At 40.8% G+C, this 288,358-nt stretch overlaps 5 protein-coding genes, 1 non-coding gene and 3 pseudogenes across 9 annotated transcripts; 3 read left to right on the forward strand and 6 right to left on the reverse strand.

Moving 5' to 3' along the window:
- Positions 1-5,729: 5,729 nt before the first annotated feature.
- On the reverse strand, positions 5,730-10,910 carry ADCYAP1 (adenylate cyclase activating polypeptide 1). The gene is given in 6 exon segments (XM_068563574.1): positions 5,730-5,919; positions 7,034-7,132; positions 7,578-7,709; positions 9,880-9,990; positions 10,303-10,600; positions 10,787-10,910. Coding segments are annotated over 6 exon segments (954 nt in total).
- Positions 10,911-58,577: 47,667 nt separating this feature from the next.
- TRNAE-UUC (transfer RNA glutamic acid (anticodon UUC)) lies at positions 58,578-58,649 on the forward strand. Its single transcript has one exon. It is a non-coding gene; the product is annotated as a tRNA-Glu (tRNA).
- Positions 58,650-75,697: 17,048 nt separating this feature from the next.
- YES1 (YES proto-oncogene 1, Src family tyrosine kinase) lies at positions 75,698-177,519 on the forward strand. 3 transcript variants are annotated; one of them, XM_068562253.1, is made up of 12 exons: positions 75,698-75,714; positions 150,345-150,617; positions 154,635-154,734; positions 158,163-158,261; positions 160,297-160,400; positions 160,488-160,637; positions 162,499-162,654; positions 162,823-163,002; positions 169,200-169,276; positions 170,463-170,616; positions 173,936-174,067; positions 174,930-177,519. In XM_068562253.1, exons 2-12 carry the CDS (start codon positions 150,353-150,355, stop codon positions 175,136-175,138), a joined length of 1,626 nt encoding a protein of 541 aa, XP_068418354.1. In that variant the 5' UTR covers positions 75,698-75,714; positions 150,345-150,352; the 3' UTR covers positions 175,139-177,519. The 3 variants fall into 3 exon arrangements, with proteins under 3 accessions (XP_068418354.1, XP_068418353.1, XP_068418352.1); XM_068562252.1 differs by lacking the exon at positions 75,698-75,714 and adding an exon at positions 98,980-99,890; XM_068562251.1 differs by lacking the exon at positions 75,698-75,714 and adding an exon at positions 99,988-100,198.
- Positions 113,935-114,034, reverse strand: LOC137777105 (U6 spliceosomal RNA; annotated as a pseudogene).
- On the reverse strand, positions 164,280-164,628 carry LOC137776115 (small ribosomal subunit protein eS26 pseudogene; annotated as a pseudogene).
- A 10,899-nt stretch (positions 177,520-188,418) lies between the features above and the next one.
- Positions 188,419-210,354, forward strand: ENOSF1 (enolase superfamily member 1). 2 transcript variants are annotated; one of them, XM_068562502.1, is made up of 16 exons: positions 188,419-188,539; positions 192,029-192,137; positions 196,035-196,150; positions 197,827-197,913; positions 198,253-198,279; positions 200,308-200,380; positions 200,490-200,528; positions 200,953-201,035; positions 201,812-201,846; positions 203,757-203,844; positions 205,341-205,475; positions 206,308-206,349; positions 207,158-207,287; positions 207,528-207,627; positions 209,215-209,296; positions 209,907-210,354. In XM_068562502.1, exons 1-16 carry the CDS (start codon positions 188,456-188,458, stop codon positions 210,006-210,008), a joined length of 1,332 nt encoding a protein of 443 aa, XP_068418603.1. In that variant the 5' UTR covers positions 188,419-188,455; the 3' UTR covers positions 210,009-210,354. The 2 variants fall into 2 exon arrangements, with proteins under 2 accessions (XP_068418603.1, XP_068418604.1); XM_068562503.1 differs by lacking the exons at positions 188,419-188,539; positions 192,029-192,137; positions 196,035-196,150; positions 197,827-197,913 and adding an exon at positions 198,019-198,040.
- A 202-nt stretch (positions 210,355-210,556) lies between these two features.
- TYMS (thymidylate synthetase) lies at positions 210,557-222,726 on the reverse strand. Its single transcript, XM_068562504.1, has 7 exons — positions 222,427-222,726; positions 220,536-220,609; positions 217,971-218,145; positions 215,618-215,719; positions 214,708-214,883; positions 213,867-213,938; positions 210,557-211,546 (listed from the first exon to the last, which is right to left on the reverse strand). Exons 1-7 carry the CDS (start codon positions 222,635-222,637, stop codon positions 211,409-211,411), a joined length of 948 nt encoding a protein of 315 aa, XP_068418605.1. The 5' UTR covers positions 222,638-222,726; the 3' UTR covers positions 210,557-211,408.
- Positions 222,727-232,793: 10,067 nt separating this feature from the next.
- CLUL1 (clusterin like 1) lies at positions 232,794-258,421 on the reverse strand. Its single transcript, XM_068563612.1, has 7 exons — positions 258,310-258,421; positions 256,669-256,817; positions 251,871-252,038; positions 249,518-249,950; positions 245,526-245,663; positions 237,156-237,370; positions 232,794-232,982 (listed from the first exon to the last, which is right to left on the reverse strand). Exons 1-7 carry the CDS (start codon positions 258,413-258,415, stop codon positions 232,794-232,796), a joined length of 1,398 nt encoding a protein of 465 aa, XP_068419713.1. The 5' UTR covers positions 258,416-258,421.
- A 1,124-nt stretch (positions 258,422-259,545) lies between these two features.
- LOC137777094 (U6 spliceosomal RNA) lies at positions 259,546-259,658 on the reverse strand (annotated as a pseudogene).
- Positions 259,659-288,358: the final 28,700 nt, after the last annotated feature.

A 288,358-nucleotide genomic window follows, 5' to 3' on the forward strand; every position in this document is an offset into this window, starting at 1 on the left:
GATGGGAGAAGTTTGACAGCTGCAGATAACTACCCCGTTAATTATCACTTTGAGAGCAGTCCAGTTCCCAGTTTTTCTCAAGAAATCCCTTTTCCTTTATTCTAGGAAAAAGTATGACTTTCCTGAGGCGTAAGGTGAATTCCCTCTAATTTGGAAATACAATTCTTCTTTATCAGGATGAAAAACTTAAGGCCTGGTGGCTTGAGTCTGTCGCAGCCTTTTGCCTACATATGAATTTAAATTTCATTTTATCTTATCGCGGAAACACACCTAATTAATTTGGCATTCTTTTCTATGTAGCTTTTCCTGGAGTAAGATCTAGTTTGATTTACAATGAACACCTAATTAATAAGTTAATTTCACTTCCTACATACACTTTGTAGCTGTCCTATTAGACTAAGGGGAAATGTCAAGGTGAATTCTGCAAGTCCTCTGGTTATTTCCATCACTCAAAAGAGGTATTTATTATGTGCCCAGAAGTGTGTTGGGCATTAACGTGCATTTTGTCATCCACGACTTCCAGGAGGTCATGGAGCTGGGGAGACAAGCCAGGCACTTACAAAACACTTCAGGAACAGGGCAGAGCAGCGTGGAATTAAAGATCAGAAGTACTGCTGCAGAGAGTAAGGGTCACCGGAAACAAGTGCAAGGATGGTGGTGGAGGTATCAATATGTTACTCAGAGAGGCTGAGGAAGATCCCTAAAAAAGGAGGGTGTGAGTCAGCCCTTACAGAATATTTAGGTTGGGTTAGTTTGAGAAAGGACATTCCGGCCACGGAGGAATTGTGGGAGATGAAAAGGAGCATTCAAGTCTCCAAGACCGATAAGAACTTGTCCTTCTAAAGAAGAAGGATCGTGTTGGGTCCAGAGTATGAGGAACTTTGGACCCTGTGACAGTGGAGGCTACCCCAGAACATCAGAGGGATAAAAAGAAGGAGCTAAAGCTACCTGGTTGAAGGGGAAATGACCAAGGGCAGGCTGACCTGTTACGAACCAGCACAGGAAGCCAGTGGTGAGGCTGAAAGAGAAGCAGGCATCTTCCCTCTTCAAAGAAGGGTTCCAAAGAAAGAGAAGAGCTCAGACTTGATGTTGGTTCCCAGTCTTGTAACAGTGTGAACAGTAGGGTTGAGTGTGAGGTCAGCGGAGCCTCCAAGTAAAATCATCTTGTAAACAGTTGGGGGGACACATTCAAGCCAAATTTGGACATAATGCAATTGCAAGTTGACTTCTGGATCCGCAGTTACTGCCAGCTAGCTGCGCGGGTTCTATTATTTCATTAATCTCTCAGTCATGTGATTGAACTACTTAGACTCTATTTACAGGATCACTTCTTCCAGAAGCTCCTCTAACAGAGAGGTCCAACCAGAATGTATAAGTAAAATAATGCTAACTATGGACTTAGTGACCTAAAGAAAATATTACAACTTCCCAAGAACCTAATGTCCATCCTGGGAGAATACAGCTTATTGATATATTTATTACTGTGTACAGATAGCATAACCTGTTGCTTATTAATATGAAAAAAAATAGTCCCAGCACACACATGTGCCTACATATGTTGCCAAATTCTAGATCTAGACAGTCTCAAACTTTATTGCCCATTAATCTACGGTTTTTATTTAAAATGCAGATTCACGGATTCTGGTGAAGCCCTGAAATCTGCATTACTAACAAGTTCCCCCATGTGATCCTGTTGCAGAAAAATATTCTTTCAAAACATACTAGCTTAACTCCCACGTGTTAGTTAGGCTCTCTCAACCAGTGTGCCTGGTCCATTTTAGGTGTTCAGTAAATACATACTGTATTGAATCAATGTGTCCCCAGCCCTATCACCAATAGGGCACATCTGATGACTTCTTGGGTACCTAAATATATCAATCCCTCCAAGGAAAAACCATCATTTGAGTTAACCCACGTAAGAGAATATAGAAAGTTGCTAAATACAATTAACTTCACTTGAAGTCAGCCAGTCTGGGGCTTATTTCTATTTTCTCAACAAGTCATTAGCCCTCAACCAAATAAATTAGCTTCATTTTTCTTCATTCTTCCACTTAGCACACTAGCATACTATATATATACATATATATATACACACATATATATGTGTGTGTATATATATATATGTGTATATATATATATATGTATATATATATGTGTATATATATACTCAGCAACTCCATGGGGGAGCGCGGCAGAGGGGGCAGTTTAAAGATGGAGAAGAAAAACTCCTTATCCAATAAAATCCAATGTAAATATGAATTTTACTGTTCATTTTTTTAGATACACTACAAATGAGACCTCTAGATCATAAGCTCCTCCTTATATGATTCTGGGCCTTGAATACTGAGCTAAGTTCTAAAGATCGTTTTTGAATCCTTGCAGATCTTTTACTGGTCCTTTAATATTATTGTGATGTATTTATTGATTTATTAATTGTATGCATTAATATTTAGGATGAAAATTTGGCAATTTAAATTAAATTGTATGTGACTTATTATAAGTGACTTTTATTACATTTTTTTAACCCAGAAATAGCAAGGGCTCCAAAATAAACACCACTGAGAAATCTATGGGAATTTCATATGAAGGCTTTGCTTTAAAGTTTGTTAATATGACTAAAAAGAAATCCACAAATGACTTTTCACGTTTTGTCCTGGACTTCAAAGTACATTTTCTTTTAAAGATATTTAATTAACTCTTTGCTTACTCATATCCTTTTTCCTTCTGCCCAAAGCATTTTAATCAGAGACAGTTGTTTATAGATCTCTAAACATATTTTTAAACCTCCAAAGTTAAGTCATTTTTATACAGAATTTTATGGAGACCAATTTAGTGTGCAGAGTTACTTACAAAATAACAATGTTAGATTTCTATTTCAAAGGTGTAATTAATACCCAGTTACTATCTCCCACCACTGGATAGCAACTTTCTGAATACTGAGCAATGTATTTACACACTAGGGGATGGAAATTAATCTAAATTGGGCATCCTATAAAGGTTCCAATATCTTCACCTATTTATGAGCTTAGTATCTTCTTAGGCGTCTCCATCTGAGAAGCTACTTTAAATTTTTAGTCGAATTCAGTAACCCATCAAGCAGATATTATAGTACAATTTATGAAAATACATGGATGATTAGATAGATATTCCAGACATGAAAAATCTTATGGTTGCTAAAGAAAATACTTTAAGAGATTTTAAAGTAGTTATTTCCTGAATGTCTTTTTTCCCCACACATTAGACGAAGTTGCATTGTTTATAAAAATTTATTCATACAAATTTTATACACTTTATATAACAGTTATCAAAGTCCTAATTATAGATATCATGTGTGTAATGATACTCGGGTAAGATGTTTTTATAATCAGTTGCACATAAAATAAGAGCTTCAAGACTAACATCTATCTAAATTATCACTATATCATAAATCTGCTCCAGGTTAGTAAGGCTCTTGGCATTTCTAAAAAGTATACAAAAGATTAAACTGGGTGATCACTGTAAATGCTTGCAACTAGCCACGGGAACACTAAATTAGACTTCGTAAAGAAAAGGTTAACTAGAGACCTATTTCACCACTAACAGCTGACACAAATACAGAAAACTCTGCCCATTATCCAAGAAACAAATAATTAAGACTAAAATGCAAGCCGATGTGTTGCAGCATTGTAGGGCCACTAAATAGCCATCTGTGATTCGTGGCGATTTAAAAGGCGAAGAAAGGCACTAAAGCTGCAAACTGCATCCCGTGTCACATTGCCTGAGGAGACTGCAGAATTAAAGAAAGATTGATTCTGTACACAGGACTCAGGCATAGATCGAATGCCTCTGTGCTTTCACTGTTTGCAATGTGATCTCCTGGCAGCATCCATCCCGCCTGGGAATGCAAATCCAAGTCAGTTTTCTTTGATTTATGACTTCATACTGATCAAATCCGTAAAGGAAAAGGAAAGGTCCTTTAAACTTTACAAGCTAATGTTTAATCTCTTCTTGTTTTGTTTTGTTTTTTTTTTTCAAAAGAACTTGGGCCTGAAATTTGGGAGTTTGGCTGGCTGGTTTGCCTGTTGTTGCTTGATCTGGTTGCTGGGTGAAGGTTCTTTTGTTTATTGAGATTACTTGACAGGTTCAAGGAATTGATAGGAAACAGACAGACATGCTTTCTGTAGCCAAGAAAGAATACAAGGGGACATTCTCAGGGCCTGTTGGAGCTTGCTTACCTCACTCTTGACCACAAATATAAGATAGTACTCATACATATGAAGATGAGGTTTAAATGATTTATCAGTTAGTACAACTGACCAACATGTGAACACTACACATTCTAATATGACAAAGGTTGGTTTTATGAAATAAATTTTACTAAGCAATAAGCCATAATGTAGAAAAATACATTTTACCTACAAACTCAATCAACAAGAAACAAAAGATTCATATTTAGTGCATAATTACTTAGTGGTAACTACACAAGGTTTCCTACACTTTACAATAAGTGCTAGCATCAAACAACAAAAAAATTAAGAAGCATTACAAGTTTAAGAGAAGTGAATGAAAAATGGTAAACAGTACTTTAAAAACTGGTGTGAGAGGGTGGGAAAGAAGAGTCTTCAGAAAACCACAAAAGAAAAGGGTGGCTCCTACAGAGCAGGGTTCAAAGGGGAGGATCCTGGCCATTTCACAAGATGAGAAGCATGGACAGCACTGGAGAAAAACACATTGTACTTTGCATCCATTTCCAATACCCAGCGCCCAAAGTCAGGCAGGCAGGGGACTACGGTGGGACTCGGCTTATGCCCAGCTCCCAGGCCTGGGGCAGCCCCCAGCCAGTCCCTCTCCAGGAGGGTCCTCCTCCTACTGCTTTACGTTCTGCCTTTTCCAATATTCCTACATTTCCTTCACTTTGTTCCAATTGCCCTAACCTTGGAATATTGGGGTCCCTGAAAGTACAGAAAAGGGAGCTTCCTATTCAAGTCTCCCTTCTCTGTACAGTCCAATTCCTCCCCCAGGGAGTGGTATGAATCCTGGGGAGAAGCGCAATTTGGATCCGGAGAATTTCCTTCTGGGATGAGAGTCTGAAGAGAAACAAATACACATAAAAATAGAATCCAAGAAAGCAGAAGTATTGGAATTGCCACCCAGCGAGGGGGACAGTGGCTAGTTGAGTCCAGCTGGGATTGAAGCAGCCTGCCCCAAAGACTCACTGGGAAAGAGTGCCCTTCAGCAATTCTCCCAAATCATTACTCAAAATCTCCCTGGAGCAGGGCATCACTGTTTATGTACAGTAGCAAATGGTCGGTATTAATATCTTCAGGCCTGTAGTGGATAAAAATACTATCCTTTTAATTCCAGTTTACAAAAATAGGAGTAATATTCAAAACAATGATTGTCTATTTTTCTATTTATTTTATATAAAAACAAACAGCTCAGGCGAACTTTCAATCCTTGTGCACACTTTGAACTGCTTTCGATTATACTTTTATATATATATTCTTAATATATATTTGTAATATATATATATCAATATCAATCATTGGTCCACAAAGTATATCTGTGCATTCTCTAGTGCTTTGTAAAACGAAAAACAATATTATTATCAAAATATTCATTTAATGGCTTTACTTCATACATAAATACATGTTTGGACAGAACACAAGAGCGATGACTGTTCAGTCAGTTGGGAAAATGACTTTTCAGTGTGTCAGGGTTGTATACACAGGGTAGCTGGTAACTCATCGCTACAAATATGCTATTCGCCGTCCTTTGTTTTTAACCCTTTGTTTGTACCTTTTCCCTAGGACGGCCGCCAAATATTTCTTAACAGCCATTTGTTTCCGGTAGCGGCTGTAGCTGTCAGTGAAGATTCCGTCCGAGTGGCGCTTGGAGAGCGGCTCCGAGTCGTCGTCCGCGCCGCCGCCCAGGTTCCCACTGCAAGGAAAGGGGTCGGGAAGAGGGTGGCGGGGCGGGAGACACAGGTTGAATAGTTGCGGGAGGCAGACGGGCCCCACCCCAAGCGGGAGTCTTCAGGGAGGGCGCCGGCTCTCAGCGCCCACCGCGCCGCCTTGCTCGGCCAGAGAGCAGCCTGAGGGAGGGCTGCGATGGGAACCCTCACTCCTTCCTCCCCATCGACGATCTTGGGGCACTAAGTCCTTACAGAATGGGCCCCAGATGAGGTCCGGGCCAAAGGGAAGCGACTTAAGGCCAACCTCTCTCCAAACGCTGCCCTCTGAGATTTGACCATCCGTGCTTTTGCGCTCAATCGTCCTGACCGTTCCTGGCACACCCCCACCCGCCCCCACGTACAGAGAAAATAACCGAAGAGCCCTAAATTTCACGTTGGCTGCTGCCATGGAGTTTACATCGATCCCGCAATTCCTAGTGAGACATGAACACTCCTCTCCTGCGCGCTAAATTGAAAAACGTGATAATAATATAAGTCGACAGGCTGTAGGCAATATTTTTCATCGCATGAATTATTAATTGCGGAAAATGTAATCTTTTGTCCCATGGGCTTTATTAAAATGTTGCCTTCTGCGAGAGATGCTCCACGCAAGCCCTGTGCTCTGGGTTTGTCTGGCACGAGCAAAAACTGTTTCCCTAAGTGTCCAAATCTGAGGATTTGTTTGTTTCGAATTGAATTTACAGTGAAAGAAAAATGAGGAAAGAAAAAGTCATGCTTAGAGGATATCCTAGCCAATCGTCCCACGAAGCTTGAAGGTTCTGAAGGCCTTGGGGGGGAGGGGGGCTTTTTCTTTTTTTCAATTATTCAAAACGGATCAGATTCCCCGGGTTTCCTGCCTTCTCCCTTCCTCGCCCAGTTCCCGAGCTCTCTGGCCAAACTTAAGGCGCGGTCTCCGAACCTTAGTCTGCGTCCGGGAGCTGGCCCGGCAGACCCTGCGGCGCAGACGCACCCTCGGCCCCACGTGCACGCACGGACGTAGAAGCTGCGCCGCCCGCCCAGCGCGCGTTGTCACAGATACCCACCCTGGCGCGCGCGGGGGCGCGTCATTACGCGCGGGTTAACTCTTTCGCAAACTCTTACCCCACGCCCTTGGCCGTGAGCGTCTGCAGGTACTTCCTGGCGGACAGCTGGTCCAGCACTTTGCGGTACGCCTTGTTAAGGATCCCGTGGGCGAAATCTCTAACAAGGAGGCAAAGTGCGCACCTGGGGTCACTGACTGTCCCCAAGTGGCAGCCCCGGGTCCCCAGCTGGGCACGCACGCCCCCCGCTGCTCCGGGAGGCTGCCGGGGAAAACCCCAGAGGCAAGGCACTCGGGAATGACTCTTGGGATGTTCCCGTGAGTGTCAGGAACCGGAGTTCGTCCTGCCCTCCGGGGACCGCAGGTGTGGAGCGCGGCCGGGGCGCGCAGTCACTGCCACTCCTTGGGCCACGGACCTTTCGGTCCCCACGCGGCCCTCATGTCCACACAAACCGGCCCGCTACTAACTTTCTCTCGCTCTCGTGGGAACCATCCCGGGAGAGGAGAGGCTTGAGGGCTTTTATGAAAAAGAACCTATTCGATGGGCCAACCCCTGCCCCTTTCTCCCTCCCAGTCCTGGGCCGGCGCGGGGCCGCGCGGTGGTACCTTTCCTCCGCCGGGTAGTAGAGCGCGTAGGCGTCGCGCAGCGCGGAGGCGGGGCTCCCCACGCCGGGTGGATCCGAGTCATAGAAGTCCTGCAGCGGGTTTCCGTCCTCGTCGTACGCCTCGTCCTCCGGCCTGCAGGGGTAGCCGGAGGCACAAGGAGTGGTCAGTACAGGTCCCTCCCTGTCTCTGCGAGGACCCAAAGATCCCTAGGGGCTCTCACGATTTTCCTTCTTCCTAAAGACGCCCCTCGGAGAACTGCCTCTTCTTCTAGGACAGGGGTGCGGGTAGAAGTAGGAGGAGAAAACTACACCCAACAGAAATTCCCACCCCTCCTCTCGCGGGTGCAGGGTCGCCCTGCCCGGGCCATGGCCTCAACGGGCACTGGGAAGCCGAGGCGTCTGCGCCGACCTCGCACACCTGGCCACGGAGGAGGACCGCTCGGCCTGGCGCTTGAGCCTCCGTCCACAAGCAGCAGTGGGCGGAGATGAAAAGGGCTCTAGGAGAGAGACGCTGGCCACGCGAAGACCGGATGGGGGAGGCCGGGAGCCAGAGAGGGTGGATGGCTGGGGAGTCCGGCGGCCAACGCCAGCAGCCACCCCCACCCAGCCTCCGAGCCCAGGGGAGTCCTTCCCCGCGCAGATTTAGGTCACGGAGAACCTCCGGCTTCTATTTTGGGCGGGAGAGGATCTGGCAGGAACATGAGTAATAGATGCCCCTAAACTTAACCTGTTTGGCTGCGGCTCATTCTGTGGCATGTCCGCGCCCTCCGGTACCTCTTGCCCGGAGAAAGTGCCAGGAACACGGGACTTTGAAAATAGCTGGGGGTGAAATTGGGCTTTTAAGTCCAGTAAGTAGATAGTTCGCGCTAATATGTTAGCGGTGGCGGGGCGGCGGGACAGCATCTCAACCCAGAGGCAAAGGGAAAGGGTCAAAGGGTCAACAGGGGACCGAGAGACAACGATCTCGCTGTCGCCCTTACCTACCGCGTGAATCCTTGATATAGGACGGGAGAGGTAGGTTAGTATACACAATTCACTCGCTTTCGGCCGCTGGAGAGACTGGGAAATCGGCCAAGGCAAGTAGCGCGCTTTAGGAGGGGTTAGCCATACTTCATTACTCCGCTCGCCTTTCCTCCATCCGTGGAGAGGTAGGGGCAAGGCATCGCTGCGCTCGCCCCACACCCAGCCTTTCCTCGGCGACGCGCCTCTCTGCCCTGGCCCGGCTGCTCGGAGTCTCCGGGTCTTTCTGAGCACTTCCACCCCGTACCCCGTACCCAGATGCTGGAATCCTAATACCGAAGCCAGAACCCATCTCTCCGGCCAAATCAATGGTCAGCGACCCCTAAGGAGATCATTCTTGGGCGCGGCTCGGAGGAGCAGCTTTGCAGGCAGGACGCGCGCTCCTCGCCGCCGGGAGCCCGGTGCACAGCGGAGTGCCGATGCTGCGCTGCGCGGCGAGCTTCCACCCTCCCGCTGACAGGCCCGGGACTCTGGGGCTGCGGCGGGGAACCCGGGCAGCGCCGACCGATTAGAAACCAGGAATTAAGGGGCGGGGGAAGCCAGGGTTACTCCTGCCTGGGGTGGGTAGGGCTGCCCTCCCAGTACTGCCTGCCAGCTTGCTTTCTGTTCCTCCTTTGCATCCATTTCATCTATTTCCCCCTCCCTCATCTTTGTTTTCCTTCTCTCAAATCGCTTCTTCTTAACTCTACCCGGCCAACACTCCCTCTCCCCAAGACTCAAAATGCAGTTGGAAAACCTATCACTTGAGAGGAAGCTCTTCCAGTAGAAAGAATTCGAATTGAGGTGAGAAGGAGAGTAGAGGAGAGAGAGGGAGACCCCGCCCCGATAGTCCCGAACAAGCTGTAACAAAGCAAAGACCACGGGAGCTTCACTCTCACCCCACCCCCACCCCCAAACTGGCTCCGGGAGCCAAAGTTCTCCTAACTCAAGCTAAGAATAGGGAAAAGAAGTCAACTCAGGGCCCGGCCCTGCCCCCCTCCCGTGGGAGGGGTTGGGGGAGGGGAGGTTTCTCCAGCCCGCCGAAGTGCGCTCTGTCCACCCGGGCCCCGCGGCTGCGGCGGGCCGGGGGAGGGGGGCCGAGGCCCAGTGGAGTCTGCCGGGATCCTCCCGCTGAGCCACGGCCAGTGACCCGCGGCCGGACCCAGGCTGGCGGCGGTGCAGTGGGGGCGCATGGGGAAGTGGTGGTCGTAGCCTGACCGAGGAACTGCAGGAGGGCGACCACGAGGAGGTGTCGGGGGAAGGGAAGCCCCAGCCTCAGCTCAGCTCGGGCGGCCAGCACCTACCTGATCCCAGGAAACCGGAGTCCGGCGGCGGCCGGTGAGCAATAGACGCTGCTGTGCATTATTATCCCGTAGACCAGCAGGGCCAGCCTCACTCCGCTACACATGGTCATTCTGCGCAGGACGCGAAAGAGAGCACACAGCAGTCAGAACGCCCCTGGCCTTCCACCCTCCGACCCCTAGAAACTCCCTGAACTGAGGGAGGGACGGCGCTCACCTCCGACTCCCAGTATTGAATACGGCTTAATGACAACCGGCGCGCCCCGCCACTTCCTTCTCGCTATAGTTAGAAAATATATGTATATACCCAATGCCCAATAACTCGCCAGATCTGGTACGAAGGAAAGCTAACTCGTACCCTGATGCTGGCGAAAGAATTAGCAGTCAGGTGAGTTGTTTGGTTTGGTAAGATTTTTTTCCCCTTACCATTCAACTCTTACCGCTGCCGGGAGAGGGTTTGCTGCCAAGTAGGACGGCGGGCAAAGGGCTTCTCCAAGTTTCTGCGCTGGAGTCACAACCCAAGAGGCATCACCGTCTGGCGTTAGTGTCTGAGCAGAAGCCGCAGCAACGAGCAGGAGGAGCTGAGGGACTTGTTTGCTGAGACCAGTATTCTGTTAAAAAGTTTGTAGACGCTCAGAACTAGGAGGGAGCGTGACACCGAGAGAAGGGGGTGAGGAGAGAGATGCAGAAGGAAGAAAGAGGAGGCGACGAGTTAAGAGGGGTGGGGGACAAAGTGGCCTTAAGTCCACGGAGAGAAAGAAGTGATAAGGAAAGAGGGAAAGTCTTAGAAGGAGACGAAGGAAAGAGAGAGGGCCGCGGCGCAGCCGGCGTCTGTGGGAGCCGCTCGGTCAGGCAGCTGCGCGAGTCGGCAGCGCCTTCTCTGCTCAGAAGTCCCTCTGGCTGCGTCTGAAGCTGCGGCTTCTTCTGCTGCTGCCGGTGGTTACAGAGGTGACCGGCCCTCTGCTCCTATTTATATGTGCAGTTAGCAGAAATCTATCCGAACATGGTTTTGGAAGAGCCTTCTTTGTCAACATCTGTCTCCCTATGGCCTTTAAGAACAGAATATTTTGTTGCACTGTTGCGCTCCGATTTTTATTCATGGAATGACTTCCTTTTTTTTTTTTTTTTCAGTCACGTAATGATCGGGTATCAGAAAAAGACGTCAGCATCCTAGTCCCTCAAGGAACATATTAACTATTCTTTGCCGTCCTCTTGGATAAGATCCGGAGTCATCGACTTCTCATAAACACCTTTCACTCATACAGTACAATTTTAAAGAAGTTTAATTATTTTGATTGTTTTCAATTTTACCCACTTCTCAAGGATGGGTAAAGAATTCACAGAATTTTGAGCATGGTGAAAATCATGTTTTTAACTATGTCCCTCTTATTTCTTTTTGCTTCTTCATCAAGCCCCAGCAATCAGAGCTCTGAGCTCTGGAATTAAGCACCATCAAGCCCTCCTATTAATAAATTTAATTTAGATCTCCTAATTTCTTGCGTATGTTCTTTTAGATAGACAATTAAATGTGGAAGTCGTTTTGTTTTTAAAGGGAAGTCTTGGAGGATTTTCAGTAAATCGCTAATGAGTCTGGCTGTCGTTGACAGTCTGGCTCTGAGTAGAATTGATTAGAGTTAAAGCCGCCTCCGGAGCGCGGCCTGTGGAGCTGTCCAGGCTTGGAGTGCTGAACTATTTGGTCGCAGATGCTGCAAACATTGAGAATTGCCACTAGTTTAATTTTCCCCAGAGCCTCTGAAGATTTGGTAGTGGTGCCCTTAATGTGGCGATTCATCGTCCAAGTCCCCCCGTTGTTCAGATATGTTCCTCCCTTGCAGTGTCCACGAATGCCCTTAATGGTGAGAACTGTCCAACCCCTGCCTTTATTCTGAGTAAAGAGCATTCTATGTCTCCCCTTAGTCCTGGTTTTTGGATCTCTAGATGACCTTTTTGGACGCCTTCACACTTTCTGTGGCTCTTACTAATTTTAACATTGAAATTGTGAAATTGTATTTTCCACAAAAACTGAAATTTTAAGAATTTGGGAGTGAGAAATATGTTTTTCCCCTTTATTTACAGCTTGAGTTCTGTTTGGGGAAATACAGACAGATGGGGAAAGCACGAGGATACCCAGTACAAGTTCACTTACTGAGGGTTTCTAACAGGAATCCCTTCGTTGGGGATGGCTAAAATTTTTTAACTGAAAATGACGTGGGGAGAGGAAGGCAATAAGGGAAGACCATATCCACCCGGAAGCTTCCAAGTCCCAGGGTTATTTAAGATCTGTAAATTTCTACTCCAGTAAGAGAACTCGGGTCTATTTCTTTTAAAAAGGAAACAGAGCCATCGATAACCATTAGTGTGCATTTTAATTATTTGGATCTTAAACAAAAATTAGAGGAAATGGCAATTTAGTGGGAGTATTTCCTGTTACTATGATTTAGATCTAACATTTAGAGAAGCTATATTCTGCATGCTTTTTCTAAGACAAAATTATAATGCTGCTCATTTTCAATGCCTTTCCCGCTCTCTTATTTGAGATTTAATACTTCCTCCAAGGTGACAAAGTTTTGCTTCGTTCTGACCATTCATGGCCGGAAACTGCCACTTCCTCTTAGTTTATTCCTGGGGATGCTCCAGATTGCCTATCTGCAATAAAGATTCAAACCACATCTACATGGGGATGAATCTCTTTGTCTCCACTGCATATGTTCGCTGATTTATGTTGGAGTGTTTACATGCGTGTGTTCCGTGTTCAGCTCTGCCTCTGGAGTAAGCTCGCACACAGAGAGCCGGCGGTGAACACGACAGGATAATCAAGCAGAGACGGCTTTCTTACTAAAGCGCCCGGAGCTATTACCGACTGTGGCTTTCCTGTCTTCCGCCTTGCTTCACGTCAAAGGTGAACCCGATTAAAATCCTACTCTTTCCTCCCACGCGAATTCTGAAATGAGTTAAATCTTTAGAAATATTTGAAAATTTCCAAGACTCCTTGTACCAATTCACTACTCAACTTTAGTAAAGGGAGCCACCATGTGGGGAGTTTGTTGACTTCATGGCCTATTAAAGAGGGAAATCCACAAACACCAATAACTTTATGCGGAGGAGGACGGAACTGCCGGCTCCACCCACCCCAAGAATCCGACCTGCGCCTCTGGTTTACAAAAGCTGTGCCACTGGACTGTTCTCAGCGTGGGCCCTGTGAGCTCGGACCTCAGGGCCCAGCACGCCAGAATTACCGGCCTCGAGGCCCGAACCCATTCACTGAAGTGAAAAACTAAGCAGAGAATTTAATTTGAGATTCTTGGCCACTGAACTCCAAAAACAATCAAGCTTCGGAGATCCATGCATTGCTCAGCACAATCCAAAGACCCGCCCAGCCCCGACCCAGAGCTACCTGGGGGAATCGAACCCGGAAAAGGGTCGTCCCGCAGAACTTTCGTCCCATTGCAGCGTCTCCGATTAGGCGAGTTTTTTGTCCCGTGGGCAAAGATGCTATCCTATTGTTGAAAGTTCTGGTCTGGTCCTGAGCCGCTGGGCCGGGAAATGCTGGGAAGGCTGAGGAGGGGGAGGAGCTAGAAGCTGAGGACCCGGCTCGAGAACTTGGAGGGTCTGGGGCTGCACCCCTGCCTCGACAGACCCTCGGCGCGAGCGCAAACCCTTTCTGCTTTCTATTCGATGGAGAGGAATATGGGCGACCGATGTCTCAAAGACCCAAACTACCCCCAGATGCCCTGAGAGTGGTAATTTGCTTCTAACCTCGGGAGAGTTCTAACTCGAGTGTTGACGCTGCTTTCAGGGGGCCTTTGTGTCTGGGGGTTTGGGGGAGCAGCGAGGAGGCGCGCATCACACCAGGCTGGAGAGGCCCGGAGCCACCCCGTGCGAGCTGCAAGGGGTCCCAGCCAAGGCCGCGCAGGAAACTGCGGCGGCAGACATGGACTTGTTCACTCACTACAAATGCAGACGAGAGAGAAACCTCCCGATCGCCCAAGTGTAATTGACAGTGACACAGGGAGAAGAGGGAGGGGACGAAGAAGGGGCCCAAGAGTTAGAACTTCCTGTTTATAGGTAACGCAGAGGAATTTCAAGTCTGCTTTCCAACAGCCCCGACCCTTACCCTCAACGTTCACCAGACGAAGTAGAAGAATTCCCGCCCCCCCACCCCCGCAGCAGTTTCTTTCCCGACCATGGAAGCAAAGAATGGCAGGTAACTGGAATCGTGTTCAGTCAGAGAAGCTGGTGGTACCACGGAAATCTTCAGAGTGCAAAGCCTCACCTAGGTCCTCTGTGAGGGAGAGGGACAGAAGGCAGGCAGTTTCCCGCTAAGCCGTGACCTACCCAGAAGAGGCTGTTTGGAAATATTTGTTGGAAATGATAAAAGATCCTGAATTTCAAACCTATAATGTTATCAACTCCTTTTTATCCCGTTGGTCCTTAAGATATGGAAACAAAACTTTTGGTCTGAAATGGTGGATGCTAGCTACGAGTCAAACTAACACTTCCCTGAATTGTTTTTCCTGGTCACGAACACATCTGTCTCCTTGAAGTTTCAAGCCTTGAACCCTCAAACAACACTCGATTTTAAAGAACTCATTAGCCCTTGAAAAAGTGGGGGTTTGTATTCAAACAGGAGGAATATGTCTAGTATATTACTGAGAGTTTGAATTTGCACATGGCTTCACAACATTAGCAAACACCTGGCATAAACAAGACTCAGTTCCCTAGGGTAAGGAGATTTCCACTACTTTCCTTCTGGCCTAGCTACCCATCCTACACAGTTTCCATGTGTTCATTTTTCCTTTCTTTGACTGTGTAGCTCTCCCCATTGCCCTGTACCACCACCATCCCCATCCCCTACCCCATGGATTTTTTTTTTTTTTTTTACCATACGAAAGGACATATTTGCACACAGCATCTTCATACATTCCTAGTATAAATAACATTAAACCAGATTGAGAAAGTCTTATATTTTCATTCTATTCATTTCTAAGTCAGTACTTAGCTAGGAACCAGGCTACAGTAAGCTTTTTCAGTGAGTAAGTTCATTGCAAAACACCATCCTCTCATATGAGTGACAAGAGTAAATTGCAACACTGTATTCAATTTCACTCTAAACTTCTTCTCTTCTGACTCTTCCAGAAAATGTGATGACTAATGACTCACTTCATACCGATTATACCTGTAGGGAAACCCAAATGTTCTGCAGTGGAACATCATGACCATCATTTACTGGACTGCCTGCATCATGCCCCTCTGAACTCACGAAGTGGTGAGGAGGTGCTGAGCTTACCCAGAATGTGTCATGGTTTCTCTGACCTTCAGAATCTAGTGCTTCACACACTCTGAAAACAATCAGCAAAGGAAGCCTTTCCAAACCACATGAGCAAAAGCATCCCTTTCTAATTCAAGAACAGAACTGCCTGTTCACAGGGCCAAGAAATTCTGCCAGTTTTAAGACAAAGCAGACACTCAAGAAGCAAAAACTAGGATTGAACCTTTGCTGAAGGTTTGGGTGATTTCAACTGTCTCGTATATGTGGCTCTTCTAAGGCCTGGTTCTGAGCATTAGCTTACTGGTGATGGGGTTCAGGGTAGGCTGCCCCAAATATACCACTTTGGCATATTGATTATTTTGAAACAGCTGGTTCAAGAAAAACACTAACCCTCCTTTGTCCCCCTAAAAGCAGGAAATAAATCTCCCACGTGAAAGTACCTTCCCTGTCCCAGGAGGTAGAAGGGGCGTCCTTATCACCAGAGATAGAAATTTTAGGGCCAAGAAGGGTATATAAACAAACCTTGTTACTTCTACACTAATTTACTACCCCAAGTCCAAACCTCTTTGTCTTGTCAATTCCTCACAAGTTTATTTCTTTCTTTGTCCAGAAGGTATAAAAGCTGCCTGCTTTGGTCTCTTCTTGTAGTCTCATATTTCTATGGGCTTCCATACACACGAATTAAATTTGGTTTTTTTGTTGCTGTTGTTGTTAATCTGTCTTATGTCAATTTAATTAGTAGGCCAACCAAAGAACCTAGAAGGGAAGAGAAGAAGGATTTTTCTCCCCTACCCTATGTTCCAAAACTATATACCCCATACTTCACTGTGCAGCATCTGCCAGATTCTCCAGAGATTTCCAGAACATGTCCTCTTAAAAGCCAAGGAGAAGGAAGTCTTCTCTCTACTTCAGTCTAAATCTTCTGCTCATGTAAGTCTTAAATGCAGGAAGAAAAGCTTGAAGAGGATACAGGAGACCCAATATCTTAAATGAGTTTTTGTGACAGCCTCTAAAAAAGTTGGAAAGGAGATCTGTGTGTGCAAAATAAAACAAGGCTTTTATGCATAAATCAAAACAGGATGTTGCTCTATGAGTTCATAGCATCCCAAACCTCTGTCCTTTGGGTTCAAACTCAGCCTTATCTATCTGTGAATATAGGTCTGTTTGTAATAATTTTGGAGCATTTGTTTTTCATTATCCTTATTACTAACACTTTGTGTTAATAATAATATCTCTGCAAATATTTTTTAATTAATTCTTCTCTCCACCCAAATATACAGAGGCATGATTTAATTTTTTAAGAAACTATCATCTGCTTGAAATACAATTATATTAGCCATGAGTTTAGTATTTGAAAGCTTCAATTATTATTTCTTTAAATTCTTTCAAGTCCTTCCTTCCAATGGGGCTGCATAATTTTGCTACTCGCCAGTCAATAATAGCAATAACAACAGCAAAAATAATTATCGAACACTTACTATGATAAATGCTTGATTAGAGTTATTTCCTTTACCCTCAAACAATCTTCTTTCTAGATACTACTATTATTCCATTTTACAGATGAGAAACTAAAACTCAAAGTGCTTAGGTAACTTACCCAAAGTCACACAGATGCTACATTGTAAACCAGAGACTCAAATTCAAGTCTCAGTGACTTCAGACAGTCTTAATGACAGTAGTATATTATACTAGTTTACATATTTATTTGTTCCAGAGTTGTTATAAATACAAATTACTAATTTAATATGAGATTTAATCCATGATTTGACTTAACTGAGAAGAAAATGTTTCTTTTATTATTAATTTTTAAATTAAAAATTATGTTTAATGTAATTGGAATCCAATGCTATTAACACAACAGAAACTGGTTTAGTTAGACTACAAACATATCACATACTTATGGGCTTTGCTTTATAAAATAGATATGTGTCTAAAAATATGTGCATTAATGGTGCACATATTCTTACTTATGTTATCAAATTGTTGAAAAGGTTAAAAATATTGCCATCCTGAGTCATTATTTAAAGTGATTTCATACCTAAGAGTGTAGCAGAAGTTTCAGTGATGTGTTTAAGTAAAAAAAACATTATCTTGTAAGATGACCATTTAATACCCATTATATCTTATTAAATCATCGTGTAATTTAATACCACGGAAATCATATGATTGCCAATGAGTCAAGACTTTTGTGAGTCAAATGAGATGATGTATACAAAAATGTTTTACAAACAATAAATCCTAGACCAGTATAAGGGAAGGGAAATTACGTTTACTGGGGTCCTTCTTTGACAGCAGTGACTTGCTCTGTGTTAGCAATGTCCCATTTAATCCTCTTATTGCCCTGGGAAGTAGATTTGGTAGTTTTATTCCTTTTTTTACTAATGGATAAACTGAGACTCTTAAAGGTGAACTAACTTGACCAAAGCACACAGCTAACAAATGACAAACTGAGGTTTCCAACCCAGGACTGCCTGTTTCCAAAGTTACTCTACTTTCTCCTACCTACCATTTGGTCTCCTTGTTATTACTGTATAATTACCATTATTATTCTTAAAGGGGAAAGAAGCATCAACTTTCATAAAAGCACACGATTATTTAACAAAACATGAGTTTTAAAGCAGTAGTTAGAACAATTCTTGCTTTTTCTTGACATTTTAAAATAAATGAAGTTATGTGTAAGTATCATTTTAAAGACATTTTAAAGATATAAGTAATGAATAAGGTTGCACTCACAGGTATTTAAAAATGTGATAAAGTTGCAGTAATTAAAACAGTGTGGTGCTGATGAAATAATATATCAGAGGAATAAATATCAAGTATATAAATATGAAGAAATAAATACTACTATGTAATTTCCAAGGGAAAGAATAGAATACTGGGACAACTAATTATCCATTTGGAAAAAAAAAATTAGATCGCTACTCATGTCCTACAAAAACATCAAACATGTTCAAGTGGATTAAAATTTTAAATGTAAGAAATCTCAAAAATACTAGAAAAAAATATAGAAATATTTTTAGAATTGGAAAGAAAATTGTATGGCTGGCAATTTAAAAGAAACCAAAAAGTAAGAGATTGATAAATTGATTAAAATTTTTTAAGAGCGGGGGAGAAGATGGCGGAAGAGTAAGACGCGGAGATCACCTTCCTTCCCACAGATACAGTAGAAATACATCTACACGTGGAACTGCTCCTACAGAACACCCACTGAACGCTGGCAGAAAACGTCAGACCTCCCAAAAGGCAAGAAACTCCCCCCGTACTTGGGTAGGGCAAAAGAAAAAAGAAATAACAGAGACAAAAGAATAGGGACGGCACCTGCACCAGTGGGAGGGAGCTGTGAAGGAGGAAAGATTTCCACGCACTAGGAAGGACCTTCGCGGGCAGAGACTGCGGGTGGCAGAGGGGGGAAGCTTCGGAGCCACGGAGGAGAGCGCAGCAACAGGGGTGCGGAGGGCAAAGCGGAGAGATTCCCGCACGGAGGCTCGGCGCCGACCAGCACTCACCAGCCCGAGAGGCTTGTCTGCTCACCCGCCGGGGCGGGCGGGGCTGGGAGCTGAGGCTCGGGCTTCGGTTGGATCCCAGGGAGAGGGCTGGGGTTGGCGGTGTGAACACAGCCTGAAGGGGTTAGTGCACCACAGCTAGCCGGGAGGGAGTCCGGGAAAAAGTCTGCAGCTGCCGAAGAGGCAAGAGACTTTTTCTTCCCTCTTTGTTTCCTGGTGCACGAGGAGAGGGGATTCAGAGCGCTGCCTAAACGAACTCCAGAGACGGGCGCGAGCCGCGGCTATCAGCGCGGATCCCACAGCAACAGGGGCACAGAGGAAAAAGCGGAGAGATTCCCGCACAGAGGCTCGGCGCCGAGCAGCGCTCACCAGCCCGAGAGGCTTGTCTGCTCCCCCGCCGGGGCGGGCGGGGCTGGGAGCTGAGGCTCGGGCTTCGGTCGGATCGCAGGGAGAGGACTGGGGTTGGCGGCGTGAACACACCCTGAAGGGGTTAGCGCACCACAGCTGGCTGGGAGGGAGACCGGGAAAAAGTCTGCAGCTGCCGAAGAGGCAAGAGACTTTTTCTTGCTTCTTTGTTTCGCGGCGCGCAAGGAGAGGGGATTCAGAGTGCCGCCTAAACGAACTCCAGAGACTGGCGCGAGCCGCGGCTATCAGCGCGGACCCCAGAGGCGGGCACGAGCCGCGGCTAACAGCGCAGAATCCAGAGACAGGCGCGAGCCGCGGTTATCAGCGCGGACCCCAGAGACGGGCGTGAGACGCTGGGGCTGCTGCTGCCGCCTCCAAAAATCCTGTGTGCGAGCACAGGTCACTCTCCACACCGCCCCTCCCAGGAGCCTGTGCAGCCCGCCACTGCCAGGGTCCCGTGATCCAGGGACAACTTCCCCGGGAGAACGCACTGTGCGCCTCAGGCTGGTGCAACGTCACGCCGGCCTCCGCTGCCGCAGGCTCGCCCCACCTCCTCTGTACCCCTCCTTCCCCGCGGCCTGGGTGAGCCAGAGCCCCCGAAGCAGCTGCTCCTTTAACCCCGTCCTGTCTGGGAGGGGAACAGACACCCTCAGGCGACCTACATGCAGAGGCGGGTCCAAATCCAAAGCTGAACCCCGGGAGCTGTGCGAACAGAGAAGAGAAGGGGAAATCTCTCCCAGTAGCCTCAGAAGCAGTGGATTAAAACTCCACAAACAACTTGATGTGCCTGCATCTGTTGAATACCTGAATAGACAACGAATCATCCCAAATTCAGGAGGTGGACTTTGGGAGCAGGATATATTAATTTTTCCCCTTTTCCTTTTTTTGTGAGTGTATATGTATATGCTTCTGGGTGAGATTTTGTCTGTATAGCTTTGCTTTATAATAGCTTTATTTTACTTCACTATATTATAGCCTCTTTCTTTCTTTCTTTCTTTCTATTTTTTCTCCCTTTTACTCTGAGCCGTGTGGACGAAAGGCTCTTGGTGCTCCAGCCAGGCAACAGGGCCGTACCTCTGAGGTGGGAGAGCCAACTTCAGGACACTGGTCCACAAGAGACCTCCCAGCTCCACGTAATACCAAACGGCAAAAATCTCTCAGAGATCTCCATCTCAACATCAAGACCCAGCTTCACTCAATGACCAGCAAGCTACAGTGCTGAACACTCTATGCCAAACAACTAGCAGGACAGGAACACAGCCCCATCCATTAGCAGAGAGGCTGCCTAAAATCATAATAAGGCCACAGACACCCCAAAATACACCACCAGACGTGGACGTGCCCACCAGAAAGACAAGATCCAGACTCATCCACCAGAACTCAGGCACTAGTTCCCTCCACCAGGAAGCCTTCACAACCCACTGAACCAACCTTAGCCACTGGGGACAGATACCAAAAACAACGGGAACTACGAACCTGCAGCCTGTGAAAAGGAGACCCCAAACACAGTAAGATAAGCAAAATGAGACGACAGAAAAACACACAGCAGATGAAGGAACAGGGTCAAAACACACCAGACTTAACAAATGAAGAGGAAATAGGTAGTCTACCTGAAAAAGAATTCAGAATAATGATAGTAAGGATGATCCAAAATCTGGGAAATAGAATAGACAAAATGCAAGAAACCTTTAACAAGGACGTAGAAGAACTAAAGAGGAACCAAGCAACGATGAAAAACACAATAAATGAAATTAAAAATACTCTAGATGGGATCAATAGCAGAATAACTGAGGCAGAAGAAAGGATAAGTGACCTGGAAGATAAAATGGTGGAAATAACTACTGCAGAGCAGAATAAAGAAAAAAGAATGAAAAGAACTGAGGACAGTCTCAGAGACCTCTGGGACAACATTTAACGCACCAACATTCGAATTATAGGGGTCCCAGAAGAAGAAGAGAAAAAGAAAGGGACTGAGAAAATATTTGAAGAGATTATAGTTGAAAACTTCCCTAATATGGGAAAGGAAATAGTTAACCAAGTCCTGGAAGCACAGAGAGTCCCATACAGGATAAACCCAAGGAGAAACACGCCAAGACACATATTAATCAAACTGTCAAAAATTAAATATAAGGAAAACATATTAAAGGCAGCAAGGGAAAAACAACAAATAACACACAAGGGAATCCCCATAAGGTTAACATCTGATCTTTCAGCAGAAACTCTGCAAGCCAGAAGGGAGTGGCAGGATATACTTAAAGTGATGAAGGAGAAAAACCTACAACCAAGATTACTCTACCCAGCAAGGATCTCATTCAGATGGGATGGAGAAACTAAAACCTTTACAGACAAGCAAAAGCTGAGAGAGTTCAGCACCACCAAACCAGCTTTACAACAAATGCTAAAGGAACTTCTCTAGGCAAGAAACACAAGAGAAGGAAAACACCTACAATAACAAACCCAAAACATTTAAGAAAATGGGAATAGGAACATACATATCGATAATTACCTTGAATGTAAATGGATTAAATGCTCCCACCAAAAGACACAGGCTGGCTGAATGGATACAAAAACAAGACCCATATATATGCTGTCTACAAGAGACCCACTTCAGACCTAGAGAAACATACAGACTGAAAGTGAGGGGATGGAAAAAGATATTCCATGCAAATGGAAATCAAAAGAAAGCTGGAGTAGCAATTCTCATATCAGACAAAATAGACTTTAAAATAAAGACTATTACAAGAGACAAAGAAGGACACTATATAATGATCAAGGGATCGATCCAAGAGGAAGGTATAACAATTGTAAATATTTATGCACCCAACATAGGAGCACCTCAATACATAAGGCAAATACTAACAGCCATAAAAGGGGAAATCGACAGCAACACAATCATAGTAGGGGACTTTAACACCCCACTTTCACCAATGGACAGATCATCCAAAATGAAAATAAATAAGGAAACACAAGCTTTAAATGATACATTAAACAAGATGGACTTAATTGATATTTATAGGACATTCCACCCAAAAACAACAGAATACACATTTTTCTCAAGTGCTCATGGAACATTCTCCAGGATAGATCATATCTTGGGTCACAAATCAAGCCTTGGTAAATTTAAGAAAATTGAAATCGTATCAAGTATCTTTTCCGACCACAACGCTATGAGACTAGATATCAATTACAGGAAAAGATCTGTAAAAAATACAAACACATGGAGGCTACACAATACACTACTTAATAACGAAGTGATCACTGAAGAAATCAAAGGGGAAATCAAAAAATACCTAGAAACAAATGACAATGGAGATACGACGACCCAAAACCTATGGGACGCAGCAAAAGCAGTGCTAAGAGGGAAGTTTATAGCAATACAAGCCTACCTCAAGAAACAGGAAACATCTCGAATAAACAACCTAACCTTGCACCTAAAGCAATTAGAGAAAGAAGAACAAAAAACCCCCAAAGCCAGCAGAAGGCAAGAAATCATAAAGATTAGGTCAGAAATAAATGAAAAAGAAATGAAAGAAACAATAGCAAAAATCAATGAAACTAAAAGCTGGTTCTTTGAGAAGATAAACAAAATTGATAAACCATTAGCCAGACTCATCAAGAGAAAAAGGGAGAAGACTCAAATCAATAGAATTAGAAATGAAAAAGGAGAAGTAACCACTGACACTGCAGAAACACAAACGATCATGAGAGATTACTACAAGCAACTCTATGCCAATAAAATGGACAACCTGGAAGAAATGGACAGATTCTTAGAAATGCACAAACTGCCGAGACTGAACCAGGAAGAAATAGAAAATATGAACAGACCAATCACAAGCACTGAAATTGAAACTGTGATTAAAAACCTTCCAACAAACAAAAGCCCAGGACCAGATGGCTTCACAGGCGAATTCTATCAAACATTTAGAGAAGAGCTAACACCTATCCTTCTCAAACTCTTCCAAAATATTGCAGAGGGAGGAACACTCCCAAACTCATTCTACGAGGCCACCATCACCCTGATACCAAAACCAGACAAAGATGTCACAAAGAAAGAAAACTACAGGCCAGTATCACTGATGAACATAGATGCAAAAATCCTCAACAAAATACTCGCAAACAGAATCCAACAGCACATTTAAAGGATCATACACCATGATCAAGTGGGGTTTATCCCAGGAATGCAAGGATTCTTCAACATACGCAAATCAATCAATGTGATACACCATATTAACAAATTGAAGGAGAAAAACCATATGATCATCTCAATAGATGCAGAGAAAGCTTTTGACAAAATTCAACACCCATTTATGATAAAAGCCCTGCAGAAAGTAGGCATAGAGGGAACTTTCCTCAACATAATAAAGGCCATATATGAAAAACCCACAGCCAACATTGTCCTCAATGGTGAAAAACTGAAACCATTTCCACTAAGATCAGGAACAAGACAAGGTTGCCCACTCTCACCACTATTATTCAACATAGTTTTGGAAGTGTTAGCCACAGCAATCAGAGAAGACAAAGAAATAAAAGGAATCCAAATCAGAAAAGAAGAAGTAAAGCTGTCACTATTTGCAGATGACATGATACTATACATAGAGAATCCTAAAGATGCTACCAGAAAACTCCTAGAGCTAATCAATGAATTTGGTAAAGTAGCAGGATACAAAATTAATGCACAGAAATCTCTTGCATTTCTATACACTAATGACGAAAAATCTGAAAGTGAAATTAAGAAAACACTCCCGTTTACCATTGCAACAAAAAGAATAAAATATCTCGGAATAAACCTACCTAAGGAGACAAAAGACCTGTATACAGAAAATTATAAGACACTGATGAAAGAAATTAAAGATGATACAAATAGATGGAGAGATATACCATGTTCCTGGATTGGAAGAATCAACATTGTGAAAATGACTCTACTACCCAAAGCAATCTACAGATTCAATGCAATCCCTATCAAACTACCACTGGCATTTTTCACAGAACTAGAACAAAAAATTTCACAATTTGTATGGAAACACAAAAGACCCCGAATAGCCAAAGCAATCTTGAGAACGAAAAATGGAGCTGGGGGAATCAGGCTCCCTGACTTCAGACTATATTACAAAGCTTCAGTAATCAAGACAGTTTGGTACTGGCACAAAAACAGAAATATAGATCAATGGAACAGGATAGAAAGCCCAGAGATAAACCCACACACATATGGTCACCTTATCTTTGATAAAGGAGGCAAGCATATACAGTGGAGAAAAGACAGCCTCTTCAATAAGTGGTGCTGGGAAAATTGGACAGCTACATGTAAAAGTATGAAATTAGAACACTCCCTGACACCATGCACAAAAATAAACTCAAAATGGATTAAAGACCTAAGTGTAAGGGCAGACACTATCAAACTCTTAGAGGAAAACATAGGAAGAACACTCTATGACATACATCACAGCAAGATTCTTTTTGACCCAGCTCCCAGAGAAATGGAAATAAGAACACAAATAAACAAATGGGACCTAATGAAACTTAAAAGCTTTTGCACAGCAAAGGAAACCATAAATAAGACCAAAAGACAACCATCAGAATGGGAGAAAATATTTGCAAATGAAGCAACTGACAAAGGATTAATCTCCAAGATTTACAAGCAGCTCATGCAGCTCAATAACAAAAAAATGAACAACCCAATCCAAAAATGGGCAGAAGACCTAAATAGACATTTATCCAAAGAAGATATATAGATGGCCTACAGACACATGAAAGAATGCTCAACATCATTAATCATTAGAGAAATGCAAATCAAAACTACAATGAGATATCATCTCACACCAGTCAGAATGGCCATCATCAAAAAATCTAGAAACAATAAATGCTGGAGAGGGTGTGGAGGAAAGGGAACACTCTTGCACTGTTGGTGGGAATGTAAATTGATACAGCCACTATGGAGAACAGTATGGAGGTTCCTTAAAAAACTACAAATAGAACTACCATACGACCCAGCAATCCCACTACTGGGCATATACCCTGAGAAAACCATAGGTCAAAAAGAGTCATGTACCAAAATGTTCATTGCTGCTCTGTTTACAATAGCCAGGACATGGAAGCAACCTAAATGTCCATCGACAGATGAATGGATAAAGAAGATGTGGCACATATATACAATGGAATATTACTCAGCCATAAAAAGAAATGAAATGGAGGTATTTGTAATGAGGTGGATGGAGTTAGAGTCTGTCATACAGAGTGAAGTAAGTCAGAAAGAGAAAAACAAATACAGTACGCTAACACATATATACGGAATCTAAGGGGAAAAAAAAAAAAAAAAAGGCCATGAAGAACCTAGTGGCAAGACGGGAATAAAGACACAGACCTACCAGAGAATGGACTTGAGGATATGGGGAGGGGGTGGGGTGAGATGTGACAGGGTAAGAGAGTGTCATGGACATATATACACTACCAAATGTAAAATACATAGCTAGCGGGAAGCAGCCGCATAGCACAGGGAGATCAGCTTGGTGCTTTGTGACCACCTAGAGGGGTGGGATGGGGAGGGTGGGAGGGAGGGAGATGCAAGAGGGAAGAGAAATGGGAACATATTGTATATGTATAACTGATTCACTTTGTTATAAAGCAGAAGCTAACACACCATTGTAAGGCAATTATACTTCAATAAAGATGTTAAAAAAAATTTTTTTTTAAAATTTCTCTGTATTAAAATAAAGTTCACAAATAAAGTTAAATAGTTAAACAGGAAAACTTGGGAAAATGTTGCCATTGCTTATGAAAAATAAACATGAAAATTTGAATTCAGATTTTCAAAGTACAAAGAACACTAATAGATCCATAAAGAAAAGACAATCACACCTAAATGCAAAGTTGGTGAAGGACATAAAGAGGCAATTCACAAAATCAGAAATATGAGTGGTCAATAAATTTGCACAAAATCTTTATTTTTCCAATTGGATAGTCAGTTGTCCTAGTATCCTACTCTTTGCATTGGAAATTACATAATAGTGTTCATTTCCTTATATTTACATCTTTTATATTTATTCCTTTGATCTATTCTATGTAGCATAAATGGTCATACAAATGCAAATTAAAGTGTTGGTTTTTTAATTTACCAAATTGGAATGATATTTTTATATTCTACCATGTTGTATTATCAAATATGCCAGGAAATATGTGTTCTCAAGCACTGTTGGCAGGAGTGTGAATTGATCCATCTTTTCCAGAGAGCAGTTTGCCAATTATGCATAAATTTGACCCACTGATTTTACTTCTATGAATTGATGCTGAGAAAATAAGCATAGGTCTATCAAAAGATTAATACAATGCTAATCACAGCACCATTGATTATAATAAGAAACATTTGAAAGCAACCATAAAATGTCCCATAGTAGGGCACTGATTAAATTTTTTTAGTATATTCCTACAATGGAACTTTATTTCTACTGCAGAATGATGAAAGGAAATGACACTGTAGAAGAATCTTTAATGACATGAGGAGATGCTTATAACATGTTGTTAAAAAGAGACAGAGAACAGATTATAAACCCACATGTACAATACCAGCTTTGTAAAAGCAAAATGTTTATACATGTGCCTCCGGAAGGAATATACCAAAACATTAACAAAGTTCATTGACAGTGTTGGAATTATGAAGGGGATCATGGATTCTTTTTATTTTCTTTTAATGCTTATGTGTTTTTTCCTAAAGTTTTTTTTTAATGAACATGAATTTTATAATAAGAAAAATAAGTATGAGGTTTATTTTTAAATATAATTCATGGCTTTTCTTTATTACTTTTCCAATAAATGTGTACTTCCTCTGTTGAAATTTTTTTGTCTTATAATGAGCTAAGCATCTATTTGACCCTTCTCATCATGTAGGTCTGATCTGTGACCTCCACTTGGAAGGAAAGCTGACGGCAAATCCGAAAGGAAGAAAGAACAGAACCAAGTCAACACAGTAAGGAAGATAGCGTAGCAAAGGCAGGTACGGGAAGAAACACAGCACAGGGGAGAGCCAAGCAATACGGTCATCAACAGTAGCTGTGTCTAGTGTATGTATCAAATCCTCTCATTATTGATAAGATTAATTGAATGCGTTAAATTTGTACTGAATGAGGTTGACTGTATCTTGGAAGAATAGTTTATCGTACATTATTCAGAGGTGGATCATCTAACTTGTGTTTTGTTCAGAATTTGGCTCCTTTATGATTCAAGTTTATTGTCATGGTTTGTGGGACCAAGTAGGTCTAGACATCTGATTAGTGTCTCCTGACCTCTCCTTCATAAAATACATCCTTTCCATGCCAGGCTTCAGGGATAGATGTTATCAGGGCTGAACAATACCTAGCAAGCAGGCTTGGTGAAGTGCTATGTTTGAGGCATTATTTAGAAGTTTTCAAAAGGCAGTGTTATGAACTGAACTGTGTCCTCCAAAAATGTATGTTGAAGTCCTAATCTCCCAGCACCTCAGAATGTAATCTTATTTGAATATAGGGTCTTTGCAGATGTCGTCAAGTTAAAATGAGGTCATTAGGGTGTACCCTAATCCAATATAACCGGGTTCCCTTATAATATGGAGAAATTTGGACAGAGACACACATATGTGCAAAGGGAAGATTAGGTGAAGAGACATGGGGATAATGCCAAGTGAAGGTGAGCATGATACTGTCACAAGCCAAGGAATGTCTGGGGCTTCCAGAAGCTGGAAGAGGCAAGGAAGGTTCCTTCCCCAATAGGTTTCAGCGGGAAGATGGCCCTGCCAACACCTTGACTTGGACGTCTAACCCCTGGAACTGTGAGACAATAAATTTCTGTGGTTCTGAGCCACCCAGTTTGTGATACTTTGTTACAGCAGCCCTAGGAAACTAATACAGGTGGTATAATGCCCCACTCCAAAACAAGGTGCAAGTAATTCCCAGGGGATGCTGGGAAATACTGAGAAGGACTCTGATGCACGACTGTAAAACTAATCATAGAGACTTGGGGATCTGCTCCTGCCTGCAAGTGCAGGCAACACCTCTATCTGTTTTATACATATACCCTCACCTTCAACGTCCATTTTGCTATCATTTTTCATCTTTAAATTGGGATAAAAGTCTGCTCCCCCTCACAGGACTTCTGCACAGAACTAATATCTTGTTGGGAAGCACTTTGAAAAGAAAGGGAGTACATAAATACAACAGAACCAGGTAAAGTGACAACCCTAATAAACATGCTGAACAGAAGTGGCTACGAGGCCTTATAGTTTAAGGCAGTTGTTAACTGGGCCTAATGCTTTTTAAATGGCTTGCAATCTCACGATGCTTCACTAGGGTGCTAAAACAAGGAGCTACATGGGATTCCTTGGCGGTCCAGTGGTTAGGACTCCACACTTTCACTGCTGAGGGGGTGGGTTCTTTTCTTTTTTTTAGTTTTTTTGAAATATAGTTGATTTGCAATGTTGTATTAATTTCTGCTGTACAGCAAAGTGACTCAGTTGTACATATATATACATTCTTTTTCATATTCTTTTCCATTATTGTTTATCACAGGATACTGAATATAGTTTCCTGTGCTATACAGTAGGACCTTGATGTTTATCCATCCTATATATAATAGTTTGCATCTACTAATCCCAAACTCTCAATCCTTCCCTCTCCCACCCCCTTCCCCTTGGCAACCACAAGTCTGTCTCTATGTCTGTGAGTCTATTTCTGTTTCATAGGTACGTTCATTTGTGTTGTGAGGGCACGGGTTCAATCCCTGGTGGGGGAACTAAGATCCCACAAGCTGTGGTCAGAAAAAACAAAACAAAACAAGGAGCTACTGGGCCAGCTCAGTGCGTGGTGTGCAGACAGACTGGTCTGAGTAAAGCTGTCTGTGTGGTTTACGTGCGCTAGGGCAACAGTGTGTGATGGCCATTCCCTGAAGTTTCACACAACAGACACCTCGTAAATAAGGCTGTCCCAGGAAGGCAAATGTTTTGCTAAATTAATAAAATCTCTTTACGAAAACTGCACGACTCAGAGTAACAGCCAGAGAACAAAAGAAGGAGGCCACAGGACCTTTCAGATGGAGCACCTAAGTACCTTGAGACACATGGGTCCTGGATTCAGTGAAAGACACCCTACAAAGTCAGGTCCTCTCTTCAGAGGCAGGACCACTCATACTTCCTCTCCGAATGCTTCTGCTATAGGGATACAGACGTATTTTAGAGCCAGAAAGATTTTACCTGTTCTCTTTCACTGTAGCCTAATACTGTGCAAACTTTTATATTTAGCAGCAAGCCGCACCAAAACGAGAAGCAAACATCCCAACTCTTGAGCTAAAGGAACCCAAAATTATATAAAAAGTTAAATATAGTAATACTATGTATAGCTGTACATAAGGCGACAGAGCCCTGAGGTCCACAGTGTAGCAAGCAGCCACAGTCAGCAGACATCTACCACGTCTACTGAAGCCAAATCAAGATTAAAATATCAGCAAGTTTTTGTCAGTTAACAGCAACATGTGTTGGAGAGGCTAAAAAAGCTTCGCATAAGGCATGTAAACTCTCTGCCGTCATGAGGTTTACAATCAAAATAACTGGAATCAAAATGCACTTTTGTTAAGTTGTCTATTGAGTTTCCGCTATGAGCTGAATGTTTGTGTCCCCTCAAAGCTCATATATTGAAACCCTAATCCCCAGTGTGATGGTATTTGAAGGTGAGGCCTTTGGGAAGTAATTAGGTCATGAGCATAGAGCCCTCATGAATGGGATTAGCGCCCTTATAAGGAGAAACACAGAAGAGATCATCTCTTGCTCTGCGTGAGGACACAGCGAGCAGGAATCCATCTGCAAACCAGGAAGAGAGCCCTCGCCAGACACTGAATCAGCCAGCACCTTCATCTTGGACTCCCCAGCCTTCAGAATTCTAAGAAATAAATGTCTGATGTTTAAGTCACACAGCTTACAGTATTCCCTTACAGCAGCCTGAGCTAAGACAGTTCCTTAAGTCAGATCCCCTCTACTCCTCCACTGCTGCGTTCATTCAGAAAATATTGGCAGGTGCATACAACTGCCAAAAATGTTTTTTTTTTGAAACCTCCAACAAATATCTCAGTTAAAGAAGATGAGTGCAGCAGGTAAGTCATTACCACTCACAAGGATAACTGCTGTGCTGTTACCTAAGACAGCAGGCATGAATGCGAGCTATGGCAGCTTTGCAAACTGCTTTTTTTTAAATTGGAGTATAGTTGATTTACAATGTTGTGTTAGTTTCAGGTGTACAGCAAAGTAATTCAGTTATACATATACATATGAAACTGCTTTTAAAAATCACTATGCTGGACTTCCCTGGTGGCACAGTGGTTAAGAATCTGCCTGCCAATGCAGCAGACACGGGTTCAATCCCTGGTCCAGGAAGGTCCCACATGCCGTGGAGCAACTAAACCCATGCGCCACAACTACTGAGCCTGCGCTCTAGAGCCTGCAAGCTACAACTACTGAAGCCGGTGCAGCTAGAGCCCGTGCTCTGCAACTAGAGAAGCCACTGCAATGAGAAGCCCGCAGGCAGCAACGAAGACCCAACACAGCCAAAAATAAATAAAATTTTAATAAAAATAAAAATAAAAATCACTGTGCTTACCTTAAAAATAAAAAAGTAGGAGGATAACGTTGAGAACCATTGGTCTAATGCATTGGTTTCATATCAATTAGTCCTGACAAAGTGCAGAGAAGTCTGTAGGGAGAGTTTAAACTCCGTTTTGTTTTAAGTCATGGTATGTGTAGCCTCGATCCCAAAGTCATTTGAATAAAGAGTTGTTTTTAGCTGATGGTTTTGAAGTTCCAGAAATGGGTGTATCTGAATGGATGTGAAGTGTTTACAGTAGTTTAGTTCACCCTGTGCTTGAGAATCTTAGCCCAAGAGATTCTAATTTGTATCATATTCACCACAGCTAATCAATGGCAGTGTCCCCATGTGATCTAAACCAAAATGGTTTTAAAGAGTGTTAGAATGTTCTTTTAAAATGGGAAAGTTATCTATTACTGTTGGAGAGATCTTTGCATTTTCAAGTTTCTGCTATTCTAATTAAATGGCATTGTGTGAAAGAAAAAATCACTATGCTTACAAAGACTGTACTTGGCCTACAGAATTTACATTCTCTTAACACATATTTTATCTAGGCTATTCTGTCTTCCTATCCCACAATAAAGTTAACAGAAAAGATAACATCTTTCTGTTACAAGTATCATACAACACACACACACACACACACACACACACACACACACACACATACTCCTCATTTACATTGCTCTCATATCACACAGCAGATTCTGCCCAGATGAACAATTAAATTAGAATACATAGAAGAGGCAGCAATTAAAATTCACTATACTTGCAACTTGATTTCTTTTAGATTTGCCCCAAGATTCTGTGCGGCATGAACACATATCCTAAAGAAAACTTTTCTGCCTGCTATTTCCTTGCTTTCATTAGCTTTCTTCGTTTGTTTGTTTTTTGTTTTGTTTTGACCTTTTTTTAAAATTTTTTCTTTTTTATCGTGGTATAGTTGATGTACTCAATGACTTTTTTAAAAAAAATATTTATCTATTTATTTTGTTGCGCCGTGTCTTAGTTGCAGCTTGCTGGCTCCTTAGTTGTGGCTCGCCAGCTCCTCAGTTGCAGTACGTGGGCTCCTTAGTTGTGGCATGCAAACTCTTAGTTGCGGCATGCATGTGGGATCTAGTTCCCTGACCAGGGATCGAACCTGGCCCCCCGCATTGGGAGCGTGGAGTCTTATCCACTGTGCCACCAGGGAAGTCCCTCAATGGCTTTTATGAAAGCCACGTCACTTTGACATAAAAACATGCAAGAGACCAGATACAGAGAAATCTATAATGCTTAAAATAAGTCACTAAAATTGTGCCTGATACTGACCTATGATGACAGAGGTATAGTGGTTACCTTTAGAGGAAGGTATTGACCAGGTAGTTGCAGGAGAGAGCCTTCTGGAAATGTACTACCCCTTACCCTGGGTGATGGCTACATGCATCTATACATAGGTAAAAATTATAGAGCTGTAAACTTAAGATTTTGTGTACTTTACTACAAGTTATACCTCAATAAAATCTTTTATTTCTACCTCTGAAGCATATTCATATCCTGCTCAAAATCAGGTAAAGCAGTATCACATTATGGGACTTCCCTGGCGGTCCAGTGGTTAGGACACTGAGCTTCCACTGCAGGGGGCACAGGTTCATCCCTGGATGGGGAACTAAGATCCCACATGCCACATGGGGTGGCCAAAATAAATAAATAAATAACACTTTACAGTAGAAAGTGATAACTTATAAATTAATAAGAACTAATAAAATTATTCTATTTTTAAGTCATGAGATCCCTTGAGGCATGCATATAACTGTTAAATATACACCACATGGCCGTGAATATGAATTATCCATAAACCAAGGCTATTTGTTGGCAGTAGTTGAATCTGAAAGACCAACGGTAAAAAAAATAATTATTTCCTGAAGCCTACCTCCTTTCAGTTGTATAAACGCAATGAGCACAAGTGGACCGTGGACACCCTGTTGAACCCCCAGACTTCCCTCACCTGTAAAATCACCTATAACTGGCTCAGGAACCTAAGACCCATGGACAGTGATGCTGCAGCCACTGAAAACTACTGCAGTTTCTCAGTCCCATTCAGGGCCTGAATACTGAATTCAGCAGAAGAACACACCATGAGAAACATCCATCACAGCGACCAAAAAGAGAGGTTAGCATGGAAGAGACTATTCTGACTTCTCACCATCCCCTTGTTCACAGACCAGAAGAAAATATAGATAACTTGACCCAGCTTCCCAGCGCCCAGTTCTCTCCATTCCTACCACTATAAACCTGGAAAGAAGAATTTCTTTAAAGTTGGTCCACTACTGTGAAAAAATCATGGCCCTTTGACAGCAGAACTCACCCCCATAGGCTAACCTAGGCAATATTAATTCAATCTAAATAAAATCTGAATTTTTTTTTTTGGCCACGCCATGCAGCTTGCAGGATCTTAACCCAGGCCCAGCAGTGAAAGCACCGAATCCTAATCCCTGGACCACCAGGGAATTCCCTAAAATCTGAAATTTTAAGAGACACTGTATTAGGTTTCTAGAGCTCCGGAAACAAAATACCACAAACTAGGGGACTTAAACAACAGAAAGTTATTGTCTCACACTTATAGGGGCCAGAAGTCCAAATCAAGTTTTCGACAGGGCTCATTCCTTCTTTGAAGGCAGAGGGAGAATCTTTTCCAGGCCTCTCCCTGAGCTTCTGGTGATTTGCCAGCAATTTTGGGCGTTCCTTGGCTTGTAGACATGTCACCCGGATCTTTGTCTTCATATCCACATTATGCTCCCCCTGTGTGTGTGTCTGTGTCCAAATTTCCCCTTTTTATAAGGAAACTGGTCATACTGGATTAGGGGCCACCCTACACCTGTATAACCTCATCTTAACTAATTACACCTGCAATGACCCTATTTCCAAATAAGGTTACATTCTGGGGTTTAGGACTTCAACGTACACATTTTTAAGGGCTACAATTCAGCCCATAGCAGACTCAGACCCTGTTAGATCTTCTTTTCATCCTCCGCTCCACCTGAGGCTCAGCTCAGGCCCTCTTCATCCTTCACCTGGGCTCCTGCAGTGCACGCTTAAGTACCTGCAGTCCCAGTTCCCTCCATGACATCCTCCACACAACCCCCTGAATTCAAATCTAGTCACAGCGCCACTCTGGTTAAGGCTCCCATTGCTCATAGGACAAAGAATGTACCGATCCATTTATCCATCCATCTCTAGCCCAGCAGAGTCAAATAGGAATATAATGCAGCCCACACATGGGAGCCACTTATGTAACTTTAAATGCTCCAGTAGTGACATTTAGAAAAGATGAAACAAGTGAAATTAATTTTAAGTATATATTTAACCCAATTGTCCAAAACATCATCATTTCAACATGTAATTGATGTGAAAAAATTATTAATGAGATTTACATTTTTTTCTATTAACTCTTCAAACTCCAAAATGTACTTTACACTTATAGCACATCTCAATTCAGACTAGCCACATTTCAAGGACTCAACAGCCACATGAGGCTAGGGGGCTACCATATTGGACAGTGTAGATCTAGCTCTTACTCATCTCAACCATGGGACTCCTTCCATCCTACCCACTAAGTAGGCATCACCAATTTATTAGAGTTTCAGAAGCCCAGCAGTTAGTTTTCTAGCTCTTTGCTTTTTTAAGTGCTGTTTCCACTGACAGAATGCTCTCCTTGTCCCTCAAGTATCTCCTCTTCTTTGAAAACTTCCCTGAGAACACTTTCTTCCTAACTTTAGCAAATTTGATTATTCCCTCTTTTGTACCAACTCTGGGATCACCATAAACTTAAGCCCTATTAAAGCACTTTCAATATTTGGATTTCAATATTTTTTTTCCTTTCTGTTCTCCGTAAATAAAAACTTGAGCTTCCTGGAGCCAATGTTCATGTTTTATTCATATATGTATCCCCAGCACTGGCCAAGGGCCTGGAAAATAATAGGTGCTTAACGAATGATTCTACTTGAATGAAGAGAAAGCCAGCGGCATGCAGATTGCAGATTCAAGTGTCATTTATTGATTACCTTACAATGTGTTTGACACTGCATGTATTTTCTCTCGTTTAATCAATATTTATTAAGATTCATATAGCTAATTCTGGGAACAGTAGATTCCCAAGTATTGGCTCTTATTTAATGCCTTATTAAAATCAGCATAGGGACTTCCCTATGGTGGCGCAGTGGTTAAGAATCCGCCTGCCAATGCAGGGGACACAGTTTCGATCCCTGGTCCGGGAAGATCCCACATGGCGCAGAGCAACTAAGCCCGTGCACCACAACTACTGAGCCTGCGCTCTAGAGCCCGTGAGCCACAACTACTGAGCCCACATGCCACAACTACTGAAGCCCACGTGCCTAGAGTCCAAGCTCTGCAACAAGAGAAGCCACCACAATGAGAAGCCTGTGCACCGCAACAAAAGGGTAGCCCCAGCTCACTGCAACTAGAGAAAGCCCACGCAGCAACGAAGACCCAACACCGCCAAAAATAAATAAATAAATTTATTAAAAAAATAAAATAAAATCAGCATAAGCCAGATCAAGAATAGAAAATACAGGGACTTCCCTAGTGGTCCAATGGTTAAGACTCTGAGTTCCCAGTGCAAGGGACACAGGTTCGAGCTAAGATCCCGCATGCCACACAGTGTGGCCAAAAAAAAAAAAAGAATAGAAAATACATTCAACAAATATTTTATTAATATCCACTATGTGCCAGACACTGTTAAAAGTTCTGAAGATGGATGCATTAAAAAAAAAAAAACAGACAGGGCCCGTGTGTTTGTGGAGCTTATATCCTAGAGATCCACTACAATAACCATGCCCCCTGTGTCTTTGGTGATTAAGTGCTACCACTTGGCCTCTGATGCCCCAGGATCCAATTATCCCCAATGCGTTTAAGGATTCCAGTTCAGTAGCAGCAGTTTCCACTGCAACTTCTGACCTAAAGAGAAGAATGACCACAAGAGTACTTTAAGTATGCTGGGACTCCGCTCACAAATTTGTTTCTCATAACCATGGTGAAAGAGTGTCGTCTGGAACCCTCACTTGGGGAAAATAAACATGATAAATCCACTCTAATATTTCAGTCTCCTTCAGTCTTTGGATATCCTCTTCTACAGCATGCCAAGGCAGTCCTGGCATTCCAACTTTATTTTGTGGAGGCTACCTTTTGGTCCATGTTTTAGCCAACCAACCAGACAAACTGTTAGAGCCCATTCTAACCCCTTGGGCTTCAACATTGACTCCAGAATCTATACTTAGTGGACCTATAACAATAAATTCAGCCTGATCAAACTTTATGTTCCTTCCACCATTATCCTACAACTTTAATATCCATTCCTAACACATATTCTCCAGATTTCTGTCAGTATAAATTAGAACCATCATTCAGGAGAATCAGCAGTTTCTTTCCAGGCTACTACCTCAGGGGAGGTCATTACAGGTTCTTGGAGCAAAGCAAAGTTAACCTCCTCAGACAGGGGTGGAAGGGCTACTTCTATTGTCAAAGGAAATTCAGCAGAATTTAGTCATTCAAGAACCTCAGCTTCGGGACTTCCCTGGTAGCGCAGTAGTTAAGAATCCGCCTGACAATGCAGGGGATATGGGTTCGAGCCCTGGTCTGGGAAGAACCCGCATGCCGTGGAGCAACTAAGCCCGTGCGCCACAACTACTGAGCCCATGCACTGCAACTACTGAAGCCCGCACGCCTAAAGCCCGTGCTCTGCAACAAGAGAAGCCACCGCAATGAGAAGTCTGTGCGCCACAACGAAGAGTATCCCCTGCTTGCCGCAACTAGAGAAAGCCCGTGTGCAGCAACGAAGACCCAACGCAGCCATAAATAAATGAATAGATTTATTAAAAAAAAAAAAACACCTCAGCTTCATCAGGCTCTCCCCATATGTCCCATTCCTTCCCAATCAATGTCTTCACTTTAACAGGAGACACCCTGCAAGGTTGAGAATTCAACTAGAATTATAATTCAGCCACTTCCAGGATGATACTCTCAGCTTGACTTTTAGAAATCTCAGCTCTGAAGCTACGGGAGATAAGGGTTTCTTTCAGGGTAGAAATAGAAACGTTGAGCTCATTTATGCAGCTGAGAATTTGAAGCCCTGAGCTCATTTTTTTTTCTTTCCCCACTTTCTCCAGTGCAGTTAAGAACAGCAGTCAATCTCATTATACTCATCAGTTTGACAACATTCTAAAGTTTCAAGCTCATGGTCACCCATAACCTTACCTCCTAAAACTATTTGGAGTATCCAGCAGTTATATTTTGTGTATCTCTATTGCTGCTTTATGCCATGGACTACCAGTGCCCCTGAAATAGAGTCATTCGTGCCTTTAAATCCAATCATATTAGATTGCTGATTCCAGAAAACCCAGAGCCAGTTCAGAAAACTCATCCTTAAGATTCAGTTCCTCTAGAACTACTCTCGGTACCAAAATCTGTATCAATTAAGGAAAACAAAACCAGTTTTACTGTTTTCCTTGACTGATACAGATTTTGGTACCGAAAGTAGTTCTAGAGGTTCTAATATAATTTATATTAGAGACACAGACACAGAGAGACAGAGATTTCAAAGAATGGGCTTACAGGACGGTGCGGGCTGGCAAGTCTGAAATCCATAGTGGAGGCTGGAACTCTCAGGCAGGAACTGACGCTGCTGTCTTGAGACAGACTTTCTTCTTCCTCACGGAAACCTGTTTTGTTCTTAAGGCTCTCAACTGATTGAATGAGGTCCATCCACATTACCAAGGATAATCTCCTTTACTTAAAGTCAACTAATTGGATATGTCAACCACATTTACAAAATACCTTCACAGAGAGACTTAGTGTTTGATTGGATAACTGGCTACCATAGCTAGCCAAGTTGACACATAAAACTAACCAGCACAATCTCTAATAGTGACTTCTTGTCACTGAGTCACAATAAGACATTTTAAGTTGTGTCTAAATTGTATTCTTTGTTCCCAGTCCTTCCAAAATCATGAAGAAACTATCACTTAAATTTAATTTACATTGATAGTATTTATTCATGGTTACACACTACTTACAGAGTCAAAATTTCATATATAACAGCTCTACCACCAGGAAAAAAACCCTTAGTGGTTTGTGGATAAGATTGTGAAAACATTTATTTATAGCCAAGAATTGCCAGAAATAACAGCCAAATTAATAATTAAATAGAAGGCTTTTATTACAAAAGGAACAGAGCTAAAATAAAAAGGAATCATCTGAAATTTTTCAGTGTACAAATTCATAGAGGTTTTATTTAACCAAACAGTTATTACAATAATAACTAACAACCTGACATCTTCCAAGTTCCCTGGTGCTCCTGGCCTCTAAATCTGAGAAAGCTGACAGGGGTAGCCTAGCAATTCAGCCTGCGTGGGAGGAAATAAGAGAGAAATCGAGGAAAAATTATGGAAAAGCATGGGGGCAGGTGGGAAACACTCTAATTCGGTTTGTATTATTGCATAGAGAAGAATGAATATTTACAGTCATAAACTCAAATATGCAAAACTGTATTTTATTTTCCTATAACTGAATTTAATTTCTTCCCTGAGCTTCTTTTACTACCCAACAGCAGAAAATTTTATCTAATAATTTCTAGGTAAACTCAGTCAAATCAATGATTACTCACTCAGTCATTCCATGTTTTTAGTTAGTCAATTCAGGAATTTTTTTTCCAAGTAAAATCCAGGGACCCACTGTTCCATTCTTTACCCAGGGGCAAAAATGCTGGGGAATTTATGAAAGTGCCTGTGCTTCCACAAATGAGGTGTCTGGTTCTTGATGGTTCTCTGTCCACCATGAGCATCCACAGAGATGTAACTCATCTTCCTGGGTCCTTGGTGGTTCCTCATTCACATGGTCCATGTAACATCTGCTGACTGCTTCCCTACATCATGACCTCCCTGCATTCATGACTGGAGACCACTTCTAACCCATCAGCCTTCTCTCAGCCAATCCTACTCTACTCTTGAGCACATAGGGACCTTTCTAATGCTCTCCTGCACTCCTCGGGGTCCACAGGTGACTCAGGGGGCAGCCTCAGGCCCTCTGCCCAGACCTCCCCTCTGGGGATTTGCCACTGCCAAACCATACTTTGGGAGGGGATTCTCTGTAAAGCTTGGATTTCTCCTCAGGCCTTAGCTGGGAAGGGAAGCACTCACAGACTCCTAGCCCACCTGGAGTATAATGTCATCACACACACATGTTCAGACACACACACACAGTGCAGGGACGGGAGGCAGGACACTGGGACCCTTTTCACCAATGGTTAACTCTATCCTCGGCTATCACTGAAACACTAATTTTTCCAACTAGCTCATCCTCTCTGATGGGGCAGTGGTACATGCACAGTCCCTCGCCTCAGTGTTCGGAGACTTTTCTTGCTAATCTATTGTCTCTGTAAAAGAAACTCTAAGGTTATTTTTTATCAAGATTATTTTTATTTTGACTGTATCACCCTTTGCCAAAAGTAACAGTGTTCCACTGATATAATGAGTTAAAATTTTCGACAAAAAAATTAAAGTGGAGGGAACCTTGATTCAGCCTTTCGTGTCACTACAGTTATAAAGTTCTAACACAGAAACCACTATTGTTCCATGTTGACCATAGTATGTACAGTAACAAAGCTTCCTTGGGTTTGAGGAGGTCTGACAGGTTTATAGTCGAATTCCAGATCCATTATGTTCTAATTGGTCTCAGACAAGTTACTTAACCTCTTTGAAATCCATTTTCTTCATTCCCCACACCGATCTCATGGGATGATTGTTTAAGAGTTAAACAGGGGACCTCCCTGGCAGTCCAGTGGTTAAGACTCCACGCTTCCACTGCAGGGGGTGCGGGTTCAATCCCTGGTCGGGGAACTAAGATCCCACATGCCACACAGTGTGGCCAAAAAAAAAAAAAAAAAAAAAGAGTTAAACAGGATAACAAGGGGTAATTGTTGGTTCCCTAATCCAATGCGGTAAAATTTGAAAATCCCAGTTGGCACCATCTCAACATAAACTACTGTATAAAAGCTAATTTTTTCAATTTCGTTTCTTTTTATGGCTGAGTAATATTCCATTGTATATATGTGCCACATCTTCTTTATCCATTCATCTGTCGATGGACACTTAGGTTGCTTCCATGTCCTGGCTATCGTAAATAGTGCTGCAATGGAGGGAGGCTCAAGAAGGAGGGCATATGGGGACATGTGTATGCATAGGGCTGATTCACTTTGTTGTGCAACAGAAACTAACACAGTATTGTGAAGCAATTATACTCCAATAAAGATCTATTAAAAAAAAAAAGCTAATTTTTATTTTTGCTTCAAACAACAGAATTCACTCTCTCACAGTTCTGGAGGCTAGAAGACCAAGATCAAGGTGTTGGCAGGGCTGTGCATCCTCCAGAGGTTCTAGGAGAGATCAGACCTATTCAGTGTGTAGCCAGTTCCAATGTCTAACTACCTTACTGAAGGAAGTTCTGCTTATGTCCACCGAAACTCCTTCTGCAATGCAATTTAGATGCTAACTACCCAACTACCCAGAGTTAGCACAGACTTCATGGGTTGAGAGGGCAAACCTCCACAGGAACCCCCTCACTTGAGATGCAAGACCTGGAGTTCCCAGGCTTCTGTCCAACTGGCTAAAAATTCGGAGGTTCCCTCTACTCCCTTCAGGTTTGATAATTTAATAGAAAGACTCATAAGACTCGGGAAAGCTCTATATTTATGATTGTGGTTTTTATTATAAGGATGTAGACCAAGACCAGACAGAAGAAGAAACCTTTAGGATGAGATCTAGGAAGTTCACAAATATGAAACTTCCACGTCCTCTCCTTGTGGAATCAGGACATATGACCCCCTTGCCATATCAATATGTTCACTAACTGGAAGCTGACCAAACTTGGTGCCTAGCTTTCTTATTAGGGTTTCATTAGGTAGGTGTGGTTGATCAAGTCATTGGCAGTGTGATTGAATTCAGTCTCCAGCTGCTCTCCACCCTGCCAGAGGCTGGGCTGCTATCACCTGGCTCAGAGCTGCATCCCTCTAATCACATGGTTGGCCTTTCCAGCAAGGCCAGCCCCCACCCTGAAGCCATCTAAGGGGCCCCGTGGGTCACCTTATTAGCATAAACTTAAGTGTGGTCCGAGGGGTGCCCTAAGAATAATAGTTACCTCTATCACTGGGAAAATTCCAAGGGCCTAAAATCTCCACCCCAGGAACCTAGGGCAAAGACCAGACAAATTCTTTATTATACATCACCTTCTAGCTTAAGATAGATAAGTTGATAAATGGAGGCTCCTGAAATATGTCTTATGAAAGCCTTATAGATTGCTTTGTTTTATTCCCTCTAGGTATCATTTTACCAGTGAAATTACTTCTAATTCGTGGTCCCAAGGCAGGTATTAAACAGCTATAAGTTATCAAATTACCCCTTATTAAAATTTTAAGAAAAATGTCAAGCAGGTTTTCATTATGTCATTATGTGATCTTTATTTCTCCTTTGAACTATTCAGAAAACTTTCAATAATTTGAAGATAAAATCTCTCTTCTGATAATCATATTTCTTCTCTTCTACTCAGAACCAAAAAGAATTAGATTTTCTGATGTGATCCATACTCTTAGATAGAAACAAGGGTATGAAAATGAGTCCTTAACTTCATTGCCTATAGAGAAAAATCTTAAGTCTTAATAATAAATACTAGAAAACTGTCCTGGCATTTATGATAAAAGTCCCACCTCTGTCATTCTAAGTCAACCTGACTTTATACTACATTATAGGTAAGGAACCAACCTTGATTAAAGAAAAAGTAGCTTTTCATTCAACATGTGGGAGTATCAAAGATGCATAATTGGACTAGAGGTGTCGTGACCAATTTAAGGAGATCATATAGTGTTCACGTCTTTTACTATGACTTTAATATTGGGAGATATTTTCCCCAGGTTCATGGACCAGCATCTACAGATGGGCTCTAGGGCTTCTGTAAATCTCCTGACATGATATATAAAATATTGTACATTTTTATGGAGAGAAAATGTATCAGTTTCATCAGATTCCCAAAATTCATTACCATGACTCTTAAAAGCCCTAAGAATCACTTTTGTAAGAGAGCCCTTCTCTAGGAACAGACCAGCCCTCAAACCATTCCCTAAAGCCTCCAGAATTTATAATTCCTACCATCATAACCCAAAGGGCTGCTGTTGGGTGTTTCCACCTCCTCCATCCTTCCTGAAGCTTTTTTTTTTTTTTTTTAGGTCGTGCCGTGTGTCATGCAGGATGCGGGATCTTAGTTCCCTGACCAGGAATCGAATCTGTGTCCCCTGCATTGGGAGTATGGAGTCTTAACCACTGGACCACCAGGGAAGTCCCCTGAAGCATTTATTTTCCAAATAAGTTGACTTGAGCCTCCGTCCACATAGCCCTCCTCAATATTTCTGAGAATTCTTGGTGGGAGCGCTTATGTTTCCCTTGATCACCTCCTACTTTGATTTCCTACTCTATTCACTCTCTGTAGCAACACCTGCAACATGGAAAATAGCCCTGTTTCCTGTATTCCCCGAAGTACCATTAATATAAGACAGTTGCATATAACAGAACTTTACTGAAAGTTTAAAAAACTGAGAAGGATTGCATATCAATATTAAGCATGTTTCTAGCTTCTGTAAACTCAGTGCTTTAACATTTGCCCTATGTGCACGTGCTGGACATACCGTGTTCTGCTTTATGTTTGAGTCCCCTTGTCTTGACTTTCTGCCTCCTTCAACACCCCTGCCCCCTCAAGAGGAGTTCTCTGCTTGGGGACATGCCTTTCAAATACACACCAGCCAATACAGAGTCCACACTCCCAATCACCTTTTCATAGGGCTCTCAGATCCTTGGCCATTATCCACCTGCCCCAATCACCCCAGACATCTAGGAGCCGCCTCTGTATTCCAGAGCCTGCTAAAGTTATGCAAAATAGCAATCTAAGCCTGCTTACCCCTCCTTAATTGCTTCTTTCCAAAGAAACCACAATCAACGCTTACCCACACTTCCTCTCCCTTCTTCTTCTTCATGGCCAACCCTGTTGCTTCCTCATGTGACCCCAGGTGGTATAGCATGCCCACTTCTCTCCGGAACTGTGAGCGATAAACTATCTTTTCAGTGGCAATCATTTGCTGATCTGTTGACCTTACTATATCTCAAATTTTGTGTGAATATACTCTATTCTAGAACAGATCACAACAGGGTTCAGAACAGGAATCAACTTATAATTTATTAATAAATATCACTGCTCTTTACAAGGAACAATCCCTTTACAAGGAATTTTTTAGCAGTTCTATTTTCATGGTACTCCTCCCCCCACTGAGGTCATTACTCCCCATGGTTTCTTCTATTCTCATCCTTGGGGTTCCCCATACCCCCGCCTCTTCAGATGGCAGAGGAATTTAAGAATGTTCCTGTTATTTTACTAAACAGAACAGCTTCATTTTCTTTTTTCCTTTTTTTTTTTTTTGGCCTTGCCTCAGGGCTTGTGGGATCTTAGTTCCCCAATCAGGGATCGAACCCATGCCCCCTGCAGTGGAAGTGCAGAGCCCTAACCACTGGAACTCCAGGGAAGTCCCCTTCATTTTCCTTTCTTCAACCTCCGCCAATCTAGGACCTCCATGACCAAAAACTCACTAAGATTTTTCCTAAAGAAAAGAGCTGCCTGCCTTTAAAATAAATGCTGCTATTCCCTATGATATGGATGTTCAGCAACAATTTCATCTTTTAAAGCAAATTTTCTCTCTATTAAATATGTATCTAGTAAATACCAAAAAAAAATCCATTCATAAAAGATTCCAGTGTGCTTCAATTTAAAATATTAGCTAACAGTTTAAAATCTATCATATACACATTATTCGAGTTTGCACTTGGTAACACAAATTAATGTGTATACAAGAATTAATAGCTTTCCTATGTCCCAACAATAAGCGGTAGAAAATAAAATGGAAACTATCCCACTAAAAGTAACTAATAACTAATAATAAAAATTATGAAATACCTAAGAATAGTCTTAGCAAAAAATGCAGAGGAGCTATACTAATAAGCTCAAAACTTTAGTGAGGGCATAATTATTTAAACCTGAATAAAAGAGAGATAAGCCACAATACGTGAATTGGAAATCTATGTATATGATAAAGATGACATTTCAAGTCAGAGGAAGTAATATAATAGTCCATTAATGGTTCTTTAACAACCTACTAACTATTTTAGAATGAAAGATTATATTCCTAATACACACCATATTCCAAAATAGGTTCCAGTCATATAGAAATATTTAAAAATAAATTATTAGAACAAAATGTAGAATAACTAGGGAGTTCCCTGGTGGTCCAGTGGTTAGGATTAGGGGCTTTCACTGCCGTGGCCCAGGTTCAATCCCTGGTTGGGGAACTGAGATCCCACAAGCCATGCGGTGCAGCAAAAAAAAAAAAAAAAAAAAAAGTAGAATAACTATATAAACTTGGAGCATGGAAGTCTTTCCTCAATATGACAGCAGATGCAATAACCACAAAGGAAGAAGTAAGTAAATTTGACTATCTCAAATGATTTTGTAACTCAAAAACATCATTATCAAAGTCAAAATATAAATAATAAACTGGGAAAATGTCATTTCTATATAAAGAGACCTTACCAAAAATAAACAGCTCAGGACAAAATTGGCCAAAGGATATAGAACAGACAGTTCACAAAACAAGAAAAGCAACTAGTCAATAATACATGGAAAAGTTTTCAATAGTTAAAAATGCTCACTGCCATTGCTTAGTGTTACTATGGCGGGGAATCATTGGAGAGACGGACATCTCATGCTTTATTGGGGGGGATTATAAATTGAGAGAAACTCATGAAAAATGAGAATTTGGCAGCATGTATCAAAAGCCCTTAATACAGCAATTCTATCAGAATTTAATACAGAAATCTATCAGAAAGAAATTTGTTGACAACAGCACAAAGTTAAACATGCAAGAATGTTCATTGCAGCAATGTTTATGAGAATGGAGAAATTCCAAACTGTCCCTAACAACAGGAGATTAAATAAATAAATTATGGCACCTTCTGACAATGGGATGCCATGCAACCATTGAAATTATTATGAAGAGCTTTATTAATTTGAACTTAAAATGTTCATGGTATATTGCTAAGAGGGAAAAGGGCAACAAAAATGTTTATAGGATGTGATTTCGTTTTCATGAAATGAGTAAGCATATGCACATATTTGCAAGGAAATATATCTAGAACGATATCACCAAAAGAGAAAAAAATTGTGTTGCACAGACTTTATGATGACAACAGTGAAAATGAAAACGACAACACTCATTCAGGGTTCCACCATTTTGTCAAAACAGTCATTTCATTCTCCATATTCTCTTTGATTTGTCTTATAAGCAAACAAAATTTGATGGAGTTATCATACCCAATGACAAAAATTCCTTAGGATGCAATTGTGTCAGAAAGAGGGAAAAACCACTAAGAAAATGGGTAAAAGGATGGAAAGATGGAAAGATGAATGGATGGAAAGATGGATGGATGAATGGACGGATGGATAGACGGACATTCACCCATAGATAAGCAGGTCAACTTAACCTTTTAGAATCATACTTCATAGTAAGGAGAAGTCACTGTCAATGTCACAATTTCCATGGAGTGTTACCAAGACTCAGAAGTGTGACTGGGAGAGAGCAAAGCAAGCTGTCACCCTCCGGAGCACAATTTCACAGAGCAAAGGCTTGTCTACCATTTTTTCAAGAAAAATATATTTACAGGGCTATTGTTCAAACTATGACAGAAAAATCAGTAGAGGAAGCCATGTGAAAGCAAGACCAAGAGAAATTAGTCAAAGGGCAGCACGTTGTCCCTCTGTTCTCCTCCCACCAACCCGTCCAGCCTCTCCCCCAAGCTGGCTCTCCAAGAGGCTGGCACCAGGCTGGGCAAGCCTCTGCGAGGACCACCTTCATGGGAAACTACTCTGCTGCTTTCACATCAGGATGTGGCACAAATGACCCGTCATGTCCTTCACAGCCCTCGTCAGTGTAATCTTACATCTTTTTTGTGTGATTGTTTAATTAGTGTCTGTCTCTGCAGCCAAACCATAAACGACTGAAGACCAGAATCCACCTCTGTTTGCGCACCTTTGTGTCCCCAGCCTGGCACCTGGCACAGACCGCCTCTCAATATTTTTTAAGTGGATGAGTGAATGAGTGAAAAGCCAGCGAACTTGGATTTGGACTAGTATCCCTTACTTTTCTAGCCTTAACCTCTTTGTCTAAAAATAAGGATTCGCCGGGAGTTCCCTGGTGGTCCAGGGGTAAGGATTCTGTGCTTTCACTGCTCTGGCCTGGGTTCAATCTCTGGTTGGGGAACTGAGATCCCGCAAGCTGAGTGGCACCGCCAAAAAAAAGAAAAAAAAAAAAAAAGGATTTGCCTGTGACGTAAGATTATGGTAAGGATTAAAATTAAATAAGATGGGTCCGGGGCTTCCCTGGTGGCGCAGTGGTTGGGAGTCTGCCTGCCGGCGCAGGGGACACGGTTTCGAGCCCTGGTCCGGGAGGATCCCGCATGCCGCGGAGCGGCTAGGCCCGCGAGGCACAACTGCTGAGGCCCGCGAGGTACAACTGCTGAGGCCCGCGCTCCGCAGCGAGGGAGGCCGCCGCGGTGAGGGGCCTGCGCGCCTCGGCGGGGAGTGGCCCCCGCTCGCCGCGGCTGGAGAGGGCCCGCGCGCGGCGACGAGGACCTGATGCAGCCAAAAATAAATAAATAAATAAATTTATTTATTTATTTAAAAAAAAGATGGGTCCACAGCTACCACAGTAGATTCTTCATACATACAAATTCTCACCTGGTTTCTCCTCTCTGAGTTCTAGTTGGAGCTCCACAACCTATCAGATATGTAACTAAACTCCTCAAGATTTAATTTTTCATCTGTAAAATAAGGGATTAGATAGACGATCTTTAAAACCATGTCCACCCCTAACATTTTCTGATTCAAGAGGATCACCCTGAAAATTTTCCCTGGGAGAAGGGCTCACAAAACATTCTGGTTGTAAGAACCGGATGTAGCACTTAGAAGGAGCCCAAGTTGTGGAAGTAATACTGAAAATATTAATAAAGGACAATGTCAAACTTCAAACATTCTATTTGGGGGGTGGAAAGAGGAGTCAGTTGCCAGAATATATGCATCTCAAGCAAAGGGTCATCACTGAAATCCGATTACTCATCAACAAGGAGTAGGGTATTATAAATGTAATATTCCAATTGCATCAAAACCGTCCTTGTAAAAAAACTTTTGTCCTCCTCCATTCAGCTACGAGCGTTGCCTGTGTCATCCAATGCACCATGGCATTTGTTCATTGAACCGTTGTCCTTCTCAGGAGATGGTTTTTCACCCCAACAAAAATAACTATGAATCACTGGTTCTATGAATATTTTCTCCCTTGTTTTGTTCACAGTATGAATGAGCGATTTCAGTGTATTTCTTGCATTAGCAAAAGTTGCCATTAACCTGAAATGATCTGTATTGCAAATGCAAATTTTTGCCTTTTAATTTCAAATTTAGGGTAACCATGCAGTTCTAATTAGGAATTCATAATTCTCTTAGAGGAAGGATATGAATAATAACAAGAGGAAAAAAGAAGTTTCACAGAGAATAGAAAGCCTATTGATATTTAAAGTTTTTTTTTCAGATTCAACTGTCTATGTGACTTGAAAACTAAGAGAAAAATATTCCCTTAGTATTTAGTATTTCCCTTCGTATTTAATATTATTTAGTGTTTAGTATTAGCTTTTCTATGGCATCTATGATCAAAGTGGTCAAAGAATTTTACATGTTTCCAGGTTTCCATAAAGAAAAGAAGCATTTAACACAGACACACAATGTCTTTTTCTGTTTCCTCTGTTAAAGGATTATTTTTTTTCTCTAAATATCCCCATACAATCTAATCTAACATTCAGTTTTTATGTCTTTTTCTGTTTCCTCTGTTAAAGGATTATTTTTTTTCTCTAAAAATCTCCATACAATCTAATCTAACATTCAGTTTTTCCTGTGAAGTGTCTACAGATAGTAATTTTCGTATCTACTGCTATGTTCTCTCAGAGAATCTTGTATTTCTCCACTTAGCTCAGTTACCACACATTCTTGGAATGGCTTGCCCAACTCACTGTCTGACCAGAAAAATGTAGTCTCCTTGAAGGCAGAGCCCATTACTGGTTCCCTCAATAAATAAACAAATTATTTAAAAGGAAATTAGTAAGTTAAACAGAATATATATGTGTAAAATATATCATACCCCTAGAAGAAAAACTCATATAATTCTGTAATGTCAGACTTATGATTCAAAAATTCTAATGTGATTTTGGGTTTTTTTCAGCTTTATTGAGATACTATTGCCATATAATATATGTAAGTTTAAGGTATACAGTGTGATGATCTGATACAAGTACATATTGTAAAATAATTACCACAATAAGGTTAGTTAACACCTCCATCCCCTCACATAACTACCTTGTGTGTGTGGTGATAAGTTTTAAGATCTACTCTCTTAACAACTTTCAAGTATATGATACAATATTGTAATTATAGTCACCATGCTGTACATCACATCCCCAGAACATCTTCATCTTACAGCTGGAAGTTTGTACCCTTTGACCAACATCTTCCTGTTTCCCGCCCCGCCCCCCCCCCCAGCCCCCGGCAACCACCATTCCAACTCCCTACTCCTTTGAGTTCAGCTTTTTTAGATTCCACATATGGGTGAAAACATACAGTCCTTGTCTTTCTCTGTCTGACTTCGTAATGTAATTTTACATGTAGCAAATAGAAGGCCAGCAGTTTCCAAAACATTTAGAGCAAAGATAAAGCACTGAGCTAATATCATTATAGATAATTCCATTACCTCCTCAACCAAAACTTCAAAGTTTTCCTTCCATATCTTGGAATTCCAGTAATGAACATCCCTTCTGACATTCAACAAGAGTAGTATTCACATATACACCATATTATAAACATTCACATGCCTTTACAGTAAACTGGAATCAAATTAAATGGCTGTCAGGAGCTCATACTTTGCAACTGCTTAAAATCAAATAATCACAGACCGTTAGAATCTGAAGGGAGCTTTGTGGTCTCCAGTCCTGATTTCTTCTGTTGCAGCTGAGAACAGGTGAGACAAGTAGATGCCTCACCAGCTACCTTCTCGCTTCTCCTTCAGAACCCACAGTGCCACTCCCACCACCAGCTCTTTATTTTTCCAGTCAGCCATCAAAAGCCTTCAGCCTCAGGAAAATTTTAATCATCCAATGGAAAACATAAATTAATGTAAAATGTAGGGGTGGGGAGAGATAAATTAGGAGTTTAGGATTAACATATACACACTACTATATATAAAATAGGTAAACAACAAGGACCTACTGTATAGCACAGGGAACTATACTAAATATCTTATAATAACCTATAGTGGAAAAATATATATATATATGAATCACTTTGCTGTACACTTGAAACTAACACAACATTGTAAATTAACTATACTTCAATTTTTAAAATAAATAAAAAAGAAAAAATGTAAAATTTTACTTATAATCTTGACAGACTCTGAATTTTGCCCTTATATTTCCTTTCCAATTTTTCAAAACAAAACACCCCTGCCTTTAGACTGTGAAACAATGCTTTTTTAATAAAGTTTTTTTTTTTAATGTGGACCGTCTTTAAAGTCTTTATTGACTCACTGTTACAATATTGTTTCTGTTTTATGTTTTGGTTTTTTGGCGGGGAGGCATGCAGGATCTTAGCTCCCCGACCAGGGATCAAACCTGTACCCCCTGCATTGGAAGGCAAAGTCTCAATCACTGGACCACCAGGGAAGTCCCATGGTTTGTTGATATAACAAATCACAGCCTTAACGAAAGCTTAACAGAAAATTCCTTTTCCAGATATATATCCTGTAAGGACCACCTCTGCTTGGGTTAATCTGATCGCTCTGGGGCACAAACATCAGTGATCAGGGTTCTCTCCACTGAAATCCTAGCAGCCCTGAAGTGCAGCGGGCCTCGGCCTTCTAGCACTTACGGCACAGCACCGCCACCTAGTGCTCCTTCTGAGGAACTTGCTCTCTGCCAAAACCACCGCGCTTGGCCTTTCTGGGTTGGCGAACTATTTTTACGAGCATAGCGATCAAGATAGGGTCCTGAAACGACTTCTACATCATTACAGGAAATACTCTGGTTCACAGACCACAATCCAGCAAGCAAATAGGAACCATCTATCATAAAGGCGACGGAAACCACAAGCAATTCAGAGCAGGATCCTCAGTCTCCATTATCTTTCACTTTATTTATTTATTTTTAAATATTTATTTATTTGGCTGCACCAGGTCATAGTTGCAGCATGCAGGATCTTCGTTGCGGCATGCGGAATCTAGTTCCCTGACCAGGGATAGAACCCGTGACCCCTGCATTGGGAGCACGGCATCTTAACCACTGGACCACCAGGGAAGTCCCCATATCTTTCACTTTAAATAAATATCTCAGTTATTTAAATTGCTCTTTTTTTCCCCCCAACTGCTGTCTGAGTAAAAGAAGGCAAAACTGGAATTGACAGCAGCGATTTGAAGTGCACTATTTCACAGAAACCCTCAATGAGACAGAAAGAAGAATGCAAAAATGAAACAGAAAAATATAACATGTATGTGTTTACCGAAGTTAGTGTCTTGAGCCAAGGGAGCACTTGATTATCTCTGACTATAGTTAGGAAAGAGAGAAAATCAGATTTTTTCCCCCAGCTTTACTTGGCTGTTAATGGAATCCTAACTTTGAACATGAACGCCCTTGTTCTTGTGCTTTGTGTTTACTTGGGCTCATGTTCTTTTGATGTAAGGCAAAATAACATATTTTAAAAGTGAATACCCTCCCTCTTAAGGACTGATTGATTATTGAGGGATCAAGCCTGAAGCAGACTTCGATGGATGACTGGTCCCAAGTCCACAGCCAACCATCTTTGCTTTTACACGCCTTATCTTCTGGGTAGTATATGCATTCTATTCCACATAAAAGAAGTTTGTGCTTCTCTAAGGGGTGATTTCCCCCTGAGAAAGACTGTAAAGATAACTTACTTGATTAAGGTAAGAGCAAATTTGGTCATTTCAGACAGAAAGATAATAGAACTGCTTGAGTTAGTACCTTAAGGGGGACTCATTAATAAGAAGGAAATCCAATGAGTCGTGTCTGGGTTTAAATAACAAAAACCACAGGTGTAAGCAACACTGCTGCAATCAGAGGGTCTCCCGTTTTCCCTGTGTGTATGACTCCGCAAATAATTGCCAACAATTATTTAATTACACCCAGATGCCTTGTGTTGAAAGTCACCTTGGGTTTTCAGAAACTGGAAGATTATGAAACCAGATCTGAATCCCACAAGAGGAGACAGTCTGAGAAACTCCTTTGCACAACCTGGGCTAATTCATTATTTCTGCATTTCATGAAGGAACACAGAGTTCCCTGTGGGCCTGGGTAGCCTTGTTCAGAGTGAGATTCCCCAAGCTGCTCGCCCTTATTCCATCTGGAAAGGGGTAGGGCAGAAACACAAAGCATTGCCTGAACTATAAATGTCACTTAATGGTCAGGCAGCCAAGAAAAGGTGAAAAAAATTCAATTTTGGGGGGCAGTGCAGAGGTTTCTCCTATAATGTGAACAGCCAATTCTAGGAAATTTTTCTGCAGTTAGGCGCCAACCCAGAGACCGAAAATGGCTACCAAAACAGGAGTGCCAAGAAAGGAAGGGTTTTGTTTTTATCGCAATCTTCCTCTCCCACTTTTCTTATTCACAAAATTAGCCGGTAGCTCTGACCTGTAGGAAATTAACTAGCGTCAAAGCAGCCTCTAGTCAGGAAGACCCTGCTTCTTTTCACGGCCTCAAATCGGGACATTTGCTGCTGTTTCCTTCAGGAGAAAGGGGGAAGGACATTTAATGTCTCAAAGGAATTTCAAAGGTAATACCCTCTTTCTGAACATTTTCCCCGACTTAATTAGAACCACCGTAGAAGCAGGGGAACTCTCTTTGATTAGAGAAATCACCAATTTCAGAATAAAAATTAGAAAACAGCCTCCATGTTACTACTTCTCAAATGCACCCAAATATGATCATCTTGGGGGCTCATCATTCCTTTTTCTCATTATTATTCTTTTTTTTCAATAATGACAATTTGTAAGAATACACATTTTGCTTTCAGGTGGAACTCAACTGTTTCCATTTTGAAGTTTTAAATGCTTCATGAGCCTTTTTATTTTCCCTTTGATTTCCCTGGTGCCATAATGAAATGCCAGACTGCCTTTGTTGGGCAGCTTTGCTAGAAGAGGCTCTGATGAAAGACAAGAAGAGAGGGCTGAGAAGGGGAGGCCCTCAGGCACGTGGGCACATGGCGTAAAGAACATCCTACTTTTTATTCAAATGCTGTGGCCCATGTGCTTTTGCTGTCAGGTCTCCAGTCTTGCCATCTGGGTGCTTATTATCATTGGGAAGGAAAAGCAAATCCAGTGTCAAGCAGTTGAATCCTCATAAAAACAGTCTGGGGTCTCTTTTATATAGCAAGCCAATGATCTTTGTTGCTAAGGATACCTTTTCACAACAAATATGTAAAGCAGAGAGACTTTGACAAAAGGTTAGAGATGCTGAATAGGATTTTACATCAGGCTGCCTGTTTCTTATTGTTTTTCTTACACCTGAGTGTGGTTTTTTTAAATGGTATAATGCTTTTTAACACAACATTGTAAATCAAGTATACTCCAATAAAATTTAAAAATAATAATAATAAATGGTATAATGCTTTTAGATGGCATAACAAGCCCAGGTAGCACAGAAATAATTCCAGCAATCTAAGAAATCAGTCTTAATAAAAATCATATTTTGTGGCCTAACCTGCAAAACTGTAATTACTACAACTAGTTCTAGAATTTTTTTGAATTTGTACACTGTTAAAGGTGAAGTAGAAACTGGAACTGAATCAACCAGAATGACTGCCTGAAAAGTTAACATTCACTAAATATCTACTAACTTTAGCTTCATTTCTGCTACCTATTATGGCCCAAGAGATAATGCCACACAAAATGAAAAGGAGGGGAGGAGAGAGAAAATAATTATTATGCTAATTCTCTTTATAGATATGTTAGTTTCTTGAACTATATCTGAAGAAACTAATCCTTGAAAAGCCTAAAATGTCAAAACAAAAGAGTAATAAGCTACAGATGGTCCAGAGCATGCTCCTGCACTGAGAACATCTATGTGAAGGATAATGGGCATGAGAAAAATAAACGAAAAAACAAGTAACTCATGAATTTCATGTATTAGGTAGAAGATTCATCAAGAAACATGCTGACTGAACAGCATGTCGCCGGTACAAAACAGAAAAAGCAATTCTTCAAGAGTTTTAGAGGAGGGTTCTTTAGAGAACACGGCATCTGATCCCCTCTCTTTTTTTTTCAGTTTTATTGAGATATATTTGACATACAGCACTGTATTAAAGGGTACAGCATAATGATTTGACTTACATATATTGTGAAATGATTACCACAGTAAGTTTAGTTAACATTCATCATTTCATATAGATACAAAAAAAAAAGAAAAAGAAAAAAAAAATTTTTTTTTTCTTGTGATGAGAACTCTTAGGATCTATTAACAACTTTCAAATATACCATAACTACAGTCATCATGTTGCACATTACATCCCTGGTACTTATTTATCTTATAACTGAAAGTTTGTACCTTTTGACCACCTTTATCCAATTCCCCCTCCATCAACCCCTACCCCCATCTCTGGGAACCACACATCTGCAGATCCCCTCTTGTATAAATGGAAGCTGGGGTTCAGAAGATAAAGAGGCTTCCCTAAGAGTCCAAGTAGTTGAGCACAGCAGCCCTGAATCCATTCTCTTTCTATTTCACATCAATATCAATGCCCCACACAGCTCTCTCTCCCCAGTGGGCCACACACAGGGTTTTTGTGGGGTTTTTTGAGGCAGAAGGTACTTTTTATAAAAATTGAGCCAACATTTAAAAACTAGAAGATCTCCAGGGGTTGGGGGGAGGGGAGAGTGATGAATAGGTGGAACACAGAGGACTTTTACGGCAGTGGACATACTCTGTATGATACTAGAACGGTGGGTACATGTCATTAGACATTTGTCCTAATCCAAAGAATGTACAACCCAAGAGTGAACCCTGATGTAAACTTTGGGTGATAATGATGTGTCATTGTAAGTCCATCAGTTGTAACATATGTACCATCTGGTGAGGGATGTTGATAATGAGGGAGTGGGGACAGTGGGTACATGGGAATCTCTATACCTTCCAGTCAATTTTCGTTGTGAACCTATAACTGCTTCTAAAAGAATGAAAAATAAAAAAATAAAAAAAATTAGAAGATCTCATGCAAAACAGAGCACAGATTTCTGCTTCTATTAAGAATGAGGAGATCTGAGAAGACATACAGATGGCCAACAGGCACATGAAAAGATGCTCAACATCACTAATCATCAGAGAAACGCAAATCAAACCACAAAGAGATACCATCTCACACCTGTTAGAAGATGACAAGAGATAAGTGCTGGGGACAATGTGGGGAAAAGAAAACCCTTGTGCACTGTTGGTAGGAATGTAAATTAGGAAACAGTATGGAGATTCCTTAAAAAATTAAAAATAGAACTACCATATGATCCAGCAAATCCACTTCGGGTATTTATCCAAAGGAAACAAAATCACTATCTCAAAAAAATATCTGCACCCCCAAGTTCATTACAATGTTATTTATAATAGGCAAGAAATAGAAGAAATATATATATTATTCAGCTATTTAAAAAAAAAAAGAGGTAAATCCTGCCATTTGTGACAACATGGATGAAACTTAAGGGTATTATACTAAGTGAAATAAGTCAGACAGAGAAAGACAAACACTATATGATCTCAGGTGTATGTAGAATCTTAAAAAAAAAAAAGATACAGAGAACAGACGTGGTTGTTGCCAGAGACAGGAGGTGGGCAGTGGGCAAAATGGGTGAAGGAGGTCAAAAGGTACATATTTCCAGTTATAAGACAAATAAGTTCTGGGGGTGTAATGTACAGCACGGTGACTATAATTAACAATATTGTATATTTGAAAGTTGCAGGTGGGAGGTTGAGTGAAATAAGATCAAGAGGTAGAAACTTTTAGTTATAAAATAAATAAGTCATAGGGATGTAATGTACAGAATAGAGAATATAGTCAATAATATTGTGATAACTTTGTGTGGTGACAGATGGTTACTGGACTTATCATGGTCATCAACTCACAATGTACATGAATGTTGAATCATGATGTTACACAGCTGAAATGAATATAATGTGTGTCAACTATACTTCAATTAAAAAAAGCCAGTTGCTAAGGGTGTAAAAATTAAAAGTTCTCATCACAAGGAAAAGATTTGTAACTATGTGAGGTGATTTATGTTAACTAAATTATTGTGGCAATCATTTCTCAATAAACACATAAATCAAATCCTTTTTAAAAATGAGAAGATCTGGGGGCTTCCCTGGTGGTGCAGTGGTTAAGAATCCACCTGCCAATGCAGCGGACAGGGGTTCAAGCCCTGGTCCAGGAAGATCCCACGTGCCACAGAGCAGCTAAGCCCGTGTGCCACAACTACTGAGCCTGCACTCTAGAGCCCGCGTGCCACAACTACTGAAGCCCATGCACCTAGAGAAGCCACAGCAATGAGAAGCCCGCGCACCGCAAGGAAGAGTAGCCCCCGTTCGCCGCAACTAGAGAAAGCCTGCGCGCAGCAACAAAGACCCAACGCAGCCAAAAATAAATAAACAAAAAGTAGATAAATTTATTTTAAAAAATAATCTTTTAAAATAAAAAAAAAAAAGAGAAGATCTGGTAGCAGCGAGCAGCAAGCTGACAGAGCTGTGACTACCAAGAACTAGAACTAAACTAAACCAACTAATCTAAACTAACTAGAACTAAACTATAACTTAGTTTTTAAATTTTTTCAGCAAAATCATTCCACCTGAAAGAATCCCACCTGATTGATGTGTTGAGGTGAAATCTATTCAAATTATGTTTAATCCCCCCAGAAATGAATCCTCTATGATTTGTTTTTAAGATGGAATGTTAGTAAATTGCATTTTCAACATGCGCATTGGGTAATATTATCATATCATAGGATCCAAGGTTGAGTATGTTTTCTTTCTTCTAAAGCTTACTGACGAATTTTGTTTTTCATAAAGACCAGCGACTCATGGCTTCACTATGAGCTAGGCATGGTATCTGCAGTTGGTTCTATACTTACAGCTACTTAGAATAAAAGATAGAACAGAATTTTATTATTTATTATATACCATATGTATCACCAAAACTGGCTTTTAAGTTCTTGATGACACTGGTTCATATTCTTTCAAATTGAGAAATAATCTTTACAATCATTTCTTTTCATTTCCACAGTTAGTTCATTTATAAATTCTTAAAAGGATGGAACCAGTTCAGTCCCTAAAAGTTTCCTGAGTTTTTTTCTAAATTGCTACTTTCAGCCAAACACAAGATGTTTCCTCTTTAACAAACCATCCTGATAAGCTCTCTGGGCAAATACAGGAAGCTTGGCATTTAGTTCAATCTCTCTATATGAGGGATAATGCTCTAAGTTATGAAAATGAAGGTGTTCTCACTTAACATAGGATGAATTGTTCTACCTGATCCTTACTACCATTGTATTACTCACAATATTAAATCTCACTTTGAAAAACTGTGTTCATTAAATTAATAAGTGAGAAAATGAATCACCAAAAAATGTTAATCTAATGCATAATTTATGGTATAACAAATAAATTGAACACTCCCTGTACCTCGGGTACACGAATCTCAAACACAAAAATCAGCAAATCTTTCTTCTTTTAACTCAGGTTCATAGTTAGAGTAATAATAATGCGGATTCTGTGCCTAGCTTTTGCCCAAAAGTGCTCACCCGAAAGAATACAGAAATTACTTTTCCCATTAAAAGTTCTATAAATGATGATTTCTCTTCCTTCTTCCAGGCATAATTAAAAATAACAAATTTAAATTTTTATAAAATGACTCAGAAATCTAATTTGCCAAAGACTCTAAAGAGAATGAAGACATATTCAACTTTGAAGGAGGAAACCTAATGAAAAGTTATTCATCTGTGTAATTAATAGGGCAACCAACTGTCAGACACAAGATGTGTCATTGGCTCCAGCTGTCAGTCCCACCCTGAAAAGAAGGCGCAGGGCTCCTTGGCTTTGTCCTGATCCTCCATGACTTCTCGGGGGCGGCAGGGGGGTTCTTCCCAATTACTCTTACTATTACTTTCCTTTCTGTTCAAGACAACCCTTTCCCAAAGGGCCCAGAGGGTAACAAATAGGAAAGTCCAATGTGAAATTCCTCAAGTTCTAAATACAAATGTGTTTATGGAATAGACAGAAAACCTATGGTGGGTTAACCAGTGAGAAGAAATGTTATGACAAGTAGAATTGTAAGATGGTCCCCAAGATTCCTGCTCCCCATTGTACACATCCCCCTTGAGTGTGGATGTGACTTGTGACTATGGTAAGATAGTTACTCCCATGATTATATTACATCACATGGCAGAAGGATTTTGCAGATATAATTAAGTTCCCTCATCAGTTGATGTTGAGTTAATCAAAAGGGGACTCTTCCTGGGTGGGCCTGACCTAATCAGATGGGCACTTCCTTTGGGAAGAGATTCAGAGGATGAGAGAGATTCTTCTACTGATCTCACAGGAGCAAACTGCCATGCTGGGGAGAGGACCACATGGCAGGGAAGGCAGGTTACCTCTAGGATATGAGGAGGTTGCCCAGTTGGCCAACAGCAAGTAGCAAATTAATCAAACCCAAAGAGGGGGTCATGGGAACCTTCGATTTATAGCCTTTAGGTCAGAAGCACAGGTGACAACCTGGACTTGCCACTGGCATCTAAAAGGGGGTGGGGGAGGGAATTCCCCAGTGGTCCAGTGGGTAGGACTTTGCACTTTCACTGCCAAGGGCCTGGGTTCGATCCTTCGTGGGGGAAACAAGATCCCCCAAGCCATGTGGTGTGGCCAAAAAAAAAGGGGGGATGGGGGAGAAGTCTTGTAGGACTGAGCCCTTAACCTGTGGGGTCTGACCCTATCCCCAGGTAGATAGTGTCAGAATGGAGTTAAATTGTAGGATACCCAGCTAGTGTCACAGAGAGTTGCTTGGTGGGAAGAAACCCACACATCGGGTGTCAGAACTGTTGTGAGTTTGCTAGTAAAGTGAGAGTAAAAGAGACACAGGAGGAAGAACTGAGTTTCCTAACTCAGCTCCTTACCCACAGAAAGTGTAAGATTATAAATTTGTGTTGTTTAAGCTGCTAAGTTTGTGGTAATTTGTTATGCAGCAACAGAAAACTAATACACTCTAATCCTTATAATAATCCATGTACTATTAATATTCCCACTTTACAGACAAGAAAAATGAGGCACAGAAAGATTAATAACTTGCCCAAGGTTACACAAGTGGTAGTGGGATTTAAATTTCAGCAGTCTGGAATGAGAGCCTACCCACATCCACCCACATCACTCATCACCCTGATCAAAATCTCCAGGTCTTTATCTACCAAGACCCCCTCCAGTGGATGCCTCGAGGCTCAAATGCTACAAAACAAACTCCCAAAAAAACAAACTCCCAAAAAGTTATAAATAAAATCAAAAGACACTCCATAGAGTGGTAGGAGACGGAAATACCTGTAATTAATATAACTTACCAATGATTAGTATCTAGAACATATTAAGAAATTCTACAAATCAAAAGCAAAAAAAAACAAAAAAAGAGAGAGAGAGAGACAAATAATCCAATAGAAAAATGAACAGAGGGAATTCCCTGGTGGTCCAGTGGTTAGGACTCGGCGCTTTCACTGCCGTGACCCAGGTTCAATCCCTGGTCAGGGAACTAACATCCCACAAGCCGTGGGGCATGACCACAAAAAAAAAAAAAAAAAAAAAGAAAGAAAAAGAAAAAAAAATGAACAGGCAATTGGCAGAAAGGGAAAGTCAAATAGACAATGAACATATGACATGGTGCTGGGCCTTGCTACTACTCACACAAATTTCAACAATGATGAAGACCTAAGTATTGGTAAGAATGTGAAACAAGGACTCTCATGTTCTGCCTGAGGGAGTATAATTCCTACAACCACCTTGGAGAGTGATTTTGGAACATCTCGTAAAACTGAATATAAGAATGTCTTCTGAACCAGAAATTCCACTTTAACGTATATAGAGAAACTCTAGCCTATGTGCCTAAGAAGAAATATGAAAGAACATTCACTTCAGTCCGATTTGTATTAAGAAAGAAAATTAAGTGTCCACCAACAGAATGGTAAGTAATTAAGCAGTAAACACACAGTTTTTCCATCTCTAAATATGCTCTATCTCTCCATTTATTTAGGTCTTCTTCAGTTTTTTCAATAAAGTTTGCATTTGGTCCTGTAATCTAAGTTTAACTGATACCAGTCTTTTATGCCATGATATCTTTCTTTTAAATTGAAGTATAGCTGATTTACAATGTTGTGTTAATTTCTGCTGTATAGCAAAGTGACTCAGTTATACATATATATATACATTCTTTTTTATATTCTTTTCCATTATGGTTTATCCCAGGACATTGAATACAGTTCCCTGTGCTATACAGTTGGACCTTGTCCATCCATTCTATATGTAATAGTTTACATCTACTAACCCCAAACTCCAGTCCATCCCTCCCCTCCCCTTGGCAATCACAAGTCTGTTCTCTATATGCCATGATATCTTTTTTCTTTTTCTTTTTTTTTTTTTGGAGTAAAATTGCTTTACAATGTTGTGTTACTTTCTACTGTACAATGAAGTGAATCAGCTATATGTATACCTATATCCCCTCTCTCGGATCTCCCTCCCACACCCCCATCCCACTCATCTAGGTCATCACAGAGCACTGAGCTGAGCTCCCTGTGCTATAACAGCAGGTTCCCACTAGCTATTTTACACATGGTAGTGTATTTTTGTCAAACCTAATCTCCCAATTCATCCCACCCTCCCCTCCCCACCCTGTGTCCACATGTCCGTTCTCTACGTCTACATCTCTATTCCTGCCCTACAAATACGTTCATCTGTACCATCTTTCTAGATTCCACATATATGCGTTAATATATGATATTTGTTTTTCTCTTTCTGGCTTACTTCACTCTGTATGACAGACTCTAGGTCCATCCACATCTCTACAAATGACCCAGTTTCATTCCTTTTTATGGCTGAGTAATATTCCATTGTACATGGTATCTTAATTCTTAAATTTTAAATGTTGGTTTATCTCTTGATGAACTGAGTTATATGTCCAAGTAATTTCTTTTTAATACAAGTGTTTTACCAGGATTTTTGCATGTATAATAACACCTTCCTTTAATCTTCCCAAACAAACAGCAATCTGGCCAAGCATAAAATTCTCTAACTGCACACTTTTCTCTACAAGGAGTGTTGGCAATGATCTGTTTTCTTCTGGTGCTCGTAGAGGTCTAAGCCTATGTTTTGCTCCCTTTAAACAAGCTGTTTTTATCTGCCTGTACAGTATTGCTTCTCGATCCATGTTGAAAGGGTAAAATTGCTCTGAAGCACTGGCCGTGAAGAGGTGCTGTGGCTCTGTTAGGAGAGCACACAGGTCCTGAAACCAAAGAGCGGAAGTAGTTCCTGTCCCTGCAATGTTAGGCTCTCCTGGACCACAGGAACACTTCTCCTAGGAAACCAAGCACGCGTTCCACTGAACCTAAAGCTTTGACTGCATTTGGGGCTTCTCCTGCTAGTGGATCAGAAAGCAGAGTGGAGTTACTCTGCTGGTGGGGTTAATTGACCCAGAGAGCATGAGGAAATAAGATTGCTGCTACATAATCAAGGCGGGGAAGAATATGTCTGGAACTCAGGGATTCACCAGGCTACCACTTGTTTCCATATACAACAACCATGCCTGGCAAGAACACAGGAGCTAAGGGCTCAGACCCCTCCAGGTAAAGGTCTGGATTTCCCCCTGGGCAAACAACCTAGACCAGCAGAAAGATGAGCCACAGGTGAGGGGAATCTAGAATAGGTAGCAGGTGAGAAAGGTGGTGAATGTTTGTTGCAGTTTGGGGACTAACTACAGCAGAGGAAGCTACAGTATGAGCTTCCAACCAGCCTGTATAAGTCTATCTTTTAGAAATTTTGACTGGCCAGCCTAGAGCAAGCTTGAACCCATGACTGACAGGGGATGGTGCACAGATATACCCCAGGCTCCTTGCCCTTCATTCTATACCATCTCTCAGTTCCCCAGGCTGGAGTAACCACATTTATCAACTTAATTTTCTTCTGTTTCACGGCCCCACCCACTACCAGTATTTCCTGGAATTATTTTCCACATCCACCACTTACCTGTCCCGGTTCTTCTTCTGGAGAAATTCACACGAAGACACTTGAGCAGATTTACTATGAAGCTCGTGAAGCATCAGCATCAGAACTCCCTACTTTCATGGATGATGTTGGGGTTTTTCTGGAGTAATGAATACTCCAACTTTGTATAACTTCACAAAACCTGGATCCACTCCTGATTATTTGATATTCCATATATACTATTCATTTGTTTGTTTATTATTATTTGTATTCCTTCACTACAGTTTAAGCACCAATTAGGCAGGAATTTTAGCTCATTTGTTCACTGCTGAATCCCTAGTACCTTTATCAGTGCCGAGCACATAGTAGATGCTAATAATTTTTGTGGAATAGATAAGCGAGTAAGCCCCAAATGAACCGAACCCTTTCCTGTTTCTATCTCACTGCATCTGCTCTTTCCTCTAATTAGAATCCGTTCTGCTCCCCCCGCAGCTACTCACTCAAGACCCATCTCATATGTCCAAGAGTTGCGTGGGTGGAAATGCAGACATGAATTTAGGGAAGGATTTGTATCTGCCCCAAATGCTTAGTTCTCTCTCCAGGTATGATTTCCCCTATGTATCTATTTTAATTTTTCATTTAAAAATTTTCAAACAGACGGAAAATAGAAACAGCACAATAACCATATATCCACCATTTAAATACAGCTGTTAATCTTTTGCCATATCACTTCACCGATATATATTTTTATTTAAATGTATATATTTAAATATAGAATTAATGTAAAACAACTTACTACACCTCATGATCTGTGGATCAGCTGGGTGTTTCCTCCGCTGGTCTCACCCGAGCTCACTCCCGAAGAACTCACTCACCTAGAAGGTCGGCCAGGCTCCCAAAGGTTCAAGGTGGACTCGTTCCCAGGTGCAGCGGTTGGTGCTGGCTGTTGGCTGAGCCCCTCAGTTCTCCTTCAGGACAGTCTCAGGGTTAGTATCAGTAGGAGAAGGGGAAAGCTGCAAGGCTCACAGAACATCACATCTGCCATAGTCCTTTCTTAATCCGTTTTATTGAGGTACAATTTATGTACTGTAAAATCCACTCATTATAAGTGGACGTTTCAATGATTTTTAGTAAACTTACACAGTTGCGCAAACCATCACCACAATCCAGTTTTAGAACACTTTTTCCACCCCCAAAAGCTCCCTTATGACCATATGCAGTAAATCTTCATTTCTATCCTTGGCCCATGACAACGACTAATCTACCCAACGTCTCTCTAGATTTGCCTTTTCTGGACATTTCATATCGATAGAATCATACAATATGCGGTCTTATGCATCTAGCCTTTTTTCCTTAGCATAAGGTTTTTGATGTTCATCCATGTTATAACATGTATCAATAGTTTGTTTCTTTTATGGCTGAGTAATATTCCATTGTATGGATAGATCACATTTTGTTTATCCACTTATCAGTTGATGGACATTTAGATTGTTTCCAGTTTTTGGCTTTTGTTAATAATGCTGCTATGAACATTGACATAAAAGTCCTTGTGTGGATATATATTTTCTCTTGGGTAGAAGACACCCAGGAGAGGAATTGCTGGATCACAGAGCAAATTTACATTTAACTTGTTAACTGTTTCCAAAGTGGCTGCACTTTTACATGCCTAAAAATAATCACTGTTGATCTAGTTTCTGTACCTTCTCCCATCTCTTTTAAGTATTTATTTATTTATTTTGGCCACGCTGCACAGCTTGCTGGATCTTAGTTCCCTGACCAGGGATTGAACCAAGGCCCTCAGCAGTGAAAGTGCGGAGTCCTAACCACTGGACCTCCAGGGAATTCCCTCTCCCATCTCTTTTAATCTAGAACTGACTCTATCTCCCCAATTATTTTCATTGTACAATCTCCCACATTCTATTTTTGACTTCGTTTCTTCATGGTGTTGTTTAATTTCTCTATCCCTTCTATTTCCAGGAACTGGAAGTAAGACCTACAGACTTGATTACATTCAAGTTAACATACTTAGCAAGTGGTAATATGTACATCATATTGCATCTCATCAGGAGGCACGTAATGCCTGATTGTCCTACTATTACTGATTGTAAAATTGATCACTGGGTTGCGGTGGTGAAAGCCAGACCTCTCCATTTTAGGTATTTTTGCCCTTGGCAGTTAGCAAGTAATCCATAGGGTAATTCTATGCCTATTACCAAAAAAATCAAGTGGGAGAGGGTGTTTTAGATAACTTACAAATATTAAGACACAAGCTGACAATTAAAATTTTTAATGTAATTTTTAAGGAACAATATGTATACTTAGCATCTGGAATTAATTAAGCAATATAGTCAAGTACTCATTTGGCCATGAGTTTTCTGGGAACCAAAACAATAAAGCAAAGATATTTCGTATGAAGTCTCACTTCCAAATAGAATAAGGCACATGAATTCTTCCATAAAGGTGAACTAGACTCCAGCAGGAATGTCTCAAAGGGATCCTTATATAAATACACTGAAAAATATAATGGATAATTATTCATATACTGTAAAAGCCTGGACGTTTGTATACCTTGACTGAAGAACCAGCCTTCTGTATCTGAAAAGGAAGTTTTCCTCCATTGGGACTTCCCCAGTGGTCCAGTGGTTAGGACTCTGTGCTTTCACTGCCGAGAGTACAGGTTCGATCCCTGGTTGGGGAATTAAGATCTCACAAGCCATGGGGCGAGGCCAAAAAAAAAAGTCTTCCCCCCTCAAACATCCAATTTTGTGAAACAGACCTTAAACAGTGAGAAAAAGGGACACCTGTCATTTCTGCAAGAGCAATTAAAGCAGCCCTAGAAATTAGTAAAATGACAGATTAGCCTAACAGCATTGTTTTGTTACTCCTATAAAGATATTTTTAAAGGAACTGTGATTACACACACACACTCACACAAACACACACACACACACACACACACACTCAAGAACATTATCCTCTGATTACCTAAGATAATACAGTCCAATAACTTGGAGACCCTGGAAGAACAGATAAACACAATTCCCACAAATCTTTTTTCATATTCTTCCTTTCTCTTTCTCTCTCTTATCAGATGTCACAAGCAAACTCTGGCAAGGGCTGAACTGCAATCAATTCGTAGTGACAAATAACTAAAATGCCAGTCTTCTGTGTTGCTGAATGGAGGAAAATACATATGCTTTAGATCCCAGACGTGCAGATGGCACAGTTGAAAGTGTTGGGAAAATTTAGGAACCTGATTCACATTCTTGCCAGAGACAGAGCAGCCTACATTCCTAGGGAAGCTACCAGAAACCATGTATTTTTTTCTCAAAATACAGCTTTGGATTGTAAAGAAAAAATTGTTGCTTGCCATTCCAGTTCTACAAGGGATCAAGCCATTAGTCACTGCAGTCACCCACAGACAGTGTATCCTGAGGGGAATTCAGGATGGAGAAAAACAGGAAGCATTCTGCGCTTTGAATATACCGGTCCCTAGATAAGATACTTAGATAAGGAAAAATTTCAATGACCCCAGATTCTTGCATCTTCCCATACTTAGAAAAACACTAAAAGCATTAATTTGAGATGTCTGCTCTTTGGGATTAGCAGTCATCTTTTTATGCTTGACTATATGTTTTTCCCAGCAAAAAAATTCATCTGTAACGTGGCTCCTCCCTCACCTCTTCAGAGAAGTTCCTCAGAGCTAATTGAGAGCCTGTGTCCCAAGCTATAGTCCTCAGTAAGGTCCCTGAATAAAACTTAATTCACAACTTTTGCATCATGTGTTCTTATTTCAGTCAACAGGATCTACTCATAAACTCAAAAAAAAAGTGCTTTGTTGATAAATCTGTATCATAAAACATAGAAGAAATTGCTTTGTCTTTTTATTTTTTTATTTATTTTATTTTTGGCTGCGTTGGGTGCTGCAAGCAGGCTTTTCTCTAGTTGCAAGCAGGCTTTTCTCTAGTTGCGGGAGAGCGGGGGCTACTCTTTGTTGTGGTGTGCAGGCTTTTCATTGCCACGGCTTCTCTTGTTGTGGAGCACGGGCTTTAAAGCGCAGGCTCAGTAGTTGTGGCGCACGGGTTTAGTTGCTCCGGGGCATGTGGGATCTTCGCGGACCAGGGCTCAAACCCGTGTCCCCTGCATTGGCAGGCGGATTCTTAACCACTGCGCCACCAGGGAAGCCCAGTCTTGTCTTTTAATTTTAAAATGTTTAATGTCTTTGGACTACAGAAAACAGTTTGAGTTCCAACTCTTGTATCTAATAATTAAGTAGCCCTGGACAAGTTACATGTTTCAAAGTTTCTCCTTCCACATCAGGAGCAAGACCTATCAGAGTTGTTTTGAGGAAAGAAAATAATGTAAATAAAAGTGCTGAGAACAGTGTAGGCACTTCATGGACATAGCAGCTACTACTGCGACTGAACGTGCTCAAGGTTCAGCTGCCCCTCTGTGCAGCCCTCCTCCACCTCCCCCCAGCTCCTTTCCCAGGCTGACTGACGCACGCGCAGTGGGAAGGAACACAGAAGGAAGGACTGTGGTTCTTTGTTAATAGTTAAGCAAGCCTGTTAACATAAATTCTCTTAAAAGCAGGTCTGGAGAAAGGCTTAGGACTGAGGGCAGCTTCCGACCGCTTTCCCCCTACATAGCTGCCCGTTTCACCTGCAAATCCAAGGGTAGATGGAACTACTGCGGCGCCAGGAAAGGCCAGTTGGAAACGCCTGCATTCCAGGTTCCAGAGCAACCTGCAGAACAGCACGAGATCCATCACTTTCAGCTGCCCCTGGCCCCGCTCCTGACCTTCGCCTTTTAGCCTGGGGCTCGGGCAGGAACTCCTACAGTAGGAAGTGAAGCAGGAAGGGTGAGCTCAAGCACGTAACCCCACCCGCTAGGAAAACCTGCCTCAGTGGGATCCGAGGCTCACGCTCAAACTGGTCGCGCCTCATCCCAGGAATGGGTGGGACCCGGCTGTGCCTGATTCTCCAACACCGGCCAGGGTGGCGAGGAAGCGGAGGTTTCCTGTCTGGGAGAGACGGTGGAAGTCTAGGTAGGTGGAGAAGAGATTTATCCAAGTGGTCCCTCTGACCATTAAATCATTTCTGAGGGCCTCACAGCCCCCGGGTTCTCAGTATATCTGTGTCCTAGTGGGTTTATCACAATGATTTGGTAGTGGAATGTGTTAAGTCTTTGGGAACGGAAATAATTAGTACAGTTCTCTCCAAGGTTGAGTCTTGTTTTATAAACACAAAAACTGTGGTAAAGTTTTCCATTTCTCAAGGAGAGTACCAATGGCATTTGGGGAGGGATGATATTTGGTTGTGCTGGAATCCATACTTGACAGAGCATTTAGCATCCCTCATCCCAAGACACTAAATGCCAGTTGTACCTCCCATGCATTGTGACAACCATAAAGGGCCGCCCTATGGTTCCAAATGTCCCTTGGAGGGAACCCCACACCTGTCTGAGTCGTTGGCTGATGGTCAGATGGTCTTGCTGATAACAGTTAATCAACAGTTATCATTCCTTCTTTTAACCCATTAGTTTGTGATAAACAAGCCAAATGCTTCCATGATATTTGTCTACTTGTCAGAGAGAATAAATTCCATTTATATAATAGTTTTACATATTTAGATAAGGTAAGGCACTTAGTGTAGTGCTTAGTAAATTATGAGTACTCAACAAATAGCTACAAATTTCAGCTTTTTTATTATTAAACATTAGTTAAAAGGAAAATCAAAAGAAGCAGTATTTTGTACCATTTTGAACTTTAATTTCACCTGAGAGGAATTATAGTACCTTTTCCGGTTCCTACATTGGCACTCTGTTCTCCCCAAGACTCAATTTCCTTACCTGTAAGTGAGGATGATAGTATTGACACTATGGAGTTGTTATGAGGCTTAAATGAGACCGTGTTTGTGAAGTATTGGTGAGTCATAGCAACTAAACAGATTTTTTTTTTTTTTGGTTATTTTAACAGATTAAGGAGAAAAAATGGGGTGGGGGGGGAGGGCAGAGGAGGGAGACCTCAGGTAGCTTCCAAAATCTCTATGTAATCTACTTCCAAACATTAATGGGTACCTGGGAATCTTGTTAAAATGCAGATTCTTTTTTTTTTTCACGTTCCAATTTTTTTAATTACTAGATTCAAGACATAAAATTTTCTTAATAGAGTCAGAAAAATAACAGGAAAAAGAACTTCAAGATTCTTTTAGCTCTTCTAGTTCCTTTGCCTTTCCATGTGAATTTTAGAATAAACTTATCTACCAAAGAAAAAGTCTTGCTGGAATTTTGATAGGAACTGTATTAATTTGGAAGAATTGACATCCTTGATGATTCTTTCAGCCCATGAGAATGGTACATCTCTTATTTAGATCTTTGATTTCTTTCATCAGGATTTTCATCATATTAGTCCCATTCCTGTTTTATTCGATTTATATACAATTTTTTTTTGAGCAATTGTAAATTGTGTTGTTTTAATTTCAGCTTCTACATGATCATTGTTAGTATATTTGGGTTTTTATGTTAATCTTATATTCTGTGACCTTGCTGAATTCACTTATTAGTCCTAGGAATTATTTTTTGGATTTACGTAAGCTTTTCTATATAAAGAATCATGTCATGTAAATAAGGATAGTTTATTTCTTCCTTCTTTAAAAAAATTTTTAAATTTTATTTTATTTTTTTATATAGCAGGTTTTATTAGTCATCCATTTTATACACATCAGTGTATACATGTTAATCCCAATCGCCCAATTCATCCCACCACCCCCACCACCACTTTCCCCCCTTGGTGTCCATACATTTGTTCTCTACATCTGTCTCTTTATTTCTGCCCTGAAAACCAGTTCATCTGTACCATTTTTCTAGGTTCCACATATATGCGTTAATATACAATATTGTTTTTCTCTTTCTGACTTACCTCACTCTTTATGACAGTCTCTAGGTCCATCCACATCTCTACAAATGACCCAGTTTCGTTCCTTTTTATGGCTGAGTAATATTCCATTGTATATATGTACCACATCTTCTTTATCCATCGATAAAGAAGATGGGCATTTAGGTTGCTTCCATGATCTGGCTATTGTAAATAGTGCTGCAATGAACATTGGGGTGCATGTGTCTTTTTGAATTATGGTTTTCTCTGGGTATATGCCCAGTAGTGGGATTGCTGGGTCTTATGGTAGTTCTATTTGTAGTTTTTTAAGGAACCTCCATACTGTTCTCCACAGTGGCTGTATCAATTTACATTCCCACCAACAGTGCAAGAGGGTTCCCTTTTCTCCACACCCTCTGCAGCATTTGTTGTTTGTAGATTTTCTGATGATGCTCATTCTAACTGGTGTGAGGTGATACTCATTGTAGTTTTGATTTGCATTTCTCTAATAATTAGTGATGTTGAGCAGCTTTTCATGTGCTTCTTATCCATTTGTATGTCTTCTTTGGAGAAATGTCTAGTTAGGTCTTCTGCCCATTTTTTGATTGGGTTGTTTGTTTTTTTAATATTGAGCTGCATGAGCTGTTTATATATTTTGGAGATTAATCCTTTGTCCATTGATTTGTTAGCAAATATTTTCTCCCATTCTGAGGGTTGTCTTTTTGTCTTGTTTGTAGTTTCCTTTCCTTAGCAAAAGCTTTGAAGTTTCATTAGGTCCCATTTGTTTATTTTTGTTTTTATTTCCATTACTCTAGGAGGTGGATCAAAAAAGATCTTGCTGTGATTTATGTCAAAGAGTGTTCTTCCTATGTTTTCCTCTAAGAGTTTTATAGTGTCCAGTCTTACATTTAGGTCTCTAATCCATTTTGAGTTTATGTTTGTGTATGGGGTTAGGGAGTGTTCTAATTTCATTCTTTTACATGTAGCTGTCCAGTTTTCCCAGCACCACTTATTGAAGAGACTGTCTTTTCTCCATTGTATATCCTTGCCTCCTTTGTCATAGTTGACCATAGGTGCATAGGTTTATCTCTGGGCTTTCTATCCTGTTCCATTGATCTATATTTCTGTTTGTGTCCCAGTACCATATTGTCTTGATTACTGTAGCTTTGTAGTATAGTCTGAAGTCAGGGAGTCTGATTCCTCCAGCTCTGTTTTTTTCCCTCAAGACTGCTTTGGCTATTCAGGGTCTTTTGTGTCTCCATACAAGTTTTAAGATTTTTTGTTCTAGTTCTGTAAAAAATGTCATTGGTAATTTGATAGGGATTGCATTGAATCTGTAGATCGCTTTGCGGGGTATAGTCATTTTCACAATATTGATTCTTCCAATCCAAGAACATGGTATATCTCTCCACCTTTTTTGTATTGTCTTTAATTTCTTTCATCAGTGTCATAGTTTTTTGCATACAGGTCTTTTGTTTCCCTAGGTAGGTTTATTCCTAGGTATTTTATTCTTTTTGTTGCAGTGGTAAATGGGAGTGTTTCCTTAATTTCTCTTTCAGATTTTTCATCATTAGTGTATAGGAATGCAAGAGATTTTTGTGCATTAGTTTTGTATCCTGCAACTTTACCAAATTCATAAAATGCAGATTCTGATTCAACAGGTGAGGGAGGGGGAGGGGCCCTGAGATTCTGCATCTAACAAGCTCCCAGGAAGAGATTTGTGAGCCAGGACCGATCTGGGTTTGCAAGTGATTCAATCAATAATTGTGTGATAAATTATCTCTGAGATTCAGTTCCATATCTGTGAAATGGTCACAATAATACACACCTTACATAATATAAGCATTATAATTACACAATATAACATATCTACAAAGCAATTGTCATTATTTCACAAGTTTAGGATTTATTTTAATGCCCTGGCAGCTCTGAGCCAAGAAAAAATAAGCATAATTATTGCTTTTACACATGGCAGGCAGAGTACATGTTTAGAGTCAGACAGACCTTGGTTCAGGTCCCACTTTCCTGCTTTTCACCCATCTTGCCTGACGCAGGTTACTCTGTTCCTCCAAACTTTAGTTTCTTTATCTGTAAAATAGAACTGGTAACTACCCTGTATTCACAGTATACGGATTAAATGAGCTATAGCTCATGTAAAAGACTTAGCACATATATTTAGCAGAGCATGCATTCTATGCTTAATAACTGATAGTTATTATTACACCAGGTAATCTAGGCTGTTTCCAGACTGTCTAAAATGTTGTTACTGTATAAAATGGAATCCTCTGCCAGAAACACTTTGGGTAGAAAATTTACTCATGGGATTAGAAAGATGCCTACTTCTTCTTAGGATTTTTATCATCATCTTACTATTTGTGTTGAGGATGGTCAGACACACTTTCGAAAAGCAGCAATATTGAGGGGTCAAATATACTTAAAAAGGAAAATGATCACTTTTAATTTGATCTACAATATCTACCTCAGGAATTCCCTGGTGGTCCAGCGGTTAGGGCTTGGTGCTTTCACTGTCAAGGGCCCGGGTTCAATCCCTGGTCGGGGAACTGAGATCCCACAAGCCCCGCAGCGCAGCCAAAAAAATAAAATAAAATATCTACCACAAACTGAAATAAGTAACAAATGGCGTAAGTGGATTAAAGTGCCAATTTTTTCAGAAACCTAGCCCTTTAAATCTACATGAAAATATACAGCGTTGTTAGCTCATGACAATAAATCCACTTGGCCAGATGGTTTCCATTTGGTTCAAGCAAGTATTCCAAGTAACGAGCCCTAGGAAAGCGGTCTCTCCACCCCACGCTTCCTGTGGTTGAGGCTTAGAGGGGGCCAGTGCTCATCCCAGTGGCCAAATTTCCTAAAGTTAGTAGGCAAGCTAATGAGGGCCTCGGAGGTCATCACATTTGTTCCAGATCTGAAGCTCTAAATGCATAGCAGTAAGAGGCGTGTGTATGTTCAAGCAGGACTAACCGGAAATACGGACTAGGAGAAATCACATGTTCTTGATGTTAACTAAGGCCATCCTGGCCACGCCAAACACCACCGCTGCCACTTACTTTTCCAGATGAGTGAACAAGGAAAGATCGAAAACTTTGGCCCTGGGATTTTGTTTGGCTTGGTTTGGTGTTCTAAAATTGTTCCTTTGTAAACACATCTTATTAAAGCCTCACAGGGAGTTTAGAGGTTGAGATTTTTGCCTTGCTTCCCCTCCTATCACATTACAAAAAAGGAAGTTAGTCATCAGGCAATGAATTCCCAGTCACCTTCAGAATCAGGAAAAAACCTCATCTGCCCAGGGAGCTTGAAGGGAGGTGATTCCACAGTTGCTGAATCACTATTACCACAGTCTCCCCTGCACTGGTGAGCAACCCTTGTAAAAATGGATAAGGGCAAGAACACAGTAAAAAGTCAGACAGAAGCAGATGGTTATGTGACTGCTGGAATGGAATTCGATGAGGATGAGAATCTAGTAAAAGAGCTGGGTCATCCACAAAGAGGAAGCTAAAGTGGACATCTAAGGAGGAATTACGTACCTTAAGGGTCCAAGTAGTTCGAGATAGCTATCAAAGAAAGGGTCAAAGAAATTCCAGAACTGGTACAGAATTCCCATGTCAGTGGCTATTCTAATCAAAATGGACAAGGAAACATTCCCAGGGAAATTTGGTGGGAATCACAAGACCTGAGTGAACTAATGTTACTAGGTAGTTTTTTGGTGAAGAGTCCCGTCAAAAGCCATCCTATAATAGGGAGAAAATGCAAGTGTTCAAGGCATATTCAACTGAGTCCTAAGATACAGAATATTGGGACTTCCTGGCAGTCCAGTGGTTAAGACTCCGTGCTCTCACTGCAGGGGGCACAGGTTCCATCCCTGGTCAGGGAACTAAAAACCCGCATGCCTCGCGGTGTAGCCAAAAATAAAAAAAGAAATAAAGAAAAAGAAATACAGACTATCCCTTCATGCAAGTTGAAATATAGCAGGAAACAGCATTCCTTGTGTTATGTGTGGGCTCTGGACTTATCATGAATTTGATTATCAAAAGATACCTGGAAGGTTGTCTTTTGTGAAGTAGGTTAGAACTGCTGCAATTTTTCATCACAATCAGCAGGAGGGTGCTATGCAATGGGCCATGCAAAGAATTTTGATTTGGGGACTTCCCTGGCGATCCAGTGGTTAAGACTCCAAACTTCCACTGCAGGGGGCACGTGTTCGATCCCTGGTCAGGTAACTAATATCCCACATGCCTCGCGGCATGGCCAAAAAAAAAAAAAAAGAATTTTGATTTTACTCTACGTATAATGAAACTCATTGGAAGACTTTTTATTTACTAAGGACTCCTTGGTTGTTTTCTAGTATAAATCAGTCCTGCAGCTACATTACTCCCTTCCATTCATTAAATATTTTATGAAATTCCAATACACACCAGTCACTGTTCTAGGCTCTGGATATAAACTATTGAACAAGATAGGCAAAAATCACATCCACTGCCAGCCTGGATGATATCTTTGGACAATTTTTTTTTTTTAAGACAACCCTTCTGGTGGGTAAGTAAAGGCAGATTTTAGCCCATTCACTTACCTCAACTAGGCATCCTTATACAGTGCACAACCTGTGCAAATGTTCATGGTGACCCTGGACAAGTGACTCGACTTCAATGACCTTATTTCTTAGGGGGGCAGACAGACAATAACCAAGCAAACACAAAATAATTATAGAGGATGGTGTGATGGAGAAAAACTAAAGAGAGAAAGACTTCTACAGATCAGATGATCAGGAAAGTTCCTCTGAAGAGATGGCAATTAGGCTGAGGCATGAAGTATGAGAAGGAGCCAAATGTGGTAAGAACATTGCAGTAAACGAGAATAGCATGCGTGACGGCCTTCAGGTGTGTTAAAGTTGAAGCGGCGCTATAACATCAGTGGGTAAGAACTTAACCTCAAGACAGATGACCCTGGGTTTGATTATGTTACTCAGAGTTATTTAACGTCTCTGAGTCTTGGCTTCCTCACATAAAATGGAGATTAAAAACACCTACCTTATAAGGTTGTTTGAGGATTAAATGAGATAATGTGTGCATTTAGTAGGGGCTTGATAAATCACAAGCATCGTGCACACACACACACACACACACACACACACACACACACGTAAGCCTAAAAAGGAAACTGAGAAGGAATTTCTAAAGAGGAAAAAGAAGAGTCTGGTGTCACTGAAGCCAGGAGGAGAGAGTTAAAAGATGAAGGTGGTCAGCGGTGCGAAATGGGTTTTTTTAAATAAGTGCTTTAACTTTTATTGTCCTTGTATCCTTATGAAAGATGACAGACATTTTGATATTAAGTGGGCACATGATGTGCAGAATTTACTGTAAACCAGAGAGTGGAAACCAGTGCTGAATTCTACATTTTGACATCTAGCCCAGTAACTAACATGTGACCCTCTGACATTCATGAATGAAATGTCATTAGAAATATCAGATCACCCCTTTGAGACGTGTAATTAGTAGAGAAAATGATCTCAGGATGTTCAGGAAAGGAAGTCACAGCGTGAGCATCTGGTTGTTCTGCCGTCGTTACACGTGAGTATGTAAGAGGGCTCAGAAAAGCAACCACTGAACCTGGCCGTGGTCATTTTAGCAGAGTAGCTTCACTATCATGGCTGAGTTGGAAGCCTTATGACTATCATCTGAGGAATTATTCTCATACGTGGAAATGCAGAAAGATAACATACCTGCCCTGTTAAGAAGGTCGGCTCAGACCAGGAGCAGAGACCCAAGACAGTAACTGAAGTGGAGAATAGGATCAAGTTTGCATCTTTGTTTAAAGATGCGAATCACTTACACATGATTATATGCTGAGGAGAAGCTGAAAATACAGAAGAGGATGATAGTTGATGTATAGGGAGGAGGTAAGAGGTCATAGGACCCAGAGCACGAGTGGAGGGTGCACACCTTTTGTTGCGAAATGAGAAGGAAATACGAATGAGTATAAATATCCTAACCTTTTACAGATGGGAGTAGAGAGTTTAAATTTCTCAGGGTGTACTACATTTGCCTGGGAAGTTAGATCTGAGACTGAGGGACAAGGAATTGAAGGGTAGGTTGACAGGATTGACCTACGGAACTACAAAAGTGGGTGATCGATTTGATATCAGCCTGTAACAATTTTTGGATACTATCCGGTTTGGGGGGGGGTGGGTTGAGGGGTTTTGTTTGTTTGTTTGTTTCTTTTGGCCATACCACACCACTTGCAGGATCTCAGTTCCCTGACCAGGGATTGAACCCAGGCCACAGCAGTGAAAGCTTAGAATCCTAACCACTTGGCCACCAGGGAACTCCCAGGATGCTATAGTTTTTAATCCACAAATTTCTTTACCAAGGGAATAAAATGACCGTAAATATTGGGCTGGCCAAAAAGTTCGTTTGTTTCCTCACGATGTTGTGGAAAAAGCCGAATGAACTTTTTGGCCAGCCCAATATAAAGGAACAGGAGATATTCTGAGCAATTTTTTTTAAATATTTATTTATTTGGTTGCACTAGGTCTTAGTTGTGGCAGGTGGGCTCCTTAGTTGTGGCTCCAGGGCTCCTTAGTTGCAGCACGTGGGCTCCTTGGTTGTGGCATGTGGGCTCATTAGTTGTGGCACACAAGATCCTTAGTTGCGTCATGCATGTGGGATCTAGTTCCCTGTCCAGGGATCGAACCCAGGCCCCCTGCATTGGGAGCGCAGAGTCTTATCCACTGCGCCACCACGGAAGTCCCCTGAGAAACTTCTGAAGCTAGCTCTTTGGACGGTAAAATTTCAGTCTGAAGTTTTGCTGGGGAAAAAAAAAGTGGGATTAAACCTAGGGAGCGGATATATGCAGTCCCAAACCAGAGGCATGGCTCTTGTGCTTCCAGGGTTCAAAAACTTGCAAAATGACAGAGAACCTCCCTCTGGCTTCTGGTCTATTATCGTTTTATTATATTTGTTTCCTGACAGCCTTTGTTGCAGACACTCTCTCTGCCCATGGTAGGGAATTCATAAGCCAAGGCCATTCCCAGAAGCTTTTGTCTCAATAACCTTTCTGAATCATACAACTGGTTCTCCAGTATTACTAATCAGTCATTTAAAAATCCTTTAGAGACAGAAGAGGCTGCTGGGGCTCATGGCAGAGTGACCTTGACTTCTCTCAGCTCAACAAATGCCGGGGCAGAAACAGCACACACACAGAGCAGATTTACAACTCTACTGGGAAACTCGTGAGATAGGCCTAACTATGAAGATGGGGTCATTTTCAAGGTCACTGTTTCAACAACGAAAAAATGCACTGAAGTAAACAGATTCCAAGTTTTAGCTAGTGTTATTTGCCCTCTCGCTCCAATGGGCTGAGCACGCTATAAATTATTCACGTGTGTTAAGTTTATTCATCACGGCCATGATGAAATTCTGGCTACTGTGCCATGCCCAACTCATGCTCCATTTATGGTAATAAGAGAGCACTCCCACCCTGGATAGGGCCCCTTGTCCCTGGAGAGATTTTTCTGTATATACATAAAAACCCATCTAGAAAGCTGGGTCCCGGGGTCTTCAGCCTCGCGGAGCCTGTTGACAGCACTATCCGTTTCTACCACAGGGTGGCGCCCGCGAACCTCGAAAGGCGCTGCGCGGCTGTGCTGGGAATCCCACCCTCCGCGAGCCTGAACCAGGGGTGCCAGAGAGCAGCCCACGCGTTTCACCAAGGAGAAAACTGCCACCCAAAGAAGGTAAGGGACCCGGCCCAAACCACAGCGATACTTTGCCGAAGGCAGGATTAAAGTCCTTGTGTCAACACTGTCAATCCCAAATTCATTCCACCAAAGGGCAGTGGTTTTCAAGCCAAAACAACCTCTCTCCTCTGGATGTTTCTTTTTCTAATCCCCTCCGAGGACACCCAGCCACCAACCCCTGCCTCCGTAGCACAGAACACACCTGAGTCCTCCAGGTGCTGTCCTAAGAGTATTACATGTACTAACTCATCATAACCTTCACAGCGGTCCTATAGGTCAGAAAACAGTATTTAAAATCCCCATTTTAAAATAAATAAATAAATTAAATTAAATTAAATTAAATCCCCATTTTACAGATGAGAAGCCTGAGGCACAGAGATCTCAGAGTGGGGAAATGGCAGAGCTGCAGTTTGAGCCTCAAGCCTGTGTTATCCCCAGGGCTTAACACACCCAGCAGTGGCCTCCAGTGAATGTGCTTGCAGCTTCTCTTAGAAAACCCAAACTACCAGGCATCCAGTCCCTCCATTTCCATCCCTTCTACCTTATCATTATCTGCATCTCCCCCCAGCCTTGAATCCTTCCCTTTCTACCCATAATTCTGATCCCGGTGTCTCTCAGTGTCCCAGAGGACAATTATTCTCCCCTCATCCCTCTACGGAAACTGCCCCACTGAAGCTCCTGATAAGCCTGGTTTGTCAGACCCAGTGGGTGCCCCGTTCCTCTCCCTTCTTTGTCACCGTTGTCCCCTCCCTGCAGCCTCACCTCCTTGAGCTTACAGGACACTGTCCTCCTCTGGTTTTCTTCCACAACAATGTTCTCACTTGGTTTTTTTGAAGCCTATCTCAGACCCTGTGACTCAGGATCTCTGGCTCTGGGGTAGTTTTGCAAAGCTCCTCGGGTGATTTGGCTGCACAGCCAGGGTAAGAACCACTGCTCCCTGCTCCCATGGTAAATATGCACGATTCCACTTATATGAAGTACCCAGATTGTCAGATTCATGGAGACAGAAAGTAGAACAGAGCCAGCAGGGGCCATGCAGGCTCCAGACCATCACCCGAGATGTCCCTTCCTGCCTTCCTGCCTGGCTAATTCCTGCTCATCAATCCGGCTCAGCTCCTGGCTGCTGCTGGGCTAAGTGGACCCTCTGCATTCTCTCTCTCCCTTAGAAATCTCATTTGTTCCACAGCTGCAGCTCTTCCCTACATATTCTTCATTCCTAAATCCCCCTCTAGCCCCAGCAGTGCTCTTGAGTCCTGATGCAAATTCACATCTCCCGCCTGCTCTCTTACACAAGACACCGACTTTCCTCCAGCACCTCAAAGCCAACACGTCCAAAACTTGAGTTATCATTTTCCCTCTTTCTACCCTGCTTTTCCTCCTGTGTTTTCTATTTCAGAAGCCAGCATCATCATGTCCTGTGTGTATCAGGTACTTAGAACAGTGCCTAGTAGCTATTATTATTCTATGAGGGTTAATAATATTATTAACAATAAAATTATAATACTAGAATTATGACAAAGACTTTTAGAAATATGGTGAAGCCAGAGATGAAGTATCTGTCTCTCTACAGCATCTCTATATTTAAGATAACTTTAAAAACTAGTCTCTTAAATATTGAAGTAGAAAAGGAAAAGCTTAATGATGGAACATGCTCATACTGGAAGCCAAATACTACGGTTGATTATCCCCAGCAGAAAACTTCCTTTGAAAAGTGGAGCCTTGCCAGACGACCTAACAAAAGATAGAAATAGCAAGATATTTCAGATATACAATCTAAGAGGACACAGATGACCAAGGGTTGAACAGTTTTATGTCTCTCTAATCAAGATGTGCTAGAGATTATAGAAGACTCTCAAAAGATGTATTAATGATTTACTGACTAAACAAAATTAATGTGATATTGTCAAAGATGAGCCATTATGAATGGATAAACAAAATGTGGTATAAACAAACAATGAGATACTATTCAGCCTTAAAAAGGAATGAAGTACTAATACATGTTACAACAAGGCTGAATCTTGAAAACGTGCTAAGTGAAATAAGCCAGACACAGAATGACAAATATTGTATGATTCCACTTATATGAGGTAACCAAAGTAGTCAAATTCATAGAGACAGAAAGTAGAATGCTGGTTGCCAGGGGCTGGGGGGGAGGAGGGAATGGGGAGCTAGTTTTTAATGAGTACAGTGTGAGTTCAGAATGATGAAAAAGTTCCAGAGATAAATTGTGGTGATGATTGCACAACAAAGTGAATGTACTTAGTGCCTCTGAACTAGACACTTAAAAATGGTTAAAGTGGTAAATTTTGTGTTATATATATTTTACCACAATAAAAAAAATCAAAAGAAGAGCCATCAAGCTCAATACTTAATAAATAACTATAAAGTTTCCTTAAATATATTTTTCCTAGTAATAGATAAAATTTGTAAAATTTCATAAATAAATGCAATATACGTCTCCACGATGGGATGTCAGTAAGGACAACAGTTCGGGGAACAGCTTTCCAATATATCCAAATTAAGGTTGGAAAGAAGTAATTAAAAAAAAATCATAACTTAAACATCCAAGGAAGAGATGCAGGAGGAGGAGGATAGTTCTCTCAAAGAATAGGGGAGTGGGCTTCCCTGGTGCGCAGTGGTTGAGAATCTGCCTGCCAATGCAGGGGACACGGGTTCGAGCCCTGGTCTGGGAAGATCCCACATGCCGCATGGCAACTGGGCCCGTGAGCCACAACTGCTGAGCCTACGTGTCTGGAGCCTGTGCTCCACAACAAGACAGGCCGCGACGGAGAGAGGCCCGCGCACCGCGATAAAGAGTGGCCCCCACTCGCCGCAACTAGAGAAAGCCCTCGCACAGAAATGAAGACCCAACACAGCCAAAAATAAATAAATAAAATAAAATAAATTTATTTAAAAAAAAAAAAAGAATAGGGGAGTAAGGGACATTTTATTTTATACAAAAGTCAATCAGAACAGAAATTGTAATATAAAAGTCTGTCGCTACACTTCTACCATTATACAAAAGGGGATATTTAATTTTGAGTGTCAAAAATGAAGAATTATGAACATCAAAATTGCTCTTGTTATTCTCTTTTTGATAGAATAATTTCCTAATGGAAAACTTCAAATCAAAAATATTCCCCAGAATAACACAGCTAGAATTTCTAATATTCTAATATGTTCCTTCCCAGCTGCTCTTTTTTTTTTTTTTTTTGGCTGCGCCACGTGGCATGTGAGATCTTAGTTCCCCAAGCAAGGATCGAACCTGAGCCCCCTGCCGTGGAAGTGCAGAGTCTTAACCACTGGACCTCCAGGGAAGTCCCCCAGCTGCTCTTGTAGAGGCTTTATCAGAGGCCATTGGTGCTCCCAGAACTTCCATTTGCCTCTCCCACCCTCCGGGCCACCTTGCCATTGGTCTGGGGACTAGTTCTGGCCAGTGGAAAGTAGCAGGGTGACATGTGTCCCTTCCAAGATGGAGCAGGTGAAAGCCAGTGGGCCCCCTCCATCTGTTTCCCTGTCCTGTTGAGTCCAGCTGACACGGTGGCAGAGTTCACAAGATCAGGAAGCCTGGATTCTCAAGAGGCTGCTTGTAGACAGGCCTGGCCAGCCTGCATTGGACCTTCTGTGAGGAAAAAAGAATTGTGTTTTTAGCCACTGAGATTCGGGGGTTTATTTATTACCGTAACATAGCCACACTTCTACTGACTGATACAAATGATAAGGTGGAAATCCTTACTATTTTCCCTACTCATCAAGTCAGTTCTACCTGTGACCACTTTCTAAAACTCCAAAGTAGCCATCGTTAAATACTAAGAAACGCTAGAGGGCACAATTGCGTTGTGGAAAACTGGCCAATACTGTAAATGAAGCAAGGTATGGAATCTCACAAAAATTAAACAATGCGACAGAAAAATGGGTCATGAAAATCATTAGCTTTGGAAACAACTGTTTTCTTTGCAAATTTCTTAGCTACATTTCGCCATTTGAGATCATTGAATTAAGAGAAAATTTACAACACTTTAATTTTAATACAAAACTAATAAATTCCCCAAACACGTAAAGCATATACTTTTCCAAATATGAATACTTACATTGGAAAACTAGTGGGAGTGTTCTCAATGTAAGAGACACAATTGTCTTCCGTCTATATTTTTTTCTTTCTTCGGATGTGCCTGTCTGCCAGCACTGTTAACGGCCATGCAATCCGTACATATCCTAACCCGGTTTCTTGAGAAGGCTCCAGTTTCTAAAGTTTCCTTGTTATAAGAGGTGACCAGATGTTGCAAACATCAAGCTGTGACAGGAAGCTCTCCTCCCACCACAATGTTATCCTGCGTGCTGAGCAGACTTCCTTTTCCCGTTTCCTTTTTCCCCTGTCTCTCATTTTTTTTCTTCAACGTCTATTCAAAAGCTGCTGCCAAAACTGTCTTCCTCTATTGTTGTTCTGATGACATCATCCCCTTCCCTGACTTGCCCCTGTCTTTAGTTTCCGGGTCCAGTTTGCCTTCATTTCCTTGGGCTTCATTTCTGTGCTGCCTCTACTGCATTTTCCTGTGCTGTCTGCTGCTTCTCTCCACTTCTGACGGGACTGTCATTCTTGACGTCCCAGCGTTGAGGTATCTATTCATCTTCTAACAAAAGAAGTATCCCCAGGTCTCTTCCAAAAGAACTTCATTTATATATTCATTGCTCAAGCACATATTAAGCACCTTCTGCGTGCAGGGCATGGTTCTGGGTACTGTAAGAGCGCATATAATGTGAAAGACATGGTCCTCGAACTCAAAACTACCAGGTAGCCATTTATGTTGGGGCTTTGGAAAACCAGCTTGGGGGATGAACTAGCAGGAGAAAATTATGCAATGATACCAAATAACTACACCATCAGAGTGGCAGACTTGGGGTCACTCTAATTATTTTATCATCTTGTCAAAATTATAATTTCAACAACAAAAAAGTTGAGTCTTAAATTGGTGTTAAGGATATGACCCTTACACCAAATTACAAAAACTATTATTTCCACTGCATACCACGCTCCTATTAAAAAAAGAATTTTTTTAAATTTAATTTAATTTTTATTTATTTATTTTTTTGGCTGCATTGGGTCTTTGTTGCTGTACGCGGGCTTTCTCTAGTTGCAGCGAGCCAGGGCTACTCTTCGTTGCAGTGCGCAGGCTTCTCATTGCAGTGGATTCTCTTGTTGCAGAGCACGGGCTCTAGGCGCGTGGGCTTCAGTAGTTGTGGCTCACGGGCTCTAGAGCACAGGCTCAGTAATTGTGGCGCACGGGCTTTGTTGCTCCGCGGCATGTGGGATCTTCCCGGACCAGGGGTCAAACCCATGTCCCCTGCAGTGGCAGGCGGATTCTTAACCACTGTGCCACCAGGGAAGTCCGATTTTTTTTTTTTTTTGAGTGAGTTTAAGACAACACAGTAAACAGTATCACATCAAAAGGGAAAATGTTATAGTAACATAGAAAAAGACAGTTGTGTCAAACCCAGGACTCTAACTTTAATATGAAAAAAACTATCATCTAAATTATATGATGTTATTTAGTGACCCAAACTACCTTAAATAATACTCAAGAGTATAAAATTCATTACTGTGATTATAGTTTTTTGGTATTAATGTGATATGTAGAAAACCTACTTTGCATTCATATTAAAATAAAATTTTGAGATTTTAGTATGGGATAAACAGTGCCTAATAATCACATGTATTGAAAAAAAATCACTTCTTAACTGAAGACCTTGCTGATATTTTTTACTTAGGAGAGTGGAATTTAATCTAATGAGGTTTGGTGTATTAGAAAGCATACTAAGTTAAAAGCTTCTAGCTTAGTCATTAATTTGATGCTTGGTGTTAGGCATACTAATTTGAATCTCTCATTTCTAGTTTCCTCACCCTGAAATGAGGATAATAACATCTACTTACAAACTCTTCAAGGTTGTTTTAAGAATCAAAAGTGATAGTGTATTTGAATAATTTGAAAAGTATAAAGTATTATTCAATGTAAGGTATTATTTTCATTATATTTATGCCACTGTGATTTTAAAATGTGATACAAATTATTTACTTTATTGATTCAGTCAATGAAAAGTTCATGTCATCTTTAGTTGTTTATGGAAACTGTTTATAGGCTCACAGGTTTATAAGGCAACATAATTGACAAATATTAAATAAATGAAAATACCTGCCTTCTGCTATTATAACCTCTCCAAATGTTTCATTTCAAATCAAATTAGCATTTGTGCATAAAAATTATTCTATATTTTATATATATTTTATATATTTTTTATATACAAAAATTTTCTATATTTTTAGGGTGACAGAATTCAAACACCTTAAATTATATTTTTTGATACAATAATATTAAGTATTCTTAAAATTGTTATCATGTGCTTACTATGTATCAGGCATTGCACTAGGAATTAAAGATAGAAATATAAATGAATGGTACCTGCCAAGAATTATTATTTCACTCGAGTGTTTAAAATTAAAAACATAACTTGACATTTTAAAAGAATATTTATGTGATCAAATCAAACACGTGGTAATGGTATGCCACATTCATTAAATTTGTATTAGTATTTTTTTTTTTTTTTGACTGCACTGGGTCTTAGTTGCAGCACGTGGGATCTTCCCTGAAGCACGCGGGACCTTTAGTTGCGACATGTGGACTGTTAGTTGCGATATGCATGCAGGATCTAGTTCCCTGACCAGGGATCGAACCCAGGCCCTCTGCATTGGGAACTCGGAGTCTTACCCACTGGACCACCAGGGAAGTCCCTGCATTAGTATTTTTTATTAAACAATAGCCATCACTTATTGAGTGAATACTGTGAGCCATGCACTGTACTCAGTATTTTATGCTCTTATTTTATTTAATTCTCATAACAACAACTCTAAGATGGAGGAACAATTATTATTCCCAATTAATGGATAAAGAAACTGACACTAAGAGAAGTAACTTGTCAAGGTCACGCATCTGATAACTTGAATTTGAACCAGAAGTGCTCCTCACCATCATGCTGTACTATCTCAACAAAAGGAACTTGTATAAATACACATTGAGAACTAAATATGTAGCCCATGATGTTTTAGTGGAATAGATTTGGGATATTCAACTGACTACATGACTTGTGAGTGGTAAAGATCTGTGATGGTTAATTTTATGTGTCAACTTGCCTGAGCCATGTGATGCCAAGATACTTGGTCAAACATTATTCTGGATCACGTCTGTGAGGGTGTTTATGGATGAGACTAACATTACATGGGGACTTGCCTGGTGGCGTAGTGGTTAAGAATCCTCCTGCCAATGCAGGGGACACGGGTTTGAGCCCTGGTCCAGGAAGATCCCACATGCCTCAGAGCAACTAAGCCCGTGCACCACAGCTACTGAGCCTGCGCTCTAGAGCCCACGACCCACAACTACTGAAGCCCGCGCGCCTAGAGCCCATGCTCTGCAACAAAGAGAAGCCACCTCAATGAGAAGCTCACGCACTGCAAGGAAGAGTAGCCCCCGCTCGCCACAACTAGAGAAAGCCTGCGCACAGCAACGAAGACCCAACGCAGCCAAAAATAAATAAATTAATTAAAAAAAAAATTAAAAACATTACATGAATTGCCCTCCCTAATGTGGGTGGGCCTCATCCAATCAGGTGAAAACCTAAATAGAACAAAAAAAGCTGACCCTCCCCCAAGTAAGGGAGAATTCCTCCTGCTGGACTGACTTCAAACTGGGACACTGGCTTTTTCCTATCTTCAAACTAGAGCTGAAACATCAGCTCTTCCTGTTCTCAGGTCTTTGGACTCGAACTGGAACTACACCATTGGCTCTTCTGGGTCCCAGTTTGCTGAGTCATCCTGCAGACCTTGGGACTTGTCAGCCTCCGTAGTTGCATGAGCCAATTCCTTATCATCAATCTCTCTCTCTCTCTCTCTGTGTCTCTCTCTCTCTCAATACACACACACACATACAAATACACACATATCCCATTGGTTCTGTTTCTGTGCAGAACCTTAACTAATACAAGCTTCTTAAGGTCCATCCAAGAAAATTTCCAAAAAGACAAGGAGAATGGAAAAATAATGATTCTGTAACACTTTATAGTTCACGTCTGAATAGAGTAAAAGGAAACAGTTTGTGCCAGCCGTAACTCACTTTCTAGTTGTTTGACCTTGAGTAATTCACTGAATCTGAGACTCATTCATTCATTCATTCATCCATCCATTCAACAAATACTTGCAGAATGTCTTTTCTGAGACAGGCACTCAAAGTACTGTGTTAGCACTGAAAACATCAGGGTAGATAAGATAAATGCCCCACCCTCGAAAAGTTCCGTAGTGTGAGAGCTGGAGGCATTTGATAGGAAAATTCATGTTTGAAGTCAAAAGTTGTAAATGTTGGATCATCAGGGACCTTTATCTCCTATGCTATTCCTGCACAAACCCTCGACTTTTGGCCCTGGTGGCATTCTATCTGCACACATTTGGGGCTCTGAAACTCTGCCTAAGCCATCATCTTCCCTTTGAGGAATGCCTTTATGGAATTGTCTTTCCCAATTATGTCCCACTACCTTTTCAGAGCTCTTTTTTTTTTTATAAATTCATTTATTCATTTATTTATTTATTTATTTATTTATTTATTTATTTTTGGCTGCTTTGGGTCTTCGTTGCTGCGCGTGGGCTTTTCTCTAGTTGCAGCGAGCAGGAGCTACTCTTCATTGAGGTGCGTGGGCTTCTCATTGTTGTGGCTTCTCTTGTTGCAGAGCACGGGCTCTAGGCACACGGGCTTCAGTAGTTGTGCCTCACGGGCTGTAGAGTGCAGGCTCTCGGTAGTTGTGGCGCACGGGCTCAGTTGCTCCGCGGCACGTGGGATCTTCCCGACCAGGGCTCGAACCCGTGTCCCCTGCATCGGCAGGTGGATTCTTAACCACTACTCCACCAGGGAAGCCCTTTCAGAGCTCTTTTTAACTGCCTCACCGTTCTCAGATCTTCCTCTAACTGGAAATTCCCAAAGATTTTCTTCTTTATGCTCTTCGTTAGCATGTATCAAATATGAGCTATTATTCATCTTCGTATATAATATTCTAGTTGTTAAGCTTCTACAAGCAGCATATAATTTGATATTTCTTTGTTTCATTCAGTACACTAAGCATTTCTTTAGTAACAATGATTTGCTACTGTTGACTCAGTATAAGAAACTGGAAAATCACTTCATTTCAATGTCCTGATTTTTCATAAGCTACACAATGAAGAAAACACTTAAAATGGAAATTTTATGTAAAATATTATTGGTTTCCAAGTGGGAAAAAAAGGCCAAATAAATTAAAAATATCATAATTTATTTACAGTCATTATGGCAATAGGGAAATTAATCAACATCTATTACTGAAATTAAATATCTCCTGTTCATGACAAATATCCAAAAGTAGTCCCTTATATAAGGATTCTAATCTTACTTATTCTAATCTTATTTAATCAATAATTACATTTTAAGTTTTGAAAAAGGCCTAAGCCATATATAATTTGCAGTTAAAAGTTATTGATATGTGGCTAAGGACCTGAGTTCTCTAAGGAAAAGGGCAGGACTGGGAGCATCTTTTCCATTTGTGGAGGCAGGGAGAAAAGCGATTATGACTCAGACTCAGAGGAAAATAGTGATGCCACTTCTTATAACTGCACACACTTGGACACATTAGCTTTGCTAAGTCTTAGTTTCTTTAAAATTCATCAATTAAAATTTTATTCTTGGGAATTCCCTGGCAGTCCAGTGGTTAAGACTCGATGCTCTCACTGCCAAGGGCCCGGGTTTGACACCTGGTGGGGGGAGTAAGATCCCACAGGCTACGTGGCGTGGCCAAAAAAAAGAATAAGAATTTTATTCTCTATCTTCTTACTTGGTATAAAATGAAAAGGATATTCATCACAAAAAAATAGTTCTAACTCTCTGGAGATTTTAGCTTCATTTATACCTAAATTTATAGGATTGTTGTGAGGGATTAAATGGGTTAAGATGTTGTAAAGTACAGGAAGGTTGCCTGGCACTTAGTAATTGTGAAATTAATGATATCTGCCTTAGAAAATAAATGGCCAGAAACCTTGTATGTGGCTAGACCCATTACATTTTTCACACTGGTTCTGCGTTATTCCTACTTGGCTAAAATCTCTGTTAAATGTGTTCTTCCTATGCCTTGAAGTTTATAATCTGATTTTTCCAAAATAGTTTTTATAATTTTTAAAAATTTATTTATTATTTATTTAGGCTGCGGCGGGTCTTAGTTGTGGCATGCTGACTCTTACTTGCAGCATGTGGGCTTCTTAGTTGTGGCATGCAAACTCTTAGTTGCAGCAGTCACATGGGATCTAGTTCCCAGACCAGGGATTGAACCTGGGCCTCTTTGCATTGGGAGTGTGGTGTCTTACCCACTGGACCACAAGGGAAATCTAGGTTTTATAAGTTTGAAGTTCATGTTTTATTTTATGCTTTGTGCAAATGCTTTTTCTTTACGTCACTTACCTTCTTTGTGGGGATCATTATCTCAAGCCTTGCTCCAAGAATAGGATTATAGTTGTTGGTTGTTTTTTTTTTTTAAACTCAACATGGGGTCTCCATTCTTCTTTAAGTTTCACGATGAATTTGCAAAATTCTATCTAAATAGCTACATTGTTCCTGGCCCATTAGGCATTAGCTGCAGGATTTAAGTTTAACAATTCATAGCAAAGCATTAAAAAGGAAATGTGAAAAAATGCGTATGTGACTGCAAATATAAAGGAAATAGTCAAGATTTGAGCTGAACCAAAGGTAAAAGAATAAAAGTCCCTGTGTTTAAACTAAATCTTCTAAATATTCTGTATTAGTAAAACATACATCCTATAGCAGATGGAAGCTAAAAAATGGAAATGTCTGGGTAAACATGTTACATTTATTTCAAATAATTACAACAGAAACCATACTAAATACATGCATGCTGTGAACGGAGGTGCATTGAGGGAGGGGCAACACTTCAGAGCTGGGTAGTGGGAAAAACTACCAGGCTTGGCCCAAAGAATCTGGGATTTAACTCAAGCCAGATGATTTAATACCAAATTATCTTAATTGAGTTTCAGGTTTTAAAAGGTAGAGTAGAGGACTTCCCTGGTGGCGCAGTGGTTAAGAATCCACCTGCCAATGAAGGGGACATGGGTTCGAGCCCTGATCCGGAAGATCCCACATGCCGTGGAACAGCTAAACCCGTGTGCCACAACTACTGACCCTGCTCTCTAGAACCCGTGAGCCACAACTCCTGAGCCCGTGAGACACAACTACTGAGCCCGTGTGCCACAACTACTGAAGCCCACATGCCTAGAGCCCGTGCACTGCAACAAGAGAAGCCACTGCAAAGAGAAAGAAACCCACACACGGCAATGAAGAATAGCCCCCACTCAACACGACTAGAGAAAGCCCAACTCATTTATGATAAAAACTCTCCAGAAAGTAGGCATAGAGGGAACTTACCTCAACATAATAAAGGCCATATATGACAAACCCACAGACAGCATCGTTCTCAATGGTGAAAAACTGAAACAATTTCCTCTAAAATCAGGAACAAGACAAGGATGCCCACGCTCACCACTATTATTCAACATAGTTTTGGAAGTTTTAGCCACAGCAATCAGAGAAGAAAAAGAAAATAAAAGGAATCCAAATTGGAAGAGAAGAAGTAAAGCTGTCACTGTTTGCAGATGACATGACACTATACATAGAGAATCCTAAAAATGCTACCAGAAAACTACTAGAGCTAATCAGTGAATTTGGTAAAGTAGCAGGATACAAAATTAATGCACAGAAATCTCTTGCATTCCTATACACTAATGATGAAAAATCTGAAAGAGAAATTAAGGAAACACTCCCATTTACCATTGCAACAAAAAGAATAAAATACCTAGGAATAAACCTACCTAAGGAGACAAAAGACCTGTATGCAGAAAACTATAAGACACTGATGAAAGAATTTAAAGATGTTACAAACAGATGGAGAGATATACCACGTTCTTGGATTGGAAGACTCAACATTGTGAAAAGGACTATACTACCCAAAGCAATCTACAGATTCAATGCAATCCCTGTCAAACTACCAATGACATTTTTCACAGAACTAGAACAAAAAATTTCACAATTTGCATGGAAACACAAAAGACCCCAAATAGCCAAAGCAATCTTGAGAAAGAAAAACAGAGTTGGAGGAATCAGGCTCCCTGACTTTAGACTATACTCCAAAGCTACAGTAATCAAGACAGTATGGTACTGGCACAAAAACAGAAATATAGATCAATGGAATGGGATAGAAAGCCCAGAGATAAACCCACGCACATATGGTCAGAGATAAACCCACGCACATATGGTCACCTTATCTTTGATAAAGGAGGCAAGAATATACAAAGGAGAAAAGACAGCCTCTTCAATAAGTGGTGCTGGGAAAACTGGACAGCTACATGTAAAAGAATGAAATTAGAACACTCCCTAACACCATACACAAAAATAAACTCAAAATAGATTAAAGACCTAAATGTAAGGCCAGACATTATAAAACTCTTAGAGGAAAACATAGGCAGAACACTCTATGACATAAATCACAGCAAGATCCTTTTTGACCCACCTCCTAGAGAAATGGAAATAAAAACAAAAATAAACAAATGGGACCTAATGAAACTTAAAATCTTTTGCACAGCAAAGGAAACCATAAACAAGACAAAAAGACAACCCTCAGAATGGGAGAAAGTATTTGCAAACGAAGCAACTGCAAAGGATTAATCTCCAAAATATACAAGCAGCACATGCAGCTCAATATCAAAAGAACAAACAACCCAATCCAAAAATGGGCAGAAGATCTAAACAGACATTTCTCCAAAGAAGATCTACAGATTGCCAACAAACACATGAAAGGATGCTCAACATCACTAATCATTAGAGAAATACCAATCAAAACTACAATGAGGTATCACCTCACACCAGTCAGAATGGCCATCATCAAAAATTCTACAAACAATAAATGCTGGGTAGGGTGTGGAGAAAAAGGAACCCTCTTGCACTGTTGGTGAGAATGTAAATTGATACAGCCACTATGGAGAACAGTATGGAAGTGCCTTAAAAAACTAAAAATAGAACTACCATATGACCCAGCAATCCCACTACTGGGCATATACCCTGAGAAAACCATAATTCAAAAAGAGTCATGTACCACAATGTTCATTGCAGCACTATTTACAATAGCCAGGACATGGAAGTAACCTAAGTGCCCATCGACAGATGAATGGATAAAGAAGATATGACACATATATACAATGGGATATTACTCAGCCATAAAAAGAAACAAAATTGAGTTATTTGTCGTGAGGTGGATGGACCTAGAGTCTGTCATACAGAGTGAAGCAAGTCAGAAAGAGAAAAACAAATACTGTATGCTAACACATATATATGGAATCTTAAAAAAAAAAAAAAGTTCTGAAGAACCTAGGAGCAGGACAGGAATAAAGACACAGACGTAGAGAATGGACTTGAGGGCACGGGGAGGGGGGAAGGGTAAGCTGGGACGAAGTGAGAGAGTAGCATTGACATATATACACTGCCAAATGTAAAATAGATAGCTAGTGGGAAGCAGCTGCATTGCACCGGGAGATCAGCTGGGTGCTTTGTGACCACCTAGAGGGGTGGGATAGGGAGCGTGGGAGGGAGACGCAAGAGGGAGGTGATATGGGGATATATGTATATGTATAGCTGATTCACTTTGTTATACAGCAGAAACTAACACAACATTGTAAAGCAATTATACTCCAATAAAGATGTTAAAAAAAAAAAGAGAGAAAGCCCACGTGCAGCAACAAAGACCCAATGCAGCCAAAAATAAATAAATAAATAATTTAAAATAAAATAAGATAAAAAGTAGAGTAGGGACTTCCCTGGTGGTCCAGTGGTTAAGACTCTGTGCTCCCAATTCCGGGGGTGGGGCGTCCAGGTTCGATACCTGGTTAGGGAACTAGATCCTGCATGCATGCCACAACTGAAGATCCTGCATGCAGCAATGAAGTTCCAGCGTGCTGAAACTAAGACCCAGCGCAGCCAAATAAATAAATAAATACTTTTTAAAAAAGAAAATAAAAAGTGGAGTAATCTCACAAACTGTGGTGAAGACAATTTAAATCAGCATATAAATCAGGGCAAAAGTCTAGTAAAAACAAACTCTTAACAAATGATGGTTTCCAATTTTTATTGCCAGGAGATTGGAGTCATCTTGAGAAGCTGGGACCGTGTCAAAATAATTTTGTGTTTGTTGAATTAGTAGAAGAGTATGTGTGTGTGTCACAGGATACAGCTATCATCAAGAAGAAAAAAGATAGGAAGACAGAACTTGACCTTTGCTGTTACTGTTTTCATTGCATTGACTTCAGTGCTTCATCTAAATTCTGCTTCTTATTTCTCAAGCTTCTTATGATCTTTTGCCTTCCTGGGGAGCTAGTTAGAACAATTCTGATCTGAGGAAAAATACTAGATATTTTTGTGGCCAAATTCAACTGAACTAAAGTTGAACAACTCGTTATTTCAATAGAATGTAGCAAAGGAATTATAGGAGCTTTATTCTTAGGGGAAGATTCTTTATTGCAGAAACACTTTTGTTTGTTTGTTTGTTTTTAAGTGAAAAGTTTCTACTACTCAGCCAAAATCTTGGGATCTACAAAGGGCGTTAAGAAGAGAGTTGATGGTCTGAACTGATGTGTTGATACTCCCTCCCCCACCCTTTTTAATGATTTCTCAGATAAGGTTTATTTAATATCAAGGAAACTCATATTTTTTAAACCAATATTCACCACCAAAAATACAAAATTCTATAATATTAAGTGGAGAAGGGCTACAGGATTGTAGGTCAATTTAAAACTTTAAAAATTTATTGCCAGAATTCTAGATAGAATGATATAGTGGTTAAAAGTGGCGGCTCTAAAATTAAGCTACTTGGGTTCAATTACCAGCTCTACCACTTTCAGCTGTATGTTTTTGTCTTAATTATTAACTTCTCTTTCCCGCATTTTCTTTGCCCATAAAATGGGAAGGATCATAATGATTATACTGCTTCAGAGTTTGCAGTAAGGATTGGAGATTTTGCTGCTACCAAATTGAACAGTGTAAATTGACAGAATTTTATAAGAAGGAGATTACAAATCAGCTAACTTTTTTATTGAAACCAACAGTGAAAAAAAAACATATTTTACATCATTACTCCTTATATATTTGCATATAAGGGAAATAAGAGTTTGGCAAAAGAATCCTTCTTATATGCAATACACTCAGATATTTGTTTCCTTTTCTTTTTTTTTAAGATGCTGGTTGCCCTCCACTAAATTGATTTTGCCACTCACTAAGGACTGCAAACCACGGTGTAAAAAGCATTGCTCTAATAAAACCCCTTCACTTACAGTGGAAAAACTGAAGTCTTAAGAACCTGGGAAACTTACTTAAGATTATATAGCTAAGAAACGTGATACATCACATTAATAGAATGAAGGATAAAAATTATATGATCTCAATAGATGCAGAAAAAACATTTGACAAAATTCAACACCCTTTCATGATCAAAGCTCTCAAGAAATTGAGTGTAGAAGGAACATAGCTCACATAATATAAACTATATCTAAGAAACTCATAGCTAATATCACACTCAATAGTGAAAAGTGAAAAGCTTTTCCTATAAAATCAGGAATGAGACAAAAGTGCCCACTCTCACAATTCCTATTCAACCTAGTCCTGGAACTCCTAGTCAGAACAATCGGGCAAGAAAAAGAGATAAATGTAATCCTAGTGGAAAGAAGAGAATAGTGGGACAACTGACTATCCATTTAGAAAAAAAAGAAAAATAAGATTGCTACTTCATGTCCTACAACATCAAACATATTCAAACGGACTAAATTTTTTAATGCAAAATAAAATCACAAAAATACTAGGAAAATATATATAAATAATTTTAGGTTGGAAAGGAAATTTTAAGACTGGTGATTTAAAAGAAACCAAAAAGGAAGAGATTGATAAATGGAATAAAATATTTCTCAAGTTCTCTGCATTAAAAGAAAACCTACAAATAAAGTTAAATGGCACATGAAAACTTGGAGGAAATGTTGCCATCGTTTATGAAAAATGAAGAATTCACAATCTCAAAATAGGACACTTACAAATTCATAAAGACAATCACACCTAAATGCAAAGTTGGTAAAGGACAGTTCACAAAATTAGAAATATGAATGGCCAATAAATTTACACAAAACCTTCAAGAGAAATTTTTCTTTCTCCAAATGGATAGTCAGTTGTCCCAGTATCCTACTCTTTCCATTGGAAATTACATAATGGCATTTACTTCCCTACATTTATGTACTTTATACTTATTCCTTTGATCTAGTCTATGTAGCATAAATGGTGTTTGATGTGCTAACTAACGTTATTGTGGTAATTATTTCACAATATATACGGGTATCAAAATCATCACCTTGCAAGCCTTAAACTTACACAATGTTATGTGTCAATTATACCTCAATAAAGCTGGGGAAAAAAGATTACATAGTTACAGAAGGGCATAAAATTCTGGAACCAGAATTTTCTTTTAATCAAGATACAATTTACATGCCACAAAATTCACCCTTTGAAGTGTACAATTCAGTGGTTTTTAGTTTATTCACAAAGTTGTGCAACCATTACCACTATCCGATTCCAGGATACTTTCTTCACCCCTAAAGAAACCCCCTGTCCAGGACTTCCCTGGTGGCACAGTGGTTAGGAATCCACCTGCCAATGCAGGGGACACGGGTTCAATCCCTGGTCCGGGAAGATCCCACATGCCGTGGAGCAACTAAGCCCGTGCGCCACAACTGCTGAAGCCCGCGCACCTAGAGCCTGTGCTCTGCAATAAGAGAAGCCACCAAAATGAGAAGCCCGCGCACCGCGAAGAAGAGTAGGCCCCACTCGCCACAACTAGAGGAAGCCCGTACGCAGCAACAAGACCCAACGCAGCCAAAAATAAATAATTTTTAAAAAGTGAAAAGACAACCCACAGAATGGGAGAACATTCCTGCAAATCATTATGTCTCATAAGGCACTTGTATCCAGAATGTACAAAGAATAATTACAGCTCAATAATAAAAATAAATGACAAACAAATTAAAAAAAAAAAAGAAAAGAAACCCCATATCCACTAGCAGTTGGACCAGAATTAGTATTTATTCCCAGTCCAAACATCTTTCCACTGTCATAGCTTTCTATCTTAAGGAACGTAAAACTTAATAAGTGTTTATACGTCTAAATGACCAAATTTATCAAATACTTGCTAGGACTTTACGTAATTCTGTGCTATTTACCATCTCAAGATTTTATATAAATTTCTATATTCTTTGGGAGGTTTCTGGCTTTCTTGTTTTGTTTTTTACTTTCTCAGGTTCTTGAGGGTACATGACAAACACTTAGGAACTAATCCTATGTACTCTAAACAGACTCAGGAAATGCTTTGTTCTTTGGATGTATAGCTCATCATCTCAAAGGAAATGAGACTGGTGATTTTTAAAGAGAATATGTGAGGCTTGGAGACTTTGACAAAAGGAAGAATTTTTTTTTTCTGTTTCAAGGTTTTCAAATAAAATCCACAACTAGACAATAGGTCCTTAAGAGGAAAATCTAAATATTTTCCTGAACAGAAGTTCAAATAAATTTTAAAAGGGCCTTACTATAATATAAACAGAATTTCCAGTCTGGTTTTCAAAACAAAACATCCATTCCTTGGTCCCCAGCTCTGCTTCTATTTTAACTTGTTGGAATTAATTTTACGTGAAATGAGCATGAATGCCAATTTTCTATTTTATGCCAAAATTACCAGGTGTCCAAAAAAAAAAATCTCTACTTTGAAGTTAGTCACATTTGGATTATTTAAATAGCATCCTCTTTAGTGTGAGTCATTGTATGCTTTGATTCTTCAGTGCATGGCTGTTGATTCTTTAGTAAACATGCTTTCAAATATTCAGAAGGACATAGGCCCACAGGAATTAATGACCAGAACTCAGGGCTCAAAAATTTGAAATGGTTGTAGATTAGTCCACTATAAAGAAATGAAAATGATGATAATGACAATAAAGCTAAAAGATAATTTTAAAAAATAGTGGCTAGCTCTTTTAAGCAAAACAAAAAAATTTTTTTAATTAAATTAGGTATAAAATGTAAAAACGATTGTATTAGTCTCCAATGAATATCCAAAAGAAAACTATGTATTTTAACATTAAATTTGGTAGGATATTAATTCCTTTTTCCCTGAAAAAAAAATCCACATAAAATCTTTGAAAATCTATTAATATTTAATTTTTTGAATTTCAATACAAAGAAAGTATACTGCCATTAATTTTCCAATCCTTCAAGTTAATAAAGTCATAAGATCTCTTTTAATACAGCATAAACTGAAATATACAGAATTTGTCAGGAGATAGTCTATGAATGCTTTATGAATGAATCGCTGATTTTTAAAATATTAAACAACCTTACCTAGTTTGGGTGACTAGCTGTTTTACTGACTCTAATCACTGAGTTATGTTACCATGGAAGGCTTAACTACAGTTACCTAGCCTTGGCAGATTAAAATATAAACCTTAACATTCATTTAACCTACATACTTTTTATTTGGCCAGGTAATTATATATGCTGTACATATAGTCATTTCTCAGATATTTGGTTCTTCAACTGAAGACCATGGTTCGAGGGAGGTGTCATTGGAAGACTGCCTTGATAGATGCCGAATACTAATCTCCAGAAAGTTAATATTCAATTCATAGTTTTTTCTGAATTGAATTCATTCTTTTTAGGTTAATCTCATACATCTTTTTAAGTTTGTCCCCAACCCTTTCTTAGAGATACAAAATTATACATTAAAGAATTTCCTATGAAATTTGTAGAATCCCACATTTCTTATTTATATTTCCTAATTATAAAGGCAGTTTACCAATTTTAATTATTTTAGAATTTGGAGAAACAAATGCTGTTTTACATAGTCATTGAAATACATTTAAAAAATAATTTCTTTTCTGCAATGGGATCCAATCTGCAAATGGGAATAATACTACTAACCTCCAGAGTGATTATGAGGATTCAGTGAATGACTCAGGTAAAGCACCTGGCATATGGTAAGGGCTCAATAAGAGACAGCCATGGTTTTTACAACCCTGGTATCGGTGTTGCAGTCACATTAATTCATTCACATGACCTAAGACATTTCATCAAAGCATAGATCTTATGTTAGATATTTGTTATGTAAGATATTCCCCTAGAAAGAAGAGCAATTAAGTAGCTATTTCAAGTACTCAAAAGCCTTCTTCATATACAAGTAAAAGAAGCGTAAATACGCTTTGCTAAAGAATTAAAAGTGCATTATGGTGTACCTCATATAATAAGATCTTGTCAGATTTTAATTGCTCAGACACAATGCAAAAAATAATGATCTATACCATTGAAAGTGCAAAAAGAAAGCCTAGCTTTAAAACAATGTTAAAAGAGTTTTTCAAAGACATAGATTCATTCCAAACGTATTTTTAAACCCCAACTGCAGTGTTAGCTTGCAAAATATCTAATAAAAAAGAGTTCCCTGATTCCAGTCCTTTATGTTTCATGATCTGATGTTAGTTTATTTAAGAGATAAGAGCATGACTGATTTATAGTTTCTTTTCTAAACCTTTGAGGTAGGTAAACATTCTAACTTCTTGCCTTTAAGCAAAGTTATGTTCTACTTTTTATAACCCATTTGTAAAGATTTCCAGGAAGTAGCAATCTGGTAGCAATTTCAGTGGTGTTTATACTCACTGTCAGAGACACTGACCACACATCAGCTTAATGTATCAGGTCAAACACTTGGGAATGGCTACAGGACTTGCACATATAGATCTTGGGAGGAAATTATAAGCCTATAGGGCAGAGGTATCAAATGGGTTTCAACATCTAACATCAATTTCAGGTGTTTGCTGCCTGAATCGTTGTGTTGAGAAGGATTTTGAGGACAGAGGTAGTGCTCTGGGAGAAAGGGTAGATGCCTGCTGCAATGTAAAAGCAATGACTGGACTTCCCTGGTGGCACAGTGGTTAAGAATCCACCTGTCAATGCAGGGGACACAGGTTCGATCCCTGGTCTGGGAAGATCCCACATGCCTCAGAGCAACTAAGCCCGTGCGCCACAACTACTGAGCCTGCGCTCTAGAGCTCGCGAGGCACAACTACTGAGCCCGCGTGCTGCAACTACTGAAGCCTGCACACCTAGAGCCCATGCTCCACAACAAGAGAAGCCACCACAATGAAAAGCCCTCACACTGCAACGAAGACCCAACACAGCCAAAAATAAATAAAAAATTAAAAAAAAAAAAAAGCAATGACTGCCCCTGGCAGCTGGAGGAGGGACTGATTTGCCAGCTATGTTCTACTCTTGGGGTGTTACATGTGGCTCAAGGCAACTAGTTAGCATTGGGGTCCTACAAGCTCTTATCCCCAGAAAAGCTTCTCACTATGCATCTGCTTCATCCTCTCTCTGAAAACCAGCTCCCCCAGCCCTCACCCACCCCCATTGTGTGCAGGGGGCAGGAGGTGCTGCCCTCACAGCACTTGAGTTTACTGTCAGCAGTATGAGTAAGTAGCAGAAACTAACAGTGGCTCTTATTTGCAAAGAACAGAAGGTCTCCACTTAATTTAAGCAGAAAGAGAACTTAATTTTGGAAGTTCAGAGAATGAACAGGAGGATTGGTGGAGCAGGCTCAGGCAGGAACCAAGGGAGGCGGGGCAGAGTCCAGGTCCTGCCATAGGGATGGTCTGCTTAGGATGCAGGCGCCAGCAGCACTGCACACTTGCTGCTCCTGGACCCTCCCTACCCCTGGACACTCACCTTATGCCACTGGACCCTGAACTCCACCACACCATCATGAATAACCTCTGAGTCACCTTTGTGTCACTCCCTCAAAATTCCAAATTCCAAGCTGGAGCCTGAGAGTAGGGGGTACTCAGATCAAAGGGCTACACTCCGGCTATTGGGAGAGGACTGGTTCTCAGAGTAGAGGACCTTGGGTTAAACAGACACCCTCAAAAGGTGTCCACTGCATGCTATATTCTGCAAGGCAGACAGCATGTGAGAAGATGCCAAGTGCCATCCAGCTTAGAAACTGCTGTCACAGAACAGAGTGATGAACCAAGTTGAGAGCATGAAAGTCTGAAGTTATGGCGAAGGCTATCTAGGAACAGGCAGAGTGGTACCCGGGGAGCTGGAGCTGCTGACACTGGTAGGGACTTCGCTAGGTATAACAGGCCTGGGACGAAACTACAGGAGAACTAGGAAGAACTGAAGTCAGAAAAATAAACCTAGATGATGCCGAAATAGATTCCAACAGCAAAGACTAGATTTCCAACAAATAGTCCCGGAGCTGCGGAGGCACACCAGGCACAGGGTGGAAATCTAAGATTGTAGACCAGGCAGGCAATAAGTTAGACACTGGAGAGAGCAACAAAACAGGGCAAAACGATGGGCTGGATTTGCTGCAGCTCACATAAGATCGCCGTTTCTTGTATCTATTCATTGTAGGAGGTGTCCTTACACATCCAGTGGATTGCTTCTCTTAGACAGACCTTGCCCAGGTGTGTGCACCAGTCCTGGAGGTGATGAAGGCAGCAGAAATTGTATGGCATCTCGCCACAGAGCTTGGCACAACAAGCCTAACATTCAAGGATGGATACTTGCCTTTTGCTCGATTTTCCCTGTCTTTGTTTAGAGGGCTCCTCATATTTGCCCTAATTGGCCAGGTGGAGGAGGCAAGGCTGAGGTGGTGTAGATAACCCGAGGCACCGTGACTTAAGGAGATCCAAGCTTTGAATGGTTATGGTGGAAGGCATTTGGGGGGGAGGGGGTGGTAGTGAGGATAGTCATTAAAGAGCAGAGACCAGTGCCTGCACCTGTGTAGGACTGCAGGCTCTCTAGTTACCAGGAAGAGAAAATCATCATCACAGCCTCAGTGATGCAAGCAGCAACAGCAGCAGATGACCGACACAGGCAGGAGAGGTTTATTCCACACACAACCACTTCCTGGCAAAATCACATGTTCCAGGGTGAGAGGGAGTGGGCCCCAACGAAACTCCAAATCCTTCAGGCTTTCCATCAGTCAAATAATTGTAAGCATTAATAAACTTAAATAAACGATGTGTTTCACTTTTGTAGGGACTTAACCTATTTCATTAATTTATTTCAAGTTTTCTCCTAGCTTCTTCATCCAGCAGACTCGCCCAGGGATTCCATGATTTAGGTTCCTTATCACTCCTTAACCCATACATACCAGACCTCCCTGCTGTGTGGGAGGGACACAGGGGTGTGCTTCTTCATTTGTCCTTTTCACAAATGAACAGATTTTCACTTGAAAGCAATTTCTATTATACCAAACTCAGTGAGGCTTTAGAGATTCTCTTTGTCCCGTTTGTTTTAAATACGCCTGGAGATAAGTGAGACTCCAGATTGAAAAGTCTCCAGAATATTTACAGACTGAAGCTTGATGTTGTTAGATGAATATTCCAAAAGAGAAAACAGGGAATGAAGTAATAAAAAGAATTAAAATGAGGGTTAAGGGAAGAAAAGTGAAGATAAGTGAGTATAACAAAACATGTAGGATTTTGACACCCTCTCCCATCTTTAAAACTCCATACAGAACATCTTCAAAGCCACTTCATCCCTTGAACTGGAGTAAACTAGTATTTTTGAGTTGATTTTTTTGAGGCTGAGAGTTTAGGACAAAAAAATACTATCTCTATTTTACATAGAAGTTTAGAAAAGTAGCAGCTCAAGGAATTTATTTTCTAGTTAAAAAAAAAAAGCTAAATATAAATTTACATGAAAATTTTAATGCCCAAGACAGTCAAGGGCAAATGAAGTTTTAGCAGCTAAATCATATAAAGCACGATGTTACCTTTTAGTTAATGTGAATGCCTATGCCTATCTTTGGCTCATTTAGTGAGCTGAAAAAAATTTTTTTTCAAACCCTTATATTCATTTCCTAAGTTTCTAGAATACCAGAATACTGACACATATGATTGTACCATTTCTTATTTGTCGAAGATGATTCTGAATTTCGCTAAAAACCACAAAGGAAACCAACAATCCCAACATTAATAGTTCTGATAACCCCACCAAAGAGGAAATACGAAGAGGAAGTTAATCTGAGAGTCTGTCAGGGCAGAAGTGATTTCAGCAGAAGACACTCAATATTCAGCCCTTCTGGACACTGAATGACCCTCATTTTTTCCCAGTTCATTCTGGACCTTCTGGACCCTCTTCCTTCTGCTTCAGCGACTGGCTGCAAGGCCAGTAGGAAAGGTGCTTGGATTCAGATGAGCAGGATTCTAGTTGTGGCTGCTCCACGTTCGTTGCGGTGGCAGCCTCAGTTTCCACAGCTGTCAAACGGGACAATAATACCTGCCCCAGTTCCTCCTCTGGGACGTTGCCAGCATCGCCTGAGAACACGCTGTCCCAAGACAAGCCAAAGCCACCATTACTGGGAGAGTCGCCAACAAAACTCGGCTTCGGTTCCCTCTCCCGGCAAGGCTGGTTCGACCTACAGTCAACAGGAAGCTCCTGGGGCTGGGACAGGATCCCTGGATCGGAAGGAGGCCAGACGCGAGCGTTTCTGGACGGCGATCAGGCTGGTGATGAGGGTGTTAGTAACACCCCCCTGGCTGGGCTGAGATTTTACTATCCACGACAAAGAGTGCGGAAGCATAGTACTGAAGAGCAAACAGCCAACCCCCAAACTCCTGTACTCCCCCACGAAAACAAAGCCCTCGGCACTACAGAGAGCGGGGCGAGGGGAAAGGAGAAAGGCCGAGGCACCCCACCCTATCTTCCGCGGCAGCCGAGCTGCAGGTTCCGCGCGTGGGGAGGGGGCGCTGTGGGCCTGCTTTCCGTGTGGAGAAGCGCCTCCTCCTCACGCCCCCTCAGCCTGCGCCGCCTCGGGAATCCGCCCCGGACCCCGCCGCCATGTTGGGTCGGGATTAGTGACTCGGTCTCGCCGCCGACCGGGACGGCTGGAGGGCGGCCCGCAACCCGAAGGGACGCGCGCCGGCGTCAGAAGGCGGGGTCGCGGGAGCCCGGTCGAGCGCGGCGCGAGTTCCGGTGAGCGGGCGGCCGCGCGCGCAGGTAGCCCGCCCCCGCCCCTGCACGGGGGGGCGGGGCCGGGAGTGAGGGCGGGTACCGCGCGGGGAGGAGGTGGAGCGTGAGGCCGCGGGGTTGGGGAGCCCGGGAATTCCCTCCTGAAGTAGCGAGTTCCCGGCCGGTTGTGCCGTCGTCGCTGCCGCTCGGCGCCCGGGACGAGGAGGTGGAGGACGGAGAGGGCCCCGCGGGCCTCCCCTCCGCCCGCCGCCCCCTCCCCGCCACCCTTCCCCGCCGCTGCGGCGACTCATACGAGCGCGGCTGGAGCGCAGGTAAGGACGCTTCGGGGCCCCGCGGGCGGAGCAGGAGGCGGCCGATCCCGGCCCCGCAGCGCTAGGCCCGGCGCCTGCCAGCGCCCGGAGGCGCCGCCGCTCTCCGCCGGCTCCGAGTCGGGAAGTTGGGGAGAAACTTCTCCCCTCCCCCGGCCCGGCTCGCCCGACGGGCGTGTGTCCTTCCCGGCGCTACCTGCTCGCCCTCTGCCTCGGTCTCCGCCCAGTCCATTCCTTCCCGGTCCCGCCCAAGTCCGACCTAAGGTCCTGGGAGCGCCGGGACACCCGCACCCGCGTCTCTGAGGTTGTGCTGGCCGCCCGGCGAGGGGCCGGCGAGGTTTCTTTTGGCCGAAGTAAGGAGCGGGAGCAGCGGCCCCTTTCCGTCCCCGGGGTCGGGGGTCTGCCTGTCGGCGGACGCGGGGTGGCAACTGTGCCGGGAGAGCGGGCGGGGGATGGGGGGCGAGCGGGTGAGCCTCTCGCTGCGCTAGGTTTGATTGAAAACCGCAACATGTTAAAGTTTTCCTTTGTTTTGGGTTGGGGGTTGGGAAATAATGCTGTTCAGCGTGCACTTTTAGTGTTATGACACTCCGTCTCCCATTTGGTTCGGTTCTCTGTCGACATGTGTTACAGAAAATTTTGTTTTAATGTGTGTTTTTCTTCTTGATAATTGCTTCCAGCTTTTGCTTTATTGGGCATGGGGCAACGTTGTTTTAAGAAGCTCTTAGAAAATCAAATCCGATGTAGGGTAGGGACTGCTTTAATTTTTGTTCTGTAGTGGGTGGGACCCAACATGGTTTGGATTTGGTAGAATTATTTTCTGTTTCATTAATTAAAACAGGCACGGCATGACACACGGTCTGACGATTTATAAATTGTTAGGGAAATGAAAAGTTGAGTCTCCACTGGAATCAAACTTTTATGTTCAAGCCATTTATTATGTGTATATGTTCCCACCGGAATGTGTGTTCACATAGATGATCTCACATATACATGTGTATGATGGTGGTATACTCGTGCATTGCAACTGCAGGATTTCAGTGGCAAAGTTAACTTGATAATTCTGAGTGTGTTTAAACCATCCTGTTAAATTATCTGTGGTTAAATTACACGCTAAGGAAAATATTACTAAATAGGTACACGTGAGTGTAGGCATTTAAGGCAAAGTATGTGGTAAATCTAATGTATTAACTAGCACAATGGTTGGCACACAGTGGACAGGAAACATTTTGAATGGACAGGTAATGAAGGAGTGTCTTGTATTAGAAGCCAGGGATCTTGTATGTGTCACATGTGATTTTCATCTATTCTGTAAGAAAGTTATATTTCATTATTTATGTTTTGTTCTGTTTTTACTAATATATTAGATCCCTGCCATAGTTGACCCTTTAAGAAAAGGAAGTGTAATTGTATTTTAATTTTGGGACATTAGCTAAACCTCAGTGGAGATTTTTAATGCTGGTTGACAATTCATTGGGTCCTAATTTGAAAAAAAACAAATGACTTTGATCTGAATCTAAGTACAAGACAGTTCACATTCATGTTTCCAGGATAAAGTATAAAACGGCTCTTAAAATATGTACTCTGCCGTAACCACCATAATGTTATAATAGCTTTAATTTTGCAGTACGTTTTTGCTGACTTCATAAACCACAAAATTGACTCCTTTCTGTTCAACCGAAAGTGAAATTACAGCTTTGACCTATCTTCTGGGATAGGTGGAATTTGTCTTATGGCTGAAGTATAATATTAATACATGGTTCAAGTTTTTTTTTTTTTTAAATCAGTGAATTCTCAAGCTGAAAAATCAACGTCTATGCAAATAAATCTCCTTCATGGTATGTAATGTTAAAAGAATAAATATCCTAAAAGATAGCAAGGACCCAGTGTAAATGAAATATTACCGACACATGCTTTAAGAGTTGTTTATGTAGAGTTCAAATTTGCATCCTTTTAGGCAGTAAATAATTTATTAATGTAATTTTTCTTTATAAATATGTTTAGCTCTTAATCTAGTGAGTCTGTTTAGCGTAGACGTTATTTATTATTAGTTTCTATTAGCATTATGTTAAAAAAAGAAGCCTAACGTCAAACATTTTTAGAGAGCAGTATTAAGGTCTGGTATCTAGGAATGCAAACTCGGGGGGTAAAACTATGTATTTTTTAAAAACCTGCAAGGAAGTGATTTCTGTAAAAGTAAAGATAAAAGAGGAGGGAGGAGGCTGTGATTGGGACCTGGCTCCTGAAGTGGTGGCAAAGTTCTTTACCCTGATGGTGGTATAGTTCAAGTGTATAGTTCATTAAGCCATGATCTGTGTCTGTGTTTTAGTTTATGTGAAACTTTTTTTTTTCCCTTTTTAAAGAAGCCTGTGTGTAATGTACTTTACAGTGTATAAGGTGTTTCGCTAAAGGACTTAGTATTTGGTGACTGACTTTAGAATACTGCTGGGCTGCCCTTTGCAAACAAGGTTAGACCTATTAAACCATAACTGGGAAATACCAGCTGGCATATGTAACTACTTTCACAGGTAAATAACATATGTTAATTATGTTAATATTTTGAGGAAATACACCAGGTTTAACTAACTTTAAATCCTCTTCAGTTTTGTATGTTGTACATGACAAGTAGTAGGTAATCAAAATATGTTTATTAAACTAGGGAACACTGTTCTGTCATCAAATATAAAATATGCCCTATTTTTCAGAAGATTATGATAACATGACAGTTAAGACTCAAAATTTAACTATGGCATCAAGGTAATAAGTCTTTCATCCATTTTCAGTTTTCTGGAACAATAATTCTTTAGATTGGTAATTTCAGCCTGCGATTTGATATTCTTAAGGATGTCTTAAAATTCTCAGCATAAAATAAGTTTTCATTTACTCAGACTTTATGAAGATGTGCTGTATAGCACCTAAAGAAATGGTGTTTTGTTTCAAATGACATTATGGTGTTGGAGTTTCCAAAATGCTGTGAATCGCTGCCTTATGCTACTTTACTTGCTTTGTGTAATGGCTTGCTCTGGTAGTTGTTGGCGTGGTTGCTTTGCACTGTGGTAATGTAGAGCTGAAGAGGAGATCATGGCTGTACCAAGTTCTTATATCACAGGAACTTTCAGTTATGTTACAAAGGTGATGTTTGTGGTGCTGGCTTTGTTGTGTGAATATTTACAGGAAGTTTTAGTTAAGATCTTCCATTGTTCAGAACCCTACATGGCTTAGGTCACCTTCAGTTCACGTTTAAACAGGTCTGTAATACAAATACAAGTTCCTCTAGCGAGGTACAACTGCTTTTCTTTAAAGGAAATCATCTGTTCCTGTTAAAGTACCTTGGTATCTGATTGGTAGTGTGTGCGGCGGTTTGTGTGGCTATGGTAGGGTATGTAGTCTCTCTTTTCTTCCTCTCAGCTGCTCCGGCGCCACAATTAGGCTGCCTATTGCTCAGCTACAGCTGCTGGGTGATTATGAACCATCCAGCTCCTGTCTAAACTCAGAGGCAGATTTAGCAAAAGGAGCTAGAGTAACAAGAGGGTGAAAGAGAAGAGCCAGTGCCGCTGCCAGGATCATTTTAACGTGTCTGTGTGCCAAGGAATCGTTGGCTGCAGCAGCGCCACTGTTGTCTTGGAACTAGCAGACTTGATAGCAACACATCCTGGTCTGGGTTAGGTTTACCTGGTGTTACTCTTTAAGATCTTGAAGCTCACTCCAGGAAAGAAAGGGAATCCTGTAATTTCAGAGTACAGGATAATGTACAGTGAGGTTACTGATGGGCTGAGCTATGCCTCTGCTCCCCCCCGCCGCCCCCCAACCCGGGACAGCAGTGCCCTTCAGTTTCCCTAATTTGAGTATATATGTGATTTCAGGTTCTCTGAAGCGTATACCATATACTCTGTGCCGTTTTAACCCGTGTCTCTTCGAAGTGCTGCTGCTGTTACTGTTGCTTGGCGGGTGGCAGAGCTGATATGCAGGTTCTTTGGACTCCCTGCTTTTCTTCCAGGAAGTGGAAGACCTTCAAAAGGGATTATTTCTAGAACTAGCTGCGCATGGCATATCCCCTGTGACTGCTGGAGTTTTGCAAGTAGGAACCCTAGATTATTTTTCCTGTTGTTCTTTATTCCTGAGGTGTGAGAAGATGGACCTCAGCAAACGCAGATACAGCATCAAGCTCTCTATGGCAAGCCCCAGACTGGAAGAGGCCGCAGGCAAATTTTGCTGCCTCTGAAACGTTGCTCAGTGTGCCAAGCAAAGAACAGCAGCATCTTGTCCTCTCGTTTACCACTACCGTTGGAAAATCTAGACAATTCCTGTTGCTCGTTCTGGCTTTGGAATTTAGTGGTTCAGGATTTGGCTAATTTGGGATGGGGAATAGAGAGTATTGGGAGAAGTAGCTCTCAAACTGGTATAACCAGAAGGAAGGAAGAAGTACGGAAGACTGTACACTTGAACATTAACAAGTACACATTGTTATCGTGGCACATACTTAACAAGACAGTGGTGTGTTGACCCCCTTCTCTGTGCTCCCACAGAACGCTGGTATCAAAGCACATTTCTCCTTGCATTCTAATTATTTCTTTCCATGACTGTGATATACTTGACTTAGAACTCACTGTGGCAAGGAACTGTTTTATATGAATCTTTGAGAACAGTCTCTAATAGAATAAATCCTTTTGAGTTGTATTCAGGGATGTGGTTCTGTGTATATTTATGAGTTTATATATACAGACTTTCTCCCCACACAACATGTTTTTAAGGTATACCTGTAGTAAAATTTTACAAAAGTAGCTTAGTACTTTTTCAGAAGCTGATGTTAAAACAAGTTCTTTAGATCTTTAACCCTCAAAAGTTTTGGTCTAGAAAATGATTTTATAAAACTGTTTAAAAAGTTTAAACTTTAAATGTGAACTTAAAGGTCATTTTGATATTTCTAACATAAACTGGAAACTCTTTGTAGTTGGGGCTATACTAGTTTCTAGTAAGGTTTATTTTAAATAAGTGTTTTTTTACTATTTTAGTGAATGTTGAAAGCCCAAGATCCTAGATTGTAAAAAAAAGTACATCTGGGGGACTTCCCTGGTGGTCTAATGGTTAAGACTCCACGCTTCCATTGCAGGGAGTGCAGGTTCGATCTCTAGTCGAAGAACGGGGATCCTGATGCCACGCAGTGCAGCCAAAAATTTAAAAAAACGTTTTTTTTGGCGGGGGTATCCTATCATGGTATTAGTGACAGTCAGTATTATAATTGTGATAATATTCGTATATTCCAAGGACAAAAAGAAAAAGAAATCCTTGTTTTCTTGATGTAATCTGTGAAAGAATGCATAGGTCATAGGGTATGTCTGCTGAATTATTGGTGGGGGTGGAGGCAGGAAGTACTGGGAGGAAAAGACTGACCACTGAAACCTAAAGATTGTCTGGTTTCAGCCTCTGTTCCTAACAATATATGTAGACCTTAGGTTTTCTTAAACTGATTACAGAGGCTAGTCACTTCTGTAATTTTTTAATGTAACTTTTAGTTTCTTAGCGTTAAGTAGAAATTGCGGTGGGGTGGAGAAAATTGGTGGCTTTTGCTGCATAAGTTAATACTTACAACTGTTTCATGGCAAGTTTATTGATTTTTTTTTGGCTGTGTTGGGTCTTCATTGCTGTGCGGGCTTTCTCCAGTTGTGGAGAGCGGGAGCCACTCTTTGTTGTGGTGCGCGGGCTTCTCTTGTTGCGGAGCACGGGCTCCAGGCATGCGGGCTTCAGTAGTTGCAGCGCGAGGGCACAGGAGTTGTGGCTCGTGGGCTCTAGAGCGCAGGCTCAGTAGTTACGGCACACGGGCTTAGTTGCTCCGCGGCATGTGGGATCTTCCCGGACCAGGGATCGAACCCATGTTCCCTGCATTGGCAGGTGGATTCTCAACCACTGCGCCACCAGGGAAGTCCCAAGTTTATTGATTTCTTACATTTGTTCTGATGCAATTAGTATTTTCATATTATGGATACTTTTTAATTAATAGCAGTCAGGCATTTGAAAAGGAGCAGAGAAGGTAACATGGTGTAATAAGGACAAGACTAAAAGGTAGAAGACCATCTGGATTTTAATTCCACTTGTGACAGTGAAGAGCTGTGTGGCCTTGGTCAATTCATTGAACTTCATAGGCCTCAGCTTCAGCATTTGAAACGGGGGTACAGTTGGGCCAGATGTTTTCTAATATTCTTTCAGCCTTATTTAAATATGTGGCTCTACTGCAGTTGAAGTTTTTATATTGATAAAATTTTAAGGAAATGTTTTAAAGTCTAGAATTTGAAATAAAATTAGATACCAGGTAAATAAAAGTTAGGGTAAAAAACTGACCCACAGACTTGACACTGGACTTTCTCAGGCAAATAAAGTGTATTCCATTCATTAAGTGGACATTTATTAAACCTGTGGTGCAACAAATACTATGCCAGTTTTGATGTTATAAAAATGATTGCAGCATGACTACTACCTTCTAGGAATTCACAGTTGGGTGGAACTGGCTATAATTATGAGGCTGTTATAAATTTTTTAGATTGATCTTTTTAGTGGGATAATCCATTAGAATACTTCTCTGATTTTTGATGGGTGTTAGGGTGTGATACATCTGAAGCTTTAATAAATCCCTTTGTACTACATAGATTTAGCCTCAAGTAAACCGATTCAATTCTCTAGGCGGGAAGACTTGATGTTTTTCTAGATGTTAGTTCATTACAGATACTTGTGACTCACATACACAGGCTCCACAACACCTATACAGAAGATTTACTATAAGGAAACACATTTGAAAGCAAGGCTTTTAAAAAAACATTTCAGATTTATTTTGCAGTAAAATTAGAAAAGGACTGAATGATTCATTGAAGCACATAGTTGTGATGTCAGTTAACAGGTAGTTACGACGGGATGACAGCTTTGCTGCATTGTATCGGGAAAAGAGTCACTGACATTAAAACATCTTTTTTAATTGACAAAAGCGCAGACTAATTGTTTTGGATATTTTTCTTTAATACATGTAGTTAACGTTTAGAACAAAATAAGCATGGGCATTTGAAAATGGTTAGCTTTTTAAGGTTTGCATAATAGATTTTGTAGAAAGAAAGAGAAGGAAGGAAAAGAAAAGAAACTAAAATTATAAGGTGGAAAATCAGAATATTTTTCCCAGAAAAAGTTCTTTTCCGTAAGGTTAGCCTTTTTGGTTAGATTTCTGGGCAGCCCACTGGAGTTTATTTGTAAAAACCTAACATAAAGATACAACAGTGTTTGTGTGGTAAATATGTTCTGATTGATTTTAAGTTTTGTGTTTTTGTGTTTTTTTTTTTTTTTTTAATTTGCTGAGCTCTTTGAGCAAATGAAATACTTGGCCTACTAAACGCTCTGATTATACAGTGGATAACCTGTAGCCTTGCCAGTTGTCCTCCCTCCCCACCTTCCCTGCTTTTCACTATTGAAAAATCACAGTTACGAGCTCCATATTAGGATGCTAGGACTCTGAGCTTAATTTAAGGACAGAAGCTTCCCTAGTTCCTCCCACCTGCTTGCTAGGCACTGTGAAACTTGCTTCCTACCCTGACCCAGTGTGAGAAATGGAAACAGGTCAAAAGATTGGGAATGAGAAACAAAAATGAGGAGAGTAGAAGAGGAAAAAGGAGAAGTGGATGTAGTATGAAGTTTATAATTTTCTTTTTTTTGTGTCCTTTTTTCTTTTTCCCACCCATTCACTCTTTCTGTTAGGTATTGGGTAAAGACGGAGGAAAGCCTGTTTTATTTTTTATTTTTAGATTTTATTTATTTATTTTCTTTTAAAAAATTTTTTGGCTGCATCGGGTCTCAGTTGCGGCATGTGGGATCTTTCATTGCGGCGTGGGCTCTTCGTTTTGGCACACGGGCTTCTCTCTAGTTGTGGCGTGTGGGCTTCAGAGCACGTGGGCTCTGTAGTTTGCAGCACACGGGCTCTCTCGTTGAGGCACGCGAGCTCAGTAGTTGTGGTATGGGGACTTAGTTGCCCTGCAGCACGTGGGATCTTAGTTCCCTGACCAGGGATTGAACCCCCGTCCCCTGCATTGGAAGGCGGATTCTTTACCACTGGACCACCAGGGAAGCCCCAAGAAAGCCTGTTTTATGTCAGATGCTTTGCTATACATTCATATACATTTTCACGTTTAAGTTAAATCTTTGAAAAGGCATTCCAGAAACACACAGGAATCATGCATAAGATAGGCTTTTATTACACACAAAGAAACTGAGGATCAGTAAGTATATGTAATTTGCTAAGGTCGCATGACTCGTTGATGTGACTGAATAACTGACAGCAAGACTGTTTCCTATAAGACACCTTCCTTAGGGATAAGGAGCAATGATGGAAAGGGTGATTTTTTTATCTTTTTCCTTCTTCCGTAAACTGTACATTTGTATTGGGCTGAGAATTTTCAACACTTCCGCTTTTCTTTTTAATGGAATTAGCTTTGTGGTGCATATTTCATGATGGGTGTTGATGTCAACTATTATATGAGCTAAAAAATTGGGTTATTACACTAACTAAACTGTAGCTACAGCCCACATTACAGAGACAGTGTTTGCGTGTTCTTCCAGTCAAGTTTTTTTCCTATCTAAGTTTAATTCATCAGGGAATTCCCTAGCTGTCCAGTGGTTAGGACTCTACGCTTTCACTGCCGAGGGCCCGGGTTCAATCCCTGGTCGGGGAACCAAGATCCCACAAGCCTCCCACAAGCTGTGTGGCGTAGCCAAAAAGAAAAAAATTCATCATAGGAACAAAGGAGCATGCAGAAGTGGGTTATTACTCTAACTCAACTGGAGTAAATGTGGTTCTTTTGTAAGTTTGGGTTTGTAAAGTATACATATAGTCTGTATGTCTATAGTCTGCCTCCCCCCATATATATTTATATACATATATATAGTTTATGCTCAAATCAGTTTTCCTTCTACTGTGCAATATTGCCTTCTTTTCTACCAAGTATATGATTTATTCCTAGATGAGTTAGTAGAAATAGATGGAAGCTCTGTATTGTCTAAATTGTCCTCCATCATGTTTCAGGTGCATGCTGCAGAAAGAGAGCACACTTTCTGATTTGCTCTGTCAGTAGGATGGTGGTTTCCTGCACCTTGGTACAGACTCACCAACATTCAAAGCTGCATTTCCTTCTTAAGGAAATCCAGTAGAATTCTTCCACATTGGCTTGTTCTTTTATTTATTTATTTAAAATTTTTATTACTTATTTTATTTTTTTGGCTGCGTTGGGTCTTCGTTGCTGCGCGCGGGCTTTTCTCTGGTTGCGGCCAGCAGGGACTCCTCTTTGTTGTGGTGCGCAGGCTTCTCATTGTGGTGGCTTCTCTTGTTGCAGAGCACGGGCTCTAGGCACGCGGGCTTCAGTAGTTGTGGCGTGCAGACTCAGTAGTTGTGGCACACGGGCCTAGTTGCTCTGCGGCATGTGGGATCTTCCCCGACCAGCGCTCGAACCCATGTCCCCCGCATTGGCAGGTGGATTCTTAACCACTGCGCCACCAGGGAAGCCCTGGCTTGTTCCTTTAAATCTTATTGTTCCATGAATTCCTCACTCTCTGCATGAAGAGTCTCATCTAAAGCTCTAAATGGAAATTTTGTTTGCTACTCTTTTGCCACTGTGTCAAGTTCCATTGACAGTGATTTCCTTCACCACCTTAGAAGCCTTTTCTTCTTTGGCTTCCTTTTAGTTCTTCCATTGTATCTAAGAATGTACCCTTTGTCCTCTCTTATAAGCTGGAGCATTGTTTTCTATGGGAATACAGCTTGATTTTGTTGCATTATTATCCCACACAGAATATCCGCAGTACAACTCCACGCATCACTGCCAACGGTTCCATCACTGCCTGTGTTTACTGAGTCTACATAAGGGTTAGCAGATAGTTTTAAACTGTTGTGCCAGGGACTCCCCAGTGGTCCAGTGGTGAAGAGTCCACGCTCCCACTGCAGGGAGCATGGGTTCCATCCCTGGTTGGGGGAACTAGAATCCTGCATGCCATGCAGCGCAGCCAAAAAATAAATAAAATACCCTGTTGTACCAACTCTATGAGCTTAGAATGGCTTCCACTAGGTAAGCTCCATGAGGGTAGGGATCTTTATTTTGTTTACTGAAGTTATCCCAAGTATCTAGAACAACAGCACATAGTAGGCACGTATTAAATATTTTTTAAATATGGGCAAGTACAGCAGTTGGCTGGCAATATTTGCTTACCATGGGCATAGGAGAAAGGAGTGTCAGCAGCCAGCTTCTCACTGAAAACTCATGCAGTAAGTAACCTCAAGACTCCTTGGAGTGGCGGGCCCAGTGCTAAACAATGGCATTAATGCTCAGGATGAATTCAGATAAACACTCTACTTGAGTCTGATGAAGAAACTGAGATTCGATTTAGCAGTGACTCGTAAATGTTAAGGAGAAGTAAGAATAAGTGGGTTTCTTTTCTTTATATCATAGTCTCTAACTATATCTTTAGCAGCCATGCTTCTTAAAAACTCTGGCACACATTAGTTCCCCTTATGCTGATTGAGTCATATGCTTGTATCTGGTTGTAGGTAGAACTGAGACAGATAGTCCTTGACAGGGCAGCTACCTTCCAGTGACAACTTTACACCATAGAAGGGGAGAAGGCATTTTTAGTGGAAAAGTAGCTGTCTCTGCCACAGAAGGGAACAGGAAGTAACGTAGTAGTTGAATGAGTTAGGTATATGGAAATACACTATTTAGTTGTATAAATATGATTAGAATATTTATTTGAAAGGTGTGGGCACAGATGGTATCTTCTTTTTTTTTTAATTTATTTTGTTTATTTATTTATTTAATTTTTATTTTTTTGGCTGCCGTTGGGTCTTCGTTGCTGCTCGCGGGCTTTCTCTAGTGGCAGCAAGCAGGGGCTACTCTTTGTTGCGGTGCTCAGGCTTCTCATTGTGGTGGCTTCGCTTGTTGTGGAGTACGGGCTCTAGACGCGTGGGCTTCATTAGTTGCAGCACGCAGGCTCAGTAGTTGTGGCTCACGGGCTCTAGAGCACAGGCTCAGTAGTTGTGGCGCACGGGCTTAGTTGCTCTGTGGCATGTGGGATCTTCCCAGACCAGGGCTGGAACCCATGTCCCCTGCATTGGCAGGCGGATTCTTAACCACTGTGCCACCAGGGAAGCCCCCAGATGGTATCTTCTTAATTCGGGCAACAATATTGGTACAGAAGCAAACTAACGGTGATGGTTTAAGATTCTAATGGGCAGTGTACCACCTAAAGGAATGAATTCCCCAGGCTTTTTTATGTGAAAAGTTTGAGAAGCACCCTGGTAAGGAAGGGGGTCAGAGTAGATGGGGCTTTTATCTAAATACATTTAGATAGCACTTTTAGTGATTGAGAAAAGACAGTAATTAGCCATATCAAAGAATTTGGGGGGTAATAGTGGCAGGTGGAAATTATGATGGAGCTAAACCTCCCTTTCCCCAGTCTCACCTCACACTTCCCCTTCTCCCCACCCCCTTAAGCCACTCCTACTGGGGCTTAGTTTTTGTTTTTGATTTTTTTTTAAGTCAGAAGGAGGAACTCATAATAAAGGTCAAGTAGAAGAGAGAGTCAGGAACCTCTTAGGTTGTCAGAGGATGAATAGGATTTTTAGGATGATTGATGCTTAGAAGAAGGAAAAACTAATGACAACGTAGACGATTCTTCAAGATAATCACAGCCAGAAGTAAGAAAGAAGCCACAGATCCACAACTTCAGAAAGTCGAAATGATAGATCATAAGAAACAGCTAGCATGTCTTCTTTTTAATCTCCTAACTTCTGTAACAAGAGGATGCTCTTTAATGGAAAAGCTAGGAAAAAAGTATAAGAAACTAGATAGTAGATAGTAAGAGGGCATCTAGCTTTGACTGATTTCAGGCTTCTAGGTCCAGAAGAATTCCATCTGAAGGTTCTGAAAGACATTTCTGATATTCCCAGGACCCCACTGGTAATAGAAAGAAATCATGGTGGACTTCCCTGGTGACACAGTGGTTAAGAATCTGCCTGCCAATGCAGGGGACACGGGTTTGATCCCTGGTCCGGGAAGATCCCACATGCCACGGAGCAGCTAAGCTTGTGCGCCACAACTACTGAGCTGCGCTCTAGAGCCTGCGAGCCACAACTGTTGAGCCCGCATGCTGCAACTACTGAAGCCCGCGCGCCTAGAGCCGGTGCTCTGCAACAAAGAGAAGCCACCGCAATGAGAAGCCCATGCACCGCAAGGAAGAGTAGCCCCCACTCGCTGCAACTAGAGAAAGCCCGCAGGCAGCAACAAAGACCCAATGCAGCCAAAAAATAAAAACAAAATTTAAAAAAAAGAAAGAAATCATGGAGACAGACATCTCAAAAAAAAAGAAAAATGATTAAATGATGCCTTAAAAGGTGAATTTTAATAAATGCAGACGCTGAAAGTTGCCTTTGAATTTGGACAAAATTCTGTAACAGTTTATTAAACAGTTACCATTTATAAACAATTGGAATGTTACAGAGAAGTAATTTTTAACACTTAGTTGTCCAGCAGTGCTTTCTTGAATTGTTGAAGCACCTCTTTGTAGTCTGAGTAAATACGGGCTCTAGATCATCTGTCAGTGGTACTTTCCTGTGTTGGTGAGTGGTCGGACCTGATAAAGCTTAGTTTCCTTCTAACAGCAAGGGTCAGTGATTCCTTTTCCAATTTTTTTTTTTTTGGGTCTGTTTTATTTTCCCCTTTCTGTAATTAAGTCTTCTAATGGCACTATAGACTTTGCTTTATCTTTTTGATATTCAGAGTCAGGGATATTAACAGGTTTAAAGCTCTTTTTATGTATTTCCGGATTTTTTTTTTTAAGGAAAATTAAACTGGAGTATGGGATAAGCATGTGTGTTTATCCCATAATATCTGTGAACATTGTTTTATTTTTGTTAGTTATATATGTGAACAAAGATACCTCAAAGTTATTTTTATTTGCTTTTTCAGTTGAAGTCTACTGTGCATTTTTCTGTACTTGCTCATAACCATTGCCAATCTTGCTCTTGGGTTGTCTTTTTCTTATAGATTTTTACAGATTCTTCGTGTACAATAGATATTAATCCTTTATGTTGCAAGCTTCATATCTCTGCTTGTCTTTATTTTGTTTAATGTTTTTTATCTTAAGGTATTACAAATAATTTTCCTTTTGTAACTTCTGAATTTTGTGTTCTAAGAATACTTTCCACAGCTGACAATAATTTTTAAAATTCTATTTATAGGTTTTTGTTTTGTTTTATGTTACAAATAATTTAACTGTTTACTCTGCAACTTATATATGTTGTGAGATAAGGATCCAATTCCTTTTTTCTTTCCTCAGATGATGGAGCTCACCAATGCTGTTTATTAAATCTCTCCTTTTTCCACAGATTCAAAATGCCACATTTAGCATTTACAAATTCTTTTACTCTCAGGCTTGTTTTGGGGCACTCTTTGTTTTCCAGATATTTACTTGTTTATTCCTATGCCAGTACCACATAGCTTGATGATGAGGATGATCATGACCCCGGTAACAACAGCAGGAGCAGCAGCTAATGCGTATTATTACGTGTGTACCAGTCACAGTGGTGAATACTTTAACCTATTTTACCTGATTCATTTGTCACAAAACCCAGAGTTAGGTATTCTTTTTTCTTTTGAAAATCTGGCTTAAATATTCTGACCGGTAGCCATTTTATTTAATGAAAGGATTTTCTTTCTTTTTTTTCTTTAAATATGGAACACTTCACAAATGTGCCTGTCCTTTCACAAGGGCCATGCTAATCTTCTCTGTATCGTTCAAATTTTGGTTTATGTGCTGCCAAAGCAAGCAATTGAGTTAAGTATTCTCAGTATCTTTATTTTTACAGGTGAAGAAATAGGTTTTGAGAAGTTATATTTATTCAAGTTACAAGCTAGGACTGTCACCAACTCTGACTCCAGAGCCTATACTCTTAACCATGAGGTTGTGATTACTAGTGGGACAAATGTCCTCATTTTTCTTTTTTTAAAAATTTCTCAGCTATCCTTATGCATTTACTTTTCCATATGAACATTGTGATTTTGATCTAGATAATGTTAATTATTTAGATTTATTTAGGGAAGAATGGACACCTTTATAATAATGGATCTTATTGTCTAAAAATAAATGGTTTGTTTCATTTATTAAGGTTCTTTATATCCCACAGAGTTTTATTTTTTTAATATAGACTCTGAACATTTGTTGTTAAGCTTATTCATAGGTATTATTTCATGTGTGGTTTTAGAAAAACTTGTTATTTGGAAATAATTTCAAAGTTTCAGAAGAGTTGCTAACATTGTGCCACATTTGATTTTGTCATTCCTTTCTTGTATATGTGTGTGGGTATCCTCCCCACATCACCACCTTGAAAGTTAGTTGCAAACATCATTCTCATCACCCTTAATTACTTCAGTGTATATTTTCTAAATCAGGGACATTTTCTTATACACCGACAGTACAGTCAATTGAATTCAGGAATTTTAACATCACTATAATACAGTTATCTGATAGACAATTGTTGTAGGTTGAATTGTGTTCCCCCAAAAGTTCTAATCCCCAGTATCATGAATGTGACCTTATTTGGAAATAGGGTCTTTGCAGATGTAATCAAGTTAAGATGAAGTCATACTGAATTAAGGTGGGCCCTTATCCAGTATGACTGGTGTACTGATAAGAAGAGGAAAATGCCATGTGACGATAGAGGCAGAGATTGGAGTGATGCAGCTGCAAGCCAAGGAGTCCCAAGGATTGCCAGCCACAACCAGAAGTTAGGAGGAGGCAAGAAAGATTCTATCCAGAGTTTCAGAGGGAGCATGGTCCTGCTGGCACCTTGATTTTGGACTTCCAGCCTCCATTACTATGAGAGAAGAACAAAGACCCAATGCAGCCAAAAATAAATAAATAAATGAATAAATTTATAACATAACAGTTGCAGAGCACGGGCTCTAGGCGTGCGGGCTAAAGTAGTTGTGGCACGTGGGCTTAGTAGTTGTGGCTCGCGGGCTCTAGAGCACAGGCTCAGTAGTTGTGGCGCACAGGCTTAGTTGCTCTGTGGCATGTGGGATCTTCCCGGACCAGGGCTCGAACCCATGTCCCCTGCATTGGCAGGCGGATTCTTAACCACTGAGCCACCAGGGAAGCCCATATTTACTTATTTTTTAAACAGCAGCCCATAGGAGTTAATGTCGCAGTCAATAATCAAAATTTTTCTAGTTGTCCTAATAGTGTCCTTTATAACAAAAATCCAGAATGTAACCCACTGCATTTAGTTATGTCTCTTTAGTCTCCTTTAATCTGAATAGTTAGTTCTTCAGCCTTTATCTTTCATGGTGTTGATATTTTTGAAAAATCAGAATGCTTGTTTTGTACAGGGTACCTCATTGAGGATTTGTCTGTGCTTCCTCGTGATTAGATTTAGATTATGAATTAGGGCAGGAATACTACTGATATATCAGGGGTATTGTGTCGTTCCTAGTGTAGCCTATCAGGAGGCACACCTTGTTAGTCTGTCCCATTATTAGCAATATTAATTCTGCTTGGGTAAGGTGATATCTGTCATGTTTCTCCACTGTAAAGTTAGCATTTTTCTCTTTTTCATTAATAAGTGATATGTGGGAAAATAGTTTTAGACTCCATAAATGAGTCTTGCCTGAATTGATTATTGAAATGATGGCTGCAAAGTAATACTTTTCTGTGTAATTCCTTCTACGTTTATTAGTTGGGATTCTGAAAGAAAATCTTCCCTTCTCCCTCATTTATTTATATCAGAGTGATTTTTGGATCTTCTTTTTAGTCAACAGGTTATAATCTATTAGTGTCATTCATTTTGATGCTCAAATTCATCCTATATTTAGCCAGCAAGAGCCTCTTCAAGATGGTTCCTGTACACTTTTGATGTATCCACATCATGTTTTGAGTAGTACTTAATTTTCTTGGTGTAAGATGTCCCAGGCTCTGGAACTGAGCAAAGGGCTTGTGTGTCTGCAGTGCAGAAAGCCAAACTCCGACAGCAGGAGTTTGTAGCAAAGTAAGGATTTGTTACAGGGTGCCATGCAAGGGAGTGGGAGACAAGCCTCAGGTCCGCTCCAACTTGGTCTTTGAGTTAGGGATATTCTTAAAGGGGAAGAGCAAAGAGGCTGGGATTAACCATGGTCTTGTGACATTTCTCAATCATAGTTTTGGGAGTCAGGATGTTTCTGGTTTATGATTCTCCCAGTCAGGTGGTCCATGGCTCGGGGGTCTGTTAGCTCATCTTGCCCTGGAGAAATGACCTGAGTTTGTATATTACTGATGATATCTACAACAGCAGTTTTAGGCATCTGATTCTGGTTGATTAGTGTTCAGTTAGCACCGCATTGAGGTCAGAGGGGACAAGAAAGGGGATAAAGTTTTGGATAGAGATATTAACCATAAACTTGGTAATGGAACTTGGTTTTAGGGGGATTTGGTTTCAGTCCCCACTCCTGTTTTAACTTTCCCCAAATCTTTTGAGGGAATGGGGCGACAGCTGCTCTGGCTACTTCTTGCTGAAACGGTGTATTCTTGCCTCAATTTGGGGAATGGAAGTGTTGTATACCAACTTTCAAAACACTTGGTCAAATAGATCATAGGTCACCATGAAACAATACTTATTCACTTAACAAAGTGACAATAAAAGATTTCAAAAGCAAATATAGAGAGTTAGAACAAATTATTTAAAAGGTAAAGTTAGCAGCTCAGTATTCCCCACAAAAAAATTTGTTCTCTTAACAAAGAAAACATATTCAAGTTTTGTACCATATTACCTTTAATCTTAAAATTCATTGACTCAATTAAATTCATTCTGATCTTAATCCTGACCACACATTGAATTCCTTTTTTTTTTTTTTTTTTTTTTTAATTTTAATTTTTGGCTGCGTTGGGTCTTCGTTGCTGCATGCAGGCTTTCTCTGGTTGCGGTGAGTGGGAGCTACTCTTCGTTGTGGTGTGCGGGCTTCTCATTGTGGTGGCTTCTCTTGTTGCGGTGCGTGGGCTTCAGTAGTTGCAGCACACAGGCTCAGTAGTTGCAGCACATGGGCCCTAGAGCATGCGGGCTTCAGTAGTTGCAGCACGTGGGCTCAGTAGTTGTGGCACACTGCTTAGTTGCTCCGCGGCATGTGGGGTATTCCCAGACGATGGATCAAACCCGTGTCCCCTGCATTGGCAGGCAGGTTCTTAACCACTTTGCCACCAGGGAAGTCCCATAGAATTCGTTTCTATGGATTCTTTATTTTCGCTTGCAAATCTTCTACAACTTTCTATATCCATATGAGTTTGTCCCCTACTTTCTTTCCCTTAACAAAATGCATTTCCATTCCTTATACCTTTTTCCTTGCATACAAAGATGTTTTGCATATTAATTTTTAGTTTTAGTTACATTAATTAAAATTCCCAACTCTTAAAAACCTGAATTTCTGATGAAAACTAAGAAGTAAGCAATTGTGGACTGTTTGTCATACCACCGTTTCCCCATTGGCAAACTTTATGAACATATTCTATAACCTCTAGAAACATACATTTCCTCATAGCATAATTTTTTTTAATTGAAGTGTAGTGGATTTACAATATTGTGTTAGTTTCTCATGACATAGTTTCTTTCCTCAACGTGGTACAGGATGTGTCTAATAAACCCAAACATGTTTAGTTTTTCTCTCATAAGAAGACAAAAGTAGATAGACTTGTTTAGCAATTAATGTTTCAGTATTTTATCTTATTTGAAATGACCTGGATATTCAATGAATTCCTGTCATTTAACTTAATTTAGCAAAACTTTAAAGTTTCAAGTTACCAAAAGTCTGGAGAAACTATTTTTATTTTCAATTTTTATTTATTTTATTTTTTTCATTTTTGGCCACGCCTCGTGGCATGTGGGATCTTAGTTCCCTGACCAGGGATGGAACCCGGGCCCCCTGCGTTGGAAGCGTGGAGTCTGAACCACTGGGCAACCAGGGAAGTCCTTGGAGAATCTATTTTTAAATAGACATACCTAAAACATAATTATGCCTGAAGAGTTCACCTAAAATTTCCTATCTCATTTATCTCTATTTCATTACTTATGAAAATACCAAGGTTGCAAATAGTGAGTCTACACATTACTCACAACTTCTGTCCAACTGCTGTAAATTGGGATTTCCCATGACACCTCCTTGGGTTTGATAATTTGCTGTAATGGCTAACAACTCAGGAAAAGTTTATTAGTTACTGGTTTATTATAAAAGGATACAATTCGGAAACAGGCGATGGAAGAGATGCACAGGGCAAGGTATGTGGGAAGGGGTGTGGGGCTTCCAGGTGAGCCACCCTCCCAGAACCTCCAGGTCTCTTCATCACCTGGAAGGTCTCAGAACCCCTTCAGTTAGGATTTTTATGGAGGCCTCTTTACAGAGGCTTCACTGATTAAACCATTGACCATTGGTGGTTAGTTCAAGCTCCAGCTCCTCTTCCCTCCCCTGAGGTGGGAGTGTGTGGTGGGGCTGAAATTTCATCCACTCAATCCACGTGGTGGGTTCACCCTTAGGGGCTTTCTACTAGTTACCACTAACACAAACTCAGGGACTTGTGAATAACAAAAGGTGTTCCTTCACCTTTATTGCTCTTATCCGTCAGGAAATTCCAAGGGTTTTAGGAGCTCTGGGCTAGGGATAGGGAGGAAAACCAAATACATATTTCTTATTGTTAATCACAATGTGTCAAGTAGCTCCTGGCCACATGGGACAGTTGAGCAGTTGAAATGTGCTGTAAGTGTGAAATACATCCAGATTTTGAAGACTTAATATGATAAAAAGAATGTAAAATAATTCAACTTTTTTTGTTGGTACATGTTGAAATTATAATATTTTGGATATATTAGGTTAAGTAAGATATTATTAAAGTTAATCTCACCAGTTTATTTTTCGCCTTTTTTTTTTTTCCTGCTACGCAGCTTGTGGGATCCTTCCTTTTTCCCCCACCAGGGATCAAACCCCCGTCCTCTGCAGTGAAAGCGCGGAGTCCCAACCGCTGGACCTCCAGGGAATTCCCCTATTTTTCACCTTTTTTAATGCGGCTACTAGAAAATTTAAAGTTATATATGTGACTCACATCATATTTTTGTTGGATAGCATTGCTCTAGATCCAGGCTGCCTGGGAGTTATCTTTGATTTGGGGCAAGTTACATAATCTCTATGCCTCAGTTTTCTCATCTTTAAAGGAAAAGTAAAAAGGAAAAGCCTTTAACTCACAGGGTTGTTTTAAAGATTGAGTAGGTTAATGTGTGCAAGAGTACTTAGAACAGTGCTTGGCACATAGTAAGTGCCTAATGTTGTCTGTTACTATTCCCAGTATGAGTGCACACTGCCTGAGGGCTGGGACTTTGTTTTGTTCACTGCTATATCTCCACTTCTTAGGTTCTCAGTAAGTATTTTATGAATGAATGAATGAATATGGAGAGTTTTTGAGTGACGTAGGTAGTGATTGGGAAGGAGGTTTCTTGATTATCCAGAATGTCTGTTGAAAAAATATTACAACCAAGAAAATTGCATCCCTAAAAGACAGGTGGCCTGGACTTCTCTCTTAGGAAAAATCTATATCAAAAGGTTAGAAAAATCAAAAGACAAATTAGATATATTTTGAGATTAAAAAGTAGAAAATATATATTATTATTTGCACTGCATTTTCCAGGCTGTCCGAGACTCTCAATAAAAATTCTCTAAGCCTGCAAAAAAAAAACCTAAAAAACTAAAAAACAATACTAAGTCAGTGATCAAAAATATCTGGTGGTGGGCTAGAAGAGCATGCTGCTGCTGGTCCTTCGTGGCTGTGGTATTTTAAGGGCTTTTCAGTGCTGTTGCTTCCTCAGAAAAACTCTAATTTGCTAGGGACTGATATTTGCTAGCAGTCCAAGAGAGTGTGAAGATTCACCTGACTCAGGAACTCTTCACTAGATCTTTCCCTTGTTTCCCCAATTTCTTGGCTCTGTAGAGACCCCAAACCAACTGTCAGGATTTGGCTGTCAGTAAAAAATAAGAAGGAAACTTTTTTCTGTATGCTTTGGAAGAGATTAAAGAGCATAGAACTAGTTTATTCTTGACAGGTGTCAGATAATTTACCCATAAAATATTTAACAATTTTTGATGGAATTTTTGACAAGGTTTAAACCCTTTTCATGCTTATTGATTTATTTAGGTCTCCTATCTTTTAACTGAGTTAATTTTATTAATTTCCATTTGCCTAGATAGTCATCCTTTTCATCTGATTGTTAAAACTTTTTTAAAGTTCCCGTTTATAGTTTTTTCAAATCTTCTGTTGCTCTAGCATTCTTTTCACACCTAAAACTGTGTACTCTCCCTTTTCATTTCTTGATTAAGATTAAATCTAGTGACATCTATTTCATTGATTTTTATTTGTAAATCACATTGGATGTTTTTCCATTATAATGAAATAAAAGAAAATTAAAAGAAAAATTAATTAGAAACAACAGGAAAAGAAATCTCAGTCTGATTTACAAGTAAAAATCCTCTTTTTGAGTTTCCTTGTTGTTTTTCCCTAAATTTTATTTGTATTAATTTCTTTTTAGTAATAGGTGTGTAAGACTATGAATTTTGCTCTGAATACAACCTTTGCTATAGCTCATTGATGCGGTAGGAAGTTGTTATTTTTATTTTATAATTTCAGTTTGCATTTCCTCCTTGACACAAGAGTATTGGATCATGAAAAATCTTATGTATTCATCTTATTTAGGAAAACGTGAAAAAACACTCTTGGGTGCCATTTCTTTAGGTTTTATAGCATATAGTATTCTGTTGTCAATACTCAAAAATGATAAACAGGAGAAAATTGTTTCCAGTCAGAAATAATTTATGCATGTATAGGTAACTTGTCTCATGGAATTTTAAATACCCATTCCTCAAATAAATAATACTATAAAATGTGGGCCATAATAGTACAACCCACCTTTTTTATATACTTGCTCTAAGCAAGCAAATACTGTTAATACTACTGTAATATTCTGTTAAGAGCACAAAATAGTATCAGTATTGCAAAAAATCTTAACCTATTCTAATACAGGTTTTGTGGCTCTGGTTGGAAACTTGTACTCCTTTATATGATAAACTGTAAAAATCAAATGCAGTCTTTTAACTTTTTAATAAGATGTTTTAAATGTTGATATATATTCACATAGTTATTACATACATGTTTTTAAAAATAACTTCAGGATTGAAATAGTATAGCACAGAAGTAAGGAACAGTTCAGAAATATTGTACCAAGGTTCTGGCTTTGATTCTTAGGTCATGCTAAGGAACTAAAGACTGTGATTGTTTATAGCCCAGAGTAAAAGGCTTCTCATGTAATATGAAAGTAGAAAGAAAGAAAACATCAACTCTTCTTTGATTAAAAATTTCATGTCTCCCTTTTTTTTTTTAAAGATTTATTTATTGATTGATTGATTGCTATGTTGGGTCTTCGTTTCTGTGCTAGGGCTTTCTCTAGTTGCGGCAAGCGGGGGCCAGTCTTCATCGCGGTGCGCGGGCCTCTCACTATCGTGGCCTCTCTTGTTGCGGAGCACAGGCTCCAGACGCACAGGCTCAGTAGTTGTGGCTCATGGGCCTACTTGCTCCGCGGCATGTGGGATCTTCCCAGACCAGGGCGCGAACCCGTGTCCCCTGCATTAGCAGGCAGATTCTCAACCACTGCGCCACCAGGGAAGCCCTTTTTTTTTTTTTTTTTTAAAGAAAGAAGGTTTAATCAGGGAGATACACACTCCATAGACAGTGTGTGGGCCATCTCGGAAGGTGAGAGGCCAAAAACTTCATGTCTCCTTTTAATGTGACAGCTCCATTGGACTATAATAAAACCATTCACACTACTTCCACATTAATTTTTTACTCCCAAGAGCCAAAGCAGGCAAATTGATATTCTTTGGAAATTCAAATGTAAATGGAATAAGTCCTTCAGAAAATATGTCATGTAGATCTGTTTGATTTTATGATATAGATATGGTCCTTGGAGCTTGACTATATAATACTTTGATAAGTACCAAATCTTATTTTACTATAAGTTTTCATTTACTCAAGTGTCTATAACGTTCCTACCTATTTCTATGTGGAGTAATAGCAGTTGCTAAATAATAATGCAGAAAACCGATATTATCAATTGTTGTTGCCACCTTGAATTGATAAGATGATGTCAGAAATGTCTGGAAATGGTCAACATGCATTTTGCCTTTCTCATATAGCTGCTGTTTTCTTGTCACCTACCTTATACTGACATTTTGAGGCTAGAGCAGTTGTTGAGGTCATAAGCATTATCAGTCTTCACAGATTAAAGGAGATGTAGATATCTAGTAAATTAATCTTGTTAATTATTATGGATTAAGTTTATTTTTTATTTTTATTATTTTTTGGCTGCGGTGTGTCTTTGTTGCTGCGTGCGGGCTTTCTCTAGTTGCGGCGAGCGGGGGCTACTCTTCGTTGTAGTGCCCGGGGTTCGCATTGCGGTGGCTTCTCTTGTTGCGGAACACAGGCTCTAGGCGTGTGGGCTTCAGTAGTTGTGGCTCGCGGGCACTAGAGTGCAGGCTCAGTAGTTGTGGCGCATGGGCTTAGTTGCTCCGCGACATGTGGGATCTTCCCAGACCAGGGCTCGAACCCGTGTCCCCTGCATTGGCAGGTGGATTCTTAACCACTGCGCCACCAGGGAAGCCCTAAATTTATTTTTCTTAGGGTGATTTTTTTTTTTTTTGTACTACAGTCTTTTTATCTCCATTCCCTTTGGTTAAAGAAGCCAGATTCAAACATTAATTTGTTGACTAATATTTATCTTTTGGGTCAAGCCCTAAACATTGATGGGGAAAAGAATCTGTAATTCAATTCAACAAACTTAAAAAAAATTTACATCTACTCCAGGCAAGGCACCATATTAGTAAGGCTTTTTAGGAGGTAAAAAGGAAACTCTCCTTTCTGTTTATCAATTAAGTATTCCACTTCTTTAGATAACCTGAGAGAAATATTGTATTGGAGTCTTAAAGTTCAATGGCAGATCAAGAGAAAGGCCCATTCAGGAGAGGCCAGGTGAAGGTGAGATTTGAGAAGGTTTTGAAGGATAAATAAAATGGACATTCCATAGGGAGCTGGTAATATGAACAAAGACACAGAGAAGATGGAGAAAGCAGGATGCTTTCTGGTTATAGTAAATAGGTATGCTTGGAGCATAGGAATAAGGGGTCAATCATGTACTTAAAAATGGTGGCTCTCATCATTACTTAAAAATGACTGCCTGCTCATCACCCTGGGATGTCTGTTAAGGTGTAGCCTCCTGAGTTCTACTTCCAGAAATTCTAATTCAGTAAACCTGGACTGAGAGCCAGGAATCTTCATTTGTAATAAGTACCTCAGACCATTATCATGCAGGTGGTATGGAAAAATTGAAAATAGAGACCCATTTATACAACTTGAAGCCTTAAAGATGTTCAGTTTGACAGTGGTAAGCCACTGGAGGTCTGGAGTCTTACTGTCTCACTTGCTGTGTGACCTTGGACAAGTTACTTAATCCTCTGTGTATCAGGTTCTGCATCTGTAAATGAGGAAAGTAACAGTAATTGTTTTTCAGAGTGTTTTGAGAACTAAATAAGATAATTCATTTTAAGTGGTAAGCACGGTGGCTATAACACACTAACTGTTCGGTAAGTGTTAGCTCTTTGAAATTATCATTGTCATCTAATTAAGAGAAATATATTTATTACTAGGTTATGATTAAATTCATTAGTTATTTTACTCTGCATGCTTAATCAGACTACTTTTTGGTATATTACCTTGTGTATATTACTTCTTTTGCTCATTCATTTATTCAGAAAAACATTTTGAAATGTAGTGGGTGTGCACAATGTTAGATATACAAAAAAAAGAATGTCTTAACTACTTGTTCTTGATTTGCTAAATTATTGATTTTTGTTTTAGTAATTGATGACTAAATACATGGCTAGTAAATTCAATACTTTTCTATTTGGAGCAAAACAATATAATGTAACAATTCATTTGAATGAATTTTAATTCACTTAAAAATGCAGAAGTGGTATAGAAATTGTTGGAGGGCTTTAGTACACTTAAAGATATAATTTTAAAGCAGAACAAAAAGCTATACATTTTAAAAGTACAGCATTTTAGATTTTTCCTTTAAAAACTATATTAGAGGGAAATTTAGCAGTATGTAATCAGTTTTCAAAAAGCACAACTATTGACTCGCTTATGGAAATCTTTTCTATCAAAGTATTTATATACAGTCAGTTTTCATTATTTGCAGTAGTTACGTTCTAGAAAGTCACCTTGAACGCTGATTTAGTGAATACTGAACCATTGCTCCTAGAGGAAATAGAAGGTTAGGTCCCTGTGAGCCTCTGATTACAATGTTTTGTCAGCTGATCAATGTATAATCTGTTTTATGTGTGCTTCTATTTAAAAACACACATTTTTTTTTTTTTGGAGGAGGCAAATAGTTTATCTAGCAAAACAGAGAAATACAAGTAGATTTCACCAAGTTTACAGTTATTTAGCCTTCTTTTTGAGCTCTCCTGGAAGAACTAGGATTCCTTCCAGTAATACATCTTAAGTCTGCCCTAGAAGGCTCAACAAGTAGGGAGAAAACTACTAAAAACACACCTTATTTAATGTGTATTGTTGATTCAATAACACTGAACTAACAAATAGCACTGTAACTCGTGTCTGAATGAAGCTTATCCAGCACACATTTTCTCCATAAGGTGCACCACAACCTTCTTGTGCTTAGAGAGAGGACAGCGCTTCAGCAGCAACACCTGGGATACTATTTTAAACAGTAACATCACCAACAAAAACACAGAAAGAAAAAAGAAAGTGGCACTAGATAGACTGTGGAAAGGACACTAGTTTACAGTATGAGAGCCTTGCTTGCCCTGAGCTGGGTACGTGTGGATCTCGCAACTCATTTTTCACAGCTCTGCTCATGTCTGCAAGTGTCTGCTAAAACACCGTAAGTTATCATTGGTTTGGGAGTTACAAATAAATCTTAACAAGCAGGCTATTTTGCAGATATGGAATCCATGATAATGAGGATTTATTAATGATGACGTGTTTATAGTAGTGTATGTTGCAGAATATCTTCTGGGCTAACCACAAGAGACAAAGGTCCTATTTCAGATTTCCTTAGCTCTCCTGCATGTGTCACCCAAAGTCAGTACTCCTATATTAAGCGCCCCTCCCTCTCACTCCATAGAGGGAAAAAAGGAAAATGCCTCCGTGTTTGGTGTTGTGCTGTCAAGGAAGTCACCCACCCACTTAGTCTCCCATCTTTTGAGTCCTTGTGATTTTGGTAATTGCTATGCTGAGACCAGCTTCCTACTGAATTCCCATTCAGGGGACATTGAAAGAACAGTTGGGTCCAGAGTGTCATCCAGACAGGCTGCTCGTAATGCCAACCACAGCCCTGTTACCAGGACTCAGACCTTTTACAGTGCTTCTCTCTCCTCCAGCCACTCAGAACCAGGCCAGCTCTGCCCGTTCTTATTTCTTCCTCCAAGGCTAGTACTTCCCTTTGCAAGGGAAGAGGAAGGTGGTACCCTTATTGGCTTATTTCCCTGTAAAACCTAGTTAAATGAATGAGTTGTTCATGATTGATTCAACTACTTTGTTCTACTTAGTTAAATTCAACCATTCTCCTAATTTAGCAAAGTTACGTTGCTTAGTACAGAATTAGCTTTAAATCATAATAAACTCTGAAACCTAACAAACCAGTGTGATTTTTTTTTTTTTTTTTTTTGGGCTGTGTTGGGTCTCTGTTGCTGTGTGCGGGCTTTCTCTGGTTACGGCGAGTGGGGGCTGCTCTTCATTGCGGTGTGCGGGCTTCTCATTGCGGTAGTTTCTCTTGTTGCGGAGCACGGGCTCTAGGTGTGCAGGCTTCAGTAGTTGTGGCACATGGGCTCAGTAGTTGTGGCACGTGGTCTCTAGAGCGCAGGCTCAGTAGTTGTGGCGCATGGGCTTAGTTGCTCCGCGGCACATGAGATCTTCCCAGACCAGGGCTCGAACCCTTGTCCCCTGCATTGGCAGGTGGATTCTTAACCACTGCGCCACCAGGGAAGGCCCCAGATCAGTGTGATTTTGAGAGTATATTGATTACAAGTATGGGCACTGTGGCAGGCAGAATTATGGCTCCACAGAGAGATCCATGTCCTAATTCCCAGAACCTGTGAATACATTAGGTTAACACGGCCAAGGGGAATTACTGTACAGTTGCAGGCAGAATTAAGGTTGCTAATAAACTGGTTTTAAAATATGGAGGTTAGCCTGGATTATTCAGGTGGGCCCAATGTAAGAACAAGGGTTTTTAAGAGTGGAAGAGGAAGGCAGAAGAGTCAAAGGAAGAAGTGTAAATGGCAGAAGCAAGGCCAGAGAGAGGCAATGCTGCTGGCTTTGAAGATGAAGAAGGTAGTCAATGAGCCAAGGAGTGCAGCAGCCCTTAGAAGCTGGAAGGAACGAGAAAACCAATTCTTAGATTTTCCAGAAGGGAAAGCAGCCCAGCTAGACTTCTAAACTGTAAGATAATAAATTTGTGTCGATTACAGCCACTACGTTTATGATAATTTGTTAAGGCAGTTATAGAAATAGGTAATTTGAATAGAAGTTATCAGTGGATAATTTGTTGTGGTAGAAAAAGAAATAGAAAACGCTGAGACAAGATCTTCTGAGTTCACGCTCAACTTCTGGCCCTTTTGTGATATAGAGCCAAGTTACTTAACCTCTCAGGCCTTAGTTTCCTCATTTGTAAAACAGGGGTAATAGGACATATCTTCAATGGATATTGTCTGGATTAAATAAGTTAGTGCATCCAACACCTTTTTTTTTTTTTTTTAAATAAGGTTTAATTTATTTATTTATGGCTGTGTTGGGTCTTCGTTTCTGTGCGAGGGCTTTCTCCAGTTGCGGCAAGTGGGGGCCACTCCTCATCACGGTGCGCGGGCCTCTCACTATTGCGGCCTCTCTTGTTGCGGAGCACAGGCTCCAGACGCGCAGGCTCAGTAATTGTGGCTCACGGACCCAGTTGCTCCGAGGCATGTGGGATCCTCCCAGACCAGGGCTCGAACCCGTGTCCCCTGCGTTGGCAGGCAGACTCCCAACCACTGCGCCACCAGGGAAGCCCTCCAACACCTTTTAACTTTGTATACATCTATTATTTAAATTTTAATATGGTGAGCATGTAGGAAATTTGCAATTAAAAAGAGAAAAATAAAAACTTTATTTTATTACAAGAAGAAATTAGAAGTTATATTTAGTAAGTGTCTTATGAACATTTAGAATTACAAGAAAAGTTTCGGCTATATGTATGACAAAATATATCTCAAAAATGGGCTTTTTTTTTTTGCCAATGTGAAATTTGATTGGAAGACTTAGTAATTTATCATGCCAGTTTTATTATCCTTAAAGGAAAAAGCTGAAAAACTAAGTATATTACATATGTCATTATCAGGTGAAAAATTGACCAGCATGAGATACACGCTCAGGAAAATCTGGGAGGGGCGGAGAAGCAGAAATTAACTCGCTTCTTACTGTTTTTTCCTAGTGTTTCCAATCAACTAAATTGAGCTTTCAGATTGAATTTTGTTATAACATTGCATCCATATTTATTGGTAGAGAGCTGTAAAAGGTTATGTGATGGTTTTTCCCACATGGTTTTTCCACTTAAGGTTTGTTTTTTTTTTTTCTGTTCAATTTGGAACAAGGTATGGGGAAGGCATTTAGAGTGTGCTAGTTAAAATTTTTAGAAGTGTTTTTGAGGTCTTTTCTCAACTTTGTCTTTGGGTCTCTAGCTTAAGTATACTGTATAATTTTAAAACTTTCTTAGAATATCCTTGAATCCTCTTCCTTTATAAAAAACAAATGTTTGGGAATTCCCTAGCCCTCCAGTGGTTAGGACTCAGCACTTTCACTGCCAAGGGCCTGGGTTCAATCCCTGGTCCGGGAACTAAGATCCCACAAGCCGTGCAGTGAGGCAATAAAAAAATAAAATTAAGTAAATAAATTTACCTTAGTAGTCTGTTTTGCATCATTAGCTCTTGAGATCAGAAGTTCAGGAAGTTAGAAATAAAGAGAAAATAATCCTTTTTATATATGCTGTTATCAAGTTTTCCATTCATATAAAATTTAAAATCAAAGAAGTATAACTTAAAACATGACTAATTACTAATATATTCTTACTGTAGCTAATTCACTCGAGTAAAATAATTCTCTCTAAATGTTAATAGCTTTCACTTGATGGAACAGTAAACCCCAAGTGTTTTGATTGCTCACCCCCTCATTTTCTAGGACCTTCTCCACCATCTCATGGTTAAAGTGGGATCTGCCATTTCCGATGGTGATCCTACCTCTTGGCTTAGAGAGACCGACCCAGAGGCAGGTAGCTGACCCAATATGGGCCAGAGTCCTTTAGGAATTTGGAATTGATACTTAGAATCCTCTGTCTGGCTCTAAAATGAAGATAATAACTCTGGAACTGTTGACAGCCATGTTCTACCATGTGAAGTCAAGAGCCAAAAAGCCATTCTCCCATAGGAGAAAAGAATAAGACAGATGAACAGAGTAGCAGAGGTGAAAGATGGAGAGGGACTGAGACAAATATAAGAAGGGAATGGAGAAGTGAGGGGGATAAGTAGGCAGGGAGGAGAGGAGGAAAGAAGAGGGGGTTGGGGAGGGAGTGAGCAGAGAGAGGAGGACTCAGGAGGAAGAGAGAAAAATGAGCAAACTAACTTTTTATGACTTGGGCTCCTGATTCTGGTTTTTTCTTATGACCTTGGATTGGATTCCATGACACACTGCTGTAACCTTTATTTAAAATCCTCTTTTTGCTTAATCTACCTCTAGTTAGTTCTGTCCTTGTAGCCAGAATAGTCTTAACTAAAGCAAACACTTGTTTTTGTTAGGGTACTGCTAGCTGCTCTACATACAATATTAGTTAATTCTCACAACCTTGCCTGATAGGTAACATTCCTCCAGAAAAATGAGGGAACCTGGGTTCAGGAGAGATTAACTAATTTGATCAAGAATCCCAGTAGCTAATAAGAAACAAAACCAGAATTGAAATGTGGTCTAATTCCAAGTCAGTTCTTACTCATTCACTCGAAAGACATTTATTGACCATCTTCTGTGGACTAGACACCAGGCCAAGGTACAACAGAGACCAACAGGCAGTGGCAATTTAGTAAATGCTGTGGGGAAGGAATAAAAAGGGCTATAAGAGCACGTGAGAGGTCAGGGAAGATGCCTTGAGCATTTAAGCTAAGAGCTGAAGGTTGAGTAGTCATAAGCCAAGCATAAGGAAAGAGGTAGGTTGTGTTGAGCATTTATGAAAAGAAAATGGTGCATTTGAGGATCTAAAAAAAATTCATATGTGGGGAGCAAGGAGATGGATGGAAAGAGGTGAGCCAGGAGAGGTAAATAAAGCAAATCATGCAGGGTCTCCTATTTCATATTAGGGAATTTAGACCTTATATTGGGAGCAGTGTACGGACAGGGCCGTTGAAGGCTCCTAATCAGATTTTCTATTTAGAAAACACAAACATCCTTCACACTACTCCCAGAAAAGACTGGAGAAATTCTTAACACTAGAGGCAGTGAAGGTCAGCGGAGGAAGCTTTTGCAGTAATCCAGACAGTAAATGATTAGTACCGAGGGAAGTAGTAATTAGTGGAGGGAAAAGTGGAAGAATGTTGGAGATTACAGGGTAGTAAGTATTGTCAGTTCCTGGTGACTGGATGTGTGGGAGCGTGGGAGGAGTGTGAGTTAAGAATGACTCTCAGGTTTCTGACTGAGGCAGCGGGGTGGACTGGAGCAGTGTGCTCACCATTCACTGACACCTGGGTGACAGGGAAGGAAGAGTGGATTTTGGGGGGAAAGATGGCAGGTTCCATTCCGGACGTGATGAATTCGAGTTCTTGGAAGATAGCTGTCCCAGCTAACAAAGCCTCCTGCAGAGAGTGGATATTTTGACAAAATGAGAACTAGTCTTTCATCTTCACCCTTCATGTTTCTGGAGGGCAATGCCTGTAGGTATCTAATGAATTTTGATATTTTAGAGGATCTGAAAGACTTTTTCCATTAATTTTAAAAAAGTAAAATCGTGGTCTCTTCCAGCAAATCACTAGAAAGTCATTGCTTGTCTTTGCCATTCTACTGTGTAATTACCATTATTCTGTAGACTTTTATGTTTAGAAGAGAAAAACAAACCTATTTAAAGGCAAAATTGGTACTTCACGTATCCTTTTACCTAGTAGATATCCAGAGAATTATATTAGCTTTTATTTCCTTCAAAATCAGTGCCAGGAAAGAGAAAAATAAACATTTATTGAGTACATATTGTATGACAAAACCACAGTTTACAAAAAAAATTATTGCTGACAGGACAGAACTTTCTTCGTGGAAGTTAAAAATTAAAATTAAAGTATCTTTTAACATACTTGATAATTCAGATTTTGAAGCAAGCATTTTAAAACACTGTATTAACCTCTGACAAAACCAAAGTAAACTGTTTACTTCATGTAGTAATGTGACATCTTGTTTGAGAAGTTATCAAAATAAGCTAAAAAGGACAGTGTTTTAAAAGAAGGTTATAATTCTTCCATACATCTAAAATTATTCCACAGTAGTTTTTAAATAAATGATGGTTTTAAACCTATATAATATGCACAAGTGACAGTTAAATTCTTGGATACCAATCAAAATGTTTTATTTATTTATTTATTTATTTGTTGCGTTGGGTCTTGGTTGCAATGCGCAGGCTTTCTCTAGTTGTGGCGAGCGGGGGCCACTCTTCGTTGTGGTGCGCGGGCTGCTCATCACGGTGGCTTCTCTTGTCGCGAAGCACGGGCTCTAGGCACGCGGGCTTAGTTCCCCTGTGGCATGTGGGATCTTCCCGGACCAGGGATTGAACCTGTGTCCCGTGCATTGGCAGGTGGAGTCTAAACCACTGTGCCACCAGGGAAGTCCCCAAAATGTGTTTTTAAAAACTTCTTTCGTACTAGTAGAAATACTAGCCTGAGTTCAAGAGGCGAGGATACAGTTTCTGCTTATTCCTGATATAAGGCTATTGATTTTACAGAATATAAGACCTGCACCAAATGGTATCAAAGGTCAGAAAGGTTCCTGGTCTCTGAGAGTGGTAACAGGTTAAACTGATTCGCTTCTCGCCTTGCTTCCCTAAACTCATCTCCAGCTATGCCCCTCGTCATGTGATTTATTTTGATTTTTGAAACACATTTGACTATTCTTTACTGTTGCTTCTGTTGCCAAAACTCCCTTTCCTCAGATCTGCATTAATTTCATGTTTACAGTTGTATATTTTATTTACCAAATAAACATCTCAGTTTTATATCTATTGACTAAAACATGCATTGAAACTCAAAATATTGTTACAGCAAAAGCATAGTGGAAAAAAAATATTACAGGAATTTGGAGAAAGCTAAAGAGTTCTGGGTCAGTTTTATAAACTGACGTTTCTAAAATCGTGTGTGTATCTAATTTCTTCTCTTTAGTCTTAAAGAGATAAACAGAAAGGATATATACATTATTATAGAAATAGTTGAATGATATATTTTTAAGGTTTAAAACTACGATGAAAGAAGAATCCATACAGTGTCTGAGGAGCATTTAATTTCCATAAGGACTTGAAAGTATTAACTAATTGTTTACTATAATTTCTAGATCAAAAATCTTAACAAAGAACGATAAAAAAATCTTAAGATAGGTATAAAATCAGCTTATTTTTTCAAGAGTTGACTGAATTTGTGGAGAGAATGGTGCTTATAAATGCTTAAAAGTAATAAATATCTTGGGGCTTTACATTAATTTGTAATTTGTTACTATATTTCCTAACACAATAAATTTTAAGTGTTCTTTACAGTTCTTTACATCAGGTCCTTATGGCTGATCCTGTGCCAGACTTCATTAAAGAAACCATGAGGAACAACCCAGAATTTAGAATGAGTTGGCTTTTTCTTTAAGGTCACTTGTTTGCACACCTAAAGTGCAAAAAAAGAAAAAAATGGTGGTAGAAAATTGCTATCAGTGAGACTGCAAGCTCAGTTTTCCATTGCTCACATTTTCTATTCTCCTTTGACTCTTGGGAAATTAAGTTCTTTGTTTGCTTTTACTAGACAAAGTGCACGCCCTTTAGTAGTGTGATGTTTCCTCCTCTCCATCTATTTTCTATTCTTTCATGGTCCTGCTTATCTTTTGTGCTTTATGCTAAAGGGAAGGGATTTAAAAATGAAATTAAGAGAAAAAATCATTGACTATGTTTATGATCCATAGAGCACTGTGTCAAACTATGGCTTTTTACCCCCTTACTGGATACAGCATATAACGTCACAGTTGGTTAACTTGCTAGAGTTAGTTTATAGAAATAATGTATATTTAAATTTTTTTAAGAGTTCAAAAATGTGTTAAGTCATCTGAGAATTTTTAATCACTATTACTAATAATAAAACAACATGGTTATGGTGGAGAGGGGCGGGATGCTGTTTTCAGAGTTAGTAGATTTGTGTTGTGTGTAGAGCAGTGAGGCTGACTGCCAATAGTATTATCATTTTGTAACATTTTCTAAAGGGCTGATGTTTAGTAACTTATCAAAGAACAGAAAATGTTATACACAAGCTTCCCCAAAGGCTGCATGGGTAGTGGAAAGAGGGCAGCCTAGAACTCAGACCCAGTTCCCCAGTTGTGCTCACTTTTAGCTTCATCTCCTTGAGCAAGTGCCTTCACCCACCCAGACTTCGGGTTCTTCAAATAAAAGATGTAGAGATTATACCTACTTTTTTTTTTTTTCCTGGTAATATTAGGATTATTATGGGGTCAAATTAAATAATAAAAAAATACTTTGGAGACATAAAACACTGTCAAAGTGTAAAATATTATTAAGACTGAATACCTTAACATAGAGTACAATGTGAAGTGTTACTTGCTAATGATTGAGCCAAGTGCATTTTAAAAATTATTTCAAATCTGTCCCAGCTCTACTAAACATACTGTTACAAAGCAGGTTCTGATATAGTATAGGCAGTTCTGATATATGACTGCCTGATAGAAATTTGAAAAACTTTTATCTGACTTATGGAATTGGTAAGTTAAGGAAATAGTTGAAAAACCTACAAGTATTTCTAGAATGCTTGCTATGCTTGGCCCTTTAGGGAGAAACAAATGTTAGGCAGGTTGCTGGAAAGAATAAGTCAGGATCAAGTTACAAGTCAGTGATTTATTCTTTCTTTTTCTTTTTCTAACTATTTATTTATTTATTTGTTTGGCTGCGCCAGGGCTTAGTTGCAACATGAGGCCTTTTTTAGTTGCGGCATGTGGGATCTAGTTCCCTGACCAGGGATCAAACCCAGGCCCCCTGCATTGGGAGCACAGAGTCTTACCACTGGACCACCAGGGAAGTCCCTGATTTATTCTTTCAACAAAAATTAAATGAATACCCATGCATCTAAAGCAATTTGTATTAAGCAGAAGATCCTTGTGGTATAGGCTCTAGTATAGGCTCTGTTCCCTGTTGCTGTCTCTTCTGGCCTCATCTTTCCCCTTATTACTCTTCCATATTGTACTTCAGCACCAAACTACTTATGGTTTCAAAATCCCACTTTGTTCTCTCTTGTCTGTGGGCTTTTGCACATCCTGCTAGCTCTGCCTCTAAAAGACAGTCTCTGCTCCCTGATTTGCATACTTAAAGTCTAATTGGCTTTTTTGTCTCCCCCAACCCCAGGTCTGTGTTTGGGAAGATTAGCAGGTGGTAGGGAAAGCAGCTTGGGAAGGTAAATTGGGGAAGTTAACGTGGAATACCAGGTTAAGGAGTTGGGTTCTTATTCTGTAGGTAGTAGGAAGCCATTGAAAGATTTTTTTTTTTTTTTTAAATCATGTCATTGTGAAAGAGGGAGCTGCTTTTTTTTTTTTTTCCTTTAAATTTTATTTATTTATTTATGGCTGTGTTGGGTCTTTGTTTCTGTGCGAGGGCTTTCTCCAGTTGCGGCAAGCGGGGGCCACTCTTAATTGCGGTGCGCGGGCCTCTCACTATCGTGGCCTCTCTTGTTGCGGAGCACAGGCTCCAGACGCGCAGGCTCAGTAATTGTGGCTCACGGGCCCAGTTGCCACGCGGCATGTGGGATCTTCCCAGACCAGGGCTCGAACCCGTGTTCCCTGCATTGGCAGGCAGATTCTCAACCACTGTGCCACCAGGGAAGCCCGCCATTGAAAGATTTAATCCTGGATGGTGTTCTAGACAGAGGTGTCCTTTATAAAAATTATTAAGCAGTTCACAAGTTAGAACCTCCTTGGATTGGATTAGAGGTTGAGAATCACTATAAATTATCCAATTATGAAGCATAGTTGCAGAAACAGATGATTAGGATCTGAAGAAAAACAGAGCAGGCATTCATTCATTTTAAAAATATTATTGATGCTTATTATGTTCCAGGCTCTGTTCTAGGTTCTGGGAATACTATAGAGAATGCCTTATAGATCAATAAGAAAAAGAGACAACCCTATAAAAAACTGAATAAGTGTTTTGAATAGACATTTCACAAAAGAAAATGGCCAGTAAACATGTGAAAAGGTGCTCACTTTATTAATAATTATGAACATAAAAATTTAAAGCACGGTGAGAGACCACTACATACCCACCAGAACAGATAAATTTTAAAAGACTGAAAATGCCAAGTATTGATGAACATGTGAAGCAATGGCAACTCTCATAATCTGCTGATGGGATTATATACTGGTGCAGCCACCCTGGAAAACTGTTCGGCAGTGTGTATTCTGTGACCCAGAAGTCTCCTGCAAGGTATATTTCCAGTAGGATGGTTGCTGGCAGTTAAGTATGTTTCTTAATCTGGGTGGTGGGTACATTGGTGTTTGATTTGTGCTAATTCGTCTAGCTGTACATTTGTTATATTTACTTTTCTGCATATGTGTTATACGTCAATAAAATTTAAAAAAACTTGCCCATTAGATTCTGGAGAGGAGAGCCATCATTATCCTCAAAGTCATTACCATTATAGCAAACATTAGTGGTTATTATATGCTAGGCACTGTTGTAGGTGCATTACATGTATTAACATTTAGTCCTCACAATAACTCTTGAATCTTAACTTTTATTATTCCCATTTTACAGATGAGGAAACAGGCACAGAAAGGTTGAGTAACTTGCCAAAGCTCACACAGCTGCTGAGTGGTGGACTCAGACTTTGAACCCAGACATTCTGTTTCTAAAATCTGTTCTTAAGCACTGTGCTGTACATCCGATAAGCAAATAACAGAACAGTCTGTGCTGTCAGCGCTTATGTTTTATATAGTGATAAGTGCTATCAAGAAAAATAAAGCAGGTTAAAGGGGAATAGGCAGTACTCTAGGGAATGTTGTACTGCTGCTTTATATAGGGTGGTCAGAGAAGTTCTTATTGAGAAGGTGGTAATAGTGCAAAGACCCGAAGAAGCTGAGGGTATGAGCCATGCCAGTATGTAGCAGAAGAGCTTTCCAGGCAGAGAAAAGAAGGTTCAGTGGCCTGAGATGGGAGTTGCTTGGCCTGTCTGAAGGACAGCAAGAAGGCCATGGGGCAAATAAGGACACAGTAGTGGGAGATGAGGTAAGAGAAGTAATGGGGGCTCCGTAGTAGAATCTCGAAGGCGATTATAAGAACTTTGGCTTTTACTCTGAGTGCAGTGGAAAGTCTTGGACGGATTGTGGCACAGAGTGATGTGAAATTATTTGTGATTTATTTATTTATTTAATATATTTATTTATTTATTTTTGACCGTGTTGGGTCTTTGTGGCTGCGCATGGGCTTTTCTCTAGTTGCGGCGAGCGGGGGCTACTCTTTGTTGCAGTGCACGGGCTCTAGGTGCACGGGCTTCAGTAGTTGTGGCTCACGGGCTTAGTTGCTCCGCAGCATGTGGGTTCGTCCCAGACCAGGAATCGAACCCGTGTCCCCTGCTTTGGCAGGCAGATTCTTAACCACTGCGCCACCAGGGAAGTCCCTGATTCATGTTTTAAAAGGATAGCTCTGTTACTTTGAGAAAAGCCTGTGAGGGGGTGCAAAAGCAGGAACAGGGAGACCATCTAGGCTGTTGGAGTAATTCCATGTTGTTGAATTAGTGAGAGATGGTGTGACTTGGACCAGATTAGCAGTGGAGGTGGAGAAAAGTTTTCAGATTCTGGATATATTTGCAAAATAAAGCCTAGGGATTTGCTGAAGAGCTGGATATAGGATGTGAAATAAAGAGATTAAAGGATACTAAAGAGTTTTTGTCCTGAACAACTGGAGGAACAGCATTAACATTTACTGATATGGGGAAGATTGCAGGAGCTGGTTTGGGGAAAAAGATTAGGAGTCTTGGAAATGTTAACTTTGAGGTGCTTTTAGACATCCAACTGGGGATATTGAGTAGATATTTAGAAAACTATTCTGGAGTTCAAGTGAGGAGACTTTGGTAACCGTCGATGTATAAATGGTACAGGTATTTAAAGATATGAGACTGGGTGTACCAGCAAAGGAGTGAGTGTAGATGGAGAAGGCCTGTGTTTAGATGTCAGGAGGTGAGGAGGGCGTGTCCTAGAAACTACGTGGAAAAGGGAGGGATCCCTTGTGTGGACTGTGGCTGACTGGTAAGGTGAGACGAGGACTGAATTGATTTAGCAATGTGAAGTTAATTGGGGACCTTAGTGGGCAGTTTTAACGTAGTGGAAGCAGCAAGCATGGGCAGAAATCAAGAAAATTCGGATTATATTTTAAGTGAGTATGAGAAGCATAGGAAAGTTAGAAAAAATTTTGCCAAAATAAGTGGGATGTGTGGAGAGAAAAGAAGAGGGAAAGTTGAAATGGACAGGATTATGAAGTCCAGAGGTTTGAAAAGAGAATGCCTGACCATCTTAAATATCTGGTAACATTTCTTATTGTTGTCACTACCTTATCAATCCTTTATTTCCTATAGCATTTTGAAACAAAAGGTTTTTGAGTACTCTAATTTATGTTCTTTTGGGGGATGACAAGACAGCCATATGAGAAATAGAAAGGGGCCATTTTACTTCTCTGCTTTTGAGAATTTGCCCCGTCAGCAAAGCTCTGTTGATGTTTTTAGTTCCACTCTACCTTCTCTTGCCCATTATCCAGGGAAGATGAGAAAGTACAATAGTTTAGGCGTGATGAGGGATCAAAGTAAAACTTTGCATTTGTTAACCCACCTGACTCTACCCTCTGGTAATGGTTGGTGACTTAGTGGGGCTAGATCAGCATTACACATTAATCTTCCATATCTCTGACTTCCTTTCCACTAAAGAAAAAAAATCTAACACAGAAATTTGTTTCAGTTGGAAAAGTTTTTACTTTTATTACATTTTGCTAAAATATATGTATTTTTACTAGGTACTAAAGCAAGAGCTTATGCTGAACAGACTAATCATTATGGTAACTTCTAGGCCCACAATCTCATAAGGAGACCACTGGGTGAGCACCTGACGGCCAAGTCTGGTCAGCAGGTTAGGGCAGTGAGATAGCAACTTACATTCTTTAGCTTTTACTCTTCTTCATGCTAGTGCAAACTCAGAAATAAGTGAATTAGGCAGTGGCTCGGGGAGTTTGAGGAAACCTGGAATAGACCATAAATGAATCAAAATTATGAGTAAATAGGGGTTAGAAGTAGGGAACTGTTACCCCAGTAGAGAGTGAAGTAGTTGGTTGAAGCATCAGGGGTATGGAAATAGAGATGCTGAATCCACGTTATAGAAGGGAAGCAATAAGCTCCTAACAATAAAGCAATGATTACCCAGTATCAAGACCTGCATTCAAACTTGAACACCATCAGCCTTTTGGGATTAATCTGTATGATCAGGTTGTTCTGTAGTTTCTGATTTTTATGAGACTCTTGCCTCTTCCCTATTACCGTTTTTATGTTTAGAATAAAAACCTTCTTGAGTCCAAAAGAGCCTAACTCATTAAGTTGAGTATAAATTTTAGACTTACCAAGTGGGTACATAAATGCTACTTTAAAAGTTATTTCTTGAAATTAAAATAAAAATACCACAGAGCACTTTAACCAATTAGAGTAAAACACTTAAAATGTTAATTTGTTTGAAAGTGATGATGATGATGATGGTGGTGGTGATGATGATTTTTTTGGCCATGTGGAGTGACATTTGGGGGTCTTAGTTTCCCAACCAGGAATCGAACCCACACCCCCTGCAGTGGAAGCGCAGAATCTTAACCACTGGACCGCCAGGGAAGTCCCTGAAAGTGGTTATTGTTAAGGAATAAGTCCATTATCTGTTATATAAACTGAATTAAATTTATTCAGAAATAATACTCTCTGTACTTTAATGATATTAAAACCAAGGAATGAAATGTTTTTTTAGGGATTAACTTTTAAGAACTTTTTTTTTTTTTCTTGGCCATGCCTCGCAGCATGTGGGACCCTAGTTTCCTGACCAGGGATCGAACCCACGCTCCCTGCATTGGAAGCATGGAGTCTTAACCACTGGACTGCCAGGGAAGTCCCCTTTAAGAACGTTTAAAGTGCCCATGGTGGATTTACCATCCTCACCACTCCCCCAAAAACAAAACACTGAAAATCTGGACAAAATATATGCAACAATTGTTTTCAGACATTGAACAACAGCAATACAAGACTGTGATCCCTGAAAGACAGGAAACAAATGAGGTAAGCTGGACAGTCACCTAATCACCCTAGCTTTCTCTAGAGGCATGGTCTGAATTGCAGAGCAGGGATAGGGATCTTGGGCAAAGGAGAGTGGTCTTTTTTTTTTTCTTTTCTTTTTTTAAAAGTTTATTTTATTTATTTATTTTTGGCTGCATTGGGTCTTCATTGCCTGTGCGCGGGCTTTCTCTAGTTGTGGCGAGCGGGGGCTGCTCTTTGTTGCGGTGGCTTGTCTTGTTGCGGAGCACGGGCTCTAGGTGCGCGGGCTTCAGTAGGTGTGGCACGTGGGCTCAATAGTTGTGGCTCACAGGCTCTAGAGCGCAGGCTCAGTAGTTGTGGCGCACGGTCTTAGTTGCTCTGCGGCATGTGGGATCTTCCCAGACCAGGGCTTGAACCTGTGTCCCCTGCATTGGCAGGCGGATTCTTAACTACTGCGCCACCAGGAAAGCCTGAGAGTGGTCTTTAATAAGTCGAGGAGATCAGAATTCATGGAGGCCAAGGCAGCTGGAAATTGCAGGGGAGAATTCCAGCAGAAAGACCACTATATAGAAAAATAACGCTAACAGTCTGCATAGGAGTCTCTCTGATTTTTTGCTGAATTCTGGAAGGTACCTGCAGAGTGTGAAACTGTGAAGCCAGGCAAAGAGCAGTTTGTTGTTGTGAGCTGGTGGCCCTTTGAGATCACAGAGGGTTGGGAGGAATTTGAGGTTTTACCAACTGGAGGGGAAAAAGTCCTTGTTGATTACTCTGGACTTCTAATAGAAACCTTGAAAGGGCTGTGGTGCTAGACTAGATTAATAAAGGAATATTATAAACAACTTTATGCTAATATAAATTTAATAACTTGGGTGAATTGGACAAATCTTGAAAAAGTTACCACAGTGACACAAGAAAAATCAAATATGAGTAGCCCTGTATGTTAAAGATATTAAATTTGTAATTGAAAACTCAAGGCCCAGATGGCTTCACTGGTGAATTCTTTTGAACATTTTAGAAGTAATACTAATTTTAACTCTTTAAAATAATAGAGGAGGAAGGGAACATTTCCCAGCTTATTTCATGAGGCCAAAATTATCCTGATACCAAACACAGACAAATTAGAAGAGAACTAAACAGCGATATCTCTTTGACTATAGACATAAAAACATTGAACAAAATATTAGCCTTTAGGAATATATTAAAAGGGTAATATATCATAACCAAATGGGTTTTATTCCAAGAATGCAGAGGTGCCAAGGTGGGGTTAATACTCAAAAATCAATTAGTTTAATCCACCATATCAGTTGAGTAAAGGAGAAAACCCATGCGATCATCTGAGTAGATATATAAAAATATCTGACAAAATTTAACACCCATTCATGACAAAAACTCTCAGCAAACACAGAATTAGAAGAGAATGCCCCTCAGCCTAATGAAGGTCAGCTACAGTCTTACAGCTAATGTACTTAATGGTGGTAGACTGAATGCTTTTCCCTTAAGATCAGGAAGGAGGCAAAGATGTTCTCTCTCCTCACTTCTATTCAGCATTGTACTAGAGGTGCTAAAGGAGAGTAAAAGTGTTTATTTGTACACATGACCTTGAATATAGAAAACCCTATGGAACTAAAAAAAAAGCTATTAGAACTAAGATGTGAACTTATTATTATTAGGGTCACAGGATATGAGGTCAATATATAAGTATCGAGTATATATATTATTAATATATTAATATATGTTTATATAAGTGATGAACAATTAGAAATAGAAATAAAGTAATACCATTTATAGTAATAACAAAAAACCATGAAATGCCTAGAGATAAGTTTAACAGAAATTGGACAAGACCTATCTATACACTGAAAGTTGCAAAACATTGCTGAGAGAAATTTTTAAAGTTCTAAATAAATGGAGTACTGTATTCTTGGATCAGGAGATCAATATTTTCAAGATGTCGGTTCTCCCCAAATTGATCTGTAGATTCAATATCATCCCAGTCAACATTCCAGCAGGCATTTTTCTAGAGATTGACAAGCTGACTCTACAGTTTGTATGGAAATGAAAGACCCTAGTGCACAGGCAAACTGCAACTTCCAGGCCAAATCTGACCCACTGCTTGTTTTTGGAAATAGTTGTATTACAACATTGCCACACTTAGCACTTATGTATTGTCTATGCACTAACATGCTTTTGCACTAACATGGTGGAGTCAGGTAGTTGTGACAGAGACCATTTGGTTTACAAAGTTTAAAGTGTCTATTCTCTGACCCCTTTCAGAAAAAGTTTGTTGACCCCCTTCCATAGAGTATCCAAAACAATTTTGGAGAAGATAAAAAAACCCTAGAGGACTTATTTTATCTAATTTCAAGACTTACTGTAAAGCTATAGTGATGAAGACAGTGTGGTAATTGACGTAAGCATAGACATATAATATAAAACAATGGAACTAGCAGTATAGAAACAGACCCATGCATTTATGACTAATTGCTTTTTGACAAAGGTATCAAGATAATTCAATGGGAAATGGATAGTCTTTTCAACAAATGGCAGCTGAAGAACTGTTAAAAATATGGGATCTCAGACTTCACAACATATACAAAAATCCACTTAAAATGGCTCAGTAGGCCTGATATAAAGAGCTAAAACTTCTGGTGAAAACAGGAGAAATTCTTCTGGTGAAGAATTCTCAATTAGGACATAGCACAAACCATAAAATTAAAGCTTCTTAATTGAGCATCAAAATTAAAAATCATGTTCAAGGATACTGTTACAAAAGTGCAAAGGCAACCTATAGGTTGAGAGAAAATATTATATTTGACAAAGAACTTGATTCTAGAATATGAAATAATATAATAAATAGTATATTATATTAGTAAATATTCTTGTTTCCAGAATATATTAGAAAGAAGACAACCCAATTAAAAAATTGAGTTGAACAGATACTTCACCAAAGTAGATATGAGTAGCAAATAAGAACATGAAAAGATGCTTAATATCAGGTGCTTAGTCATTAGGAAAATATAAATTAAAACCTTGACAATAGCACTACACACCTAAAGAATCAACTGACAACAAATGTTGATGAGGATGTAGAGCAACTGGAATTCTCATTTTGTTGGTGAGAATGCAGAATGTTAAAGCTGCTTTGGAAAAGTGTTTGCAGTTTTTTATAAAGTTATACTTCCCATACAGCCCAGCAGTTTCCCTCCTAAGTATTTACTCAAATGAAATGAAAACTTGTGTTCACAGAAAAACCCATGTGTATGTGTTCATAGTGGCTCTATTTGTGATTTTCAAAAACTGGAAACAACCCAAATCAACTGGGGAATGAATAAACAAACTGTGGTATATGCATACCACTCAGCAGTAAAAAGGAATGAACTAAAAAAAAGGGTGGTGGGGGAGGGGAATGAACTGATACCTGCAAAAACATGGGTGGATCTCAAATGCATTATGCTAACTGAAAAAAGCCAGAATCAAAAGGCTACATGCTCTGTGGTATCTGGAAAAGGTGAAACTGTAAGAACAGAAAACAGATTAATGGTTGCCTGGGGTTGGAGGGAGAGGTTGACTACAAAAAGTGCATGGAGGTGTCATGGGATGGGGGTGGGGATGGAACTGTTCTTTATCTTCATTGAGGTGGCAGTTGCACGACTGTATGCATGTGTCAAAACTTGCAGACCTGTACACTAATGAGTGGATTTTACATATTTATGCCTTAATTTTTAAAGATAGGGTTTTAAAAGTGAGAAACTGACCTATTGATGTAGTAAGATATGAAAGAATCATCATTGCATCTTAGTAACCATGCAGTCTTAGATTGCCATTGGATCTAATCTGAGTGTAGAAATAATACTGGATTTTAGAGGGCAGGCTTGAGATTGAAATGCTCTTGATAGCATTGGCCAATTAAATGGTGGTAAAGGTGTTTGGCAGTTACCTAAGTGCTGACCATTGTTTATATCAGTGAACTAAAATCAGTGGTTAATCAACAGTTCTAATGATTTTGGTAATGCTCATGTTGTAAATGTGTGTAACATCAATTCAGCCGTATGCATTTTATATTGTCAGCTACCTTTGATATCAGTAGATTTCAATTGTCAAAGCTTTTTAGATAGAATAAAAAGTCAAAGAGCTGTGTAGACTATTTGGATCATATCCAAACCCAAGTAAACATGTGATGGGTTTCTGAGAGGGGAAAGAAAGACTTAGAAGTGTTGTTGAGAATGTGGAGAATGAATTCACATTCACTGCTGGTGGGGATGCAAAATGGTACAGTCACTATGGAAACCAGTTTAGCAGCTTATTACAGTAACTTAACCTTATATGACCAAGAAGTTCCATTCCTTAGGTATTTATGGGGAGAGGGGGGAGAGGCACATATCTACCCACCCAAAGACTTGTATGGGGATGTTTGTAGCTGTTTTATTTATAATAGCCCCAAACTGGAACAACCCAAATACCCATCAACAAGTGAATGGATAAACAATTATGGTATATGATGGGGTTCTACTTAGCAATAAAAAATTAATGAACTACCTACATATGCAACAATATGGAAGTATCTCAGGTACACAATGCCTAATTAAAAAAAAAAAATGCCAGACACAAAAAAGACTATAGTATTATTCTATTTATATGAAACTCTAGAAGAGATAAATCTATAGTTAGAGAAAACAAATCAGTGATTTCTTAGGGCTGGGGTTGGGGATTTTCCCTATTGGGAAAAGGGTACAACAGAATCTTCTGGGGGTGATTGGAACCTTCTATATTGTAATTATAGTATTGGTTGCACAGTTACAGACATTTGCCGAAACTCATTGAACTATACACTTTAAATGGGTGCATTTTATTGTATGTAAATTATACCTCAAAGTTGTTTCTGTTTTTTTTTTTTTTTTTGGCTTCGTTGCTGCATGCAGGCTTTCTCTAGTTACAGCGCATGTGCTTCTCATTGTGGTGGCTTCTCTTGTTGCTGAGCATGGGCTCTAAGCGCACGGGCTTCAGTAGTTGTGGCTCGCGGGCTCTAGAGTGCAGGCTTGGTAGTTGTGGCGCACGGGTTGAGTTGCCTCACGGCATGCAGGATCTTCCTGGGCCAGGGATCGAACCTGTGTCCTCTGAATTGGCAGGCGGATTCTTAACCACTGCGCCACCAGGGAAGTCCCGAAGCTAATTTTTTTAAAAAAGAACATTTTAGAAAAGAATATCTGATAGTGTCTAAGGGAAGAAGTTTCTGTAATCTAAATTTTAAATTCATATTTCTCAGAAAATCTTAAAGTAACAGTAATATTCAAATTGAGGTAAAACCTTGTTTTTCAGCAAATATTCATGCACCTTATACTCAAGCAAATATCTATATGAAATCATTTGCTTAAAAATTGAATTTTACTTTTATAGACTATAAATTTTACTGTCTTAAGGATAGCTCAGATTTATGTAAATACTTTGAGAGAAGATCTATTTTTGTTAAGCTATTGAATCTTGATATGTTGAAAAGGGATTTAATATATTAACCATTGTCATGTGATTTGAATAGTTCATTATTTAAGATCCTTTCAGCTGCAAGTAACTGAAAACCAAACAAGAAAATTGACTTTTACAGTGGATATTTATCTCACATAGTAAGATTTCTGGAGCTAAATTGTGTTCTCGGGTTATTATAGGGTTATATAGTTCAGTAACTGAGCAGCAGCTTCAGGGACCCAAGTTCCTTTCATCTTTCTCCCCTCCCCTTCTCATTATGTTTGTGTCCTCCTTTCACATGGATGCTTTGTAATCTCAGATTTAGGCATCAACAACAATAACATCTAGGGAATGAAAATGGAATATTTCTGTCTTGTATTCCTTTTTACAAGTGAGGAAAACTTCCTAGAAGCCCATGCTCATGGCTTACACAGTTAATGGCAAAGGGATAGGACCAAGAGTGGCTTAAATCAGTCATTATTTACTCCCTGGGGCTGGACAAATGAAGGAAGGTGAACAAAATCAGGGTTTTTTTTATCAAAGCAGGATGGCTGTTGAGTAACCAAGTGTCTGCCGAATTAGATTACGCCAAGACTGTGAAGGAAAGGATCTGTGAAGTAGACAAAGAAATCATAGAAAACGTTTTGATACAAAGTATATGTTCCCAGCTCATGAAGATGTTGCATTCCAGAATTCATCATATTTTCATGGCCTAGTCATTAATTTATTATTCAACTTAACTGCGCTCTAACTTTTATCTTCATGATGCTAAGAAATGCTCTTGTGAAAGTCATCAGTGAGCTCCTAATTACTAATCAGCTGGCCTTTTAAAATCAGTTTAAATGCCACTTGATTTCATGTTGGTCTTTACCATTATTAGTCATTTTCTTCTTGAAAGTCTATTTCTCTATTCCCACTGTATTATTCTACTTGTTAAAAATGTATTAAATACTCCAAACTAACAAAAAGAATTATATCTATTACCCACGTTTAACACATTAACATTTTTCTCTATTTGCTTCATATATCTTTTAAGAAAAAAAAAAAGTGCCACAGATACAGTTGAAACTCTTCCCCAACCCTTTCCACTATCTTGAAGTTAATGATTATCCTTTCCAATTGTGTTTTTGTATTTATGAAAGCGCTCCCAACTCTTAATTGCTGCTTCCTAATTTCCTTGCCCATCTGTCCCTTATCTGTTCCCTTATCTGTAGGTGTCCTGCAACACTGTATTAATTTTTCACACCCCTCCAAATCTGTGCCTTGGGTGAGTTTTATTATCTCCAAAAGGTGTGGTTACACTGTGAAAAAATTTTTAACTTTTCTCTGGTTTCTACCTCTTTCTGAGTTTTACACTTACTGTCATTCCCCACTAGACTTCTCAACATCATGCCCCACAGACCCCTAAAACTAACATCTGAAACTGAACTCGTTGGTCCAGAAAAACCTGTTTCTCTTTTCTCTACCTCATGGTGTTACTTTCCACTCAGTTCAAACTAGAAACTTTGGAGTCATCCAGTCCCTAGCACGCACATAGTAACTACTTTTTAAAGTGTTTGGTAAATTGTAGGGACTGAGTAAATGACTCCTTTTTAATGTCTCCTCCACCCATACCCAGCTGATCACCTAGAGTTGATTATTTTACTTGGTGTGTACCTCTCATTTCCCCTCATCTTCGGCCCCAGTATTCCTGCTTTTGTCCTGCCTCACATGGGTCATGGCAGTAGTTTTGTAACTTGACTAACTGCCGCCATTCTTTCTTTCTTTCCACTCTATAATTTGTCCTTTTACCACAGTTATTCTAAAACACATATTTTCTGCTATTCACCTTTTTAAGAATCTTAACTTTCCAATGCTCCCTGGATAAATCTAAAAGTTATTGCTTAGCAAATAATCCTCTTTGTGTGTAAATTCTCCTCTAACACTAGCCATCTGTCCCACCATTCTCAAAAACACTCCTGCCACAGGGTTTTCTGTTCCCCAGATACACCATGCTTTTCCAAACATCTGAACCATTCTTCCCACTTCATTCTTCCTGGAATATCCTAGTTCTTCTTCCCTAAATCTCCAACTCTTCAAGACCTAGCTCAGATGCCATTTTCTGCAAAATTTTCTTTCCCAAGCACTCAAGGCAGAGCTGATAACTTCTGTTGTATTCCCATGATGTTCTGTATGTACCTCTGCTCTAGCGTTTTTTTTCACTCTGGCATTTTTCAAATTTTACAATACTGTATTTTTTTCCTGCACTTATTTGTGACCTTTTTAAAGAATAAGAACCATTCTTGCCATCCTTAGCTCCCTTTATAGTGTCTGATAAATATATGTTGTTAATAAATATGTATCTGTAAGTTAGTAGCTTGGAACTTGAAAGAGGCTTTTCCCATGTAAATATTTTAAATAATGTTATGTTTCTAAGACAGTCCATTAAAATCTGTATAACTCATTGCACCTGAAGTTTACTTAAAAATGTAAATCACATCCTACATTTATAATAATGTTTCTAGGGAATTCCCTGGCAGTCCAGTGGTTAGGACTCGGCACTCTCACTGCCAGGGGCCCGGGTTCAATCCCTGGTTGGGGAACTAAGATCCTACAAGCAACGTAGTGTGGCCAATATACATTTATTATATATATACACACACTTATATACATACATATATATTAATGTTTCTAAAGGAGATGGGCAGCAGTGATGGCTCCTGTGTATTGATCCTGGGTGCTATTGGAACTGGACTGAAGATGATGTTCTGTCCTGGAGCTATTGAAAAGAATGAGTGGGTAGATATGAGGAGCTGGACCAAAGACTCTATTTAAGAAAAAGAGACTGGAGGACAGTAGTAATGAAAAACTGGTAGAGTGAGGGAAAAAAGATATAACTTTTGAAGGAAGAGGAGTTAAGTTAGGAGTGATGTCTTATGGGGAGAAAAGACTTTAGCAAAGATCCTGAGTGAAGAAAAAGGTGAAAATGAGGAATTAAGGAAGCTGGAAATAGAAATGAGGGTGGGTAAATAGTTATAGTAACCTCGGTTATGAATTGATGTATTTCAGTTGGTCTGTTATCAAATTTAAAATGATAGCACCGTTACTGGCTTTCATAATTTTTTCTCTGTCATACAACTACTGTTCTTTCAAAGTCTATGTAATTGTTAAAGTATTTTTTTAATATTTAGACTTTGGATATAGGTAATAGTGAAAGTCTTGTATAGATTTTAAAATATGTTTGCAATTTAACATACATGGGTATATATTGATTGTTGATTGATAACATGGGTATATATTGATTATTGATTGATAACATGGGTATATATTGATTGTTGATTAAAATTCACCCTTCAGCCTTGAGTATTGAGCCAAAATTTGCCAATCTCATAAGCAAAAAGGATACCTTTAAAATTTTGCATTTATTGATTGATTGATTGATTGTCGTGCCACGCGGCTTTTGGGATTTTAGTTCCCCGACCAGGGATGAAACCCAGGCCCTCAGCAGTGAGAGTGCGGAGTCTTAACCACTGGACCCCCAGGGAATTCCCTAAAAATTTGCATTTATTAGAAGACTGGGATGATTGGACATATCTTCATATGCTAATTGGCCTTTCATATTTCCTTTGTGAATTGCCTGTTGGTAGGCTTTCCTGTTTTTCTAAGGGGCTTATATATATGTTTTTTAATGTGTAAGAGTTGTCTGTATTAAGAACGTCAACCAGTTTTCATATGAGTACATTTATGTGTTGAGAGAGCAAGTAAGAGCATGAGCAGGTGCAAAGATATCCTCCCTACTTCTCATGTCTTTAGTGTCACTTCAGAGTTTCTGTGTCCACATCTGCACCACCCCCCAACTTAATCATATATCTCTTAGTCTTTTCCTTTAAGGTTTCTACTTTTACGCTTTAAAGGCTTTTCCAACTGCTAGATTATGAAACAGCTTACCTTTAGTTTTTTCTAACACATTTAGAAGACCGCTTTTTATATATTTAGCTTATTATTATTCTCTCATAGTGTTTTCAGTAGATATTTAAGTTTCCAGTCCCAGTCATGTTCCAATCCTGTGCTTTATTGTCACGTCTTCAGAATATACCTGTTTTAAGATCGATGTGAAAACCTTCCAACTTTGAGTTTCTGAGACTGTTTCTCTTTTAATATTTATAGCTACATTTTAAATCAATATTATATAGTTGAGTTTGTAAAAATGTTCAGTCTTTCAGAATTGATGAAGCAGTCATCTTATCACTCACCTACTTCCTTTTGAATGCTGTAAAAGAAGGGAAATACTGTAAAAAGTAAGTGAATTAGGGGAATTCCCTGGCAGTTCAGTGGTTAGGACTCTGCACTTCCACTGAAGGGGGTGCGGGTTCAATCCCTGATTGGGAAACTAAGATCCCGCATGCCGTGCGTCACAGCCAGGAAAAAAAAAAGTGAATTAATGAAATCACCATTAGTTCTTCTTCAGGAAGTGAATGGAATACTGCAGATTTTGTAATATCAGTAAACATACTATATGCAAGTCATGTTGGTAGGCTGTACAGTATATAAGAGGTGAGAAACTCTTTGCTTTTTAAGAAGTGTGTTGCCAGTGACTTGAGGGTAGGCTGGGAATTGGCAAAAAACAGGATGCAAGTGAGAGTCTCGTACAAAAATCTCTCCAAAAGTACGTTACAAGTTTTAAGGAAGAAGGTATTTTACCAGTTACGTAGGCTGTACAGTGTATAAGAGGTGAGAAACTTGCTTTTTAAGAAGTGTGTTGCCAGTGACTTGAGGGTAGGCTGGGAATTAGCAAAAAACAAGATGCAAGTGAGAGTCTCGTACAGAAATCTCTCCAAAAGTACATTAGAAGTTTTAAGGAAGAAGGTATTTTACCAGTTATGGAGACAGCCTGAATGGTAAAGTAACATTTGTAATGACCCTCAGTGAATGGATAAATTTTAGCAGGTAGAGATGTGAGGAGAGTATTACTGACAGAGGCACTTTTAGGAGGGAAAATGCAAAAATGGGAAAGCACAGGGCATATGTATTGGGGAAACAGGAATTTTTTCTCCATGTGTGCATAAGATAAGTGAGGAAATGATAAAGTGGGAAAGATAAATTGAAGTCCAATTTGGCAAGCATTGGGAGTGTGTCCATTGGTAGGGAAGGGAAAAAATGTAGAGATGCATTGTCCTGTGTAGTAGCCACTAGCCACGTACAGCTGTTGAGCACTTAAAATGTGCTTGGTCCAAATTGAGATGTACTGTAAGTTTAAAATGCACTCCAGATTTCTAAGATTTAGTACAAGAGAATATAAAACATCTCATTAAAATTTTTCATATTGATGACATGTTGAAATAATTATATTTTAGATTTATTGAGTCAAATCAAATATATTATTAAAATTAATTTTACCTGTTTTTATTTTTAAAATGTATTTACTAGAAAATGTAGAATTATATGCATGGCTCAGATTATATTTCTGTTACACAGTGCTGGTATAGGTAGAAGGAAAACAACCAGAATTTGCTAGTACCCACTATGTAGAACCAGAGATTGTCTAGAAGTTGTAAGAAATTTAATCCTTATAGAAAACCTTATGAAGTAGGTGATATTATTGTTCTCCTTTTTCAAGTAACTGAGGTGCAGAGAAGTTAAGTAACATACCTGCAGTCACTGCATTAGGAAGTAGGAAGCTAGGATTCAAACTCTGGCTTCTGGCATCAGAGCCCATGGTTTTCCCAATACACTGTGGCATGTTGTCATTGAACCATTAAAGGAGATTGAGCTGGAGAATGACATGATTGGAATGATACGTTAGCAGAATTGTAATAAAGATAAATGAGGTGGAGAGACTTTATTTGCAGCTGTCTAGGTTCTTTTTGGTTTGTTTTGTTATTGTTAACTTATTTGCAGGGGAAAAATGCCTCGTTTAAAGTCAACTATTGAATTGCACCTTTTGAAGTATGCTTTATGTTAACTGCTTCTCAAAATTTGCCTTATCACCTTTGTAGATTTGATAATGGGCTGCATTAAAAGTAAAGAGAGCAAAAGTCCAGCCATTAAATACAGACCAGAAAACACTCCAGAACCGGTCAGTACGAGTGTCAGCCATTATGGAGCAGAGCACACTGCAGTGGCACCCACATCCTCCACAAAGAGCACATCTGTTAATTTCAGCAACCTTTCCATGACACCATTTGGAGGATCCTCAGGGGTGACACCTTTTGGAGGAACATCTTCCTCATTTTCAGTGGTGCCAAGTTCATATCCTGCTGGCTTAACAGGTGAGATTTAAATGGACAATCCTGTTGTTGGTTTGAGAATGTGACCTTGGGCAATACATACATAAAGTTTGCCTGCTATAAGAGAAATAACTTACTGGGGGACTATTAAAATAAGTTTATGTGAAAATTAAAGTCTCCAACATAAATTCAAGTCTTATTGTATACATGGATATTATTTTGGGAAATTTGGTAGTAATCTGATGGTGGTTGTGTACTGGGTTATATAATTAATTATTTCACTAATTCATTTTTCAAATAATTATTGAGTGCTGACTGGCAGGCACTGGAAATACAAAGATTAAAAACGTATACCCCAAAGGGAACCCTCCTGCACTGTTGGTGGGAATGTAAATTGATACAGCCACTATGGAGAACAGTATGGAGGGTCCTTAAAAAACTAAAAATAGAACTACCATATGACCCAGCAATCCCACCACTGGGCATATACCCTGAGAAAACCATAATTCAAAAAGAGTCATGGGGCTTCCCTGGTGGCACAGTGGTTGAGAATCTGCCTGCCAGTGCAGGGGACACGGGTTCGAGCCCTGGTCTGGGAAGATCCCAAATGCCGCAGAGCAACTAGGCCCGTGAGCCACAATTGCTGAGCCTGCGCGTCTGGAGCTTGTGCTCGTGCTCCGCAACAAGAGAGGCCGCGACAGTGAGAGGCCCGTGCACCGCGATGAAGAGTGGCCCCCGCTCGCTGCAACTAGAGAAAGCCCTCGCACAGAAACGAAGACCCAACACAGCCAAAAATAAATAAAGAAAGAAAGAAACTTTCATAAAAAAAAAAAAAAAAGAGTCATGTACCAAAATGTTCATTGCAGCACTATTTTACAATAGCCAGGACATGGAAGCAACCTAAGTGTCCATCGACAGATGAATGGATAAAGAATATGTGGCACATATATACAATGGACTATTACTCAGCCATAAAAAGGAACGAAATTGAGTTATTTGTAGTGAGGGGGATGGACCTAGAGTCTGTCATACAGAGTGAAGTAAGTCAGAAAGAGAAAAATACTGTATGCTAACATATATATGGAATCTAAAAAAAAAAAAAAATGGTACTGATGAACCTAGTTGCAGGGCAGGAATAAAGATGTAGCCATAGAGAATGGACTTGGGGACCGGTGGGGGAGGGGGAAGCTGGGTCGAGGTGAGAGTGGCATGGACATATATACATTACCAAATGTAAAATAGATAGCTAGCGGGAAGCAGCCGCATAGCACGGGGAGATCAGCTCAGTGCTTTGCGATGACCTAGAGGGGTGGGATAGGGAGGGTGAGAGGAAGGCTCAAGAGAGAGGGGATATGGGGATATGGCTGATTCACTTTGTTGTACAACAGAAACGAAGACAGTATTGTGAAGCAATTATACTCCAATAAAGATCTATTTTTAAAAAAACGTATACCCCTCCCTCTGGAATGTTACAACTTCTGAGGATTGTAAAGTGCTAGCCATTATTAAAGTATTATAGTAGTTACTTGATAAACATTAGGTAAATGGCAGTTTCGTGATGATAATACAGTTTTTCTATTAGATACTACTGACTGAAAAAAGAAAAATCCTGAGGCTCAGTGTTTAAATGATTTTTTTTTCAGAGTCACAGATAATAAGCAGGAGGGCACAGATTTAATGCCCTATTCTAGAACTTCATTTATTACCCAACAATATCCTTTCAGAGAACAGCAAGAAATGATGGCCAACAACCTTTTATGGAGGCAGAAATGCTCTAAAAACGTAGTCAGAAACTTTAAAAAGAGAGAAAGTTCTTTTATGAAGGGTGCCCTATCGGGATGCTTTTCCCTTGAGTAACAAAGCACAACTGGCTTTAAAAGGTAGGGTGAGCTCCAGGATTCCTTGATCCAGCAGTTCCTTGATGTCATCAAGGACTCGAGTTTCTTTGGCGTCTCTCTTGCAGCCCTTGGAGTGTCCACTTTATCCTTAGGCTTGGCAAAACAGCTGCCAGCACCAAATTGAGCAACATGAGGGGACAAAAGAAGAATCTCTTCTACAAGCATGGACTATAAATGTGTCCCTTCACTCTGCTCACCTCCAGACCAAAAATAGTGACCAGAGAATGTCATACACTAATTCTGTTAGACTGTTCATTTGAGAAGTTATGGACATCAAAGAGTCAATTATAGTCTTAATTCCAGCCCCCTAACTCTAAATACGACAATAATAGTTGGTCATGATGGTACTTCTCAGTCACCAGTAAAAGTTTATTTTCAGGATTATATGTTCTGGAAAGATAGTAATCCAAAATGATAAATGTTGAGAAGACATACTTGAGTTACCTAAAGCAGTTTATTTACGGGAAATAGTCCATTCATGGGTATTAATTTATTGATGAGTGTCTGTGTGCCAGGTGTAGAGAGTTGTAAGCAAGAGAAACAAGATTTCTGCCCTAATGGAGTTTACATTATAATGAGGGTTGGATAATAATTATAGAAACAACTAAACAGGATGATTAATGGTTCATAAATACTATGAAGGAACTAACTAGAATGATTGGCGAAGGCCCTTTAAATGATCAAGGAAAGCCATCTTGAGATGAAATCGTTTGAGCTGAGGTTTGATTGATGAGAATGACCTAAATATGTGCATAAATGGGAAAAGAGCTTTCTGGGAAGAGAGAATAACAAATGCACTTTAGGAGGTACAGATGGACTTGGCAGGTTTGAGGACTAGTATGGGCAGAGGGTAGAATTACATGATACGCAGTTGAAGAGTCAGGATTTCTCAGGACCTCGTAGACTATAGTAAGAAGTATGAGTTTTATTCAAAGCTAGAAGGAAGTTATTGAAGAGATTTCAGTAAAGAATTTGCACGATTGAATTCCCTTTCTAAAAACTTCCTTCTGGCAGCTGTGTGAAGGGTGGATGTAGGGAACCAGATATAGAAGTGAGTTAGGCTATTACTTTCCCAGTAAGAGGTAACAGGGACTTGGATTAGGGTGGAAGCACTGAAAATGAAAAGGAAGTAGATAAGGTACTTTAGAGGTAGAACTGACAGTGCTGGTGATGGACTTGGCTTGAATACCTGACTGGTAGTGTTCGCTGAGGTAGGGAAGACTTCAGTAATACTTCAGGTTAGAGGAGAAAAGTCAACACCTTTGTTTTGTACCTAATAAATTTTAAATGCTTGATAGACATTTGAGATGTCAAATAGGTAGTTAATATATGACCGGGCCTCAGGGGAGAAGCCAGATAAATGAGATTCTGTTCTTTCACTTGCAGATAATAGTTTGGCTATTTAAGTTGCTTATGTCTTAAGCAACTACTTACAGTGCTTTATATGACACAATTATTTTTGGAATTTATAATCCATATCAGCCATACCATTTAATTTCTAAGAAAAACATGCTGTTTTTATCTTTGTGTTAAATATAGTAAATAATCTTAATAAAACCCTAGTTATTACTGTTAATTAGTCTTTTTTTAAATTAATTTTTATTGGAGTATAGTTGATTTACAATGTTGTGTTCTGCTGTACAGCAAAGTGAATCAGTTATACATATACATATATCCACTCTTTTTTTAGATTCTATTCCCATATAGGTCATTACAGAGTATTGAGTAGAGTTCCCTGTGCTATACAGTGAATGATTAGTCTTAAGGATGGAAATGTTCACTTATTGTTTTTAAGAAATTGAGATGATCAATGCTAGTAGTTTATAATACTCGTTAATGCTTTTTCTGCCAAAGAATTGATTTGAACTTTGTCTTTTCAAGCTAGAGATGTTGCAGCTATGAATCAAGATTAAAAATGTCTCTCTGGGTCTATAGAATTTTAGAATTTGTAGAGTACAGTAGTCTCATGGAAGGCCTTAAGATAGCATCTTAATAACTTGAAAACTTCAGCGACCCAAATCTCCAACTTTTAAAAATAGATTCTGGAGACCAGGAAAAGAACTATGCTTAAGCTTTTTTTGTTGTTGTTGGCAATGTTTTTAAATTTCTCTGTTGTTAATTTGTCTATATAATTTACCTTGGTCTTTTTTTCCCCCAATAGGTGGTGTTACTGTATTTGTGGCCTTATATGATTATGAAGCTAGAACTACAGAAGACCTTTCATTTAAGAAGGGTGAAAGATTTCAAATAATTAACAACACGTAAGTGTTACGAACATTTTACGAGGGTGAAGTACCAACGGTAGCCTACTTTACACTGAAACCACTGAGCTGGTTGATGATTCAGAGACAAGAGTAGTGGGGCGTGGGTCTCTGCCCACTGGATTGGATGATATATTTGGTTTCTTTAGACACACGGCATAATACTACTGCCGGAGCCAGAAGTTATGATTTCTACAAATTGTGTTACTGTGGTTCTGCCATAAACAGTAGAGATTTAAGAGTGAGGATTGAGGGGAGTATATGTAAATAAGTACCTTACTTAAAAAAAACCTTTATAAAGATATTTCTATGATCCCATTTATCTAAGTACTAGATGATTTAAAGATCTTAATCTCTTTCTCTTAAAAAAACAAACTAAAAAGGCTAAGGAATTCCTGCAGTCCCAAACTGACCATGTTACGTTGCTGTTTCCTTATGTGACTCTCAGACTTCTTGTCATTTAGTGGGCCACCATAGAAAATTCAGTGCTTGTTACGGAAAATAGATCCCATAATTTCATTAGCAGGCACAGCGACCACTTTGTAACTTCTCAGAATAGACATTTATGGTCTCTTTGCGTCCAGTCATGTTTCCTTCCATCCTTGTTCCCACTTGCTACCAGTTATCTTTTGAGAACATGAAATATGATTCTGTCTCTCGGCTTTAAAATCCTTCAGTAGCTACTGGCTGCTGTCAAGATAAAACAGCAATAAGAGCAGGCATCATTCATTGAGCTTCTTCCCCTTCCTCACTCCACTGCCCAGCCAGACTGAATTACTTATTTATGATTCTGAATACACTGGGGGTTCTCCCCTTCTCTGTGCTTTCACACATGCGATTTGTTTTTTCTGGAATGTAACTTCTTGTCCCTCCACTTTTCTTCCTTCATCTGGCCAACCCTATGCATCCGTCAAAGTGTGTATTCCTGTGTCCTTTCTCAAGGAAGCCTTTTTTGATATTCTTTCACCTTTCCTGCCTGTCCCAGTCCCCACCTCCTGCTGGATTTGGTGTCTCTCTTACATGTTTACATAGTAACCTGTGCAAACCTCAATTGTAGCTGCCATCACAGTTTTGAATTATAATTTATCACTTGCCTATCATCCTTTTAGACCAGTGGTTCTCAGCATGGGGGCAGAATCACCCAGGGGACATTTGCCCATGTCTGGAGACATTTTTGGTTGTTACATCCATGGTGCTACAACTGGCGTCTAGTGGGTGGAGGCCAGAGATGCTGCTCGGCATCCTGCAGTGCACAGGACGGCCCCCACCCCCCCCCACCACAGAGCATCGTCCAGCCCGAAGTGTCAGTAGTGCCGAGGCTGAGAAATCCTGCTGTAGACGGAGTTACTTGAGGATAAGGACTTTTTACCTGTTTCTAGCACACCCTATTGTAAGGTCTGTTACTTAAAAGATGTTCAGTGAATGTTTGAATGAATCAGTGAATGATTATCAGGATCAAAGTTTTCAGTTTGTATATCTGAAAGTACTTAATGTATACTAGGAAGCTACAAGCCAAGTATATGAGTTTGTAAACATTTGAATTACAAAAGGATTTTCCATTTCATTTTTTTAAAGATCAAATTCACCTCAAGCATTTATAAAATTTCAATGTAGACAAAATATTTTCAATACTTATCTCTGGTAAAGCAAAACATGCATGTAATCTATAGTAGCAGAGCCCATATGTCTTCCTCATTGCAGATTGATAATATACTCTCCTTTCACATTAATTTTGGAAAAGTCAAGGCTTATCTATTACAAACTACATGTAGTTCTCATGTTCTGAATTGATTTTAGTCTTATTTGGATATTCATGGGTAACATTCTTGTAAATATACTTTATTCCAGGAATTAAATTTTTTTATTATTGCTCATTGCTAATATTTTGGTTACAGTAGTTCTAGGGCATCTGAATTTTTTCTCCTAATATGATAGAAAGAAACATTGTAATTTTATGCATTGTTAAAAAGAAAATCATTGGGACTTCCCTGGTGGCACAGTGGTTAAGAATCTGCCTGCCAGTGCAGGGGACACGGGTTCCATCCCTGATCTGGGAAGATCCCACATGCCGGGGAGCAACTAAGCCCGTGAGTCACAACTACTGAGCCTGTGCTCTACAGCCTGCAAGTTACAACTACTGAGCTTGCGAGCCACAACTGCTGAAGCCCGTGCACCGCAATAAGAGAAGCCACTGCAATGAGAAGCACACACACTGCAACAAAGAGTAGCCCCCACTCGCCGCAGCTACCTCTCACCACAACTAGAGAACACCCTTGCGCAGCAACGAAGACCCAATGCAGCCAAAAAAAAATAAAAAATGAATAAAAAAATTAAAAAAAAAGAAAATCATTTAGCAATAAAAAAAGAATGAGCAACTGATAAATGCTGAAAAAATTATGCTGAGTGAAGGAAGCCAGTCAAAAAGACCACATATTGTATCGTTCCATTTATATGAAATGCCCCCACAATGGGCATATCCATAGAAATAGAAAGCAGATTAGTGGTTGGAAATGGTGGGGGAGGGGTGGGATGGGAAGTAACTCTTAATGGGTACAGGGTTTCTTTTGGGGGTGATGAAAATGTTCTAAAATTGATAGTGGTAATGGCTGCAAAACTCTTAAATCTTAAATGGGGGAATTTTATGGTATACAATTTTATCTCAGTAAAGCTTTTTAATGAGAAAACATTTCATTGAAACTGAGTCATCTGAAAGATTTGCTTCCCAAATTGTTTTATTCAGCATAGTTTATTGTCTTAGGTTGAAAGGTTAGGTTACGTAAAAAAGAGATTTTGTAACTAAAATTAAAGTGGGTTCTTTTGTTTATTTTTCAGGGTTTTTGTTTTGTTTTTTGGTTTGAAGCAGAGATAATGCAATTGTGATTTTGCTTGGCCTTATTCCCTTAATTCATGTAACCTATTTTTTTTTTTTTTTTTTGGCTGCGTTGGGTCTTTGTTGCTGTGCGCGGGCTTCCTCTAGTTGCGGCGAGCAGGGGCTACTCTTCGTGGTGGTGTGCAGGCTTCTCATTGCGGTGGCTTCTCTTGTTGCCAAGCATAGGCTCTAGGCACACGGGCTTCAGTAGTTGCAGCACACGGGCTCAGGAGTTGTGGCTTGCAGTTCTAGAGCGCAGGCTCAGTAGTCATGGCGCACAGGCTTAGTTGCTCCACAACATGTGGGATCTTCCTGGACCAGGGATTAAACCCATGTCCCCTGCATTGGCAGGTGGATTCTTAACCACTGCGCCACCAGGGATGTGCTGTAACCTATTTTTTTTAATATTATTCTTCGAGTTTAATTCTTGATCAAATGAATGCATAAATAAAAGTGGAAGTAATACTTCTTGTCTATTTCAGATACAAGATGGCACTGCAATAGATCGTGTCCTGAGCTGTGGTCTACTTTGTGGTAATTGTTGTTTTATGTGTTGCAGGGAAGGAGACTGGTGGGAAGCAAGATCAATTGCTACAGGAAAGAATGGCTATATCCCTAGCAATTATGTAGCCCCTGCAGATTCCATTCAGGCAGAAGAGTATGGCACTGCTTCATATTTTATTAATTATTTTGATTTTTAAAATGTCTTAATGCACATTCTACTTAGCCACAACTTTACACACACACAATCACATACCAGTCTTAATACAGCCAATGTATCGTATTAATAGGAGATGTTACTTGAAAATTAATAATTAATGCCATAGTATTTGCTTACAGTAGGATCATAAATGAATCTGCATTTATAATACTGCATTATGCCTAGTCCCTAGCCTTTATTTTTTCACTTTAAAATAATTGCATTAACCCTTTTTATAGTCTGCAGACTCTTTCACTTCAAAAATTTATCCTCCCTTGATGTTATTGTATCAGTGTTAACTTCTTGACTTAGGTGCTTGCTCCATGGCTATGGAGAGAGAGTATCTTTGTCTTCTAGGATGTACACAAGGAAGCATTTAGAGGTAATGATTCAGCATATTTGCAACTATCATTCAGTTCAGAAGGAAATACACACACCCACACAAACATACACACACACAGGGAAAGAGAGAATATGACAAATCAAAATTAACAGGAAAGCTGGGTGGAGGGTATATGGGAGTTCTATGTACCATTCTTACAACTTTCAAAAGTTAAAGTTTACCTTCAGTGACATATTACAGGCATACTCGGAGATATTGTGGATTTGGTTCTAGACAGCCATAATAAAGCAAATATTGCAGTAAAGTGAGTTGGTTTCCCAGTGCATATAAAAGTTATGGTTACACTACAGTGTAGTCTGTTAAGTGTGCAACAGTCTATGTCTAAAAAAACAATGCACATACCTTAACTAAAAATACTTCATTGCTAAAAAATGCTAACCATTGTCTGAGCATTCAGCAAGCCGTAGTTGTTTTGCTGTAGAGGGTTCTGCCTCCATGTTGGTGGCTGCTGAAGGCTGGGGTGGCCGTGGCAGTTTCTTAAAATAAATCAACAACGAAGTTTGCCACACTGATCGACTCTTCCTTTGACTCAGAGAAAGGAACACTTAGAGACCACTGTAGGGTTATTACTTGGCCTAATTTCAACATTGTGTATCTCAGGGAGTTGGGAGGTATGAGGAGAGGGAGTTGGGGAAACAGCCAGTTGGTGGAGCAGTCAGATCACACACAACATTTATCAGTTAAGTTTGCTGTCTTATGTGGAAGAAAATGTTTGAAATACTGCAAGACTTAGCAAAATGTGACACAGAGACGTGAAGTTATTAGCAAATGCTATTGGAAAAATAACTCTGATAGACTTGCTTGACCAGGGTTGCCACAAACCTACAATTTTTAAAAAGACTCAGTAAAGCAAAACACAATAAAATGAGGTATGCCTGTACTTTTATGTCAAAGCAGGTTTATCTGGGATCCATAAATAATACATCATCTTCATATCACAGCACTTAACCCAGCATCTTGCACATAGTAGGTGCTCTATCAATATTTGTTTGCTTTTTTATTAGTGATGTGTAATTTGTCTCCATAACTCTGTTCTGCTTTGGCACTTGTTACTTTCCATTTTGTCCTTTGGTCTTTCTTCTCCACTATTCTGTGGCTCCCCCTCAGCAAAAATTGCATTTTTATTCACAAAACTGTATTAAATAAACCCACATTAATTTAGAGTCCCTAATAATTTGGATATGGTTTACTTGCATCTTACTGAATACAAATGATCACACTGTTAACAGAGAACCACTTTTACTCTTCCTACTATAATCTTAATATTTTCATCTGTCATTGACTAAAGGGCTGTCATTGTTGCCTTTCTTTCTGTATTTACGGTTCCTGTGACTGCCAGGTGGAGTTTAAGAGACATGTTGAGTAGTTAATACATGAAAATACTATGACAGAATATATTCTGATAGTAATACTTGTAATATTCTTATTTAAGAAAGATCTTTCATTCTGTTTTACTGTATTTTAAAGCTGTGTTCTATTCTTTGCCATCCTCCCTATCCCACTCCATTCTTACTAATATCTATGTATAATTTTTCTGATGCTTATTACATCCTTCTAACTCAGAACACTACTCATTTTTTTTTTTTCCAGATGGTATTTTGGCAAAATGGGGAGAAAAGATGCTGAAAGATTACTTCTGAATCCTGGGAATCAACGAGGTATTTTCTTAGTAAGAGAGAGTGAAACTACTAAAGGTACGAATATTGTTAATATAAGTATAAAAATTTTCTTGGGCAGTATTTTAAGAAAGGTATAGTAGAAGTTTTCATTTTCCCTTCTAGGTGCTTATTCCCTCTCTATTCGTGATTGGGATGAGGTAAGGGGTGACAATGTGAAACACTACAAAATTAGGAAACTTGACAATGGTGGATACTATATTACAACCAGAGCACAATTTGATACTCTGCAGAAATTGGTAAAACACTATACAGGTACGTGAATATTTCAGAGGTGAAAATTATTTCCTCATGTTCAATTTTATGAGGACAGCATTCATGTCTTCATGTCTCTTAAGGTCTAGCATGCTACTTTATACACAGTATGTGCCCAATGTATTTTAGTTTTAAAATGAGGAACAGATAATACTTACTATTGAGTTGCGTTCTTTTTTTTGGCTGCGTTGGGTCTTCGTTGCTGCATGTGGGCTTTCTCTAGTTGCGACGAGCGGGGGCTACTCTTCATTGTGGTGTGCGGGCTTCTCATTGTGGTGGTTTCTCTAGAGCGGGCTCTAGAGTGCAGGCTCAGTAGTTGTGGTGCACGGGCTTAGTTGCCCCACAGCATGTGGGATCTTCCCGGACCAGGGATCGAACACGAGTCGCCTGCATTGACAGGCGGATTCTTAACCACTGCACCACCAGGGAAGTCCCTGAGTTGGGTTCTTGGATGATGTGCTAAATCAGACTATCATCATTTGTGTCCTTATATCTTACTGGCACAGTGTTTGTTTACATCGGAGTTCCATTTCATAACAGCTAAATACCAAACAGATGTGACAATAAATAAAAAAGCAAAAATTTTATTTCGGGACACTTTCTAAGTAGGTAAAACTAAACACTTAAGTAAGAAGCTGTAGCATATGTCCTTTGGGTTACGTTCCTCAGCATGGGCTGAACCACATAAGACTTCCTAAAGTGTAAATCCAATGAAATTTGATCTGAAGATGCATTTTTCTTTTCATGGAAAATTAAGTTATAGCAACTGTAGACATTCATCAGTCTTTCAAGGACCTTTGAAAGGTATTCAGTATTAGAGTCTTCTCTCTCAAAATTTTTAATCTCCAGTTTAATACATGAATGAATCTGAAAGTCTTTAAATGTTTAATACTAGGGGAGGGGAAGCTTCCATGACAATTTCTTCTTCAGTGACAGCTAACTGCAAATTAAGTCTGTCAAGTCAATCACCAGTCTTGACACTGATAAAACATGTTACCAAGCAGTGTCATCAGTTGTAATTGGATGTGATGTGGATGTTGAGAATGGAAGGGAACACGTCATATTTACCATAAGAAAGATTGTCTAAGCAGGATTCACAAGTCAAGCCATTATAAATTTGGGATTTACTGTTTTTGTGTCTCCTTTATTTGAAGATCAGTCCTCTAAGTAAAGAAGTTTTTCCTTGATTTTCGGTGTGCTTCTTATGCTTGTGGTTTTTACTTTATTTTATTTATTTATTTAAAAATTTATTTATTTATTTTTGGCTGTGTTGGGTCTTTGTCGCTGCTCGTGGGCTTTCTCTAGTTGCGGAGAGCGGGGGCTACTCTTCATTGCAGTGCACGGGCTTCTCATTGCAGGGGCTTCTCTTGTTGCGGACCGTGGGCTCTAGGCATGCAGGCTTCAGTAGTTGTGGCATGCGGTCTCAGTAGTTGTGGCACGCGGGCTCTAGAGCACAGGATCAGTAGTTGTGGCGCACAGGCTTAGTTGCTCTGCGGCATGTGGGATCTTCCTGGACCAGGGATCGAACCTCTGTCCCCTGCATTGGCAGGCGGATTCTTAACCACTGCGCCACCAGGGAAGTCCCTCGCTTGTGGTTTTTAGAAATAACAATTAATGGTAACATTCTCTTTGGGAAGAATAAATAATAACTTTTAAAATGTACTTAATAAAATGTTTCACTTCTTGTATGTTTTGTTTCTTTTATGCAACTCCCTTTTTGTGTTTATGCTTTTGTAATAAAACTGATAGAACATTGTTTTTATTTCCTATAACTTAAACTTTTAAAAACACTGGTACAACTATATGTACCTTAATTTTTGTAAGTTATTCATTTTACAGTGTAGTTTATTCATTTATCTAGAACATGCTGATGGTTTATGCCATAAGTTAACAACTGTGTGTCCAACTGTGAAACCCCAGACTCAAGGTCTAGCAAAAGATGCTTGGGAAATCCCTCGAGAATCTTTGCGACTGGAGGTTAAACTAGGACAAGGATGTTTTGGTGAAGTATGGATGGGTAAGGAGCCTGAACTTTTGTTTTTTGTCATTGTTTAACCATAGATTAAAATGCCCCAGTTTATGATAAGATATGTTGAAATATTTAAGGTTACTGCTGCTCATTGAAGTTTGTTGTAAATCTCTTAAAATATAGGTTAAAATAGTGAAATGTGGGTTGTTTCTCTAGGAACGTGGAATGGAACCACAAAAGTAGCAATCAAAACACTAAAACCAGGTACAATGATGCCAGAAGCTTTTCTTCAAGAGGCTCAGATAATGAAAAAGTTAAGACATGATAAACTTGTTCCACTATATGCTGTTGTTTCTGAAGAGCCAATTTACATTGTCACTGAATTTATGTCAAAAGGTATGTGTATGTTAGTATCTCATGGGGTATTCATGTTATTAATAAATTTTAAGTCTTCATCTCTATTTTTATGCATACAGATTTTTACTGTATTTTCTAACTTAAGATTTTTTATGTAGACATGTGAAAAGAGAAAACCTGACATTTTATTTAATGAAATTAGCTCCAGTTATTCCAAAGGATAGTACAGAGTTTAAAAAGGAAATAAGGCACTGAATTTATTTTGAAAGTAAATAGTCCTTCATTGCATTTGACTAAAGTCAGTGGAATAGCTGGGAAGGTGAAAAAGAAAAAAAGTATTCACACTAGTTGATTTAAAATAATGCAATCAGAAAGCTATTTATATCTTTAGTACTAAAGCAAAGAAATCAGGTAAAGTTAAGAAAATTAACTTTATCTAGTTTTAATATAATCTCACTCAGGAGTCCTAGAAACTGCTTTTTTCCACTACTGTCAACTGAAATTTCTCCGTTTCCCCAAACCCCAGACCCCAAGGTGTGGGATCTTCAGTAACAGGGTGGGTTAGGGCCAGGGAAAGGAGAAGGGAAGGCTGTCGCTCTTCTTTTTCCCTTTGCTGATGATGCATTAGAAGAGGAACTAGTAAGTCACCAAATATGCTTGCTGACAGGCCTGCTTTTTATCCTCTTGAATTTTATCTCCTTTTTTTAGTCTTAATGAGTCACTAATCTGCAGTTAAAGCCACTGATGGAGTCATCCCTCACCATTTGTCCATCTTGGTCAGTGATGTAGTTCCATCTAGTGGTGACAGGACCAACTACAAGCTACACATTGACCATAAGAAAATATTCCCCCCCAAAAGAAACAGAAAAACCAAAAGTTAAGAATTGACATAGCCTACTAATTGAGAGCCAAAACATTACGTAAAGCTCCCAAAGCACATGGCACTTTTGGCAAAGAATCTCTACTTCAAACAACTGCCAAATATTCCATGTCAGAGTATATTAGATGAACTAGAAGGGAGAAAAGGGACAAGGAGAAAGTTTAAATCAGGATATTGATAGCATAAGAATATAGTGGAGATAAAAGCTAATGGTCTGTTTAGCTTTGTATATTGATTTCAAGAAGTATTTAATTGGGGAATATGGTAGAAGTCTATGTTAGATTGCTGGGTTAGGATTATTTCTAGATGGGAGGTTTAGAATACAAGATCACAAATGCCCCTTCTAGTTTATTTTTAATTTTTTTTTAAAGTATAACTTCCATTTTATTGTCTTTCCAGGGGACAGTATTTCTTTAGTCTTTAAGGACTTGGCGTCTTACATGGGCTTTGGTGGAGGTCATGGGGCAGCACCCGCAGGTCTAAATCGGGGTGGAGGTGTTCGTTCCTTCTGGGCTTCCCGGGAACGATTCCTGACTACCTTGCTGTGAATGGCACAACTCACGCAGTAATGCAGTTTCACATACAGCTTGGGAAGCACACAGGCATCGAAAACACTTGCTTCGGAAATGTCCCTGATGGCTGCAGCCTCTACGATGTTCTGAATGACGAGGTTCTTAAATGGCCTTATCCTTGGGCACGCATCGGGCACAGTTGGTGCAGCAAATAGGCTGCACTTGGCCGCAGCCCTTTTTGGGACGACCATTATTCCTTCCTTTCTTGGTCATCTTAGAAGCGAGGAGGCGAGGGAGAGGCCCTTCTAGTTTTAAACTCTGTAATTCCCCATCTTGCTATTCAGGCACTTAGAACTTGGCCCTCCATAATCTATCCAAACTCATTGCCTCGTGTGTTCTCTTTATAATCAGAATACTCTAGAAATTCTTAACAATTAAAATGTATTGAATGCTTCTAATATATAAACAGTGTGCCAGTATTACAAGGTATCAAAGAAATAAAGCCATCTAACTTACATTGAATTAGGAGAGAAAAGACCTAACCCGATGAGTTAATTTTCAGTATAAAAGTAAATAACAGCTCGCTATAAACAAACAAGTTCAAAGCATAATGGATTTCTAGGTGTTTTGACACATTCAGTAAGTAACGTAGAAATTGAAGAGATAACATAGGTTGGAATAAAATGAGAAATATCAGAAAAGACAAGCCTTGAACTACCCTTTAATATGAAGGACACGAATAAGTAAAGTGAAGGGTACCAGTGTTTTTCTGCAGAGCTATGAGGAAACGGGGAACAAAACCATGGGTAGTGGAAAGTATAGAAGGTAACTGGTTGGAAATAAGGCCAGAGAGGTATATGAGACAAACTTAAGGACTGCTCTGAATTGGTTTCATAATTACTTATCAAGTACATGCTCTCTCTGCCATGAATGAGCTTCAGAGGGTCAGTGAACTTCCTCTGAAGTTCTCTGTCAATCTTTGCACACTTATGTGTGTTTTTCTAGAGAGAGAGTCCATAGACTCTCTCATTCATCAGATTCTCAAAATAACCCATGACCAAAAAAAGGTTAAGGACCCACTGATATGATCCAAAATGCTCTGATAAATGGATATAAGAAACTTTTAAGGGAGGGGGGATTTGCTGTAATTAGTTAAAGATCAGAAAAAAAGAATTGTCAAAATAACACACATTCCAGTCCTGGATTTCTGTGCTCTGCAGCCTTTGCACTGTTTTAGCAATTATCATTACACTGAATGATATTTTACATAGTGGATTGATCATGGCTCCTTATCTAGATTCTAAATCCCGAAACAAAGAACTGTAGCTTTTACTTCTTCCTGTATATTCAGCATTGTCATGCAGAGTATTTATATAACATCAGTCTGTCTTGCAGGCTAAGAAAAAGAAGTGTTCCTTCCTCTGTTTAAGGACAGTTAAATCCTTCCTTTCATTTAAAAAGAAAACCCTCTCTTGGTCCCAGCATCTGCTTTTCACCGACTTCTCTTTACCTTTTGCTTCCCTTCACAGCCAAGATTCTTTTTTTTTTTTTTTTCATTTATTTATTTTATTTATTTATTTTGGGCTGCATTGGGTCTTCGTTGCTGTGCATGGGCTTTCTCTAGTTGCGGCGAGTGAGGGCTACTCTTTGTTGCGGTGCATGGGCTTCTCATTGCGGTGGCTTCTCTTGTTGGGGAGCGCAGGCTCTAGGCGCGTGGGCTTCAGTAGTTGTGGCTCGTGGGCTCTAGAGTGCAGGCTCAGTAGTTGTGGTGCATGGGCTTAGTTGCTCTGCGGCATGTGGGATCTTCCGGGACCAGGGCTTGAACCCCTGTCCCCCTGCGTTGGCAAGTGGATTCTTTTTTTTTTTTTTTTTTAAATGGGAATTATTTATTTATTTATTTATTTATTTATTTATGGCTGTGTTGGGTCTTCGTTTCTGTGCGAGGGCTTTCTCTAGTTGCGGCAAGTGGGGGCCACTCTTCATCGCGGTGCGCGGGCCTCTCACTATCGCGGCCTCTCTTCTTGCGGAGCACAGGCTCCAGACGCGCAGGCTCAGTAGTTGTGGCTCACGGGCCCAGTTGCTCCGCGGCATGTGGGATCTTCCCAGACCAGGGCTCGAACCCGTGTGCCCTGCATTAGCAGGCGGATTCTCAACCACTGCGCCACCAGGGAAGCCCGGCAAGTGGATTCTTAACCACTGCACCACCAGGGAAGCCCCAAGATTCTTTAAAAAACAGACAATATTACATCTTTACTTCCTAACTAGCCATTTTACTCTTTTTAAATTACAGAATGTTTCAAACATACAAAGAATACCGTAACACCCATGTCCCTACCATCCAAATTTAACTGTTTACATTTTGCCATATTTGCTTCAGATCTTTCTACTAAGGAAACAACACATTAAATATCTAACTGAATCCTTGTTTTTACCCCTCATTGAGCCTATTCCCTTCAGAGGTAACCTCAGTTTTGAAGTTGTTGCTTTTCCCATCTCTGTTTTTCATGTTGATATACTTTTACTAATATATAGTTACCTATTAACAGTATTTGTATGTTTTTAAATTACATAAGTTTAACCAGCTTTATTTTCGTTCAACATTACGTGCTTGAGATTTATTCATGTGGTTAAGGGAAGATCTCATTTGTGTACTTTTAACTATTGAATGAAATTCTGTATGAGTATTCCATTGTTCATTCATTCCTCTCCCAATGAACATTTAGGTTGCTTTTAGTTTGCACCATCACAGACAGCGCTGCAGTGAATATTCTTGTACTTGCCGTTTTTGGAAAGGGGAAAGAGACTCTGGAACATCGGGGGCGGCAGCAGTAGCATCACCTGGACACTTGTTAGAAACACAGACTCTGGCAGTGAGGCCCCGCAGTCTTCACTCTCCCACCCCCTTATGTAATAATAGTCCATTGCCTGCTGTTAATTCCATTTATTAAGTGTCTCTGGAAATGTTCCTCTTCTCATTCTTTCCTAGACTATTGCAGGAACTTTTAAACTTACTCCTTTTATGCAGTTTTAGTCCAATTTCATTCATCAAATCGGAGTAATTGCTTTTCAACATAAATCTGATCATATTGCTTCTCAGTATAAAACTTCATATAAAAAAGATAAAGTCCATTTATGCATTGCCTTCTGTGTTTTGACTCCTGCAGCCTCTTTCTCATCAGTTCCCATCTTTGTGCCCGTGTTCTTGCATAGGAAGGACCGTTTTCAGTTCCTTGAACTTACTGTGCCGTTTCATGAATTACTGCCTTTGTACTTGTTATTCTCTCTTCCTGGAATTCCCTCTCTGCTCTCATTCTTCTTCAAGATGCATCTCCTCTGTGAAGCCTTTCCTGATTTCTCCATAGAATTAACCAGATCCATCATGTCTCCACTGTAGTTTTTACAGTAGCTTTTATAACACCTACTGGACAATATTTATTTGTGTACATATAGTTTCTAGATCTATATACTATACTTTTGTATAGTATTTTAAGATCTTATTTATCTTTGTATCTTCTATGCCTTTTACAGTGCCTCACATGTAGTAGACCCTCAGTAAATATTTGAAAGGGCAGATAAATGGACAAACACAGTAACATGTCCTCCCTGCCATAGACGGACCAGAGGAAAAGAGATATTCCCTGACTTTGAATCTCTATAAATGAAGAGACTAAGTCATGACTATGCCTTGCTTCACAGTCCTGTCAACATGGAAAGGGTTTTCTTTGCCTTGCCTTGTTTTTTGTTCTATTTTACTTTTATTTTGAAGTACTTTTAAACTTATAGAAAAGTTGCAAAAATAATACAAAGAATTCCCATGTATGTTTCAGCCAGATTCGCCAATTGCTATATATATGCATGAATAAATGTGAGGGTTTTTTCCTGAACCATTTGAGAGTACATTGCAGACATTATGCTCGCTTTACCTCTAAATACTTCAGTTTGTCTACTAAAGACAAGAACATTGTCACATAACCACAGTACAATGATCAAATTCAAGAAATGTAACATGGATACAATTTTGTTGCCTAAAATGCAGTTCATATTCAGATTTCACCGATCGTCCCAGTGATGATTATAGCAATTTCCCCCCGATCTGGTATCCAGCCCGTGGTCATGCGTTGCTTTTAGTCATCCATCTCTTTAGTCTCCTTTAATCTGGAGCAGTCCTTAGCTTTTCTTGTCTTTCATAACATTGTTATTTTTTTTAAGAGAACAAAGTTGTTTTATAAAATGTGCCTTAATTTGGGTTTGTCTGATATTTTCTCTTGATTAAATTCAGGTACATGGTAAGTTTTTAACCTGTAATAGAATAGCAATTAGACGTTTTCTTTCCAGCCTTTATCTCTGCTGTAATGCATAGTACTTTGCTGTTGCATGGTATCTTCTGCTAAAATTGAGAGAAGTTGGTTGTACTAACACTTCACATCAACTCTTTTATTTAGCCACCTAGCTTTAGTTTCAAGTACCCCAAGATGTCCTCAAGTTGTCTGAACTCTTGTTACAGATTGACTTAAAAATATAAGTATCTAATACTACTTTTTGACTAAAAATTGGACTGATTTTGATCAAAGCAAACAAGGAAAGAATGTCTATAATCTGGTGAGATGATTGCATTTTCCCTTTTTTTTTCATGTTATCAGAAGTTTTAAAAAATTCAGTTTAGGGCCCTCTTCTAGAATCTTAAAGGTAATTATTCAGAAATTCCAAAGCTGCAAAAAATATTGAAGAATAAAAAGCTGAAGTTTTGTATTGTCATATGATTTGTTTGGAGGTAGGGGAATGTTTGTTGCAATTCTGATTTAAGATTTGCTTATTTTTCATGAATGTCTTGCTGTCTGTTACAGGGAGCTTATTAGATTTCCTGAAGGAGGGAGATGGAAAGTACTTGAAGCTCCCACAACTGGTTGACATGGCTGCTCAGGTACTTGTGTGTTTATACATGTGTCCATTTGAATTGCAAGTGTACATTAAAAATGTAAACTAATCTTAGTAGATACTATTGTTCAAATAGTGAAATCATGGGATTTTAGAGCTGGGAGGAACATTACAGATAATCCAGTCTGATCTCCGTATGTTACAGATACTGTAGTATCTTGAGGACCCAGGTATCTAAAAGTCATATAACTTATTAGTATTAGAATCAGGTAACTCCCAGTACAGTGCTGTCCTGTATCATATGGCCTTTCAGAAACATATGCATCCACAAATATAAAATCTATATGTATTTATATTTCAGTAGATAAATTTTAAGACAATGAACGATCGCTATTCCAAAGAAAATATTAGAAATCTAAAGTGTATGCTGCAAAAGGCCCTGAACAAAGCTGGGAGTGGGGTGCCGTAGATAGACAGATATTAAGCAACATAGAATCATACTGATCCTACCAGGATAGAAGGTTGGAAAGTAATATACCTAAAATAATTAATAGTATTGGTCTTTAAATAAATAAATAAAGATAAAGTATATGCTGAATTTCTTATTTAATATAGTCCAAAACAAGAATTAAGATGGCAATATACAGTTAAAGATGGGATAGTTTTACTATTCTGGATTTTTGTTTTTAAATATAAATGAAAACTATTAAAAGTTATATTCAGATGTGTGGTAGGTATTCAAGGGGCCTTTTATTGGCTTTGGTTGACACATTGGGTCTAAGACTCCTCTCTCAGTGAGTGTCCAGATGTCCATGGGATCTAGCAATTTAGAGAAACTTTATACCAAGAAACCGTACCTGTGAGACTTTGGCATATGTCAAGCCTCATCCACACACCTGAGCTCAAGGCTCTGAGCCCCTCTATACTAAGGGCCCGCAAACTGTTTCTGGAAAGGGCCAGGTAAATGGTTCAGGCTTTGTGGGCCTTTCTCCTACTCCCCTATCCCCTCTCCTTCTCTCCTTCCTTCTCTCTCCCTCTCTCCCTCCTTATCCTCCTCTCCCTCCCCCTCCATTAAAAGGTTTTCTGTTCTTCTTATTATCTGCTAGACTATGCCCTGTTACCATCATCTCTTTTGAAGATATACATGATTCTTCAGCGATCTGACTTAACATTAACCAGAATTGTCCTCTCCCTCCTTCCCTTTGTATCATATATGCTTTTTTCTTCCCAAGATTGCTGATGGTATGGCATATATTGAAAGAATGAACTATATTCATCGAGATCTTCGGGCTGCTAACATTCTTGTAGGAGAAAACCTTGTGTGCAAAATAGCAGATTTTGGCTTAGCAAGGTTAATTGAAGACAATGAGTATACAGCTAGACAAGGTAAAATGACTTTTTAATAAACTCTTGTAACCTCATTTTCGATGGGTATTTCTTACCATTCTTTTGAATATACAGGGTTTTACAGAATAAGAAGAACAGCTCTCGGTCTGGTCTGCTCAGAAGAGTCATAGAAACATTAGCAACTGTACTCCAATAAAAAAGAAAGGAAAAGAAAAAAAAAGAGTCATAAAAACATTGATTTTTATTCATAAAATTATACACGGTGCATAGTACTGTGGCTTTCTTTTTTTTTTTTTTTTTTCAATGAGTGTTTAAAGTTGTTTTTTTTTTTTTTTAATTGATTGATTGATTGATTGCTATGTTGGGTCTTCGTTTCTGTGCTAGGGCCTTCTCTAGTTGCGGCAAGCGGGGGCCACTCCTCATCGCGGTGCGCGGGCCTCCCACCACCGCAGCCCCTCCCGTTGCGGAGCACAGGCTCCAGACGCGCAGGCTCAGCAGCTGTGGCTCACGGGTCCACCCGCTCCGCGGCATGTGGGATCCTCCCAGACCAGGGCACGAACCCGTGTCCCCTGCATTAGCAGGCAGACTCTCAACCACCGCGCCACCAGGGAAGCCCAGTACTGTGGCTTTCTGATAGTTATTTCCCCCAAGGAAGAATCTGACTGTGGGTGTTCTTTGCATTATAAATATAGCAAGCAGTATTCTCCTCTTCACACTTCCTTTGGCATGCCAACAAATAAGAAACATTTTAAAATAACTTTTGTAACAAACTTCAGAACCATCCAGTTTTTACTACACTAAGGACTAGGAGCTAATATCTTAAGAAATAGCATACAGTTTTATAAAGGCTTTGGAAACCATTTCCATGCCAGATTTACAATAATTCTTTATTATATATAAAATTGTAGTAAATAAAAACACTTATAAGATTGACACTGTAAACAGTGAGGGAGGGGAGCTTACAGAAATTAACACAGGTCAGTTCTTTTATTTGGTGTGTATCTCTCTGAGCTCTCATTCAGTACACATTTAAAGGACAAAATATATGCATACAGGAAGAGTATGGGTTTTTGAGTTCCAGTTCCATCTCCTGTTAGCCCAGAGATTTCACCCAAGTTACCTAACCTTTTTGACTGGGCCTCAGTCTCCTCACTTATAAATATTAGATGGTAATACTTACTTTTCAAGATTGTTGTGAAACTTAATGAATTAATAGATGTAGAATGCCTGACATTACCTAACATAGTGGACGCTCAGTCCACTATGCAAAGAAAGAGTGTAACTTTGACAGGCAGAGAGTAAGTAAGGTCGAGTGCACATCAGCACATAGGTTGTTCATCCTGATGAAACCTTCAGGCCTCCACACCTATAAAAAAGATGCCTTGGCATTCAGCATCTCCTACTGTCTAGTTCCAGCTTGTCTTTAACAAACATTTGAGTCCTTCCACGTGCTGGACGTGAGGGCACAGCTGTAAGAGGCATGATTTCTGCTGTCAAGGAGCTCACTGACTAATGTCTGTCTGCAACTGAATTATAAACAAACTATTTCAATACAAACTAGTAAGACCAACGTAAAGGTTAGCGAAGATTTATTTAGTAGATACACCCAAAAAAACTTTTTTCGGCTATCCACTATTACCATCATTTCATAAAAGAAAGAGCATTTTAACACTACACAAGCGGGAAGAATGTAATCTCAGAATAAAGGATATACCTATAAATTAATGATTTTAGCTTTATGAATTGATATGTGATCTTTCTTCTCTTTTTTTCATTGGACTGTATCTTTTTGTCACTGACCATGTTGGTACACAAACCACTGGGAACTGTTCCCTAAATCACAGTTCTCAACCAGGGGTGGTGGTACTGCTCCCCAAGGGACATTTGGCAACGTCTTCAGACATTTTTATTTTTATTTTATTTTATTTTTTTTTGGCCGCGCCATGCACCATGAGGGATCTTAGTTCTCCGATCAGGGATCGAACCCGTGCCCCCTGCAGTGGAAGTGCGGAGTCTTACCCACTAGACCGCCAGAGAAGTCCCTTTAGACATTTTTAGTTGTTACAACTGGGAGGCTGCTACTGGCATCTGCTGGGGGGCGGCCCAGCATACCACTAAACACCCTGCAAAGTACAAGCTAGCCCCGACCAAGCAGAGAATTATCCAGCCCCAAATGCCAGTAGTCCCCAGGTTGAGAAACCCTGTCTTCAACACAGTGCTTTCTTTTCAATCTCCATACGTTTGTGCTGTTCCCTCCAGCTGAAATATCTTCCTATTCTTCTTTAATCTTTACCTGCAAAAATTCTAAGCATTCTTTAAGGCTAAACTTAGCCTCCACTTTTTAAATGAAACCTTTTGTGATTGTGCTAATGAAAATTGATCTTCTGTTTGAACATCTAAAGAACTGTTTTACAACATTATATACATATATAAGCAACTTCAAGTGTTTAAGACACCTATAATCTCATTTTCACTGTAAGTGTATAAACATCACAAAGGCTATGTTTTTGTGTCTCCTGTAACAATTAGCATAATGTCTTGTGCATAAAAAGTAAGTATACACTAAGTATTTGACTTAATATTTTTTAGGCTTTTAGGCTTTTAAAAATGATAGTACAATAAAATTTTCCAGAGAGATATCATAAAATATTTAGAAAGGAGATTGTGGTCGAAAACCAGTAGACGTTAGAACCGATACAACAGTTAGAACTACTAGGAGCTAGACTGACTTAAAAGTTATAGATCCTATCACCCATGTATTTGGTTGCTTCTTACTAGAGTTTTTACCTCTCTTTTTTTTTTTAAATTAATTAATTTATTTTTGGCTGCATTGGGTCTTCTTTGCTGCGCACGGGCTACTCTTCGTTGAGGTGCACGGGCTTCTCATTACAGTGGCTTCTCTTGTTGTGGAGCACGGGCTCTAGGCGCATGGGCTTCAGTAGTTGTGGCTCGCGGGCTCTAGAGCGCAGGCTCAGTAGTTGTGGCACACGGGCTTAGTTGCTCCATGGCATGTGGGATCTTCCTGGACCAGGGCTTGAACCCGTGTCCCCTGCATTGGCAGGCGGATTCTTAACCACTGCGCCACCAGGGAAGCCCCCACCTCTATTTTCTTGAATGATTTTCTATCCCCACCAGCCATTCTGTCATTGAATATCTTATCAGGAAGAAATGCAATTTTTATTAATGCAAATTTTAAATAGTATTAAAGAAAATTTTCCCATGTATCTTGTACTTTTGAGGAATTTGACACATGACATGTACAGTAAGGATAGTGACAAAAAATTAACCTTGCTTATGCCATATTTACACAAATAGAAAAAAACAAGTTACTGAAGCAAGCTTGTCAATACTGTTTTAGGTGCAAAATTTCCAATCAAATGGACAGCTCCTGAGGCTGCACTATATGGTCGATTTACAATAAAGTCTGATGTATGGTCATTTGGAATTCTACAGACAGAACTGGTAACAAAGGGCAGAGTGCCATATCCAGGTAAGTTTGCATTTCATGTAACTGGAGTTTATTATGAGCAAAAGTGTAAGGGGTTGGGGGAGACCTTTATATTTCTCTCTCTATCTGTCTTTTTTTTTTTTTTTTTTTGTCATTGGATGGGGAGCAGTCTATGAGAGCCACAATCCTTGAGATAGGGTAAGGTGTGCGCAGGTTTCTCCCTTTAGGGCATTTTCTAAAAGGGCCTTTTCGCTCTACTGTTCTCTTAGGAGATGAACATAAATATATCCTAGTCCTCTCCTTCCCCAGGTAATTGAGGGTATGCTTACCCTGTGATAACACAGGGTGCACTGCTGTTGGGGTTGGTGGGGATTACAGAGGAATACAAGAAAGGAACTGTGTAATAACTTGAGGTAAGTCAAACAGGTGACAGTTGATAAGGAAACTGTTTCAAGGAACTGACTTGATATAAAATAACATAATTAGTATATTTGGCAAAACCAGGACTAGCACTCTTTCTTCTGAATTCCTGTTTGAAAGTTCTTTCAGACACTGTCTTGCCACTGTTCCTCATTAGCCCAAGTTTGGTCATTATTAACTGTTAGTATCAGAAAGTATCAGTACCTCAGAGTAGCACTCTCAATTCTCATTAATTTTGAAGGCATTAGTATTAAAAGCCAGATTTTAGGTGGAATGAAAAAAGATATGTTGAAACAGATTAGCATTTTCTAAGCTCTTGTTGATGTACTTTGACATTTAAAATTTATTTCTTTGTTGAAAGAATCGTTTCACTAAATAAACTCACTCGAATATACCTCCAATTAGTTAGTGGTTAGGGAATTTGTTCTTTTTGCTAGTGGTGTTTGGCGTCACTGTTTTTTGGTGTTTGAATCTTGCGTGATAGGTATGGTAAACCGCGAGGTGCTGGAACAGGTGGAACGAGGGTACAGGATGCCGTGCCCGCAGGGCTGTCCAGAGTCCCTACATGAATTGATGAATCTTTGTTGGAAGAAGGACCCTGATGAAAGACCAACGTTTGAATATATCCAGTCCTTCTTGGAAGACTACTTCACTGCTACAGAGCCGCAGTACCAGCCAGGAGAAAATTTATAATCCAAGAAGCCAATTTTATATGCACAAATCTGCCAAAATGTAAAGAACTTGTGTAGACTTCCTCACTTACGTACAGGAATCAAAAGAAGAAAATCTTCTTCACCCTGCATGTTTTTGATGGTAAACTGGAATTACAGATGTGGTTGCACAAAACCACTTTTTTTTTTTTCCAAGTGTTAAACTCTGAAGTACCAATGATGAATTTTTCAGCTTATTTCAGGGTCCAAAGAAAGTATAGTTAAGATATTGATGACTGTGTGAGTGATAGCATGACAATGAAGAGCAACAAGGCTACTGTTTATGAATCACTACCTTTCTTTTATTCCCCAAATGCATAATTAAGAGAAATTTATCAATCAGTATAGACAAAACTTGGGAGATTAAAAAGTTATACCATAATAAAATCTAGAATTACAGAACTTCATGGGACCAAACAATTCCATTCCAATTTTTAAAAATTTCTTGCATTTATTTTTCTTAAAAGTTTTTTCTAAGTTGAACAGTTAATATGCAACCTTAATATATGCCTCTGTTTGCATGGAAGTGGGCCAGGTTTTTAGAAGCAAAAAGGAATATAAACAGCATCTAAAACTTGATTAAATGTTAGACAACAGCAGTGGAATTTGAAAGTATAATGCACTATGTTAATACTCAGTATACTCATGGAACTGGAAAGTAGAAGAAAATTTTCACTTTAATCATTTCTGAATAGCTCAGTTTAAAATAATGAAGGTAACTAGAATATGGGTTAATCTTTTATAAGGTTGCACTGATTTTTTTAAAGGCAATATATAATGGAAATCATACTATCCAATCAAAGGGGAAATCTTTTAATCTTTAGATAGCGTGAAAAAAAATAAACCCAGCATTTAAACAGTCCTTTTTGAAAAACAGACTGGTACTGTGAGATTGCTAATATGTACTTATGATGATGGGTGCCACAAATATAAAATATCACTAGATCAGGGACTTGAATGCACTTTTGCTCTTACTGAATATAGACTAACAGAGAGGAAAATGTATTTAAAGAAATATGAGAAAAGAAAATGTGAAAGTTTTACAGATAAGAGAGATGGAATGTAATGTTTAATGTTGACGTTACAGAGTGACAAAATGGCTTTGCTGGCACTCAAAGCTCCTCACTTATTTTCTGAGATTTTAAGAGTTATAAGGTATGACTATAAAGCTAATCTTTCTTAACATAAATACTAAATGAGTGCTATAGCCTCAAAATAGTTAAGGCTTCCCACTAATTCCAGTGATACAGCTTTTATGTAAAACATTTTTAGAACTCCAGTTTTCAAATCCGTGTTTGAATCTACATTCACTTTTTAAATATACTTAATGATTATCATTTTTTCCCTTCTAGAATTTAGTTGATTTGAGGAGGAAAACATATTCGGAAAAATAGCAGTGGTGAAAAGAGGGGGACAGATTTTGCCTATTTAAAGTACAGAAGTGAAACGTACAGAATAAATACTGATTTTTATGACTAACTCAAAAAGAAAATTCCAAAGTACGAATTTGAATAGCAGCATCACTGGTTTAAGTGCCTAGCAAAGGGACTGAATCTGACAAATGAAAGTCTGGTATTTACCTTTTAAAATACTCTCTTTTATAGTCACACTTTAAATAAAGCAACACATCAGGTCCCAGTATTTTAGGAATATTATTACTGACTACCATCACATACCTGATTTGATCATTAAATTTAAAATTCTGTGCTGTGGTATCTATGTTGAGATTCAAACCATTTTAAAATGTGGCAGATGAACTTCATGCAGGTTGGCAACAGTTCTGGTACTAAAAATTGTGGTGGCTTTCTTCTGTTTACGTAACCTGCTTAGTATTGAATCCCTCTTCCAAGAGGATTTTCCCAAGAAGACTGCTGTCATCACTTACCTTTAACGTCTACAACCTGTGACATCAGAGTTTTAAAGGGCTTTGTGTGAACTATGATATTACAATTTTTCTAAGCATTTTAAAAAGGATAAAATTATATGTTTATGTACTAATTCTCTTCAGAAAAATAGGCCAGAAAAAGTTGATGGTATTCATTAGGTTTTAACTGAATGGAGCAGTTCTTTATAATATCGATTGTATAGTTAGGAAATAAAACACTAACTTAATGTGTATTCAGTTTAAATGGTTATGTATTTTTAAATTGCTGAGAAAAATAAAGAACTTTGTACATTTGAAGATTTTTTCCAACAGCTTTTCTTCTTCAACCTCTTAATGTGTTTTCCTTACCAAAAGAGGAAGTTGGCAAAAACAGCCTTCTAGCACACTTTTTTAAATGAATAATGGTAGCCTAAAACTTAATATTTTTATAAAGTGTTATTATATTGTTTTGTGGATAATTGAAATAAAAATTTTAATTGAATGCACCCATTTCTCTTTTTAGCCACTACTCATACTTTCTCATCAGTTTTTTAAGAATTGGTATTTAAAGCAAAGTATATTCTGTTTCTTCTTCCATTGGGGAAAAAAAGTGTTGAGTTATGACTCTTGAGCAGAGTTAAATCAATTCTTTATTAAATTCAGAACATTATTGAACTCATTCTGTGTGGTTAATTTTCCATGTCAGGTGAGTGACATTATTTTTACAGGTTTTTTTCTTTTTTTTAATTATATCAGCAACTACAGTTTTAATGTATTGTACAGAGAAACCTAAATGATTTAAGTGAAGCTATTCACAGAAGAATCTGTGTGAAGGGTGTAAGATAGAATAACTACTTTTCATCATAAGGGATTCAATTTTCTAAAAATGAAAAATATGTGAGCCTTATTTCTGTGTGTGTTTTACACTTCTATTATAGGTTTAATGAAAATAAGATACTAAATTATGAATATCAAAAGCATTTGTTATTTTCAATAAGGTAATAATATTAATTGCCGTTTACTGTTATATTATCAAAATTATTAGCTTTGTTTTTCCCTAATGATTTCAGAAAAGTAACATTTAATCAACAAACACATCATTTAGTAAACATTTATTAAATATTTTTATACAGTACAGTAATAGTTTCTCAAGTTAAGAATGTTTTCCTAGTTTGCTGTTTGCCTTTTAAGTTTGCATGTAATTTTTTTGACATTTAAGTTGTACATTTGTATGTTGTCAAATCTTTTTTATGCCTAAACAGTCCTTTGCATCCCAAGATTAAATATTCATCTCATCTGTTACATTTTATGCTTTTGTGTTTTACATCACTCTTTAATTCATTTGGAAGTTATTTGGGTGTAAAATGTGACTTATGAGCCTAGCATGATTGTTTCCCATACAGTTAATTTTCCCAGCACCAATTATTGGTTAATCCATGCCCACTGCATTGGTTTTGTCCAGTTAACTGGCCATTCTGACATCAGTATAATACTTTCAATGACTAATCACTTGATAATGCATTTTAATAATTAAGCAAGTTGCCTTTGCGATTCCTTTTTTTTTTTTTTTTCTTCATCTTGGTATTCTGGCAAATTCTTGATGAAGTTTAGACTTTATTTTTCGTACTCCAAAAGAGTTCAAGTGAGATTTTGGTTAGGATTACATTATGTTTATAAGTTAATTTGTAAGAAATAACACCTTTCCAATCAGTCTTCCCATCCCGTCTATTCAAATGTTTATTCATCCCTTGATTTATTCTTTGAATCAAGATTTAAATCTCCTAGTAAAGTTCTCTGAGACTTTTCTCCGTGGAGTTGGAAGATGAGTCATCCTTTGTCTGATTATACTGCTCTAAAGATCTACCCCAATGCTCTTGGAGTCCAGGTCCCCACTTGGATACAAAACAAACAAGCATATGCAGAGATGAGGAGGAGAGTGTGTGCCCGAACAGCATTTATTTCCCTAAAATCAGTTCCTCCCCTGCCTTTCTTCCATTTTCTTTCTTTCTTTACTTTTTTTTTTTTTTAAGACATCAAGTTGAGTTTCCTTCAACAGCAATCAGAGTCCCAATTAATTAACATTCAAATTGTCGATACAGAAAGGAATATTTCTGATTAAAATAAGCAATGTGTGCCCGGTATCTTCCATTTGTCCTTCCACAGCCATACTCTGCTGGAAGGCTGACCTGTACTCACCAGTGGGTTCCCTCGCTCTGGATTCCTCTTGGGCTGAGCCAACGAGGAGCTCTAGCAGAAGACCGGAGGAAACCTGAAAGAGAGGTCAAGGTATTTATTCCCCTGGTTCACTCCCCGTGAGGTTGGGCTGGCTATGTCCTGCAACTGAAGGGACCTCCTCTCCTTTGGGGGACCTCCCATCCCCTATCTTTTCTTCCTTAGGGGTGCTTCTGTTAATGTGGGTTGCTGCATTAATTCTTGTGGTTCCCTTATCCTGCCCCCCTCTTTGTAAATATCCTTGATTATCTTAATTCGAGTGTGCCATTTGATTCCAGCTGGGACCCTGACTGATGCCCATCATGCCACCACTAGATGTATCAGTAGAAAACCGGAAACTCTTATGTTATATGTCAAAGTGAGAGTTAATACAAAACAGTAACATTTTTGGTACAGTAGCAATATACAATATTCTGTTAAATGTAAAGTTACCATAAGACTTCATTAAATGGAGAGAACATACCAAATGTTGAGCATATTCAAAACTCTTAATTTCTAAATTGGAACCTTTAAGAATTTTTCAATTAAATTTCTATTTTTCAAAAATTGGTAGCCATATATATTAAAACTCCATTGAACAGACTAGTTAGATGTAACACTCCAATTCAAGAATGAATGAATCATTCGATTCATGAGTAGAATGAAAGATGAATAGGAATGAGGGGGTGGGAGTGCTGACCTAAGAAAAAGAGGAAATGGAAGAAAAAGGAGGTACCCAGAAAATTAGTAAAACAATAAAAGCCAAGTTAAATGGTGTGAGAACCCCACAGTAGCAGGAAAGGCCCACAGACCTTCAAGAAACAAGATGTCTAAGATGCTTGATCAGCTCTCGTCTGTTACCACAAACTTTCCTTCAACTCTGCTACACACCCTGGGTGGGTGGCATTTAGGGAAGTAAAGGGATTAGGGGAATGTCCAGAGGGTTGACAAGGTACAAAAACGGGGAGGGGTGGATTTCACACGTAAGAGTTTAAATGTTGTGATGAAATAAAAGTCTGCCAAGCGCTTCAGAGACACTGGGAGGGACAGACACTAGGTTTCCCACATACACAGGGGAGCAGTTCAGTACAGCTTCACTCACATCTTAAAGGTCAGGTTAGCATGAGGAAGCTGGAGGACTTCGAGAATCTGAAGTAAAAAATTGCCTCCAGCCCAAGTGGTAATAGGGACAAGAGAAATAAAAAGAAACAACTTTGCAGTTGGCCAGGAGTGACAGTGATCCTAATAGAAAAACTGAATTATTTAAAGTGGTGTGTCCCTTAAATGTTATGAGAGTCCTTTTACTCACTTCCAATTACTATTTATAATTACTGTTTTCAAGGACAGCCTTGGTCTCCTGAAACATTGAGAGAATATACTGTGGAATTAGCAAACTACATGTATGCTTTTACGTCTCCCGATCCCAAACTCTTTGAAAGGATCAAAGATCTTGGGTTGTTGGTTTGTCTGTTTTTGTAATCCTTACCACTGCTAGAAAATTAGAAAGATGACATCAGTCCAGAAGTTTTGAGAAACTCCCGGAACCAGAAGAAACCCAGTCCAAAATAAATACAAGAGAAAATTCTTGGAGAGCTTTAAGTGCAATTTCAGAGAATTCAAACTCAAAATCAACAAATAAAAAGAGGAGGAGGGAGCCCTAGAGCAACATTTTTTTGTTTGTTTTATTGAGGTATAATTGCATAAAATAAAATTCACCATTTTAAGTGTACAATTAGATGAGTCTTGACAAACGTATACAGTCATGAAACCGCTACCAGAATCATGATCTAGAACTTTTTCATCTTTCCAAAAAGTTCCCTCATGCCCCTTTACAGTCAGTCCTCTCCATTCACTCCTGACCCGTGGCAACCACTGAGGGCCTTCTGCCACTCCAGTTCTACATTTCTAGGTTTTCACATAAATGGAATCACACAATATGTAGTCACTTGTGTCTGGCATCTTTCACTTAGCACATGCTTTTGAGATTCATCTTTTTATGGCTTAGAAATTTCCCCTTGTATTAATGTACCACAATTTGGTTTTGTCCAATTACGAAGTGTTGGATGTTTGGAACTATCGTGAATAAGGCTGCTATATTAAAAAAGAGTCTTTTCAAAAGCTTATTTCAAATTCATATATCTTCTCTGGTGGAGGGTCTGTTTTGCCCATCTTTTGATACTGAGTTGTAATTCTTTCAGTATTCTGGATACAAGTACTTTACCAGACACATGTTTTACAAATAGTTTTCTCCCATTCTGCACCTTTCATTTTCATGTCCTTAATGGTATCTGTTGAAGAGAAAACATTTTCAATCTTGATGAAGTGCAATTTATCATTTTTTTTCCTTTTATAATTTATGCTCTTTGTATCTTAAGAAAATTTGCCTTACCCAAGTTCACAAAGATTTTCTCCATTGTTTTCTACAGAAGTTTTATAATTCTAGCTCTTATGTTTACATCTGCATTCCAAGATAACTTTTGTATATGATATAAGGTAAAGACCAAGGGTGGTGTTTTGTTTGTTTTTCCATACAAATATCCATTTGTTCCAGCACCATTTGTTGCAAAGACTTCTACCCATTGAATTTCCTTGGCATCTTCTTCAAATCAGTTGACTGTATATGTGTGGGTCTATTTCAGGACTCTTGTTTCATTGATATACATGTATCATTATGCCAATATCACATTGTCTTAATTAGTGTGGCTTTTATAATAGTTAAGTCTTAAAATCAAGTAGTTTAAATTGTTTGGGTTTGTTCTTCTTTTCAAGATTATTTTGGCTATTCTGGTTCTTTAAATTTCCATGGGGAAATCAAGTCCTTAATAGCTACAAAAAATCCTGCTGGGATTCTGATTAGATTGCATCAAATCAGTAGTTCAATTTGGGAAGAACTGATATCTCAACAATATTGAATTATCCAATCCAAGATTATGAACTTTCTGTACATTTAGGTCTTAAGTTTTCAGTGTATAGATCTTGCTTTTTTGTTGTTGTTGTCGTTGTTTAATTTGTGTCTAAGTATTCCAGACTTTTAATACAAAGAGGTATTGTTTTCTAATTTTAATTTCCAGTTTTTAGTTGTATTAAACGTAATTGATTTTATTTTATATTTTTAATATTTATTTAATTTATTTGGCTTCACTGGGTCTTAGTTGCAGCATGCGGGATCTTCATTGTGACATGCAGGCTATTTTAGTTGCGGCATGCAGGCTCTTAGTTGTGGCATGCAGGAACTAGTTCACTGACCAGGGATTGAACCAGGGCCCCCTGCATTGGGAGCGTGGAGTTTTAACTGCTGGACCACCAGGGAAGTCCCTAATTGATTTTAAATTGACCTTGAATCCTAAAACTTGCTAAACTCATTAATTCTAGTAGCTTTTTTTGGTAAATTCTGCAAAGTTGATTTTCTTTTTTAAAGTTTTATTGGCGTATAGTTGATTTACAATGTTGTGTTAGTTTCTGGTATACAGCAAAGTGATTCAGTTATACATATATATATATATATATATATATATATATACTTCTTCATATTCTTTTTTGTTATAGGTTATTACAAGATATTGAATAGAGTTCCCTGTACTATACAGTAGGACTTTGTTGCTTATCTGTTTTATATATAGTAGTTTGTATCTGCTAATCCCAAACTCCTAATTTATCCCTCCCCCCCACCCCCACTTTCCCCTTTGGTAACGGTAAGTTTGTTCTCTATGTCTGTGAGTCGAAGTTGATTTTCTACAGAGACCATCAATCATGTCATCCAAGAATAAAGAGGCTTACTTTATTCTTTCCAATATGCTTTTTGTTTCTTTTTCTTGCTGTATTACACTAACTAGGACTTTCAGAACTATGTTGAATAGAAGTGGTGAAAGCAGATATCCTTGCCTTGTTTCTAATCTTAGGGGGAAAGCATTAATTTTCTACTATAAAGTCAGATGGTGGCAATAGTTTTTTCCAAATGTCCTTTATCAGGTTGAAGAAGTTTCTTCTTTTGCTACTTTGCTAAGAGATTTTTTTTTTTTAATCATGAATCATTGTTGAATTTTGTCAAATACTTCTTCAGTCTGTATGAAGATCATATAGTTTCTCTTTTTTAGTCTATTATTAAGAAGAATAATTACATTAATGATTTTTGAATGCTAAACTAACCTTGCATTACTGGGATAAATCTCACCCAGTCATGATGTTTTGTCTTTTTTATATAGTGCTAGTGTCAGATTTGCTATTTTTTAAAAAGATTTTTGTGTATATGTTCATGAGTGATATTGTTCTGCAGTTTTGTTTTCTTATAATATCTTTGTTTTAGTATCAGGGTAATACTAACCTCTTTATTTAAAAGCTGGGAAATGTTCCCTCATATTTTCTTGAGGAGTTTACATAGAATTGCTATTGTTTCATAAATGTTTGGTAAACAGTGAAGCTGAGATGGCCTGGAATTTACTTTGAGGGAAAATTTTTCACTTTGAATTAAATTACTAAATTTTGTAATAGTTACAGGATTATTTATTTTTTCTTGAATGAACTTTGGTGGTTCGTACATAATCTTCCCTTATTATTGTTTAGTGTTTGTAGGATCTGTAGTGCTGTCTCCACTTTTATTTGTAATCTTGGTAATTTGTGTCTTCTCTCCTTTTTATTCCTCATTAGTCTGGCTAGTGGTTTATCAATTTTAGTGATTTGTCTCAAAGAACTAGCTTTTGGTTTCATTGATTTGCTCTATATGCATGTATTTATGTGTGTGTATGTGTGCATGTGTGCACGATCACCCATGTGCATGTGTGTTCTGTTTCACTGATTTCCTGTCTTCACTTATTTCATCCTTTTGGGTTTTATTTGCTCTGTCATTTTGGAGTTTACTCTTCTTTTTCTAGCTTTTTTTTAAGGTGGAAGGTCAGATCATTGATTTGAGACTTTCCTTCTTTTCTAATGCAAACATTTAATGTTATAAATTTCCCTCTAAATACTACTTTAACTGCATTCCACATATTTTGATATGTTCTTATATCAAAATATTTTCTAATTTCCCTTCTGAGTTCTTTTTTGACTCATGGCTTATTTATATGCTTGCTATTTAATTGTTAATTATTTGGGGATTTTCCAGATATCTCTCTTTTATTCTAGTTTATTTCTGTTTTGGCCAGAGAACATATTTTGTATAATTTCAATCCTCTCAAATGTATAACTGTATTAAAACTCTGTTTTATGGCCCAGAATATGTTCTACCTTGATGTATGTTCTGTTTGTACTTGAAAATAATATGCATCCTGCTTTTGTCAGCTAGAGTGTTCTAGAAATGTCAGTTTGGTCAAATTAATTGATAGTATTGCTCAGTCTTCTATATTCTTATTGCTTTTCTGTTGACTTTTCCTATCAATTACTGAAAGAGGAATGTTGAAATCCTCAACTATAATTGTAGATTTTTCTGTTTCTCCTTTTAATTCTATCTTTTGTTTCATGTGTTGTGTAACTCTTATTAGGTGCATATACATTTATGATTATTGTGTCACAGGACGAATTGAGTCCTTTATCATTATTAAATATTTCCCTTTATCCTTGGTAATATTCCTTTGCATAGATCCAGATTTCTTCTGATATCGTTTTCCTTCTCCATGAAGTGCTTCCTTTAATATTTCTTGTTGCACAGGTCTGATAGTACTGCATTTTAAAAGTTTTTATTTGACTTCCTTTTTGAAATGGTTTAGTTCAGTTAAGAATTCTAGGTTGACAGGGTTTTCTTTTTTCCCTTTAGTACTTTATAGATGTCTCTTCACTATCTTCTAACTTGCATTATTCCTGACAAAAAGTCTTCTATTGTCCTCAATTTTATTTCTTTAAATGTAGAGTGTCTTTTTTTTTTTTTCCAGAATGTTTTAAAAATAGTCTTTTATTCCTGGTTTTCAGCAATTTATTTATGATGTACCTTCACATGACTTTCTTAAAGGTTATTCTACTTAGAGTTTGAGATGCTTGATTCAGTGGATTATAGTTTTCATCAAAGTTGGAAATTTGGGGCCATTATTTTTCAGTTTGTTTTCTGTATTCACTTCTGGAACTCTACGTGTCTATTGGGCCATTTACTATTGTCTCACAGGTCAGTGATGCTCTGTTCTATTCTTTTTTCCGTTTAATCCTTCTTTTTGCTTCATTATGGATACTTTCTTTCGCTCTGTCTTCACATTCACTAATCTTTTCTTTTGCAGTGTCTTTTCTGCTTATAATCCCATACAGTGTATTTTTTTAATCTTAGAAATTGTAGCTTTCATTTTTTTCTTTTTTGTATCTTTCATACCTCTCCTCCTTATGCTTGTAGTTTCCATCTTGAAGGTCCTTGTCTGAATTTTAGGACTGTTGGGTCTGTTTCTATTCATTGACCTTTATCTTGTTCATGGGCTATATGTTCCCGCTTTTATATATGCCTTGTAAATTTGATTAGATGCTGGACACTATAAATTGTAATTTTTGGTTGCTAGAATTTGGAGGGGGGGCATTCCTTTAAATAATGTTGAATTTTGATTCATGTACACTTTCTACCCTGGCTCGTGGGGACAGGAACTATTTTAAGCCCTGTGGAAACTCCAGGTATTATTTTGTCTAGTCTTAACTTGGCAATCAGTTGAATCCTTCCAAGTTTTGCATTCAAGCTCTGTTAGATCCAAAACAATCTTTAGTCTTAGGAGACTTTTTCTGCCAGTAAGGCAATACCCCATTGAGGATTCTACCTGATGCCCCATGTATTACTAAATCTTCTCACTCTGGCTGGCAGGAATAGGTACCATTCCCTACCTTGTGCAACCTCCAATAATTTTTTTTGCCTATTCCTTTCTGGTGACTTTCCTCATATTTGAATAGTTTCCTCTCATTCATGTGCATATCCACACATACCCACACTCAGCCAAAGATTAGAAGAGATCCTTCTGTTTTCTGCCTCTCAAATTAGAGCCACATTGGCCTCCTCAAACACTAATATTAGTCTTCTCAAGTCAGTAAGGCTGCTAGGCTCAGTTTGGGACCCCCCTTTCCAGTAGCCTCCAGCCTCCAGACAGTAAGCTGGTGCAACTGTAGGGTGCTTTGTTTGTTTTTCTTCTCTCCAAGATCACAGTTCTGCTCTCCTGTGGTCCAGCGTCTGAAGTCCCTTCTTCCAAATATTTTAGCTGGTTTTCTAGCTGTATAAGATGGGAGTATAAATCCTGTCCCTTTTACTTTATTTTTCCTAGAAGTAATGGGGCTATTAATTATAGGGATTTGGATGGGGGGGTGTGGTCAGCATTTGGAATAGCTGGGTAGCCAGGCTTCTCCCTGTATGATAAACTGATCCAGTCAGTGAGCTGGAATATTAAACCAAAGGATATGCCCAGAACTCAACAAAGAGTCAAAAAAGTTGCGGTTTTTTTTGTTTTTGTTTAAGTTAAAGCATGGGTGACAGATTCAGAGGTTTAATATCAAACCAACATAAGTTCCAGATGAAGAGGAAGAACCAATGAAAGGAACAGTAGAGAAAACTTTCCAGAGCAATACATTGCTTTTGGCTTGAAAGAATCCATCAGTTGTAGAGTAAGATTAATACTTAAGTTAATCCTAAACATATATTAGTAATATTTTAAAACCATAAAGAGAAAATCCAAACATTTTCCAGAGAGTGGGAAAAAAAAAAAACTCAGCTTATTCTTTAAAGAATGAGACTTAACATTACTTTAAAAAGTATTCATTTGAACTAAGAATTCTATACAATAAAATCCTTCAAATCTGAAAGAAAAACAAAGACATCTTCAGAACACAAAGTACTCAGAATATATCCCAGGCCAGAGACCCATTCTGAAAAAAATATATTGAGCATATCCCCCAACCCCCAAAATCAAGAAAGCAAAAAATAGGGGTGAACAAATAGGTAACACAATTAAGTGTTAATAAATGTTGATCCATATGTAAAATTATCTCTATCTAAATGGCAAAGTGGGTAGGACAGGGAAAAGAAGGGCTATTTCCTATTAACATTCGAATTTCAGACTTCCCTTGGAAAATGTGAAGATGCAGCAATCCGGGCTCTAATTCCCACAGGGCCACAATCAGCTGGAGCTAACTGGCTGCCCCTTAGCTGCAGTGACTGCCTCTTGCCTCACGCTCCCCCACCCTTGCTTCTTGGTGTCCACCCAGCCTCTGTAGGCATTTGAGTTAACCATCTCAGTCTTTAGCCAAAGGAATTCATTCAATGGGGTTTGCATCCTTGAGCCGCAGAGGTGACCTGGGTATCCCTGAAAACATCCTTGCCATACCAACAGGAACATATATTAATGGAATATCTATATAGCACTGCTTCCCAAACATTTAATTTTCAAAGCAGTCCCCAGAAGTAGGAACTGAAAGGTGGCCTGCTGTACTACAAGGCAAGGGGTCAGTGACCCCCGCCCCCCAAAATGGTATAAAAACTTACAGGTGCACATTGGAGGGGGTGGTGTCCATAGCTTTCACCATGCTGTCAGAGGGATCCTATAGCTCTGAACCCCAGAGTCCCTGTAACCCAGAGGACAGAGCCCTGGGTTTGCAGCTAGAACTCTCAGCCACTTAACTAGCTGTGTGGCCTTGGGCACGTCTCTTAAATCAATCTCTCCGAATCCCTATTCCTTCACCAATAAAGTGGACATGACCTGCCTACCTTGTAGGGCTGGGCGGATAAGAGGTCATGTATTTAAAGCACTCTGCATCAGCAAGGGTGTAATAAATGGTGACCCGCCTCTTAATTTATCAGGTGGTAAACAGGCTGAGGTCACTTAAAGACCCTTAGGATCTTCTAGCCCAAGGCTATCCTGGCTGACCTGCCGCCTGGCTGAGCTGACCCGAACCTGCTGCTAGGCGGTCGCACTCTGACCGGACTCACACTCTCGGGCACCGCTCCCGGTAAGGTCACTTTGCGTGTTTCTAGTCTGGGCGGAGCAGGGTCCTGCGGGGTCGCCGATGCGGAGCGAGGTGGGTGGAGAACCTGAACGAGTCCGCCTGTGGTGCAGCTTCCCCGGTACGGGGCGGAAACTTGGCGCGAAAAACGTGTGAGTCATGGGACCCTGAACTGGGCTGGCCACTCCAGTCGGGCCAAGTTGGCAAAGTTCGCCAAGTTCTCGAGCGCGGCCACGCCTCCGGGCCGCGCGGCCAATCAGCGCCCACCGTGCCGGGCTCTGCACACACCGCCTCTGTGCAGAGGGTGTCCCGCAGAGTTGGCGGCCCCGGGGTGCGGGCGACATGGTGCGCGGCAGGGTCTCTCGGCTCTCGGTCCGCGATGTGCGCTTCCCCACGTCGCTCGGGGGCCACGGCTCGGACGCTATGGTAAGCGCTGCCTGACCGCCGGTGCCCTCCCGCCCCGCCTACGCTGGGCCCTTTAGGCGCGGGGCACCCCACGGACCCCAGGAAGGTTCCCAACCTTGGAACCGTTGCTTTTGTAAGTGGAGAGGTCAGGAAGGGGAATGAAGGTATCTAGAGACTCTCCACCCTTCTAGGTTTTTTTCTTTTTTCTTACCTTTCCTTTCTTTGCTGACGTTTAGTATTTCCTGTTTTTACGTTTACAACTCTCATTTTGCTGGAAATGCGAATCGTATTTGCAAAACGATGTTGTTAGGTTCCCACCAGTGAAACCCTAAAACACAGCGCTAGCTTCTCAACCAGGAGACCAGGAAGCCCCGGGCGGGGTGTTTTAGGTGGTGATCCTGCTTCCGCCACAGCTTGCTGTGTGACCTGGAAAAGCTCCTAACCCAAGAGGCCCATCTGTGAAGAGAAGGAGTCACAGTCTGGCTGGAAAACCAGACGAGCAAACTCGCAGTAACTGGGTCGTGTGAGAGGGGGCTCTCATGAAGTTACCTGAAAACATGATTATAGAGGATGTGTCACGTAAAGAGTTAAGTAGGTGTCAGCCTTTGGAGATGCAGTAAAGTAAGCACTGAAGGGCATTTTTGCTCCCTGAGAGTGTTAGCGGGACACCCCACGCCACCACCACCTTCTAGTGCAGTGGTTCCCAAATATGAGTCCTGTGCAGGGTCTCCTCCAGTCCTGTCCCCACTGGATCCTCACTGCCCCTCCCGGCCCACTCACACATGGCACACTGGAAAAACAAAGTTGCAGGGTATGTAATGAATGTGTGAAACATCCGTGTTAGGATAATGATTATCTGTTACTTGTATGGAGGGAGGGGAATGGGTACCCAAGGACTTTCATTCACACTGTAAAGTTTTGCCTCTTAAGCTGGATGGAGGGCACACTGATGTTTATTACATTCCCTGTGCTCTTTGTGTACCTGAAATGGCCTCTTGTTAAAAAGTGCTAAAGTTACTTAAAAGAATGTCCTTTATTCTGAGATTAGGTTCTTCCTGCTTTTAAAAAGCCTTATTTGTCCTTTCTTATATGATGTTATGGTAAATGACAAAACACACCCACTGGGCAATCCTTTGTGGATCTCCAAACAAATGTTTGAAATTTTACTGACTTGTAAGATTCAAATACCTGATCATGTGCTGTCGCCTCTGCCCCTCTGAGGTGTAGCAGCTGTGGGGAAACCACACAATCTCTCCAGGCCTGGGTTTTCTCATCTGTAAAATGGGTATAACAGTGTCTGCTTCATACATGTAAATGAGATGTGTGTAGAGAGCCTGACACAGAGAAGGCTGGCAATAACTGTGGCTGTAATTACTGTTTACATATGAAGAAACTGAAGCAGAAGAGTGCTGACCTCCACTTTTCTCTTCCTTGAATTTGTGAAGTGTTAAGGTTGCTGGCTTACCGTGGAATAATTTAGGAAATGGAATTTGTCTCTGGCCTGAGAGGTTTATGACCTCTGGGTCAGGAGAGATTATTATCTGACACCTGTATTGCAAGCTCATAAATACTGAAGTATTATCTCCCAGAGATATGGTGTGTGTTGTATGCTGATTTCCAAGTGCCTTCCTTTTAATTAATTAATTAATTAATTAACTTATTTATTTGGCCACCCCGAGGCATGCAGGATCTTAGGGGATCTAACTCGTGCCCCCTGTAGTGGAAGCGCAGAGTCCTAACCATTGGACCACCAGGGAACTCCCCCCAAGTGCCTTCTTAATCGAAAGTCTGCTTGTCAGTCCTCAGCAGTACTGCCATGACTCTGAGGATTGCTCCCCCCACCCTCACGGGACGCAGCACTCAGCAGTTCAGCTCCCTCAGCACTTAGCAGCAGAGCGAGCCTTCCTGATCACAAGTAGGGTATTTTCATGAAGGAGCCCTGAAACTGTTCCCCATATTTGTTCAAGCAGTGGGTTCCAGTTACGATTTCTTACCAGCCTTTTAAGAAACGTGGAGCCCTCAGGCCTGCGGTGCTCTTACCAGCGCTTATCCAGGCGCTCACTACGGTTCCAGAGAGCCCAGCTCCAGCTGAGCCTGCCACTTCCCAACCAGACTTCTTTTTTTCTTTTCCATTATAGTTTATATTAGATATTGAATATAGTTCCTTCTGCTATACAGTAAATACTTCTTGTTTATCTATTTTATATACAGTAGTTTGTATATGTTAATTCTAAACTCCTAATTTATCCCTACCCGCCTTCTCCTTTGGTAAGCGTAAGTTTGTTGTCTATGTCTGTGACTCTGTTTCTGTTTTGTAAAGTCCATTTGTGTCATATTTTAGATTCCACATATAAGTGATATCGTATGGTATTTGTCTTTCTCTGTCTGACTTACTTCACTTAGTGTGATAATCTCTAGGTCCATCCATGTTGCTGCAAATGACATTACTTCATTCTTTTTTACAGCTGAGTAATATTCCATTGTATATATGTACCACATCTTCTTTATCCATTCATCTGTCGATGGACACTTAGGTTGCTTCCATGTCTTGTCCCAGCCATACTTTTCCTCTCCATTCCCCATTGTCTGCTGAGCTCCCGGGAGCTGCTGTCCAGACCACTCTCTCCCGCCTCTGCCACCCAGTCCTGTGCCACTGTGTCGCCACAAAGACTGAAGACTAATGTGCCGTTGGCCCCATCTCTGCACATCAGCCTCCAGCCATCCCTCTCATCTTTCCCTTTATTCTGTAAGGCATGTCCTTCTCCAGAACTGATTTACGCCTGTGTCCCCATGCCCCCCTTTCCTGACTGCCAGGGCCTGTTCCCTTTTCATTTTCAGTCTCTCCTTTTCTAGTGGCCCCTCTCCATCCCACGTGGACAGGGCTTCCCACTTTGGAATAGTCTTTACTTGGCCCTTACACCTCTCCACCCCGTTTCTGTCCCTTCCCCACGGAACCCTAGATTACTGGTCCATGCCTGTTGCCTCCATCCCATACATCTACTTCCTCCTTAACCTGAAGTCGACCTGTGTCTCCTTCCTTCTCTTGGAACTGCCCTTTCTATTTCTTCTTCCAGTGTCCTTCACCCTGGTCTACATTTCTTGCTGTCTGCTCCCCCCCACCTCCCTCGCTGACCACTTGCTTTTCTGGCTGCTTCTTCCTATACTGACCCCCTTCTTCCCTCTCAAGGCTCAGGCCTCAATGCCTTTCCTGTGTCATCACACACTCCCATTAAGACCCCCTCTGTGTTCATGGCTTCAGTGACCACTTTTATGCCAAAGACTCCCAGATCTCATTCCTGGATCTTCACTCTCACCTCAAGTCCAACTGCCAACCTTCAGGAGGACATTCCTTTTGTCCACTCAGAGCTCCTGTGTTTCCTTTGGGCAACATGAACAGTTCCCTCTGATGGGAACTCTTGTTGGTGTTTTCTGTTCTTACGTGACGTCATTCCCGGGTTTATCTGGGGATTTCTCACGTTTGCGGATTTGGGGGGAGCATTTCCCCTGCAGCACACAGACCCTGACTACTCAGCTGCCTACGTTGTCTTGGAGACGGATGCGGAAGATGGACTCAAGGGCTACGGAATCACCTTCACTCTGGGGAAAGGCACTGAAGTTGGTGAGTTGAACATCCCTTGAGGTTCTAGAATGCTTAAGTTTCATTTACATTCCAGTTCTGACCTTATTTTCCTCCATATTTACACTGCTTGAAGTGAGTAAAAACAATGTTTGATGGTTTATTTCATTGGGATAAATTTTTAAATAGCAGAATTTGGCTTCTCTCCTTGTAGTCATCCATAGACTGCAGGTGAATCCTTGAATCTCAGCCGATTTCTCTGCAGAGCTTTGAGGACCTGAACTGCGTGAGTGAGTGAGGGACATGACGTAGGCAGGCATGCATTCACAGAACAAGGCTTATTGTTGTGTGCACAGAGTCTAGTTGCTTTTCTGAGTATTCCACACCGAGTTGGTTTCAAGTTCACTGCTCTTCTGGGCAGAAAAGGCTGTAGGTCCTGCCCAGTTTCAGAACTCTCATCTGGAAGAGCAGATAGTGAAGAATGCACATTGAGCCGTGAGTAAAGCCTGTCTTTTCTCAGAGCTGGATGAGGGCTCAGCGGTCTTGAGCGTCCACATTTTTGGAGATAAGGAAACTGAGGCCCAGACAGCCGCTCGGTTAGTCCTGACTGCCTGGAGTGCTTTATCTCCAGAATATTTACATACAAATTATTTGCTTGTTTTTTTTTAAATGCATAATTGTTTTTTTTAATGCACGCACAGTGTACAAAATTCAATATGTACAAAAAGAAGACCTCTGGCAGATCAATTTCAATGGCTCATTAGGAGCTGAAGCCGAATTATGATAGGTTGAAGGGTGAGGGTCCAGGAAGGGAGGAAATAGATTCTCTAACTTTGGTGGTGATGCGATACCTCCCTCATGGATATTTGTACTGTCAGCCCTTGCCTAGTTGTAGAAGAAAAGTCTTGACCCACTGAACGATTTTAGTATCATTGAGCAGATAAAAGGTATGTGTGTGTGTGTGTGTGTGTGTGTGTGTGTGTGTGTGTGTGTAGGACAAGGGAACCTTTCTTGAGCGTTACGTGGATGCCATCAGGCTGTTCCAGCTCCTCCCAGGGCTACCGTCCAGTCATCTGTCAGCTGGACCTTCCGCAGACGCCTCCTGTGTGCTCCTGTGTGCTAGGCGCTCTGCCAGGCGCTGCAGAAATGACTTTACAAAGAGAAAGAGAAAGGGGACAGAGTCCCACGTACAAGGAGAAGGAAAGCACAAACTTCTCAGGGAGACAGACATAAAAGAATCAATTAGTGCAGTGCGAGAAGGACTATTTTTTTTTTTTGAGTACAAGCTACATGGAAAGAAGGTTAGTTCATTGTCCAGGAGGGTCAGGATGGCTTCAGAGCAACGATGAGGTTTTGAGATGAGCCTTGAGGGGTAACTAGGAATTGGCTGGTCAGAAGGAGGCACCTCGGCAATGATTCCCTGACCCCCTCCCCCTAAGTCAACTATTCACTGTTGATGTTTTCCCCCAGGCAGTGACCGCTGACCCCCACAGGTTGCTGAGCTGTGTATCAGCTTCTCCTGCAACTTTAATTCTCTGGTGTAAGTTGAGCACTTTATGAAGCTGCTTTCTCCAACCATACGGGGCGTTCCCCAAAGTTTGTACAAAACTCAGCAAGCTTACAAGATGTGTTCTGGGACAAGCCATGAGAACCACTCTTGTTAACAGCCAGGACCTGGAACTGGGCCCGCAGTGGAGGGGCGCTGCACCGTCATGTGGTCCCTGGGACAGATGTGCTGCTGAGTTCACTGTGTGGGGACCTCCCTGACCCCTCCCCTCTCCTCCCCACACTGTCCCAATGGATGCCTCGAGCAGGAGAAATCAATTTCCATCTCTCTGTGCCTGGAACAAATGGCTCTTTTGTGGTGATGGAGGTGGCTTCCGCCTGTTTCAGACCACAGCATGACGGAACCCATTTTAATTTTAACCTTGTTGCATTTTTCAGGTGACTCACTGCCACTGCCGTCTCACTGAACGTGTTACGTGGTGTTCAAATTAAAGTTGAAAAAAATTCCGTTAGCTCATCACGGTTCTTCTGCAGCCTTTATCAGCCTACTTACCTAATCATCTTTTATGATCCAAGAAAACAGAAAGAAAACAATGCTTTCCTCATTACTGTGAAGCGCCTATATGTGAGAGAGCGGGGAAAGTTATGGTTGATTTTTTATGTATAAATGAGACCAATATAGTTTCTTTTAATAGGAAAAGAAAAAGAGGTGAAAAAAGCATAATTTTTAAAGAGGAAAAAATGGCCATAAGGGTTCTTGCCAGCATGAGAGCTCAGACCCACGGTCCTCCATAGCCTTAACTGACTTGTCCCTCCCGGGCAGGAGGTCCCAGGAAGTGAGTCCTGGACAGATGTAGTCACAGGAGAGAACCCTGGCCTCAGTCAGCACGGAGCTGCCTTCAAGGCCGAGTGTTTCCAGACGGATTTCCCACCCATCGCTTCAGACGTGCACACCTGAAGTAGACTGTTCTCCACACTGGAGTCAGACCACCACCGCCCAAATTTCTATGGAAGGCACCAAATTTTAGTAAACTTCCTGCAGTGGCCTCAGTTTGAGCGAGGAGAATCCACATCCTCTAGGTGAATATATTAGTGTTGCTTGCGCTTCTCTTAGAGCTGTGAAAGATGAGCCCATCCTCAACATTTGTTAAATGTGTTTGCTTTGTGATGTGAACAGTCCGTGGTTTTCAGCAACCATCTCAGTAGATCAGAGGTTTGATGCAGATAATGATACGGACTCTCTGAGTCGCTGACTTGCTCTTCAGATGTCTTTAATCCAAGAGCACCAACCATCAAGGAGTGGGGAGCACTCTGTCTTCTCACAGTTCTAGGGAATGAGTACCTGAACTGGAATCAGTCTGCATTCCATTAACAAAAGCCCTAGAGAACACGGAAGGTGTGGATCAGCCCTAAATGCTCTGTGTGAGAGCCAGTGCGAGTCATCTGAGGGCTGTGTCACACAGAGGCCAAGCATATCCTAAGAACATGTTTTAAATACTTGCAAAACATCTTTCTCCTAAGATCTGACTGATAGTAAAACTGTGCCCCTACAACTATCTTGTGAAATGATGTGAGAATTTTAATATTGAAGCAGTGGCTATACCAAACAAAAGTCGATCAAAATTTTTAATAATAAATTCATTGCTTTAGGGCTAAGTTGATGACTTGGTTTGATTATTTTGGCCATTTACACATAGACTGAGCAAAGGATAGAAGGATCTTTCCCATACAGTTTGTTACTTTACTTGTTCATCTGAAATAACACAATAAAGTCTTTTTTAAGTAGAACACCAAAAATAAGTAATTGATGGTAACGCTGACCCAAATGAAGATTAACCTTGAAATTAGTTATGAAAAATGTAGTCTATCACAAGTCAATGGTAAGAAATTTAACGTTTATGAAAAGTGTTTTCATGTAGTTTAACATTTTACATGTAAGTATTAAGCTAATTGCAAATTCATTTCATTTTTAATAGAGTTATGCTGTGAATTCAAGATACTTTCTACACTTGACAATGATGAAAAGGCATTTTTTAAAAAAATTCTATAAGTCGGAGTCTTATTCCTTAGGAACAATGAATTAGCAAGGTTTGGTTTTGAAGCTGACATATGGACACTTTACAAAGTGAACAGGAAAATGATTTGGGAACATGATTTAAACTTTCAGATCTATGGCTCTGTCAATCAAAATGGGTTTGCTCTTTTCAGAAATTAAGCTCAGTATATAGATTAACAGCTATTCTATTGTGTGCTATTAGTGTGTGCTATTAGTTATGACAACCATAGAAGACATATTTGGGGCAATTTTTAAAGGCATGTACCTTTTGTATTTAAAATTATTTTCATTAATGCCCACATTAGATTGTTTGTGGTGCTTGCGTGTCTTAATTTATTTACACCAAAACTAAACAAGAATTAAATCCCCTTTAATAGTTGTCTGTGCTGTGAATGCCCTGGCCCCCCACCTGCTTAACAAGGACCTTGGGGACATTGTTGGTGATTTCAGAGGCTTCTACAGACAGCTCACGAGCGACGGGCAGCTCAGATGGGTAAGGCACCTGTTTTGTAAAACACTTCTATAAATAACTCAGGTCTCATGTCCTTTGATTGCAGCATTTGTGAAAATAGACACAGGTTTACAATTTTAAGGTAAAACATTTTATTCAGATAAATTAGGGCTTGAACCATTTGGACAATCAGTATTTTGAGGTAATCTGTTCCTTTCTGTAAGACTTGAATCTGGACATATTTGGATCCTGAGAGCTATCTCTGCCCTTATGGACCTCATCTCTGCTCCCTGGATGGGAAGAAGTGGTCTAGACCCTCTAGAGGATAAAGTGCTGAATGGACAACCTTTTTAAGGGAGACATAATGTGAGTAGAATTGAAGTTGTGGGAGGAGGTTATTAAGGACAAATGTAAGAGAAGGTCAAAGGTTAAGAAGAGAAAGACCAGAGCACCTGTATGTGTATAGGGCTATATTTGAACCCTAAGTTCAAAGCATGAAGGAAATGAGGTTCTAGAGAGAGGATTTTATCACAGTAAGGTCAGTCCAGCAGCCGAGACCTTGCCGACGTCTCCTGACATCAGCTCTGTCTTTTCCTAAGTGCTCAGTCTCCTGTCCATGCACAGAGAAAGGCACATTGTCCACATTGCCTCGGATTTCATTCTTAACTTCTGCCAACCAAGTGAAACTTGCTTTTAAAGCATCCCCTCGAAGGAGTTCCCACTGGTCGAATCTGGGACAACTCAAGCATCAAAATAAATGTGGTGGTGATGCGTAAAAGTCACTGAATAACCTAAGACACCATGAGTCCGTTCAGATAGCAAACAACCAACCAACAAGGGAAACTTTGTCATTACAATCGAATACACACTAATGTAACAGGAATGGTAACATTAGAAAACTACCATATTACAACCATACCTGTAATTGATTGAGGCAAGAATCACCAATGGATGCTAAAACTTGGGGGCAATATTAATCTCCTTACTTAGAAAGGGAAATGGTAACCACACAGTGGGGAAGCCTAAAGGATACTGACTTACCCAAGCGATAAAAGATAATAGCCCTAACAAAAAAATGTGGTGGCAACGTTGCAATCTAATCATGATGGGGCTGCAGACCAACCCAGATGGAGGAGCATTGTGTAAGTCAACTGGCCTGTACTCTTTAAGAATATTGATATCATTTTTAAAAAGAAGAAAATTTGCTCCAGATAAAGAGAGACTAAAGTGACATGTCAGCTAAATGCAATATGTGAATACAAGAAAGTACATTATTGGGACAATTGGTGAAATTTGATTATGAACTGTCTTTGTAGGTAATAGTATTCTATCAATGTTATATTCCCTGAATTTGATCCTTGTTCTATGGTCATGTAAGAGAATGTCCTTGTTTTTAGGAGCTACATTCTGAAGTACTTAGGGTATGATATTTGCAACTTACTCTCAAATTACTCAGTAAAATAAGTTTATATTATATATTTTATTTTTCTGCACATATGTGTATATGTGTGTATATATGTATATGAGAGAGAAATATACAGGAGTTCTTTGTGCTATTCTTGCAAATCTTCTATAGGTTAGAAACTATTGAAAAAGAGCTTACCCTCTAAGTGAGTTTCCATCGCTGCCTTTTAATTCATGAAACGTGTCCCTGGCTAGAAGACCTAAATATCTTTTTCTTTTCTAAGAAGTTCTGGTGTGTTTTGCTTCCTAACCAGATCGGTCCCGAGAAGGGTGTGGTGCATCTGGCCACGGCGGCCGTTCTCAATGCCGTGTGGGACCTGTGGGCCAAGCAGGAGGGAAAGGTAATCCTCCAGGCAGCACCTCTGTGACCCTGCAGCACAAACACTTCCTCTACGAGCAAAGGCAAATGCACAGCAGGCTCCCAAGTGACATACAGAGAATTGTTCGATTATTCGTCTCCGCTGAGAGGTACTGGCCACAGTCAGGTTGTTGTCGGAGTAGGTTAGAAAGGGCTGAGCAAGAAGGGGTGGCAGAGGCGAGGGGCTGGGAGGCAGCGTGAGCCGGTGGGCAGGCAGGCAGGCAGGTGTTAGTCTGATAGTGGGAATTCGCCACTAGTGCATTTACTGTCAGAAAACAAGTGGGTACTTCACACGTTTTACAAATCTTTTCTTTTCTTCAAGCCTCTGTGGAAGTTACTTGTTGACATGGTAAGTAAATTCTTTAATATTCTCATTGTTTCTGTAAATGAAATGGATTTCATGGATTACTTGCCTTTTGATAATCAGTAAATACATTCAGCACTGTCTCTGGATCAATCACTGTAGTGCTGATCAAACAAAACCCAGTAAAGTCTAATATTCTTTTTTTTTTTTTTTTGGCTGCGTTGGGTCTTTAGTTGTGGCACGAGGGATCTTTCTTTGCAGCGCACGGGCTCTTCGTTGCGGCGTGTGGGTTCTCTCTCCAGTTGTGGCGTGGGGGTCTTTTCTCTCTCCAGTTGTGGCACGTGGGTCTTTTCTCTCTCTAGTTGTGGCTCGCGGGCTCCAGAGCATGTGGGCTCAGTAGTTGTGGCGCATGGGCTTAGTTGCCCCGCGGCATGTGAGATCTTAGTTCCCCAACTAGGGATTAAACTCGCATCCCCTGCATTGCAGGACGGATTCTATACCACCGGACCACCAGGGAAGTCCCAAGTCTAATATTCTTTTTCTGGTATTTGAAGTAACAAAGAGCTGTGCTCATGCAGGCAGGGAGGTCCGATGGTCCCGCCTCCCCCACTGTGGCACTTGCTTACACATGCAATACAAATTCTTGAGTTTCCGTTGCCTAACTGTGAAAAGGGGATAATCATAACTTCTCTAGAAACTCCATAGAATTGGTTTAAAGACCAATTGAGAAAAGTGCCTTACAAACTCTGATGGGCAAGATGTTATTATTAAAATATTATCTGGTCACTTTGACTCCAAGAGCAAATGGCAGATCAGACTCTTGAGGAAGGAGCCCACGGTGAATTCTAAAGATGTGCCCCTGCCGTTTCCTTTCTCCTTGACCTGTTGATATCAGGGATGAGCACCTGGCTGCCAAGGAGGAAAAACCTCTGGGCAGGTTAAGGGGAGTGAACTTCAGACCCAGGCAGACCTGGCTTTGAGTCTGGACTCCACCACTTCCTGGCTGTGTGACCTTGAGCATGCTGCTTAACCTCTCTGAGCATCATCTGGCTCCAGGCGATGCCTTAGATGGTTGCTGAAAATCTGGTGGTTAACAAACGAAGGTCCTGGGACTTCCCTGGTGGCACAGTGGTTAAGAATCCGCCTGCCAATGCAGGGGACACGGGTTTGAGCCCTGGTCCGGGAAGATCCCACATGCTGCAGAGCAACTAAGCCCGTGCGCCACAACTACTGAGCCTGCGCTCTAGAGCCCGCGAGCCACAACTACTGAGCCCGTGTGCCCTAGAGCCTGTGCTCCACAACAAGAGAAGCCACCGCAATGAGAAGCCCATGCACCGCAACGAAGAGTAGCCCCCACTCGCCGCAGCTAGAGAAAGCCCGCACGCAGCAACGAAGACCCAACATAGCCAAAAATAAATAGATAAATAAATTTACTAAAAAAAAAAAAAAAAAAGAAAAAACAAAGAACCATGGCCTTGAAGACTGTTGGGCCGGCAGACGTTGTCCCTTCTCTGGAGGAAAGTGAAAACGAGAGGCTGTAACATCATCTCTCTGACATGGTTGCGGGTGGCATGGGGGCGCCATCTGAAGGGGAAGGACGTGGACCTCTTGAGCCACCTGCAGGCTCAAGGTTGGCCTCTCAGAGGGGTGCTGGAGGTGGCCCCCAGAACTGAATGATTTGGGGCCACTAGGAAGGTGCCTGAAATCCCACCTGTGGACTTTTCATTCTTTTGGATCCTGTTCCCTGTTTCAATGCCAGTGGTCTTAAAAGAAGCAGAATCTCAGCATTGAGAGCTTTTATGATATTTAAGGGTTACAGCAGAGTACTATTGGTCACAGTACAACCTGCTTCCAAACTGACTGACTTAGATTGGGGTGGGGAGGTCTCGCCAGAGACCCAGCCGAGAATGTGGGCCTCCCCAGTGAGGCCAAAGCCCCGACTTCGGGGAGGGAGGAGAAGGGGACCCAAAGGTCCTTTCCCGGACAGAATAAGCCCACGTCCAGCAGATTCTTAGAAACATAATCCACTTGTGAATTGATGTGGGCCTTTCCTACCTGCTGTCTTGCTGCCAGGACCCCAGGAAGCTGGTATCCTGCCTAGATTTTAGGTACATCACCGACGTCCTGACAGAGGAGGAAGCCTATGGTGAGTCATCCCCAGGAACTGGGAGCTTTCTGGTTCATTCTAATATGGAAGCAACGGGGCCGAGTGCTTTGTTGTCTGAAAGAGTGATAATGCTTTTTATTTTTTCCAGAAATCCTGCGGAAAGGTCAAGTTGGGAAAAAAGAGCGAGGTGGGTTGTGAGGAAATTCATTATTTTTGCTATCATTGTGCACTTTTGAGTGTCCCCATCCTTGAGCGTCCAGGGGTTTGCATCATCCCCCTGCAGCAGGCCCACAGACAGACAGCTGAGTCTAGATGCGGCGGCCTCCTGGTGTGACCTCTTAGGTCAGAGTTCACTTCGGCCACTGCTGGGAGCAAGGCTGGTTTTAGGGTTACACCGCACGCCACGGGCAAGGCCTTGGCCAGCAGGGCGTCCCAGAGGGTATCCCGGGCCCTGGGTGTGACATCCTTGGGATCCGCACCGCCTCCGGGTGCCTGTGCAGGGCGGGCAGGAGAACAGCTGGATTCTCCGTGGGCAGCGCCTTAGCCACGGGCAAGTCTAAAGCTGAAGGTCCCGCAAACACAAAATGTTGACGAGCGTCGTGTTTCCACAGAAGAGCAAATGCTGGCACACGGCTACCCCGCCTACACCACGTCGTGCGCCTGGCTGGGCTACTCAGACGCCACGCTGAAGCAGGTGGGCGCTTGAACCTGGTTTTCTAGACAGGCTTTCTGGAGAGACGTCATGTTTTCCTCTTAGCCTTTCTGAATCGTTAGGGATCCCAGGCCTCGCCCTGGAGGTCCTTGGACGTGAGCAAAAGGAAAGGCGTTTCCGTTGTGGACGCTGGGCCCGTGAGCTGGTGAGCCCCACCTTGGCCCTGGAGGGGGAAGCCGACTCCCGGGCAGAGGCAGCAGCATAACATGGTGCAATGTGAGCCCTAACCGTGCTCTGCCTCAGTTTCCTCACTGCGAAGTGGGGAAATAATAGCTGTCCCGGGGGGTTTTGAGGATTCCGATGAATGCTGCCGTGGTGTGATGCTCGCGGCACGTGGTGGCCCCTGGCGGGCGGTCAGCGCCTGGCTGCCTTACTGCCCTTTCCCGTCACCCTGCGCTCACCTGCCGCTGAGGGAGAGAGAGAGGGGGGAGACTAGCTTCTGTTTGTTACTCTTTTATCCACTCATTCTGTGGATGCCACAGAACATCCTGGCTTTAAAAAGAGGGACAGAAATGCTCCATTCCCCAACGAGGAATGTTGTGACCATTAATGAAATGGTTCCCATAGAGATGAGGAAAGAAAGTCACCAAGCGGTCATGCTCTGTTGGCTAAGCTGTTTCTGCTCTGAATTTCAACACATGATTGTTCTTCTGGTTCATGGTACAGCCGTAGCGTTTGTGAAGCCGCATCAGAGATGGCCAAGGTGCTGCTTAGACCTAGGAGAGTGTGTGGTAACGGCTCTGCTCCTCTCCCCACAGCTCTGCAGCAAGGCGCTGGAGGACGGCTGGACCAGGTAACTTATTTGGGTGAACTTGACTCTCCAGTTAGCAAGAGAGGCTGGTCGGTGGAGGGGAGCCAGGATCCAAAGGCACCAAGGAGGCCGGGATTCGCCTGGAGCAGTCTGGTGTGTAAGGACACACAAGGGAAATTTCAGCTGAAGCTCTTTCTCCAAAGACGAGATATGAGTCTAGTTAGAATCCTGGAACATCAGAGTTGAAAGAGATCATTGATTTCCAGCCCCGATCTGGAAATCTACTCTTTACTATAGTAACAAGCTTTGATTCAGCTTCTACGTGAAAACCTCCAGAGGCAGAGAGCTTGTAGGGCACTTGTGCTTTGTTGGAAGGCTCTGAGTGTTAGAAGAGCTTCAATGTAGCGGACCCTTTGCTTTATAACTTTCAGCCACTGGTTGCAATAATTCTCTTTGGAGTTCTTCTCCCAAGAGCCTGGCCCCCCTCTTCCCCAGGCCACCTCCTCTCCAGACTAACCCTCTGCCTTCTCTTCTGTCCTTCTCCTGTGTGGTTATGGACCCCTGGGCCTCCTGGGGTTTCCTTGGGGTAAACTATGGTGGGCAGTGGCCCCGAATCCCGAAGCTGTGCAGGACACAGAGGGACCATCACCTTTTGATCTGGTCACTGAGTCCATCCGTGCAGCTCAAGGTGGACATTGTGCCTGAGACCCATCACCAGGCTCTCTGCACGAGTCTGGCCACCGCCTCCTGCTGCTCCGTGTGGTCTGTGGGGCAGGAGCACTAGCGTGCCCTGCTGCCACTTGCGGTAGGTTTAGAAAACCACTTGTACAGGTTGCTTAATAAGTAAGGACCAAAAAAAAGATCTCCGACCAACTTAAAAAAAAAAAGTGCAGAATCTTGGGCCTCACCCCAGACCTGCTGCATCAGAATCTGCATTCTAACAAGATCCCTGGGTGATCTGCCTACCCACTGAACTTTGAGAGGCACTGAATTCTGGTTGAATCCTCAGCTAAGTAAAGGGTTGGGGACTGAGAACTTGATGGAGGCAGCATGAAGCAGTGGAAAGACGCTTGGGATGTGGTGGGTTTGGAATCAACATCATGCCTTTTCCCTTCATCTCCTGCAGTGCCTGCCTGCTGTGTGACCATGGGCAAATTGTTTAACCTCTCTGAACCTCATTTTCTCTCTATAAAATGGGAATAATAATATCTCATGGTTCTCCTCAAAGTTGCTGTCTCTGAAAAGGACCAGCACAGCCGGGATTGGTAGCAGGTGCTCAGTAAGTGCTGGCACCTTCCCTCCCTCCATATACCCAGGAAAGGCTGGAGTAGACACCGCTAGGAGTCAGAGAAGGCCAAGGAGAGATTTCCTAGGCCCCTGAGCATGGGAAGCCCAGCATCCAGAAGCTAAGGCTTCCACCCAGGATAGAAAGGTCATCTTTAGTGTGTTTGGTGCTGAGTGCAGGGGAGAGAATGGCACAGGCTGTGACAGGGGCTTTTTTGTCAGCAGAGGGTGGGTGTTGTGGAAAGGAGGACCTTGGGCCATCCTGGCTCCAAAGCGGCAGCCTGACGTCTGTGTGTAGGAGAGGCTGGTGAGTGAGGGAGAGGATGCCAGCTCACCCGCCAAGTCTGACTATGCCTTTTCCATTCTTAACTCTTCATGGCACAGCAAAAACTCAAGTTAATGTTATTAAAGATCTAGCTGCTCTGTCCATTGCTGGACTTCAGGACAGCAGGTAATTTAGAGTTACTGCCCCGATACTGAGTAAAAAGATACACTTACAGGGTTATTTTTGAGTGGCTCATCTGAAGATTGATTGGGAAAGGGCAAGAGTTTACTAGAAAATGTGACCTGTGAATTATTGACAGAAACAGTCACTTCTGCAGAAAAGCCACGTGTCTTTGCCAAGTCAGGGGACAGATCTAAATTACGAGACCAAATTTATTTTATAGGTTTAAGGTAAAAGTTGGTGCTGATCTCCAGGATGACATCCGTAGATGCCGACTCATCAGAAACATGATCGGCCCTGAGAAGACACTGGTAAATAACCTCCCTGCCACTGAGAATTAAGCAGCTGTATGTGAGAAGCCTTGTCCAGGGCCAAAATACAACTTGTTTCAAGCAAGGATTAAAGAACACTGGGAATTTTAACACCGTATGCCAGAAGTACAGCTTTGAGCTCTTGGAGTAGGCAAATTCTTTAAAAAAACAAAAAACAAAAAACTGAGGGGGCTGATTGATAGTTTTTTTATTCTGCAGAACTAATTCAGTAAGATCAGGTTTAGGGATTGCTCCGATTGCTCCTTTGTGCTAGGACAGATGCGCCTAAGCAAACAGGTCTCCCATTGGCGCCCCCCGTATGTCAATCAATCAACCCCCCTTCTTAACAAATCCGCCAACCCGCCTTCAGGTAGGTGGGTCTCAGGGAGCCATTGCTCAAGAAATGCTGGAACTTTTGCCGAGATAAATGTTAAGGATCAGTCATTCCTACGTATTTTTATAAAACATTTCCTCCTATGTGTAAAATATTTTCATAAAATAGTCACAAGATGTTTTTATATTTTTTTGGAGGCATGTTTCATATATTAAAATAGAAGTTTGAGTCCTGGACCTAAGATCAAAAGTCCCATTATTTATACATGAATTAATGCTAGTTTTGTCTTGCGAGGTCATTCTCATCTAAATAATTTATGACAGAAATAGATTCTGGGCGCACTATCCTCTGGTTCCCACAGCGTCCCACAAGGGACCTCTCACCACTCAGCACATTCTACTAAAGAAATCCATCTCTGTGTCTGACTTCTCCAAGTGTGATGGTATTGGGGATGGAGAGGCCCTTTCTTGTCTCTGCACACCCAGCACCTGGCTTCCTGGCAGTCTCGCTGCACACAGAGGGCCCAGGCCTTAGAGCGAGAGGCCTGGATTTGAACTCACCATTTACTTATCGTCCTTGAGCAAGTTACTTCTCTGCACGTCAGTTTTCTTGTCTGTAAGATGCGTTAATGTGAACTGCCTCATAGAGTTATTATAAATATAAAATGGGACAAAATCCATTAAATGTCTAGCAGAGTAGATGCCTAATTAATGGTAGTTTGGGTTATTTATTATTGTGCCAAACACATAGTAGGCAATAGCCAATAAGTGACTATTGAACAAACTCGGTATTAACTGTGCATGATTCAGAATGTGATAAAACAGTTCCTACGAATGATGAACCCTGCAAGACAAATGTATTTGGGTGGTTTCTAAATGTAGATCAGGCTGGAGCTCCAGGGCCAGCGAGCACTTCTGGGCCGCGGCCAGGGCACTTCTGGACCTCACAGTGGCTCCCTGAGCGACTTGCATCTCCTCTGAGACAGTATCTGGAGCCAGAGTTCGTCCTGGTGGCTGCTCTCGGGCTCCCTTTTTTATGGGTGTGTGCTGGGCCCCAGCAGTCAGTGGCACCGAGTGACAGCATTTCCTCCCTGGGAGCCACAGCCTGCAGCAAGGTCAGCAGCGGGCACACCTCCCCACGAAGGGTCCCTCCCTCCTTTCAGATGATGGATGCCAACCAGCGCTGGGATGTGCCCGAGGCCGTGGAGTGGATGGCGAAGCTGGCGGAGTTCAAGCCCCTGTGGATTGAGGAGCCCACCTCCCCTGATGACATTCTGGGGCATGCCACCATTTCCAAGGTAAAAAACCTGCTGCTGCTGCTAGAGTGGTGGTCACAGATCCTAAGATTCCTGGGCTTATATTCCCTTTCACAGTTCTGTTTATCTTAGAGAAAGTAAATTGCTAAAAGTTGAAAGGCTACCAGCAATCCAAAGGTTAACAGACCTGATTCCCATACTTTGTAAATACAGAAATCTGATACTCAAATATTTTACTCACCCAGATTGAAACAAAGTGTAGATTCCTCTGGCTGATTCACAAGCAAAGGTTTGCTTAGCTTATGTCAAGGTCAGGCCTCCCCATGAGACGGCTGCCCATCCGTTTCCACAGAGCCCTTGAACCAGGGCGCTTCCTGGGCAAACTCCCCTGAATTTGGGCCGCTTCTCTCCCTTTCTCTCCCTTTCGTATGTAAGAATATGTGAGAAATACCCTGTCTCTCAGGGAGAGTCTCCCATTAGCTGGGTTCACAGCACAGATCTATAAGCCAGAGCGCCAGGTGGGTCACTCATAAGGAGAAAGTGTAACTTCTGGGAGCCCTATATTTTTGCATCCTGACAGAGCAAGCTCCACGAGTAGCCCTATTTAAACCAAAGGCTGCCGGATGGGTGAGAAATCAGGGAGGAACTGGTTGTGGGATGGAACACGTACTGGTGTCAGACAGAGATGGCCCAGTGCAACCCCCGCAACCCCCTCTACCACCTTCTGCGGCTCCTTAAACTTCACACGGCTCGACAGCAGGGCTGTTTCCTTCTTCAGCTCTAGATAGCTGAACAGCTCTAAATATTTTTAAACATTAGGAGTCTCAGTTCAAAAACTTAGGAAAATAACATCAGGTTGCCTTATATTTTACAGGCACTGGTCCCCCTGGGAATTGGCGTTGCCACCGGAGAACAGGTAAGAGATGTCTCCTCAGGGTCAGCACACACTGGCCACTGACTGGGGACACTGGCATACGCTAGGCTACATCACCTGTGTTGTTCTGAGTTGGGAGACTTCTCTTAATCTTAGAAATTGGGTCCCCTTAGACCACTTCATAGTCTGAAATAAGATACATATAGTCAAGAGTTTGCATGTTTTTCTACAATTCCTATGACTAAGGTCATTTATCTTTTTCAAAGTAGCTCATCGGAATTTACAAGGCAGCAACTTAAAGCTGCAGGGGCCTAATATGCACCATGTGGTTTTAAGAAAGCCAGCTTCCAAACTGGGTAAACATGATTGCGTTCCCTTTTTGTGCTTATAAACGAAGCATAAGCGCCTGCCAAAGCCCGCGGCAGGCGGCCCACGAGCAGAGCTGTGTGAGGGAACAGATTCTTGGCTTTCCCGGCAAAAGGAGCAGCGCCGTTCTGCCACGCTTCTGTTTTGTCGCCCGTGCCACCTGCTCATCGCCATCCCCTTATTTCATCCTGATGCTTCATCTCCCACTTACCAGTTGAGGTGGCGGTTATGCACGGATAGGTGGCGAGTGGTGTGACTTACGTGACACACACGTGGTTCTGCCAGCAAATCTGTAACGAAGTGATCAGAAGGTCCCCGCTTGGCCTGTCAGGGCTCACCTCATGCCAAGTGAGAACAAAAAATGAATACAGTCCGGGCTTCCAGGAGGCCACCAATGAGACTCGGAATGGGCGCAGTGCCCGGTGTACAGATCCTGAAGGCCGAGGCTGACTCTTCTGTGGGTGTATTTTAATTCTATTTCCAGTGCCACAACAGAGTGATATTTAAGCAACTCCTACAGGCAAAAGCCCTGCAGTTTCTCCAGATCGACAGCTGCAGGCTGGGGAGTGTCAACGAGAACCTCTCAGTGCTGCTGATGGCCAAAAAGTTTGACAGTAAGGGCACCGCAGGGCCGCGGACCAAACACCATTTCCCTGCCTGGTTCCCTCTGGAGTTTCCCATTTTGACTTTTTTCTAACTCTCATTTAGGCTTAATCAGGGAATCTTTGATGATTTTCATTCCTAAATATTAATGATTTAATCACCTGCAGGCAACAAGCAAAGCCGCAGGTTCTCCTTCACTTCTCCCTCTCTGCCCTACTTGGCACTCAGTGGAAATCTGTCTTCACTTTTAGTTCCTGTGTGCCCGCATGCTGGTGGAGTTGGCCTCTGTGAACTGGTGCAGCACCTGATTATATTTGACTTCATATCAGTCTCTGCAAGCCTCAAAGACAGGTCAGTGATGTGGCATTAACTTCAGTACTGTCTCTCAATCCAGGCCAGACCCCTGGTCACTGGCACATCCCATAACTCAAAGGCAGTTTGAGACCCACTACTGAATAGTCTTTTTTCTTCTAGAGGGTGGTTTCCTGGTAGCTGACTTACTGTTTTCTAGGTACATAAGGGGGGTGGGGAGAGTCTGCAACCAAATGGAAACCAGAAACAGCTTCTGTTTCTGACTTTCTGAAGCCCCGCTTTCATCGTATGTATACTCTCTGCTTCTGTCCAATTTCTTCCCAACACTGGAGTCTTCAGGATCTGGCTGCATCTTTTAGTTCCATCTTATATCTCAACATGCGCCAGGTGAGCTTTAAATTAGGACAATCTCCTTCCAGTCACCTGCAGACATACGACTTTATTATGCCTTTCTTTCCTCCCAGAATTAAATGCGATAGTGCAGAAAGATCACTAGGAGTATATAGTGAAAGCATGAGGACATGCATGGGAAAGGTGAACATCAAGTTCAGGATTGAGAAATGGGACCTGTGAGGGTCTATGGGGACTTCAACTATAAAGTAATGGTTCTTTCTGGGTTTTAATATGCCTGAGATATTTTAAACTAGAAAATGAACACTCCTAGGTTGTTCTGCTTTTGCCCCCTCATTTCAGTTCCTTAAAGGACCAAGGGAGGGGGCTCCAACCAACCTTGACAGGTCCTGCAAAGTTTTGAGGGATGCAAAAAAGAGGGTCAGACCTGACCCACTGGGCACTATGCCCACCCATGAGTGGGTGAGAACCTCATGCCACTCCCTGAAAGCAGACCTCACTGCTTGGGAATGCCACCATGCAGGAGGGACAGCCACCAGACACAGATGCCGTGTGCTGACACCTGCTTTGTAATCCTGTGTGTGGAGCACCGCTTCCCTGTTCATTCTTCAAGGCCCACTGCCCTCTCCCCCAAGGGGCCGGTTCTTCATCTGTATCCTGTTCTTTATAGATTATACACAGTACATATTACAGTCAACCACTTGGTATCTACGGCCATTGAAACCACAAGGCCCTCTCTTACCAGTTCCTTTGTGTCCCCAGCACTGGACACACGGCCTGCTCATCTCAGCTGTTCATTAACCAATGGCTGAAGTAAGGCAGTAGAGTTAGGTCACTTGCCCCAAGTCACAAAACTAGACAGTGGCTGACACCAAATTTGAACAGATTGGTCTGATCCTAAAACCTGTGCTCTTCTAAATCATTTGTGTAGCTGGAAGGGACCTCATTTGGTGACTTTAATCTGTTCATCTTTTGGCTAGAGGCACCCAAATAATCCCAGATACGTCTAAGTCTAAATTGATGCCTTTTGGGTCACAAAACCTTAAGTTAAAAGATACTTCACAGTTCATTTCATCCAAGCCCCCACACTGCTTTATCTTACAGAGAAGAACCTGAAGTCCAGAGGCTGAGGACTTACATAGAAATACATGGTATCAGCCCAAGCCTTGGCAGAGTCCATCCTTTCTTAGTGGTGCTCGCCCCTTTGCCCTAACAGCATCACATGAACTATCTAACTGAAGGCATTGTTACCCCAACCCGATTCCTTCCTCCCAGGATGTGTGAATACGTCGACCACCTGCACGAGCACTTCAAGTACCCCGTGATAATCAAGAAGGCTTCCTACATGCCTCCTAAGGTGAGTTTGGCCAGGGAGGCCCCCCCAGGAGGTGCTGCCAGCCCTGCCCTACTCTTCTCAGGAGCTAGACCCCAGAGCACAAAGCTTAGTCTCCTTCGAGTCTGTTTGCAATATCTAGAAACAAACAGCTCTTTAGTTAGTCAAATTCCCCAGGCCTGAAGGTTAGGATGTCCCTGACAAGGCTTCTCTCATGCCAGCCTTTCCTCACCAGCTGGACCTGAAAACATGCACTCCTTGGGCCCTTCCTGCCCAAAACAAAACAAAACTAAAAAAAAACCCGGCACCATCTAGCAAGTTAGTGAAAGGTTTTGACTGCAGTTGTGTTATCTGTGCCATTTATCCTTCTGTTCAAGATATCCAGGCTCATTTTCACCAACAGAGGTTGAACTATCAAAGGAAGCGTGAATAATTAACTAATCCTGAGAAGCAGCCAATAAAGTGCGTCCCTCTCCCCCATTTCAAACAACCTGCAAACTTATTTTTAAAATATTAATTCAGTTGCCTCTGGCTTAGATTTAGAAGCATTTCTAGGAACAGCAGAAATAAGTAAAATAAATGACTTTTGTTCTAGGTGGTTATTAACATGATTCCATTTTTTTGTCTTTGATAGGATGCTGGTTATTCAACAGAAATGAAGGAGGAATCTGTAAAGAAACACCAGTATCCAGATGGTGAAGTTTGGGAGAAGCTCCTTGCTGCTCAAGTGAATTAGAGCTGAATGCTTAACAGCTTTTGCTTTAAGTGAAAAGGCTTAAAATTTCTTGGGTATGGTTTTACAAAAATAGAAAAAAAAATTCATCCTACCAATCAGAACAAGTTCAGCTGAAAGTCATACTAACCTCAGGCATCAGCTTAGTCATCATTACTTGATTCTTTTAGCAAAAAACACATTCTCCTATGTAATCTTTAAACAAAAGTAGATCCAACTGTCTCAAAGTCCAGGAAGATGTTAAATCTTAAAATTTCTATCACGTGCTGGTACCTAGACAAACTATACTTTGAAAATAAGCAGCATGTTGGAATAATTCCTTAATCTTTTTAAAAACACACTTGTCATAAATTAGCATAATAAAACAGCCGTGCAGCAGTATGGGGTATCTGATATGCAGCAAAGGTAAAAACATTTCACTGATCAGCCCTGAGGTGGTTTAGCATCTTTCTCTTGCTCAGTCTAAGCATGTTATTAGAGAATTCACACCATGCTGAAGCTAATAAGGGTTATAAAAATAGTCTATGAAATATCATTTTACCCTCAAGGCCTTTATCCCAAATAATCATTGTATTTTAATGATAAAATGCAGCTAGAATTACATGAATCATAGAAAAATAGGGTGAAATATAGCTTAGTCAGCATTTCTAAAATATACCTTACCCATCTAAGCAGCATCCAAACGAGAACACAGCATAGGTATGTTTGTTTAGGAGGGTTCAGTTAAATCTGTTTTAGGCAGGAACTGAGCACATAAATGGCAACATGGAATTAAAAAAAAAAAAAAACATGAATGCAGAACATTACAGCAAGATATAAAACAAATATAACTTTAGGCATTATCATGACTGATGGTGTTATCCAGCTTGCTCCAATTTGGGGCAATAGTTATACATAATTCTTGAAATTCACTGACCATTTTCATAAAAACATTATGAAGTTTGAATTAAGAGTATATAAATTTTCTCTTTCCTGTCTTTATTCACAATCTCTACATTTACATACATCCTCAGTGAGTTACCCTAACTCCAGGTCTTTTATTACTAAGAGAACCAGCACAGTTCTATTTGCCAGTGGCAACATCCTTAAAAGTTAATGAATAATAACTGATAGGTCACCAACAGGTTTTGACCTAGTTCTTTCTCCTTTAGAGCAAAATGAACTTTCACCTAGGTGTAAATATCCTTCAAACAACTCCTTCAAAAGCTCAGTGCTTTGTGACCACCTAGAGGGGTGGGATGGGGAGGGTGGGAGGGAGGGAGATGCAAGAGGGAAGAGATATGGGAACATATTGTATGTGTATAACTGATTCACTTTGTTATAAAGCAGAAGCTAACACACCATTGTAAGGCAATTATACTTCAATAAAGATGTTTAAAAAAAAAAAAAAAAAAAAAAGCACTCTAAACAGCCATTTCCATTTTAATAGTCGGGTGAGGATTGTAGCCTTCAATCTGAAAGTCTTCAGCCTTGAAGTCATCAATTTTCTCAACTTTTCGAAGGATTCTGAGCTTGGGGAAAGGCCTTGGTTCTCGCTGAAGCTAAAAACAACATAAGGCCATTATTTTGCCAGATCCATACAACCTGCTTTAATTTTGCTCCCTGTGTCCCTTCATGAAACAAATAACAGTATTTTACCAATAAAGTATCAATATTATTTTGCAGGGGTGGAATACTACAGATACCTTGTCCCTGGTTATTCAATGCTGCTGACCAATTCTCTCACCCATGTGGAGAGTGAAGGGTGTTCAGTAGAATCACATGGTGTCAGGAGCCTTGGTGGCTCACCAGGTTTAAGTCCTTATAATCGACTGCTCTTGGTAAATTTGTTAAAGACAGGGCCTAGTCTTTTACTTTAATAAAAAGTAGCTACAGAATGGTTACTTGAGTCCCTTGAACCCTAGCCCAACTGTCCCTGGCAGAAAGGGCAAGGAAGATGACACGTGTTGACAACTAACAGAAAGGGATGCAAGCCAGGACTCCTGGGATGAACAGACAGCAGCAATGAGGACATGGACACAGGTCACGACCTCATAGTATTCCGTCCAGTATGACTGGAGCAGACTGCCAGAGAGGAGCATCTGGATGAGCCCTGGGTCACCCTCTAATCACAGCAGCCAAGCTCCTCAAAGACTTGCCAAACCCAGACCTAATCCAGAAGGGGCTAAAGGTTTTTGGTTTGAATTTCTTTCCTTGTGGTTCATTAAGCACTCATATTTTTATTGCCATTTTAAATCATCCTTTGTTGGAAATACATAACACATGACACCATAAAACGCCTAGAAGAGAACATAGGTAAAATATTCTGACATAAATTGTATCAATGTTTTCTTAGGTCAGTCTCCCAAAGCAATGGAAATAAAAACAAAAATAAACAAATGGGACCTAAACTAACTACAAGCTTTTGCATAGCAAAGGAAACCATAAACAAAACCAAAAGACAACCTATAGAATGGGAGAAAATATTTGCAAACAATGCAACAAACAATGGCTTAATTTCCAAAATATCCAAACAGCTCATACAACTCAACAACAAAAAAACAACCCAATCGTAAAATGGGCGGAAGACCTAAAGAGACATTTCTCCACAGAAGAAACACAGATAGCCAATAGGCACATGAAAAGATGCTCAACATCGCTGATTATTACAGAAATGCAAATCAAAACTACAATGAAGTACTACCTCACACCAGTTAGAATGGCCATCATTAAAATGTCTACAAATAACAAATGCTGCAGAGGGTATAGAGAACAGGGAAACCTCCTACACTGTTGGTGGTAATGTAAGTTGGTGCAGCCACTGTGGAAAATATGGAGGTTGCTCAGAAAATGGAAAATAATATTACCATATAATCCAGCAATCCCACTCCTGGGCATATATCCAGACAAAACTGTAATTCAAGGATACATGCACCTCTATGTTCATAGCAGCACTATTCACAATAGCCAAGACATGGAAACAAACTAAGTGTCCATGGACAGATGAATGGATAAAGAAGATGTGGTACATATATACAATGGAATACTACTCAGCCATAAAAAAGAATGAAATAATGCCACTTGCAGCAACATGGATGCAACTGGAGATTATCATACTAAGTGAAGTCAGAAAGGGAAAGACAAATACCATGAGATATCACTCATATGTGAAATCTAAAATATGACAGAAATGAACCTATCTATGAAACATGAACATAGAGAATAGACTGGTGGTTGCCAAGGTGGGGAAGGGGTGGGAGTTCAGGATTAGCAGATGCAAACTAGTATATATAAATGGATAAACAAGGTCCTACTGTATAGTATACAGAGAACTATATTCAATATCCTGTGAAACCATAATGGAAAACAATATGAAAAAAGAATGTATATACATGTATAACTGAATCTGCTGTACAACAGTAATTAATACAACACTGTAAATCCACTATACTTCAATTAAAAAAACAACAACAAAAAACAAATCCTTTGTTGGCTGCTGTAACTTATGGAAGTGAACACAGACTTTTGAAAGTTCAGACCTAAGTACTGTATGTTAGCATAAAGCTAAGGGAAAATATTTGCATTTAAACACTCTTCCAAGTTAAAAGAATGAATTAAATGCCACCTCTGGGAAGGTCCTAAACCTTCTGGTCCAAAGATGGCTCCTCCTCTCTGGTACTGGTACTTAATACCTCACAGCACGTGTCATGTAAAGTGTCTGTGTCCCTGCCTGCCCACCACCACCCGCAAACCTGGAAGCAGGTCCTCTTAGCTCTGTCAGAGCACCGAGGAGAACACCTATTACAGGAGGGATGTTTTCCATATCGACCTTTTATCAAGAGAAGGTACCAAACCCCAAAGTGTGACAGATACATTTCTTACCTGAATTTTCAGCGGCTCAATGTGATTCAGGTAAATGTGTGCATCTCCCAAAGTGTGTACAAAGTCACCTGGCTAAACCCCACGGGAGGAAGCAGAACAGTAAATGGTTTAGTTTGAATTCCTTTAAAACACATCATGTAAAAACACACGATACAGAGTATGCAGACATCCCAAAGCTTTTCACAAGGAATTTAACCAGTGTCAGTTTTAAGAAAAGTTGATTCATCAAAGTTATAATAAATAACCTATACGATCCCATTAGTTTATACAGAGCAAAAGGACGGGAAAGCTCCGAGGAGGTTACAAAGTAAGCCAGTTACTTCCTCATTTACATCTATCACATTTAAAGACTAATCGGAGACGAAATTCTCTGCAATTAGTTCTTCCATGTTACAGGATCTAAGAGCTCAGTGCTTGGGACTTCCCTGGTGGCACAGTGGTTAAGAATCCGCCTGCCAATGCAGGGGACACAGGTTTGAGCCCTGGTCTGGGAAGATCCCACATGCTGCGAAGCAACTAAGCCCGTGCGCCACAACTACTGAGCCTGCACTCTAGAGCCCGTGAGCCACAACTACTGACCCCACCCACTACAACTACTGAAGCCCGTGCGCCTAGAGCCCGCGCTCCGCAAAAGGGAAGCCACCGCAATGAGAAGCCCGCGCACCACAACAAAGAGTAGCCCCCGCTCGCTGCAACTAGAGAAAGCCTGCGCGCAGCAACGAAGACCCAATGCAGCTAAAAATAAGTAAATATAAATAAATTAATTTTTTAAAAAATCATTAAAAATAAGAGCTCAGTGCTTTAGGCTGGCAACAGCCGTTCCTCCCCGAGAGGAGCCCACCTTCAGGCCCGTGATGTGTGCGATCATGTAGGTGAGCAGGGCGTAGCTGGCGATGTTGAAGGGCACACCCAGGCCCATGTCTCCTGACCTCTGGTACAGCTGGCAGGACAGCTCACCGTTCACCATGTAGAACTGGCAAAGGGCGTGGCACGGGGGTAGGGCCATGAGAGGGAGATCTGAGGAGCCGGCAGAGGAAAGTCAGGAGGGGCAGTGGTTTTAAAGAACACAGCTCTAGGAAAAGTGAAACAGAACCAACTCATACAGCGGAGATGGTGAGAATAGAGCCACTGGGCCAGCGACACCCATGACCCTCACAGACCGTTCCAACCCCAGGGATGGCATAAGGCCGACGACAGAGACCTATCCATCAACGTGAGACTTCTGTGGATGCACGCTGACAACTGAAGCCATGCTCTCCCATCCGAGCTGAAATGAATTACTTCTGCTACCACCATGGCACCAAACCACAAGTATAGTAGGAATGAATTCATTTGCAGGGGCCACAGAATATTGGCCACTCAGGCACACCCTCCCATATTCAAAATCTCTATCATAAATGCAAATATTCCACTCTGGGTATTTAGTACACCTTGGCAGAGCTGAGTTTTACAATGTAATTATTTAAAATGTTCATAATAGTGAGGGGGAGGTGATCTGAAATTCCATCTGCCCCAATTTAAAATGTTAAAATTTTCATGTGTATTTTTATAGGCAATTTAAAGCCCATAAAATACAAATTTCATCTGGGCCCAACCTCACCCTCTGAAGGTGAAAATGGGACCACGTGTGACATGGCCAGGGTCACAGGGGCAGCCAGGCAGCCTGAAGCAGTTCCCAGGACCGCCTCCCGCCTGCTGCCTCTGCAGGAGGCACAGTTAAGACATGGCAGGGTGACTGGGATGCAATCAACCTTTTGGATTCCAAGCACACAGGATGATTCTTCTGTCGTCAGGGTTGCTTTTGATTGTGTCAATCACTTTTTGCAGTTGATCTACTCCTTGATCTGAATAATCTGCAGAATTGGCAAAAAGAGAGAACACCTCACACGTGAATCACAGCATCCCATGAGAGGGTCTCAGAGGTCATCGACCACACTGTCCTCCCACGGCCTCCCCTGGCCCACAGTTACACGATAGCCAATGAACAATACAAATGTCTCATATTTCGTCGGGTTATATTGAGTCTTGGCTCCTAGGTCTGTCCTCTGGAACCACAACAATGACTATTTCTTACCTACTTAAGAGTCCTTTAAATACTTGGCCGTGGTGCCCCTCCTCCCCCTTCTCCTATCGCTAACCTTCTTCAGCCTCAACAATCTGTTTCTTCCAGTGGTCCCCACAGGACGTAGTCTCTATACCATCAACCAATCTTGTCATGCTCCACTGCCAGGCACAGGGCTGGATCTTCACTAATTTACCCTACCATACACGGTCCAACTAACAGAGGACGAGAATTCCTTTTTGTCAGCTAGACACTATCCTTCCAACACTCCCACCTAAAATTACAATTTAACAGCCAAATACCTACTGACTGTAAATATCAGGAAACCTCTAATTATTATTATACCACCTTATACTTTTGTCCCATTTCTGGTCTCTGGACTTTAAGTCCCTGCCTCCTTCTGAAATGAACTGGAAGCCGAGATGTGCAGAGCTTCACAGCCCTCTGGTTAAACTTCCACTTATTGGAGTCAGACTATGCTCAAGTCCAGTAGTTCTAAATTTGGGGAAGAAAGTCCTGTCACCATCACAGTTCCAGAAAAGTAATATCAAGTTTTAAAAAAAGATGAACTGTGAAGGAACAGTTCTGTATCTTGATTGTGGTGGTGGTTACATAAATCTACAGGTGCTAAAATTGCACACAAATTTATAAAGCTGGAGAAATCTGGTAAGTGCTGTGGGTTTTACAAATGTTAATTTATGCGAGAGGTTACACTTTTTTTGGGCAATTTCCTGTGAACCTATAATTATTTCAGGATAAAAATTAAAAACAAAACAAAAACTCTTGTACTGAAATCCAACAGCTAAGCGTTCATACAACTCTAAACTAAGGCCATAATTTCATCAGGTCCCTCAAGGAAGAATAAATAATTGAACACGAGGCAGGATTTAAGGCACAATTAAGCCAGGGGTGCAGCCTCACATCCTGAGGATGTCCTAGGACGGAAGCTACATTCTAACAACAGAAAAGACCATTCACCTGCAGAGAAATTGTTTGGCCCACAGAGCATTTTTTTTGGTGTGTGGCAAAATTTATATAACATTAAGTTGACCATTTTAACCATTTTAAAGTGTGCAGTCAGTGGCGTTAAGTACATTCCCAATGTTGTGCAACCATCACCACTATCCATTCTAGATCTTCTTCATTTTCCGAAACTGAAATTCTGTACCCATTAAACAACTCCCCATCCACTTTTGGTCTCTGTGAATTTGCCTATTTCAGGTTGGCATGGCATTTTGAACTTACCGAAGTCGTCAACATTCCAAAGACTTAGGCTTTTATTGAAGAACCCGACGACATCAGGCCCAAATCCCTCCAGCTGGCTAGAGCTGAGGTGTGACTGTCCCCTTTAGATGGCACATGCTTTCCAGGTAACTGGTTTTTGCCCAGCCAGCAAACTGTTACTTCCTGTGTGTATGCACATGTGTGGCGTGCGCACACGCGCACGCACGCGCACACACACACACCGAGGTAGGCATTTGCTTTTGCAACCCCTGAACTAGGGATGGGGGGACAGGAAGGGTCAAAGGACCTGGGCTGGATTCTGTGACACTCAGCAAGTGGAGCCACCAAGTGACAGAGGAGGGTGGGTGTCCAGGGGTGAGATGTTTCACCTTCCTCCATCCCACCAGGACGGGGAGGAAAGAGTGACCAGAGACCGGTCCCCAGCACCACTACAGTGTGCTGGGCAGCTCAGTCTTTAAAAGGGGAGATCAAGGCCGCCACAGGGCAATCCCTGGGACTCTTGTCCCCCAGATGAACTTCCAACCCTACGCCCAACACAGTGACCAACCACCAACCGGGTCACTATCTGCTGATGAACAAGGTATGGAAGGTGCTAAGGCCCAGCAAGTGCTAACCACCCTGCTGTGATCTGATCTGATCCTCCACCTGAATCTGAAGCAGCCCCTCACAAGGTCCAAGTTATACATCCACTTCCCCATCACTGGCTTCCTATCCCCCAGGCTTCACTTGCAACAATGGAACAAACTCAGGCTGTGAGAGGCACTCAGGAAATCTGAGGCCCCACTCCGTCTCCTCACCTGAATCCATATCTTTGTATTCGGCCCCAAAATGCCTCCACTGAAAGCCATAAACTGGGCCTAAATCCCCTTCTGCTCTGGTGGAGAATCCCAGGCTGTCCAAGAAGTCTCGGGACCCATTGGCATCCCAGATTTTCACTCCCTTGGAAGACAGCTCCTTAGCGTTTGTGGATCCCTGGAAGAGATGGGAGAGCAGCATCCAGTGAATTCTGTGCCATCAGAGTCGATCCCCCAAAAGCCTCCCCCCTGTGGGCCTGTGCTGACAGACAGGGGACAGCACCTGACACATCCCATCATTAAGCAGGTTTGTCCCAGTCCAAACTTTCTGAGGGCCCCCAGGATGGTCCAATCCTTCTTTGCAATCACGATCTCAAATCTTTTTTCCTATTCCCCTCAACTAAAATTCGAAACACCTCCAAGTCCTTTAATTACTTCCATCTCATCTAACAGTTTTGTGTTTCTTAACTAAATGTGTTCTGTGTCTAAGTGTGATGCCCCAGGATGAATCTAATGCCTCATGTGCAATCTGTTTGGTGTATCTTAGACCTGGTATATCGGATATTTCCACAGATTGGCCTAATCAGTCTTAGCTTTTCTGGCAAATATGTCAGTCATACATCTTACAAGTGCCAATATCAAGTCATGTTTACCCCCAACCTATACGTGCAAAGTTAAGGTGTGGGTTTTGGGGGGTTTTTTTTTTTGGTGCCAAGTACAAGCTTTATGTTCCTCTTATATAGATTTTATCTCATTAGATTTGGCCCATGTCATCCTAACCTGTATCCTGATGGTGCATCCAGGTCAAGGACAGACCCCACTGGCCTCTGGGTATGATACACTGTAAGGTTCCAAGCAAGGCTATGAGGCCACACACGCCTGGGCCCCATGCCTGCCCTCTCCTCCTTTCTCTGACCAGCTTCCTGACCCCTCTAGCCTCACCATCTGCACCCAAAAAAGAGCACAGCAGTAATAACCACCACCCATATTACTGTGAGGAGTAGAAAATACAAGCAAACGCTTGGCACTCAACCCAATATTAACTATTGCACAGACCATACGTCTCCATATTGCCCAAAGATCCCAGCTGAAGTGCAGGTACACTCTGACCCCTGTATTTTTTTTTTTTTGCGCCACGCAGCACGTGGAACTTCCTCGACCAGGGGTTGAACCCGTGCCCCCTGCAGTGGAAGCATGGAGTCTTAACCACTGGACCACCAGGTAAGTCCCTAATTCCTGTATTTTTGAGTCACCCATGGAGTGATGATCAGAGGTGAGTCTGATGTGTTCCTGACAAGGATTTATTAGAATCCTGCACTCAAGCTTTAAGATAAAACAAGCGAATACATTTTGTTTCTGAGCATCTCAGTTCCTCCTTTTCTGTCACTGAGTTTGTACTAATTTTTTTTCACTTCCAACAACTCATTTCTCGACCTTTCGCATGTGGCTTCAAAAGTCTCCTTTCCCATCCATTCAGATTGGGTTCTAGCTGCTTTACAAACGTCCTGTTCTGAGATATGCACTGATGTATTTGGAAGTAGAAGCTCGCTGTCTGTTGAGATAGGCCAATGCAGAAGAAAATACCCCAAGAATACAGAACTAAGGGAGACTGGATTGAATCCAAATCTAAACCTTTTCTAAAAGGTGTTAAGAGGTCTTGGGCCTGCTTTGGCCCAAGACAATACAAGCCACATAAGTGCCCTGTAGAAGGGATCCCAACCTCTAGCCCAGTCCAGAACAGAGCCCATTTCCTCAGGTACCCTGTGACCAGCGTTGGCCGGAGTATCACGGGTCTGAACCAGGAGATGGAGCGAGGGGAGGCCCAGGTGTGGCTGCTGCCCATCATCATGGCACTCTAGCTTGTTACTCGAGAGACCCTTGCAGCTTATCCCAACACGAGAGCACAGTTGGGATCTATATTCAGTGATCACTCCATGTTGAGTGCCTACTGTGTGGCAGGCTGTGTCTCAGGGGATGCAACAGCGGACAAGAGAAATTCTCTGCCCTCGTGGAGCTTCTAATACTTTTCTAAATTTTTAAAAAATTTTTATTTTTAAATATATTTTCATTTTAAAAATTTTATTTATTTGATTGTCTGCCTTCCCCCTTGAAGGGGGTAAAGGGAGAGGGCAGACCTTATATATAAGATATTTCTCTGTAGAGAAAACAAAGGAGGGGTGGGAGGAGAGGGTGGGGAGGTAATCACAGTTTTAGATCCGAGGCAGGGAAAGCTCACCGAGCAGAGACTGGAGGGTGAGGGAGCGAGTCATGCTACACGGAGCAGAAGGTTCCAGGGAGCAGGACCAGCGGGTGCCCGGGCCCTAGGTGGGAATGTCCCGGCGTCCGCGAAGATCGGCAAGGAGGCCAGGATGGGAGGAGCAGGGTGAGCGGGACTCTGGCTGAGGCCAGAGCTGAGACACGATGGTAAGGACCTTGGCTCCTACTGAGTGAAATGGGAGCCACTAAGGGCTTTCGGCCGAGGAGTGACATGATGTGACTTTTAAAAGGATCCTGCTGATACTGTACTGAGAACAGATTATTGATTTCCAATAGCAGCAACTTCTTTACCTTGATAAACCACAGCAACTCCTCCAAAACACCCTTCCAGAAAACACGTTTGGTTGTCAGCAGAGGAAATTCATCTGGAAAACAAAGTTTATCATATAATTTCAAGATGGGAAAACAGAACATGCCATCCAACTTTCTCTGTAAAAGCAAACTGCTCCAGGACATAAGGCCCTGGAGTGACCACAGAGCAGCTGGAAAACCGCAACCTCTGCCACGTGGGCACCCCCGGATCAGAGTGGAGCTCCCAAGGCTGCAGCCCCAAGTCAGTGACACAATTCAGACCGAGACCACCCTCCTGTGCCCCTTGACCACCAGACACAGGAATTCCACACAGTGATTTGGGGCAGGGAACAGGCAGGGATGCCCGTGTGCACAGGGAAAGAGCTACCACCCACTACCTGGTTAGTGTGAACCCTTCATCACAGAGGTGTGAAGACAACACATAGAATGTGATCTAGGACAAAGCCTGAAGGCTCCTATTCCATGATTATCCTGTCAGGGATAACTTGCTCAAGACCAGGGGATAGTAGATACGGCCCTGGCCCAAACTGAATAGTTTCTAGATATTCGCAAAGAAAATTAACCTCTATTTTTTTAAGTGTAATAAAAATAGTTAACTGTTTAAACACTTGATATGCATGATCCTATTTGATCCTCAAAACAACCCTCCTTGAGGCTCCATTATGACCTCCCTTTTTACAGACACCAGGAGGTAATACGTAAGTTTGCGTCAAACAATAGAGAAAACTGTAAAAGCTTCTCTCTAAATTTGGTACCTATTCAGTCGACATTCACTTGTACAGGTGATACTCATGTAACAAGAACAGATTCTTCAAGCACCTGCTTCCCTCCATTTTGAGGATGATTTCCTCCATTTTGAGCACATGGGGACGCTGAAGATGGGAGAAGTTAAACCACTTGCCAAAGGTCTAAGCAGAGGGGCGGGAGTAGAAACGAGGTCTGTGGCTCCCCGGAGGCCACTGCGCTGGAGTTGCAGGAAGGTGGATCCCTCTGCTCAGACAAAACTCCCTAAGCCGTCCAAGCCACATCGGCCACTGCAGCCCCGTATTTTCCAGTCTCTCCAATGGGTGCGCGGAGGAGGGTTTCTCCCCCGACCTGGGTCAATCTGCTTCACCAACAGTTGGTCTCCCCCCTCACAACCGCCCTCCACACCTGTTTCAACTTTCGTCCGGTGCCGACCCCCATCCCGCCCCTCTGTCCCCTGAAAGCCCGACCCTAACAACCCCCTAGACACACTTCTTCCCAGGAGCCACCCTGTTTCAAAGACAAAGACAAATAAATATGAACTCCTACTCGGACTCTCGCGTTCCTGTTTCAAGGTTTAAGAGGAAAGCTGGTTCGCGGGACCAGATGGCAAAACCGTCGTGAACCACAAGTTCCCGCCCCTGCTTTTCAGCTCTCTCCTCCCAACGCGGCCCCGCCCACGTCAAATTCGCTCCAATTTTTAAAAACTTTGCGAAGCGGAACAGCAGACGCGGAGGGAAGAGGAGGGGCAGAAAAGGGGCCCTCCAGCGAAGGCCCCGGTCAAGCCCGAGCAGATCCTCTCCCACCCTCTAATCTGGGGCAAACGCTGCAGGATCGCGCCCGCTTTGGGGAGACAGCATAACTGGGTGATTAAGAGCCAGAGGACCGGTTTTACCTCCCAGCTCTGTCCCTCCAGTCCGTGTGACCCTACGCAAGTCATCTCTCTAATCCGAGCCTCAGTTTCGGCGTCTGCAAAGTGGGGCCAAGGCCGCTTCCCCTCCTCGCGGGGTTGAGGTTAACTAAACGCCGACCGCGGGGCCCGGCCTGTCCGGAACGCTCTCCCCACCGCAGCTCCGCTCGCACCGGGCGCGCCCGCCCTCCCGCCCCCGTGGCGCGTCCGCCTTACCTCTCAGGCTGTAGCGCGCCTGCATGCCGAACACCGACAGGGTGCCGGTGCCCGTGCGGTCATCCTTCCGAAAGCCGCAGCGGAGGATGTGCTCGATCTGCCCCAAGTACTGCAGCTCCCCGTGCGGCGGCGGCGGCCGCGACTCGGCGCCCTGCTCCTGCGCGGCGGGCGGCGACGTCAGGCGCGGCAGCTCGGAGCCGGCGGCGGGCATAGCGCGGCAACGGGCGCGGCAACTGGGACAGGACTGCAGCTGGCGAGGCGGCCCAACGCTTTCAACGGTCCTCTTTTCCCGCCACCGCTCCTGAGACTCCGCCTCTTCCGGTGACGTTTCGGTGACGTAGGCCCCGCCCCGCGCGTCCCAGGGGCGCGTTGGGCCGCCAGCTGCGACCGCGATTGCTTTCCCGAATCGCGTAACCTTTATGGCATTTTAAAAGTCAATAACCTTTGGCCTAGAAGGAAATCCTAAAGCTGTATCTTGGTGCGTTGCCTGAGACAGGCCGCTCTCGTTTGTTAAGATTCGGGGTCGACCGCGCCTTTCGGTGATCAAGGGGACCCTGAAACAATTTACACGTGTTCGTGCAATCGAAAAACAAACAAAACTCTGTTATTTGAGGTGTTTCCTACAACTGAGGGGGGCTGCTGCAAGTGATTTGCATTTCCATTTTCCTCCATCCTCACTCAAGGCCGGCAGCTGGAGCAAATAGAATAAAGCAGCTTTTTTACTTGATTAATAACAGCCAGCCGTTTTCAGTTTTGAATACCAAATTTTTCAGTTTTAGTGAAACGTTTATAATATAAACACTGGTGGGTAGAAAATATCTGATAATGAGTTTAAAAGGTACTAATACACGTACATGCAACAGCAGTCTTTTGAATCACCTGTTTATTGAGCACATAGTAGATGCTCAATAAATTTCTTGATGTCGCTGCGTCTAGGGTTACCAAGGAGGAGATGTGGGCTCACTCTGAAACATACTAAACACTAGTTCTTTCCATTCAATAAAGTCGATGGTTTTTCTTTTTTCTCCCCCCTCCCCCCCCCAATCCCAACTTTATTGTCTGTGCGAGATTCTGGAATCTTTCTGCTAAAGGGCACTTCTCAAACTCAAGGTTAAAATTTTTGTAACAGGAAATTCTGGGAGGAGATCAATATCTTTCACCTGCAGCTCTGCCTAATCTGCTCGGCAAAAACAATGTTACATTTGTGTTTTCTTTTGGGTGGAATGTTCTTGCTGTTTGGTGGTATGAGTGCTCACAAAGGGTAAACTGAAATGCACTGGATAGCAGATGTTTTAGATATAATCTATTAAACATATCTAATCCGTCACCTGCTAGGCTGGCCTTTCCCAAGTCAACTAGATTCATCCTTCCCCTCCCCCAGCACCTTCCTCATCCCACCCTCCACGCCCACACCAGTGTAATAATAGTATTAAAAAGTCACCTGTATCTGCTTTGGGGATGATGGCCGTCCTGTGTTGCGCTGTACTGCTTGGATGGGGTGGATGTGGTGGCTGTCTCCAGACGCGGCGGGCATTTTTTCTGATGGTCATTTGGGCAGAGACCGTTCTGTGGGAAACCTGAACTCAGAAAACAGGCTTTAGACAGGGATGGGGACTCACGTTGTCTGCCTTAGCTCGAGAGCGCCCCTGGGTGTGAGAAGCTAAAATGCGGTGTGGAGGTGCAGTCTTCGCTGCGAGAGATCGTCCCGCACATTAATTACCGCAGGGCTGTAGGTGCCTGCGCAAGGCCAACTAAATGCAGATAGATACTCCCCCAACCCCAAGCCGAGCAAAAGTGTCTCCACACATTCCCAACCATGTGCCTGGTCCCAGGCTGAAAATCTCCCAGATTACCTAGTTGCAGTTACTCTCTGTGTTTATTTCCCTTTTGTTATTTTGAGCTGAGTTTAATTGTTCCAATAGAATATCACTTGTACCACAGGGTGAATCTTGGGACACAAGTGTAGACTCCCCCGCCTGCGTGGAGACTCCTCTTCCATTGTAGTACCTGGAGGACCTTGGTTTGATGATAATGGAGAGAGAACGGTTTCCTTCCCGGTTGCTGCTCCATAAACGAATGATCCTCTCAGACAAGGGTATTATTCATTCATTCATTCATTCATCCAACAGCGTTTACATCATAGTGCCTACCACGAGTCACCAAGGAGCAGGATAGACAAGGTCACTCTCACAGAACTGACACTCTAGCCTAGAGGAGCAATTCGTAAGTCTGAGAACAAGACATCTGCAGAGAGCAACAAGTGCTATGATGATTACATAACCGGGTTCAGAGAGACCACTTTAGATCCCACCATCAGGTGAGGCCTCCCTGAGGAGGTCACATCTGAGCTGAGACCTAAATAGTGAGAAGAAACCAGCAGGGGATGATCTGGGGAAAGAGCATTCTAACCTCGAATGCATTATACCAGCAGCTTTCACAGCACTCACATCTGTTAAAACGCAAAATAAGGATGATATTGATGCTGAATCCTATCTCATTCTAGGAAGAAATAATAATTACTAATGGATCCATTAACTTACTGGAGGAAAAAAAAGCTTTTTCTTCTCATTAAGAGATCTATTTGTTAAAAATTTCACTGTTTATGCTTAATAGCCATAGAAATGTGTAATATATTTATTTTGATCAATTATGTACAATAAATTACAATGATAACTCAATCCAGAATGAATATTTGATACCTAGATTTTTGTGTCCCAGGAAATTTTTAATTTTCAAAATTTAAAAATATTGGGCTTTCCTGGTGGCGCAGTGGTTGAGAATCTGCCTGCCAATGCAGGGGACACGGGTTTGAGCCCTGGTCTGGGAAGATCCCTTGTGCCGTGGAGTAGCTGGGCCCGTGAGCCACAACTACTGAGCCTGCGCGTCTGGAGCCTGTGCTCCGCAACAAGAGAGGCCGCGACAGTGAGAGGCCCGCGCACCGCGATGAAGAGTGGCCCCCACTTGCCGCAACTGGAGAAAGCCCTCGCACAGAAACGAAGACCCAACACAGCCATAAATAAATAAATAAATAAACCCAAAGTTTTAAAAAAAAAAAATTTAAAAATATTTACATTTTATTGATCAATAAAGATGTTTAAGCATAAAATATATTACATTAGAATAAAATTCTCTGAAGAAAATAGAATGAAAATATAAGAGTTTAAGGAGAAAATGGAATGATTAAATTTCTTACTGTTAAAGAAAAACTTGTTTATTTGTTTAAATGGCTGATACTGGATATTCAAATTGCCATGATACGTGGATTCCATTGGGCACATTTCAAAAAAGGATGAGATATTTTTAAAGATGCTACTATTTACAATACATGGGAAAATTAAAATTTCCTACTCTTTCAACTTATATCGAAAAATCATGTGCAAGAGCATATATACATTTTTCAGTTTCCTTTTCAGTGTGTATGAGAGCAAGAACATTTGAATATTATTGGTCTGGATATTGATTCTTCTTTACACGACAAATTCTCAAAAATGTTGGCACAATTAGGTAAAGGAAAGCAGGAAACTAAAATTTTTGAGAGCCAACTATGAGTCAGATACTAAATAATAGTATTATTTATATAATCAAAGCTACCATCTACCATCAATTGATACTTATCATTATGGATTATTTACTGTAGTTCTCACAACTACCCAATAAAACAAAAACTATTACTTTTATCATTTTATACATTAAAAACACAGAGGTTCAGAGAGATTAAGGATCTTGCCTAGTCAAACACCTATGAAATCTGGCAGCCAGGATTAAAATCCAGGTCAGCCTGCACGGAAAGGCTTTTCTCTGCCAGATGCTTTGAGGCCAATATCTTCCTTTCCTTTCTTCACTCTACAAGGTTTTTATGGCACATTGGCTATAAAATAGTCAGGTTCCCTTTATAACTTATTTTTTGGCACCTTCTCTGACAAATATATCAAATGTATGGCTGAATAGGCTCTATTTATTTGAGATTTACTGTACATTAAGGTATCCAGGATTCTATCAATAGTATCCTTTTTTTTAAGATAGCCTTCAGTTATGATAAAAACAGCTTTGTCTTCATTTGGAATTGACTATATTCGATGGGCTGCCTTTGAACTCTAAGTCTCTCCGACAAGCTTTCCTACCAAATAGCTCGACTGGGTGAAAAATGCTTTAAAGGTTTCAAGTCCTCTCTTTATATTTCTTTTTATAATTTGAAAGACTGACTATAACTATATCCCCAGTGTAATCCTTAGTGACATATACTGGCAAAAGATTCTCCTTTTGTATTGCACCAAGGTCCACATTCTGAGGTTAAGTAAGTGTCAGTCAAAAACACTTTGTGGGGCTTCCCTGGTGGCGCAGTGGTTGAGAATCTGCCTGCCAGTGCAGGGGACACGGGTTCGAGCCCTGGTCTGGGAAGATCCCACATGCCACGGAGCAACTAGGCCCGTGAGCCACAACTACTGAGCCTGCGCGTCTGGAGTCTGTGCTCCGCAACAAGAGAGGCCGCGATAATGAGAGGCCCGCGCACCATGATGAAGAGTGGCCCCCGCTTGCCACAACTAGAGAAAGCCCTCGCACAGAAACAAAGAATAAATAAATAATTTAAAAAAAACAAAAAACAAAAAAAAACTTTGTGGTTTATGTAAAATCTGTATGGCCTTGTTAAAAAAGGTCACTGTTGTGTTAATTTTTAAAAGAAACTATGCAGTACACCCATATGCATGGCAGCACTCTCCGCAATGGCCAAAAGATGGAAGCCACCCAAGTGTCCAACTCCAGATGAATGGATAAACAAAATGTGATACTCACGTACAATGGAGTAGTATTCAGCCTTAAAAAGAAAAGGAATTCCAGCATATGCTACCACGTGGATGAACCTTGAGGACGCTACCCTAAGTGAAATAAGCCAGTTGCAAAAGGACAAATACTGTATGATTCCACTTATCTGAGGTCCCTAGAGTAGTCAGAGTTGGACAGATCATGGCTGTCAAGGGCTGGGGGACAGGGGAGAAATGGGAGGTATTGCTTAATGAGGACAGAGCTTCAGTTTGGGAATATGAAAAAAGTTCTGGAGATGGTTGATGGTGATGGTTGCATAACATTGTGAATTTACTTAATGCTACTGAACTGTGCACTTAAAAATGATTAAAGGGGCTTCCCTGGTGGCGCAGTGGTTAAGAATCTGCCTGCCAATGCAGGGGACACGGGTTCGAGCCCTGGTTTGGGAGGATCCCATATGCCATGGAGCATCTAGGCCCGTGAGCCACAACTACTGAGCCTGCACGTCTGGAGCTTATGCTCCACAACAGGAGAGGCCGCGATAGTGAGAGGCCTGCGCACCGCGATGAAGAGTGGCCCCCACTTGCCGCAACTGGAGGAAGCCCTTGCACAGAAACGAAGACCCAACACAGACAAAAATAAATGAATTTAAAAAAAAAAAAAAAGATTAAAACTGTAAATTTCGTTATGCATATTTTACCACAAAAAAAAAAATCTATGCAGAAGCTATAGATCTTTACTAAACAAAGGAATGAATTACAGATTTTTTTTCAAGAAGTCAAATATTTTATATTGTAAAAGCAAATTGAAAAAAAGAATCTTTGTTAATTAGAAAGTGGCACATTTGTAGTAGAAGTGATAGAACACAGACCCCTTGGTGATTTAATATTTAATATACAAACTGTGAATATACCATAGAATACAGTAATATTTACATTTGATTTTTTAAAAAGGAATTTTCATTTTAACTCAATTTGAATAGTTATTAAACTGCCATTCAACATAAGAAAATTAACAGTACTTTACAATACATAACTGACATACTCTCCTGCAACTACATTTCCTGCATTGTCTTATGTATTTCTGGATTTTCAGGTCTCAGCTGAAGAGGTAATTCTACTTGTCGCATATAGGATGCATCAGTTCTTACCTTAAAAAAGCATCAATAATCAAAATATTAATAAATTACTTATAGACTGAGTGCATTTTTTCTTGGAATAAAGTCCAGAATGAGTAACAGAATAAATACCCTTGGCTTTTGAAAAAATTAATACATAGCAAAAGAACAGAAAACTCATCTGTATGGATATTTTTAATAACACTATTCAAAGGGATCTTTTCAGTTCCCCTGGATTATTAAACCTCTACAATGGCCCCTGCCTCTGATGTGGATACTCATTCTGTATTCTACATGCACATAGTATTTGTTCGATAAACTTCCATTGTTTACGACACATTACTTTATTCAAGGTGTTTCTTTCCTATGTGTGCCTTTCATTCTGATAATGACGGTAAGAACCAATCACCAAATGCTTATTGGATACTTGGGATGTGCAAGACATTCTGTTACAGCCTGTAACTGTGGATCCCAGCCACAGTTACAGCTGTGAAAGTCTGGAATAGGGAAATAAACACATCCTAAACCAATCAATAAAGTTAGGCATTTAGGATGCTAGATGACTAGATGAGAATTCCAGAGGAGGGTTCTTAACATATGTTCTACCTCATAAAATTGGGATTCATATTTTAACGAGCTACATTCTTGGAGTAAGGACCTAACAAATATTCATATATTTGAATGGAAATGACAGGGTGATTCTTTTCCCTCATCTTTCCTGTTATTTTCCTTAGTATGTTGCTATTTCACTGTTGGCAGGTTTGAGAGCTTGGTGTGTTGATCTAATCAGAACACACAAAATCTTACCCACTGAATTAAATAGGATGCACAAAAGAAGAAATTCAGGTAGTAAGCAAACTTGGAAAAATGTACATTATAATCAAAAACATAAAAGTTGTAATAGTAAGAAAAGTTTTCATTTATTAGTAAAGTTTTTTTTTAATTGAAATGTTAGGATATGAGAAAGTAGTACTTTAGACATTGCTGCTATCAAATTTGGCAATATATATCAATAAAATGTTAACCTTTAAACAAATAATTCAATTTTTTGGAATCCATCTAAGAAAATAAGTGGAAAATGTGAATAAGAAAAAATAGTAAGATGATAACAGTTTTGTGAAGATGGTGGGACTGTGGATAATCTTTGTCTTCTAAATTTTGGGGGGAATTCCCTGGCAGTCCAGTAGTTAGGACTCCGTGCTCTCATTGCTGGGGCATGGGTTCGATCCCTGATGGGGGAACTAAGATCCCCCAAGCTGGGTGGCATGGCAAAAAAAAAAATTTAAAAGAAAAATAAATAAAATTTTGGAATTTGTGATTTTGTTACTTTTAGAATTAAAGAACTATAAATTAAATTAAAAAAAGAACTATAAATTAAAAAGAAAAAAATTAATACTGCCTTTATGAAAGATCATTTTGTGAACCATATTAGTAAATAATTTGTTCACTATCTCAATTTTTCAACATATTTTCCATTGTCATTGCAGTCTCTTGATTCCAAAATCTGTGAAAAGATTTTATTGAAAATATTTTTCTTATTCAGTAATAATACAATAATTTATTATTAATTTAAAAATAAAATAATAAAATAAAAAAATTTTATTATTATATTTTATTATTCAATAAATTTTCATTATTTATTATTCATAAATAAATCATCAATACCCATTTGAACACTAGCATACTGTTTCTTCCCTCAAAATCCTGCAGTGGGTCTTCCCTGGTGGCGCAGCGGTTGAGAATCTGCCTGCCAATGCAGGGGACACGGGTTCGAGCCCTGGTCTGGGAAGATCCCACATGCCGCGGAGCAACTAGGCCCGTGAGCCACAACTACTGAGCCTGTGAGTCTGGAGCCTGTGCTCCGCAACAAGAGAGGCCGCGATAGTGAGAGGCCCGCGAACCGTGATTAAGAGTGGCCCCCGCTCGCCGCAACTAGAGAAAGCCCTCGCACAGAAATGAAGACCCAACACGGCCAAAAATAAATATAAATAAAAATTAAAAATAAAATCCTGCAGTGTCTCACTGTGGCCTACTGAGTTTGGGCCCTAGGCACAGCTGCCCAGCTTCCCCACTCATTTTGTGAGGCAGACAGTATCCTTCCATGTCTTTTTTTTTTTTTTTTTTATATAGAATATAGGAAGTCGTTTAAGCCCTTCCTATATTCTTTTTTTTTTAAATAAATTTATTTATGTTTTGTTTATTTATTTTTGGCTGCGTTGGGTCTTCGTTGCTGCCCGCGGGCTTTCTCTAGTTGTGGTGAGTGGGGGCTACTCTTCGTTGCGGTGCGCGGGCTTCTCATTGCGGTGGCTTCTCTTTGTTGTGGAGCATGGGCTCTAGGCACATGGGCTTCAGTAGTTGTGGCTCGCGGGCTCAGTGGTTGTGGCTCGCAGGCTCTAGAGCTCAGGCTCAGTAGTTGTGGCGCATGGGCTTTGTTGTTCTGCGGCATGTGGTATCTTTCTGGACCAGGGCTCGAACCTGTGTCCCCTGCATTGGCAGGTGGATTCTTAACCACTGCACCACCAGGGAAGCCCCCTTCCATGCTTACAAGTGAAGAAAGAACACAAACTCATATGGGGGAGGTTCCCGGATAGAGGGAGGCGCAAAGGGCCCTGGTGGGAGGAGATTCGTTTAATAGGACTTCTCAGCATCCCTAGTATCTAGACACTCCAGTCTTTCTGGTCCCATTTGCTCACATTTTCCCCTATTTTTGGAATCTTTTTTGGAATATTCTCACCTTTATATTTTGACCATATATATATGCACATATGATCAAATATATTATTTGATCATATATATATGATCAAACATATATATGATATATATCATATATATTTTGGTGGGGGATGAAGGGAGAAGAGAGCGGGGAGGGAGGGAAGGAGGGAGGGAAAGAGAAAAGAAGAGGAAAAGATGAGGGGGATAGAAGACCGATGGAAAACGAAGAGGAAAAAAAGGAAATGTATCACACTGAGAAGTTTCTCCTCCATGGTAAAGTAAAGACACTCCCCTCAACTCCCAGAGGGCCACCTTGGGCACTCACTAAATGCTACCTCCTATTACTGTTCTGTGTGTCTTGTATCTCCCAAATTCATCATTTTCTCCTCCACCGTACCTGGGTCTTGGGCCTTCACTTAGTAGATGCTAAAAAGATATTGGTTGATTGATGTAACTTGAACAAAAACTTCTCCAAAATTCAGAGGTAAAGGGAGAGGCAGCAAATCCAGTAATATCCAGCTTAATTATACACTGATGGTGACCTACTAACAAGATCCCTTATGAATAATAACTTAGAATTAAAAATTATTCTTTTAAGATTGACCATGTTACCAAAGAAGACTATTATGTACAGTTTTAATTGTGCCACTAATTTAGAAGATCATTCTAAGTTTAACAGAGATGGTGACTAATGTATGCCTGAAATGTCATTCATTTATTTTCTCTGCAGACTTAATAGATTTACATTTTATCTCAATGTAGGATTATCATGGAATGGAATTACTTATACTAAGGTTTAGAGATGCGGAACACATTGATATGGTGTACAATCTACATTTACCTAGCTATTTTAGCAGAATAACATCTTCTAATTTGAAATCTTAAAATTATTTATTCACTATAGAAAATTGTAAAAATATCAGAAAATGGAAAGGTTTTAAAATAAATCATCCATTTCCCATTGTAATTCCTGACAATCCTTTTTATTTTTAATGCAGATTTTAGATTTTTTTGATCATTACATTTATAGACTTTTGTACTCTTTTTTTTTTTTTTTTTTTTGACCAAATGTCCTAACAGGAACCAGTGTAATGTGGCAATTTTGAGTCAGAGAGAACTGAGTTAAAATTTGGCTCTACCACCTGCTGACTTGAATAATTCATTTAACCTTGGATCCTGAGTCTCAAGTTCCCTTTCTGGAAAATGATAATAATAATATTTACCTCACAGATAGGCTTAGAATAAACCCTTGTTCCAGTAGTTGTCATGTTATGATTTAAATTTTATAAATATCTTTAATGGTTTCATAAGACTTACTGAGCATATTTAGCCATAATCTTTTAACCATTTTCTTGTTTTTAGATGTTCAGATTGTTTTTAACATTTTAAATAATTTTGCAAATATAGATCTTGGGGTAGGAACTTTTATTCAAATTTAGATTTATTCCTTCTGATTGATTCCAGAAGTGGAATGAATGTATCAAAAAGAAACTTTATGACTCTTGATATGTATAATTGAATAGCTTTTCAAAAAGGCAAAAACAGTTTACGTTCCCGGCAATAACATATGGGAATTCTCATTTCATCACATCCTATCAGGGTTTTTTTAATTTGCAAATTTAATAGGCAAAAATTGCTATCTTGTCTTAGTTTTCATGTCTTTGATTATTAATGAGGTTGAATATATTTTCAAGGTATTTTAAAACTAGTTTTGTCATTTTTCCCTTTTATGAATCATCTATTCCTGTTGACAAACATTCCTAATCAAGCACTCTGCTTACCAAGATTTAAAATGTTCCTTAAAATGCTGTACAGCTTTGGCCAGCATGTAGCTAATGAAGTTAGAACTCTCAGCACTTTCTTCATGAGGGATGGTGAGTGTGAAATTAGGGGAAGGCAGAATGCTTACGTCTGTCATCGTTACATCTCGTTTGGAAAAATTTCCTTCATGAATACCTGGAACTACCTAAGAAGAAGGATTATACAACAAAAGATTACTAAATTCCAGCACACATTCAGCATTAATTTAATACCACATTAGTCAGGATAGGCTAAGTTGTGCTGAGGTAACAAATTAGCCCCAGTGTTCCAGTGGCTTCTTATAATTTACTCTTCACTCATGTTACATGCCCATTACAAGGGCTCTGAACCACCTAGATGCTCAGGACCCTGGCTGAGAAAGGAACATCATCTCACATGTGCTGTAGCACATGTAATAACGCATGGCTTTATTTACATCCTCAGCAGAGAAAGAGAATGGATAATCACACACAGGCTCTTCTCTATCTCAGTCTAGAAATAACGCTTTTCATTTTTGTTCCCATTTCATTGGCCAGAACTTAACACATGGCACCACTTAACTGCAAGAGGAGCAAGAAAGTGTGAGTGAGCGGATGGAAGATTTGGTGAGCGCTACTGTCTGTGTCACAAATATTAATGTGATGTACCAAGTTTTGTACTGAGTTTCCACAGGAAATTTACAATTTATGGTTGTATGTGTGATTTTTGTAAGAACCAGTCATCTGAAATGCATGTCGTTTACTTTCTTAATGAGTTCTCAAGGGCATATACTTTGATTTTAATAATTTAAATGAAACTGTAATGACATGCAACTTGATGTAACCTTAAGAGAACTATTTTGGGGCTTCCTTGGTGGCACAGTGGTTAAGAATCTGCCTGCCAATGCAGGGGACACGGGTTTGAGCCCTGGTCCGGGAAGATCCCACATGCCGCGGAGCATCTAAGCCCGTGTGCCACAACTACTGAACCTGCGCTCTGGAGCCCGTGAGCCACAACTACTGAGCCCATGTGCCACAACTACTGAAGCCCGTGCACCTAGAGCCTGTGCTCCGCAACAAGAGAAGCCACTGCAATGAGAAGCCCGCGCACCGCAACAAAGAGCAGCCCCTGCTCGCCACAATTAGAGAAAGCCCGTGCACAGCAACAAAGAACCAATACAGCCAAAAATAAAATAAATAAATTTATATAAAAAAAGAACTATTTTGAAAATGTGTTCAAATAAATTTCCCTATCAGAAAAACTAAAGCAGAATATTAAGGAGCCAAATTAACACTGGTGACTTCTTTTCTTTCTTTCTTTCTTTCTTTCTTTCCTTTCTCTCTCTTTCTTTCTTCCTTTCTTTCTTCCTTCCTTTCTTTCTTTCTTCCTTTCTTTCTTTCTTTCTTTCTTTCTTCCTTTCCTCCTTTCTTCCTTTCTTCCTTTCTTTCTTTTTGGCTGTGTTGGGGCTTCGTTTCTGTGCGAGGGCTTTCTCTAGTTGCGGCAAGCAGGGGCCACTCTTCATCGCGGTGTGCGGGCCTCTCACTGTCGTGGCCTCTCTTGTTGTGGAGCACAGGCTCCAGACGCACAGGTTCAGTAGTTGTGGCTCACGGGCCTAGTTGCTCCGCGGCATGTGGGATCTTCCCAGACCAGGGCTCGAACCCGTGTCCTCTGCATTAGCAAGCAGATTCTCAACCACTGCGCCACCAGGGAAGCCCTGGTGATTTCTTAATTCCAGTTTATAAAGCTAACATAAATTTCCCCCTTTTCATTTTGATACATATAACACACATAAAAACTGCATAAAGCGTTTACGTCTAGTTCAATAAACAATTATAACGCTAACATGTAACTACAACCTAAAAAGCATAACTTTTTTCACCTGCTGGAATTTGTATATTTTTTTACAAAAGATCCCTCTTCAGTATGTGCTGTTTTATAAATTTGCACTTTCCATTACATGATGAACTAAGAGCTGTTTAAAGAAAAATAAGTTTTACAAGCGGTTCAGCAAAGTGGTTAAGTCCAAGGATTCTGAAGAAAAGCTGTTTGGCCTTGAATCTCAGTTCTACCATTTACTAGCTGTGAGACCTCAGACAAGTTGTTTAACTTCTCTGTACCTCATCTGAAAAATTTGTAAAACAATCATACTCACCTTATAGGAACACAGAGTATTAAATGATCTAATACACGGGAAAAGTTCTTAGAACATTGCCAGACAAATATTGAGTGCTCTTTAGTGGTGATTATTATTCGAAAAATGTATCATTGAAAACCATAATTTTATTTTCTATGGAGTTTTTTGTATAGAAGTGTCTTTGTTATCAATATCAAAAATTTTAGTTAAATCACTTAATGTTACTCAGAGCCACTAGAATGGAAGCAAATTGAAGCATAGAATGGAAATCCTGATGACAACAAAAACCGTTAAATATGGGCTCTACTTTTCTAAAGATTTAAAGCACTGCTAAAATTTTTCTTAAAATTTTATTCTTTCCCTCATTCCTTACAAGAATTTTTCCTCTTTAAACTAAAAGTCTATATTTGTGAGAATGATCAAATATATCACATTATTTTACTCTCCTAGGGAATGATCTATCTAATGAAGTAATAGACAGTCAGCAGGAATTGATAGTGGCTTTCAAAACCTTTTGACTATGGTCTACAGTTATAAACACATTTGTCATCATGACTCAAAAACACACATGTCTTAGAAAACAAACTTATGGTTACCAAAGGGGAAAGGAGGCGGAGGGATAAATTAGGAGTTTGGGATTAACAGATACATACCACTATATATAAAATAGATAAACAACAAGGACCTAGTGTATAGCACAGGGAACTACATTCAATATCTTGTAATAACCTACAATGGAAAAGAATCTGAAAAAGAATGTATATATAAAAGAATATATTGACATATGTATAACTGAATAACTTTGCTGTACACCTGAAACTAATGCAACATTGTAAATCGACTATACTCAAATAGAAAAAGAAAAAAAAAACACATCTTACATATAAGTTATACACATATATAAACACACATCATGGAAATGAAAGTTCCATGACATACGCATCTGACTTATTAAATGCAATGCACTCTAATATTTTTTCTTCTAGTGTGTCCTATTCTGCTTTTGTTTGTTTGTTTGTTTAATGTGCTGGTTGTGACTCTCTAAACTTATTTCTCAAACCACAACCTTGTACCTTGAAAGAGAGTGAATCACTAGGATACAGAATGTCTTAGGTCAGATTGCCTAGAAGCAGAGCCTGAGATTCTGACACAGTTATTTGTTAAGGGTGCTTTCAGTAAAACTTTTAGGGGGATGAGGCAAGCAAGATAGAGAAGAGGGAGAAGCTAATCTGGGAGGTGGCCTTCAGGTGACCTCCAGCCTCAGCCTGATCCTGCAGGGAGCTCTGGAGCATAAGTGGCCCCAAGGACAACCCTTTGGAGAAGGTTTCAGGGGTGAGCAGTTAGCAGCAGCACCAGCTGGAGTTGGTAAAGGGATCCCAGGGGACTGTTAACATTACATGCTACACAAAATATTGCACCTTCAATTGCTCTGCCGGTGATTTTTGTATCTGGGTCTTTTTAGGAGCCCACCAATACCAACCTCATCAGAAATCACTTGCCTTGTGCATCGTATATTAATGTAATATGGTGTGTGGAAGGGGTGCATCAGGGAAGAAATTCAATCACTATTTTATGTTATGCAACAGGAGTTATTGACTGCAAGTGGGAGACATGGTATAAGTGCAACTTAAGATGGCAATGTTTATATGTGAATATTAATATATAACTGTGCTTAATTTTCAAGGTTAAGTCAGTAGCTTGTTGTGTCAAAAGCTAATGAGAGCTCTAATTTACAGAGCTCTTGTTTTGGATAAGGAACTTATACTCATTGTTTTACAGATATCCATTTTAATGTAGCTATTATTATTCCCATTTTCCAGATGGGAAAACTGAGGCCTAGAAAGATTACGGAACTTTCCCAAACTTATTCAGCTGGTAAGTTTCAGAGTCAGCTTTTGATCTCAAGTTGCTTTACCTGAAAGTCTGCTCCCTTAAAAACGACATTGTCCAGGTTTCTTCACGGTTACTTGTATCAGCCCTATAGCTCTAAGCAGAATTAGCCACCTCTGGATTAGAAAGTATTTTGTGTTTTAAATTGGTTTTCTTTATAGAGTTTCTTGTTTTCTAAAGACCATGCACAAATCAGCCTGAGTACAATCACAATGGAAGTATGAATATCCTTCTAGAGCCTGTTTTCAAATTCAGATGTAATTAATAAGTAAATTAACAGAAAAATCAATGTATGCACACTCAGTCTCCATATCTGCTCTTGAGTCTCTGCATTACCTTTATGAAATTGAAGATGTTCTCGGTTCCTAGGGTCTGGTTTGCCAGTTCTGTCACCCAGCCAAACTGCTCTCTCATCTTCTCCATCAGATATGTGGTGTCCTCCAAGTGATGCTGGGTCATCAGGAGAACCTGGGCATACTGCTGATTGGATATGTTGACCAACTCAAGGGCCTCATCTACTTTTGTGTATAGTTTAGGAACATCAGGACAGTCTAGCAAAGAAGAAAGTAACATGGTAAAGAAAAAGGTATGTGGGACTTGGAGTTGGGTGTTGTGGATTTAAGTCCCAGCCCTTAAGCTTTCTACTTCCAGCCTTTTGACCTTGAGTGAGTTTTCAGCCAGGTACAATGGGCATGAATGAAATAACACTGCAAAATGCCTGCTTACAGGGCCAGCACACACTGAAGATTTAAAATGTTCCTTTTCCTTGTCTTCCTTTCCATAGTGTCTCTGAAGGTCATTAGGGCTGCTCACTTATACTCTGATCAGGACACATGGGAGATTGCACTTTTCTGCCACCTGGAAGTTGAGCATGGCCATATTCAAAGTGACATGTCTTACTGCTGGAGGAATCCTTTAAGAATGGTTTAGGATTTATCACCCTCCCTCCCCTGACAGTGGAACTAGTTTTGCTCCATATGGTGGAGGCTCCATCATCCTGAGTGAGGAGATGTGCAGCAGAGCTCCCATGCAAGCTGTAATTGACAAGACATAGAGAGAGAAAGAAACCTTTGTGTTTACAAGTCACTAAGATTCTGCAGCTCTGTGTTATTATTGCACAGCAGCCCTTCTGATCTGAAACAGGGTTAAAGGAATTTACAGAGCTGCGCTGATGAGCATCTTGATACTGTGTAAAGATTATTTATCTGCAGACTACAGAAGTGTCTATGTGTTAGGGCATCTGGGATCATAAGAGATTGTTATTGTAGAAAGAGATCACAGGCTCTTTCGACTATGTCTTCCACTGTTTACTAAGAAACCATGCCTTCACGAAGATAGGGGTGGGGGAGAATCCACCAACCAGAAGCTAGGTGACTACCTCATCTCAGGTCTTAAAAATCAGTTTATTGTTTCTTTTAGAGATGTAGATATAATGCAAGATCCTCCAGCCTTCACACTTTTCCAAAAATTGTGTTGGGATCTTCAGGAGAGAGAGACCTTTGTACTGGCAGGTAAAAAAATTTGCAATAGTGTACATTTGAAAAGTAATTCAAGAAAATATTTTGAAAAACAAAGAGAGTCACAGTTAACAAGATACAGTATACATTTGAAAGGAGATCCAGGTATTCTTTAAAAATGTCTTCATTTGCAAGTTTAGAGTTGTTAACTTTTAGAATAGTGGTGTAGTTTTGGTTTTCTTTAAATTATGGGGTAAGAAGGTGGTGACTTCCCTCATGATCTTAGGCAAGGAGAATTCTACAAGGGACACTCATTTACTCTTTTAGAGAGTGGAAAAAGATTTCCCTCAATTAAAGGTGAAACTTTGTGCAAAACACAATCACATGAGAAAGGAAAAAGTAAAACTATCTCTATTCATAGACGACATAGTCTTGTATACAAAAAATCCTAAGGAATACATACACACACACACACACACACACAAACACACAAAAAAAACTATTAAAGGTAATAAATCAGGGCTTCCCTGGTGGTGCAGTGGTTAAGAATCTGCCTGCCAGTGCAGGAGACACGGGTTCGAGCCCTGGTCCGGGAAGGTCCCACATGCCGTGGAGCAACTAAGCCCGTATGCCACAACTACTGACGCCCATGTGCCCTAAAGCCTGTGCTCTGCAACAAGAGAAGCCACCAGAATGAGAAGCCTGCGCACCTCAACGAAGAGTAGCCCCGCTCACCACAACTAGAGAAAGCCCGCCTGCAGCAACGAAGACCCAATGCAGCCAAAAATAAATAAATAAATAAATAAATTTATTTTTAAAAAAGTAATAAATCAGCAAGGTTGCAGAACACAAGATCAATATACACGTATCAGTTGTATTTCTATACACTAACAATGAACAAACCAAAAATGAAATTAAGAAAATTCCACTCACAATAGCATAAAAAGAACCATATGCTTATGAACAAATTTTTTAAAAGAACTGTAAGACTTGTATTGAAAACTAAAACACACTGTGAAAAAAATTAAAGATGGCTTAAATAAATGGAAAAACATCTATTTTCATGAATGGGAAGACTTAATATTGTCAAGAGAGCCATACTCCACAAACTGACCTATAGATTTAATGCAATCCCTATCAAAATCTTAACTGCCCTTTTTGTAGAAACTGACAAGCTGATCCCAAAACTGACATGGAAATGCAAAGGATCCATAATAGCCAAAACAATCTTGAAAACAAAGAACAACATTGGAGCACTCACACTTCCCAATTTCAAAACTTACTACAAAGTACAATAATCAAGAGTATGGAATTGGCATAGGATAGATATATGGATAAATGGAAGAGAATTGGGAGTCCAGAAATAAGCCCTTACTTTTGCTGTCCATGGATTTTCAACAAGAGTCCCAAGACAATTCTACAGGGGAAAGAATAGAGTTTTTCAACAAGTGAAACTGAGACAACTGGATATCCAATTGCAAAAGAAAGAAGCTGGATCCCTACCTCATACCATATACAAAAATTAACTTGAAATGCATCACAGACTTAAATGCAAGAACTAAATATATAAAACTCTTAGAAGAACGCGTAAGCATAAACCTGTGTGACCTTGGATTGGGCAATGGTTTCTTAGATATGATACCAAAATAAAAAAAGAAAAGAAGAAATAAAGTAGACTTCATCAAAATAAACTTCCATGCTTCAAAGGACATCATCAAGAAAGTGAAAAGACAGCACATAGAATGGGAGAAAATATTTTCAAATAATATATCTGATGAGCATTCAGTATCTAGAATATGTAAAAACAAAACTCTTACAACTCAACAATAAAAAGACAAATAACAAAATTAAAATATGGGCAAAGAATTTGAATAGACATTTCTCCAAAGAAGACATGCAAATGGCCAATAAAAACATGAAAAGATGCTTGATATTATTAGTGATTAGAGAAATACAAGACAAAATCACAGTGAGATACCACTTCACACCCACTAGGTTGGCTAAAATAAAAACGATGGGCAGTAACAAGTGTTGACAAGGATGTGGAGAAATTAGAAACCTCATACATTTCTGTGGGAATGCAAATGGTACATCCACTTTGGAAGAGAGTTTAGTAGTTCCTCAAAATGTTAAACATAGAGTTACCATATGACCCATATATATTTCATGGTATATACCCAAGAAAATTGAAAACACATGTCCAAACAAAATCTTGTACACAAATGTTCATAGCAACATTACTCACAATAGCCAAAAAGTAGAAACAAACCAAATGTCCATCAGCTAATGAACGAATAAACAGAATGTGGTATATCCATATAATGGAATATTAAGCAGCCATATAAAGGAATGAAGTTCTGAGAGATGCTACAGTATGGATAAACCTTGAAAAAATTATGCCAAGTTAAAGAAGTCAGTCACAAAAGACCACATATTGTATGATTTCATTTATATGACATGCCCTGAATAGGCAAATTCAGAGACAGAAAGCAGATTAATGGTTGCCAGGGGCTGGGTAGGCGAAAGGGGCAGGGAATGGGAAATGACAGCCAATGAATATGGAGTTGCTTTTTGGAGTGAAAATGTTCTGGAATTAGATAGTGATGATGGTTATACAACTTTGTGAGTATACTAAAAAACACTGAATTGTATACTTTATGGTATATGAACTATATCTTAATGCTGTTACTTAAAAAAATACACTCACATGATCTTTGGGACCCACAGTACCTTAAGGCATTTTTTTAGTCACCATATAGACATGAGAATGAGTGTTTCAAGAAAAGGAACAAAGAAAACCCACATTTAGCAGGTGTCTCTTATGAAATGTGACAATATGCATCCATTAGCTTTTGTTGCACAACAAACAAAAATTTATTATTTCTCATGTTTTTGTGGGTTGGTTGGACTATTCTTATGTCTGAGCTGGCTCAGCTGGGGCTGGATGGTCTAGACTCTCACATTTTGAGGGTCTCAGCTGGCATGGCTGGGACCTCTCATCTTCCAGAAGGCTAGCCTGGGCTTGATCACGCAGTGGTGGATAGGCTTCCAGTAGCAAGAGAGGACAACTTTAATTCACAAGCACATTTCAAGCCACTCACATTTGCCAATATCTTGTTGCTTAAGGACAGACCCACAGCTGAGCCCAGATTCTCAGGTTGAAAAAACAGACTCCAGCTTTTGATGGGAGGAACTGCAAAATATTGTGGCCGTTTTGTCTTTAATCTAGTGTGCATGTATCACCTTCTGCCTATGAGAGTTTCCAGTTTATACCTGTGGTTGTCAAGCAATTATTAATATTGCCTACATCACTTTCAAAAGAGATCCAGTTTAATTGATAATTATATGGTCTCATGTAACAGAAACTGGGCTGGAGACAGACATTCCTTGGTATAAATTCCATGTGCCTACCTCCTATATTAAGAAATAAAATATAACCCAAACAGATGAACCCCCACCGTGACCATTCCACATCAAACTCCTTTATCTTGAAACTACTATTTTGAATTTAGGTGTATACATCTAGTACCAGTAACTGGTATGGGAAAAGAGTTACTTACAGTGAGTCCATTTAAAATTGGGACCAAAAATGTATGGTAAATAATGAAAAAAAATGATTTATAATGTTTTGGAACATATTTCATTTATCTTATATTTTTCAAATATAAGATTATAATTACAGCTGTATGCTTAGTCTTAGAACAAAGAATGAGTCAAATGTCGATAAAAGAGGCAAAATCATTGTTTGACAAAACATACAAGAGTTGTTTGTAAAACACTGGAAGCAACTTAAATGTGCTTCAGCAGGAGAATGGATAAATAAATTGTAATGTGCTTACACAGACTAACATACAACAATGAATTTGTGAAATTAGAACCACACGCATTCACATGACTAAATCTCCCAAACTGTACTGAGTGAAACACCAAGGTGCAAAAGAATACATAAGCGATAACATTTATACTATTAAGAAATATTATCCAAAACTTGGAAACAATGCAGAAGAAAGGCTGTGTGTCCTTTCAATGTCACATAAAGTATTGTCTAAGAGGTCCACCCAAAGATTACTTAATTCTCTAGGGAAATGATCCTTTGTTGGATTTACTATTCACTGCTGATTCGGGCCAGACTCCACGAAATTAGATGTAAATTACAGATTGAAAAGTTGCAAATAATTTTTGTCCAGTAGAGACATAAATTATTTTGGTCTGATAGAAATCATAACTGCAAAAGTTACAGTTTTATTGCGCTTCAGTACATTAACTAGTTTTATATCTAACTTTGCAATCTTACTTCCACATTCTGTCTATCCTTGACAGTAAATACTTCAGTCTCTCCTGTACTCCTTTAAACCAGCTTAATCACTCTGCTCGTTCCCTTATTAATGGAATAAATCAATCTTAACATGCTCATTTTGTACTTGTATGAGTCATATTTTTAAGCTTAAAAGTTATACTTTGACAATATAAAAACTAAAAACATGTAAAACATTGCTATGTATGGTATATGTGTGTATGTGTGCTATATATAAACGCGTATGATAAAAGTATAAAGAAACACAAGGAAAACAACAAGGTCCTACTGTATAGCACAGGGAACTATATTCAATATCCTGTGATAAACTATAATGGAAGAGAATATGAAAAAAGAATGTATATATATATGTATAACTGAATCACTTTGCTGTACAGTAGAAATTAACACATTGTAAATCAACTATATTTCAATAAAATAAATTTTTAAAAAAGAAATACAAGGAAATAATAAGCACCAAATTCAAAACAGAAGTTTCCTACTGTGTGGGGAATATAGTCAGTGATGGTGACAAAGGTGGTTAAAAGTTACAAACTTCAAGTTATAAGATAAATTAGTACTAGGGATGTAATATACAACATGATTAATATAATTAACATTGGTGTATGTTATATATGAAAATTGTTAACAGAGTAAATCCTAAGAGTTCTCATCAGAAGGAAAAATATTCTTCTTTCTAAAAAATTTTTTAACTACATGAGATGATGAATGTTTACTAAACTTACTGTGTTAATCATTTCACGATGTCAAATCATTAAATTTATAAGTGCTGTATGTCAATTATATCTCAATAAAACTGGAAGGAAAAAAAAACCCAAAACGCTTTCCTTATAAGGGGATAAAGAGGATGTGATGTGGAAGGGGCACAGCGGGGGCTTCATCTATTTCGGTAATGTTTTATTTCTTCATCTAGTATTAGGCACATGTGTTTTTATTATTTTATTCTATATACATTTATCATAAAATATAAAAGTTTAGATTGTATGGGAGGGCTTTCCTGGTGGCGCAGTGGTTAAGAATCCGCCTGCCAATGCAGGGGACACGGGTTCGAGCCCTGGGCCGGGAAGATCCCACGTGTCGCGGAGCAACTAAGCCCATGTGCCACAACTCCTAAGCCTGTGCTCTAGAGCCCACGAGGCACAACTACTGAAGCCCATGCGCCTAGAGCCCGTGCTCTGCAACAAGAGAAGCCACAGCAATGAGAAGCCCACGCACGGCAACGAAGAGTAGCCCCCGCTCACCGCAACTAGAGAAAGCCCGCGTGCAGCAACGAAGCCTCAAAGCAGCCAAAAAAAAAAAAAAAAAAAAAATATTGTATGGGAGCACATTAGGACAGCCTTTCCTCTGTTTTACCTTTGCAGCAATCAATTTATACTGCATGTATACTGTGTGACTTGATGTATACTGATTATCTGATGTGTTTATACTGTATTATCTGATTTCTTATATATTGTCTTTCTTTTTCCAGTTTTGTTGAGAAATAATTGACATACATCACTGTATAAGTTTTAGGTATACAACATGATGGTTTGGCTTACATATTCACAATATATTCTGAATTGATTGCTGTTGTGGGTTTAGTTAACATCCATCATCTCATACAGATACAATAAAAAGAAAAAAACATTCTCCTTGTGATGAGAACTCTTAACGATCTACTCTCTTAACAACCTTTCTATATATCACACAGCAGCTTTCGCTATAGTCATCATGTTGTACATTACAGCCCTAGTACTTATTTATCTCGTAAATGAAGTTTGTACCTTTCAATCACCTTCTTCCAATCACCTCCCCCCCCCATCTTCTCTATTATCTTATGACAATCAGGGAGAGATTATTCTTCAAAGCTTTTAACTGGAAGTTAAAGGAAGTTAATGATACATAGGTGGCATGTTTGAGTGGGACTATTTTTGTAAGAGGTCAGTATATTAGTGTATATTTTTCTCTTGTAAAAACTTCTGTTGTCTGTATGCAACCTTGTAACTGAGACTTGAAAAACAAACACTTGAATAATAAGAATCATGAGTACTTCAGACATTTTATTTAATCCTCAAAACACCTGTGTGAAGGTGTATATTAATTTCATTTTCCAAATGATGAAACAGAGGTGCAGAAAGTCACCCAGGGAGCAATTCTGAAGAAATAAGACCCTCACATCTGCTCTAATAAAAAGGTCCAGTTTATATTCAATCTCTTGCTCCAAATCTTAGCCACATGTTTTAGAATTTCCTTCCCTTAGGGCTTTGGCAAGGTAAAAAGCAGAAGCACAGGTATCAAAAGCTCTTCTTGGATTTTGCAAAAAAAATTTGCGTTCACACCCTAGCGGTTGGGAAGTGACTTCAGCTGGGGAGGGGAAGGGACATGAGGGTCGGAGGAAAGGGGGAAGGGCCGGTGGAGAGAATTTTTCACCTGGGGAAGGAATGAAAGCCGCTCTTGGTCAGATCTGGGAAGAGGCGAAATGCGCTGCTCAGGGCTTGTGAGGAGAAGTTACTATCTGTATTTAAATACTAATTAGTAATTAACCCACCATCTGGAAAGAATTAATGCCACTTGAAAAAAAACTTACTTGGCTAAAAATCTGCTTACACATTTTGAAGATTTCTTCATTGGTGGTTCCCTTTCTCTGCAGTAAGAAGGAAGAAGTTGCCCTAATTTGCTCAGAGTTCTCTTTTGCACACAAGAGTGTTCGTTTGGTCTTTAACCATACAAATTTTTCACGGGAATAATGAGGGAATTTTTAAAAGGGGAAAAGTAAGTTGACCTACCTTTGAATAATAAACATTTATAAACCTGCCCTGAGCACCCCAGGATGGCAATGAACACGCCAAAAAGAGCTTGAAGGGAAGCAAATGAATCCACGATGCCTGTAAAAGTGAGATTTGTGACCTCTGACCAGAATACAATCGAAACCCTGAGAACATAATAATCATTTACCTTCCCGTAGGTAATCCTGACATTTTTGGCATCTTGCGTGAAATTGGAAACATTCCGACGAGTTCTGGCGAAGTTCTCCGCGCAGCCCTCGGCCCCGCACAGGCAATGCCGTCCTACTCAGGCCGCCGTGGGCGGAGTCTGCAAGTAACAGCATTTTCACATCAGTGTCGTTAGACAGTTTGAACTTTAAAGGCATGGATAGAATGTCATTTCTCTTTCTAACCAGCACTTGCAAAATCTTTGTTCTGTATTCAATCGTAGGAGTGCATACTGGTGCAACCAGTTGCAAGGACAATTTGGCATCTATTAAAAAGTGCATGTATCCTTTAATCCAGCAGTCTCATTACTGTCATTATTACTCATCATTACTATTATTACTACTTGCTTCCCCCAAACCCCACTCCTCGCACAGAGGTTAATGCATATAATTTTATTTTCAGGAAGGAATCATGAGGAATTATTCATAGTAACTCTATTGGAAGAGAGACTTGATGGGGTGGGAGAGGGCAGCTTTCATTTCTTTTGTTCCTCTGTATATTTAAATTATTTTAAATTTAGTGTGTCATTTTTATCATTATTATTTCTGATATCATTGGGGTTAACTAGATAGGGAATTGTAAGCCACTTTTCTCTTTGGGCTTCTATTAAAATTTTTTCTAGTAATTATTTTAATTTTTTCAAGCTGTAATTTGAACGTGTATTGGAGTTCCAAAGATATTGGAAATGTCTGTTTCTTAAACTGGGTGGTAGGTATTTATTACTATTCTTTTTTGTGTTTCACATATATAATGTTATAAACAGTAGGTCAAAGATTTAGGAAAACATCTAAAGCAGATCAACTTTTAAGAAACTTTTTTTTTCCTGGAATAATTAACCATCCATATAAAAACGATGATATAAAAAGAAGTCGTCCAACAGCAAATTGACAGTTCCCAACTGAGTGTTTCACATTAGGAAAAATTTGTTATTAATTTTTAACCTGATGATATTCTGTTATATTAAATCCTTGATGTTAAAAAATGAAACATTTTGAGATAAATTGTGAAGTTTACTGGGACTTCCCTGGCGGTCCAGTGGTTAAGACTCTGTGCTTCCACAGCAGGGGGGCAGGGGTTCGATCCCTGGTCAGGGAACTAGGATCCCGCAGGCCGCGTGGCACAGCCAAAAGCAACAAACAAAAAATGTGAAGTTTATTGTTTAAAAACCTACGAGGCATTTGCTAGATCATCTGGTGGGTAAGGCAGCCATCCCCTTTGTTGAATGGGAGTCATTTTCTCCCATTCCCTATAGATTTAGTGGCATTTCCTCTCGCCCCAGAGAACCCCTGTGAGTTCTACTGTAGAGCAACTCTGCATTATGTGCTGTTAATTTTATCTTCTCTATTAGACTCTGAGTCCTTTGAGAGAAGGAATTTGGTCTTGTCATTTTAATCTTGTCATTCTTCCATAACTTCCTCTGTCATTTCACTTACGATATGGTAGTGTAATTGTTCACTGACCTGTTTTCCTTTCTCTGGACTAAACTCCTAAAAGTTAGAGGCTGTGTCATCTGTGTCATAATCATTGCTTATTCACAGCATCTAGATGAATACCTGGTATATTCGAGGATGGCAAATTGAGGGCTATATGAACCAATTCCCCATGCTATACTCATGAGAGTAGCCCGTCGCCTACCTTCGGCCATGCCAGAACAGAGCCTGAGGACCCTTCTAGGCAGTTACTTCTAGTAAATCATCTACCCTCCCAACTTGCCTGTTTACCCCCTAGGAAAATTAAGGACAGCAAAATTCTCCAGGGCAGGATTAAAACCCAGATCTCCCAGCTCCCAGCACCCAGCACTGTGTGAAGCTACTACACCACAGTTTTATTGAATGGATCTCATCTATTCTCTCCAGGGATTTGTAAGCCAAGTGAGGACAATTGCAAAACCTATCTTATTCTGTTTCAACAGATTCAGCAACTGAAGTCTAGAAAGAACAAAGTAGGAAAGAAATTCTTTCATATGGAGACTAAAATGAAACAAAACTCGATAAAATTAAAAAATATATTAAACAAGATATTTCATATTTTTATCACCTTTTTCCTTTTAACAGTGTTCATTATTCAATTTTAGCTACTTTTCTAATTTTGGCTCTTAGGATGATCATGACAAATAAAGCCTATCTGTGAAGGCTGCCAGATACATAGTTTACACTCAGAAGATATTAACCACTGTAATTGACAGGAGGCAGCTTTCCTATTGCTATTGTAACAGATTCCACAGGTTTAGTGGTTTGAACAACATAGGTTGTTTTACAGTGCTATAGGTCAGAAGTCTGAAGTGGGTCTCAGCGGGCTAAATGAAGGTGTTGGCAGGGCTGTTCTTTTCTGGAGGCTCTAGGGCAGAATCCATCTCCATGCCTTTCCAGTGTCTGGAGGCCACCACCCTCCTTGGCTCCTGTTCCCCTTCGTCTATCTTCAAAGCTGGCAAAGTAGGGACAAGTTCCTCTCATAAGGCTGTCTCTATTGATTCTTTTCTGCCTCCTTCTTCTACTTTTAGGAGCCCTTGTGATTTCACTGGAGCCACCTGGACAACCCCAAATACTCTCCCTATTTTAAGGTCAGCTGTTAGCAACCTCAATTCCATCTGCAACCTTACTTTCCCCTGCTGTGTAACCTAACATTTTCACAGGTTCTGGGGATTAGGATTTGGGTATCTTTGGAAAGCTATTATATTATTCTGCCTACCGCAAGACGCAAAGGTTTATTCTCATTAGGTGGATTTTCTAGGGGCAATAGGTTTATTCCTCACCTACCACCAGCCCGGAAAAGTGATGGAAACCACACGCAAATACCCCACAGCCCCTGCCTGCCCTATTTTTGATAAACTGTCCTCATGCACTCATCTGGGAAGAGAATCTCTCCTCTGTTGAGCTTGCTGTCTGGTTAGGGTAGGGACACTGGAGAGAGAAGAGTATAAAGGTGTAACAAAGGCTTTTTTTGTTTGCTGTTTTGTTTTTGTTTTTACTTTCTGCACTTGCAGGGGACCCTGGATCTCCAGATTATCACTGAGGTGATGGTGGTGCAAGGAAGGAACTGACTAGTTTAGATTTCTCATGTAAGTGGGATATAATATTTGTCCTTCTGTGTCTGGCTTATTTCACACAGCATAATGTCCTCCAGGTTCATCCATGTTGTCACAACTGGCAGGATTTCTAGAAGGAGCCCGTTTCATTTTTTGTTAGAGAAGAGCATCCCTGTCCTTGATGTAATGTTCCATAGAGATAAGTCCAAGGAAACACAGATTCCACCTGTGGCCCACACGACAACTCTCATTTCTGAGATGCCGGCTCCCAGGCCCTCCACAGAAGCCCAAAGAAGTTACCTCCTTCTGCCTTACAACTTAAAGCAGCATTGCTTTTTCCAACATGGAATATCAGAGGGCGTGAGTGGTATTGGTAGAAGGCGATTATTATCATTTACAGAAATTTCTACAGTCTTGGGTTTGTCTCTGAGTATTTTCTCTGGTTTTGTGCATACATGATGTGATCTAAGGGATTACAGTAGCGATGCAGAGGAGGTCATGGAAGGCACTAAATGTGACCTGGTTTTACATGGCACTAAGGTTTCTTCCCAAACTGGGAGTTGAGGAGACTGGACTGATTTTAAAGAAACCCCATGATGTTCAAGCAGAGTAGAGCCAAGCATCTGCCTGAGCTTTAATAAAGGAGGCAACTGTCTTTTTCAAGTTCTCACCTTACCAGCATTTTCTTTCTCAGCTTTGAAATTTTGCTTTAGAAATAGAGAACAGCCCCACAGAGCTCTCAACAAAGACGGGAGAAGGCTAGTGTTTGGCAGACCTCAAAGCTTTTTCTAAGAGGCTGTGAGACTTTGATTATCCATAAACCATCACTCTCAGAAACATTGTACAATGACTTAGAAATGGCTACCATTTCCAAAGTTAAATAAAACTCAACTTTAGCATAGATATCTAAATAATCTTTTAATACTTGCCTTTGTCTTGTTTTGATAAATCCTCGATTGCCTTCAGCATCTCAGTAACTGTTGCACTGACACTTTGATAAATAGAGAGACTGAAATTACAAAAGAGCTGGAAGAAGCTGGGAATGTCCCAGCTTTGCACAGGATGTGCTTTTTTTGCTGGCTCTTTGGAAAAAGCTGGAAAAAAGTAAGGCTCCATGAAGGCTGTATCTGACATGAAATATGATTGAAAAGCCTGGTCAAATTCTTGCTGCATCTGTTTGAAGACGTCAAAACTCCTGTTATAGAGAAATCCCACATCCACAGTCAGTTGGCTGAACATGTTCTCTATCTGGGTCAGTTGTGCATCTTCCTCAACGAACTTCTCACCGATGGGAAGGTCTTTTTCATTATCTTCATGGAAAGGAAACAGAAACTGATATATCTTCCTGAAAAAATGTTCAAGCTGTGGGGTGGGATGGGGGACAGAAATGAAATAAATTAATTTTCTTTTGGACTATTTTTTTATTGTGAATTTTAATGTCAACTTACAAGTAGTCATTCCAAATCAAGAACAGTTCTGGGCAAACTAGGAAAAGGTGATCCACTTTAAGATAATTTATTAACATTCATGTACCTGGCTTTGACTTTGACTATGGAAATAGGGTCTAAAATTCTTCCTGGTTTCTGTTTGCCTACCAAGGCCTAAGAAGGCCAAGTTTTCAATATTATTGACAAGCCACAGTCCTGATGTACTGGTGGTGGTTGGCATGCATGGTTTTAGACTGTGCAGCCTGAAAACTGTGAAGAAGGCTCTTGTCTTTCACCTCTGTCTCAGTGCCTTAGTTCTTTTTTTTTTTCCTTCAGTGGCATGCCATTCGTGTCTTTATGCTCTCCTCTTTCTCATCTCATAAATTAGTCCATGGAAAAGATCAATACATTCACACTGAACTATAGATGCTTCATACAGCTAAATAGATTACTTCCGGATGTTACATATTACCAGTGATCAAAGCCCTCCTTGGCTGTAGTCAAAGGAATGAAGCTCTAATTATAGAATTTCCTATTCAGGGGGAGATCTTCCAGCAGTCACACCATGTTCTACTTCATCTATGTGACACATAAGTTCATGCCAGAACATAGTTGCCCTTGTATGATAGTGATATGACCCTGTTGTATGTTTTGGAACGTAGCAACCATCGAACATCACTGTGGGAGCACTCCCCACCCCCGCTCAAGGGCTGTTCAGAGAATTCTCCAGGGATTCTTAGAGGACTCATGCCTTTCTCAAAAAGTAATCTGGGTGGATCATCTGCCTCTCCCTCTGCCAGCTTCTGTTTACCTGAACCCAGCCACAAGAACGAAACTTTAAAAGACCAAGAAATTGTCATAAGGTCACACAAAAGGCACATATAGGAATGGTCCCCAAAGCTCCTGACTTCCAGCCAGTGCTCAATCCAGTATACTCTGGTATGTTAGAGAGTGGCTATAAAAATAGAGCAGATGCAATTAACAGTGGAGGCAAATTAACTTGGCATATGAATTATCCTAGGGGTTGTTCCTTCTGTAATTGGGGATGGCACTGCCAAGCCAGCAGCAGAGTCTGATTACTGCATGCTCTGATATGGAGAGGGGAATTTCTCTGCGTTGCATACTCAGCCCACTTCTTGAAGGGGAAGGGAAATTCAGGCCAAGAGAAGAGGAGCCTTTTATGGGTCAGAGCTCATCCTATTCAGGTCACCACCCTCTGTGATTCCCTCTGCCCAGAAGAGAGCCAAAGGGGACAAAAAAGAAAACATGCCAGTCCTACAGGACGTGCATGGATTGGGGTAAAGGGGACGTGAATGTGGGCACGTGTGTGCACGGGCATGTGTGTGCTGCCACAAGAGGGCAAACCCATTGAAGGAGAGACTCAGGAGGCAGAGGATGCCTTCAAAGGCTTGGCCTCCAGAGAAAACATTAAAGCAGGTTGAAATCAGAGACTATAATACTATTATTCAGAATGCAATTCAGCAAACACTTATTGAATGCCTACAGTGCTTAAATGAAGGCAGATAAGATATGGTTCCTGCCCTCAAAGAGCTTACAATCTAGTGGGAACATGTTCATAAATAACAAATACAAGGCAGAAAGAGTCAGGGTATTTCTGAGAGATACACACAGTGTCCTGAAAGGGAGGGAAAAGCCCTGGATGGCTGTTCTAACTTAAAAATTATATATCCACAAGTGATTCATACATAAGCATGAATGCTAGATTCTGGGTTGCAAAAGGCCAATATCAGATCATCCATATATATTCTAAACATTAACATAAGTTAATTTTTAAAAGTAAGCTGAAGCACGTACCTTAAGAACTTAGAAACCTTGAGCTCTATTTTTCCCTTACCTTGTTTTTCACAGAGGACCAACTGTTTTGGCAGGTTGTATAAAATCTCATGCAGTTACTTTCCAGGCAAGATTTGCATTCATCCCAGGAACCTGTCAAAGACACCTGGCATAGCCTTTCTTCCTCTTCTAGATGTTCTTGAACTTCATCCATAAGTTTCAGGGCCTCCTAATTAAAAAGTAGAAACACACACCTTATTTCCATTTCATGACTCTATGTGTTGTACCTTAGTTGATTTCACTCTTTACAAAATGTGCGTATTCTAAACTAAACCTCTGGGAATTCCCTGGCGGTCCAGTGGTTAGGACTCCTCGCTCTCACTTCCAAGGGCCCGGGTTCCACGATCCCTGGCCAGGGAACTAACATCCCACAAGCCCTGCGGGGCGGCCAAAAATTTAAAAAAAAAACGAAACAAAAAATACTAAACCTCATTCCTTCTTCAAGCCCTTAGCGTCTGACAGATCTACCCTGAAGCTTTCTGTTAACTTAAGAGAAGAGCACTGCTTGATCGCTATTGAAGACCGGGCAGTTCTTATCCACCTGCTCATTCATACAGTCAACAGCTATTTATTGAGTGCTTGCTATGGGATGGACATTCGCTGCCTGTGGGTGAAGCAACAATGAAGACACAGCCCCTACTCTGCTGAATGACTGTAATTGATCTGTTTACTTGTCTCTCTTCACTTCTAGTCCTTGGAGGATGTGGAAGATGGGTTTTTAAGGCTTACAAAGTTGACACATTTATTTCCTTCATTTATGCTGCTTTTAATTTTTGTATGTTCTTAAACACTGCAAGGAAGCACAATTCTTGTGTATCAAATCAAATCTTGTATATCAAATTCCTGTGTACTGTATATCACAATTCTTGTAGTGAGTTGCATTCTAATGGCAAAGATGCTGTATTCTGAGGGGCTTCGTTCTTCTCATCCATATTCCAAGCACTCCCCCTTGTGGTGCCTGCTGTACTCGGCCAGGTCCTGCCCAGCAGAAGCGACACATGTCCCTGAGAACGTCAGCCCTGCCCCCAGAGCTCCCCCCAGGCCAGCCCCACGTAGACCCCCCGCCTCCCTGCAAGTGTGGGCTTCTGCAGACCGGCTCCCTCCAGGCCTGAGAAGTAGTTCAGGGGATTTAGGGGAAAGCCTCAGAGCAGATGGCGACTCCCTTAAGTGAAAAAAAACATGAGGGAGCACAGTTTCTAACACCAATGTAGTATGCACTTTTACCTACAGTAAAAGAAAAAGAAATCACCCTTTCCTGGCATATTAAGTCCAAAGAAACACCTGGGCACTGACAATCCCCCCACATCTCCTCTGCAGGGCTCATATTTTTCAGCTGCCCTCATGGCAGAATCCTGGGGCTAAGCCGGGTGTCATTTGCTACGTTCCACATAAGAAACCTGGCAGGGCTCCAGTCTGCCAAATGCACCTCGTGATCCAGACAGGTTTAACTTGTCTCTTTGGGCTTTGCAGAACAATTTTGGAATCCTACAACTTCTCAAGAAAGGTTGCCTCACCAGGACAGGCAACAGTACTGCCCAGATTTTCTCAATCAGTCTTTTAAATATTCTGCCCATTGTCACTATAAACCGAAATCCCAATATTTCCAATTACAAACTACACTCACTGTGGACCCTTGGGCAAATTATTTAACATCTCTGAGCCCCTGTCTCTTTCTTAGCAAATAGGAATAACTGTAGGATCTACCTCTGAAGGTTGCATATTAAGTGAGATGAGCCAGCAAGGCACATAGTCCGTAATCATCTGATTTCCTTCCACTCACCTCCAAGAGCGTAACAAGAACCAGTGACCAAATCACATGGTCCAAGTTTTGGTACTGAAATGTTGCCATGGAGGAAGTAGGTCTCTGGTTTAGGAATGCCTTGTCCATGCCTTCTGCTTCCCCCTAAATGTCCCACCCAGCGATAGATTCCATACTTAGAACTCTCTTCCTGCAGTTCAAAGTCCCACACAAACCTGGATGGGGGTGCGGGGCGTGGGGAATCACTTGAAGCTGCTGTAGGGTTTCCCACTTTAGTAAGAGCAAGTTTCAGATGCTCCCACTAAATATAAATAGGGAGAAGCTGATGAGGAAGATCGAGATTACATTGGATCACCTGAGGATGGGATGTGTTTTATTCTGGGAGACTTGGGGGCACCCACCCCATATTTGTCAATTTGTAATTTGTGTGAAGTATCCTTTATTTCAGATTGAAAATAATTTTAGGGAGGGAGACAGAGGGTTAAACAGGTTTTTCCTTTTTTAAATGAATTTTTAAATGAGTACCCAAACCTTAAGAGTATAATTCAATGATTTTTTAAAAAATAAAATAAGTAGGTCTTAAGAAATAATAAAAATTCTACTAGCTCCTGGGATTCTTCAGGGTCAGAAATGGAACTAACACTTGCTAACCTGACCCACACCAAGCACTCTTTCCATAGTATGTGCTCCCTCCTTGGCTTGCCAGGAGGCCCGGGAAAGGGAGAAAAACAGAAAGTCACTGGGTCTTCCACAGGCACAGCGCCAGCGGACTTTCTCCTGGGTCAGTCATGACAGGGTTACAACATTGTAAAGCAACCATACTCCAATAAAAATTAAAAAAAAAAAACACAACACATTAATTAACATCTCGAAACTCAGTTTCCTTAGCTGTAAAATGAAAGTGATGGTTTACTCAGATGTTGGAAGGACTGCAGGTGATAATGTGTTTTTTAAAGGGCCTGTGAATGATATCTAGTGTGGTTATTCCTGGTGGCCAGACTCACAAGCCCACCAGGGAAGAACACAGCTAGGGGGGCTTCCACATTTTCCTCATGAAGAGCTGGTTTTCATTTCCTCAAGGTCTTTTTTTTTTCCTCAAGGTCTTTTGATCTCTGCCAAAAGGGAGGAGGGCTTCTAGCTGCTGGTCAAGCAATCTCCTTTCCTCAACAGGGACCCTGTGTGGTGCAGGGAGAGGGATGGCTGCAAAATCAACCAGCTGGTGACAGGCTGACTACAGCTTTGGGGTCCCAGCCTGTGATGTAGCCCTGCTCCAATGGATCAGGGGACACCCAGTGGCCACCGTGAATTCCAGCAGCTCCGGAGCTTGGTGACCCCCAACTTTATAGGTCTACAGGTCTAGGTGTAGATCAAGGTCTAGAGAAGAGATATTAGAACTTGTATTTGTGTTTTTTAGATTTAAAAATCAACTATGGGGAGGAGAAATGGGGAGTTGTTTAATGGGTATAGAGTTTCAGTTTTGCAAAATGGGATGAATTCTGGAGATTGGTTGTCCAATAATGTGAGTGCCTTTTTAAAAAATTATTTATTTGGTTGAGCCGGGTCTTAGTTGCAGCTAGCCAGTCTTAATTGCAGCATGCATGTGGGATCTAGTTCCCTGGCCAGGGATCAAACCCGGCACCCCTGCATTGGGAGCATGAGTCTTAACCACTGCACCACCAGGGAAGTACTGTGAATGTATTTAATACTATTGAACTGTACTCATAAAAGTGGTTAAGATGGCAAATTTTATGTTATGTATATTTTACCACAATTAAAAATGCTTTCATGAAAATAAAATTTAAAAGTAATTTACTCCCGATTTTAAAATTTAAAATATTTTCCAAATTATTTTTGTTATAGTTTTGATATCCTCTATAAAGGTATGTTGGAAAATAAACTTAAAAAATTTTTAACTGTTCTGAGTGTCATGTTAATGGTTAATGATATTAAACTATGAGCCATGCAATGTCTATAATTTAGAAATGTATTGAGCTTTATACTGTAACATATGAACAGTTTTTAATATGGCCCATAGACATTTGAATATAATGTATATTCTCCATTGATAAGATACACAGTTTGGACAACAACTATTAAGTAAAGGTATTTGAATTAAAAAAATTGATGAGGCTGATGTACTCTTTCACATGCACTGGTGCTTGTGTCAGGCCATTGTGTGTGGCCAGCTGTGCGTGAAGACCCTGCGGGAGAGACACTGGTTGCCTCTCTCTGTTCGCTTGGAGCCAATTGCAATGACTTGCCATTTAAGAGGACTCAGGTAAATGTTGTTTTTTAACTACTTTTAACTAAACTAGCCCTCACTAAATGAACAGGAGGCTTTAAAAGTTTCTTGGAAAAAACCCCCAGCAGATTAAAAAATATGAATAACTTAAGCTCAGGTAGATAAGAAGCAAATGGCAGGGCTGCCACTTTTTCATTACGAGCTCTTTGGCCTTGTGTCAGTAAAGATATGATGATCTAATCAGATTTGGCAATAAGCTAAAAAATTTTCAAAATATCTAGATTATTTGAAATATGGACTTACATCTACCCAAGCTAATGATGATCCCTAAGTGCATTCTGTGCCTTGAGATAGTAATGGTAGCAATTCATGTGTCTAATTGAATAAATAAATTAAAATGCATATATTCAGGAGTGGATGCTGACAATAAATATGGTAATAGGGATGGGAAAGAAAAAAACTTTGGAGGCCACTGATGTAGCCAAAAACTCCCAGACACGTTTGACACAATATCCCAACTCAAAAGGCACCAATAAAGCATTTTAAAGAAAGCAGCACTTCCCAAACAGAGCCGAATCCCCCAAATTCCCGAGTTTGGAGTCCTTCGAAGGCCTAATCTACAAGGAATATGTTCTTTGAAGAAATTTGAAATTTTCTTCAAACTCTTCCTCCAATAAGGGCTGCTCTCCAGAAAAATCTATGATTAGGGTAAATGAGTAATTCCTCCAGTGCCCTCAGACATGCACTATTTATGGTCCAGATATAGTTAAGGACAGGTATGATTTTCAATGACTGTACCTGCTTTTCTTCTTTGCATTTCTTCAGGGTTCTCATTAGTTTGCTATGTTCCTCCTCTCTTCTTTCCATCAGGATTTTCATTTGCTTCATGCCAGTCAAAGCCTTCTTCACCTCTTCATCTATATCTATCTCCCCAGCCTTGGAAAAACCTAAAAGATTACAATGTGGTTGTAGTTTTTTCCTTTGAGAGCTGATCAGATTACAATGTATCAGAATACAATGAGTTCACCAACTTTTCATGTTCCCCCAGCAGAGGCTTAATTGTTTTTTTTTTTTACAGCATCAAACTTTGAAAGCAGATCACAATGATTTGGGCTGTCAGCTGCCACATGGACACGGCTACCACCCGGGTGATACCTTCTGTTCCTCACTTCTGAACTTCTAGCCAAGTCAGAGTTCATTTAACCCTATTCTTATCATTTTCCTCGGGGCCTGTTTTCATTTATCCAATTGTTTTTCTTTCCCTTAAAACTCAAGTGTGTTTATATTAGAAGAAAACATTGAATTTTCTTCACAGACAATTTATATTAAATGCCCAACTGGGAACCTTAAACAGAGTGAACAATTTCCTTTTCTTTCAGCTTCAGTTACCTTCCCAGGAGGCATAAAACCTAGAAAGCATCTTGTATAATGCAAGATTCTTTAATAACCTACTGGACATCTCTTACACCCCTTTAATAAGCCTTTAGTGAGTATGAAATTCCTGGTTTGTCATTCTCTCTTCACAATAGCCAATGTGGCCGCCAAAGGAGCTTTATCTGGCCTCCAAATTTAATTACAGATCCCCAAAAAGAAACGTTTAAACTAATTTCTTTTCCTAACTGTTAAGTACTCAAAGCATATCTCATCAAGCAAAGGCCACAAGTTAATGAGCACAGACCAACCAGATTCAATGTCATTATAACCCATTCTTTCACTGTCTCAAGAATAACTGCATGGATTACTTTAATTGTTTAAATTTTTCAAATGCTAGAAAAGAATTTCACTGTTCATTAAAACTGTGCTCAGAGGACACCAAACATCTGGATGAGACCAAGCAATGCAACCCAAAACGTTGGCAAGTTTTATCTCTGTGATGGCAAACATCTGGATATGTGGACCGTTCTCAGAGTCGCATTTGGAATTTTCTATTTTTATCCAGATGCTTGGCGTCTTGTCTACTTGGCTTAAGTGCCTGGAGAACATCTCACCGTGAAACTAGAGGGCATCCTGAATACGGTTATCTCTCAACTGTAAATCACCGTAAATGCCAGCAGGACATGCAAACAGGCAAACGGGACACAGCGCAGATAAAGAAACCAATCAGGGCTTCCCTGGTGGCGCAGTGGTTGAGAGTCTGCCTGCCAGTGCATGGGACACGGGTTCGAGCCCTGGTCTGGGAGGATCCCACATGCCGCGGAGCAACTGGGCCTGTGAGCCACAATTACTGAGCCTGCGCGTCTGGAGCCTGTGCTCTGCAACAAGAGAGGCCACGATAGTGAGAGGCCTGCGCACCGCGATGAAGAATGGCCCCCACTTGCCGCAACTAGAGAAAGCCCTCGCACAGAAACGAAGACCCAACACAGCCAAAAATAAAATAAATTAATTAATAAAATTAAAAAAAAAACTTTCTTAAAAAAAAAAAAAGAAACCAAACATTACCCTTCAGGTCTCCATGGATAGCAGTTGTGTCCTTCCAAGTAGGTGCACAGTAACAATCTTTCAACCACAGCAGATACACAATAAACACCAAGAGTGGCAGCTTCATGTTTCCGCTGTGACTGCAAAGGAAAAATAAACCTGCATCAAATGCCTTAGGTTAAGTCAGTTTCCACTGGCATCAATTGAAAACACATGGTGATCCAAAGCATTTTTCTGTCAGTTTTTCTTTATGACTTTAGACAATGTATGCTGATATGGCTGAGACATAAGGAAACCTGAAATCTAACTAAATTTTTTAAAAAGACAACCCAAGTCCCTATTTTGTTTACATTCTTCCTGACAGTTAAATAAGGTCATCATGTGAAGCATTTGAAATTTAGGGCAACCAATAGCATGGCTCACGGCCCCACAGAATCCAAACCGCATTTTATTTCCTTGTCAACAGTAAACATCCCCAAACACATAATTAGATATGTCAAAGGGACTGTTTTTTTTTTCAAAATTCAGAGTCCACAAGTAAGTTTTAACCTAAATGGCTTACTACTTATTTTTTTATGGAAGCAAAAACCCCTCAGATTTTTCTCATACATCTTAATAAAGTCCATCAGGATGTATGAATCATGCACAGCTAAATTTGTTTCTTCTCAGATAATAAATTTCCTTTTAAATTTAATTTGATAAATATTAGTTGCAAACATTCCAAATAAAAAGGTATGCTTTCATAAAGTTATATCTATAAAATAGATTATCTTAATTCCTCCCAAAGGGGATATTTATCTGCTTTATGTATATTTGTTATTTTGAAAAAAAAAAAACAAAAACTCCATTATTTAATCAACATTTGGAATATCTCTTAAAAATACTAGCAGTTACAAAGCTATCACATTTTATATCTACGGTTATCATTTGAACTAGTTCTCTTTCTATTAAGACCCTATTTACCAAATGAAGTTTTAACATATTTACCACCAACTTTGCAGGCTCTCCCCAGTGAGGTTGCCACCAGCTTCTGGAAGGACCTTCACTTTTCTCTGATTTAATTTTTGTCTGTGTCAGGGATTTTGCCTTGTTCTATTTCATGACACAGTTCTTAATCCTATTAACCTAACATTTTGAGATTAAGAGTATGGCTTAAAATGCGGTAGGGTTTAGAAAGAAACACTAGAGGGCGGGCTGTCTACACGATCAGGAACAATGACCTTGAGTTACTTTATCTTACACAAACTTTTTTTTTTTTTAAATATGGAATGCTTCATGAATTTGCATGTCACCCTCGTGCAGGGGCCAAGCTAATCTTCTCTGTATCGTTCCAATTTTAGTATTTGTATGTGCTGCCGAAGTGAGCACACACAAATTTTTTTTTTTTTTAACATTTTTTTGATGTGGATCATTTTTAAAGTCTTTATTGAATTTGTTACAATATTGCTTCTGTTTTATGTTTTGGCTTTTTGGCCTCGAGGCATGTCTCGTGAGGCATGTGGGATCTTAGCTCCCTGATCAGGGATTGAACCCACACCCCCGGAAGGCGAAGTCTTAACCACTGGACTGCCAGGGAAGTCCCCACAAATATGTTTTGATAGGACTCATTAAAGCCTTAAAAAAAATAAATTAATTAATTAATTAAAAAAAAAATATATATATATATATATATTTTAATTTGAAATTTATGGGACTTCTCTGATGGTCTAGTGGTCAAGAATCCGCCTTCCAATGCAGAGGATGCAGGTTCAATCCTTGGTTGGGCAACTAAGCCTGCCCGCCACACCTACTGAGCCCACATGCTCTGGAGCCTGCGTACCACAACAAGAGAGCCTGCCTGCTGCAACGAAAGATCCCACATGCTGCAAATAAGACTGGACGCAGCCAAATAATAATAATAATAATATAATAAAATAAATAAATAAAATTGAAATTTATTCTATGTATATTCTTTTATAGGCCAAACAAATTTCTTTGATTGAAAGCATAAGCAACAATATGAAATAAAGTAAATGCTTAGTTAAAACATTTTGAGATAACTAATAAGGACCTACTATATAGCACAGGGAACTCTACTCAATACTCTATAATGACCTATATGGAAATAGAGTCTAAAAAAGAGTAGATATACATATATGTATAACTGATTCACTTTGCTGTACAGCAAAAACTAACACAACATTGTAAATCAACTATACTCCAATAAAAATTAATTTAAAAACATTTTGAAGATTATTTACATAGTCGTTTGGCATTTTAAAAAATATATGCAAACACATTTTAACTAAAGTGATAACATTTAGCATATAAGTATTTTACTACAATTTGATAATTAATTAGCTGAACTGAAAATTCAGCTAATGATTCATTTAAAAGCAATTTAGAGGGCTTCCCTGGTGGCGCAGTGGTTGAGAATCTGCCTGCCAATGCAGGGGACACGGGTTCGAGCCCTGGTCTGAGAAGAGCCCATATGCTGCGGAGCAACTAGGCCCGTGAGCCACAACTACTGAGCCTGCGCGTCTGGAGCCTGTGCTCCGCAACAAGAGAGGCCGCGATAGTGAGAGGCCCGCACACCGCGATGAAGAGTGGCCCCCACTTGCCACAACTAGAGAAAGCCCTCGCACAGAAACGAAGACCCAACACAGCCATAAATAATAAATAAATAAATAAATAAATAAATAAATAAATAAATAAGCAATTTAGAGAGTCACCATAGCCAGGTGTTGCCTGGGTCTCTCTGGCTACTGAAATCTCAAGATTGTCTTGGGCCCCCTTTGCAAGTTTTGAGGGATTAGCCAATCAATACTTATTAGATGCTCAGTACTTTCTAAGCAGGTCACACTGACTGTTCTGAACTGGTTCACCTGCCTTTCGGGGCCCTTAGAAGTTGACCCTTGTGTCTGAGCAACCTGCAGTCTGGAGTTTATCTCTGCTCCGCTTGGACACAGGGATGGGCAATTACAGGACACACGTGAAGTCCTGCCTACACCTCATTTCAGCTGTTTTGACTACCTGCTAATTCTCTGTTTTAGTGGAAAACCTCTTAGCTCTGTTGGAAAACAGATCAGCTCAAAGCAAAACGACCTATTATTGTTTTAAGAAGCCTCACGTCATTTTTGAGCAACTACAATCCACACCTACAAACAGACGTGTCCTATCCTGAGAGGTGATTGGTTGGCCAAAGGAAGAAGCAGTACTTTGGGTATTTTTCTCAGGAAGAGGAGAGCACAGTTCTGGGAAAGTCAATCATAAGAAATTGTGCAGTATCAGTGCAAACTCTGACCCTGAGAACCTTTCTTGTTAGTTTGCTCTTGTCCAAGTTTGGACCCATTTGAAGTCCTGGCTGGCATCTACATGCTCTTTTTCAACAACCCACATTTTGTTGAAAGTGGAACCAATGTTTAGGAAGACTGGTGGTTCATTCTCTAGTGGTAGATTTTTTCTGTATTCCATGTTCCCCCTTTAAGTGTAATTTCCGAGAAGAGAACTTTATTGCTAACTAGTACTAATTAATTTTAAAATATCCTGAAGCTTCCAAAAACTTTCTTTCTCTAATTGTTTCAGCTGTTTTCACAGATGCCATTTTGTTCTTAAGATTAGGCAACACTTCATGTGAATCTGGTTACTTTCATAATTATGACATCATTATGTTCAAGATTTAAGTGGGTTGTAAAATATTATAGCTAATCAGTAACTAAGAACACCTAGAAGCAAGGTCATCTTAATTAAGAAGGAGAACAAAAAGAGGCACAGGGTATTAACTGAGAAATAGAGAAGTCAGACAGATGGACTTCAAAATGTCAGGTTTATTGTTGGTAAGTTCGGGCTTGGACAGAGCATCTTACATGTGTGCCCATAATGGACTTGTTACTATGTCACCCCTGATTAGATCAGCCCATCCCGCCACTGGCATAGCCAGACAACCTCTGGGCTTCCCTTCAGGTAACTACTTGGCACAGAGCAGGCCAGGAAGCCTGTGCCACTTGTGCCGTTTCCTCTGTGGAGCCCAACTCCAGGATACAATGTCTGTGGTCCCTGGAGCTGTGTAACCCGGCAGCCCTGCACGTGTCCTGTGGATAAGCTGGGATTTGCTGTCTTCCACCAGTGAGGTCGGAAAGGGGAGGAAAGAGAGTGAAGCCTTAATGCTTTCGCCACAACTTGGATTCTCCCGTGTGTCAAATAACCCACTCCCACTTGGGAGGGAGTGTTACTCTGGCAGAAGTCCCTCCCCTTCCCACCAAAAAAAAAAAAAAAAAAAAAATCAAGGAGGGAATGCATAAGAGAAGTAAGTAAAAGACAAGAGCATAAAGATCCAAATAAATGATTTATGTAGATTATAATTAAACCGTGGGTAATTATTAGTCAAATCCATTTTACCTGCCTTCGCTAATCAAGGTCATTTTAAGACTTGCACATCCTCCAAGCAGCAGGCAGCCGAAGCAATAAGATGTTTGTCCAAGTTATTTTCCAGGGACTTGGAGTCAGCTGTGTCTAGTTGGAGATGAGCTGGATAGGACCAAGCTGAAGTGGTTAACACTGGTTAGGACCACCAACCCTCCAACCGGGCATGCGTGAGTGTCCAGTCAGTGATGTTTTGATGTCAGAGGGCCAAAAACTCCACCCTCAGACCATGTTAAGCACGTCCAGTTTTGAATGTGCAGAGGCCTTCATAGAGCGATGACGATTACCACACCTTTTCCCAAGCACTTCCCTCATGCTCCCCACGTTCCTTACCCCTCAGACCATCCTGCTTCTTTATTCTTTACCTCCCAAATACCCCAAGGCCTTTGCACCCCAAAGGGGGAGGATGGTCTGAGACTTGTTCTCCCATCTCCTCACTTGACTGCCTTGTGAATAAACCTTCTCTTTGCTGCAAAACTTGGCAACTCAGTGTTTTGGCTTGCTGAGTGTCAGGCAAAATGAACCTGGTTCAGTAACAATAGTAATAATTTCCCTAGCTCTGTTTCCTTCCTTCCTCCCTCCCTCCCTCCTTTTCTTCCCTTCTTCTTTCTTTCTTTATCTTCATCTATTCAGCCATTCATTTAATAAAATTAAAGATATAATTCACATCAAAAAGCAAAATTTTGAAGTAGACTGTAAATACTCTTTTTGGGCAAATGTTGGCCACCTCTCTAACAGAGAGGACCAATGGTGAAGTATAAAGTTCACTGATTTAAGAATCAGGTTCTATCAAAATCCTTGCCTCGTGGTGGGCTCTGGATTTCTCTGTGTCCTCATCTAAAAATGAGAAATTATTGGAAGAAATAATCTCAACTCTTACTCCCAGCTCTAAATATCTGTGATTATTGTTCATGTATTCTCATCAAGCTTCAACATAGTTTGAGTCAATCTGTAAAATAACACAGCCACCTTATGTCTTGTATAGAGTTACTGAACAGGTCAAATTAGTTAATACAAACGAAAATGATTTATTGAGCCATAGAGCACAATGTAATTGGAAGGTAGACCAACAACCTCTTTTAAAAAATTCAGACTAAACTAAAATGATTGTTTTAGGCTCATATAACATAGGCGGCAAAAGTAGGCATTGAATCCAGACTGCAAAATCTTTCATGAAAAAGATCAACCTTGAATATAATATGAAGAATTTATATCCCATTTAACCTCATCATGAAATCAGAATTTATCAGAACAGACCAGCACCACAAAAACTTAATTATTGATCAGGATGTATATAAATACCAAATGCATTCTAGAATTTCCATGACACCCAGCACGGTTCTTCTCTTGCGTCCAGGGAGTTCCGTCTTGGAACAGCTCATTTATCAGCAAATGTATGTTGGGCAGCCTTGTGTTCCACACACTGAGGTTCTACGGACGCTGGGGGGAGACAGAATAGATGGTCCCTGCTCTGTAGGAGCTCCTGTTACATTCCAGGGGGAGGAAAGTGGACACCACACAAGTAAGTACCTAAGCAAGAACATATCAGAGCGTGAAAGCTGTTACAAAGAAAATAAAACGGGATAAGGGGATTGCCTGTGTTTTGGAAAGTGGGGGCCGCTTTAGGCTGGGTGGCCAAGGGAGGCCTCTCTGAGGAGGGGACGTCTATCTAACACGATCCCTGAGAGCAGGGCCCAGTGCAAAATGGAAAGGTGAGGCCCCTCGGTTCAAAAATGAAGAATTTCAAGACGCCAACAGCGGAGCATTAAACCAATACGGGGCCGTAGGGATCAGGGGGTGCAGGGCTCATGCGCAAGAAGCAAGCCCTGCCTGAAAGACGGAATAGCAAGTGCAAGGGTAGGAACAAACCCTGCACATTTGAGGAACTGAAAATAGGCACATGTGGCAGAGGGCAGCGAGAGGAAGGGGAAGTAGGGTGCTAAGAGGCAGAAAGTGCGGATCATGTAGTATGGCAGGGCCAGACATGAACAATTATTTTTAATAACAGGATCTGACTGACTGGTTTTAACAGACCACTGTGGCCGCTGTGAAGGACCGATTATGGGACAGTCAGGTGGGAGGGGAACCATGGGGGAGGCAGTTTCCATCACTCGGACAGATGGCCACGCAAGGGTGGCTCCTTGGGCGGAGTGAGAAGTGGTCAGACTTGGGACTTATTTTGGAGGCAGGACTGGATTGTGAGCTGAGGGAAGGAGCAGAATCATGGGGGACTGCTGGGGTTGTGATGCGCTAAGGGTGTCCAGCGATGCCCTGTCCCGGATGAGAAAGCCTGGGGCGTGTAGCCCTCCCTCACTTCCCATGACTCCTGACCTGCAGCCTGGATTTCACTCTCTCTGCCAGTGGGAAGTTTTGTTGATAAACGCATCGAGGAGCTACTGATCACCAAATCCACGGCTTACTTTTTGTCACCTTTCCTGTCCCCCACGTGGCATTTGGCACAGTTGACTAGCAACTATTTTTTAAAGCAGCTGGTCTTTGGTATTACTGAGCCATTCTCTCTGGGTTCTCCTCTTACTCCTCAGACGGCTCCTTTTATTTGTAGCAGGATGGGGTTCGCCTTCCCCTTCATTCTTTTAATTCCACCTAGTCTCACTGGGTTCTCCATCTTCTAAATCTCCTTTATCTCATCCATCCCAACCCCTCCGCAGGAAGAGGGTCTTTTAGGGTAATAACAAACCGCAATTATGCTGTGAGAGGCAATGTATACTGCTCCCCCCGTAAGGGTGTGATGACACAGGCAGGCGGGAATAGATCCCTGGGGTGAACCGAGCCAGGACCCCAGAGAAATGGAGAAGAGGCACATGTAAGGGAGACCAAGGGCACGTGACGTGGACGCAGCACTGACCAGAAGTGATCTGAGAAGAGTGGTCGACACGTTACACGAACCTCTGGGTCCAGGCACATTTCTGACTAGTTGCAGGTAAGAGTGGTCTGAGCCTGTTTGCCCATCCATCCTGCTGTAGATCCCCATGGCTGCGTTCCGTATTCTTTCACAGTATTTGCAGAGTGCCGGCTGTGTGCCAGGCACTTTATCAGACATTAGACACCTGCTCGGTCTTTTTCCTGACCTTCTTCCTCTGTCCCAGCCTTAGATGTTTATATTCCCCAGGATTCTCTTCTTGGGGAAAATGCCAAGCCACCCTCTTTGGCTGATGTGACCTGGAACCTCAGACACTCATAGCCAGGCTTCTACTGGCTGCCTCTCGGATTGCATGGCCCACAGGGATTTCAGACTCAACAGTTCCTAATCCAGCTTTTTCTCCTCAAGCTTGCCTTACCATGGGATCCCTGTCACCAGATCCAGACAGTTGGGAATTATCCCAGACTTCCCTCTCTTCTTCAATCCAGCAGCCAACCCGAGCAGACTGCCAGACGATGTGTTGTATCTGGGCTCATGGAATGTCAAGACCCATGTGAGTTAATGGCTCGAGAAGCTTTATTATTATTGATAAGCTAAAGCATGTAGAAGTCAACAGACCATCAGAGCAAACAAGCAAAATTATATATAACTGAAAATCAAGTTTTTCTTTAAATTCTGGCTACATTATTATGACCCTGGCAAATGTGTTTTAATTTGGTTCTTGATCTCCATGGCAACAGGATAGGTAAAATACCATACGTATTTGATGACAACTGTAGCCTATACCAATGACCTGTGGAGGAATAAATCATTCTATCAGTTGGATAGTACATTTCAGTCTCACCCTCTGATCCATAACTGCCTAAGTAGTTGCAAGTCCAAATTAAATAATAAAATACGAACAGGAGCATATAAATAATAGAATATATCACCTGGCTTGTTGAGCTTATCTGAGCAAACTGGACTTTTTTGTTTAAGGTCGTTTACTTTTTTTTTTTTTTATTTTTTGGCTGCGTTGGGTCTTCATTGCTGTGCGTGGGCTTTCTCTAGCTGTGGCGAGCAGGGGCTACTCTTTTTTTTAAAAATTTATTTATTTTTGGCTGTGTTGGGTCTTCGTTTCTGTGCGAGGGCTTTCTCTAGTTGCGGCAAGCAGGGGCCACTCTTCATCGCGATGCGCGGGCCTCTCACTGTCGCGGCCTCTCTTGTTGTGGAGCACAGGCTCCAGACGCGCAGGCTCAGTAGTTGTGGCTCACGGGCCTAGTTGCTCCGCGGCATGTGGGATCTTCCCAGAACAGGGCTTGAACCTGTGTCCCCTGCATTGGCAGGCAGATTCTCAACCACTGCGCCAGCAGGGAAGCCCAGGGGCTACTCTTTGTTGTGGTGCGCGGGCTTCTCGCTGCAGTGGCTTCTCCTGTTGTGGAGCACAGGTTCTAGGGTGAGTGGGCTTCAGTAGTTGTGGTGCACGAGCTTAGTAGCTGTGGCTCGTGGGCTCTACAGCGCAGGCTCAGTAGTTGTGGCACACGGGCTTAGTTGCTCCACGGGCTTAGTTGCTCCACGGCATGTGAGATCTTCCCGGATCAGGGATCAAACCCATGTCCCCTGCATTGGCAGGCGGATTCTTAACCATTGCACCACCAGGGAAGTCCAAACTGAACTTTTTCTATATGGAAAAAAAGAATTCTTCTTGGGTACTGACTGCAAATTTTTAGAAGAATGCAACACACCTAAAATATTAAAATGGGCAAAGAAATTATACACCTATCTTGTAGATAGATCAGGAGCCCTTACGAATGCTCTTTGGGTTATTGCCAGATTTTTATCCAAAAGGAGGCAACAGACTTGCCAGGATGAATTATCCTTATTTGAGTATTGAAGGAAATTGTGATTCTGGAAGGCAAAAAAACTAGGGAACATTTTGTGTTATGTGTAAATTCATTAAAAAGTAGAATAAAAAAAACAAAAGTAAAAGAAACTATCCTGGAATTATTCTAAAGTAGGTGACGTAAAATACCATGTGTGTTTTCCTGAAATGTGTCCTTCATCATTTTTATTTTTGAACTTTCTATGGGTAGAGTGTTCTTTCTTCAAATTATAATTAATTTTAAAACTCTTTCAGGAGCATGGATACAATCATGCATAATAATAATAGCACATTGCAGAATAGGAGCTCAAGCAACTAACAAAACAGAATTTGTAAAATATCAGAATTTTTAAAATGCCAGATCACAACAAAGATCATTTAAAATTTACTTAAATATTTAAAATGATTGTACTGAGAGCTGTTGTCTCTTGACAACATAAATATGTTGTCAAGTTTTACTTTAGAGTTTTAAATTCACAGTTTGCTTATCTTAAATTGTTTTATTTTAAAAGATACCATTTGATTATTAATAAAGTATATATATACATATGTATAAGACACATACATATATGAAACAAAATAAACCCTTTTTGTAGTACTTGGTGGCTGCACGTGCTTTGGGACTCATTTTTTACTAACAATGTCAGGCTTCATCCCCTACAGCTGGTCACTGCATTCTATCCATTTTATCTCATTCATTCACTCAAAAAGTATCTAGGCTGTATACAATTCTTCAAAGCAGCTTTGTTCATAATAACCCCACACTGGAAACTACCCACATGTCCTTCGGTGGGTTCAGTGGGTTGAACAAACACTGGTACATCCATGGAATACTACTCAGCAAAAAAAAGGAGTGAAATATTGATACACACAACTTAGATGAGCCACAAGCAAATTATGCTGAGTGAAAAAAGCCTATCCCCAAAGGATCCATGATACATGATTCCATTTATGTAACATTCATGAAATACCATAATTATAGAGATGAAGAACAGATTAGTAGTTTTCAGGGGTTAGGGATGGCAGATGGGTGTGGCTATCAAGAGGTAACATGATGGCTTGAGCGTGTTGATTATGGTGGTGGCGCTACATAGACACACGAGTGTGTGTATAACTGATGAGATCTGAAAACACTGTGATTATATTAATGACAATTTCCTGGTTTTGATATTTTACTATAATTGTATAAGATGTGAACATTGCAGGAGGCTGGGTGAAGAGTACATGGGGTTTCCCTATACATTTCCTTGTAACCTCCTGGGAATCTATAATTATTTCAAAATTAAAAATTAAAAAAAAAATCTCAGATTTGTCTGCACTGTCCTGGGCATTGTCCTCCTTTTTGATTTCCTTTACAATATTTGTCCCCTCTTTTACATCTCTACTGCTGCCCTGTTTCAGATCCCCTAAGAGCACGGATTGTTGTTTTATGGTCTAATGAATCTCCAGTGCCTAGAACAGTGTTTGGCAGAGAGAGGAGAGAGAGAGAGAGAGAGAGAGAGAGAGAGAGAGAGAGAGAGAGAGAGAGAGAGAGAGGCAGGCAGTGTGCGTGTGCAGTGAACAGAATTGCTTAACATCCTTACATGTCCTGAACCCAGTCTATTTCTCCACACTATCTCCCTCTGCTGCCTTCCCTATACTTAGTGCTCCAGCTGCCCTAACCTGCTAACACTTGCATGAATACATCCTGGTTAGTTTTCTCTCCATGCTAGACATTGCCCCTTCTAGGTCTTTCTCCCACTTATTATTTATCCTTCAGTGTTCAGATCAAGAAGCATTTACTCATTCCCATTCTCTGGGCATTCTTGAGCATGCCCTCCTGTATCACACCATTCTACTTGTGTATATACCTCTATTACTTCACTTACCTCCTTTAAGTCAGTAGTTTATTTACCTATTGAATCAGTCAGGGTTTGTACAGGAAACAGAAGGCACATTCAGATGAAATCATGAAACTAACTTTATGAAGGGACTAGTCACAGAAGCGGGCAGAGGTAAGGAAATTGATTATTGGCTAAGGGAGCCCTGCAAGTGCTGGAGGCTTGGAGGAGAGAATTGCAATCACAGAGCAATGGCCAGAGCTTCACCCCAAAACAATGCCTCCCATTGGCTGAACTCAACCAGAAGCCACAGAGCAAGACAGCCCCAGAGATGCAGCTCATAGAGATCAATCCTTGAGGCGTGGAGCAAGGCAGAGAGAGGGAGAGAATGGATCTGGGGGAGACAGTGGCAAATAGAGACCAAGTGATGCATGTTTCTCTCCCCATTAGATGGAAGGTTCCTGAGGGCAGGACCATTTCCCATTCGTTCTTGTAGTCCCAGCACCTAGCACAGGGCTTGACCCAGGATAATCATCCAATAAATCCTCGTGGAAGTGAATTACAATGTTAGGGCATATACTATATTTAACTTAATATTTATAGGAAAGTAGGCAGGAAGGCAGGCAAGCTGTTTACAATCTATCTTTGGCCCATTTTAATTTGCTTTCACATGGAACTGTTTTTGTACGTTTCTTGATATCATATCTAACTTAGATGACAACAGCACAACCAAGACAGAATCCACTGGAAAGGTTCATTTTGGTCATCTTGCTTTGCTGAGTTCAGTCTAATAGCTCCAAAAGCAACACGAACCTGGAAATAGATGTATCCATGTGGGGCTATCAGCATAAGACACAGGGCATGAAAACCACAGAATATTTCAATTAGGGATGCTTGTCTACTAATTGTACAACATCATCTCCAGATCCTGGCCCCCAGCAAGCAATGAATAAAAGCTTGCTGACTGTCTAGAGTCAGGCAAGCCATGTAGATTTTTCAGGCATGAAAGAATCCAGATACTCTATCTAATGATATACATGAGGCCATTGGGTAGGGTGACCAACCATCCTGGTTTGCCTGGGACTGTCCTGGTTTTAGCACTGAAATCCTTCAGCCTGAGAAATCTTCTGTCTCAGGTCAGCTGGGACAGTTGGTCACCCTACAATTAGGGTTAATTAAAAAATATAGATTTAGGGGGGCGGGGCCGCGGCGGGCGCCGGAAGCTGCCGAGCAACAAGGGGACGTCGCGTTGCCGCCGGACGGACCACCTGCCCCGCCTGCCCCGCCATGGCTGAGAGTGACTGGCCCAAAAAGGGCGCTGGGCTTCCCTGGTGGCACAGTGGTTGAGAATCTGCCTGCCAATGCAGGGGACACGGGTTCGAGCCCTGGTCTGGGAAGATCCCACATGCCGCGGAGCAACTGGGCCCGTGAGCCACAACTACTGAGCCTGCGCGTCTGGAGCCTGTGCTCCGCAACAAGAGAGGCCGCGATAGTGAGAGGCCCGCGCACCGCGATGAAGAGTGGCCCCCGCTTGCCGCAACTAGAGAAAGCCCTCGCACGAAACGAAGACCCAACACAGCCAAAAATAAATAAATAAATAAAGTAGCTATTAAAAAAAAAAAAAAAAAGGGCCCTATGGCCGCCCAGGCCAAGTCCAAGTCCTCCTCTCTAGCAGCTCAGAGAGGAGAAGATGTGGAGGCTTCCAAGAAATGGGCCGCCGGCCAGAACAAGCAGCATTGGGTCACCAAGAACACAGCCGAGCTGGACCTGGAGACTGAGGAGCTGCACCACGACCGGGTGACCCTGGAGGTGGGCAGGGGGATCCAGCAGGGCCGGCAGAGCGAAGGGATGACGCAGAAGGACCTGGAGACGAAAACCAACGAAAAGCCACAGGTCGTCGCTGACCGTGAGAGGGGCCGGGCCATTCCTAACAACCAGGTTCTGGGCAAAATCGAGAGAGCCATCGGCCTTAAGCTCCGGGGGAAAGCCACTGGGAAGCCGATCGAGAAGGGGCCGAGGGCGAAAGGAACGCAAAGCTTCGAAATCAGCGCGTTCCGGCTGATCTCATCTGGCTGGTTCCCCTTGACCACCAGCGCCAGCGTGGGTCTCTTCACGCGGCCACGCGGAACACAGGGCAGCGGCCCTACCCGGGAACCCCCTCTACCCGTACCTGCTGTCAGACTAACAAACAAAACCTTGCAAAGTGTTTGCTTCTCCTGATTATTTTCCTCGCTGTCCCTGTCCCTCACGTGGGGTGCGGAACGCTGCCTTCCTCTCCCCTGGGGTCTGCCCCGTCACCGGGGTGGCTCCAGGGAGCTCGGAGGGGGACCACCTCGCACAGGGTGGGCAGCTACCGTCTGGGAGAGGAGCTGCGTCTCCAGCCCGGCTCGCAGAGAAGCTAATAAACATTTGTTGCCCTTCCAAAAAAAAAAAAAATATATATATATATATATATAGAGAGAGAGAGAGAGAGAGAGAGAGAGAGAGAGATTCCTCATGATATAGCTTCATTGAGGCATTATTCAGAGGTGATAAAGCTATTCTAGCTCTTTGAGAGTTATCTTGAGTTTTGTAAAACTTAGAATCTTCTTTGACTGGGATCTGGTAACTTTGCTGATGAATCAATTAAGAAGTCCTAAGAAAAACCCTCCACTGACAGTATTTTCTTAACCCCAAACCTTACAAACATACTTAATCTAATTGGTTCCTCAGGTGTAAAATCAAAATGTACTCTAGCATATTTACAGAAATAACAAGCCTCTCTTTCCACTAATTTCCTCAGGTTTCTGGATATATTTCCAACACCTTGCCAGCCTTGTCTGGAAACTGCAAGTCTCTTGTCCTGATATTCTACGGGAGGAATACACGTTCACAGCTATCGTACCAGCGGCCATTTCTAACTTTTGTATTTATATGCCAAGTGAGAAAGCGGTTGAGAACTAGTTAAGGCTTTTTGCAGCAAGTCTTTATCCTCAAACTTTTGGCTGAACTGTGGAAACTCAGTATTGCGATAAAACTGCCTGGTTCTGGAACCAGATAAACTCCTTTTATTAGTGAGAAACATCATATAGATACTGATTTATGTGTCCTATATGGAAGTACAGGAAAGATTTAGCCTGTGTATAGTATTTATAATTTATGAGAGATTTTTAGAAAAAAAATTGGCAAATGGATTGCCTTGAATCTTGGTGGGAAAGGCTAAAGCTACTGAAGTAAATTAAAAACAAAAATCCAACTGTTGTATATACAGTAACAGCAAGTGACAGTTTGCAAATAAGAGGAATAGTTACCCCTATTCCAGTCACCAAAATTAAGATTTGCCTATGTGATGCGACACTAAGGGAAATAATTTAATTAATACTTTAATTAAATTATTTATTAAATTAAAGTTAATTTAAATCGGCAGTCCCCAACCTTTTTGGCACCAGGGACCGGCTTCGTGGAAGACAATTCTTCCACGGACCGGGGCGTGGGGAGGATAGTTCAGGCGGTAATGCAAGCGATGGGGAGCAGCAGGTGAAGCTTTGCTCACTTGCCCGCCACTCACCTCCTGTTGTGCGGCCCAGTTCCCAGCAGGCTGCGGACCGGTACCAGTCTGCAGCCCGGGGGTTGGGGACCCCTGATTTAAATCATTATTAATTTTTTTAAAAATTTATTTTATTTATTTATTTTTGGCTGCGTTGGGTTTTCATTGCTGCGCGCAGGCTTTCTCTAGTTGCAGAGAGCAGGGGCTACTCTTTGTTGCGGTGCGTGGGCTTCTCACTGCAGTGGCTTCTCTTGTTGCAGAGCACGGACTCTAGGCACGTGGGCTTCAGTAGTTGTGGGTCGCGGGCTCTAGAGCGCAGGCTCAGTAGCTGTGGTGCACGGGCTTAGTTGCTCCACGGCATGTGGGATCTTCCCGGACCAGGGCTCGAACCCGTGTCCCCTGCATTGGCAGGCAGATTCTTAACCACTGCGCCACCAAGGAAGTCCCTATTAATTTTTATAATTGTGACAATATGACAATTCCATGATAGTGAACAAAATGTCACTAACATTTTTGGTGCTAAAAATAAATCCTTTAAATAGTTTTGGGGGGTATACTTTAAATGAAGGAATTGTGTGATATGTGAGTTATATCTTTTTTTCTTCCAGTTTTATTGAGATATAATTGACATACAGCACTGTGTAGTTTAAAGTACAGCATAATGATTTGACTTACATCCATCACTACCACAGGAAGTAATGATTACCACGAGAAGTTTAGTGGAAATCTATCAACTCGTATAGACACGAAATTAAAGAAATAGAAAAAATTTTTTTCCTTGTGATGAAAACTCTTAGGATTTACTCTCTTAATAACTTTCATATATAACATGCCGCAGTGTTAGTTATATTTATCATGTTGTACATCACATCCCTAGTACTTATTTATCTTGTTAACTGGAAGTCTGTACCTTTTGACCACCTTCATCCAATTCAGCCTCTGGTAACCACAAATCTGATCTCTTTTTCTATGAGTTTGGTTTTTTTTTTTTTTAAGTATTGATATAATTGACCTGCAACACTATGTTATTTCCTAGTGTACAACATAGTGATTTGATATTTCTGTACATTACAAAATGATCACCACATCATTTAAATAATTTGAAAAATCAACTATTTCTAAAGCTTTAAAAAAATTTACTTAAGCATCTGAAGTCACCATCACCTGAGAAAACTACAAATAATGAGAGTTACCTTAATTGAACATCTTACACTGTGTCAGGCACCGTTAGACATTTTACATAGACTCTCATTTAATCCTTTCAACCCTGTTATATGAGTATTACCAACTCCACCTCACAGCTTAATAAAAACGAGGATCAGAGAAGTTAAGTAATTTGCCCAATGTCACAGAACTGTTAAGGTAGAGAACTAAAATTCTATCTAAACCAGATCTTTTTGTTCTCTCCACTATATCACACAATTCCCTTAAAAACAAAACCAAAATCACTTAAAAGTGTGTAAAAATACTATTCCAGTGACTATATTATTTTGCTTCTCTCTATATAATTTTCATTGTATGTTGCTAATTAAGAGTGAAGTTAAATAAGAAACCTTATATAGCATTATAAGCTCTATACTGATGCTTTTTGTGTATTGTAGAAGTATTCGTACCTTGAATGCTTGCTGAATGGTACTGGCTGATTCTACTCATTTACTAATTTGCTCATATATTTCCATTTCTGAAAATGTTGCCGAAAGCTGTTAAAAGGGAACAATGGGCATATTTTTAAAGTTTAGTAAACCAAAACAACATGGGCACATGCTAAAGATTAATTTGGGATCATTTACATATATGGCATTCTAAAACAAAAAAAGAGGAGGTACTTTTTTTTTGAGTGCAGAAAAAGGAATGCAAACTATTTCTTGCAAGGGCATAGGAGCGGGTCTCATATTCTCACACATGGCTTTGTTTTCAAATTCTTGAAAGTGCAGAAATTCTTTTAATTTAAAGGTGAGCCCATGGAAAATCTGGAACAGCTGTAGAAAACCGTAGAGGAACGCAGTGCCACAGCCACTTTTCCAGTTTGTGACACCACCCCAGGGAGATCTGACCCTCTGCTCAGCACTGTTCTAAATTATCAAAGAGGCACCCCTGTCCCCATTGCTACAAACGAGATGCTTCCACGGAATTGATAGTCTCATTAACTGCTCCTGCCTAAAGGTTGTAAAGTGCAGAGAGGAACTCAGATAACCCTTTAGACACGAGATAGACTCCAGGCTGTCCAAGAAAGAAGGCTCAGAGCGAGTCTAAGCTCAGCCTACTAGATAGTAAGTCTTGGGAAACAGCCATATCTCAATCCACTCTCCCAGGGACCTGGCAGAACATCACCACAACTTTCTGCAAGGTCATGCAAAGTTTAAGCGATTTTTACTATCCCACATTCCGACGTGTCCTTCTCTGTCGATTCATTTCCCATGGTGGTTCATCATTCTTTATTTATTTATTTTTAAAATTATTAATTAATTAATTAATTTTTAGCTGTGTTGGGTCTTCGTTTCTGTGCGAGGGCTTTCTCCAGTTGCGGCGAGCAGGGGCCACTCCTCATCGCGGTGCGCGGGCCTCTCACTGTCGCGGCCTCTCTTGTTGCGGAGCACAAGCTCCAGACGCGCAGGCTCAGTAGCTGTGGCTCACGGGCCCAGCCGCTCCGCGGCATGTGGGATCTTCCCAGACCAGGGCTCGAACCCGTGTCCCCTGTATTGCCAGGCAGACTCCCAACCACTGCTCCACCACGGAAGCCCCCATCATTCTTTGTTTACGGCACCTTTATTAGTTAACAACATCTCATCTGTCCTAGTAATTGTGCTGGTGCATATTTTTGGAAGCTTCCGCGGTCACTGTCAGGGACTGAGGGATTTTCATCAATGTTGAAGGGAGAGTTTGAAAATCCTGTTCTCAAATGAGACAGGTAAAAAATGGTCTTATTAGGATTCCTGTTTTCAATGTCCAGAGAAAAGTCCCAGGGAGAGAAACACAGATAACAGAGCCTTGCATTGTCCACTGGTGAGATTTGTACATTGAAAGTAGGCTAAGCTAGAGTAATCGGCTTAATCTAGCCATAAATAGTGTATGCAGCTCTTCATTTCATTAACATCATTAACTAGGGCCCATCAGGAACGTGGATTGAAATCACTGGGCCCTTTCACGGTTTCCTCTGATGCTGAATTTAGCCACCTGCGCGGAGAGTGCCATGAACTGCCTGACATTGATACACGAGTGTCAGAGTGATTCTTTTGCTACCTGTTGGTTTTTTTTTGTTTTTTTTTTTTGCCAATAGTTTTGTAGGGATGGGTTGTCTCCTAGCATCTACCTCCTCCTCCCGGCTGTTTTGATAAAGAGAAGAAACGTCCTGGAATAGCCCAGGAGGTGGCCTGAGTTTTGCTGGCGGCCTCTGAAGTAGCCACCACTGTTTGCACGTTCCCCAGGAAGAAGAACACGGGGTGGCTTTGTTCTGCCCACACTGGAGAGGCCCCACATCCACGGGGTTTGCGTGACCAGACAGTGGCTTTCTCTGGCTTTCGGTAAGGAGAGAAATTTCTTCCTCCTAAAGGACGTCATGCCTCACCCATCACTCATATGCGGGCATGTGCTGCCCCCTGAAGACGTCTATGCCACTAGCTGGAAATCAGACCTGTTAGCCCAGAGCGTTAGTTTCCCCTCCACCCCCAGCCCCACCCGCGACCCCCCAACCCCTCCCAATCCCCGGTGGGGGGGGGGTACCTAAGAGGCTCCCTGGCCTGCGGAGAACCAGCCATCTGGGTCTGCAGCGAGCAGTGGCCATCTGGCTCCAGCTAAAATGTTGTCAGGAAGGAATATGGGCCTACTGTGGAAAGAACATCCCGTTTTCCGAAAGAACCTAGGAATATAGAATCTTGCATGAAATCCCTGACTTTTCAAACTTGGCAAGCTAACTCGGTTAAAAAAGAAAAACAAAAAAAACCCACTCTGATGGCAGGCCCATGAGTAATATATACAATGCTTTGTGCAAATTAGGAAAAAACACGCCTCTGGGCAGATAAAGCAGGGGAAAAAAAAAAAAGCAGTCAGTGCATGTGTGCCAAGTAAAAGGTACTTCTGGGCAGTTGTTCCCTGTGCCAGGCGCTGGGTTTAACGAGAGCGTCCTGGCCGGGGTTCAGCCTCTACTTGCCCGCTGGCTGCGCGCTGCGCGAGGTACATCGTGCATAGCTGCAGGCGGGTCTCCTTCGGCCGCCAAGTCAGTCTCTACACGCCAGATTCTGCCCCTGGGCCTCCGCGGGGGGCGGGACGGGGTGGGGAGGGGCAGATTCACAAACTCTGGGTGATGGAGGAGGGAGCAAGAGAGCCGGGAAGCCAATAGAAATTGCACGCCTATCCTTGCTAAGGAGCCATAAAATTTTAAAATAGTTTTTCTACACTGTGTCCCAAACTTGCTCTCAGTGGTCCTGGGGGGTGAACGGTGAATCAGTTGGCGAGTTTATTTTAGACAGCATTTTTCTGAGGTTATTGCACTCTGTATGTGAGGAGGATGTCTTTCTGAGTACACTTCATCTATGATTATTTTTAACATGTTTCCTCTATTGGTCTAGTATGGATCAGATCCCTTTATAGAAATTATTTCTAACTCTGACAACATCCTGAAAAGATGTTGTTTTACAGATAAAGATACCAAGGCTCAGAGAAGTAATTTTACTGCCAAAACCAGCTAGGAACTGGCTCTGTTCTGGGCTTCAGACTTCGGTCTGTCACTAGGAAGTTATTGCTGCCCTAAGATGATATGATAACTCTGTTACTTCTAACTGAGATTCCAAAGGCTTTAGCTTTTCTCCCTAATGGCACCTAATCAAGATCTGTGTTATTCAAGTACATGATGCATGGAAATCTCCTATTTGGTGCCTTCTCCCTCCTCCTTTTTATTTCTTGATAAATGCAAGAACAGGGACTTCCTTGGAGATCCAGTGATTAAGACTCTGCGATTCCAGTGCCGGGGGTTGCAGGTTTGATCCCTGGTCGGGGAACTAGGATCCCACATGCTACATGGCCAAAAAAAAAAAAAAGCAAGAACAGTTCTTTTACCAAGCAAAGGATGCATCTGTGTAGTGTATAACTTTGAAAATAACAACATCAGCAGATGGACATATCCCAGTGAGTGTTGTTCTTTCAAAACACTGGGTGGCTATGGTGATTAGAGACTTATTCCAGCCATACTGTCATCAGTCACCACCTTTCTTCTCTTTTGGAAGAAACTTCAAAGCCAGTTTACAAACCATTCAGAGAAATTAGGCTCATCATTTCAGTGGCATTGATGGTTTTAAATGTCAAACGATAACATCCAGCTTTTCCAGCCACCCTGTCCATCAGATTTGACTACAAATCACTTGAGGCTATTTCCAAAGCTTAGGTCCAGTCTCAGTGGAGTTAGATTTGCCTCTTGAGAATGTTCCGGAGAATATGCTGGAGGTGTTTAGATTGTCTCCAAACGAGAACTTCCAAAAATATTCTGAGCCCAGCAGTACCATTGGTTAAACGTGACTTTTGAAGGGGACACATGCAGTGGGGAGTGGACAGGTCCTGACAAGCTGATTAAACTAAAGAGTTAAGGTGGTGGGCAATGTATACATTTCAAGTCTAGACTTAGGAGTCAGACAGACAGGATTCAAATCTTTCTTTTACCACTTACTAGCTGTGTAACCTTGCACAGATTACTTAATCTCTTCATGTCTCAGTTAATGCTTTTGTAAAGTGGAGATAATTATTGAATATGTAGAAGCTCCTACAACAGTGGGTGGTACAGAGTAAGTGCTATTTAAGTGTTGGCTATTGTTAAAATCACACATAGCACTTTATAGCATCACCTCGAATTATAAATGTATCAGGCAGGATCCATAACAGGGCTGACATTTTCTATAAGTGTCATCACCAACTGTAGTAATAAAATGTTCTTACATAGGATAAATAATTTTGTTTGGTTGTTAAAATCAAAGTGGAATTTGCCACGTCTAAAGGTTCTCTATCTAAATACATTGCATTTCAGATATAATCTGTAAAAAACTCGAAGCACTATGCTGTACACCTGAAACTAACACAATATTGTAAATCAACTATACTTCAATAAAAATAAATAAATAAATAAATACACTCCATTTCATTTTACCTCCAGGAATCCCAAATGAAAATAGAGATGCCTGGTAAGGTATCACAATATCAATAGCTTGAAATACCTGTGGCATACTGGCAAAATATTCATCCAACCCATACCTCTGCACCTTTATGACAGGAACATAATCTTTATGCAGTGCAGTCCCTCTTTGTGCATCTTTGGTTGCTGAAAATTCTTCCTGATACGAAATTGAAATCTCTTTCCCGTACCATTCCTTCTCTCTGAAACCCCTTGGAGCCCTGTGGAACAAGTCCTATTTCTTTGGAGGTCATATTCCTCGAGAGAATTTTCTTTTCAGGAGAAACAGCCTTAGTTATTTTAAGCCATTTCTCTTAGGATGTGGTTTTGTATCCCCTCACCCTATTTATCTCACTGCTGTCAACAGGCCTTGATTTCTTCAGTTCCTTTTAAGATGTAAAACCCACAAGTGAGCACAGTCCTCCAGACCATAGAAATGGGTCTCCCTCCTCATTTGGTGAATTGCGCTTTTATGAATGTAGCCTGGGAACACATTCATTTTTATTTTAGTTTAGTCCTTACTTTGACAGCATACTGCACACTAAAGTGCCAAAAGAAAAGAACTGATTACCCAGAATCCTGTATCCAGTGAAGGTGTCCTTCAAGATGAAGGGGGAAATGAAGTTATTCTCAGAGGAACAGAAAAAAACGAAGAGAATTTGTCACTAGCAGATCTACACTAAAAGAATGGGCCTAAATAAACTGATTAAAAGACAGATATTGATAGAGTGGATTAAAACTACATACAGTCTACAAGAAATTCAATCCAAATATAATGGTATAGGCAAGTTGAAAGTAAAAGGATGTAAAATGACATATCTTGCAAACATTAATCAAAGGAAGCAGAAGTGATATATTTATATCATATAACATAGGCTTCAGAGCTCATAAAATTATCAGAGACTGAGACAAATGTTATATAATAGTAAAAGGGTCAATCCCATGAGAAGTCACAGCAATCCTACATGCCTGTGCACCAAACAACAGAGCGGCAAAATACGTGAGGCAAAAACTAATAGAACTGAAAGGCGAAATAGACAGATCCAGAATTATAACTGGAGACTTCAATATCTCTCTCTCAACAGACTGATAGAATAAGTGGACAGAAAGTCAGCAGGGTTGTAGAAAAACTCAATATCACCAACAACCAACAGGACTTAATCATCATTTAAATAACAGATATGCTAAGGGCACTAATGGAAAAAGTGGACATTATGAAAGAACAGATGTGTATGTAAGTAGAGAGATGGAAACTCTAGAAAACAGTCAAAAGGAAATGCCAGAAATCAAAAACACTGAAACAGAAATGAAGAATGCCTTTTTTGGGCTCATTAATAGCCAAGGAAAGAATCAGTGAGCTTGAAGATATGTCAATAGAAACTTCAAAAACTGAAATGTAAAGAGAAGAATGAAAAAGATAGATCAGAATGTGTAAGCAGACTTCCCTGGTGGTGCAGTGGTTAAGAATCCGCCTGCCAATGCAGGGGGCATGGGTTCGAGCCCTGGTCTGGGAAGATCCCACATGCCGCGGAGCAACTAAGCCCGCGTGCCACAGCTACTGAAGCCTGTACACCCTAGAGCCCGTGCTCCGCAACAAGAGAAGCCACCGCAATGAGAAGCCTACGCACTGCAATGAAGACCCAATGCAACCAAAAAAAAAAAAAAAAAAAAAAATAGAATGTGTAAGAACTGTGGGGCAATTACAAAAGGTATAACATATGTATAAAGGGAATACCAGAAGGAGAAGAAAGAGAGAAAGGAAAAGAATAGATATTGAAAATGATGATGGCTGAGAATTTTCCAAAATTAATGATGGACACAAACCACAGATCCAGGAATCTCAGACAACACCAAAAATCTGCATGTAATTATCAGACTGTAGAAGTGGTGATCCTTTTGTAATGTATAGAAATATTGAGTCACTGTGTTGTACACCTGGAACAAAGAGTGTTGTAGGTCAATTATACTTTAATTAATAAAATAAATAAATACCATACTATGTTACCATAAATGATAAAATAGGGTGTACTTACAGACCCATGTTTAAAACATCTTTTTATTTTTATGAATCTCCTTTATACTTTTAAATACACATTAGCTAAACACCATGGTATTTTAAATGCTTGCTATTTAGTTAAAAAATGTCCAAGTATCTCTTAATATTTAAACTGAAGTTATGAAACTGTAAAGCAATGACATGTGCCAATGACATTACAATTAAAGCCTTTCATTATCAAATTAAAAAAAAAACTGCAGAAAATCAAAGACAAAGAGAAATTCCCCAAAGAGGCCAGAGGTGGAGTGGGGGAAACACCTTACTTTTAGGCAAACAAGGATAAGAATTGTACTGGCTTCTCTTCAGAAACCAGGCAAGCAAGAAGAAAGTGGAGTGAAACATTTAAAGTGCTGAAAATAAAAAACATTAACTTAGAATTCTGGGTTCAGTGAAGTAATCCTTCAAAAGTGAAGGAGAGGGCTTCCCTGGTGGCGCAGTGGTTAGGAATCCACCTGCCAATGCAGGGGACACGGGTTCGAGCCCTGGTCCGGGAAGATACCACATGCTGTGGAGCAACTAAGCCCGTGCGCCACAACTATTGAGCCTGCGCTCTAGAGCCCATGATCTGCAACGAGAAGCCACCGCTCTGAGAAGCCCGTGCACCGCAACAATGAGTAGCCCCCGCTCTCAGCAACTAGAGAAAACCCGTGTGCAGCAGCAAAGACCCAGTGCAGCCAAAAATTAAATAAATGAATAAATAAATTTTTAAAGAAAAGTGAAGGAGAAATAAAGACTTTCTCAGATAGGCAAAAATTGAGGGGATTAGTAGACCTACCACATTAGACCTGCTTTGTAAGAAAGAAGTTCTTCAAGAGTGAAGGAAAATGATTTAATTCAGAAACTAAGATCTACATAAAGAGAAGAAGAGCATTAGATTTACTGTGCGATTTTACATCTATGTGGAATCTAAAAAACAAAGCAAGTGAACACATGTAACAAAACAGAAAAGAGTCATAGATACAGAGAACAAACAGGTGGTTGCCAAAGGGGATGGGGGTGGGGGAGATGAGTGAAATAGGTGAGGGAAATGAAGAGGTACAAAATAAATGAGTTACAAAATGAAGAGGTACAAAATAAATGAGTCACGGGGATGTAACATACAGAGTGGGGAATATAATCAATAATAATGTAATATTTTTGTATGGTGACAGATAGTAACTAGACTTATCGTGGTGATCATTTTGTAATATACAGAAATATCAACTCACTGTGCTGTCCACCAGGAACTAACATAGTGTGGTAGGTCAATTATACTTTAAAAACAAACAGATTGGGACTTCCCTGCTGGTGCAGTGGTTGAGAATCCGCCTGTCAGTGCTGGGGACGCAGGTTCAAGCCCTGGTCTGGGAAGATCCCACTTGCTGCGGAGCAGCTAGGCCCGTGTGCCACAACTACCGAGCCTGCGCTCTAGAGCCCATGAACCACAACTACTGAAGCCAGTGCACCTACAACCTGTGCTCTGCAACAAGAGAAGCCACCGCAATGAGAAACCCGCGCGCCACAGTGAAGAGTAGCCCCCACTCGCCGCAACTAGAGAAAGCCCGCGTGCAGCAACGAAGACCCAATGCAACCAAAAATAAATAAATAAATAAATTTATATAAAACAATATAAAAACAAACAGACAGACAAACTCATGGGAAAAGCACCAGAGGCAGGGGGTAGGGGGAGGGCGAATTGGATGAAGGCGGTCAAAATATATAAACTTCCAGCTATAAGATAAAAAGTACTAAGTTTGGGGGCTTCCCTGGTGGTGCAGTGGTTGAGAGTCTGTCTGCTAATGGAGGGGACACGGGTTCGAACCCTGGTCTGGGAGGATCCCACATGCCGTGGAGCAACTAGGCCTGTGAGCCACAACTACTGAGCCTGCACGTCTGGAGCCTGTGCTCCACAACAAGAGAGGCCGCGATGGTGAAAGGCCCGCGCACCGCGATGAAGGGTGGCCCCCGCTTGCCGCAACTGGAGGAAGCCCTTGCACAGAAACGAAGACCCAACACAGCCAAAAATAAAAAATAAAAAAAAAATTTTTAAAAAGTACTAAGTTTGTAATGTACAACATGATTAATATATACTTAACACTTCTGTATATTATGAAAGTTAAGAGAGTAAATCCCAAGTGTTCTCATCACAAGGAAAAATATTTTTTTTCTTTCTCCTTTATTTTGCATCTATATGGGATGGTGGATGTTCACTAAACTTCTTGTGATAATCATGTCATGATGTATGTAAGTCACATCATTATGCTGTACACCTTAAACTTATGCAGTGCTATGTGTCAATTATAGCTCAATAAAACTGGAAGAAAAAAAAGAAGAGCATTAGAGAAGGAATAAATGAAGGTAAAATAAAATCTTTTATTTTTCTTGTTCTTAACTGATCTAACACCAATTAAAAGACAGAAACTGACAGAGTGGATAAAAAAAACAATACCCCACTATATGTTGTCTATAAGAAACTTACTTGAAATATAAAGACACAGGTCGGTTAAAAGTCTAGATATTCCATGCTAATAGTAATCAAAAGAAAGCTGAAGTAATAATATTAATTTCAGATGAGGCAGACTTCAGAGCAAGGAAAATTATCTGGGATCTAGAGGGGCATTAAATAATGATGAAAAGGTCAATTCTCCAAGAAGACATAAAATTCTTATGCACCTAAAAACAGAGCATCAAAATATGAGGCAAAAACTGATCCATGTGTGAAGAGAAATAGATGAATCCACTATTATAACTGGAGATGTTAACACCCCTGTATCAGAAATGAACAGATCCAGGAGGCAGAAATTCAGTGAGGACATAGCTAAACTCAACAGCACCATCAATCTACTGGATATAATTGACATCTATAGACGACTGCATCTGAGAACAGCAGATGACATATTCTTCTCAAGCTCACGCAGAACTTTCACCAAGATGGACTACATTATGGGGCATAAAACACACCTTAACCCGTTAAAAAGAATAGATCTCAGAAAGCATGCTCTCAAGCCACCGCAATGAGAAGCCCACGCACCGCAGCGAAGAGTAGCCGCCACTCACCACAACTAGAGAAAGCCTGCGCGCAGCAACGAAGACCCAACACAGCCAAAAATAAATTTAAAAAAACACAAAAACAAAAAGACAAAAAAACAAAAAACATAGCACTTAAGAAAAAAAAAAAAGCATGCTCTCAGACCACAGAGAATTAAATAAGATAGAAAAATAGTAGGAAAATTGCAAAATATTTGAGATCAAACAATAATACATGGGTTGAAGAAGAAGTCTCAAGAGAAATTAAAACATATTTGGAACTAAATAAAAATGCCATGGGGGGACTTCCCTGGTGGTCCAGTGGTTAAGACTTTGCCTTCCAATGCAGGGGGTGCAGGTTCCATCCCTGGCCAGGGAGCTAAGATCCCACATGCCTCGGGGCCAAAAAACCAAAACATAAAACAGAAGCAATATTGTAACAAATTCAATAAAAAACTTTAAAAATGGTCCACATCAAAGAATCTTAAAAAAAAAAAATGCAGTGGGATACAACGAAAAGTGGAGGGAAATGAAAAGCATTGAATGCATATGTTAGAAAAGAAGAAAGATCTACAATCAATAGTGTAATCTGCCACCTTGGGAAACTAGAAAAAGAAGTGGTATATCTGGGGAAATTCCTTGGTGGTCCAGTGGTTAGCACTCTGTGCCTCCACTGCAGGAGACGTGGGTTGGATCCCTGGTCGGGGAACTAAGATCCCACATGCCTGGGATCCGGGCACAGGCAAGGCTAGAGGACCCAAGTAGGCTGTGTGAGGAGAAGGCCCCTGTCATCCATCAAATTGCACCAGAGCCCCTCCCTCAGCTCATACCTGTGCCCACGTGGGGGTAGGTGGTCCTTTATGACTAGCCGTTGGAAGAGTAAAAATGCTGAAGTTGGTTCAGGGATACGTCAGCTTTGGTACAACGGACCATAGGTTCATTACACTCAAAGGCGGACCAGAAAGATATCAGTGAAAGAGGAAACCCTCCCAATGGACAGAATTTCTGATAGAGCAGAATCCACTTTGTGTGGAAAGAAAAGTGGCCTGAAATTCGAATACATGTGGGCTCTGACAGTGGTGACCAATCAGTTGGCTGATTGTTCAGGACTCTGGAAAGGGAAACATCAGGGATAAAAAGATCTGGAAAAAAAGGCACATAGATGGACTTATGGCAATGGGTAGGAAGTGTAAGGAATTCATATTAACACCTATCAGAGCATTTCTATCGTATAAAAGATGCCAAACAACTAGGAAGATAGAATGACTTGGCCAGTTGATGCCAGTCTACCTCTGTCATTGCCACCCCAGGGCTGGCACAATACGCACATGAATGGAGTAGTCATTGGGCAGAGCTGGAGGCTGTGCATGGGTCCAGCAGCTCTGACTCCCATTCACGAAGGGTGATATAGCTACTGTGGCCACCAAGTGGGAACAGCACCATCCCCCAAGGAGGCCAACAGGCCTCCTGGTGTCAAGTAGTCTAACTGGATCCCTTCCACCCTGGAAAGATGAGCGACTCATCTTGACTGGACTTGACACATATTTTGGTCAAGGGTTTGCCTTTCTTGCTTGTGGAGCTTCAGCCAGCACCACAGCTGAGTATTTACTGACATAGGATCCCACATAATATTCCATTGGACCGAGGCACCCACTTTATAGGAAAGGAAGTGCAACAGTGGGAATTCAGGCCCAGAGTCTACTGGTCCAATAACACACAGAAGCTTTTGACCTGATGGAGCAATGGAAAAGCCTGTTGGAGATGCTGTTGTGGGGCCAGCTTGGGCATCACAACCAGTGAGGATGCCTTGCCACCCTCCAGGATGCAGCACACACTCAAAATTGATGGCCATTATATGGTGTGGTGTCACGTGAGTCCAGCAAATCAAGGGCGGAAGTCATTCTTACCACAGCTGACAGGCATTTACCCTTTGATTTGTGCTGCCCGTCCCCACAACTCTGGCCTCTGTGCATTTAGAGATCTTGGCTCCCAGAGGGGGAATGTTCCCCTCAGTAGGCACAGCGAGAGTCCCATTAAATGTCAAACTATGCGCACCACCCAGTTACGCTGGGTTCCTCGTGCCGAGAGGATGGCAGTCCAGGGAAGGTGTCACCACCATGAGTAACTGCTCCTGGACATCAGGAGGATGCAGAGCTGTGGGCAGAACATGGGGACAGTATGCTTGGCACCCAGGTGACACACTTGAACGTCTCTTGGGGCTCCTGTAGTCAATTTTGAGGGCAGAGAGATGTGTGCAGCAGCCAGAGCCTGAGAGGGGCACGGGGATTAGGGGCCCAGACTCCTCAGGGATGAGGACCTGGGTCATCCCACTAGGCAAGTCACATGTCAGCAGAGGTGCTGAGGGTGAGGGGAACCCAGACTGCGTGGCTGCGGAGAAGGATGAGCACTACTTGTGGTCTCGAGACCAGCTGCTGTGACAGAGGCTGCAGTTCATCTTTCTAGATTTCCTTTTATAACTTTCCCCCAGGAAGAAAGATCCATCAGAATCCTGAATCAGCCAGTAGATCTAAGTGGTATAAGGTGTGGGGTGTAGTGGACACCGTGGGGCCCTGCCCAGATCTCCCCTCTGGCCTGTCCCTCAGAACTGAAGTCATCCCCCAGGTGCTGGGAGTCTTGACAGCTAATAGTCTGCAACTGAATTCCCTCTCCCAGAGATTGATTGCCCTTGGCTGAGGACAACCACCTTGCTCAAGGTCATACCCCCTTCCTAGGGACAGATCATGTCCAGTGACTGTCAACCAATGACAAGTTTTAAAGGCCCAACTTCCTTGTCACAATTTGGGTCATCTGCAGGGTCACCCTTGCTCCAGAGCTCCCCATGAGATCAGCTGAGGCCTTTGTTAGTGACCATATCATAGCCCAATTTCTCCCTCTGCCCAGTCTTGGTTTCTTTCCCCCTCACCCATGTGATCCAGAGAACTCAAATAAACTTCCTTTACACAAACCTAAGACTCAAAGAGCCTGCTTCCCATGGAAACCAACCTGCAACAATTTAAAGAGTTGGACCTATCCCATCCTCAATCTTCTCATCTTAGACATAACTAAGATGTCTTTAAGGAAAAAAAAAAATTCCTTTACTGTCCTCTACTCATTTGGGGCATTATCTCCCTTGATAGCAATACAACCCTGAGACTGTCATACTTTTATCCTTGGCCTGATGCTCTGCTTTTCACCTGTTAACATTTATCATTAGAAAGCAAGAGTTTATCAGTGAGCTCCCTACACAGTTTCTTTGGTATACTTCCTGCTTCTTTATTGGGACCATTTGTAATAGCCCAGTGAAAACTACTTCTTAGTTCTTCCCAACCTTTATAGCTGAGTTGACTCATCTGCAAAAAGGTGTTTTTATATTTTCATTGAACTTTTTGTGTTCTATTTGTGTAAAGACTGGGATACATGTCTGACCCAGCCAGACATGTATGATTTACTTCTCTTAAAATTCAAATGTCAATCTAGGTCTGCTCTAGTTGTTCCCCTGCCCCCAATTTACCCTCCATCTCCCAGAATACATGTCGGTTGAGAAGCAAAACTAGTAGTCCATTGAGAGGTTCTTCCTTAGCAGTGAATGGGATTCAGAAATATTCTGGAGCCCCTTCCTGTGTGTAGGACGAACTGTGTCTTTAAAGCAACCCTTTAAGTCCTGGGCTACAGCCTCCACAGTTGACCCCATGGCGTCTGGGCAGCTTGATTCCTGGGCTTCAGCCTGGGTTCCTGGTTTTCACTTCTATCCTCTGCTGGGCCGGGAGCCAAGACTGAACCCAGTTCCAGTTGGCCAAGGCTCTGACCCTTTCTCCTAGTTCCTGCCAACTTTCTTTGTTTCTGTTTTTTTCTACCTTGATCCATATGTAGATCCTTGGGCCAAGACTCTGGTCATCAGGATGCCAGGAACTCTTGTTTCCCAGAATGCCACACTCCTCCCCTTGCCCTCAGATCAGGCCCCTCACACTGATGCTGGTCCAAGCTGCACCTGTATCCCCTACAACTGCACCTGAATCCACACTAAGACCTTGAACCTGAACTGTTAGCATTTGCAGTCTGGGTGAGTTCCCTTGCCCTGTGCCAGCCGCCTCAGCAAAATCCTTTCTCACAGTAAATGCCCACATACCCATCACTTCAGCTAGTACTGCTGCTTTGACAAATTAGTCCCTGTTAATGAGAATTAAACACAGAGTAGTAGTTTTCCTGATTGGATTAACAATCCTCTGAAGGGTAAAACTGCTGGCAAAGCAAGTGAAAAATTTTCCAGAATTTCAGCATTTATTTTAATGGGACTTTGTATGGAGACTTAATTTAGTTGTGACCAAAATATCTTGCCTGTTTGCTAGTTTTGTTGCCTATTATCAA

Source organism: Eschrichtius robustus, chromosome 14, assembly GCF_028021215.1.
Source record: "Eschrichtius robustus isolate mEscRob2 chromosome 14, mEscRob2.pri, whole genome shotgun sequence".
NCBI lineage: Eukaryota > Metazoa > Chordata > Mammalia > Artiodactyla > Eschrichtiidae > Eschrichtius > Eschrichtius robustus.

Coding starts and splice junctions, on each gene's coding strand:
- TYMS (XM_068562504.1), bottom strand. CDS start 222,637: ATGCCCGCCGCCGGCTCCGAGCTGCCGCGCCTGACGTCGCCGCCCGCC. Junction 215,720..217,970: donor ATACAAAGATATGGATTCAG/GTGAGGAGACGG, acceptor CCAATTCTGCAG/ATTATTCAGATCAAGGAGTA. Junction 211,547..213,866: donor TTGAGCCGCTGAAAATTCAG/GTAAGAAATGTA, acceptor TGTTGTTTTTAG/CTTCAGCGAGAACCAAGGCC.
- CLUL1 (XM_068563612.1), bottom strand. CDS start 258,415: ATGAAGCTGCCACTCTTGGTGTTTATTGTGTATCTGCTGTGGTTGAAA. Junction 256,818..258,309: donor TATCCATGGAGACCTGAAGG/GTAATGTTTGGT, acceptor GTAATCTTTTAG/GTTTTTCCAAGGCTGGGGAG. Junction 232,983..237,155: donor ACATCTTCAATTTCATAAAG/GTAATGCAGAGA, acceptor CCTTCTTCTTAG/GTAGTTCCAGGTATTCATGA.
- ENOSF1 (XM_068562502.1), top strand. CDS start 188,456: ATGGTGCGCGGCAGGGTCTCTCGGCTCTCGGTCCGCGATGTGCGCTTC. Junction 192,138..196,034: donor GGGGAAAGGCACTGAAGTTG/GTGAGTTGAACA, acceptor CCCCTTTAATAG/TTGTCTGTGCTGTGAATGCC. Junction 206,350..207,157: donor GCGTTGCCACCGGAGAACAG/GTAAGAGATGTC, acceptor TTCTATTTCCAG/TGCCACAACAGAGTGATATT.
- YES1 (XM_068562253.1), top strand. CDS start 150,353: ATGGGCTGCATTAAAAGTAAAGAGAGCAAAAGTCCAGCCATTAAATAC. Junction 160,638..162,498: donor ATTGGTAAAACACTATACAG/GTACGTGAATAT, acceptor TCATTTATCTAG/AACATGCTGATGGTTTATGC. Junction 169,277..170,462: donor TGGTTGACATGGCTGCTCAG/GTACTTGTGTGT, acceptor TTTCTTCCCAAG/ATTGCTGATGGTATGGCATA.